At 38.8% G+C, this 264,919-nt stretch overlaps 1 protein-coding gene and 2 pseudogenes across 6 annotated transcripts; 2 read left to right on the plus strand and 1 right to left on the minus strand.

Annotated features, from left to right (window-relative positions):
• Positions 1–75,947: 75,947 nt before the first annotated feature.
• Positions 75,948–214,418, minus strand: TRIM33 (tripartite motif containing 33). Of its 4 annotated transcripts, XM_079939350.1 has the most exons (21): positions 213,562–214,418; positions 151,362–151,480; positions 150,798–150,942; positions 150,502–150,634; positions 112,426–112,542; positions 109,828–109,942; positions 107,607–107,753; positions 107,007–107,124; positions 105,276–105,550; positions 104,501–104,665; positions 99,800–100,000; positions 91,090–91,222; positions 89,588–89,651; positions 86,892–87,051; positions 85,115–85,464; positions 82,886–83,009; positions 81,108–81,182; positions 79,029–79,181; positions 77,552–77,602; positions 77,344–77,472; positions 75,948–76,143 (listed from the first exon to the last, which is right to left on the minus strand). In XM_079939350.1, the coding sequence occupies exons 1-21, from the start codon at positions 214,085–214,087 to the stop codon at positions 76,084–76,086; spliced, it is 3,360 nt and encodes a 1,119-aa protein (XP_079795476.1). In that variant the 5' UTR covers positions 214,088–214,418; the 3' UTR covers positions 75,948–76,083. The 4 variants fall into 4 exon arrangements, with proteins under 4 accessions (XP_079795476.1, XP_079795478.1, XP_079795475.1 ...); XM_079939352.1 differs by having other exon boundaries at positions 76,004–77,472; positions 107,685–107,753; XM_079939349.1 differs by having other exon boundaries at positions 76,004–77,472; positions 213,562–214,417.
• LOC307195323 (small ribosomal subunit protein eS27-like) lies at positions 158,555–164,493 on the plus strand (annotated as a pseudogene). Its single transcript has one exon. The product of its transcript is annotated as a small ribosomal subunit protein eS27-like (transcript).
• Positions 214,419–214,489: 71 nt separating the features above from the next.
• On the plus strand, positions 214,490–219,047 carry LOC307196360 (cytochrome c-like; annotated as a pseudogene). The gene is made up of 2 exons: positions 214,490–214,673; positions 218,371–219,047. The product of its transcript is annotated as a cytochrome c-like (transcript).
• The last annotated feature ends 45,872 nt before the right edge of the window (positions 219,048–264,919 follow it).

Genomic DNA, 264,919 nt, shown 5'->3' on the forward strand with positions numbered 1-264,919 from the left:
AATTAACTTGAACTGGATCACAGGCCTAAATGTAAACTTTTAAACAATGAAATGTCTAAAGATAACCACAGAAGAAAATTTTTCTCGACCTTAGTGTAAGCAAAGATTTGTTAGGAAACAAAAGGCACTAGTCATAAAAAAATTAATAAATTGGACTTGATCAAATTTAAAACTTCAGCTCCTCAAGACTCCACTAAGAAAACAAAAAGATGAGCACTGTCTAGAGTAAGAGGATTCCAAAGGTAAAGTTTACTAAGGCCATAGACTCAGGAAGATTTCCCATCCAATGGAAGAAGATTCTATCTGATAGCTTCCTGGTGTGTTTTACGCTGGCTTTGTTAAATTTGGATTTTACTGAAGATTGACCACTACTTCTCTACAAAGGTATAATGGCATTCAGCAGCAATAATCTGATTCTTGCCCACTCCCCAAACTGGATTTTACACAGCTGGGTAATGAAGCTCAGTGAGGATGACCCCTGAGCTCACTTGCTTGTCTCAGAAATCAGAAATGGAGCCCTTGACCTAAGTGTGGGTCGGTAGGTATGTGTGTGTTCACTTTTGTTTTTTCTTTTTTTATAAAAGCAATGTATGTTCATTATTAATCAGAAAATGCAAAGTATCCAAAACTTATTGATTGCAAGTGACAGAAACTCAGTTTAAATAGCTTAATCAAAAGATTGTTGGACCACCTAACCAGTTCATCCTGAAGCATAATGACCCTAAGAACAGCTGGATCCAAAGCTCCAGTGACAGGTCCAGGTTCATCTCTCCAACATCAGCTCTACATCCTTCATTTGGTTGAGGAGCTGTATTTTTACCTACTACCCACTGCCTTCTTCAGGAAACCAGTGAGGATAGCCACCCTGAAGTCACACCTTTCCATTTAGCAACTCAAGAGGGAAAAGGCAAGCACCTTTCCAAAACTGTGCACAATCGGGCCAAGAAAAATTAATGATTGATCCTGCCTGATTCAAGTACCTTTGCCCCTTTCTGCCAGGGGTATGCAAAAAGACCAACTACTAATGCAATCTTCATGTTAAGTGAACAGAATGTATATGCCCATTGCCTCTCCCTCCTTATAGAGTACTGTATTGCACTGTCAAGCCTAAACTAGTCTTCATTTGGTCATTTGCTCTTTCATTTGTTCAATAAGCAGCCTGCACTGTGCCACGCCCTGCACTGAGTGCTGAGGATACAAGATTAGACACAGTCCCTGCCATAAGCTGCTGAACTAGAGGACCCTTCTACAGTTAAAGGAACTTCTACCATTAGAGGCACTTCCATGGGACCACCAGGAGCACCAGTATGGAAATGAATCCTAAAGAAAAAATATGCACATGTACAAATTCTTCCAAGAACCTCAAATTACACTCACTTTTCTCTTGGCTCACAACTATAGATTGGGCTCTAGAGAATCTGAGGGAGAATCACAATCAAATTAACTGATCTCTCCACCTCCACACAGTTATGTGAGTTTGGGTATTTAGTTTTTCTAAGGTATTACTACTCTGGCTGCTAAAGTTATTCAACATCATTTGAAAAACTAATTCCAGCAGGAGTTGCTTGTTAACTAGTATGGACATGTGGGGAGGAATGGTTGTTGCAGTCAAGCAGAGCAGGAATTGGGGACACTACGATCATCCCGGAAAATTTCTATTGTATATTTATAAACTTGTCTTTTCTATAATTAGATTGTGTTCAGGAATACAGCAGAGACCCCTAGTTCTTCAATTCATAAATACTTTTAACCTCCCTGGGTAGGAAGATATTTAAAAAGCTGTATTTGAAATGCAGCTCCAAGCTGTAATGTATTTATCACAGCATGCTGTACAATTCTGCATTTATGTCTTTTGTGTGGATGAAGTTGTATGGATAACAATGAAGACAATCTTAGTGCCAACTAATTGGGTCTATAACTCAACCTTTTCTCCAGCCTTGTAAATTAAGTATGGAACTATTAAAGCTAGTATGGAGCCAACGTTTTCTGCATTTTTCAAAAGAGGTATGATCCTCAACATAGGTACACAGAAGATACAAGCACAAATATAAATATATCCACATTTATATACAATTTATACAAAAGACAAATTGAGGGTCATTTATTTACTTTGCAAATGGAATACTCAGCGCAGAATTCCTTAATAACATTAAAGATTGCATTAACTTGGTGCTAAAATTAAATTGAAAATAACAAATTCAATTTTCATGTAGTATCTGAGGCGTACATCTGTGTGTAAAGACAGACATACTAGTAAAGATTTGACAATGACATTTTTTTTTTCCTGGGAATGGTCCATTCAGAGGGCCACCTGAGCCCCAATCTCCTTTCCAATTCTGTGATGAGCCCATACATTTGCTGATTGCCCTTCAGGTCTTGGATCCAAATTAACATTTGGTTGGTGGCAGTTGTAGGGGAAAAACGTAGCACAGCAGATTGGAAATTTACGAACCTCCTGGAAAAGCTGTTTGCTAAGCTCGTGTCAAATCTGCCTGAGAAGGCTGTGGCAGCTGCAAAATCGAGGCGCCCCAGGGTACAGATGGTGCTCCTGTCACATGGCCAATGGTTGGCTGGATCCCTCGCATCGCAGAGCCCTTCTACCAAGGGAGCTGGGCCCTGCTTGTAAGGCACCTGCACCCCACTCCAGCCACCACCACTGCCACGCAGGGCTGCAGTCTTAACACAGGCACCATGGCAGACTAGGGTAAAGGGCTTATTCTGCTCCTACGTTTATCACAGCACACTATGGCATAGGCTTGGAAGGAGCATGCTCTCCCAGAAACATCTAGAATACTTAGAAAACTCTTAGTTACTACCCAAAATAGATAACTCCCTCCAGCAATGCAAATCCTTCCCCATCTCACTCAGAAGGTATCAACACTCTAATGTGGCATCTCTAGCCCCTGCTAATCTGGGTCCATCTGCCTCCATAAGCCTGCACAGAACGTCACCTTTCAACAAGTCCTTCTGGCTTCTCCACACAGTTCTGGTTATCCCTCTGCACTGAGTCTTGTCAGTACTTACAGGCTCCCAATTTATTCACTGTCATTGATTCACTTATTCATTCCATAAATATTCATAGAGCACCTACTACGTGCTGGGTGCTGGGGATTAAATTGTTAGAAAGACCTGAACTGGTAAACAAGATAAACAAGGTCCTACATTTAAGACTTTCCATTTAGTCAGGAAGATCAGCAAACAGGCACATAAGTGATAAGCTAGAGAAGTCAAGATGTTACAGGAAGATTACTAAGTAGACTTGTGAGTCAGAGTCTTCATGGAAGAACTGATGCTTCACTGAAACCTAGTGGGTGTTGGGCAGGTCCAGGGTAGCACGGTGAGGGTGCGCTCAGTAGGAACCCATGCAGAGAGGTCTGAGGGGCACCAGGGACCATATCCTAGAGAACTGAAATAAGTACAGAGAGGAGGTGGGACTATAATCATTTGTGCCTCTTTATTTCACTTTTTATGTGCTTTTAAGTTCATGTCTGTCTTCTATCTCATGTACTATTGTCTTCTCTGAAATACCCAATTATTAAGACAGAGCTTAGTAAGCACAGGCAGTGCAATGCTCCATAAAGTGTTATCAAATGGATTACAACTCTTCACAAATGTGCTAAGGAAGAGAGATCTTTCTGTAGCTCCCATATGCTGTCTGTCAGGCTTCCTGTCACTAAGAGACTCAGCCTGGGCACTGGGTGCCGAAGGGATTTCTTAGTGCTTAGAGAACAATGACCAAATGGTACCCACATCCTTTTTTTTCTGGAATAAGTACATCTGGTGAATAATAAATGACATCCCATCTCCCAGACTTTGAGAGGTAGCAATAATTCACATTCCAATGCAACAGAAGGGAGGAAGAGGAAAAGAGCAGACTTGAGACATTTTATAATTCATCGATGGACATTTCTCAGGCTTCAGCTTTCTGGGCCTCTGGGAAGGATTCAATACCTGAAACCATGCCATCCTTCTCAAAGTATGCTTCTCTCTTGGCTTCTGAAACACAACACTCTTATGCTCCCCTTCTTGCTACTCCTTCTCAGTTGTCTTGGTAGGTTCATTTTCCACTCGGCCTTTAGGTTCTGGGAGGACCCAAGGAATATTCCAGGCCCCTTTTCTTGTCTCACTCAATGCTCTCTTCCTTGTGGCACAATATATTAAAATGATGAAAGTGAAAAACTTACAACCAAGAATACTCTACCTGGCAATGCTCTCATTCAGATTTGATGGAGAGATCAAAAGTTCTACAGACAAACAAAAGCTAAAAGAGTTCAGCACCACCAGACCAGCTTTAGAAGAAAAGTTAAATGGATTTCTCTAAGCAAAAAAAAGCCACAACTAGAAACATGAAAATTACAAAAGGAAAAAGCTCACTGGTAAAGGCAAATATAAAGTAAAGGTAGTAAGTCATCCAAGCACAAAGCTAGTAGGAAGATTAAAAGACAAAAGTAGTAAAATCATCTATATCCACATAGTAGTAAAATCATCTATATCTCAAACAGTTAAGAGATGCACAAACAATTAGTTGTAAAACATGTCAAAAACTAATATGAGAGTAAAAATGCAGTGTTAAAATGAAAATCTGTTTGAAATTAAGAGATTGGCAACTTAAATCATATATGTATACATATATATAAACTCATGGTAACCACAAACCAAAAATCTATAATAGATGAACACATAAAAGAGAAAGGAATCCAAACATAACATTAAAGGTGGTTATCAAATCACAAGAGAACAAAAGAAGAAAGGAACAAAAAGCCTACAAAAACAACCCCAAAACAATTAACAAAATGGCAATAAAAACATACATATCAATAATTACTTTAAATGTAAATGGACTAAATGCTCCAGTCAAAACATATACAGTGGCTGGGTGGATACAAAACCAAGATCTGTATATAAGCTGCCAGCAAGAGACTCTCTTCAGATCTAAAGACACACACAGACTGAAAGTGAGAAGATGGAAAAAGATATTCCATGCAAATGGAAATCAAAGCTGGGGTAGCAATACATATTTCAGACAACAGACTTTAAAATATTGTTACAAGAGACAAGGACACTACATAATGATCAAGGGATCAATCCAGGAAGATAACAATTGTAAATATATATGCATGCACCCAACATAGGGGCACACAAGTACCTAAAGCAAATATTAAAACATAAAGGGAGCTTCCCTGGTGGCTCAGTGGTTGAGAGTCCTCCTGCCGATGCAGGGGTCACAGGTTCATGCCCCGGTCCGGGAGGAACCCACATGCCACGGAGCAGCTGGACCCGTGAGCCATGGCCGCTGAGCCTGCGTGTCCAGAGCCTGTGCTCCGCAGTGGGAGACGCCACAGCAGTGAGAGGCCCATGTGACGCAAAAAAAAAAAAAAAAAAAAACCCATAAAGGGGAGGGACTTCCCTGGTGGCACAGTGGTTAAGAATCCACCTGCCAATGCTGGGGACATGGGTTTGAGCCCTGGTCTGGGAAGATCCCACATGCCGCAGAGCAACTAAGCCCCTGCACCACAACTACTGGGTTTGTGCTCTTAGCCTGTGAATCAAAACTACTGAGGCTGTGTGCCACAACTGCTGAAGCCCATGCAGCTAGAGCCCATGGTCCTCAACAAGAGAAGCCTGCAATGAGAAGGCTGTGCACCACAATGAAGAGCAGCCCCCACTGCAGAGAAAGCCCACATGCAGCAACGAAGATCAAATGCAGCCAAAAATAAATAAATAAATAAATTTATTTTTTTAAAAAAGACATAAAGGAGAGGGACTTCCCTGGTGGTCCAGTGGTTAGGACTTGGTGTTTCCACTGCAGGGGGTGTGGGTCCCTGGTTGGGGAACTAAGATCCCACATGCCATGTGGCATGGCCAAAAGAACAAAAAAGACATAAAGGGGAGAAATTGACAGTAACACAATAATAGTAGGGGGCTTTAACACCCTGTTTACATCAGTGGACAGGTCATCCAGAGAAAATCAATAAGGAAACACAGGTCTTAAATGACACATTAGACTAAATGGACTTAAGAGAAATATAGAGAACATTTCATCCAAAACCAGCAGAATAAACATTGTTTTCAAGTGCATGTGGAACATTCTCCAAGAATTCTACATGCAAGGCCACAGAACAAACATCAGTAAATTTAAGAAAACTGAAATCATATCAAGCATCTTTCCCAAACACAACGCTATGAGACTAAACAACAACTACAAGAAAAACTGCAAAAAAAAAAAAAAAATCAACACATGGAAGCCAAACAATATGCTACTAAACAACAACTGGATCACTGAAGAAATCAAAGAGGAAATCAAAATGTACATGGAGACAAATGAAAGTGAAAACACAATGATCCAAATCCTATGGGATGCAGCAAAAGCAGTCCTAAGAGGGAAGTTTATAGTGATACAACCTTACCTAAGGAAACAAGGAAAATCTCAAACAACCTAACCCTACACCTAAAGGAGCTAGAAAAAGAACAAACAAAACCCAAAGTTAGTAGAAGGAAAGAAATCATAAAGATCAGAGTAGCAATAAATGAAAGAGAGACTAAAAAAATTAAAAAGATAAATGAAACTAAGAGTTTGTTCTTTGAAAAGAAACAAAATTGATAAACAAAATTGAAAAAACTTTAGCCAGACTCATCAAGGAAAAAAGGCCCAAATCAATAAAAGTCAGAAATGAAAAAGAAGTTACAACTGACTCCACAGAAATACAAAGGATCATAAGGAACTACTACAAACAACTATATGCCAATAAAATGGACAACCTAGAAGAAATGGACAAATTCATAGAAATGTACAATCTTTCAAGAATGAACCAGTAAGAAATAGAAAATATGAACAGACCAAGTACCAGTAATGAAATGAATGAAACTGAATCAGTATTTTATTTAAAACTCCCAACAAACAAGTCCAGGACCAGATGGCTTCATAGGTGAATTCTACCAAATACCTAAAGAGTTAACACCTATCCTTCTCAAACTATTCCAAAAAATTGCAGAGGAAGGAATGCTTCCAAACTCATTCAATGAGGCCAGCATCACTCTGATACCAAAACCAGACAAAGACATCACAGAGAAAAGTACAGGCCAATGTAACTAAACATAGATGCAAAAATCCTCAACAAAATACTAGCAAGTCAATTTCAACAATACATTGAAAGGATCATACACTCTGATCAAGTGGGATTTATCCCAGGGATGCAAGTGTGCTTCGATATCTGCAAATCAGTCAATGTGATATACCACACTAACAAACTGAAGAATAAAAACGATATGATCATCTCAATAGTTGCAGAAAAAGCTTTTGACAAAATTCAACAACGATTTATTATAAAAACTCTCCAGAAAGTGGGTATAGATGAAACATACTTCAAATAAAGGCCATATATGATAAGCCCACAGCTAACATCATGCTCAATGGTGAAAAACTGAAAGCATTTCCTCTAATATCAGGAACAAGATGAGACTGCTCATTCTCACCACTTCTATTCAACATATTAATGGAAGTTCTAGCCACAGAAATCAGACAAGAAAAAGAAATAAAAGGAATCCAAAATGGAAAAGAAGAAGTAAAACTGTCACTGTTTGCAGATAATATGGTATTATACATAGAAAATCCTAAAAATGCAACCAAAAAACTACTAAAACTCATCAACAAATTTGGTAAAAGTTGCAGGATACAAGACTGATATACAGAAACCTGCATTTCTATACACTAAAAACAAACTGTCAGAAAGAGAAATTAAAGAAACAATCACATTTACAATTACATCAAAAAGAATAAAATACCTAGGAATAAACTTACCTAAGGAGGTAAAAGATCTGTACTCAGAAAACTAAGACACTGAGAGAAATTGAAGATGACCCAAACAGATGGAAAGATATACCATGCTCTTGGGCTGGCATAATTATTATTGTTAAAATAACCATATTACCCAAGGCAATCTACAGATTGAATGCAATCCCTATCAAAATAACAATGGTATTTTTCACAGAACTAGAATAAATTTTAAATTTTGTATGGAAACACAAAAGACCCCGAATAGTCAAAACAATCTTGAGAAAGAAGAACAGAGCTAGAGGAATCATGCTCCCTGACTTCAGATTATACTACAAAGCTTCAATAATCAAAATGATATGGTACTGGCACAAAAACAGACACATAGATCAATGGAACAGAATAGAGAGCCCAAAACAAACCCATGCACTTATGGTCAATCTGCAACAAAGGAGGCAAGAATATACAATGGAGGAAAGACAGTCTGTTCAATAAGTGGTGCTGGGAAAACTGGACAGCTACATGTGAAAGAATGAAATTAGAACATTTTCTCACACCATATAAGAAAAAACTCAAAATGGATTAAAGACTTAAATGTATACCAAAAGCATAAAACTCCTAGAACAAAACATAGGTAGAACACTCTTTGTCATATATTGCAGATATATTTCTTTGGATCTGTCTCCTAAGGCAAAGGAAACAAAAGCAAAAGTATACAAATGGGACCTGATTAAACTTAAAAGTTTACAAAACAATCCATTGACAAAATGAAAATATAACCTACTGAATGGGAGAAAATACTTGCAAATGATATGACCTAGAAGGCATCAATATCCAAAATATATCAAGTCATTCAACTCAATACCGAAAAAAACCCCAACCCAATTTGTCCAAAGAAGACATACAGACGGCCAACAAGTCCATGAAAAGACGCTCAACATCATTAATCATAGAAATGCAAATCAAAACCACAATGAGATCACCTCACACTTGTCAGAATGGCTATCATCAAAAAGACCACAAAAAGCAACTGTTGGTGAGGATATGGAGAAAAGGGAACCCTTGTACACTGGTGGGGTTATAAATTGGTACAGCTGCTGTGGGAAAACAGTGTGGAGGTTCCTCACAAAACTAAAAATGGAACTACCATATGATCCAGCAATTCTACATCTGGATATATATCTGAGGAAAACAAAAACATTAATTCAAAAAGATATATGCACCCCAATGTTCATAAAAACATTATTTAATGATAGCCAAGATAAGGAGGCAACTTAAGTGTCCATCCATAGATGAATGGGTAAACAGTTGGTGTGGGTGTGTGGGTGTGCGTGTATGCACAATGGAATACTACTCAGCCATAAAAAAGAAAATTTGCCATTTGCAACAACATGGATTGACTTGGAGGGTATTGTGGTTAGTGAAATAAGTCAGAAAGACAACTGCTGTATGATATCACTTATATGTGGAATCTAAAAAGTAAAACAAACCAGTGAATATAACAAAAAAATGTACTCAGATACAGAGAACAAATTAGTGGCTACCAGTGAGGAGAGGGGAGGAGAGGCAAGCTAGGGGTAGGGGATTAAGAGGTACAAACTACTATGCATAAAATAAATAAGCTACAAGAATATACTGTACAGCACAGAGAATATAGCCTATATTTTATAAATGGAGTATAATCTTTAAAAATTGTGAATCACTATGTTGACACCTGAAGCTTATATAATATGGTAAATCAACTATACCTCAATTTTTTAAAATGTTCTATTCCTAGGAAATGTCTTTGCCACCGTGTCTTCAATGGTTAACACTTACTGATTACTCCCATTCTCTGACTCCAGCTGAAATAGGCTGAGTGTTTGTCACTTTTCAGCTGCTTTGTAGCATCCAAACTCCTTTCTATTCATGGAGAATTCCCCTTCTTATAAGTCTTGGGAAGAAGCAGAGCTGCAATCTTCCAGAGAAGCTGGAGATGTCAGGTAATAAGTCTTCCCCAGCTTACTGAGTAGCTAGGGCTGAGGCCAGTGACCCAGGCTCAGCCAATCAGAGGTTCATTCAGGGACTCAGTCCAGATCTTTCCAGGTGACAAAAGTGAGGATGACACTGTGGCAGCAGCCTCCCAGGCCAGGTCTGGAGTACCAGGATACAAGATGCAACGTGCTATGTCAATAGCAGCTGCAGTGGCAATAACAGTATCTTCCCCTCACCTGCCTGCTGGTGATATGTTGGACCAGGTTCTGGACATTGAGCCTTCTTTTGATTCTTTCTGCCCAATTTACAAGCCTGGCTCTGAAGGCCTCCTGCTGATTCTGTGAGCTACCCAATATCTATTCAGTAAATCACTTTTCCACTTAAATAAGCCAGAATTGGTTTCCATTCTGATGGTGGCCTGTCCATCACCCTACTCAGATGAAAGTTTCCAACTGGCTCTGTTCTGTCCCACCTTGGTCAGGGATCAAGGCTTTCTAGTTACCAGATATCAGTGGTTTTGAGGTGTGGTCCCCAGACACCTGAAATTTGCTGAGACAATTTCAGGAGGTCTTCAAGGTAAAAGTTATTTTCAAAAAATTAGAGATATTATTTGTCTATTTCATGGTGTTACATTTTCATTGATACATAAGCAATGATTGAAACAGCCAGTGCCTTGGCACAAATCAAGGCAATGGCACCAAACCGCAGTAGGAGCATTGTCTTTACCATCATGCCCTCACAGAAAAAACAAAGCCAGATTCACTTAAGAATATCCTTTTTGAATAAAATACTTAGGAGTAAACTTAACCAAAGAGATGGAAGACCTATATGCTAAAAACTATTTAAAAAAATGGTAAAGGAAATTGAGGATGATTCAAAGACATAGAAAGATATCCCATGCTCTTGGATTGGAAGAATTAATATTGTTAAAATGGCCATACTACCAAAGCAATCTACAGATTTAATGCAACCCCTATCAAATTACCCATGACATTTTTCACAGAACTAGAACAAATAATCCTAAAATTTATATGGAACCATAAAAGACCCAGAATTGCCAAAGCAATCCTGAGGAAAAAGAACAAAGCTGGAGGCATAACCCTTCCAGACTTCAGACCATACTACAAAGCTACAGTAATCAAAACATCAAGGAATCCAAATTGGAAAAGAAGAAGTAAAGCTGTCACTGTTTGCAGATGACATGATACTATACATAGAGAATCCTAAAGATGCTACCAGACAACTACTAGAGCTAATCAATGAATTTGGTAAAGTAGCAGGATACAAAATTACTGCACAGAAATCTCTGGCATTCCTATACACTAATGATGAAAATCTGAAGGTGAAATCAAGAAAACACTCCCATTTACCACTGCAACAAAAAGAATAAAATATCTAGGAATAAACCTACCTAAGGAGACAAAAGAACTGTATGCAGAAAATTATAAAACACTGATGAAAGAAATTAAAGATGATACAAATAGATGGAGAGATATACCATATTCTTGTATTGGAAGAATCAACATTGTGAAAATGACTCTACTACCCAAAGCAATCTACAGATTCAATGCAATCCTTATCAAACTACCACTGGCATTTTTCACAGAACTAGAACAAAAAATTTCACAATTTGTATGGAAACACAAAAGACCCCGAATAGCCAAAATAAGCTTTAGAACGAAAAATGGAGCTGGAGGAATCAAGCTCCCTGACTTCAGACTATACTACAAAGCTACAGCAATCAAGACAGTATGGTACTGGCACAAAAAACAGAAATATAGATCAATGGAACAGGATAGAAAGCCCAGAGATAAACCCACGCACATATGGTCACCTTATCTTTGATAAAGGAGGCAAGAATATACAGTGGAGAAAAGAGATCCTCTTCAATAAGTGGTGCTGGGAAAACTGGACAGCTACATGTAAAAGTATGAGATTAGAACACTCCCTAACACCATACACAAAAATAAGCTCAAAATGGATTAAAGACCTAAATGTAAGGCCAGAAACTATCAAACTCTTAGAGGAAAACATAGGCAGAACACTCTATGACATAAATCACAGCAAGATGCTTTTTGACCCACCTCCTAGAGAAATGGAAATAAAAACAAAAATAAACAAATGGGACCTAGTGAAACTTAAAAGCTTTTGCACAGCAAAGGAAACCATAAACAAGACCAAAAGACAACCCTCAGAATGGGAGAAAATATTTGCAAATGAAGCAACTGACAAAGGATTAATCTCCAAAATATACAAGCAGCTCATGCCACTCAATAACAAAAAAGCAAACAACCCAGGCTTCCCTGGTGGCGCAGTGGTTGAGAGCCCACCTGCTGATGCAGGGGACACGGGTTCGTGCCCCGGTCCGGGAAGATCCCACATGCTGTGGAGCAGCTGCGCCCGTGAGCCATGGCCACTGAACCTGTGTGTCCGGAGCCTGTTCTCTGCAGCAGGAGAGGCCACAACAGTGAGAGGCCCACGTACCACAAACAAACAAACAAACAAACAAAAACAAACAATCCAATCCAAAAATGGGCAGAAGACCTAAATAGACATTTCTCCAAAGAAGGTATACAGATTGCCAACAAACACATGAAAGGATGCTCAACATCACTAATCATTAGAGAAATACAAATCAAAAGTACAAAGAGGTATCACCTCACACCAGTCAGAATGGCCATCATCAAAAAATCTACAAACAATAAATGCTGGAGAGGGTGTGGAGAAAAGCGGAACCCTCTTTCACTGTTGGTGGGATTGTAAAGTGATACAGCCACTATAGAGAACAGTATGGAGGTTCCTTAAAAAATTAAAAATAGAACTACCATATGACCCAGCAATCCCACTACTGGGCATATACCCTGAGAAAACCATAATTCAAAAAGAATCATGTACCAAAATGTTCATTGCAGCTCTATTTACAATAGCCAGGACATGGAAGCAACCTAAGTGTCCATCAACAGATGAATGTATAAAGAAGATGTGGCACATATATACAATGGAATATTACTCAGCCATAAAAAGAAACGAAATTGAGCTATCTGTAGTGAGGTGGATGGACCTAGGGTCTGTCATACAGAGTGAAGTAAGTCAGAAAGAGAAAAACAAATACCGTACGCTAACACATATATATGAAATCTAAGAGAAAAAAAAAAGGTCATGAAGAACCTAGGGGTAAGACAGGAGTAAAGACACAGACCCACTAGAGAATGGACTTGAGGATATGGGGAGGGGGAAGGGTAAGCTGTGACAAAGCGAGAGAGTGGCATGGACATGTATACACTACCAAACATAAAATAGATAGCTAGTGGGAAGCAGCTGCATAGAACAGGGAGATCAGCTCTGTGCTTTGTGACCACCTAGAGGGGTGGGATAGGGAGGGTGGGAGGGAGGGAGATGCAAGAGGGAAGAGATATGGGAACATATGTATATGTATAACTGATTCACTTGGTTATAAAGCAGACACTAACACACCATTGTAAAGCAATTATACTCCAATAAAGATGTTAAAAAAAATCATGGTATTGGCACAAAAAACATATAGATCAATGGAACAGAATACAGAGCACATGAACCAACCCACACACCTGTGGTCAATTAATCTATGAAAAAAGAGGTAAGTATATACAATGGAGAGGGACAGGAATCAAGATGGTGGAGTAAGAAGATAAAGAGCTCACCTCCCCCTACAAACACATCAAAAATACATCTACATGGGGAACAATTTTCACTGAAAACCAACTGGAAACCGACAGAAGATATCCTCTCAAACCATAGCTGCAAGAAGGATATCCACATAACCAGGTAGGATGAGGGGGAAAAGGCGTCAGAATGGGACTGGCACCCCTGGGAGGGATCTGTAAAGGAAAGAAGGTTCACATGGGCAGAACTTCACCCTGGGAACCCCCTTGCCTGCTGGGAAATCCACTGGGCCAGATAGAGGGCCTAGACTTTACTCATCAGGAGTGCGCAAGTGCTGGCTTGTTAACAATCAGTGCACTGGTGGCTGCCACCCTGCCATACTTCCCAATCCAAAGGGGTGAATACCTCAGACCACTCCCTCCACACTGCAGCCTAGCACAAGATCAGGGCAGAGATTCGGTCTAGCTGCTCAGAGACAGACTGGGATGTGCCAGGGTGTGATTCAGTCCAAACCACAGAGACCATAGTCAGTGCACACACAGGGGCAGCAGATCAAACTGGGAAGACACTGTCAACACATGCACCAGGCGGTGCCACATATATGCACAGCAGCCAAGCACTGAATCTTAGGCAGACGGTTCTTGGGAGGGGACTTGATCTAGCTGTGCAGAGACAGCCTGGAGGGCCTGGAGTGTGGTCAAGGGGGACCCACGGAGCCAACTGTCAGTGCTCACGCAGCAGGGGCAGCCATGGAGCTCATTGTGAAAGTGCGCGGGGCAGGGGAATTCCAGCCATAGTGGGCTGCTTTGGTGCATGCACTGGGTGGCACGACAGATTTGCACAGCAGCTGGGCACTGAGGCTCAGGCAGGCAGGCCCTGGGCAGGAGTACTCAGTGGTTCATTTCCCTGGGGGAGTGCTATAGCTCCATCCACTCTACACCACATCTTGGAGCCAAAACTGGTACATACAGGTTCTGGGAGAGATCTGGCACAGAGGCAGCCCAGGTCCCAGGCAGCAGCACAGCCACTTCAATTCCTGCAACCACAGCACCCTGGCCCCCAGCCCCTGCCTATTCCACACCACAGCCTAGCACAAGGTCTGGGTTGAACACAAGGGAGAAAGGCACACGACTTGGGCTGCTTTGGGACAGAACGGCAGACACCTGCATGGGCAGCACAGAGGTTTACTATGACCACGTGGGCATCACTTGATTCAGCAGTCACCAGCTTTGGGGCAGGGCACACACTCCAGTGCAACAAAGTCTGATAAAACTCAACCATCAGGACTTCTACTCCAACAACTGAAGATCAGACCCCACCCCTGACAGGGTGGTGATAACCATAGCACAAGGAAAAGGCCCTGCCCGACATCAAGTGCAGGCTCTGAACACCCCAACACCAATCACAATCCCTGTCAAGGGAACAATGGCCAGCACACTCTGAGGAAAGACATGGCTAGAATCCATACTAAAACCAGCCTTCACACCAAAGATATTGGACTTATAGCCTACACAGGGACACTCCCCTAAAAACACCCCTTCAAGACCATAGTAGATGTCACTCTCTCCTAAATTCATAGATGCAGAAAGTTAACTAAAATGAAAAAGCAGAGTAACTATTCCCAATTAAAAATACAAAATAAATCCCCTAAAAGAGCAAATAATGAAACAGACCTCACCAGTCTACCAGAACCTGAGTTCAAAAAGGAGGTAATGGAAATGCTAAAGGAATTAAGAAGACTTTATCGATAGAAATGCAGATCACTGTAATAAGGAACTAGAAATTATAAAGATGAACCAATCTAGAAGCAATGAATAGCAGACTAAATGACACAGAAAAATAAGTGATCTGGAAAGTAGAATAATAGAAATCACCCAACTGGGAGAGCAAACAGAAAGACAAATAAAAAAAAAAAGAAAGGAACACACGAGATCTATGGGATAATATAAAGCATGCCTACCTATGCATAATAGGGGTTCCAGTAGGAGAAAAGAGAAAAAAAAGAGACCAAAAATGTATTTGAAGAAATTATGGCTGAAAACTTCCCAAACCTGGAGAAGGAAATAGATATCCAGGTACAGGAAGCACAGAGGGTACCAAACAAGATGAACCCAAACAGACCCACACCAAGACATATAATTAAGATGTAAAGAATTAAAGATAAGATTCTAAAGGCAGCAAACGAAAAACAAAGAGTCATGTACAAGGGAACCACATAAGGCTATCAGATAATTTCTCTGCAGGAACATTGCAGGCCAGAAGGGAGTGGGATGATATATTCAAAGTCCTGAAAGGGAAAAACCTGCAACCTAGGATACTCTGTCAAGCAAGATAATTATTTAGAAGAAGGAGAGAGAGAGAGAATTTCTCAGACATGCAGAAACCAAAAGAATTCAGCAATACTAAACTTACCCTGAAAAATACACTAAAAAAAAAAAAAAAACTGAAAGTTTTTCTCTAAATAGAAAAAAAAGCAAGAATCTACAGGAGAGAGAAAATTAAAATAGGAAAGGGAAACATATATAAGGATTGAAGATCACTAAAATAAGCCAGGACATAGATTAAGAAACAATCAAAAAATTTTTGTAAAAGTGATTATAATTCTAATTAACAGTAAAGTGATAAACATGAAGATGTAAAATAAGACAATAAAATCACAAAATATGGGGGAGGGGAGTAAAAATATGTAGATCTTTTAGAATCTGTCTGAACTTGTATGACTATCAGTCTAAAGCAAGTACATATAGTAATGAATCAACATACTTGAAAACCAGGGTAACCACAAATCAAAAGCATACAATGGATTCACAAAAACAAAAAAGAAAGGAATCAAGCATACTTCAAAAGAAAACCATCAAACCACAAAAGGAGAAGCAAAAAAGAAATACTGAACACAGAAAAACTACAAAGTCAACTGGAAAACAAGGTTTAAAATGGTAATAAGTACATACCTATCAATAATTACTTTAAATGTCAATGGATGAAATACTCTGGGACTTCCCTGGTGGTTGAGAATCCACCTGCCAATGCAGGGAACACAGGTTCGAGCCCTGGTCTGGGAAGATCCCACATGCCATGGATCAGCTAAGCCTGGGAGCCACAACTACTGAGCCTGCGCTCAAGAACCCATGAACCACAATTACTGAGCCCACATGCTACAGCTACTGAAGCCCGCACACCTAGAGCCCATGCTCTGCAACAAAGACAAGCCACTGCGATGAGAAGCCCACGCACCACAATGAAGAGTAGCCCCTGCTCGCCACAACTAGAGAAAGCCCGCACACAGCAATGAAGACCCAACACAGCCCAAAATAAATAAATACATAAATAAATTTATTTAAAAAAAAAAGAAATACTCCAATCAAAAGACCATGGAGTGGCAGATTGGGTTAAAAAAACAAGAACCTACAATATGTTGCCTACAATAGACTCACTTCGGGGTGAAAGATGCACACTGAAGATGCCTGACTCTAACGGATCTGTGCCAATGGATCTGCACTGGTGGCTTTGAACACAGCACCTGAGGGACACACAGGTTGACTGTCTGCATCCCATGGTTGAGGTGAGGCTGAGGGCAGTGCCAACAACTGTGTACTTTCAGTCCACCCAACAGGTGACAGGTGACACCAGAGCACACTTCCCAGTGGACAGCTCCTGAGGAGGAATACTCAGTGGCTCCTCTCCCAGTGGAAGTGCTCCAGTCCCACCTACCTCACACTGCAGCTCAGGAACAGATCGGGGGTTTCTACCCCAACAACTAGGGAGCAGACCCTGTCCCTGACAGGGCTGTGACAACCACAGAGCAAAGAGGAGGCCCCACTCAACATCCAGTGTAGGCATTGGTCACCACAGCATCACAGCACCCTATCAAGGGGATAATGGCCAGTGCACACTGAGGAAAGACATGGCAGGCATCCATAATAAAAACAGCCTTCACACCGAAAATATTAGACTCATGGAGACTACACAGGGATGCTCCCACATAAAATCAGCCTTTCAAGACCACAGTAGATAATTGTTTCTCCTGAATTCATAGAGCCTGAGAAATACAAGTAAAATGAAGAAGCAGAGGAATCACACTCAATTAAAAGATCGAGAGGGGCTTCCCTGGTGGCGCAGTGGTTGAGAGTCCGCCTGCCTATGCAGGCGACACAGGTTCGTGCCCCAGTCCGGGAAGATCCCACATGCCGCAGAGCGGCTGGGCCCGTGAGCCATGGCCGCTGAGCCTGCGTGTCCGGAGCCTGTGCTCCGCAACAGGAGAGGCCACAACAGTGAGAGGCCCACGTACCACCAAAAAAAAAAAAAAAAAAGATCAAGAGAATTCCCCTGAAAGAACAAACAATGAAACAGACCTCTTCAGTCTACTAGACCCCAAGTTCAAAAAGGAGGTAATAAAAATACAGAAGGAATTTTAAAAGGCTATCAATAGAAATGTAGATCACTGTAAAAAGGAACTAGAAACTATAAAGAAGAGCCAATTAAAATTAGAAAACCCATTTGCTGAGACAAAAGCTGAGCTAAAGGCAATAGACAGCAGGGAATTTCCTGGTGGTCCAGTGGTTAGAACTCCATGCTTACACTGTAGGGAGCACAGGTTTGATCCTTGGTCAGGGAACTAAGATCCTACAAGCCATGCAGCCAAAAAAAAAGGCAATAAACAGCAAACTGAATAATGCAGAAGAATGAATGAGTGATCTGGAATGTAGAATAATGGAAATCACCCAATCAGAACAGCAGACACAAAGACAAATGAAAAAAAAAAAATGAAAGCAACGTATGAGACCTACGGGATAATATAAAGTGTGCCAACCTATGCATAATAGGCATACCAGAAGGAGAAGAAAGAGAAAAGACGATTTGAAAATGTATCTGAAGAAATTATGGGGAGTTCCCTGGTGGTGTAGTGGTAAGGATCCTGGGGTTTCACTGCTGCAGCCTGGGTTCATTCCCTTATTGGGGAACTGAGATCCCACAAGCTGCACGGCGGTATGGCCAAAAAAGAAAAAAGAAAGAAATAAAGCAGAAATTATGGCTGAAAACTTTCCAAACCTAAAGGAGAAAAGAGAGATCCAGGTACAGGAAGCACAGAGGGTCCCAAACAAGTGAACCCAAACTGACCTACACCAAGACATTATAACTAAAGTGGCAAAAATTAAAGAGAGCATTCTAAAGGCAGCAAGAGAAAAACAAAGAGTTAATTACAAGGGAACTCCCATAAAGCTATGAGCTGATTTCTCTACAGAAACGTTGCAGGCCAGAAGGGAGTGGCAAAGTATATTCAAAGTCCTGAAAGGAAAAACCTGCAACCTAGGATACTCTACCCAGCAAGATTATCATTTAGAATGGAAGGAGAGATAAAGAATTTCTCAGATACACAAAAACTTTAAAAATACAGCAATACTAAACCTATCCGAAAAGAAACATTGAAAGATCTTCTCTAAATAGAAAAGAAGCAAGAATCTATAGGGAACAGAAATCACATCTGGAACGTAAATCACTTAACCCAGTACTCAGATTAAAAAAAAAAAATTTTTTTTTTGTTAAAGTGAAAACTAATGAACAACAAAAGGATAAACATGAAGATGTAAAAGAGGAAGAGGACACCAAAATCATAAAATGTTGGGAGGAAGTAAGAAAATGTAGATTTTTCTTTTTAGAATGTGTTTGAGCCTACATGACTACCAGTCTAAAGCAAGTACATATAGTAATGGGTTAACATATTTGACAAACAGGGTAACCACAAGTCAAAAGCACAAAATAGATTCACAAAAAGAAAGAAAACACAAGCATAATACAAAAGAAAACCATCAAACCACAAAAGGAAAAATGAAAAGAAAAGGAACAAAGAAACACAATCAACTGGAAAACAAGGTTTAAAATGGCAATAAATACATATCTATCAATAATTACCTTAAATGTCAATGGACTAAATGCTCCAGTCAAAAGACAGGGTGGCAGATTGGGTAACAAAACAAGAGCCTACAATATGCTGCCTACAAGAGACCAACTTGTAGGCAAAGGATACTCATAGATTGAGAGTGAGGGGATGGAAAAAGATATTTCGTGCAAATGGAAATGACAAGAAAGCAGGGTTAGTAATACTTGTATCAGACAAAATAGACTTTAAAACAAAGGCCATAAAGAAAGATAAAGGACACTATATAATGATAAAAGGATCAACACAAGAAGAGGCTATTATACTCATTAACATATATGTACCCAATACAGGAGCACCTAAGTATATAAAAAAATATTAATAGAAATAAAGGGAGAAATTGGGAATACAATAATAGTAGGAGACTCCAACACCTCACTGACATCAGTGAACAGATCTTCCAGACAGAAGATAAGGCAACAGAGATCCTAAATGATACAATATAACAGTTAGACTTAATTGATATATTTTCCAAAGAAGAAAACAGAATACACATTCTTTTCAAGTTCACATGGAACATTCTCTAGGATAGACCACAAAATAGGACACAAAACAAGTATCAACAAATTTAAGAGGATAGAAGTTATTTCAAGCATCTTTTCTGACCACAACAGTGTGAAACTAGAAATCAACCACAAAAAGAGAAACGAGAAAAAAACAATTACATGGAGACTAAACAACATGCTACTAAAAACTCAATGGATCAACAATTAAATCAAATAGGAAATTTAAAAATACTTTGAGACAAATGACAATGAAAGCATAACCATACAAAATCTATGAAATGCAGCAGAAGCAGTCCTTAGAGGGAATTGCACAGCAATACAGGTTTTCCTCAAAAAAACAAGAAAAATCTCAAACAACCTAACTTACCACCTAAAAGAATTAGAAAAAGAAGAAACAAAACCTAAAGTCAGCAGAAGGAAAGAAATAATAAAGATCAGAGAGGAAATAGAGATTAAAAAACAATAAAATCAAAAAATCAATAAAACCAAGAGCTGGTCTTTGAAAGGGGAAAAAAATTGACAAACCTCTGGCCAGGCTCATCAAGAAGAAAAGAGGGAGGACCCATATAAACAAAATAAGAAATAAAAGAGGAGAAACAACTGATACCGCAGACATTCAAAAAATCATGAGAGAATATTATAAACCATTATATGTCAACAAACTGAGCAATTTAGAAATGGACAAGTTTCTAGAAACATACAGCCTGCCAAAACTGAATCAAGAAGAAATAACTCAAACAAACCAATCACTAGAAGTGAAATAGAATCTGTAATTTAAAACAAAACAAAACAACAACAACAAAGACCTCTGCAAACAAAAGTCCAGGACCAGAGGGATTCATTGGGGAATTCTACCAAACTTACAAAGAAAAACTTATACCTATCCTTCTCAAACTCTTCCAAGCTTTTCCAAAAGATTGAAGAGGAGGAAACATTCTCAAAGTCATTCTATGAAGCCACCATCACCCTGATACCAAAACCAGACAAGACATTACCAAAAAAGAAAATTAAAGGCCAATATCTTTGAATATAGAAGCAAAAATCCTCAACAAAATATTAGCAAACCAAATCTAACAACACATAAAAAAGATCATACACCATGATCAAGTTGGATTCACCCCAGGGTCACAAGGATGGTTCAGCATACACAAATTAATCAATGTGATACACCACATTAACAAAAGAAAAGACAAAAAACACATGATCATCTCAATAGGTACAGAAAAAGCTTCTGACAAAATTCAACATCCATTTATAATAACTCTTACCACAGTGGGCATAAAGGGAACATATATCAACATAATAAGCCATTCACGACAAACCCACAGCCAACATAATACTCAATGGTGAAAAGCTGAAAGCCTTCCCACTAAAATCTGGAACAAGACAAGGACTCCCACTCTCACCACTTCTATTAAACATAGTATTGGAAGTCCTAGCCACAAAAGACAAGAAATAAAAGGTATCTAAATTGGAAGGGAAGAGGTAAAACTGTCACTATTTGCAAATGACATGATATTCTAATAGAGAGAACCCTAAAGATTCCACACAAAAACTATTAGAAATAGTAAATTCATCAAGGTATCAGGATACAAGATTAATACACAGAAATCTGTTGCATTTCCTTACAGTAACGATGAAGTATCAGAAAGAGAAAGTAAAAAACAAAAACAAAAAAAACAATGCTGTTTAAAATCAGTCCAAAAAAAATTAGGACTAAACTTAATTAAGGAGGTGAAAGACCTATACTGAAAACTACAAAAAACTGATAAAGGAAAATGAACATGATTCAAAGACAAGGAAAGATAGGTCATCCTCTTGGATTGGAAGAATTAATATTGTTAAAATAGCCATACTACCCAAAGCAATCTATAGATTTAATGGCATCCCTGTCAAAATACCTGTGACATGTTTCACAGAACTGGAACAAATAATCCTAAAATTTGTTTGTAATCACAGGACCCAAAACTACTAAAGCAATCCTAAGGAAAAAGAAGAAAGCTGGAAGCATAGCCATCCCAGACCTCAGACAATAATACCAAGCTACAGTAATCAAAACAGAGTGGTATTGGCACAAAAACAGAGAAATAGATCAATGGAACAGAACAGAGAGCCTAGAAATAAACTCATACACCTATGGTCAATTAATCTTCGACAAAGAAGGCAAGAATATATAGTAGATATATAGTAGAGAAAAGACAATCTCTTCAAATGCTGTTGGGAAAGCTGGACAGCTACATGTAAAGAAATGAAATTAGAACACTCCTCACACCACATACAAAACTAAACTCAAAATGGTTTAAAGAGCTAAATATAAGATGTGACACCATTAAACTCCTAGAAGGGAACATAAGCAAAACACAGGCAAAACATTCAGACTTAAATTGTAGCAATATTTTCTTAGATCAGTCTCCCAAGGCAAAAGAAATAAAAGCAAAAATAAACAACTGGAGGGAATTCTCTGGTGGTCCAGTGGTTAGGACTCTGTGCTCTCACTGCTGAGGACCTGGGTTTCATCCCTGGCTGGGGAACTAAAATCCCACAAGCTGCACAGTGTGGCCAAAAATAAATAAATAAAATTGGCCCACTTTAAAAAAAAAATGGGGACCTAATCAAACTTAGAAACTTTTGCACAGCAAAGGAAACCATCAACAAAATGAAAAGACAACCTACAGACTGGGAGGAAATATTTGCAAATGATGCAAATGACAAGGGATTAATTTCCAAAATATACAAACAGTTCATACAACTCAATAACAACAACAAAAAACCAACCCAATCAAAAAATGGGCAGAAGACTTAAATATACACTTCTCCAAAAAAGACATACAGATGGCCAACAGGCACATGAAAAGATGCTCAACATCTCTATTAGAGAAATGGAAATCAAAACTACAGCAAGGTATTACCTCACACTAATCAGAATGGCTATCATTAGTAAGTCTACAAGTAAAAAACGCTGGAGAGGTTACGGAGAAAAGGAAACCTTCCTACACTGTTGGGGGGAGTGTAAATTGATGCAGCCACTATGGAAAACAGTATTGAGTTTTCTTAAACTAAAAATAGAGCTACCACATGATCCAGCAATCCCACTCCTGGGCATGTATCCAGAAAAGAAACCCTAATTCCAAAAGATACATGCACCCCAATGTTTATAGCAGCACTATTTACAATAGCCAAGACATGGAAACAACCCAAATGCCCATCAACAGAAAATTGGTTTAAGAAGATGTGGTATATATACAATGGAATATTACTCTACCATAAAAAAGAATGAAATGCTGCCATTTGCAGCAACATGGATGGACCTAGAGAATATCATACTAAGTGGAGTAAGTCATAGAAAGACAAATATATATTACTTATATGTGGAATCTAAAAAAATAATACAAATGAATATACATACAAAACAAACTCACAGATAGAAAACAAACTTATGGTTACCAAAGGAGGAAAGGGAGGAGGAGGAGAGATAAATTAGGAGTATGGAGTTAACAGGTACATACTACTATACATAAAATAGAAAAGCAACAAGGATTTACTGTGTAACACAGGGAACTATAGTTACTATCTTGTAATAATAACCTGTAATGGAAAATCTGAAAATATATGTAACTGAATCACTTTGCTGTACACCTGAAACTAACAATATTGTAAGTTACCTATACTTCAATTAAAAAATCAAATTAGGGCTTCCCTAGTGGCGCAGTGGTTGAGAGTCCGCCTGCCGATGCAGGGGACATGGGTTCATGCCCCGGTCCGGGAGGATCCCACATGCCGTGGAGCGGCTGGGCCCGTGAGCCATGGCCGCTGAGCCTGCACGTCCGGAGCCTGTGCTCCGCAACGGGAGAGACCACAGCAGTAAGAGGCCCGAGTACCGCAAAAAAAAAAATCAAAAAAAAAATCAAATTAAAGGAATATCTTGTTTGAAAGAGTAAGAAGTAATTAAATCTTGACCCTGAAATACACACTTCTTAAAATTCTATTTGTCAAAATGGGAAGTATCCAAAAAGCACTTCTGCTGCTTCCTGAAGTGAGAAGGTTGTCTCCAGGCAAAGCACTTGTGTGGTTATTGAGTTGCAAGCTGAACTAGCCACTTTTTCATGGAATCATTTTTATTTGAAAGACTGACTGATTGACAAGCCATAATTATTCAGAATTGAGTAGACGGAAGACAAATTTTTGAAAATGAACAAGTGAAACTGTCCTTTCAATGAAAACAGAATTTGTAGTCTGACAAAATTTTCACTCTCAAGCAAATTAGAATTTTGGCAAACTTATTTCCTCAACCTTGTGTTAGAAAAGTCTTAAGTATCAGGAAGCTATCAAATGAAATTGGTTGTAATGGAATGAACATGATTTTTTGATACTGTAAAATGAAATGTACCAACATTTAGAAAATCTGCACAATTCACAAAACCAATATTTTCCAAGTGGCCAATTCATGCTGCTAAAAAGTCATTCATGAGTAAAAGATCTACTCAACGTGCAAGATAATAGATTTTCATGTAACTGAGTATGAAAGTTCATTGACATAGATTCAGATTCCACATGACAACTAAACCTGTGCTTGTCAAAGTCCTTTCAATGAACCTTCTTGAAGATAAGCATTTTTGCAAAGCATCAGCTTAACTGTCTATGAATGACAAAAGACTTAAAAAGGCAAGGTTAAAAATCTGATTACAATGTTTTTGACAAGAAGCTCGACCAACTTGCTGTGACATATATTTTAAGATAACAACTAGAATTATGACTGACAACATAGCAGGACATATCCAAATTTCAGAAACTTTAAATAATTTCTAGAATGTCTATATTAAAAACATTTACCCATACAGTATAATCTGAGGAGGCTTATCACTCACTTCACAATGCTTCCTGTGTAATTTAACATGCCAAATAATCCTTGTTTACTATTTCTCTCTGAGATGCCTTAGGGACCCTCTGAAGCTTCCCAAAGTTAGCTGGAGGTCAAAAGGACTTTAATTAGAATTTGATAGGATGTGTGTCAAATGTCTGAGTTTCAAAATACTTGGTCAAATAGGATCATAGGTCATTGTGATTATTTATTCACTTAACCAAAGTGACAAAAGACTTCAAAAGCAAATACAGATTACTTAAAAGCAAGGAAATTCGCACAATGTTATAAAAAGCAGCATTCCAAGAAACCTTTGTTCTTTTAACAGAAAGAAACCAAATCTAGTCCTGCAGCTGCCTAGTTTTGATTTTTTTTTAAATCCATTTACCTGATTTATTTAATCTGATCCCAGCTTGACCACGCATAAAACTCATTTTTCAGGGCTCGCTCTCTTTTTTTCAAACCTTCCATAATTTTCTGTATCCATATTAGTTTTTCCCTTATCTTTCCATCCAGAAACAGCAACCTCTAGGATACAAATTATCCTTTTTTTCCTTTGACAAAAATGTAACTTCATTTTTCACACTTTCTTTTACTAAAAACACACATCTTACCTTCCTGGAATACTGAAATGTTTCCCTTATTTTTAGTAGCTTTAATTACATTTATTATAATTTTTAACCCATAAAAGCCTTAATCTCTAGCAAACACCAAGAAGCAAGAAATTGTGAACTTTCTGTCATACTAGCCTTTCCTGACTAGAACTTATGAACATATTCCATAACCTCTATTTGAAAAGACCTAGATATTCAATGAAGTCCCATCATTTAACTTAGCAAAACTCAAGTTACCAAATGTCTGGAGAAAGTATTTTAGATAGACATACGCAAAACATAATTATTCCTAAAAGAGTTCACCTGAAAACTCTTATCTCATTTACTTTTATAACTTATGAAAAGCATACCAAGTTAATTTTTTTCTGACAAACTCTAACAGAAGTAACATGAACTTACCGGCCTTCAGGAAACCTAGGTGCAATAAAAGTAAGACATGTCTGTATTGATTAAACCAACAAGTTTAAGCTAGCTTTAATATCAGATATTAATTTAATATTGAATATTTCCTAGATCACGTGAACTTAATTGGTTCTAGCCAGTTGCTTTTATATTTAGAAGTATTTAACTTGTAAGTACTTACTTCTAGGCCAGTTAAACAGAGTTCATTTACAAGTTAATTTTTAAATAAAGACAGAACCAGAGATCTCAGTTTTTCCACTGGAGTTTTCAAAGGACTCCTTTTTTTCTCAGTCTCAGGGGCTACGGAAGATCAGATCAGTTCCTGAGAGCCCAGGCAGAACATTTTAAAGGCATGGGGAAGGAAATACAAGTTCCTCCCAGAAAACAAGTTTCCTCTAACTGTATATGCAAAAACCAGCCATCATGGCCATTTTCAGGGATTATTTTTCCCCCAGTTTCCAAAAATCCAATTCAGTTTAAACAAATAACAAATAATACATATCATTTACACATACACCCAAGATAAAAGTCAAACCAATTACAAAAGGCTCACTTTGATACTATAGCAGAGCCATTAGGGCCCATTGTTCTCCAGATCTCAGGGAGTACCGAGGTCAAACAGAGTTACAATTAAAAAAATATTTTTCTTTTATGGGAGCATAGCTGAAGATCTCCCACTTTTGCAAATACATCCTAGGGGAATTACAAGCTGGAACAGAGCTGTGATTACCCATACTTAATTATTCATAGCTGGTGTTGTCAAATACCAAGAAAACAAACCAATGCAATGCAAAATGGTCTCTCAGGGTCACAGTTCCCTAGCCCCAGAAAGGGAGATTTCCAACCAATGCCCCAACAAAGATGAAGCCAAATAACCAAGCCTTAGTCCAAAAGTGAAAATCCCAACCAATGCTCTGTCATAGGCAAAGCTAACGCAATAGGGAAGAATACCCTGGTGTCATCACACAGGAACTCCGTTACTTACCAAAGACAACTCAACCAGCCAAATCCAGTGCCTTGTTTCCTTTACCACAAAAATCAAAAGCACCACAGGTCAATGACACCCAGTTGGCAGCAAGCACTCAGGGCTATCCTTGAGACAAAGGTGCCCAGGCAGCTGCTGGACAGGACCTGGGAACCACCAGCAGCCATGGGCCAATGTGCCACAGGCAAGATGTCCCCTCTGGACTGCGGTTCCATACTGGGTGTCAAAATTGTTACCAAACCAAACTTGGGTTTACTGCTCGCCTGTGCACAGTAAAGCCAATCTACTGACACCAGGTTGTGGTGAAGGAAAGTGTAGTGTTTATTGTAAGGCACCAGACAAGGCGTCTTGGACAACTAGTGCTCAAAAAGCTTGAACTCCCCAGTGGGTTTCAGCAAAGCATTTTTAAAGGCAAGGCAAGGGAGGGGAGTTGCAGGGTATATGATAAGCTCGTCCACAATTCTCTGATTAGCTGATGGTGAGGTAAGTTAAAAAGGTGATAAGTTGTTGCAGATATTTCCTGGTTCCAGCCAGATTCCAGAGGGAATGTGTTCATTTCTTCCATTTGGTGCAGGGTCCTAGCGTCTGCAAAGCAATCCAGGAAATGTGCATCGGATACTATCATTTACGTACTTCAGAGAAGAGCTAAAGCAGAGGATATGAGGAGAGGGGTCTGTCTCGGGAAGGCCCCAGAGGGTCTCGCTAGGTTACAAGACAAGACAAAATCTTTCTCTCTCTAACAAAGATCTTTGGTCCCTCTACTCCCTCCTCTCCCATCGAAGTTGATTTTTCACCTTCTGATTACCCTTCCTCCAACCCTGGTCCTAACTAGTCTTTGAGGGCAGAAAACCTCACTCTGCATGCACTCACCAGACATTTTTGTCTGGCCCTTAACCCTGCTGCATCTTTGAGTCTTTGCTTGTACGTGGGGGGGGCTAGAGAAGAGAAACCATCCCTTTGGGTACCCGAAGCAGAAGATAGGAAAATGAATGGAAAATAGATTAATATTTCATATAATTCTTACCTACACTTGCAATCCAGAACCCTGACTGTTGAGTTGGTTTATGGACCCTCCTCTGAGCCCCTGAGCAATATATCCAGCTGCCTGTTCCATACACAGCTCCTTCTACCAGGAACATTCCCCTCATTCGAAGCTTGACTATCTCCTGCTTTTTACTCAAGTCCTGCTGAACTTTTTTTTTTGGCCACAACAAAGATCAGCTTTCGGGATCTTACTTCCCCGACCAGGGATTGAACCCTGGCCCACGGCAGTGGAAGCACAGAGTCTTAACAACAGGACCACCAGGGAATTTCCAAGTCCTGCTGAACTTAAATGTTAATTTCTCAAAGAAACTTTCTTTTAAGTTCCAGTCTAATTTAGGTCACCTCCCCGCATAGCCCTCCATTCTTTCCCTTCACAGCATTTATCATAATTTTAGTCTTTATCTGTGTTTGCTTATTTATCATTTGTCTGTCTCATAAGACTGTGGCCACCAGGAAGTGAGGAACCATGTCTGTTCTGCTTAGTTCTATATACCCAATTAAGTGCTTGATATTAATTGATTTAATAAATTAATGAGGATAGGACTATACCTATAACTCTTTTTAGACCTTCTTTCTATTGTAATCATATAAACCTATAACTTTCCCTCTAAGCCCTGCTTTAGCTGCATGCCGCAAATTTTGATATGTTACATTTCTGTTACTTCAGTTAAAGTATTTTCTAACCTCACTCGGTTTCTTTAGTGATATGTAGTTTAGAAGCATGTAGCTTACCTCATATCTTGAGTTTTCCTAAATACCGTATTATTGATATCTAATATAATTACATGGTGGTCAGAGAACATACTCTATATGATTTCAATTATTTTTCACTTACTGAGACTTGTTTTTTGGCCTCATATTTTCTATCTTGGTGAACATTCTGTGCTCATTTGAAAAGAATGTGCATTCCGTAATTGTAAGGTGTAGTGTTGTAATATCAGTTAAGTCCAAGTGGTTGAAAGTATTCAGATCATTTGTATCTTTACTGATTTTTTTTATTATTTTCTAGTGGTTTTATCAATTGTTGAGGTTTATGCTTCATGTATTTTGTTATTAGGCACAGAAGCATCTACAGCAGTTACGTTTTTAGTGAGTTGATCTTATTATGAAATGTCCCTCCTGTCTCTGCTAATACTTTTCCTCCTGAAGTCTGTATCTGATATGTTCTAATTTCTTAAACTGAAGTAAAATAGCTCATTTAAACTCCAACTTTCTTATTCCTTGTTCACATTTTTATCTCTTATTCTCCAATCTCAGTGCAAAGCTGAAAAAAATTAGAAAAGAGGCATGAACTAAAAAGACTCTTCTTTCTAATGCAGGAAGGAGAAGTGTAACTAAAAGGTTGGCCCATTCCCCACTTACATCCCTGATGCAGCAGTGCAGCCTCTCCTAGCTCTCCATGCTTTGCGCTCAAACTTCCTCCCTTGAATCATGAAAAGCAGCTCTACCCATTTCTAACATTTTTATGCCTTTGACTTTATTAAACGTGGGCTTTCAATAATGTATGAAAAGAAAATCATTTCATGGCTAAAAAAGCAGGATTGGCAGATAAACTTTTCTGACCAGAGCCTCTGACCGTGAACACAATTGATGCAACTTTAACAAGTGTTTCAGTCCAGTGTAGATTCAGAGGAGAATTTTGTGGCACTCTGAGGAAATCAAGTGCAAGGTTAACTGTGATTTTTCTTCGTGTGAACTTTTCAGAACATCTCTATTCCTGTTATAGGAACAGCTGGCAATATAGATCTTTAGACTGTAACCCAGAGGGTTCACAGGGGTTTCCCTGAACATAAATGTTACTAAATTTGGGGGATTTTATTTTTTCAGTAAACTGCTATGATCTGATTGCAGGAAGAACCTATTGCTAGTCTTAGGTTGTTTTCAGTCTTCTTAGAGGTCTCCAATGCCCCTACTGGATGTCTAAGATCATTAAAAATAAATCAAAACCAATTTCCACATGGCATGGACTTTAGACATCACATCCTATTCTTGTAGGAGCCTCCACGAATGTTTGACTGGCAGCTACCTAGGTGATGGAATTTGAGAGGGCCACAGAAACCCTATCCCAGGAGCAGATGGTCCACCATCAGTTACTCTTTTGAGACATTTTCTTCAGAAGGTTCATGTTACAGTTCACCTGCCACGTTTGCACGGGTAACATTAAGATTTACTAACACATTGGAACATACTTGTTCATCTGATCAATTGGTGGTTCACTAGGCTTCAGTTCCCATCACACTGTTTAAAAAAAAAAGGGACAAGCTTAAATCTCTAAACTGTCAATCCAAAGACTGTCTACTACTGTGGTGTCTTATCATCTGCACTCCTTTAAGGCTAACATAGCTGAAAACCAAGCACAGACCAGCACTGACAAACTTCAGCACCTATTGAATCGACTAACCCCCTACAGGTATGTTATGGAAAGACTAGGGCATTTTTCAGGAAAGATTGTGACCCCCCCAAAATTATAATAAAGATATTTGGGGAAATCTGTTGGACTCGCAGAACACTGAGCATTGAACCTCTACCAGGTCTCCCTTGCTGACATTCCCTCCCTGACTGATGCCTGGTTTGAAGATGCTGTAACTCCCTTCACACATTTCCTCGCAGAAGGAAGCCAATTCTACTCATTGTTTATTGGTCTATGACTAGCGTCAGACTCTAGCATGGCCTGGAAGTAGGGGGCAGAGGGATGGGGCGTAATTACAGTTGACCCTTGAATAACAGGGATTTGAACTGCATGGGTCCACTTACATGCAGATTTTTTTCAACAGTAAATACCACAGTGCTACAAGTTAGTGGTGGGTTGAATCCACAGTTTATAAGAAGGAACTGTCTATATGGAGGGCCAACCATAACTTCTACTGGGATTTTCAACTATGCAGAGGGTCAGGCCCCTTCCCCCTGGGCTGTTCAAGGCTCAACTGTACTTAAAGTTAAATCTCCATCATCCAAAGAATTTCGGAGAAGCAGAATCAGATGGAGATGAGCATGTAGAGCTTTTATTAGGAAGTGCTCCGGGGACCATGCCTGGGGAATAGAAGGGACAGAAGCAAAGCTGGGCAGAGAGGTTGAGCTGGGTGCACTGCCAGCCAAGGCTTTAGCCAGCCCCGTTGCAAGCTTGGGAGCTGGGATGGCCCTTTGGAATTGTTCAAGCTGGGGCCGAGGGTCCAACTTTGACCTTGGCAGTGGCTGTTCCAGGAAGGGGGCGTGACCCAGGGCAGTGCTGTTTTGTTCAGCCTTAAGTGGGCTGCCAGCTGAGGGCCCACTGCCGGCAACACTCCCAGCAGCTGAGGAAGTAAGTCCTTCATTCCTAAGAGGGCAGCGGGTGCTGCATCCCAGTGTTTGCCACGAGGGCATCATTTTACATCATTATTTAATCAGGAGTACGCTCACCAGAAATCAGGAACCAGCGTTCCAGCTCCAGCCACTGTGAGTGGTCCTATGGCCACGTCAATTGTTGATTTGAAACCTGGATTCAACACTGCCTTGTGCAAAATGAAACTCCATGGAATAATGGAGGAAAGAATGCAAAAGCTTAGGGATATAGAAATGCTATAGAAGATGTATTGTTGGGAGCCAAGAAGTTTTCGCCATTAGAAGATGGCCGACACCCTGCTTCTCTTCCTGATTTATGAGATAGAAGTTCGCGCCTAAAATGAAAGCCCGCGCACGCAGCACCAATGATGATTAGCCAAGTACTTCCCTCATTCTGAATCCCGCCCCCCTTTCTCTGCAGTGTATAAATACAGCTACCGCAGCAATAAAAGTTTGAGGCTTGATCAGGATTCTGTCTTGCCTCCATTCTTTCGCGTCTCCTGCCCTTCCCCCTTTTTTCAACCCCCACAGGTTCCTCCTCGGACTCACAAGGATTTGTCCTGCTGGTCGGGACTCCCGGGGACGCCCGGGGCCGTACACAATTGGCGCCCAACGTGGGGCTCGAGGAACGGATCCTGACGGAGGTAGCACGCTTACGAACGCCTGGCCAGGCACCCACTGAGCCGCCGCGAGACTTACTCGAAAGTGCAGCTTGATTAGGTCCCCGGAGGACTGGCCGCCCTTCGGCAGTCGTGACCTGAGGATAAGGTAAGCGGAGCTATAAATATGGGACAGGAATTGAGTTCCCATGAACTCTTTCTTCAGGGGATCGAGGATTCCCTCAAGATGCGGAAGATTAAGGCTAGAAAAAAAGATTTGCGTGAATTTTTTATGTTCTTGTCTGATGTTTGCCCATGGTTCCCACAGGAAGGGACAATAGATAAAAAATGCTGGAATCGTGTAGGAAATTGTTCAAATGATTATTATCAAACCTTTGGGCCTTCTAAAGTGCCTGTGACTGCATTTTCGTATTGGAATTTAATTAGGGAGATTCTCATGGGTCATTTTTTTGACCCCGATGTCCAAAAGGTTGTAGAGACCGGGGAAACAATTCTTAAAGCAGCCTCTCGTCTCCATTCAGCTTGTCCATCCGTTACCATTGATATGGGTTCAAATGAAGAGTTCCCAAAAATTCCAGAAACCGGTCATCATTATCCCACAGATGATAAAGTTATCCCAAAGATTTATCCTTCCCTTACTGCTATTAAGGGTGATCCCAATGATGACCAGCTTCCCCCCCAAGATCAGGAAACTCTCGATGAGCAGGCTGCTCGTTATCATCGCAATGATGATCCCTGGGGATTCCCCCTTTTGAAGCCTCCACCATCTTATAATACTCCTCATCAGATGCCTGCCTTTAGCGCCCCTGCTCCCATTGCCCCCCTGATTGATCCCCTTCGACAGGCTAAGATGGCCTTAACCCAGGAAATTTCCTCTTTGAGAGATGTTTTACAACAAAAACGGGAACGCTTGGATCTCCTAAAGGAGCTTAAGGCCCTTGAGGTGGAGCTTACTTCTTTTAATGTCTCGAACGGTCCCAATAAACCCCCGCTTCGACAAAAACCAGGATCCATTAAGTTAGCCTTCCCTGTTACTCGCAGTCAAAATTTACCCACTCAAGGTGAAATTCAAGCTGAAGATAGTGAGGAAGGGGAAGAGGAAGAGGGAGAAGAATCTCCTGAACCTGATGAGGGACCAGATATTCATAATTCTTCTGGGGGCGGCCCTTTTGAACATAAATATCGCCGCCTCAATTTAAAACATATAAAAGATTTAAAATCTGCTGTCAATAATTATGGGCCCACAGCCCCTTATACATTGGCAATCTTGGAGGGATTAAGCGATCGCTGGCTGACCCCAAATGATTGGCTTACCCTGGCTCGGGCCACCCTTTCTGGGGGAGATTTTGTTTTATGGCGCACTGAATTTGCAGAAAATTGTAGAGAAACTGCCCAAAGAAATGCTGAAAACAGAACTTCCCGATCATGGACCCGAGATAAATTACTTGGCCGTCCCCCCTATGAATCCAATGAGTCTCAGGCTGCTTTTCCCCCTGGTTTGTTGGCTCAAATACAACATGCTGGCCTTAAGGCCTGGCGCCGTCTTCCGCCTAAGGGTTCGCCCACAACTTCCTTGGCAAAAATTCGCCAGGGACCAGAAGAGCCTTATTGTGAGTTTATTAGCCGCCTCACGGACGCCGCCGAGCGTGTAGTGGGTGATAGTGAAACTGATAATGCCTTTGTTAAACATTTAGCTTATGAAAATGCCAATCCGGCCTGCCAAGCTGCCCTTCGGGCTCATCGTGGTGGTAGCCTGGCTGATTACATTAAGTTGTGCTCCGGAATTGGTCCCTCCCATTCTGTTGGTCTTGCGATTGGAGCTGCTCTAAAAGATTTTATCAAAGATACATCCGTCCTAGATAAACAACAAAAAACTTGCTATAATTGCAAACAACCTGGACATTTTGCCCGGGATTGTTCATTACATAGACAAGGACAGTCATTAAAGGCTAACCCACAACAACCCCAATATCAATCCCGGGCTCCTCCCACCACCGTTTGCCCTCGTTGTAAAAGAGGCAAACATTGGTCTTCAGAATGTTTTTCAAAAACGGATATAAATGGCCAATTGCTCCCCAAAAAACAGGGAAACTTTTCACGGGGCCAGCCCCTGGCCCCTTCCTTGGAACCAAACCAAGGGGCAATTCGGTTTGTTCCTCAAAAATCTGGACAAGTTCCCTGCACCCAGATGTTGGCTCCCTCTGTCGAGCCACACCCGGAAGCGCAGGATTGGACCTCTGTGCCTCCACCGACTCAATATTAGTCCCAGAACAAGGAGTACAACCAATTCCCACAGAAGTTTATGGCCCCCTGCCCCCAAATACTTTTGGTTTAATTTTAGGAAGAGGTAGTTCCGCTTTGGCTGGCCTCCAAATTATACCTGGTGTTATTGATAATGATTATTCAGGTCAAATTACCCTTTTGCATCTGCTTTACAAGGCCCTATATCAATCCCTAAAGGTCAAAGGATAGCACAGTTAGTATTGTTGCCCCTAAATTCTTTAAATAAGAGCCATACTAATTGTCCTAGAGCAGATGCTGCTTTTGGCTCCTCAGATGTTTATTGGGTCCAACAAATTACTCCTGAAAGGCCACTCCTAACCCTGTGGTTAGATGGAAAGAAATTTGAGGGTTTAGTCGATACAGGAGCCGATGCAACAGTTATTTCGGAAAAATATTGGCCCTCCTCTTGGCCTTGTACAGTGTCTATAACTCATTTACAAGGCATAGGACATTCTACCAATCCTAAACGGAGTTCTAAAGTTCTTACATGGATAGATACTGAAGGTAATACTGGACAGGTACAACCTTATATTTTGCCACATATCCCGTTGAATCTTTGGGGACGTGACATCCTGTCACAATTAAAGTTAATCATGGCCAGCCCCAATGAGGTGGTGACCCAACAAATGCTAAACCAAGGGTTTCTACCAGGCTTAGGCTTAGGAAAAAATAATCAGGGTATTACACGACCTATTTCCCTGGCATCTAACATAAATCGCCAGGGCCTAGGCATTTCGCCTTTTTCTTAGCGGCCATTGACCTTCTTGTGCCCCATGCGGACAAAATACGATGGAAAACTAATGATCCCGTTTGGGTGGACCAATGGCCTCTAACAGAAGAAAAACTTACAGCTGCCACAAAGTTAGTGCAGGAACAATTGGCCGCTGGACATTTAGAAGCCACTACTTCGCCATGGAATACCCCTATATTTGTGATAAAAAAGAGATCTGGCTCATGGCGACTTCTCCAAGATCTTAGGGAAATTAATAGAACAATGTTTACTATGGGAGCTTTACAGCCTGGCTTGCCTTCTCCTATTGCCATTCCAGCTGGCTATTTTAAAATCATTATTGATCTTAAAGATTGCTTTTTTACTATCCCTCTCCATCCTCAGGATAGAGAGCGTTTTGCATTTAGTCTCCCAGTAATTAATTTTAAAGGCCCAATGCCACGTTTTCAATGGAAGGTCCTCCCGCAGGGTATGGCCAATAGCCCCACCTTATGTCAAAAATTTGTTGCACAAGCTGTAGACCCTCTTAGGGCTCGTTGGCCTGGTATCTATATCATTCATTATATGGATGATATTCTTTTGGCTGGAAAATCAACTGATGAACTCCTTAAGTGTTATCAAGATTTAAAAGATAATCTTGCTTCCTCTGGCCTTCAAATTGCTTCAAATAAGGTACAATTAAAAGATCCATACTATTATCTTGGTTTCGAATTAAACAAAAAAATAATTACCACTCAAAAGATACACATACAAGTATCACATTTGCAAACCCTCAATGATTTTCAAAAATTTTTGGGAGATATTAATTGGCTACGACCGTATCTTAAACTTACTACGGGAGAGTTAAAACCCTTATTCGAAATTTTACAAGGGCCATCAGATCCCTTGTCACCCCGTAGGCTGACTAAGGAGGCTAAAAATTCTCTTCAATTAGTAGAAAAGGCCATTAGATGTCAACAGATTACCTTTTTAGATTACGGTCGTCCCTTTAGTTTGATTATTTGTGCCACTGCACATACACCCACTGGAGTCCTATGGCAAGATCATCCCCTCTTGTGGATACATTTGTCCGTATCTCCTAATAAAGTGCTTAAGACCTACCCTTCCTTAGTAGCACAGGTTCTTACTTTGGGCAGAGAAAAAAGCCGTCAATTTTTTGGCAGAGATCCTGATCAGTTGATTCTCCCCTATACCAAAGAAGAGCTTGGTTGGTTATTACAAACTGATGATAAATGGCTTGTTTCCTTATCCTCCTTTCAGGGTAATATTGATAATCATTATCCACCTGATAAGCTCCTTCAGTTTGCTAGAAAACATCTGTTTATATTTCCCAAAATCACTTCTGCTGTTCCTCTGGGAGATGCTGCCCTAGTATTCACTGATGGATCATCATCCGGTGTTGCTGTATTTGTTATAAATAATCAGCCCTATAGGGTACAGTCCTCCTTTTTATCAGCACAACTTGTTGAGCTTTTTGCCATTCTTCAGGTTTTTGAGATGTTACAGAATATCCCCTTTAATTTATATACGGACAGCTCATATATAGCTTTGTCCGTCCCCCTTTTAGAAACTGTTCCATATATTAAACCCTCTTCCAATGCTGTTCCCCTTTTTCAACAACTTCAAAGTCTTATACTTCGAAGACAAGCGCCTTTTTTTATTGATCATCTTAGGGCTCATACAGATCTTCCTGGACCCCTCTCTCAGGGCAATGATTTAGCTGATAAAAATGCCCGCCTGATGTGCACCGTAACCTCTGATTCTGTTTCTCAAGCTACTCAATTTCATCAGCTACATCATGTTAATGCACATACTCTTCGCTTAATGTTTAAGCTTACTCGAGAACAATCAAGACAAATTGTAAAAAATTGTCCAGGGTGCGTTACATTTTTACCTCTTCCACATCTTGGGGTAAACCCAAGAGGTCTATTACCTAATGAAATCTGGCAGATGGATGTTACCCATCTTGCTAAATTTGGAAAATTAAAATTTATTCATGTGTCCATTGATACCTTTAGCGGCTTTATATATGCCTCCCTTCAGGGAGGAGAAGCCACAAAAAACATTATTTCACATGTGCTCCAATGTTTTACAGTTTTAGGCAAGCCTCAAATAATTAAAACAGATAATGGGCCTGGGTATACCTCCCAGGCTTTCCAAGATTTTTGCACCTGGCTTCAAATAAAACATCTTACGGGAATTCCATATAACCCCCAGGGTCAAGGCATAGTAGAAAGAGCCCATCAAACCCTTAAAAATACCATTTCCAAGCTTAAAAATAATGATTTAACTGCTACAAAAAATTCCCCAAAAAATATTCTTAGTCATGCCCTGTTTGTAATTAATTTTTTACAATTAGATAATAATGGTAGATCTGCCGCCGATCGCCTTTGGCATCAAGAAACTAAAAATCAATATGCACAAGTTATGTGGAAAGACCCTTTGACCTTTAAATGGCATGGACCCGATCCACTCCTCATCTGGGGGAGGGGATCCGCATGTGTATATAATACCAAAGAAGGTGGAGCACGCTGGTTGCCTGAGCGCCTTATTAAACCTATAAGTTCTATAAAGTAATAAATTTTATCCAGGGCCCTTTTCCCTGAGATTGTATTTCTTTTTCTTTTTCAGAAAAAGATGGAGACCCTCCTAATATTGAAAGAGCGGCAGAGACGACATGAGCTATCCGTTGTGACCCTGATCCTGTCATCTTTGCTGGTTGTTGGACAGGCTGAAAGCACTCCCCACTTGCCTCAAAATTTAACCTCATACATTACCATCGCCTCGCCATTACAGAAGCAGAACCAAAGGATGATTCTGGCTGCCCCTCCACTGGAGCGGCATGAAACAGAGACATGCCTACCCCCCTCTTTGATGGAGGGTATGGGTACCGAGTTGAGTGTGGCAGCAAAGCATGCACAAGGGAAAACGTGTATATATGTATATACAAGGTAATCTCTGTTATTCCCTGTGAGTATACCTGAATTATGATAGAGGTTGGTATCTAAACATTGTTTTTGGCTTTTAGTAGCTAAGATTATCTTTGGCTCTGCCTCTCCTCCCCAAAAGATACCAAGAGCCGATGAGTGTGGACACACATACCTTGTCCACGGGAGGATTCAGGTCACTACTCCCTCACTCGGTTAATGCCCACCTCCTTAAAAGAAATAAAAAGGGAGGAGATGTTGGGAGCCAAGAAGTTTTCGCCATTAGAAGATGGCCGACACCCTGCTTCTCTTCCTGATTTATGAGATAGAAGTTCGCGCCTAAAATGAAAGCCCGCGCACGCAGCACCAATGATGATTAGCCAAGTACTTCCCTCATTCTGAATCCCGCCCCCCTTTCTCTGCAGTGTATAAATACAGCTACCGCAGCAATAAAAGTTTGAGGCTTGATCAGGATTCTGTCTTGCCTCCATTCTTTCGCGTCTCCTGCCCTTCCCCCTTTTTTCAACCCCCACAGGTTCCTCCTCGGACTCACAAGGATTTGTCCTGCTGGTCGGGACTCCCGGGGACGCCCGGGGCCGTACACAATGTATCATGTGCGACCTGCCCATACACCTATTCTATCCTCAGGAGGGCCCAGAAGACAAAAAGACATTGGTGAGTAGAGCACCAGCATCTCCAAAAAGCTATTTCATGACTGATTTCCATAAATCAATGATGCAATTGGATGCAGTTGAAATGGGATCCTTGATATTAATGGAAAAGGAAAGATACCAGAGTAGAAGGAGTTGATTTCAAGCACTTAACTGCCAAAAGCAAGATAATCATGGTAGTTACAATAGACTGCAGGGCTGGAGTGGTAATCAAGGGTCTGACCTGATTTGGTGGGGACTAATTGATTACGTTGCCTACCGACATCAACTCTCTCTGTTCTCTCTAATGAAGACTGCATTTTCATCCTCCTTTCGGCTCTGTGTGGTTATATGACTAGCTCGTGGCCAGTGAGATGTGTGAAGAAAGAAGAGAGGTAAGCCATTTCCAGGGTGTGTCTTTTATCTGTTTATTTATTTTTAAATAAATTTATTTATTTTTGGCTGCGTTGGGTCTTCATTGCTGCATGCAGGCTTTCTCTAGTTGCAGTGAGCTCAGGCTACTCTTTGTTGAGGTGCATGGGCTTCTCATTATGGTGGCTTCTCTTTGTTGCAGAGCACGGGTTCTAGGCGCGCAGGCTCAGTAGTTGTGGCATGCGGGCTTAGTTGCTCCGTGGCATGTGGGATCTTCCCGGGCCAGGGATCAAACCCATGTCTCCTTCACTGGCAGGCAATTCTTAACCACTGCGCCACCAGGGAAGCGCAAGGGTGTGTCTTTTAAAGGGGGCAGGGAGGCTGCCATGTTCACTCCCTCCACCCTCTGGCATGAAAAATGGACTGGGGAGCAACACCCGAGGCAGGGTGGAGCAACAAGATAGAGTTTAGGTCTCTAGACAACCTCTTAAAGCAGAGCTGCTGTACCAGCCCTAGACTGCCTGCCTTTAGACAGTGACATGAGAAATGGATCACTTCTATCTTAGTCACTGTTGTTTGGGGTCTCTCTTACACCCAGGAAAATCTGTATCCTATGTTGTCTAGATGTGGGAACCTAAAAGCATGGCCCTGATTTAGCAGATGGCAGGAAAGGATCATGGCATGCTGGAAAACCGGGGATGTTTGTTATGCCACGGCAAGACGTTTGGTCAGATTGTCACCTACAACACATTGGGAGGTGTGAACCCAGCCTGTGGTTCAGAAGAAATCGTTGAGGGAAACAATCAGAATATTGGCATATTTGGGGTACTCTTTGTCCCTTTTAGAATAATCTAGGGGAAACCTAGGCAGTTTGCAGTGACGGGTGGAAGGCAGTACAACTCTGCCTGCAGCCTGTGCTTGAAGTTGCCTGAGAGTCTGAGAATGTGGGGCTTTTGTGAGTCAAAAACAAAGCTCACTGATTCGAGTCACTGAAGTGAAGCATTTCTAAATTAAGAGCTAGCCTTGTAGCAGGAAACAGGTCTGGGACATGGCCCTAACTTTTCTCAAGCATCTCCCTTCGAGATCTCTCTCCAAGACAAGAGAACGACCCAATGGCCCAGAATGTAGGGGCACTGATTTCCCCTACAAACCAGGTGTTTCCGACGGCCTCAAGATAACTGCCATTAAACAGGGCATGGGCTTAGGAATGAACTGAGCACGAAGGTCAGTAGGCAAATGGCCAGAGCTTTCCGACTTAAAAATCTATGTCTAGACAAGAGAGGTGGACGTTGGTACTTGTACCTGCAACTAACCAGAAGCAAATAGACAGAAGGCCAAAGACAACACAAGCCTGACCTGAAAATTCTCGTGACCGGTCCAACTTCAAGTCTGTGACTGTTCAACCTCTAAAGCAGAGGTCCGCACATCTTTTTTTTTTTTTTTAATATTTATTTATTTATTTATGGCTGCATTGGGCCTTCATTGCGGCATGCGGGCTTCCCTCTAGTCCACACACCTTTTATGTAAAGGAGCAGCTGGTAACTACTTTTAGGCTTTGTGGGCTCTGTGGCCCTGATTCCACTTCCTATGTTTGCAGAATCTGCCGCAGCATGGATCGTGGTGAGAGGGAGGGCACCTCCCCCCAACAAACCAGATGCCAATTCCCCCCTCACCCTGGTAGCCAGAGCGTGGGCAGGTCGCCTAAATGTAGCTCAACTCTGGGCAAGTGACACAAAGAGGCAGGGCAGTTAGAACCCCCTCAGGTAACTCAGTGGTGCTCCCCACGTCCAGGGGCAGTAGTGCCAGCAGCCTGAGGGGACAGCAGGTCCTAACCTGACCACCCTAGTGTTGTGACCCTGGTGGGGTCAGAGGTTCTGACCTCTGATTCCTGCTCATTTTCTAAGCCTAATCTCCTCAGCTTTCTGGTCAATTCTTGAGAAATTTAGTATCTTTCCAGTAAATTGCCTTTTTCTGCTCAAGCTAATCAGTCTTTTTGTTGTTTAAAGCTAAGAAGCCTGACTGTTACAGTTAAGGATGTCAATTCTGCACTCATCAGCACAAAGTAGCAGTAAATATATGAGATGGTTTGAAATTGCCTAGGGAGAGCACATAGAAGAGAAGTGAGCTGGAGACGGGCCCACGGGAACGGAAGCATGTAGGGAGGGAAAGTGATCTGTACAAGGGGAGTGATATAGTGAGTGGAGCAGTGGCAAATTAAGAGATTGTGTGCAAAGAGGTGGAGTTCCAGGTTCAATACTTGGAACTGGAGTTCTACATGTAAATAAGGCCAAAGAGAGTCGGTGACATTCACAGAGGCCACCAGGGGCTGTGAGCCAGGAAGTCACTGACCTGGCCACAGAGGTCACAGAAGATGGAAATGTTGATGCATTTTCACTGAGCAAGCATTTTTCAGAGCAAACTCCTTTAATCCAATTTAATTAATGCATTTTCCCTATTGTGCAGTTAAATGGTTTCCAAGTTTTTCCATTTTTCATTTTTACAGTCTTGAAATTCATTGGCAACAATTCTTTCCCACCTACATTTTACATCAAAGTTGATTCATCAGGCTTCCCTCGTGACGCAGTGGTTAAGAATCCGCCTGCCAATGCAGGGGACATAGGTTCGAGCCCTGGTCCAGGAAGATCCCACATGCCGCGGAGCAACTAAGCCCGTGCGCAACAACTACTGAGCCTGCGCTCTAGAGCCCACGAGCCACAACTACTGAGCCCGTGTGCCACAACTACTCAAGCCCGCATGCCTAGAGCCTGTGCTCCACAGCAAGAGAAGCCACCACAATGAGAAGCCCATGCACCGCAATGAAGAGTAGCTCCCGCTCGCCACAACTAGAGAAAGCCCATGCGCAGCAACGAAGACACAATGCAGCCAAAAATAAACAAATAAAATAAATAAATTTATTTTTTTAAAAAAAGTTGATTCATCATCAACTTCTGATCCATATGTTCTACCCATTAGAGCATCTGCAATTGTGAATTTTCTTTTGTGACCATTGTTTCTAATCAAATTCTATCAACTTGGCCAAGTAGACTTGTTGTCCTGTGAATTTTCAGTCAGTGACAAATTCTATCAAGTGTACCATTGTCAGTTGTATTTAATGACTTTTGGAATAAATTGTGTACACCCTGAGAACTTGTTTTTATTTCTTGGCTAACCCACGAGAAAATTATGAGCAGTGTTAGGATGCAGAGAGAAGCAGAGGGACAGGAGAAGGAAGGCGGGGAGACAGAGAGACAGAGTGAGCCCCAGAGGGGAAAGGAGGCATAGGCAGGGACAGCTCCCTGTCTCTAAGGCTGCTGCCCAGTAGTTCAGGCCTCTGACTCCTGAGCACATGTAGACTGCAACTGGGGGGGCTGAGTCACTTGTTGGGCCAGGGAGCTGTGCCCTGCATGCCAGCAGGGACCCTCCAGAGCCCTCTAGCCTCTGACCCAGCACCCAGCGATGCCCCGAGGCTAGCAGCTCCACCAGTCTGGATTTCAGAGCCAGGACAGGGCAGAGGAGAGCGATGGACTTGATGTCTGTGAGAAATAAACCACTACCGGCTTAACATAAGCCACTGGAATGTGGGGGTTATTTATTACCGAAGCATAACCTGCCTAGCTTGATTATCTATAGCTGTGTGGCTTGTGGCACGGCATTTAACCTCCTTGATTCTCAATTTCCTCACGTAGAAAATAGAGAAAATAAAACTTACTTGCTGGGTTGTTGTAAGGATTAGAAATATTGAATTTGAAGTGCCCAGTGTATAGTAGACACTCAATAAATAAAACCTTTTTTAAAAATTTAATTTATTTTTGGCTGCGTCGGGTCTTCGTTGCTGCGCGCGGGCTTTCTCTAGATGCGCCGAGTGGGAACTACTCTTCGTTGCGGTGTGCGGGCTTCTCATTGCAGTGGCTTCTCTTGTTGCGGAGCACGGGCTCTAGGCGCACAGGCTTCAGTAGTTGTGGCTCACAGGCTCTAGAGCGCAGGCTCAGTAGTTGTGGCGCGCGGGCTTAGTTGTTCTGTGGCATGTGGGATCCTCCTGGACCAGGGCTTGAACCCGTGACCCCTGCATTGGCAGGTGGACTCCTAACCACTGCACCACCAGGGAGGCCCAATAAAAGCTTTTTAAATGTATTAATAGTATAGCTTAGTATGAATTTCACTCTGGTTTAATTTGGAAATCAGCTGCCTTGTTTTCACTTCTTTTCCTGAATGCCTGAGGATCCAGCCCACTCTAGCGGCAGGAAGGAATGATCCAGCTCTTTCTTCACCCGAGGAAAAGGGAACAAATTTTTGGATGCCATAGCCTTGAGCTCCGGTTTTCTGGACCATCAAGGCCTACTGTGCAGGAAGGGGGGTCAGAGCTCTTAGTGGGTGGCTCAGGTGAAAGGATAAAGGGCTGGAGGCAGAGGATGGGTTACTGGGTGAGGCGCTTGTACAAGACAGGATTCCTGGATTCTGACCCCCAGAGACCTCCTCGGCATCTCCTTTCTTGCTGGAGGAGCCAGGGGAGCAGATCAAGAGAAAGATTCTGTGAGTGCCAGGAGCCTCCTTACGTCAGAGACAGGCCAGTGCTTCCCCCAAAGAGACCCTTCCCCTGGCTGCACCCAGGGGATTCGTCCTGCAGTAGGGACCACAGCTCTGCCTGAAGCTCATAAGTCACCTGTCCTGCAGGAGGAACATGATGCCTGATCCTCCCTCTGATGGCCTCCAGGCCCCCGCCTCCTACCAGTGCCCAGAGCCCACCCTGGACATCCAGTGAGCGATGGTAGGAGGTGAGGGGCTCCCTGTCCTCCATGCCCTTCCTTCCCTCTCCACTTGCTTCTTCCAAACTCCCTCTCAAGGCATTCAGGGACTTTAAGAGCAGAAAGACAGCTGGGTGTGAAGGAATTATAGGTTTAATTTGTTTAGCAAATGCTTTTGCTACTCCTGGAACAAACAGGAGCTTGTGCCTTGATAATTAATCAGAGATTATTGCATGTTTTAAATGATCAGGACCGAACCTGTAAGCTTTTCCTGTATTTATAAACCGGTAGACCCCATTCTAAGCACATTAACAGACAGAAAAACCTAACCGCCTGTCGCGAACATCTGTCCAAATGCCTGGGAGCCCCTCCCTGGGCTCCAGCAGTGCGGCCTATCTGCAGCGCCCCTAGCGGCCTCCGAGCCATTGAGCCTCTGCGGCGCTGTGGTAGTTCTCTCAGCAGTGTCCACTAGAGGGCGCCAGTGCTCTTCAGAAGAAGGAAGCCGACTCCAGGCTTCGCTGAGGCGGCCCGGGGTTGTCAAGAGGATACAGACGGCTCCCACGGCCACACAGCCACATTGCTTCAAAAATCTTACGTTTACCCAGGTATTTTTTAGACTGAAACCGTTTTACATCCCCTGTGGCAGTCCCTCACAGATAATAGTTAAAATAATAATCATGATGTTGATGATGTTTTGTGATGGTCCCTTGCCCAGAGAGTTTTCTGGCCCAGAAGAATCATGCTTTTTGGCTGTTCCTGATAAGATAATCCTTTTATATATATATATATATATAATTTTTTATTTTTGTGGTACGCGGGCCTCTCACTGTTGTGGCCTCTCCCGTTGCGGAGCACAGGCTCCGTACGCGCAGGCTCAGCGGCCATGGCTCACGGGCCCAGCCGCTCCACGGCATGTGGGATCTTCCCGGACCAGGGCACGAACCCACGTCCCCTGCATCCGCAGGCGGACTCTCAACCACTGCACCACCAGGGAAGCCCTCTTTATATCTTGTATTTGCACACCTGTCTAACTTTTAAAGTGCTCTTCAGAAATATCTCATTTACCAAGTTCTTTTTTTCTTCTTTTTTTTCTTTTTTTGGCCAGGCCATAAGGTTTGTGGGATCTTAGTTCCCCAAACAGAGATTGAACCAGCACCCTTGGCAGTGAAAGCGCAAGAGTCCTAACCACTAGACTGCCAGGGAATTCCCCAGAACACCTCATTTAGACTTCACAACTCTTTTGTTTCCCTCTTTAAAAATTCGCAAACAGATTTGCAGAGATCATTATTACTGTTGGAAAGACACCCCTGGCTAGTAAACAGCACCTGAACTTGGGCTCTCCATCTCCAATCCCTGACCTTTGCCTCCCGCAATCCTTTGCTTACCCACTTGCTGTGCCTAACGCACACCTTCTCTTAGACATTTACACCTGGGTGAGCACGGACAAGAGTACCAGACCCTTTCCCCACAGCAAAGGGGCAAGAGCGGGTATAGAAATGAAGCAGTGCGGTGTCATGCTCTTCAGACTGGCATCTGGAGGTGCGGGTTCTGGTCCTCATCCTGCCTGCACCTGGGTGACCCTGGGCACCACATTAACCCCGGTTCCTGAACTGTAAACTGAGGAGGTAGCCTTGGAACCGGGCAGGGGGAGCTGTGGGCTCCTGCACATGGAAGCCTCTTTTTGTCCCCCCTTTCTTGTAGGCAAGACTCTCTAGCCTCCACGACCTTCCCTGAGTTCCAAAGGGCGGATTCAAACAGTTGCTAGTCAAGAGAGGAGCATCCAGGAAGCCACCTGAGGCAAGATTAAAGGGACCAGAGAAGCTCATCAAGGTTAGGAGACCAACCACCTGAGACCCTGCACACACCCTCGTCTTGTCAGCAACCCCACCCTTGAAGTATTGCTATAAAACTCCTCATCAAATCCTCCTGAGTTGGGACACATAGTTTTTCGAAGCACGAGCCCGCTGTGTCCCCTTTGCCTGTCAAAGCAATAAACCTATCCTCTTCTACTTCACCCAAAACTCTGTTTCCAAGATTCAATTCTGCACCCGGTGCAGAGAGGCCGAGCTTTCAGCACCAGCCTGGCTGTAATCTCTGAGGAGGCAGCATGAAGCTCTGTCATTCTGGATAGTGGTTGTCAGGAAGGCAAAAGCCCACCGCTGGGGAGAAAGTGCTCTGGGCTGTGTTGGGGTAAACAGAGTGTGTTTCTGTTACCAATGTTGCAGGAGAGGGGAATGTCACATACTAGGACCTGCAGGAGTCCTTAGGACAGACCGCCAAGGGAGGGTCCTTGGCTTCCCGAAGGAAACAATTCAAGAACAAAAGCTAGAGTAAAGGGAAAGCAAGTTTATTTAGAGAAAACACGTTCCATATAGGTAGAATGTGGTCATCTCAGAAAGTGAGAGCAGGCCCCGTGTGGTGGGGTGGAAGGTTTTTATGGGTTTAATGATTTCATAAGCTAAGGAGTGGGAGGGATATTCTTGCTATTTCGGGGTAGGGTGGAGATTTCCCAGGAAATGGGCCACTGCCCACTTTTTGGCCTTTTAATGTTCCTCCTTGGAACTGTCATGGCATAAGGGGGGGTGATTTTTGGTATTACAATGAAGGTATAATGAGCTAAAAGTCAATGCAGGCTATTGTCGAAGCCACCTTGGTTCCAGCCAGTCTTTATTGCATCCCAACAACTATACTCCTTCTTCATTATATAGCGTGTGTGTCCTGTCCCTTTCCCTCCTATCTCACCAAGGCTATTGCCTTGAATCATTCCCCTACCCCACCCTCAAATGGAAACTATTACTCTTATCTAAGTTTCAGAAGGAAGATGCAAAGAGAAACAAGAACCAGTTAGAACCAGCTAGGCCCAAAATGGCGGAAGATTTGACTTTCAGTAGACCTTGAGCCTCATTATATGCTCACTGTAATCCATTAACGTGCTACATGACACACCCACCAGCGCCAAGAGTGTTGACGGTTGCCATGACAACCAGAAAGGCCCATACAAGGACTGAAAAGGAGAGCTGCATCAAACGGGGGTCCAAACCACACCCCTGTTCTCAGATTAGTCATGAATATTCACCCCTCTTTCTAATTCCCTCCCTTTTACCTCGACCATCCTATATATTTGATGTCTCTGCCCAAATTGGGTTGAGAAGTCGATTTGTGAACTAGTTTCCCACTTCTCCATTCTTTGGCCCTTGAATAAAGCTTGTGCTATTCCAGTCTCAGCATTGGTTTTGTTATTCGCTGGGCAAATCTAACAGGAAAAAGAACCTCCCTGGCTGAGACAGGGGGTCTTGGTCTGGGCTAGGGCCCCGGTGTGGGTCCAGTCAACCAATTTGGTAACATTTCCACTTATTGGTAAAGCCAGAGCACAGAGCTTCTCACCAAAGCCATTTCTGAGCTCTGCCCCGTCCGTCTCCTCATCATGGCCCATAAACCTCTTCTTGGGAGCCAGATTTTCCATGCCCAGCACTGGGTGGTTTGATCTGATGGTTACTTATGAGAAGTAGTATCTGAAAGGTCAGACCCACAGGAGGTGTCCCTGTGCAGCACAAGTGGCAGGCGACCACTGGTGGCTGTGGACATATTCCAGGTGCTGCCCGCATGTCTGCCATTTACTCTTTTATAAATTTATTTTATTGGAACATAGTTGATTTACAATGTTGTGTTAGTTTCAGGTGTACAGAACAGTGATTCGGTTATACATATATATGCATTCTTTTTCATATTCTTTTCCATTATGGTTTATCATAGGATACAGTAGAACCTTATTGTTTATCCATCCTATATATAATAGTTTGCTGCCATTTACTCTTTCTACTAATCCCCACCCCCATCTCTCAATCCTCGGTTCCTCTGGGGGAGCTCTGAGCTTCTTTCATTTCTCCCAGATGCCACACCTGAGGGTAATCCATTGTAGTCAGATTAATTACAAAAGGTGTCTTTTTCCTAAAGGAAGTGGGCAGACTCTAGAAGCCTTTCATAATAATAGTCTCACAAGTAAAGGAAAGGACACAGATTCCAAGAACCAATGGCATTTGCATTTTGCTGGCGCATATGAGTATGATTCAAAGACTTAAATCAGGTGGCTTTCAAAAACATTTTGCTCGTTTATGTTTTTCTGACAAGGATAATCACTCCAATGTGCGGCATTTACATAGTGCCTTTCATCAAGCACCAGCTCAATGTTTCCCTAACGGCTTCCAAAGTCCTCTTTGTCCAAGTTGCTTTGGTTCTTTTTGTTCTCAAGAGAGTGTTTTCCGGCACCTGTACCACCTGACTTGTGTCTCTTAAACTGAGGGCTTTTGAGGAGGAAGCTGGGAGCCTTGGGGCCACTGGCCAATCCCCAGGGTGTCAGGCCCTAGGCAAGGTTCCCAGGAGCTCCTAAGGGGCACGTTCTGCGTCCCCCAGGCCATGCCTGACTGCCCTAAGGGGGTGGCCCCCCTCGTGGGCTGGGCACTGAGTGTTCCCTCCAGGCTGAGCAGGGATTTGTGGGGCTGCATTCCGGAGGTGCTGCAGACCACAGTCGCGTTCCTGATCTCAGCGCCTGGGGCCCAGCTCTCCTGAAGCAGCCAGCTGCTAACTTGTCTCAACAACTTCCAGCCTCACACCTCTGGCCTCCCCTGGGGGCAGGGGCGTCTTTCTCTGTGGGGCAGACACCTTAGCTCCCAGGCTCATTCCACATTCTCCAGGAAGCTTGCCCTGGGCAAGGCCAGAAGCCTCCCAGACCTTGGGTGTCACTGGTCTGCAGGAGCCCAGAACATCCTCCCCACCTCTCGCTTTGTCCCCAGGGCTCTCTGCACGTCAGAGCCCCGGCTCACAGCCCATTCTCTCTTGGGAGCCCCAGGCAGCCAGGGAAGCCAGCGGGGTTGAAAGGCCACAGCTGAGATTACACCATGCTGAACTTTTAATTTCTGGTCTCAGAATCTTCATATAGCTTCCTCTCTCTTTGTCCTCAGGACCTTCCTATGAACTACGTAAGACTCTGCCCACTGTGTTCCTTACACATAAGGGATCTCTGGCTTGTGAGGTGACCCAGGTCTGAGGTTACACAGCCAGGAGCCTTCAGACTTGCTTCCTCACTCAAAGGCCAGGAAGCTGATGGATACTGCCCGTCTTCTCCTCTTGTAACCCAGCAGAACCCTACAGGGCCTTCCCGGGACAGACTCCTCCCCCATATCCTCTGCTTTAGCTCCTCTCTGAAGTACCTAGATAATATCTGACACACATTTCCTGCGTTGTTTTACAGATGCAAAAACCCCCACCAAATGAAAGAAATTAACCACTTGGTGACCATGAACACTGTAGACCCCAGACCTACAGGAGTCTGAGGATTGATAATGTTAACCCCTGCCCTGTTACCTCACCATCAACCAATCAGAAGTGTGCACAAACTGATCACATGCCCTGGGACACCCCTCCTTCACCTGGCCTTTAAAAGTGCTTTCCTGAAACCCATCAGGGAGGGTATTTTGATTTCTCTGTCAAATCTGAATAAGATCCTTGCTGGGTAGAGTTTTTCTCCTTCATCACTTTAAATATGTCCTGCCACTCCCTTCTGGCTTGCAGAGTTTCTGCTGAAAGATCAGCTGTTAACCTTATGGGGATTCCCTTGTATGTTATTTGTTGTTTTTCCCTTGCTGCTTTTAATATGTTTTCTTTGTATTTAATTTTTGATAGTTTGATTAATATGTGTCTTGGTGTGTTTCTCCTTGGATTTATCCTGTATGGGACTCTCTGTGCTTCCTGGACTTGATTAACTATTTCCTTTCCCATATTAGGGAAGTTTTCAACTATAATCTCTTCAAATATTTTTTCAGTCCCTTTCTTTTTCTCTTCTTCTTCTGGAACCCCTATAATTCGAATGTTGGTGCATTTAATGTTGTCCCAGAGGTCTCTGAGACAGTCCTCAGTTCTTTTCATTCTTTTTTCTTTATTCTGCTCTGCAGTAGTTATTTCCACTATTTTATCTTCCAGGTCACTTGTCCGTTCTTCCACCTCAGTTATTCTGCTATTGATCCCTTCTAGAGAATTTTTTTTTTTTTTTTTTTTTTTTTTTTTGCATTACGCAGGCCTCTCACTGTTGTGGCCTCTCCCATCTCGGAGCACAGCCTCCAGACGCGAAGGCTCAGCAGACGTGGCTCATGGGCCCAGCCGCTCCGCGGCATGTGGGATCTTTCTGGACCAGGGCATGAACCCGTGTCCCCTGCATAGGCAGGCGGACTCTCAACCACTGCGCCACCAGGGAAGCCCCGAGAATTTTTAATTTCATTGATTGTGTTGTTCATCATTGCTTGTTTCCTCTTTAGTGCTTCTAGGTCCTTGTTAAACGTTTCTTGCATTTTCACTATTCTATTTCCAATATTTTGGATCATCTTTACTATCATTATTCTGAATTCTTTTTCAGGTAGACTGCCTATTTCCTCTTCATTTGTTAGGTCTGGTGGGTTTTTACTTTGCTCCTTCATCTGCTGTGTGTTTTTCTGTCTTCTCATTTTGCTTATCTTACTGTGTTTGGGGTCTCGTTTTCACAGGCTGCGGGTTCGTAGTTGCCGTTGTTTTTGGTGTCTGTCCCCAGTGGCTAAGGTTGGTTCAGTGGGTTGTGTAGGCTTCCTGGTGGAGGGGACTAGTGCCTGTGTTCCGGTGGATGAAGCTGGATCTTGTCTTTCTGGTGGGCAGGTCCATGTCTGGTGTCTGTGGACTTATTATGATTTTAGGCAGCCTCTCTGCTAATGGGTGGGGTTGTGTTCCTATCTTGCTAGTTGTTTGGCATAGGATGTCCAGCACTGTAGCTTGCTGGTCGTTGAGTGAAGCTGGGTGCTGGTGTTGAGATGGAGATCTCTAGGAGATTTTCGCCATTTGATATTATGTGGAGCTGGGAGATCTTTTGTGGACCAGTGTCCTGAAGCTGGCTCTCCTACCTCAGAGGCACAACACTGACTCCTGGCTGGAGACCCAAGAGCCTTTCATCCACACGGCTCAGAATAAAAGGGAGAAAAAGAAGAAAGGAAGAAAGAAAGAAAGAAAGAAAGAAAGAAAGAAAGAAAGAAAGAAAGAAAGAAAGAAAGAAAGAAAGAAAGAAAGAAAGAAAGAAAGAAAGAAAGAAAGAAAGAAAGAAAGGAAGGAAGGAAGGAAGGAAGGAAGGAAGGAAGGAAGAAAGAAGGGAAGGAAGGAAGGAAGGAAGGAAGGAAGGAAGGAAGGAAGGAAGAAAGAAAAGAAAGGAAGGAAGGAAGGAAGGAAGGAAGGAAGGAAGATAAAGTAAAATAAAGTAAGATAAAATAAAATAAAATTATTAAAATAAAAAATAATTATTAAGAAAAAAAATTTTTTTTAAAGTAAACAAAACAAAACGGATGGACAGAACCCTAGGACAAATGGTGAAAGCAAAGCTATACAGACAAAATCTCACACAGAAGCATACACATACACACTCACAAAAAGAGGAAAAGGGGAAAAAGTAATATATCTTGCTGTCAAAGTCCACCTCCTCAATTTGGGATGATTCGTTGTCTATTCAGGTATTCCACAGATGCAGGGTACATCAAGTTGATTGTGGAGATTTAATCCGCTGCTCCTGAGGCTGCTGGGAGAAATCTCCCTTTCCCTTCTTTGTTCACACAGCTCCCAGGGTGCAGCTTTGGATTTGGCCCCGCCTCTGCGTGTAGGTCTCCTGAGGGCGTCTGTTCTTTGCTCAGACAGGACAGGGTTAAAGGAGCAGCTGATTTGGGGGCTCTGGCTCACTCAGGCTGGTGGGGAGGGAGGGTTACGGATGCAGCGTGAGCCTGTGGCGGCAGAGGCCAGTGTGACATTGCACCAGCCTGAGGCGCACCATGTGTTCTCCCGGGGAAGTTGTCCCTGGATCACAGGACCCTGGCAGTGGCGGGCTGCACAGGCTCCCAGGAGGGGAGGCGTGGATAGTAACCTGTGCTTGCATACAGGCTTCTTGGTGGCGGCAGCAGCAGCCTTAGCGTCCCATGCCCGTCTCTGGGGTCTGTGCTGATAGCCGCGGCTCGTGCCCGTCTCTGGAGCTCCTTTAAGCAGCGTTCTTAATCCCCTCTCCTCGTGCACCAGGAAACAAAGAGGGAAGAAAAAGTCTCTTGCCTCTTCGGCAGGTCCAGACTTTTTCCCGGGCTCCCTCCCGGCTAGCCATGGTGCACTAACCCCTTCAGGCTGTGTTCACGCCGCCAACCCCAGTTCTCTCCCTGCGACCAGACCGAAGCCCAAGCCTCAGCTCCCAGACCCCGCCTGCCCCGGCGGGTGAGCAGACAAGCTCCAGGATAGACCATATCTTGGGTCACAAATCAAGCCTTGGTAAATTTAAGAAAATTGAAATCATATCAAATATCTTTTCTGATCACAAGGCTATGAGACTCGGTATCAATTACAGGAAAAAAACTGAAAAAATAAATACATACAAACACATGAAGGCTAAACAATATGCTACTAAATAACCAAGAGATCACGGAAGAAATCAAAGAGGAAATCAAAAAATACCTAGAAACAAATGACAATGAAAACACAATGACCAAAAACCTATGGGGTGCAACAAAAGCAGTTCTAAGAGGGATGTTTATAGCAATACAATCCTACCTCAAGAAACAGAAACAACTCAAATCAACCACCTAACCTTACACTTAAAGCGATTAGAGAAGGAAGAACAAAAAAAAACCCAATGTTAGTAGAATAAAAGAAATCATAAAGATCAGATCAGAAATAAATGAAAAAGAAATGAAGGAAACAATAGCAAAGATCAATAAAACTAAAAGCTGGTTCTTTGAGAAGATAAACAAAATTGATAAACCATTAGTCAGACTCATCAAGAAAAAAAGGGAGAAGACTAAAATCAACAGAATTAGAAAAGGAAAAGTAACAACTGACACTGCAGAAATACAAAGGATCATGAGAGATTACTACAAGCAACTATATGCCAATAAAATGGACAACCTGGAAGAAATGGACAAATTCTTAGAAAAGTACAACCTTCCAAGATTGAACCAGGAAGAAATAGAAAATATAAACAGACCAATAACAAATAATGAAATTGAAACTGTGATTAAAAATCTTCCAACAAACAAAGCCCAGGACAGGTGAGTGGACCCAAGTTTGGTTTGGTAACACTCTTCCAGGCCCACCCCTCAGAGGGACCCTGAGTGCCACCCTTGGTCAAGAGGGCCTGGGTGAACCCCCACCCCCACCCTGTGGGGCTGGCTGAGCCAGTTCCATCTGGAGGGCGGCCGCAGCCCCAGGGCAGGCCAGGCATACGCAGTGCTGAGAAACTCCCATCCACACAAGACCCTTAACCCCTAGTTATTGTAATATGTACTTCATTTGAAAAGAAATAGCCTGTAGGGACATCTCTACAACTGAGAGTACAAAATGAATACAATTTATCTAAGAATGGCATGAAACAGTTTCTGAGTGATTCCTATGTGCCAGCACTGTCTTTACTCGTGAAATTCTCATAAGGACCCTGTGAGGCAGGTACTCTTACCATTATTCCTATTTTACAGATGAGGAGGCTGAGGCATGAAATGAGCAGGAGCCTGCAGGGCCCTCCTGGGTACAAAAGCCCCTCTGTGTCCCCTGTTTCTTCTTCTTCTTCTTCTTTTTAATATTTATTTATTTAGGATACGCCAGGTCTTAGTTGTCGCATGTGGAATCTTCATCACGGCATGTTTTAGTTATGGCATGTGGCCTTCTTAGTTGCAGCATGCAGACTCTTAGTTGCAGCATGCATGTGGGATCTAGTTCCCCAACCAGGGATAGAACAAGGCCCCCTGCTTTGGGAGTGCGGAGTCTTAGCCACTGGACCACCAGGGAAGTCCCCCCCCCCCCCATTTCTTATTTGTAGAAAAAGGCTTTAGTCTCCTAAGCCTGAGTTCCAAAGAGTAGATTCAAGCAGGTGCTAATTAGGGAAGTAAGGGGATACAGAAACAAAGGAAAAGCAGTCAAACAAATAGTTCAGTGATAAAACAGAGTCCTAGGGATATACATTAACAATCTGATACATATATTTTGAATTGTTCTGCAGGAACTAAGACCCCCACCCAGGTGGAGGTCAGGCTGAGCACAAACGTGTAGACCCCCGACTGGCTGGAACCAAAGGTTGATTGAGATTCCTGCACTACCACCCTGTTACCTCACCACCAACCAATGAAAAGAAAGTCATACCCCCTGAAGCCCTCACCCAAAAACCCTTCCCTGAAAGCCATCAGGGAGTTTGGGTCTTTTGAGCATGAGCCACCTGTTCTTGCTGGGCCCTGCAGTAGATATTTCTATTCTCCAAACTCCAACGTTTTGGTTTGCTTGGCCTCAGTGTGCATCAGGCACACAGACTTGGGTTCGGCAACAGGTAGAGAAATAAGTAACTTGCCACAGAACTAGGGTTCAACCCTGTAATCTGGCTCTGAACCCACACTCTTAAGTATTAGATTACACTTCTGAAGATGTCTCACCAAAAGGGAAAATAGTTGACAGCTAGAACTGAAACCACACAACTCAGATGGGATTCAAAACCAGTCGGAACTCAGATTGGGACTTGAACCCCTGGGCTGGAACTCGAACTCATTGTCTTTTAATTGAGACTGCACACCTGGTCTCAGGACTTAATGAAGCTCAGGTTCTTTATGTCCCAGCACAGAAGGAGTTTAGCAAGGGGCAAAGTGATAGGTAAGAAGTGAATTTATTGAGAGAGATAACACATTCCGTACACAGAATGTGGTCCATCTCAAAAGGCAAGAGTGGCCTTGAAACATGGGGTGGTTAGTTTTTACGGGCTGCGTAATTTCATAGGCTAAGAAGTGGGAGGATTATTTCAACTATTTTGGAGAAGGAGCAGGGATTTCCACGAATTGGGCCACAGCCCACTCTTTGGCCTTTTATGGTCAGCCTGGGAACTGTCAGGGTGCCCGTAGGTGAGTCATTTAGATGCTAATGTATTAGAATAAGCGTGTAATGAGGCCCAAGGTCCACTGGAAGTCAAATCTTCTGCCATCTTGGGCCTAATCTGTTCTAACCAGTTTATGTCACGTCCTATGGCTATGTCATTTTTTACTTTATTTATTTATTTTTAAACAAATTTACTCATTTTTGGCTGTGTTGTGTCTTCGTTGCTGCGCACGGGCTTTCTCTAGTTGCAGCGAGTGGGGGCTACTCTTCATTGTGGTGTGCAGGCTTCTAATTGCAGTGGCTTCTCTTGTGGAGCACAGGCTCTAGGCATGCGGGCTTCAGTAGTTGTGACACATGGGCTCAGTAGCTGTGGCTCACGGGCTCTAGAGCACAGGCTCAGTAGCTGTGGCACACGGGCTTAGTTGCTCCACGGCATGTGGGATCTGGGCCCTCGGCAGTGAAAGCGCTGAGTCCTAACCACTGGACTGCTTAAAACAGTACCTAGCACAAAGCATTCAGTAAATGTTGGCTACTGTTACCTTCTAGAGGCCTTTGGATTTTAATAACGGATAATGACAATATGTGGCCCTGTGGAGACACTCCAGGGTGGACTCTCACACACCAAGTTCCATGCAGGACTGAAACCCTGGCACTTTCTTCCTCTCCAACCCCGTTCTTGCCACCATAGCCTTGGAGGACTTCACTGTCCAGGAGGATGTGCCATCCAATCACTGGCTTCTTGCCACCTGACCTCTTCTCCTCTCTTTCTACCTCTCCTATGTTCAGAGTGGGGATATTATCATTCCTATTTTCTTCACCTTGAAAAATCACTAACTCAAGGGTCCTATTATCTGACCACACTCTTCCATCCTCCCAGCTTGTCTATTCAGCTACCCCAGCTATAACAGATCTTCAACATCGTTAAAATATCCTGCCCATCCAGGTAGTGTTCTCCTTATCCATCACCTCTTCCTCTCATTACCTCTTTTTAAAAAATAATTTTTATTGGAGTATTTACAATTTACAATGTTGTGTTAGTTTCAGGTGTACAGCAAAGTGAATCAGTTATACATATATATGTATCTATTCTTTTTTAGATTCTTTTCCCATATAGGCCATTACAGAATATTGAGTTCCCTGCACTATACAGTGGGTCCTTATCAGCTATTTTATATATAGTGGTGTGTATATATTAATCCCAATCTCCCAATTTATCCCTCTCCCCTTTGTCCCCCCTGGTAACCATAACTTTGTTTTCTACTTCTGTGACTCTCTTTGTCATTACCTCTCTCTTGATTTATGGTTCATCTTAATCTGTGGTTCATCGCATCATTAATTTCAGTCAACATGCTAAACTCCTTTGCCTTCTGTCCTTTTAAACTCCTTTGCCTTCTGTCCTTTTATGCACCAGTCAGGCAAAATCCTAACCCTGGATAATTCTGCTGTCCCTCTGCTGCCCTCAGCCAGTTGAGCAATGTTAGAGAAAATAAAGACCTGACACTAACATCTGTTAACGACTTACTGTATATCAGGCACTCTCCTAAGTGCTTCTCACATAATAACTCATTTACTTCTTCCAACGATCCTATGAGAAAAGGATTGTAGAGATGAGGCTCAGAGACATTAAGTAACCCATAAACGTCACACAGTCCAGGTTTCTCTGGCTCAAAAGCCTAAACTCTAATCATTAAATTGCGTCTTACATAAAGTCTCACAAAAAAATCAGATTGCTACCAACTTATAAGTTCATGGTCACCAACCTCAAGTAGTACCTCATCAATGCCTGAGCTATAGCTATTTCACTCTCCACTACAGCTATTTCAAACTTTCATTCTTCTCAAATCTCTGATTTCCTGCCTTACCAGTCCCTTCAAGGTTTTATGCCAGAATAATTCCAAATTTTCAAGCCCCTGAAAGGATCACAAACTCTGCAGCATTGGCAGTAGCTTGTTTAACCAAATGTGAGGGCTATTCTTGACAGGCAACCAGGTATTATCACTAAAGGCTTTCCCAGATGAACCAAGGATGATGTCTCCACCTCTTAGATTTGGAGAAGGATGAAGAGCAGGGCACCAATTTTTTAGGTTCAGCAGCCTCTTCAAGTGAAACAAATCTTCAATATCAAAGCAGTAGCAGAGGTCCCGCTACTATCCATACTTTAGCATGTGGGCTGGCTACTGTTGCAGCCTCAGACCCAGGAAGGCGTCTGTCATCCTCAAACTGAATATTCACCCTCACTACCTATAGGATATTTCATCTCTCTGAAATCACTCAGGAGCTCAGGTTCCCTTTATGATTTCAGGAGAAGAGATGACAGCAGTTCTCTGAGCACTACTATGAATTCTCCTACCAGGTACTATAGACTCATCATTGGAATATCCATCACCAACCAACCAGATTCTACTATAACCTTCAGTAGCATCATGGGGGTGGCCAAACTCCTACAAGAATGAGGAATCTCTCATAAAGTATATCACAGCCTGGTTTTGGAGGACCCTCTCCTCTTGCCTCTACCAAATCCCTGGCTATTATTTCTATTCCATGAAATCCACCCTCTCACTTACCTTGCCTTCTCCTTTACCCTTCAAGCTTCAAGCACACCTCTGAAAACATTTTGGCCTCCTGATCAATGGAAACATTCCTCCAGGAAATTTATGGCTTAAGACCTCCATGAAAACCTCCTGATGGGGGCCAGTTGAAGAGAAGTTTAGTGGACAGGCTGAAGAGATTAGATAGCCAGAGTAATAAAGACTACAGATGCCCAGGAATAGAAAATGTCAAGAGGCGGAAATTCATCTTCAAAGACCAGACTCTGCTGTTTATTTAAATGCAGGTAGCAGTAGATAGGGTGGAATGAAAAAGAATTAAGAGTCTTCCAGGCATGACAGGCAGTTTTGGAACTCCAGTCTGTACATCCTTACCCAAAACAGATATGTAGGACACTTGAGGCTCCCCAATTAGCTGATCTCTTATACAAATTAGCACAGGAATAGTCACATACTGACTCACTTAGTCTGGTCTGACTTGAGAGAAAGGAAAGATACATATGGAAAGTAGAGGAATGGGAATGGAACTGTATTGAGGCACTGGATGATGAGGTCAGCTAAATGGATAATATGAGAAGTCTATGAATATATGGAGACAACAAAAAAATGTGTGTTGAAAGAAATGGGTTATGCAACACACTCCTTCAGTCAGGTTTTCTTATCTTGGAAGAAGAAAGTGAATAGAAAATAAATTGGTGAGTAATCCGTTTCTTACTGTTCTTTGGAAGGAATTGGATAAAATAAATTATTTCTTCTTCATATGATTAGAATTAGTTTATAAAGTAACTTGCCTTTGGAATTTTCTTTAATGAAAGATTTTAAATTATAGAACCACTTTCTTTAAGAGTTGTAAGAATCTGTATCAGTTTTTATGTCTAGAAATTTTATCTAAAATTTATAACTTATTGGCAGAATGTTGTCTGTAATATCTATTTTTAAAATTAATTTTAACTTTCTAATTGTAAAATAAAACCGAAATAGAAAAATCACACAAAGGTATACTTCTAGTGAATTTTTATTTTTTTTTAGTTTAGCAAATTTTGATAAGGTCAGCAACACCCTTGTAACTACTAATTGGAACAATAGCCACCCCAAAAGTCCCTCCATATGCCATCTCACTATCACTGCCCACGGCTAGCTAAATAAATAAATAAATAGATAAATAAATAAACCACCATCCTAAGTTATAAGAATCAAGTTTTTAATGGCCCAAGAATGCATCTTGAAACAATGTAATTTAGCCTTCCCAATTTTTTTTAACTGGCAGGTCTTTTAAACCCTTTTTTTTTTTTCGGCGGTACGTGGGCCTCTCACTGTTGTGGCCTCTCCCGTTGCGGAGCACAGGCTCCGGCCGCGCAGGCTCAGCGGCCATGGCTCACGGACCCAGCCGCTCCGCGGCATGTGGGATCTTCCCGGACCGGGGCACGAACCCGTGTCCCCTGCATCGGCAGGCGGACTCTCAACCACTGCGCCACCAGGGAAGCCCTTTAAACCCCTTTTAATGCACAAATTTCAGTTTCCCTCCCTTTTCCTCACAATATATCTGCTGAAGAACAAGGGCATTTTACCCAGAGTTCCACACATTCTGGATTTTGCTGTCTGCATAGTCATGGTGCAATTCACCATGTTCTTCTGTGCTCTGTAATTTCTACAAATTGGCAGTTGGATCCAGAGGTCTCGTCAGATTCAGGTTTGATTCCTTTGGCAAGAACTGTAGGTTGGGTTGTTCGTGTTCTTTCATCAGAAAGCATATAATGCTTTTCTCCCCACCACCATGGCTTGCTCATTGCACAGATCCACTAATTCACTGAGGGATGAAAAATATTTTGATTCTGTAATTTGATTTCCATTCATTAGCTGAAATAATTTTATAAAGGAATGCTTCCCTCATCTATTACTTGGTTACTCAGAGATACAGTCCATAGAGGAAAGACAAGATATAGTATTTGATTCTCTCCACATATTTACCATTTTTCAAGGTAATGAATTGGTTTCTATCATCTTCTAAAGGTGACCGATTTTTATATTGTTATGAATTCACAAATATAAATGTATTTATGGGCTTCAAGCAATTGCAATTATTCTTTTTGAAATTCACGTTTTTATCATTTTTAGAAAGTGGAAATCTCTTCATGTTGGCTCCTGAGTCCTTTTGATATGACAATAGTAGTGGTTGGCTTCTTTCGTTCTCTTGCGTGATAAGATGCTCCAGGCTTATACATTTTTCACACCAAAATTAGAATCAGTCATTTAACAGAAAGTCTGATTAATTTTAGTGGGAACAGTACTTCAAGACCATGAGTTAGCTTGGATATAATGACTTCTTTAGTGGAACAGTTAGGAAAGCAAAATAAACTAAAAAGTATTCTTTTAAAATGAGATAATTTACATAAAATAAAATGCATCCACTTAAAAGTATATAGTTAGATGAATTTTTACAAATTTATACATTTTTGTAACCACCACCCCAACCAAGATATAAAACATTTTCATTACCAAAAATGTTATGACCTTTATCAGTAAATCTACTCCCCCCACCAGAAGAAATCACTAATTTCCATTACCATACATTAGTTTAACCCATTCAAAAGAAATGTATACTTTCCCATTATTAGATACTGTGTTCTATAAATCCTCATTGAAATTTATATTTCTGTATGCTTGTTTCAGGTACATCCCTTGTAAACATTAAGTGTATTTTTTTTTTTAAGGTAAGAAATGTATTTTTTTAGAGAGAAACACTCCACAGAGTGTGGGCCATCTTAGAAGGCAAGAGCGGTGTAAGTGTATAAATTTTTAAATGTAGTTTGACAAAGCTCCATTTTACTAGGCAGTTTGGCTTGTTTATATTTACTGATTATTAATATTTGGATTTACTTCTATAATATTTTGTGCTTTCTATTCATCCTGTTTATTTCCCCCCTTCCCTCCTTACCTGATTTTAGATCTTCCCTCTTTCTCTTTTCCTTGTATGTATATTACACACTCTATTTTTATTATTTTTAAAAGGTTATTACTATGCATATTTAACTTAAGGTCTAACAGTGACCAGCATCTTGATACTGTCAAATAATTCAAAGCTCTTAAAATGCTCTCATTTTCAGTTTCTCTTTCCTGCTTATACACTACTTTTTAAAAATAATTATTTATTTTTGGCTGCATTTGGGTCTTTGTTGCTGCAGGCGGGCCTTCTCTAATTGTGGTGAGCGAGAGCTACTCTTCGTTGCAGTGCACAGGGTTCTCATTGTGGTGGCTCCTCTTGTTGTGGAGCATGGGCTCTAGGTGCATGTGCTTCAGTAGTCGTGGCACGTGGGTTCAGTAGTTGTGGCTCGTGGGCTCTAGAGTGCAGGCTCAGTAGTTGTGGCCTCACGGGCTTAGTTGCTCTGCGGCGTGTGGGATCTTACCGGACCAGGGCTCGAACCCGTGCCCCCTACACTGGCAGGTGGATTCTTAACAACTGCGCCACCAGGGAAATCCCTTATATGCTACTTTTGTTCAGTATTTTATTTCTTATTTCTTATGAGGGGGCTTCATTTTTTCAATATTTATTAAGATATTTCAAATATGACACTATTCACCCATTTAAAGTATACAATTCAATGGTTTTTACTATTTTCACAGATAGGAACAATCATTACTACAATCAATTTTAGAACATTTTCATCACCTCCAAAAGAAACTCCATACACTTTAGCTATCAATCCCTACCCCTAAGCAACCACTAATCTATTTTCTGTCTCTATAGGTTTCCCTGTATAAACATACCACTTATTGTTTATACATTAGTCATTGATGGATAGTTGGATATTTCCACCTTTTGGCTATTAGGAATAATGCTGCTATAAACATTGGTGTACAAGTGTTTGTGTGAAAATATGTTTTCATTTCTGTTATACACTAGGAGTGGAATTGCTTGATCATATGGTAAAGCTATGCTTAATAGTTTGAATAAGTGCTAGATTGTTTTCAAAAGCAGCTGCACCACTTTATGGTCTTATTAGTGGTGTATGAGGGCTCTGATTTCTCCACATGCTCACTCACACTTCTTATCATCTGACTTTTTAACTTCTAGCCATCCTAGGGGTTTTGCTTTGCATTTCCCTGAGGACTGATGATGTTGAGCCTCTTTTCATGTGCTTACCGGCCATTGTATACCTTCTTTGGAGAAATATCTGTTCAGATCCTTTACCCATTTCTTAATTGGGTTATTTGCCTTTTTATTACTGAATTTTAAGAGATCTTTATGAATTCTGGATACAAGTCCCTTTTCAGATATATGATTGCAAATATTTTCGCCCATTCTGTGGGTTTTTACTTTCTTGATGGTTGGTATCCAATGACCAAAATTTTTTTGATTTTTAAATTAAAATTAAATTTGATTAAGTCAAATTTATCCTTTTGCTGTTGCTGTGCTTTTGGTGTCATGTCTAAGAATTCTTTGCCAAACACAAGGTAATGAAGATTTTCCCCTATGTCGTCTTCTAAAACTTTTATAGTTTAGTTCTTTTGTTTACCTCTTTGATACATTTTAATTTTTGTTTGTTACGAGGTAAGGGTCCAATTACAGTCTTTTGCACATGGCTATCCGGCTGAACCACTGACATTTGTTGAAAAGACTATTCTTTCCCCATTGAATTGTCTTGGCACTCTTGTTAACAAATCAGTTGACAAGAGATTTACAGGTTTATTTCTGGACTTACAGTTCTATTCCAATGATCTATTTCTGTCTTTGTGCCCATACTATAATGTATTCTCATTACTTTGTAATAAGTTTTTGTTCTGTTTTGTTAATTTTTTGGCCATGCTGCATGGCATGTGGGATCTGAGTTCCCCGATCAGGGGCTGAACCCGCACCCCCTGCGTTGGAAGTGTGGATTCTTAACCACTGGACCACCAGGTAAGTCCGTGGAATAAGTGTTGAAATGGGAAGTGTGAAACCTCTTTCATTCTCCTTCAAGATTGTTTTAGCTATTCTGGTCCCTTGCAATTCCGTATGAACTTCAGAATTACCTTGTCAATTTCTACAGAGAACTCATCTTGGATTTTGATAGGGATTACACCACATCTGTGTATCAGTGTAAGTATTGCCATATTAACAATCTTAAGTCTTCCGATCCATGAATGAGATGTCTTTCTAAGTACTTAGATCTTTGATGTTTTATACTTTCCAGAATAAAAGTTTTGCACTTATTTGGTTAAATTTAATTCCTTAGTATTTTATTCTTTTTTGATGCTATTGTAAATGAAACTGTTTTATTTTCAGATCATTTATTGAAAACGTGTAGAAACACAATGGATTTTTATATACTGATCTTTTATCCTGTGACCTTGTTGAACATAATCTTTAGTTCTAGTAGATTTTTAGTGGATTCCCTAGGATTTTCCATATATAAAATCATGTCATCTCTGAATGGAGATACTTTTACTTCATCTTTTCCAATTTGCATGCCTTTTATTTCTTTTTCTTGCCTAACTGCCCTGGCTAGAGACTCTAGTACAATGCTGAATAGTAGTAAGAGCAGATATCCATGTCTTTTTCCTAATGTTTGAGAGAAAGCACTCAGTCTTTTACCACTAAGCATAGTATGAGCTGTGGATTTTTCACAGATACCCTTAATCAGGCTGAGAAAGCTCCTTTCTATTTCCAGTTTGTTGAACATTTTTTGTAGCATGAAAGTGTGTTGGATTCTGTCAAGTGCTTTTCTTCCATCTACTGAGATGGAAGAAAAAAAGATGTAATTTGTTTTTTATTGTATTTATATGATTGATATTATGTTGACTTTCAGATGTTTAACTAACTTTGCATCCCTCAGATAAATCCTACTTGGTCATGGCGTATAATTCTTTATGTTGCTTCATTCAGTTAGCTAGTATTTTGTTGATCTGTACATCCCTCACAGGAGATATTGGTCTGTAGTCTTAGGATGTTTGGTTTTGGTATCAGGGTAATGTCTCATAAAATTGGTTGGGAAGTGTTCCCTTATCTTCTATTTTTGGGGCTATTTTGTGAAAATTTCATATAAATTCTTCTTTAAATTCAGCAGTGAAGCCAACTGAGCTGGGCTTTCCTTTGTGAGTAGTTTTTTTGTGTTTAAAATTACTACTTCAAACTGTTCACTTGTTAGAAGTCTATTCCGCTTGTCTATTCTTTTCTTTAGTCAGTTGCAGTAGTTTTTCTACTAATTTATCCTTTTCATCTAGGTTATCTAATTTGTGGTCATACAATCATTCACTGTATTCTTATAATCCTTTTTTTGTTGGGGGGGAACTAAGATCCCACACAATATGCAGGATCTTAGTTCCCTGACCAGGGATTAAACTCGTGTCCCCTGCAGTAGAAGTGCGGAGTCTTAACAGCTAGAGTGCCAGGGACGTCCCACAATCCTTTTGTTTCTAATAAGATCAGTGGTAGGAGCGAAACATATACATACTACTACATATAAAATAGATAACCAACAAGGACCTACTGTATAACACAGGGAACTATACTCAGTATTTTGTAATAACCTATAAGTAAAGAGAATCTGAAGAATATATATATACACACACACACACACACACACATATATGAAATGTATATGAAACTGAATAGCTATGCTGTACACCTAAAACTAACACAATATTGTAAATCAACTATACTTCAATAAAAAAAGACAAAAAAAAAATCAGTGGTAATGTCCCATCTTTCATTGGATTCTAGTAATTAGAATCTTTTTTTTCTTGGTTAATCTAGCTAAAAGTTTGTCAATTCTGTTGATCTTTCCAAAGAATTAGCTTTCGGTTTTATTGATTTTTCTCTATTGTTTTTATATTGTGTATTTCATTAATTTCAGCTCTGGTCTTTATTTCCTTCCTTCTGCTTGCTTTAGGTTTAGTTTGCTCTTTTTTCAGTGTCTTAAGGTGGAAGGTTTGGCTATTGATTCAAATTCTTTTTCTTAACACAGGCATTTATAGCTATAAATTTCCCTCTAAGCAATGTTAGGTGAATTTCATAAGTTGTTATATTTTATTGTCATTTTTATTCATCTCAAAGTATTTCCTGATTTCCCCTGATCTACTTTGATCCACTGGTTATTTAGGAGTGTTGTGTTTAATAACCCAATTAAACACAACATATTTGTAATTTTTCTCAAATTTTTTCTATTGATTTCTGATTTCATTCCATTGTTGATGAAAAACATTTTGCATTACTTCTATCCTCTTAAACTTATTGAGGTTTGGTTTATAGCTTAGCACATGATCTCTCCTGCAGAACATTCAGGTGCACTTGAGAAGAATGTATATTCTGTTGTCTGTAAAGAGTAGTATTTTACAGATATCTGTTAGATCAGGTGGTTTACAGTGTTGTTGGTCTTGTTTCATTGTTGGTCTTGTCTTGTTCCACCCATTATTGAAAGTGGGATATTGAAATCTTCAACCATTACTGTTGTATTGTCTATTTCTCCCTTCATGTGTCAGTTTTTTGCTTTCTTGTATTTTCGTGCTGTTAATAGGTATATATAGAATTGGTAAACCTCCCTGGTGTGGTCTGACACTTATTACTTTATAAAATGTCCCTCATACCATTTTTTGTTCTAAAGTCTATTATCTCTCAAAGTATAGCCACTGCAGCTTTCTTATGGTTGCTGTTTGCAGGACACTTATTATTCCCTTCTATTATTTCAATCTATCTTTGAATCTAAAGTGTATCTCCTGTAGACAGTATATAATTATTTTATCCAGTCTGACAATCTCAGTCATTTGACTGGATTGCTTAATCCAGTCACATTTACTGTTATTAATATCATTGGATTAATGCCTAAAATTTTACTTTTTGCTTTCTATGTCTGTCTTTTATTGTTCTTCTATTCCTCCTTTAATGCTTTCTTTTGCTTTAAATGAATATTTTCCAAAGTAGTATTTTAATGTCTTTAATGAATTTTCACTGTACTTTTTGAGGGTTTGAGGGTTTTTAAAAGATTTTCTGGGCTTTACCATATACATCTTATGATCAGCTACAGATTTCCTAAGCTAATTCCATATAGGAACATTACTCTTATATAGTTCTATTCCTGTTTCCTCCTTTTTGTAATATTATACATAAAATTCCATTAATGTTACAAACCCAACAATACTATTATAATTATTTAACCTACTTAAATGTTGACAACATGGGTTTGAACTGCATTCCATTTACACATGGAATTTTTTCAATAAACACATACTATAGTACTACACAATCCACAGTTGGTTGAATCCACGGATGCAGAGCTGCAGATATGGAGGGCCAACTATAATGTTATACATGGATTTTCAAATGCACGAAGGGTCAGTGCCCCTAACCCCATGTCGTTCAACTGTATAGTAATTTCCTTATGCTAATACAATTCCTACCCACCTCCTTTATCTTGTTACTAGCAAGTACAATACACATGCCTTACATTCCAGTATGGGCCCAATGACATATACATATTCTTTTATACAGCTGCTTTTTATAACAATTAAGAGAAGGAAAATATACATTTATGCTGTCTTCTATAATTAGAGAATCATACCTTATATAATTATCTTTACTGATATGGATTCAAATTACCACATGGTGTCATTTGCTTTCAACCTTTACTCCTTTTTAAGTATTTCTTTTAAGGCAAGTCTGCTAGCAACAAATTCTCTCAAATCTTGTTTTATCTGAGAAAGTCTTTATTTCACCTTTATTTATGAAAGACACCTTTGCTGGATATAGCATTCTTGGTTGACATTTTTTTCCTTTGAGCATTTTGAATATGTTACCCATGGCCTTCTGGCCTCCACTGTTACTGTTTTAGTCAATTGTTAACCTTGCTCCCTTGAAAATAGTTGTTTTTCTCTTGCTGCTTTCAAAATATTGTCTTTAACTTTCAGGGTTTTTTTTGTTTTTTGTTTTTTCGCTTTTGCAGTATGTGGGCCTCTCACTGTTGTGGCCTCTCCCGTTGCGGAGCACAGGCTCTGGACACGCAGGCTCAGAACACGCAGGCTCAGTGGCCATGGCTCACGGGCCCAGCTGCTCCGCGGCATGTGGGATCTTCCCGGACACAAACCCGTGTCCCCTGCATCGGCAGGCAGACTCTCAACCACTGCGCCACCAGGGAAGCCCTAACTTTCAGCACTTTTAAATTTGATGTGTCTGAGGATTTGTTTATCATACTTGGGGTTCACTAAAGTTCCTGGATGTATAAAGTTATTGTTTTGCAGTACTTGGAGAACGTTCTTTGAATATTTTTACTTCTTTCTCTCCTCTCCTTCTGGTATTCCCATTCTGCATATGCTGGTGTGCTTTTATGGTATTCCACATTTCTCTGAAGCTGTATTCATTTTTCTTCATTTCTTTTTATCTCTATGGATTCATCTTCAAGTTCATCTATTCTTTCTTCTTGCAGTTCAAGTATACTGTGGAGCCTCTCTAGTGAATTTTTAAAATTGTACTTTGCAACTCCAGAATTTCCATTTGGTTCTTTTTAATATATGTCTCCTTATTGATATTCTCCATTCGATGTGACATGGTCATCATATTTTCGTTTACTTTTTAACCATGGTTTCCTTGAGTTCTACTTTCAAGTGTCTCTTGTAAATCCAACACCTTGTCACTCTCACAGGCAGTTTCTGTTGCCTGCTTTATTTCCAGTGTATGAGTTATACTTTCCTATTTCTTTGCATAATTATTGTCAGGGACAGAAGATTTTAGATAATATATTGTAGCAATGGGTCCTTCCCCTCCCTCACCCCCAGGGATTGTTATTTGTTTAGTGACTGGCTGCATTTTTAGTGAAATGTACTCCCTCCCCTCTCCCAGCATTAAACTTTTGATGTATCTCCTCAAGAAGGCACAGATTTGGATATAATCACATTTTCCTTGGGGTTTGGTAGGGCTCCCCTTGTTTCTTTGACCATGCCCAGCTGTTAAACTCCCATAACTGCCAGCTGCTGTATTGTTCTCAGCAATGTTGTGGGTCATAAAATGCTCTATAAACAAATCCAATCATATTCTGTCTCCTTTAAAGGCATAGAGATGTTTGAAACTTATCTCAGGATGGCTCCTTCAAGCTGCCTAATTCCATGGTTTTCTCCTGCAAATTAGTTTACCTACAGTTTAGACTGTATTTTGAATTTATTCTCAGTTGCTTTATGCTACAACCTCTAGTGTTGTGCTCTCACGTTTGAAGTTATTGATGCTCTGTTGCAAATCAAGTCTTCTTTCAGCAGAGATTAGGAGATATTGGTTTCATAAACTGCTTCTCCAAGGTAAAATCTCTAAGCCAAGCACAGTCCAATCTCTAGTCCACGCATAGCTTGAACAATGTCAAACTTCTGAGTGACACCCCTACTCCAGAAGCTCAGTGGTGGAAGTGGGAATGCAGTCTGAGGCCTCAGCTTGTCTCTCCTGGCATGGAACCACCACTTCAGGAGCCAGAGCAGAGGTGATCAGTGTCCCAGTATTCTAAGCATGCCACACTCAAGGTGGAGCCTCCATTCTCTGAGTGCAGACTGAATAGAAGGGAGCTCCCACTTCTCAGCCACACTCAAGACTTAACCTCAGCAACAGGTAGCTGGGGGCAGGATGAGACAGACTGATATCCTGCTTTTCCCAGGTAGAGAGCCTTCCAATTGGGAGCTGAGGGAGAGGAAGCCTGTGTTTTTCGCTGCAGCAAAGAGCTGATATGTCACAGAGCTGACAAAGGGGTGGGGGTCTTGGTTCAACTATTATAGATTCTAAACATTCCAACAGAATTTTCATAGGTTTTCTTGAAGAGATGTTTCTTCACCTGCTATTCACACATAGGACCATCTTCAGAGGCTTTATGTGTTTTATTTTGTTAATAATTTTTGGGGACTTGCCTGGTCCAGTGGTTAAGAATCTGTCTTCCAATGCAGGGGATGTGGGTTTGATCCCTGGTCGGGAACTAAGATCCCACATGCTGCAGGGCAACTAAGCCCACAGGCCACAGCTACTGAGCTAGAGAGCCTGCATGCTGCAACTACAGAGCCCATACGTCATGAAGCCCACACACCACTACAGAACCCTCGTGCTCTGGAGCCTGTGCACCACAATGAAAGATCCTGTGTGCCACAACTAAGACCAGACACAGCCAGAAATGAAATAAATATTTTAAAAACAGGGTTTTTTTTTTGCCAGTTTCCAGGGAGCGAGGAAGTAGAGTTCCTCATGCTGTCAATCATTCAGTTCTTCTTTTAACTTGCAAAAATTGACATCAATATTGTTTTATAAAGTTTACTTTACCCTCATTAACCATTTTCTTTGCTCACTATTCCTTCTTGTGTCTTAGATCTTCTTTCTGCTTTTCTTCGAGTAAACACTTAAGACATTCATTTAATGTAGATATATTGGTAGTAAGCTCTTTTTAGCTAAAACGTCCTTCCCTTTTTTCTTGATAGTTTTGTTGGGTACAGAATTCTAGGCTAACAGCTTCCTCTCAGTATCTAAAATATTATTCCACTGTCTTCTGGTTTTTACTGTTGTTCTTAAGCACCTGTAAGGACTAATTACTGTTACTTCTAGGTAAGGTCTTCTCTTGCTCTTTTAAGACCCTCTATTTTGGTGGTTTGCTTCATAAGGGTATTGCTCTGACTTCTCACTTTTGTAGGTTCTAGACTTTATCTTCCAGAACTTAGCTCAGTAGATCTAGCTATTGACTTATTTCCCAGACTCCACAAATTTGAGGATGTTTGACTTTAATCAAAATTTTAAATTCTCAGCCAAAATACCTTCAAATGTTATCCATAACCATTCTATCACCTCCTTCTCATACACTATTAGATGTTCACTGACCTTCTCCACATGTTCTGGATGTCCTTTAACCTCTCCTTCACACCCTCTGTCTCTGTAATGCACTGCATTCTGTATAATTGCATCTTGGTCTTTTATCTGTTGTTTTTTGTGTCCAAATGTTTTACTGTTTCAGTCTTACTGATCATTTTCCTTCTCATGCACTCTTGTTATCCCCCACCTCCACCATTTTTAATACTCTTGTTCCTTCTCAATTTGTTGATGTTCTCTTCTTTTCCCTGTATTGTATTTCAATGAATCTAAGCCATTAAGTATTGAAGGATACACCATTTTTTTGTAGCACTAACATAACCAAAATATACTACAATGCCATCCAAATTTTAGATATGTTTTTTAAAATGTCTTTGAACACACTCATCCAATAATTTCAATATCTGCCATCATTAGAGGTCAAAACCTACTGTTTCTCCTGATTTTTAAAAAATAATTTCTCATTTTTGTGACTCTGAATATGAGTCCAAGACTATTAGAACACTACCTATGAAAATTATTTGAGATTGGGTCTAAAGTGCTTTCTGTAAGAGAGTATTAACATTAAATCTGTTAAGTGTCTGAAACCACTTCTAACCTGAAACAACTTTAATTTTTCTGACTCCATAAAAGTATGAGTCTGGGGCTTCCCTGGTGGCGCAGTGGTTGAGAGTCCGCCTGCCGATGCAGGAGACACAGGTTCGTGCCCCGGTCCGAGGAGATCCCACATGCCGCGGAGCGGTTAGGCCCGTGAGCCATGGCCGCTGAGCCTGCGCATCCGAAGCCCGTGCTCCACAATGGGAGAGGCCACAACAGTGAGAGGCCCGTGTACCGCAAAAAAAAAAAGAAAAGTATGAGTCTGTGTTGGCTTGTAGGTTCAAATTCTCAGGGAAGATTTTTTGTCTTCCCTCCACCCAGTTCTCTCTCTGAGGTAGGCTATCCTGCTTCATTCCTTCACTGAGTGTATCATATTTTGAGGTCCCAGGTTTTGGAAGAGTATCTCACTCAGACTTCACACTTATGTAGGCCCTATGCTTTGTCACCATTTTAAAGTTTGGCTCATTCCAAAGTCCTCAGGACACCTGGAGCAGTTGTCTTCTTTAATGCTTGCTTGTCTAGATTCATGCTTTTTGTCCCCCCCCACCCCAAATTAATTTATTTTGAAAAATTTCAAGTCTACAGAAGTTTGAAACAATACAATATGCATCCATCTACCCTTAACTGATTTCAGCAGTTGTTATTCCGCCACATTTGTATTATCATACACACACACATTTTGCCTAACCATTTACAATAATAAAATATTTCATCCCTACATATTACAGCATGCCGTCTCCTAAGATTTCCAATATAAGCACAAATCCATGATCACACCTAAGGAAATTAAACATTCCATATCATTTAAGAGTTCATATACAAATTTCCACAGCTGTGCCTAAAATGTCTTTAATGGCGGGGATTATTTAATTCAAGATCAAATCACAGTTCATGCATTTCATGTCACTGTTTGATCTAGAATAGTCTCCATACCTGTTTTACACAGCAGTTACTTTAATAATTCACATCAGGCATCTCTGTAAATGTCCTATATTCCACTTTTGTCTATTTCACATGTTTAGATTCAGGTCAAATACTTTTGGCAAAAATGCTACAGGTGATAGGGTGGAGCTTTGAGCATCTTTCTTCTTTCCTGACTCAGCAATGCTTTTAAAGAAGGTTTTTGTTTGTTTTTAAGTGAATCTTACCCAGCATTTCAGATGTTTGAACCATCAGAGTTCCTCAGGGCATGCAGTCTGCCATACTGTCAGAAACTGATGTCCCTATGTATTGCCTTTCCAAATCAACAACAGTAACATATTTGTAAATGAAAGAACAGTGATATATTTACCACCACCTGAGCCCAAGTAATATGAAAAGGGGAAGCTTGAGACAAAACCTGGCATTAGGTACTGTATCCTACCAATTCATTTTTTGCATTTTTTATTTCCTAAAAATCTAGAGCAAAATATGGGTATATGCTGAGATCTAGAAGTCTAAGGACCAATCAAATTAGTGAAGGACAAGTTTAACTACTTAAGAGTTGAGGATAGATTTAAAAGCCTTGGGGTCCTGTACTGAAGTCTCTTCTTGTTTCATCAGTAAAAAGGGAGAAATTACATTTCTAACCTTCCCCCTTTTCATCCCAATAGCAGGAAGAAGAAACAGGAAGCTATATGCTTGTTGAGAACTTACTATGTGTCAACCCTGTGGCTACAAAGGATCTTGTGTCCATAGCAATTCCATGAGCTGCATATGACTATCTCCATTTCACAACACAAATAAAGTAAAACTCTGGGTTCACACAGATCAGTAAATCTATCACTTCAAAAGGTTTAAACCAAAGTCTCCCCAATGGCCAAAATCCATGCTTTTTCCACTACACGAAATGCATCTAGAAAGATGATAATTTGGAAGTTTCATTCTGATATTTTACTTGATTATTCACGGCCATAAGCTCTGTATAACCTAAAGAAAAACCAAAGTCATATTTTTTGAAAGAACAGTCTACACTCAGTCATTAATCTAACCCACTGAACTCTTGTTGCTGCTCAAACTGGAGCAGGTCTTACCAAGGTCATCTATGGCTTCTGCATTCCTAAATTCAATAGCCACTTTAGCATTACTTCATCTCTCGCTCCAACATTTTATCACTGATATTTCATACCCCTTCTTGCCACCTTTTTCTTTTGTCTTCCATTATAGCTCTCCTGGCTTTCTTCCATGACTAATCCATAGTGTACTTGTGGAGTCTTTTTTCCTAATCCTTAAATGTTGTTGCCTCTGCTATCATTAAGTATTCTACCCTTTTTGTATAAATTTCCTAGGCAATACCATACGCTTACATTGTTTCAGTTACCAACTATTATGCAAGTGACTCAACTCTGACATTTGTTTACTGAATGCCTACTGTGTGCTAGCATGCCTACCGTGTGCTAGGCATTCAGTGATGAATAAAACAGACATGATTCCTGATGTATCTTACAGGTTCTATCTGCAGCCCAAGGATTTTTTGTAAGCACCAGAACTATGGACACCTACCTGCACCTTAATTTTCCAGAGGTACCTTAAACTCAACAAACCCCCTTTTCTTTTCTCCCCCTTTACTATTTTAATAGGTACCACATAAAATACGCCGTAGGCAACTGCGTGGCCTCAGTTATTGGTCTATTTCACTTTTTAAATCTCTAAAATTTGACTGCTATTTTCCATCTCCACTGCCAGACAGCTAGTTTACTGCTCACCTAGATTACTCAGAGCCTACAATTGTCTCTCCACTACCAATCTCCTCATAACTCATTCTTCATAATTAAAATGATCTTTCAAAAAGGCACACCTGATTGTATCAACTCACCAAGTCCCATCGTGCTTAATCTTCTTCAGGGGCTCCTTGTTGCCCTCAGTGAAAGCCCTTTAACATGACTTTCAAACCCCTCTGCTTGAAAAGGACCCTGCTCATTTCTCCAGCTTAGTATTTTACTACTCCAACGTACATGCTATTCCAGACTCTATTCCAGCCAAACTGAACTTTTCAGGTCCTGGAATACATAGATGTTCTCTTTCATTTTTAGGCTTCTGTATATTTATTCTTTTTTCCTTTTCTCTTTTACCTGGTCCTATCTTTTATGAGTGAGAGAGATTGCTTCCCTGACCAACAAAATTTGGGGTTAGATCCTTTCCTATGTGTTAATCCCTACCATAGCACTCATCATTCTCCAACAGAGTCTAAACACGTGAGGGAAGGGACTGTATTTTATCTTGTTCATGACAATATCTCCAGTGCCCTGCACAGAGTATAAATTTTAAAAATAAATTTAAATGATTAAGTCTCAACTCAAAGAGGAAGAAAAAAAAAGAAATTCATTTGAAAAATTTTTCAATTTTCTAATTTAATAGAAATAACCAAAACAATGTGGCTTTCAAACAAAGCTTTAAACTAATCTAATACAACTTCTACAACACATTCCAGAGCATTATAACAAGAAATATTTACAGGTAGCTAATGTATTAAATAACCATGAAAAGAAAATCTTGCTTTTATTACACACCAGCAAAAAACACAGGAACGGAACAATTAGAAACTGCAACCTTGTTTAAAAAAATTAAATATGATGATTTAGAGAATACAATACCACAGAAACAGCACTTTTTCTTTCAGAATCATATTGACGGGTAGTTAACTATGTGCAAAATTAATAGTAATTGTAATATTAGTAATAATAATAATGAGGGGAGAAGAGTTGAAATACTGGAAGCAAGGAACTAGTAAGGATGTGAATTTAACCCTTTCGTGTGTAGGTATGTCTACATAGAAAATCAACAGGCTTTCAGATTGCACAAATCTTTTTGTTATAGGCTTATATACATGTTTCACTGTGATTTAAAACATAGTTAATACCTACATTTTTCAGACCAGGAGCAGACATGCATTTCGTTCTTAAGATTGAAATTTAGGCCACACTTGAAAGGGAGTACTGCAGTGGCACTTACAAAATCATTTCAGTGCCTTCCCACATACAAATTTGGTGAATTTAAAAGAACAGTATTTTTAATTTTAAAGATCACTTGCTTTCTAGAAAAGGGCTAAACTTAATTTTGTACATTTTGTAGTTTGATCATAACAAATATATCCAAATTGACTTATTTTCAAAGATAATTTTGTTTCTCAGATACAATAAAAAATATATAAAAGACCACGAAGGCAAACACAAGGAACTAAATGGAAGAAATGCTATACATGCATTTTGACCAAATAAAACAAACCATTATATCCAAGAGTACATGTTGAAATCTGAAAGGTCTATGTAAACTGTGGCATATAAATTTTTTTCTTAAAAAAGTACCTTCAATTCTTTTACTCAAATGCCTACTTTTAAAAAAATATGCAACTTTCCCCAATTTTTAAAATAAAATGCCACAATATATTGTCATTAGCTCCAGCATACATTTAATTCCTTAATTTTTAAAAGATAGACTGGGTGATATGCATACAAACTTTCCTATAAAATCACCATCCAGGAGAGGATTATGACATGCTATTAGGCAACAGACTTAAAGCAGTGTTATTGCTTTATCAAGGAGGAGATAACTGTGAGAGAAATAAAACATCCAGGTCTGGTATATGATCAAGCTGCAATACACTAAACCTTGGATCACCTCCAGCAGATTATTAATATAGATGGTATAAGAATTCATGGTATGAATTAAGAACTTGATTGTTTTAATTAGGGAAGTTGGGGAGGTTGGATTTTATAAAACTACTCACTGATCCAAAGTTAAGTATGCAAATAAGCAGTGCTGACCTCAAGAAATGAGATTTTTATACTTCATGTGTTATATGTGAGTGAGCATGGGTAAAGGACTTTAAAAGGCCAAGAGAGAGGGGGCCACAGCATTTACTCCCATTTTGACTACTAAGAGACTGTTTAATAATGTATGGTAGGCCACAACCCAGGAGCATAGTCAGAAAACCTAAGTCTACTGGCTTATTAAAACTAATCACTAATAGTTACATGGCAGGATACCTGCTGAGGTAATTGGTAAATCTATAATTTGCACACCATAAACCTTTTGCTTCTATTTAAAAGCATTATTTCTTTGGATTAACTAAAAATCTCAAAGTGTTATAACAAAAAATTAGAATTAACTAACTTTAAAATTTATTTAAAATTCCCTTATATAAGAATAGAAGTCAGAAAGTACCTTGTTGATTCCAAAAAGAATAATTTCAACAGTGGATTCAATGCCTTAACCTTTCTCTGTGGTAATGATTTGATGTTTCAATATAGCGCATGACCTACAATTTAACCATACCTTGGAACACATACATACTTCACCTTGCAAAGCAATTCCTTCACTCAGTGCTACAAAAAGACAAATTTAAGCCAGAGGAACAGACTGAGGAACACTTTGTTCTTAGTGAAAATGAAAAATGAAGTGTGGTGAAAGTTTGCAAGCTTTTAAGGAAACATTTAACATCTACAAATCAAAAATACTGCCTTTTAACAAAGAATACAAATGTAAGGGAGTATCAAAACAAACACCTTCAGGGATCAATATTTGTCTTTTTAAAACATAAATGAGTAGGAAAACATGTAAGATATCTGAATACCAATTTAAATTTTTATATTTTTTTACAGTCATATTAGTGCTGAACAAATCAGCTTAGAAACACAATGATAAATGTGCAAGAAAAAAGCTTTAATGAAATCTAAAGTGAATACCTTCACTTAAACGTGGTTTGTTGCTAGCTATATAATAGTAATTCCTCAGCCGTATGAACTACCTTCTGTTAAGAGAAATGAAGCCTGTTAAATGCTGGCAATAAGTAGCTTTTTAAGAACTAATCTTAAATTAAAAGAAAACAAAAATGCCATCTAACATGGAAATGTTTTGAATGAAACACATTACCTTTTAAGGCCCCAAATATCAAGAAATAAATATTTACTTAAAATTTTTGTTTCTGCCCCCGTTGGTAGAACCTATTATCTAAGACTCGTGAAAAGTATTCATATGAAGAGCAAGCATAAAATATTAGAACTCAGTGGCTTGGCAAAATGAAGTTATACTGTTACTCATCACTTTCCAAAAATGTGCCCTTCGGTAAGTCTCCTGATAAACTGAAATAATGAATGTTGTGGGAAAGAGGAAAATGCACACATAAAGGCATTTTAAAACAATTTTCTCCTTTTTATAAGAAACCTGTTCTTAAAGAACTTAAAATTTGAGTAAAATGATAAAAGTTTGGTATATGTTTTGAAGTTTAACTTATAAAGAAACTGAAAAAGAAGCTAAAAGAAAGCCACAGAATGAAGTCAGTAGCAATAATAAAACCAATATACCATCAGAAGGCTTGAATCATATTCATTTTTACCCCCACCACTTGTTAAGAAAAGAAAAACAACCCAAAGAAATTTGTATAATAACTTCTTTAGAGCACTTTATTTGATTCAATACGCACTAAAAAATATTTACCTCTTAGACAATTATGTCAAATAATTTTTTCTGAGTAGTCTACTGTCTGAACTGTTCAAGCTGAATTTTTAAAAAGGCAAATGATTTGCCACAAATCTGCTGATGTCTGAAAAATATCTAATGGAAAGTCTTCTATTTTGGTCACTTTACATTCTAACATGTCCATACAAAAGTAGGACTAAAATTTTTAACTCAACAAAAGAGAAGCCTGTACACAGTCTAGAACACGCATCTTGGATCTGAGCATCACAAATGAAGAGAAGAAAAATGAAACAGAGCCAAGGTGGTTTATCTGCCTCGGGTGCTAAAATCAGAGTAGTAAAGGTGGGTTTACTCCAGTAACCATTCAAGTGGGGATTGATTGGCTCATTTTCAGGATATACTTACAGGTCTCTTCTACGTCCTTTAAGCCCCCAGTCCATGCAAATGTCCCACTTGGTGGACGGATGAGTACTCTAACCCCACCGGGTTTATTTCAATATTTTGATATTTTAATAATAAGCTGCTTCTGAAGATTTTCTGAGAAGTCTGTTCTCTATTAAAATAAGATAGAACCTCAAAATATGAATGTGAACATTAGAAATAGACAGCATATATTACAAATCCATTCTTGATAGGAACATTAGTAAGAATACATATTAGCTTAAAAAACAGGCTCAGCAAATGTTGCTGATCTGCCAGAAGTTTTAGTTCACTATTTACAAATAAGACAAAGTGAAATACAGAAAATTTTACACATTTGGTAGTTGACAGATTACTGTTTGCCAATAGTGGTCTATCAGAAAACTGATATGAAGGAAGACTGGATAAGAGCCAGCTGTCACCTTCGCAATCAAATTTTAAATGTACAGAAAACTAGATTAATTTTCAAACAAACATTCTACCTTTCACGGGAATAACTATGATCAGATGATTTGATTTGGAAGTGCAATTCTGTGGAAGTGTCTTCTGGAAATGACTACTGTAAATGATCTGCTACTGAAAGGTTACCATATTTATTTCAGTAGAACATTAAAGTTGATTAAATGATGATCAATGGTCATGTTTCCTAGGCTCTTAAGTATGAACAGAAAATAAACTATTGTTGAGTTCTTTAAACCAATATAAAACTAAGGCCCAACAGCATCAAAATGAGAGAAAATATAACAGCATGATGCAATGCATATCTGCACTGACATCAAAGTGGAATCTGAGCAACTTTGATTTTTAACTAGAAAATAAGCCAGTATGTATATGTGTGGAGGGGGAGGCATAAAAGTGGGTTTAATAATTGTGCACTCTACTCCAAAGAGACAATTTAACCAGTGACATGACCCTTAAGTACTTGAACACTCAGTATCTGCACCAATCAATACCAAGTGATCATCAACATCTGCCCATTCTAAAAATCAGAACCATTCTCTGCGGTAACAGAAATCTTCAAATCATTTTACTTTCGCTTTTGTTTTTACTTTTAAAGTTGCAAATAGAGTCCTTCCCCCCTTTCTTGACAAGAATGTGTTTTCTGTCCATTATTTCAATCTAATACTGTGTAAAAGCTATCAGCTTCTTCGAGGAGGTGCCCACTGTAGGCAGGATATTCCAGCAACACTTAAATAAAAGTTTTTCATTCTTTTCTTTTTTTAAACAATTGATTTAAGTTCATGTCATTTTACTTTATATGTACTGGTCTCTCATCTGACTTTAGGCGTTTTCTGCGGGGCTGTATAAAGTCTTCATCAGAGTCCTCAGTTACCTCACCATCATCCTCTTCCTGCTCAAACTCTGGCAAAGGTGCGAAGGTCCTGTCTGAGTAGATCTCTGTGAGTTTATCTTCAAAGTACAATGCAACTGCTTTCCCTGCCTGAGCTACTTCTGAATCAGCCTGCAAGCAAAAGATAGGAATATTCACCTATTGGTAATGCATATTCCTTCACCAAGTTTGCATGGTCTGAAAAGCTTACCTTCAAATTAATCTCTTGTGTTTCTGCATAAACTTGAACAACTTTCATCATCTAAAAAGGATACCAGAGTCAAAAAAAAAAAGGGAAATTATAATCCTTTCTAAAGTTATAAGACTGCATAGGATTGGCGACGAAAGTCAGCCATACTAGGAGGAACAAATTGCTATGACCAGATCAAGTGCTTTCTAAAATTATACAGAACATGGACCCCCTTTCTTAACAAAGCTATTACTAAAGCTACTGCAAAATTGTCTCAAATTCTGAATTAGTGAGGTCAACCTGAGTAGGAGTTGGTTTGAATACATCAATATATTTAAGAGAAAAATATTTGTGAAAAAAATGATATAAGAAATATTTTTTAAAAAACTGCCAAACTTTCAACAACCACTAAGTCAGAATTCTATCTGTATGGCAATTTGTTAATCATAATTTAGTTAACTATTATTAAAGCAGATAAAATGAGTCTTCTTCCTGGCAAATGTTAGCTATGGTTCATGAAAGTATACTTATTTGAAAATAATCTAACTGAATTAGAAAATAACACAAGAAACTTGGGACTGTATTAATTTACCTTCAAGTGAGTGAGGTTTTACTATATTCTCTGTGGCGCATTGCTATAAAGGTGACCAGAACTTTGTCACCTAATAAGAAAAAATTTTTTATTTTAAAAAGTCACCTAGATGCTTCCAGGGGAAACTATGAGTACACTTTAAATGATTCAATTTGATTTTTTAATAACATTCATATGGCACCCAAATTTTATCAGCAATAAAGATTTTAGTAGTAATCTTTTTGAAGATTTTGTGGAGTCTCATCCATTTTCTTCTCTTACAATAATGAAAATATTCCTGAACAATAAGAGACTTGAGCTTCCCAAAGATGACAAAAATTTCCTTGAAGGAGGTAAATATCTATCAGATTTCTTCTAAAGGTATGGATAGCTCATCTTTATTCTCAAAAAAATACATAACCAAAGTTAATGAAAGTCACACTGAGATCAGATAACTCAAAATTATACACTCTGGGCTACTATTCAAGATGAGCCACGTGAGTTTATAGTTTTAAGGTTCTATATTTATATGGTCAATAACAAAATCTAAGGACACTGGTACAAATGCCTTTCCTAAATGTACCCCAAATGTAGGCTTGTCTGTAATCATTTCCCACAAAATATACTTAACTACAGACTATCTTCTATACTTATCTCAACTCTCAACATGTACAGAAAGGGATATCCAATAATATTCTTAATTTAATACATTATATTTAAGCATATACTTCAAATTATACACAGTAAACTTTCTTCTTTGGAGCTGTGGATGCAATCAAATTTTACTTTTGACAGAACTGAAGCAGAATAAATTTTAGAAATCAACTCAGAAAAATCTCTTGGCAGGAAAAACAAAATCCAATAACCAAGTAAGCAAACAAACAAACACTACTAATCCAAGACTCTATAGTTTGGAAGCTAACATACTTCATTAAACCTTTCACAGTTCTTGAAGATCAAACGAACATCAGCCACAAAGTCATCTGGGATTTGGTAGTGTTGGGAATGTTTTTTCTGAAGCTTCTTTTTCACGGTGGATAAATCCATAGGTTTCTTTATAATTTTATAGTAGTTTGGTATCTAAAGAAACAAATAAGGATAGATAAGGATTCTCAAAAAATGCCGAAGTGTTTAATTTGAAAATGCAAAGCATATTAATTTTAGAGAAAAACATGTGTTGATCGAGCCAGCTGCATGCAAATTTTGAGTATAATGAATTGTACTTTAAATCTTCTGTCACATGCACATCATGAAAATCAAATCATAGTCAGAATATGTGGCAGTGTCCACGGTTAGTGAAGGACCCAAAGTTCTATCTTTAATAAGAAAATTTGGAAAAAAAGCAATCAGCAAGGGTAGCCAACCACTAGTGTTAAGGACAAATCTAGCCCATCAGAATTGTATGACTCCTGTTTTTTTTAAAAAAGGGAAAAAGATTACAAAATGTATTGTTATTATTAGAATAGGGTATCTTTTAGAGGATAAAACCTTGTATCACAGAGAACTCTGGACATAGCAATAGAGGGGCAAAGACTGTAGTAACACAAGATAAATTTTTATTAATCATTTAGGATTATACTTGGGAGTTCTGGCTGCAACTCTTGGCCAAAAATTTGTATCCTTGCAAAATAACTGAACATGGAGAAACTATTTAAATAGTTTATGAAAAGAAAACACTGGAAAGTAATCTTCTACTGTAAAGTCCCTAAACTTGAAGAACAGACAGACTTCCTGGTATCAGATGATTACTATCTGAACAAAATATCTTCCTTGTATCTAGACCTTTTGTACTTTAAAATCCATTCCGGAGCCTACCCAGTAAACAAATTACTATTCAATGCTCTGTAACAGGCCTGGTATCCAATATTATCTTAATTCAACAACTGACGGCAAGTAAATATATGTTGCATATTCTTATACCATTTATAAGGCACTGAGCATCCCTGATATTCCTTTTACTATGGAATTTTAGAGCCTTTACTCCTTACAAAAATCTCCTGTAAGATAAACAAAGGGCATTGGCTTGCAAATTTTCCCACAGTCTTCTCTTAATCTTGAATGTTCATAAAAGAGGGCTTATGAAGCAGAACCAGTGTGCAAGGTTCAACTTTACACTTTTGTTCAAATTAATACTTATATAGAGTTATTTTCTCCCTAAGATATAGATCCTAGAATCAATCATAGAACTGGAACCTTAGAAATAATTTAGTTCAATATTCCCACTGTACAGTTAAAAAAGTAGAGGCAGGCCTTCCCTGGTGGCGCAGTGGTTGAGAGTCCGCCTGCCGATGCAGGGCACACGGATTCGTGCCCCAGTCCGAGAAGATCCCACATGCCGCAGAGCGGTTGGGCCCGTGAGCCATGGCCACTAAGCCTGCACGTCCAGAGCCTGTGCTCCGCAACGGGAGAGGCCACAACAGTGAGGGGCCCACGTACCGCAAAAAAGAAAAAAAAAAAGTAGAGGCAGAAAATTATGTAATTTCCCCAGTTATAAGGCTGGTTAACGGCAGAACTAGGAAAAGTTAAGTCTTCTGATTCCTAGTTCAAGACTCTTTCCATTATACCTGTACCTGTATCCTTTATGTCCATTTTAAAAGTAACAGCTTATGGAAAAACCCAAATGAACTTTTTGGCCAACCCAATAAAAGAAGTGGAAATTAAATTCATTAAGTTTTTATCACAGCAACGGTCTTTAAAAACAAACTGCAATTTTAACAAGTGAATCTCATAGCCATTTAGCCCTAATAACATCACAAGTACTTCTTATTACTCAGAAATTTTATCAGGTACTATGCTAACATATTTTACACAGGTTATTGTACAGAAGAATCCTTGAAATAACCCAATGAGGGAAGAAACAGTATTAGAAAAGAGAATTTGAGCATCTTGGTTGAGGAGATTATTCAAGCCTGAGTTTTACCATTAGCAGTCTGAGGCCAGAGCCCATACCCTTAAGTATTATACTAAAACTTCTTCAACAGGAAGGTACTAAGGTAAACAACTCACCGAAGCAGGAACTGGCTCCTGGAATTCAATACTTAATTCATGGCAATAGAGGTAAAGCAGAAGACGTTCACACTTCTGGCCCAAGAAAAGAAAGGAAAACCCATGAAATGTTTTCCCTCTAAAAAGATATTCTTAAGAATAAGAACTTTATCAGTACAAAGCATTATTACAACAAACTGAAGATAAGCCTCCTACATACTAGCTATCCAACTAAATATACACCCAAAGAAAACTACCTTGTTTTCTATTTAGGTTTGAGACTATGACTATCTTCTGTCCTACTTTAAATGAACTTATCAAAGACAGAGTGCCTTTGTTCTCATCTGATAACTCAGGTAATTTACCTACTATTACCTCTTAACTATTTATACAAATAGAAAGGAGTCATTAAAGCAACATACAGCATTTTGTACAACAATTTATGATTGCTGCTACTCATTTTAATTCCCTGAGGCAGGCAAGATACATGCTATTCCCTTTCTTGAAAGGATTCTGCTCAGGCTCAAAATTAAATAAAAACTGTCTGTGTCTTCTCAGTCCAATTCTAGAATTTCATTATACAATCAGAAGTAAATTGATATGCATTTTACATTTATAGTGTTTATATGCTTAAACTTTTTAATATCCGTTTGTATACTCTAAACACATACCTTCTCCTCAAAGATAGTGGAAGATGGATTTTGCAAGTTTATACATTAGATCAAAGCCAAACGTAACTGTAATGACCACAGAAGTACGTGAAAGATATTTTGTCTTTGGAGATCAGACTATAGACCAGATCAAAAGAAATCTGAGTGAAATGATGAGAGGATTTTGGATTTCATTCTTAATATGATGGGACGCTATTAGAAGATTTTAAGCAAGGAAGTGATAGACTTGTTTACATATTTAAAAAAGAACACTATGTACTGCATAGAAAATGGACTGTAAGGGGGCAAGAGTAGAATCAGGGAGTTCAGCAAAGAGATATTACAATAGTGCAGATGAAAAACTATGATGGCTGTCTCGGAAGGTAATGGTTGGGGGAAGTGAGAAAATGGTATTATAGTCATTCCTGATTCTTCTAACAGATTGCTTGCTTGAGCAACAGAGATGACCGGTGGTACCATTTGATGATGGGAATTACTGAGAGAAGGATGCAGTTTTTTATGTCGTTATTTTCTTGCTTTTGCTTTTTAAAAATAAATAAATAAATAAATAAATTTATTTATTTTTGTCCGCATTGGGTTTTTGTTACTGTGCGGGGGCTTTCTCTAGTTGTGGCGAGCAGGGGCTACTCTTTGCTGTGGAGCACAGGTTTCTCATTGGGGTGGCATGTCTTTGTTGCAGAACAAGGGCTCTAGGCACGTGGACTTCAGCAGTTGTCGCTCTCAGGCTCTAGAGTGCAGGTTCAGTAGTTGTGGCACACAGGCTTAGTTGCTCCACAGCATGTGGGATCTTCCCGGACCAGGGCTTCAACTCGTGTCCCCTGCACTGGCAGGTGGATTCTTAACCACTGCACCACCAGGGAAGTCCCCTGCTTTTGCTTTTTGAAGGAGAGGATTAGAAATCAAGATTTTCGCTGGGAAATGTTAAGTTATGAGGAAGCTAGATCTAAGAGCCTAGAGCTGAGGGCTACAGACAAAGATTTCAGAAATTATGAACATACTGTCAGATAATGAGATTAAAAAATGAAAATTTATCAGGTTATATGTATATTACACTGAAGAAAAAAAAAAAGATGTATAGCCACACAACTACAGAATCCCTAATAATAAATCAATTTATCTGACACTTACCCTTTGGTCCACGGGGCTTAACCCCTGTGCAGTTTTCCCCTTCTTACTATGTTGCAAATTATCACAATCATATTCAACTTCTGGTTTCCCAATATCTCTGCAAAATGTGCATATCCAGTCCCCACTAAAGAAGGAAATAGGCAATTAGTCCATGTAATTATAACAAAACCCACTCTAAGGAAGCTAGTTCCCTAGAGGAAGTCTCCAGTTTCTTTGTTTTCTTTCCTTTCCAGTTTTTGTGGAAAAGAGAGGTACTATTTTTGCCACATCTCATAAAGTGAAGTTATGTGATAAAAGCTTCCCCAAATGTTTCCATTCTTCAACTGATTACCTTCTGGAAAGCAATATAACCCCACTATCTCTATTCAAAAGGGGTCTGTCTCTTCATAGCACAAAGCTGATGATCAGCACTTGCAGCATAAGACCAATTCTCAATACCCCAGTATGACCATGACAGTGACCTCATATGCATGAAGAAGAAAGGAGTACACGATACAGTCCCTCGGGTATCTCGTACTGTTTTGGCATGTATTAAAGATGCCAAAAATATAACAATTACTTTTTCATGGCCAGTCTTTTAAATCTGCTCAGTCAATAGTTTTTTGTATCAGGATTTCTATCAAACCATAAACTCCAATTTGATTACTTCAAATGCATTCTCCCCTTTCTCTTCCTCATCATATATATATTCTAAGTCTAGGGATTATACTAAAACTGTGTCAACAGTTTCAATTCCTTCCAAAGCATCTGCCTTTGAGAGAAAGCTTTCAGTGGCAAAATTCTAATGTTCCAGCAGATGTTACTATCCAACGGAAACAAAAATATGAAAAGCCTTAATTTTAAGACCAAAATGCCAATGTTTTTTTCTAAAAGAGTAAAGAAAAAGAAGGTCCTTAATACATCTGTGGCAAAGGACTACACCTTCTAAGATTTAGGTAAGAATTACAATGCTTCAGAAAAATATTCTGGCACTGTTCATATATCCACTACTTTTCTAATACTAAAGGCTGAATTTTTCAGAAAGGGTAGCATTAATCAACTAAAATCATTACTTCTCAGGAATCTGAGAAAAAATGTGAATCTTTCATCTATAGGCAGAAAGAAGCTGGGTTTTCCCAAGGACACTGGTTTACTTTCACTTAAAAAACCAGGGGGTTAGGGTAGGGGAAGAAGGAAGGCTTAAAGAAATAAGTATGATTCTACTATTTTAAGGTCTCTGAAATCAACTGGAGACAAAATACTACGCACATAATAAATATGTTAAATGGAAGGGAACAAAAATAGCTCTTCTAATCCAAACTCTACTACTCGTACATGCAGAAACTAATTCCTGAAAATCAGTGAACCGTCCAAGCTAATTAAGTTAGTTCACTACAGAATTACGACCAGACTACAGGTATCGTAACCCAGCCCAGCACATTTGTTCTGCTGTATTGGCTGGAATCATCAGCTTGCACTGGATGTTCATCAATGAATGTTTTAATGCTTGAAATCAGACTTAGCCGCCAAGGGGGTCATATAGTCTGAGGACAATGCTCATATGTTGCCCCAATCTTTATCTTTACCGTACCATCTTCTCTTCTAAATAATGAATTCAGTAACTGTCCGTTCCAAAGTTAATGACTAAAAGACATTCCAAACAGGAAAAGTTGAGAAAGCTGAGAAATCTGCACACTGTGCTTCAGGTAGGCACTACCAACTAACAGCTTCCAGTGGTCAAGATGAAGCTATTCCTCAAAAAATTCAAGACATTAAAGGTATTTTTACAAAGTACTTGTTTTTTTTTCTTTAAAGTGCCTTTCAAGAGCTTTCAAACATTAGAAAAGTAAGTTTTTGGTAAGATCCAATAGAGTTGCCTCAAACTGAATACTATTCATAAATAAAGCCATTATTATAGACCCTATTAAAATTGATGGCAATAGATTAAAAAATTATCTTCAAGAGGAAATCAACTAAGTTTCTCAATACCCTAGTCTCTTGCACCTCATAATTTACAGGTTTATCTAATTTGCTTATATTAAGTATAAATTGAAGGCCAAGAAATAGTCTATTTTTTTTAAACATTAATGCACAACTTAGATCTTGCACATTTCTTCATTCAGCTGTTAATTTTTCTAGAAGGTAATGGAGTAATAGGCAGTCATTAAGAAGGCTATCTGCCCTGAATAATTTTGTTACTTCTTTAGCTTATAAAAATAAACAACAAAAAATCAGTTATTTCACTTGTACCTTGGAAAGCTAAGAAGTGTTGGAACATGACAAGTTAGATGAAAGACCTTTGGACATTTTTCACAGCACAAGAGATCCCCTCCATTTTGGCAGACAGCACACCAATCTTCATTTGGGTCATCATCTTTGCTGCTGCCATCTCCTCCAATCCTTGCCGACCTGTGCATGAGACTTCGAACTGGGGACTTTCCATTAACAAGGCTGTTGAGCCCTGACTGTTTGCAGCTTTCATTCACATCTGTAGGTTCAGTTTTCACGTGGTTTTCCAGGCCTGCTAATGCGTCCAACTCACTCTCTAGATGCAGGCTAGTTGAAAGAGGTGGTGTCAAGCTACTCTCAGGACTGCTCAACTAAAACAAAGCAAGGACAAATTCTTGAAGAAACATTTAATCCATACTGTTCGTAGTGTGTGCGTGCATGCATGTGTGTCTCTGTGTGTTTAAAGTTTTGTCAACATGTATATACAACATGATATACTGACATAACTTAAAATTATTTTGGAATTTACTATTATTTATTATAAAATTATTTGAAATCATATTAGTAACATAAAAGAATGAAAATAACCCCGAAGTTATTCAGGCATGTTAATGTATGATTTTAGGGAGCAGTCTCTGTAATATTGGTTCACTTGGATAATAAAGGAATTAATTAAACTGTTAAGCACATTGATTGGGAAGTGAGCATAAGGGTTGTACTTTTCCTGTAGAGAGCTGACTATGATACACTATTTTTCACTCAACAATCTGTCTCATAGCTTTTTCTTCCCCTTTATATTGGCTTTTTAAACCATTTCTTTTAATTGAAGTATAGTTAATTCACAATGTTGTTAGTTACAGGTGTACAGCAAATTGATTCAGTTATATATATATGTGTGTATATATACGTGTGTATATATACACACACACTTTTTTTTCAGATTCTTTTCCATTATAGCTTATTACAAGATATTGAATATAGTTCACTGTACTACACAGTAGGTCCTTATTGTCACATAGCTTTTGAAAAGCATTTTGAAATATTCTTCTGCCCACTTATCATTCTACTAATAAAGGAAGATTGTGACAATGTAAAATCTTTCACCACCATTTTGCACTGTTTTTTGGGGGTACTTTCCAAACCAAGTTCTGAGTGAAGAGATAACAGTACTCTCTAAATCTACATAGTTGAAATTTCTATGTGCCAACCATGTAGAAAATGAGACATAAGTGTAGGTAGGAAGAAAAAACCAAGATCAAAATTTCTAAATAAGGAGGGACTTGGGCCTTCCTTCATTCTATACTATAAATTTTATAAAACGTTCTAGCTGAGGAATTCTAAAATGGTTAATAATTCATAAGCCAAAGGCAATCTTCTCATCACAAAACTCTGTGAGCATTAAACTTCTTTCATGTCAGCGGTCGTAATCCTGAGCTCACCGGTCCAGGGAAAATAGCCAAGGATTTTTGCAGCTTGAGACTGAATGTGACTATTGAAATTATTAATAAATTTAGAACAAGCTAGAACCCAATTTAGAATCATGGCAAAAATAATGACCGATTACAAACTAAAAGTTGAAATGAGTCCTTAATACAAGTAAGTCTTTTCTCATCAATTACAGTTGACACTTAGATGAAAAAATTCAGTTAGAAAAAGAGATATCTGGGTTATACCACGTATAAAAATTCAAAAATGAATACAGGTCCATAGGACCACTAACCAGACTAATACATGCAGAGATGGAAGAATCAGTGAAGTGACCTCCTTAAATTCCTGACAGATTCCACTGGGAACTTACCATGCAGGCACTCCTCCTGCCATCCTCTGTCTTTTCCTGTTTCACAGCTCCTGAAAAGCTACATATTTCATCTTCAGTGCCAGGTTCTTGCTTGACCTTCACTTGATCAGACTTGAAACTAAGACTTGTCTTCTCAGCAGTTCTTCCTGATGACCCACAGCTAACAAAAACAACAAATAAAGGTCACATATGTTTGACTGTATGGTGTACATAAAAACAATTATATGAAAAGCTTGTTAAGTTATATGAAATGTTCATTAAACTGAAAACAATTTATTAACTTTATAGCAGATAAGGATACTTCATAATGCAATTAAAAGGAGTGTATTATAAACTTGGCTTCAAATTTTTAAAAAACGTAGGTCAAACTTTCAGAAGACCTGAAAAATACATTTTATGGTCTGAGGCACTTATACTACATCATTTAAGGAATCTAGTAAACAATCATTTGTCTAGGCTATTAGTATAGTGATTGCTTCTCTCTCTCTATATATAATATAAGACGTTTAAATTCTTCTCTACCCCCAAACATCTGAAGGAAACCTCAATAACAGTGGTTCATGAAGTGTCCTCAAAGGAATCACTGTTTCAGCTTTTGAGTCCTTATCTGAATTAATGGGATAATAGCCTAAGAGGACAGGTACATGACTAATTGGTTCTATCTAGTCCACAAAGCAAAACCACTGGCAAGAGAAGTGAATAACTAAGACTGTATTACTGTCGAAAATGAAAACCTTTTTCACTCAATTTGTACTTTTCTTTAAAACTACTGATTATTGAAAGTATAATTTAAAAGCCAAGCAAGTATATAATATAGAACCAAATGCATACACACATATATATACAAATACAGAACATTCATATATCTGAAATAAAATTTCTTACATTGCACTAAAATATTCAAACTAAAGAATAAAAATCAGTCGACATTTATTACATTTACCTTTAACACACACACACACTCTTTCCACACTACCATTTCTTTTTCTTAACTCTTTTATTTTTTTAAAACATTTATTTATTTATTATTTATTTAATTTATTTTTGGCTTCCTTGAGTGTTAGCTGCGGTACACGGGATCTTTCGTTGTGGCGAGCAGGCTCTTCGTTGCAGTGCACGGGCTTCTCCCTAGTTGGGGCGCACAGGCTTCAGGACACGTGGGCTCTGTAGTTTGCAGCACACAGGCTCTCTAGTTGAAGCACACGAACTCAGTAGTTGCGGCACACAGGCTTAGTTGCCCCACGGCATGTGGGATCTTAGTTCCCTGACCAGGGATCAAACCCGCGTCCCCTGCATTGTAAGGCAGATTCTTTACCACTGGACCACCAGGGAAATCCCCCACACTACCATTTCTTAGCTCTCTGTCCACCAAAAAGGCATAAGAAACCATGAACAATTCAGTAGCAGTGAGTGCCCCTAGTACCCAGAAGATTGTCTTGAAGCACCATTTCCCCACTAACATGACCAGGATTTCCTAGAGAAATTTCTGATTTCAGGCCTGAGGCAAGAAATGTACAAGATGAACCAGGAACATCAGGACAGGAAACAAGAATGCTTTCAACAACTACTGGGGTTATAGCAAAAGAACTATGAAGCCAACTTGGAAAAGTTCTGATAGGACAAATATGGAACAATTTAAGCATCAATAAAAATAACAATTATAATTTTAGAACATATAAAATATGTTTAAATATATAAGCCCATAAAGTTAATAACATTCATTGGTCACTGTTGGAGGGAGCTGGGAATCAACTCATTATTATAAAAATAGGTAAATAAAGAGAAAGAATCAATTTATTCTGCCATTCCCATAATCAAATAGCTGATGGCAGAAAATTTCTCTTTACAGAAGTATTCTAAACTAATATACAAAGAAGGTATGATACAATAATTAAAATATTTTTAAACTAGTAAAAAAAAAAAACGAGCTAAGGCAATGATCATTAATGGGTGCTATCACAAAAGAATCAACAAAAGCGACCAGACATTTTGTGACCCTGAAAGAAGTACACATCACCACAATGAAGTATTCTCCCTACCTCTTTCCCTCAAATCAAACCTGAATCTAATCAACCCTCCTGATCTAAATACCAATATAGAGAAAAAAACAGAAGGTAGTGTATTTAAATGACAAGATGGGGAAATGAGGAAAACTCTGTAAGACAAACAATACATTTCTTCAACAAATACACTGTTTGACCTTGACATATGGGTTGATGGCAATGTATAGCGCCTATCTGAATCTGAGTCAAAGAAACAATTTAAAAAAAAAAGCATTTATGAGAAAAACTGGGAAATCTGAACATTAACTAGAGCTCTACTGATGTTAGAGAGTTAGCTAGTAAATTTTTTTTTTAGGTGTGATAATGGTTCCATAGTTATAAAACTTTTAAATCCTTAAAGTGATACATACTTAAAAGTGTATATATATACACTGAAGTGATACATATAGTGATATATACTGAAACAACCACAAGTAAAATGATAAAATGTCTGAGATTTATCTCAAAATAATTTAGAACGGGGGGAATGGGTAGGAGTATAGAAGAAATAAGACTGGTCATAACTTGATCATTGTTGAAGATGGGTGAAAAGTTTACGGGAGTTCATTTTAATAGTCTACTTTTTAGAATACGTATTTGAAATTTTTCTTGATAAAAAGAAAAAATAAAGCTATTAATAATGTAAATACTCACCTGCCTCGACTACCAGTACTAGAAGTACTAGGGGGTCTCACAGGTGTGTGAGAATTGGATAAACCTGAAAAATAATAAGTCAAAATGAATAACTATGCAGGTAAGAAAATTCAGAATTCTACCTACTAATTACAGAATTCAAGTATCATTATAAGGCAATTCAGCAATTCCTGGAAATCAGCCCTTGTCTTAGTCTCAAAGTCAAGGATTTCATGTGTTATTGTTGGCAGCTATCAATCAGTTTCTCTCAGCTGAGCCCAGATACCATTCTCAGAATCCTCTCAGAGCACCACTATTCAATCAATGGAAACTACCGTATCAAGAGAAAGCTATTTGCCGTCCCACGCATTTGGTAAATATCCTACCTAGATTCCTATTAATTATTCTTCCTTTTAAAAGTCCTGGAATACTTATATTAAACCTCAAAAATAATATGATGCAAAAAAGGTATTAATGATACATCTCATGAAAAACCCACATTTAGAGCTGAACTACTCTTACTGTAGAAATAATGAGGTGATATGTTTCAGTAAGAAACCATGAATATATCCCATAACCACTTCTGCACTGTCAATCTATTTGGAGATGCTTTAATCACTCATTCATGTAATAGTGTTAATAAAACTGGGATTTTGGAAGAGATCTATAGCTCAGGACCTGATTAGTCACATTTTAATAGTTTCCAGTAAATTTTAAGTTTTTAACTGCAAATTGAAAGTTCACTTGCCCTTCCTCAATTCTTGCTTTTTAAACAAATTTTCAGTTTTTTCATTATTTAACAAAGTGTTTTAAACTTGGATTTAAACCAAAGAATTCTTCAAATGACAACATGTATTGTAAAATAGAAGACACAGAAATTAAATTCATCTACAAATCCAGCAAAAAACATGAATATAACTGGGGGTTGAGGGAGGGGTACATTAGAGTTCTGAACAGTGTACACTACAGATATATATTATTATTTCAGTTCGCTGAAGCTTGTCCACAGTATTGAAAGATAAATAATTAGATCAGGAAAAAAAAATGTTACTGCAATGGTTAAGTTTATGTCTCAACTTGGCTAGAATATGGTACTCAGTTGTTTGGCCAAACACCAATCCAGATGCTGCTGCAATGGTATTTTTTAGATGTCACTGACACTTAAATCAGTAGACTCTGAGTAAAACATAATGAGGGTGGGCCTCTAATTAGTTGAAGACCTTAAGAGAAAAGACTGAGGTCCCCAGAGCAAGAAGGAATTTTGCCTCGATTCAAGACTAGCACCAATTCTTCCCTTTGTCTCCACCCTGCTAACTGCCCTGCAGGTTTCAGACTTGCCAGCCCTAACAATCAAGTGGACCAATTAATTCCTTAACCTCTGTCACCTCTCTCTCTCTCTCTCTCTCTCTCCACACACACCCCTCTCCTATTGGTGCTATTTCTCTGGAGAACCCTAATACGTATACCGAGAGATACTTTTTTAAGGTGTTAAAGAAATGAGACGGTACCTCAGTTGACTTTACCTGATGATCCTGGAGATAGGGCAGAGGGTCCTGGGGAGGGATTCATGGTGCTTGTGGGCTGTGGGGGTAGGTGACTGCCTGAGATGTATCTACTTAGTAGATTATCTAAACTACTTGAACCAGCATCTTCCAACTAAAGAAAAAGAACAAAAAGATAAATTTGCTTTGATTAAAGCAGAGGAGAAGTTATTAATTTCATTAGTTTAATCATTTATGCTCACAGTTTACTAATAAGCAGATTACCTTATATCAAACTTGGCTTAATTGTTCCTTCCTTATGCTTCCTCGAGGACCCAAATAGTATATAGTTTATGTGAATATAGCTATAATTAATATGCTTCAATAAATGATTGGGAGCTCAAGACAAAACCCAATAACCCACTAAATCCTTTGTGTTTTACTATGAAAATACCTCTGACACAGTCTTACATTTTTGCCTTTTTTCAAGGTTGATGCAGGATCCTGTTTTCAGCATCCTGCGCCTAGTATCAATATCCATGGTCCTGCCAGAATCATTCAACTAAACAGGTATCGAATAATGTCAGTACCTAACTTCAGTGCTTTGAAAAGTCTGTATACTCAACAGAAAGCCTTTAGCCTGGGATATAAGTTCCCTTATTACACTCAAAAAAGCCGGCAGTCAACAGGAAAACTGAGCCCTTTTCGCACTTTATATGCAGAAGGTTAAAGCCAGAGGAGCTCGCACTGTGACTGCGAGCTGGTTCCCAATTTGAATATCAGTCCCCTGTTTTTAAACATCCCACCCACAATGAAGAACTGTGATGATGAAATGAGAAAATATTTATGTAAGAAATAGTAACAAACACTACTTAATTATGAAAATTACCTTAAGAAAAATATTACACTATTCCATATCAGAGATAGTTAAACTATTCTTACTTAACTGCTAATCTTCTTGCTTACTGATCTACTTTTACCCACACCTGCCTCTTTTAATCTTCTACTAGAGGCAAGATTACTTTTTAGGGAAATCTACTTCTCATTCAAATCAGAAAACTGCGGGACTTCCCGAGCGGTCCAATGGTTAAGAATCCGTCTTGCAATACAGAGGACGCCAGTTCGATACCTGGTTGGGGAACTAAGATCCCACATGGCGTGTGGCAACTAAGCCTGCTCACCGTGACTACAGAGCCCATGAGCTCTGGAGCCTGCATGCCACAAATAGAGAGCCTGCATGCCGCAACTACTGAGCCAGTGCACTCTGGAGCCCAAGCACCACAACTAGAGAGAAGTCCGCGAACCACAACGGAAGATCCCACATGCCCCAACTAAGACCCAATGCAGCCAAAAATTAAATAAATAAATATATATTTTTAAAAAAACAGAAAACTGAACATATACATTTACTTCTCACTCTCCTCTCAAAATCACACTGATTTTCAAGGCTATAAAACAGGAAAGAATGGCATCAAAGCAGAAACTTTGAAGAAAACTATAGATACAAACCAAGGTAGGACTGGATTGATATAAAAATGATCAGAATAAAGCAGCTCACAACACATTACAGGCAAGGGAGGACTCTCCTAAAGTAAATAGTTTTCATCAATATAAGTTGACCCTATCAGCAAAGTGGGTACAGAGGGAATGTACCTCAATATCATAAGGGCCATTTATGATAAGCCCACAGCTAACATGACACCTAACAGTGAAAAGCTGAAGAAGTGAAAGCTTCACCTGTAAGATCAGGAAGAAGACAAGGATGCCCACTCTCACCACTTTTATTCAACATAGTATTGGAAGTCCTAGCCAGAGAATTAGACAAGAAAAAGAAATAAAAGGAATCCAAATTGGAAAGAAAGAAATCAAACTGTCACTATTTGCAGATGACATGATATTATATATAGAAAATCCTAAAGACTCCACCAAAAAACTGTAAGAATAAATGAATTCAGTAAAGTTGCAAGACACAAAATCAATATATGAAAATCTACTGCATTTCTATATATTAATAATGAACTATCAGAAAGAGAAATTAAGAAAACAATCCCAGGAGAGTTCCCTGGTGGTCTAGTGGTTAGGATGCCAGGCTTTCACTACCAGGCCCAGGTTCAACCCCTGGTCAGGGAAATGAGATTCTGCAAGCCATGCGGTGTGGCCAAATAAAGTGCATCATACACACACACACACACACACACACACAGAAAAAGAGAAAGAAAAAAAGAAAACAATTCCATTTAAAATCATATGAAAAAGCATAAACCAGAAATAAATTTAACCAAGGAGGTCAAAGATATCTACACTGAAAACTGTAAAACACTGATAAAAGAAACTGAAGAAGATACATGTAAGGATACTCTGGGCTCATGGATTAGAAAAATTAATATTGTTAAAATGTCCATAATACCCAAAGCAATCTACAAATTCAATGCAATCCCTATCAAAATTCCAATGGCATTTTTCACAGAAATAGAACAGTCCTACAATTTCTGTGGAACCACAAAAAAAACCCAAATAGCCAAAGAAATCTTGAGAAAGAAGAAAGCTGGAAGCATCACAGGCCAGGATATCAAACTATATTACAAAGCTACAGTAATCAAAACAGTATGGTGTCGGCATAAAACCAGACATACAGATCAATGGAACAAAATAAAAAGGCCAGAAATAAACCTACACCTATATGGTCAGTTAATTTAAGACAAAGAAGCCAAGAATATACAAAGGGGAAAGGACAGTCTCTTCAATAAACAATGTTGGACAGTTGGAAAACTGGACAACCACATGCAAAAGAATGGAATCAGACTACTATCTTACACATACACAGAAATCAACTCAAAATGGATTAAAGAACTGAAATGTAAGACGTGAAACCATAAAACTTCTAGAAGAAAACATAGGCAGTAAGCTCCTGGACGCTGATCTTGGCAATCATCTTTTGGATCTGATTCCAAAAGCAAAAATAAACAAGTGGAACTACATCAAACTAAAGAGCTTTTGCACAGCAAAGGAAACCATCAACAAAATGAAACTTACTGAATGAGAGAAAATATTCACAAATCATATATCTGATAAAGGGTTAATATCCAAAATACATAAAGAACTCATACAACTCAATAGCAAAAAATCAAACAATTCAGGGACTTCCCTGGAGTCCAGCGGTTAAGACTCTGTGCTTCCACTGCAGAGGTTGGGGATTCAACCCCTGGCTGGGGAACTAAGATCCTGCATGCTGCAAGGCACAGCCAAAAAAACAAAACAAAAAACCCGCAAACAACCCAGTTAAAAATTGGGCAGAGGGACTTCCCTGGTGGTCCAGTGGTAGAGAAACCACCTTCCACTGCAGGGGACGCAGGTTCGATCCCTGGTCGGGGAACTAAGATCCCACATGTCACGGAGCAACTAAGCCCGCGCAACACAACCACTGAGCTCATGCACCTCAACGAGAGACCGGGCACGCTGCAAACTACAGAGCCCTCACACTCTGGACCCTGTGCATCACAAGCACAGAGCCCACGTGCCCTGGAGCCTGCAGGCCACAACTAGAGAGAGAAAACCCACAAGCCACAACTAGAGAGAAGCCCACACACCACAACAAAGAACCTGTGCCACAATGAAAGATCCTGTGTGCCACAACTAAGACCCAACACAGCCAAAAAAAAAAGGGCAGAGAATCTGAATAGACATTTTTCCAAAGAAGACATAGAGATGACCAGCAGTTACATGCAAAGGTGCACAACATCACTAATCATCAGGGAAATGAAAATCAAAACCACGACAAGCTATCACCTCACCCCAGTTAGAATGGCTATTAAAAAGACAAGAGATAACAGGTGTTGGTAAGGATGTAGAGAAAAAGGAACCTTGTGCACTGTAGTGGTAATGTAAATTGGTACATCCACTATGGAAAACAGTATAGAAATTTCTTAAAAAATTAAAAATAGAACTGTCATATGATCCAGCAATTCCACTCCCGGGTATTTATATGAAGGAAAAAAAAAAAGAAACAGAAACACTAATTTAAAAAAAAATTTTTATTTATGTTTTTGGCTGCACTGCATGGCATGCAAGATCTTAGTTCCCAGACCAAAGGTCAAACCCATGCCCCCTGCAGTGGAAGTACAGAGTCTTAACCACTGGACCGCCAGGGAAGTCCCCCAAAACACAAATTTGAAACATATATGCACCCCCATGTTCACTGCAACATTATTTATAATAACAAAGTTATGGAAGCAACCTAAGTGTCCATCAACAGATGAACAGATAAAGCTACAGCTGAATGAATAAAGAATATGTGCTATATCTATATACACAATGGAATATTAGCCATAAAAAAAAGGAAATCTTGTCATTTGTGACAATATGGATGGACCTGAAGGCATTAAGCTAAGTGAGATAAGTCAGACAGAAAAAGACAAATACCACATGATCTCAGTTATATGTGGAATTTAAAAACAAACAAACAAACATAGAATCAAGCTTGTAAATACAGAGATAGATCTGTGGTTGCCAGAGTTGGTAGGTGGGTGAAATGGGTGAAAGGAATCGAAAGGTACAAACTTCTAGTTATAAAATAAATCATAAGGAGGTAATGTACAGCATGGTGACTATAAGTAATACTCTACTGTATATCTGAAAGTTGTTAAGAGAGAAAAATCTTCAAAGTCCTCACCTCATACACACAAAATTTTTACACTATGTGTGGTGACTGATGTTAACTAGAATTATTGTGATAATCATTTTGCAATGTATGCAAATATCAAATTACTATGTTGAACAACTGAAATTAATATATGTTACATGTCAATTATACCTCAATTTAAAAAAAGGTAAATAGGCCTTCCACAGAAAAGCCCTTTAAAAACCTCATCTCAAAGACATAAAAGGCTAAAGGTGAGAGTTTGCCGTGGGCTAGCTAGAGGGACGATTAAGAGATATTAGGAGTTGCGCCTGCTCAGTGGTCAGAGCTACTGGCCAAGGATCCACTTGTAAGCTGTAACTACAGGAAAATCCCTAGCTGCAACTAGAGTTAACTAGAGGATTTGTGAAGAGGGGCAGTTCCTAACATGGGCCACAGATAAAATTTGTGCTATATCTCACCTAAACATAAAGGAGGAGAGGATGATTCAAAACAGACATGAAAGTCGCAAGTTACCTACTTCTACTCCCACTCCCACTCCTTTTATACTCTCCCACCTGCGATTTATATCTCTGGCCAGAGAGACAACACTAAGGCTACAAGAGTGGAAAGATTAGGAAGAAGCAAACCGCCAAGTACATAACTTCCCTGATGCCACTACAGCACCAACATGGAAATGCTAGCTGATTTACCTCGATATTTCACCAGACATGGATGAAGAGTCACTATATATAAAGTTACAAGTCTAACGGGAAAAATATTAATTCACATATTCATTAAACCAATGTTTTTTAAGCATCCTTAAATAATTGCATGGAATAGGTAAGTGTTATATAAATAACTTCTATGAATTCAAAGGAAAAAGACAATCCACAAAAAAATTCAAATAATCAATGAACCTGAGAAAAGATAACAAACCACATGAAAAAAAGAAATGTAAATGAAATAACCAAACATGATTTTTACCTATCATATTGGTAAAGATGGAAGACAGCCAGTACTGGGAACACAGTACAGAAATGGGTATTCTATAACATTTAAATTTACATGTGAATATCTGAAAGACACACATGGTTTTCCCAAGACTTCATATTATCCAGTATAGTATACAGATAAATTAAGTACATATTTTCCAAATACGGAAAATTGTTTACAAAGAATTTAATATATCATTAGAATACTACATCTATTAATTATAATCTAATCTGAACAGATTCTAATATTCATTTAGCTACTGAAAAAGTATTTAGGTTCATCATGTATCCCCTAAAGGTCAAAATTACTACCACATATTATAACTCCACTGGAGATGGATAGTAGAGTGAAATAAAAAATAATTCAAGTTGAGAGAATTCTCTTTAAATCAACTTCTACTCTATACTGGATAGCTGTAATGATCAGTATTAAGATATATCAACAAATACCTGAAATTGCTTTGTATTTACTTCCTGTCTGCGTTGCATAGTTAATGCTACTTTGTCTGCTTCCTGTGTAACCTCCCCCAGGATTCTTTTCTTTTCACTATACCACGGAAACTACAGGATAGGAAAAAAAGTAGATGAATCTTCAAGAGACGATAGGTTTGCTTCCCTTTCTATTTTTGATTAATATGGTTAACTACTTCTTACTGTGGTTGTACTTCTGTGGTACCCACCTCTAATTGCTCTTAAAAGCAGGTGACAATAACGAGCGTTGGCAAGGATGTGGAAAAATTGAAATCCTCATACACTGACACTGTTGGTGGGAATGTAACATGGTGCACCCACTGTGGAAAAGAGTTTGGCAGTTCCTCAAAAACTTAAACATACAATATGACCCTGAAATTCCACTCCTAGAAATTTGCATAGAGAACTGGTAACCTACAAGTTCACAAAAACTTACACACAAAAGTTCATAGCATTATTCCTAATAGCCAAGAAGTGGAAACCCAAATGTCCATCAACTGATGGATGGAGGAACAAATGTGGTATATTCACAGAATGGAATATTCAGCCATAAGAAGGAATTAAGTACTGATACATGCTTCAACGTGTTTAGACCTGATAAACATTATGCTAAGATAAAGAAGCCAGACACAAAAGACCACATATTGCATCATTCCATTCATACAAAATGTCCAGAATAGGCAAATCCATAAAAACAAAGTAAATTTGTGATTTCCAAGGGCTGGGAAAAAGGGGAATGGAGAGTGGACTGCAAATGGGTAGTTTCTTTCGGGGTGATGAAAATGTTCTGGAATTAGTCAGTGGTGATAGTTGCACCATGTTGTGAATATACTAAGAACCACTGACTGAATTGTATGTACATTTTTTAAAGTTGGATTTTATGGTACGTGAATTATATCTCAGTTTTTTAAAGGAGTCAATACTTTAATAAATCAGTAAATAAAAATAAGGTTAGGCATTATGTCTGCAAGGAAGAGAAGGTTCATAAGAGAAGGTATGGATTCTGCTCCTTCTACCCCACTTTAACTAAAGATGGGAGGGGATATATTCTGGAGCCTCTTGTTTTGATTTCAAAGTTCTCCTGGGAAAAGATGACAAGGAAGATCTAATAATGACCCATTTCCCTTATGACGCCCAGCTTTTCAAAGATGTGGAGCATCCACCCTTCCTCTATCTGCTCTCTGTGACAGTGGCCCTAGCAGATTATGTTAAGTTTGACATGAGCAACCTTTCTTTTCCCTTTGAAAGTTTCCTAAAAATTGGAACAAAGTCTTGTTTCTTTTTATCTTCAATGCCCAGGCACTTTAGCATGGAGTGCTTAGTAAAACTTAAATGACTCCTTTAATACTGTACCTACCTCTCTCTGGTTGCCCAAAGGCCCTTAATACTCTACCTTTCCAGGCCTATGATCTCAAACCACCTCCTTGCTATCTCTATGGACAGAAGTGGGGAGAGAACTGGACTTTCTCAGTTCAGTAATCAGGAGCTGGGCTTTGAATTCCAACTTACCCATTTACTGGGTGACACTGAGAAAGTCACTAACCATTCTTACTCTCTTCCATGAAATAGGGATATTATATATCATATGAGATGATTTCAAGCATTAAACTGAAAGTTTATAAATTATAAGCTTACAACTTATAAATTTTACTTCTTATTGATATATTCCAAAATTTTCCATTCTATATAGTAGTCTAGTACTCTCAACACCACTACAGGGGCTTCCCTGGTGGCACAGTGGTTAAGAATCCGCCTGCCAATGCAGGGGACACGTGTTCAATCCCTGGTCCGGGAAGATCCCACATACCACAGAGCAAGTAAGCCCGTGCGTCACGACTACTGAAGCCCACGCACGCCACCAACTACTGAAGCTCGCGAACCTAGAGCCCATGCTCCGCAACAAGAGAAGCCACCGCAGTGAGAAGCCTGCGCACCGCAACGAAGAGTAGAGAGTCACGGGTCCTAGTGTCTTAGTAATTTCACTGCTCCTTGCTCCCATGGTGACCCCTGACTCTGAATAACTCATACAATGCTTGAAATGACCCAGTACAACCTTCAAGTTTTATATTTACATTTAAAAATAAAATGCTTCTAATTCAAACGAATTTATGAAATTTCAGAGGGCACTGAATGATATTTTTCTTCAGGAAAACGTTACAGGTGAAAGGGACAAGACAGCTCAGAGGCCCTTCCCATTCATCTTCTACTCCTCATTATTACTTCCTCTCTCAGTATACACCCCCCATCCCCACCCCCCCGCCACATGCCTAATATCTAGACCTTCCAATCTCTTCCTTTCTCCGTCCAACCTGTTTGCACCGGGGGTTGACTATCCCTTTTGTACCTAACAGAAGACTGACAAAAATTTAATTGTATTTTGGTACTGGGTCTCCTCTCTGGATCTAAACCTTCATCAGAAGTGCTTCATTTAACACAAAGTTTGCCTGCTGGCAGATAGATCAGCAAAGCTGACACTCTGTAGCTTTAAAATACTGAGGAGTGTTAGTTTTAGCACACATAACTTTTTAAAATTCAAATTATTTATACTCTACTTTTTGGAAATTTCAAAAAAAATATTGCTCCTGAATTAAAAAAAACAAAAACAACCAGAAATATATACTCTAAGTCCCTAATTAACACAAGGTTTTATCTCTCTCACTCAAATACAAACCTGTATGGGTGGAATATCTGGCAGCGACGGAAGGTTTTCTGGATTGGTAACTGAAGGAATTAGTTCTATTGCTGTAACAGATGGGCTGGTGGGACCTCGATTTGCATTTGCCATAGTAGCTGTAGTAGGGCTGGTTGGATTGACTGGGTTGTTGTGCACCGACACAACAGGAAAGGGTCCAGCATGCCCTGGGTTTGAGTGCTGTTAGGAAAAAAGATGTTATCATTACTTGATCTGCCAGGATATCCAAATATGAACAATACCTTGACAACAAGTTTCAGTTTAGGAAGGATACACAAGTTCAGAGTTTGATACCTGTGGCTGAGAGACAAAGAAGTAGGCCCTCTCAAACTTATGCAGGAAAAAAAAAATTCAAACTTATCATTTTTCTACTCATTTTTGTGTAGTATTTAGAAAAAAATAGACTTGCCAATAATTGTACCCTGTCAGACTGGTGATATGATCTTACTTCATAACAAAGATATATATAAATAGATGATCTGGAAGCCCATAGTTTTCAAACATCAGACCAGGAAAGCCACTGTTGTGCCTATATTTCACTCTGACACTTCTGTCTTTTTTAAAATAAAAATAATTAATTGTATAATTGTGTATTATGTAACTGATATGGTAGAAAGAACAATGAATTTACAAATGGAAACGTGGTATCAATTCCTGACTCTTAATACTATGTGACTTTAGGCCAAATCACAATCTTGGTAATTTAGAAATGTGGATAATGATGAATGAAAATGGATACCTGTCTTTATGAGGAGTGTTATGAGGATCATTTAAGACAGTACACAGATTAAAATCTTTGGGAAATAAATTACTATACACATACAAATCATTTGAAGTATTTAAAAACTTAAAATTCTAACATTCAGTGATTTCTGTAGGAGCCCGAAAGTCTAAGGACAATGTTCTGAGATGGTTGGTTAATCCAATTATGTAGCTTCTGCACCTTTCCAAACGGTGTACCTCCCCCCTGGTAATACTTGAAGGCTTTCCAAGTACACTAAGGGGTACATGGGTATGTGAATACTTTTAAGGAAATTAAAGTCTAGATAGTCGACCTTCATATATACTTTTTTCCTGAAGAAAACCAAATTTACCTAAGAATGTGCCATGGTCTGTGAGTTCTTTTTTCCAACTACTTCTTTCACAACTGCCCTTCTCCTCCAAAAACAAAATACAAAACAACACATCTTTAACTCATGCCCAATCTTATCTAGCATATTGCCCCAGGGTGAAAAACAAAACAAACAAAAAATCTCCTGAAGAGACAGACAAAGGTACAGTTGAAAATAAAGGTGTCAAGTTGCTGACAAAGTGCCTGGCTCTGAAACCTGGGTAATGGTTGAGTGGGTTCTGATACTTGGTGATCAACAAAAACAAAGAAAGACCTGAAGAAGTTGTCAACTGATAAAAAAAAAGATTTTAAAAATCGTTTTTAATTCCCAGATACCAATTTTTGTGAACAAGTTTCCTGAGCATCACATGAAAACAATAACAAAAAAAAACTAGTAATAAAAATCGGCGTTGGGGCTTCCCTGGTGGCGCAGTGGTTGAGAGTCCGCCTGCCGATGCGGGGGACACGGGTTCGTGCTCCGGTCCGGGAGGATCCCACATGCCGCGGAGCGGCTGGACCCATGAGCCATGGCCGCTAAGGCTGCGCGTCCGGAGCCAGTGCTCCGCAACGGGCGAGGCCACAACAGTGAGAGGCCCGCGTACCGCCAAAAAAAAAAAAAAAAAAAAAAAAATCGGCGTTGAATTCTGACTTACTCTAACAGTACAAGGTAACAGACATACAAACAGGCAAACATGAAGGAAGGGGAAAGGCTCCATGTATCTAATAAGAAATGTATATCTAAAAGAATTTTATTTTTGTTTCCTAATAATCTTAAACCATGTAAATATATTTAAACAACTGTATAGGAATAATTGTAATGAAAATTTGGTCTAAAGAAAAAGTTTTAAAGTTTAATAACTGCATTATAAACTGGAAATTTAAGAATTTTCAAATTGCAACAGACATCTTTCCAGCAGAAAATTGCAACAAACTGATTCACAAGTCTATCAAACTTGTGAATATCTTAAATATGTATCTTAAATATATTAAGATAAAATTCTGTAAAAGTAGAACAGAAATTCAAGTCCATGGGGAAAAGGGAGTATATAATTTTGACTTTCAAAAAAGAACTTGCCTCTGTATTTGGGACTCCAGTGGATCCACTTAGAAGAATAATGTAAGGGTTTTACTTTACAATGTCAATATTTATACAATACAATATGCTAAACAGTATGTCCTTTGCAACTATTTAAACTTAAACTTGTAATGGAAGTTTTAAATGTCAACCTTCAAATGTGAGGGAGTGTGTATTTTTCAAAAGTCTTTCTGGAGGTAATTGGGCCAAAAAGTTGAAGGATCGCTAATCTAGGACTTCAGTATGCAGATCAATCTGAGTCAGTAAAAGTTCACACATTTATGAGTACTCCCCTCCTGGAAATTTTGATTCAGTGGATATGGTTCAGAATCTATTTCAGACATGGTGCCCCAGTCATTCTGATGGTCTTTAAATCATGCTTTGAGAAACATCACTCTGACAATTATAAAATGACCTTTATTTTTTATATAACTAGAAATCCTATGCAAAAGTAGCCTCATGTTTATAATCATACCTCCTATACAAATATAATCTACTATTCAAGCAAAGATCAGAAAACATGCCTCTAAACACACTTATTTTTAAGAGTAGGTATATCATATCCTAAAAGGAACAATACTGAGTGAAGAGGAAAAAAAAAAGTCAAAATGTCACATTAAAAGAGCAGAGGAACAATTTTAGGAAATTAAAGTTTTAATCTTAATTCTACCATTGTCTCTTATGATTGTGGGTACATAACAAGCTCCTTTGTTTTGCACTTCTCTAAAATGAATTGGTTGGACTAGGTCAGAGATCCTCAACCCAAAGTATACAATGGGTTTAATGACATCAAAGAAACTCTTAAAATTTAATAAAAAATTAGACATTTCTCCAAAGAAGACATACGGATTTCCAACAAACACATGAAAAGATGCTCAACATCACTAATCATTAGAGAAATGCAAATCAAAACCACAATGAGGTATCACCTCACACTGGTCAGAATGGCCATCATCAAAAAATCTACAGGGCTTCCCTGGTGGCGCAGTGGTTGAGAGTCTGCCTGCCAATGCAGGGGACACGGGTTCGGGCCCCAGTCTGGGAAGATCCCACATGCTGCGGAGCGGCTGGGCCCATGAGCCATGGCCGCTAAGCCTGCGCGTCCAGAGCCTGTGCTCTGCAACGGGAGATGCCACAACAGTGAGAGGCCCGCGTACTGCAAAAAAAAAAAAAAAAAAAAAAATCTACAAACAATAAATGCTGGAGAGGATGTGGAGAAAAGGGAACCCTCCTGTACTGCTGACGGGAATGTAAATAGATATAGCCACTATGGAGAAGAGTATGGAGGTTCCTTAAAAAATGAAAAATAGGGCTTCCCTGGTGGCGCAGTGGTTGAGAGTCTGCCTGCTAGTGCAGGGCACATGGGTTCGAACCCTGGTCTGGGGGGATCCCGTGTGCCGCGGAGTGGCTGGGCCCGTGAGCCACAACTACTGAGCCTGCGCGTCTGGAGCCTGTGCTCTGCAATGGGAGAGGCCGCGATGGTGAGAGGCCCGCGCACCGCGATGAAGAGTGGCCCCCGCTTGCCGCAACTAGAGAAAGCCCTCGCACAGAAACGAAGACCCAACACAACAAAAATAAATTAATTAAAAAAACAAACAAACAAACAAAAAACCCAAAAATAGAACTACCATATGACCCAGCAATCCAACTACTGGGCATATACCCTGAGAAAACCATAACTGAAAAAGAGTCATGTACCACAATGTTCACTGCAGCACTATTTACAACAGCAAGGACATGGAAGCAACCTAAATGTCCATCGACAGATGAATAGATAAAGAAGATGTGGCACACACATACAATGGAATATTACTCAACCATAAAAAGGAACAAAATTGAGTTATTTGTAGTGAGGTGGATGAAGTCTGTATGAGTCTGTTGTACAGAGTGAAGTAAGTCAGAAAGAGAAAAACAAATAGCATATGCTAACGCATACACATGGAATCTAAAAAAACAGTACTGACGAACCTAGTGGCAGGGCAGGAATAAAGATGCAGATTTAGAGAATGGACTTGAGGACACGGCAGGGTTGGTGGGGGAAGCTGGGATGAAGTGAGAGAGTAGCACTGACATATATACACTACCAAATGCAAAATGAATGGCTAGTGGGAAGCAGCCGCATAGCACAGGGAGATCAGCTCAGTGCTTTGTGACCACTTAGGGGACCACTTTGTGACCACTGTGGGATAGGGAGGGTGGGAGGGAGGCTCAAGAGGACAGGATATGGAGATATATGTATACATATAGCTGATTCACTGTGTTGTACAGCAGAAACTAACACAACATTGTAAAGCAATGATCTAATGAAGATGTGAAAAAAGAATTTAATAAAAATTGTACGTGTATTTTTCTGGGACAGGAAGATACACAGCATTAATCAAATTCTCAAACGTATCAATGACCACCCCTCCCTCCACCCCACAACTGATTAAGAAAACTGTTGTCTTTTAGTTTTAAAATTATATGATTCTTACAAATGGAACTCTAGGCATACTTGTCTTTGGAGGTGTGGCTGCATCATGGAATACTGAGGGCCACTGTGCCTGGGTATCCCTGGTATTCGGGCAGCATTCTGAGCCAATCTCATCTGATGGGCTTGGAAAGCTCCACAGTTCATGTTGCCTCTTTGCATTGCTTGCACACTGATCAATCTTGGAGGCTGCAAAAGGCAGAAATTGCCATTTATGTAATAATATTTATAAATTTATCTTTCAATTATAAAACGTTATAATAAGAATACTTTTGTCAGGATGGAAGGGCATAAAGTAAAAAGTGTAAGTCATTTTCCTCATCTCTTACCCCAATCTCCTTCTCTCAGTATATGTGTGTTTTAAAGCCTATCAGCGTTAACTTAATCAACCACAGATTAATAGTTTTGATTTGGATGGGAGACAGCAGGAAAGATATAGGGATGGGAATGATTTGAACAAAAGCCTAAAGAACGTGTCAGATCTTAGGAGGAAACAACATGGCTCTTTGGTCCAAAACCACACGTTTAAACAAAAAAGATCTGGTATAGAGGGATAAAAACGTGTATACCTCCACAGTACTAGTGAGTTAATTTTGTTTCCCATCATAAGTATTTACTTCTTGTCCTTCCTCACACCTCCCCCACATCCCTGCCATACCCAAGGCAAATGTTTAAACTGATCTTTGACCTCTGTCCCCATCAGTAACTTTGAAATGTGTAACTCATCTATATAGGACAGAGTGTAGCCTCAAGATCTTCATAATTTATATCAATAGTGCAGTGATATAATAATACTCGCCTGTTGTTGTAACATCTGAGGGGCTGCTTGTCTAGGGTGCTGCTGTGTTGTTGCTGTTGTTGTTGGTACAGGTGCAGGTGGCTGTTGCATCCTCATCTGTTGCAACTGCTGATGTTTCTGTGCATACACTTGTTGTTGCATGTGCTGGAGTCGAAGCTGTGCTAAGTTAATCTGTCCAGGGGTTTTACTAATGTGGTTTGTCCCTGGCGGAACTTGCCCAACTACAACATTAGGAGTATAACCAGGAGCTGGTTTACTCTCTATTACTAGATTACCTGAAGGATTTAAAAAATGAGAATAATTTGCATGTAATCAACTAACATCTACTTTGTGGTTAATCATTATATTTTCCTCTTTCCTCTGACAACTATCACCACTCAAAGTTTCCAACAGCACAGAAGGGATGGGAGCTACGTTTAAAGATGATGAAGATCAGAAACCTAATATAGTCCAAAGCCAATTCATTGACTTTTGATTACTCAGAATAATATATTATCTGCCCTTATTTTTCACACAGATGTTCAGAAAATTAAAGAGCTGAAAGAGACAGTATTAGAGGAGGCCCATCTAGGCAGTCTAAATCTTCTCTAGCCTGAGAAGATTCAAGGATACTCAAGATCGCTAATACTGATTCCACCTGCCTTTGGATTGTCAAAATGTGCAGGGCAGAGTACTATATTGCTACAAAACTGTCTTCTGTGGAAATGTTGAATGTTTTAAACTACTTATACCCTTGGAGATGACAAATTCTCCTTCCTTTTTACAGAGCCAGGTACTTTCTAGGGATAGAAGGCAAATTTTAGTAAGGTTTGATCTAAGGTAGAGTTGGCAAACCTTTTTCCTGTAATAAGCCAGATACTTTAGGCTTTGCAGGCCACATAAAATCTGTCGTATACTCTTTGTTTTTTACTTGTTTGCTTTTACAACCCTTTAAAATGTAAAAACCAAACTTAGGTACCACGTCACACAAAAATAGTTTGCCGATGCCTGATCTAAAGGTATAGCCAAACGAATATACACAAAGATTACATTTTTTTACAAAAGGCTACCCACCTCTGCTTTTACAACTTCCAATGGTGAGGACTTGACTATTTTGAAAATGAGTTTAATCAATCTGTAGACAGCTCTAATTGTTGGTTAGTTTTGGGGGGTTTTGTTTTACTTTAAATTGAGCTGGTTTTGTATGTCTATCTGTAACTTTCACCTAAGGCCCTTAGGTCCACACTGTGGAGTAACAAAAGCAAAGTCCATTTGTCTTCCATGTGAAAAGAGCTACTCTTATCTTTCAAACATTCCTCAGAACATGGCATTCGGACACATCAGCATACTGGATGGAGGTCCTCCTCAAGTGGGCAATTTTGTACAATTAATACATAAGCTACTAAGCATGTAAGAAATTCTTCCAAAGACTAAAGACCCATTTGGTAAGTTTCTGATATGTAACACTCGATACCAATTTTAAAAGATGTGGGGAAAAAGTTAGAAATGATACATAATTTTAAAAACTATACAGAGGAGACCCTCAACATTCTTAAAGTAATTTATAATTATATATACTTAAAGATGTAATGAACATAGCTGAAGTAAGTTTCCAATGAAGAACATATTTTCCAAAAAGTTTACATGTTAGAATGAAGTTTAAAAACTTTAAGTATCTAAAACTTGCTGTAGATGCTTTCTCCTCCTAATTCAGTGTTCCAAGTTATAGCCATAAAACGAATTATTTCTCACCTAAATTGACTACGTTCTTTGCCCAGAAGGTGGGATCACAATGGAAACGTATTGCTCCATTAGCAGCAGGGACAGGATCACACCGTGCTTTCAAAATATGGCGCAATTGAAAAGTAATCTAAAAGGGAAAAAATTCATATTAGTCTTAAAATTAAATATCACTTGAGAAAACATACAAGATAAAGACATGAAAGCTCATGTAACCCCACAGTGTCCATCTCAGATGAGATAGTATCAGTGTTTAAAAAACGATATTAGCAATCGAAGGCACATGCTTGAATTTCTGCCATTTCTGGTGATAAACTACATTATACTACTAGGTATCTCCAAAACCTATGATTGACTCAAGACTTACTGTATGATTCCATTTATATGAAATTCTAGAAAATGAGAGAAATGAGACTAATGGTTGCCTAAGGCCAGGGATAGAGAAAAATAAGAAAACTTTTGTGGGTGACGGAAATTTTCTGTATTTTGAGGTGATGGTGATAACTTTTACTAAAATTCAAAATCTATACCTTAAACAGATGCAGGTCACTGAATGTAAATAATATCTTAATAAAGTCAATTTAAAGAAAAATAAGATACTATGTGTCTCACCAGTCGCTTGCTGTACAGTAGTGCCGTGCTGCTACCACTAGCAATTGCCCAGTTTGTAAAGTTCATAACATGCTTCACCTGCCGGGAAAGGCCTGTGATGTCATTCTGTTGCTGTAGTAACTTCATCTGTCTTTCTTTTGTAACATTCTGAAACAGAACAAGAGGTTCACTTTAGAATTCTGTATAAAAAAATCAACTCATAATTTCTATTGCCAGTGAACATAATACCTGTATTTCTTTTTTAAAATGGGATAACTTAATAAGCTCCTCATTATTTAATGAGTCTATGATCAAGGAAAAAGTCACTAACAAAAGTGGGACCAAAACTTAGTTCTATAGTCCAAAATAGACATTCCACATACAGAAATTAATGTTAGTGATATCTCCCCTTTCCTTCAGAAGATGAAGAGCCTTTGTTAAAAACAGTGTTTATTAGGCTAATCTAATATATAGAGTCTCTGACATATGACATTAGAAATAATTTTATGTAATCTTAACACACTTCTCAGGCCAAAGAAAATTTTGTGGTGCATGGCATGAGGCTGAAATTAAAATCTCTTATTTTCAACATGTAAGGCAAAAGGAGAAAGACGAATTCCAGAGCTCTAAGAGTAGAACTAGGGAAGCTTCTTATATGACAAAAGTTCATAAAGAACAAGGGAGTAAGTGAGGGTGGAAGGAAAGACCAATTTGAGGAAAGTGCTGCAAAGGAAAAATAAACTGCTTTCTGGGAACAAAAATTCCCAGAAGGGACAGGTGATGTCCTATGTCCTTTGACATTCAGCATACTGTACAACTTGCCTCTTCGTTCTTAACCACTTTCTTACAAAAATGACTCAACTGGGTTTACTGAACAATTTTTTCCCTAAGGAAATAAGTTACTCATTTTATAATGTAAATCAATGGATGAAAAGATTCAAATGACAGAAGTTTCATTTACAACTTCCCTGGAAATCATCCCTTTTATAAAGCTTACAGGAAAACCTCTATCTTACAAAGTTTAGAAACACAGTGCGCTAGAAAACATCTACTGCTTAAATCATTAGTATGTTAGAAATATGTGGCAGATTTATCAGTAGGTATTTGTGTATATTTTAGCATTAAGAGGTATCTTTTTAATTCAAAAGTTCTTGAAATGGTTTCAGAACATTACTTTAGACTTATAATTAAAATGTATTTACTGTAAGTTAAAAGGTATCAAAAATAATTGCTTGCTCATGCTCTCCATTTACAAGGTCCTTCTGAAAACAAAAATCTATTAGGGTTAACTGCAACTCAGCTGGATATACAACAGTTGCAAGAGATCTCAAAATTTAACAATATGTGTGAGAGTATTTTTAATTTCACAATTGTGTCTCAACGGCAAGATGTATTTCAAAAGACAGAAATTCAGAAATAATTCTCTGTTGACATTTATTTTATTTATATGTAACTGTGTCTAGTATTTCAACAATTTTCTATGAAGGAAGGGAACAGAAAAAAATCTACTATGAAAAATTTGAGGTTAATAGTAATTAAAAGTTAAATAATCAAATATTCATGTAATTTAAATTGTTACTATTCAATGGTGCTTTAAACATAACCCGGTATCATCTAAGCCAACTTAAAAGCACAAAATTTTGAGAACCAGCCAACTATGATCAGTAGAGTCTTTGACTAGAACTTAATTTAGATTTCACAAATTGACTGGATTCTCATCTAGAAATTTACATTCACATATTACTCTCAATATACAACACAAAGACCTAATATAACAAAATTATGAGTAAATTTAAAGTTTAAGTTTCAAAATGAGCAGCATTTTTAGCAAAACTATGGAACATTTAAAAAATAAAGTGAAGAACACACATTAGTCAGTAAGACTCCCAATATACATTCATATGTAAAAGTTAAATTGAGGACCTATCTTGTGGGGAGGAGAAGAGGGAATGTGGCAGGTCAGCTTTGTCTTCATTTATATCACATTTTAGTAATAATTCTTTCATTCCTAAGAGAACAACACTATCTCCTAACCGATACATCTAAAGTGTTAAATTGGGCTGCAAAGTAACTAACTTGAAAAAGGCCTATTTTCCAACAAAAAACACACAAAAAAATTTTTTTAATTGACTTTACTTTCATACCCACCCCCAACCAATCTAAAAGAGCTTTCAATAAACATTAAAAAACAGCTAAAGAGCAAGAGAAGCAGTTTTTGTTTTATTTTGGCTTTGAACCATACCTCTAGCTGCTGTAACAGAGATTTTCCTTTCTTATTAATTTCATTGATAAGGGTGAAAATGGCCACTTTAATTTCCTGTTCTACTCGTTTGTTAGTCTCATTTACTTCTTTTATCCTGAATAAGAGAAATGCATCATTAGGTTATAGACTTATCCTATGTCTCTGAATTACCAACTGTTACAGAAATTCATCCAACTGGGCACTTAACCGAGTAACTAAAATTAAACCTTTGTCAAATGTACAACTTATGTTTTGGCAGACCTGACCACTCAATTTGGTCCAAACAAGTTATGTATGTAGACAAAGAATGGATTAAATATTTATTAATTTTAAATTAAGTTCATAAAGGACAGTTTATTAATCTAGATGGCAATCTCCTTTAGTTTCTATGACGTGGATGTGATAAACAACTGACATCAGTGATTGCTGGTTAGTGTAAAATATGGCACATTGTTCTTGAGAAGCATTAAGATTAAACAGAACCAATGTGCAAAAAAAAATGTTGCAACCAATACTACTATTATCTTTTGAAACAAGAGGAAGCTTAGACGCATTTAGTTTCACTAAAACTACTTCAAATGTGAATTCAGATATACCCCTTCCACAGGTTCTTCTCAAAATTATTTCCTACTGTATACGGTTAAGGGAATAAAACATTTTCATTCCTTTTTAAAAAACAGCTGTTAGATGTTTTAGAAACAGGTATAAGCTCCCATGTAGTTATGAAAGTTTTGGTTGTAAATATGAAATAGCCAATACCTTGCTATTTATAAAATAGGAAGAGAAGAATTCTACTAATATAAATACATAAAATGTTAACAATCAATCATAAGATGGTAACTTTAAACTTTTATATATTCTACTTCTGTACAAACTATAACTGACACTTTCAACTGCTAAAACTGCCTTTCATTTACCAAATTCAAATTTGAATAACTTGAATACACCGGGTCAAAAATGTAGTTTTCTCTCCTTTGTACTTCAGGCACTGATTTAAAAATTTTATTCAATTTTGTCCTTATCTTATTAAAATGAGTGGAAGACATTTTTAAAAATGAGAATGCTGATCACTAGTGGTAAGAACACATGACCTTAAAACGATTCAGCCAAAGGTTGAAACCATTAAGCATGCTGAAAGCAAACTCCCCTGAATTTAAGCATGCTTAAATATATGCTCAATTGTGAAGGCAGCAAAAAAAAATGAATGTACATTAAAAAATGGAGAAAGGTCATCGAAGAATCTAACAGGAGAAGTATAGACATTTTATTACTTTAATACTTTTTTTTTTTTTAAGCTTTCTGGAGATGAAATAATCTCCCCAACCCTACGCAATCTTGTAAACTTCACTTCTCTACACAGATTCAGGAACATATATACAAAATATACGTATAAAAATATGGGATTGCCATATGAATTATCTCACTATCCTTTCTCTGGAAAGGACATCCATCTGTAATTTATGAGAAGACAGTTATCCCCTCCAATATCATCTATAATATATCAGCAATATAAAAAACATCCTGACATATCCACGAGAACTAACCATGACTACTGAATAACTATATATTTATATTATCTACAACCTCTGAGGAGCCTTTATTTTCCTTTGGTATCACTTTTTAATGTGATATTACTAAATTCTTACTAATATCTTATGTACTATTTTATAATGTATCAATAATATACAATGTACTATTCATTCATCTTCAATACTTTTTGAGTATTTATTATGTGTCATTTTAAATCATCATAAATTAATTTTAGTATTCTAGAAGTCTCAATATTTGTGAATCTGAAGAATAAACACATATCAACCCTATTCATACCTCTAGGAACATATGGGTTTTAATTATGCCAGCTCCAAGTGTTTGTCTTTAAGGACTCCTTTAAGAGTCCTAATCTTCTTAACCTACTCACTATGGAACTTAGTCCCACTTTGTGGCATGAAGGATCTTAGTTCCCCAACCAGGGATTGAACCCGTGCCCCCTGAAGTGGAAGCATGCAGTCTTAACCACTGGACAGCCAGGGAAGTCCCAGTCCCCCTTGCTTTATCAATAAATTTAGTTTATTGAGAAATGAACGAAAATAGGATTTTTAAAAACTGACAGTGTTATTGATAAAAATAACAACAGCTACAATTTGAGCGTTTACTATATGCCAGAAACTGTGTTCTCATAATAATACCACTAAGATAAGTACTGTTTTTAATGCTTGTTTTACAGATGGAAAATTAATTTGTCCACCACCGTTCATACTCTCTCCTGTCTTCCACACAGTCTCCAGTTAAAATTTTATAATTCAACTCTCTACACATTAATTGGTTTTTCTACATTTAACTAAGGCTGACAAAGGCTAGAGCCATATTAATTATAAAATAGTCAAAGATGTATCCTAAAAGAGTATTCAAAATTTGAAGCAATTAAATTCTCTTTAATTAACAATTATCATAATCCAAACTCAAACATACCATTTACCCCTCCAAAACAATGTTTTCTATATATGCTTAATATAATATAGAAGGAAAACAATTTAAACTGGACCCATCGTGTTTAATAATCCTTAAACTGAAATTATAGTTTTAAGGAAACATACTTACCTATTCTGCACCTGAGTAGCTGCAAAATGAACATAATTCTTCTTCTCAAGAAGCTTAGCCAGTAGATTCTCAATTGCACCTTTCTGGTTTTGAAAAGCTTCTTCTAAAAATTGATACCTTTAAAACAAAAACAAAAATTACATTTAAAAGGGAAAATATACGATTTGCAAATGAAAAACTGCTGCATGAGTCAATCTTGAAACCTTACTTAAATGATCAACACTCTATGCTGGCCACACACCCTCTACGTTACCAGCAACTTTTAACTACCAATCCCCTTTCCCTCTTAACCTGACACTGTGAAGGCACTATTAAGACAAAAAAAATTACTCAAAACTGTTCAAGTGCTCTTAAATTAGAGTTTTGATTCAGGATTGCATTTTTATAAAAACCTGGTGTAAGCTGTATACATTTTAAATCATAGAATACAACCACATTATACAAAATACTTTCAAAGGTGGGAAAACCACCCACAGTTCCAACAACATAAAATCACTGCTACTATTGTAATATCTAGTTCCTTAGTCTTTTCAGTCACAATGTATGTGCAACTCTGCATTTGACTTTATTCTTTATCTTGTTGTTGCAATCACCCTTGAAATAATTTTTCAGTTCTAGACTGTAAATATTGTCAAACTTTTCCAAAAGGGTTATATCAATTAAAAATATGACCAACACCAGAGTTTTATTTTAACTTTGTCCGCAAAGTGGTATATGTTAAGATTTGCTAATATTATAATAGTGAAAATTAGACAGTACAAGACTACAGTTCTTTGTTTGCTAGGAAGGCAGAATGGTTTTCTTTGCTAGTTTTGTTACCTCTGTGTAAATTGCTCATTAAGTCAACAAGTATTTTAGGGTTTCTTCTATACGCTAGGGATACATGGGTAAAATAAAATCCATTATTGTTTATATTTTCATAATAAATAGGCACAAATATGAAATGATACTACACTGTGAAATGAGCTATACTGGAGGCGTACATAGTCTGCAATAAGAACACAGTGTCTATGATGAAAGAAATCAAAGACAATACAAAGAGATGGAGAGATATACCATGACTATACACCCAAAACAACCTACAGATTCAATGTGATCCCTATCAAATTAGCAATGGCATTTTTCACAGAACTAGAACAAAAATTTTTTACAATTTGTATGAAAACACAAAAGACCCCGAAGAGCAAAAGCAATCTTGAGAAAGAAAAACAGAGCTGGAGAAATCAGGCTCCCTGACTTCAGACTATACTACAAAGCTACAGTAATCAAGACAGTATGGTACTGGCACAAAAACAGAAATATAGATCAATGGAACAGGATAGAAAGCCCAGAGATAAACCCATGCACATATGGTCACCTTACTTTTGATAAAGGAGGCAGGAGTATACAATGGATAAAAGACAGTCTCTTCAATAAGTGGTGCTGGGAAAACTGGACAGCTACATGTAAAAGAATGAAATTAGAACATTCCCTAACACCATACACAAAAATAAACCCAAAATGGATTAAAGACCTAAATTTAAGACCAGACATTATAAAACTCTTAAAGGAAAACATAGGCAGAACACTCTATGACATAAATCACAGCAAGATCCTTTTTCACCCACCTCCTAGAGAAATGGACATAAAAACAAAAATAAACAAATGGGACCTAATGAAACTTCAGAGCTTTTGCACAGCAAAGGAAACCATAAACAAGATGAAAAAACAACCCTCAGAATAGAATAAAATATTTTCAAATGAAGCAACTGACAAAGGATTAATCTCCAGAATATATAAGCAGCTCATGCATCTCAGTATCAAAAAAACAAACAACCCAATCCAAAAATGGGCAGAAGACCTAAATAGACATTTCTCCAAGGAAGACATACAGATTGCCAACAAACACATGAAAAGATGCTTAACATCACTAATCATTAGAGAAATGCAAATTAACACCACAATGAGGTATCACCTCACACAGGTCAGAAGGGCCATCACCAAAAAATCTACAAATGATAAATGCTGGAGAGGGTGTGGAGAAAAGGGAACCTTCCTGCACCGTTGGTGGGAACGTAAATGGATACAGCCACTATGGAGAACAGTATGGAGATTCCTTAAACAACTGAAAACAGAACTACCATATGACCCAGCAATCCCACTACTGGGCATATACCCTGAGAGAACCATAATTCAAAAAGAGTCATGTACCACAATGTTCATTACAGCCCTATTTACAATAGTCAGGACATGGAAGTAACCTAAGTGTCCATCAACAGATGAATGGATAAAGAAGATGTGGCACATATATACAATGGAATATTACTCAGCCATAAAAAGGAATGAAATTGAGTTATTTGTAGTGAGGTGGATGGACCCAGAGTCTGTCATACAGAGTGAAGTAAGTCAGAAAGAGAAAAACAAATACCGTATGCTAACGCATATATATGGAATCTAGAAAAACGATACTGATGATCCTAGGGGCAGGAGAGGAATAAAGATGCAAACGTAGAGAAGGGACTTGAGGACACAGAGACGGGGAAGGGTAAGCTGGAACGAAGTGAGAGAGTGGCATGGGCATATATACACTACCAAATGTAAAACAGATAGCTAGTGGGAAGCAGCCACATAACACAGGGAGATCAGCTTGGCGCTTTGTGACAACCTAGAGGGGTGGGATAGGGAGGTTGGGAGGGAGGCTCAAGAGGCAGGGGATATGGAGATATATGTATACATATGGCTGATTCACTTTGTTGTACAGCAGAAACTAACACAACACTGTAAAGCAATTATACGCCAATAAAGATGTATTAAAAAAAAAGAACACAGTGTCTAAATCTGCCTCAACACCAAGGAATGCTTCACAGAGAAGTCAGAACAGAATTATCCTATGCTAACTGCAGAGGCATATTTGGAGAACAACAAATACTTCAACATACCTAGAGAAAGCCGTGCAAAGATCAGAATGTGAGACAATAATAAAATCCAGAACCAGATTGTGAAGAGCTGGGTATACCATGCTCTTCAAACATGGATTTTTGTTTTTCAGTAATAGGAAACCCTTGAAGAATTCCAACCAAGATGTAATAATCAGACTTATATTCCAGGAAAATCATCAGACAGAAATATAAAAGATCTGAAGAAGAGAGATGGGGAAGACTAGCTAGAACTCTAAGACAGTAGCTCAGATGAGCTATCAGGCTATGGTACTAATTGGTATAGCTGAATAAACAAACTTGAACAATGGACTCTGTCACAGAGATCAGCATCTTTGGTGATTTGAAAGTTTAACTGGAGCCATATAAAGTAACATCCATGGTATAACCTAAAAACTGAATGCCTAGCTAAGGCAGAGTCAAGAAAAGATCACCGGAAATGAGAAGTTCAAGGTACTGACAAAGTTATAATTGTCTATGTGGACACAAATCATTAAAGTAAAAGCAGAAATTGAGATGAAGAGGAAGGCTATAAGCATCTAGATGTTTGGGCCTTCAGTGAAGGTCTCAGTTAAGGTAAATATAGGAGGAAAGGCTATGAAGTTGTTAACAAAAGGAAAGTCTGCTGAATGGAGGGGATCAAGAAGTAAAAGAAAAATTGAGAGAATTAGAAGGCAAAGTTTAGAGCAACAGGGGGATTGCTGTTATAGAGAACAGCTGGCTAATGAGGATTTTATTTTGTGTACTAAGAATTTTTTATTGTAGTAAAATACACATAACAAAACAAATCATTTTACGTTTTTAAGAATATTTTTAAAGCAAAAAAAAACTGTCTACAATGTAAAGTCTAGCACATTATAACTTGTATGATATATTAATTAAACAGCACAAAAGCATGTGAGTATTTTAATTTAAAAGGCTTTTAAAAGGGGTTCTGCTGTTACATAGGTGAGCAAAGACTATTTCTTCATTGAAGAAACACTGAAGGAACAACATTTTATTTATTTCCTATACCATAATTTCTCTGTGTCCAAAATGAAATACTTTGTTTAAATCTGTACAGATGAAGCAGGAATATGAGATTACCATGCTAACCCTTTTGACATAAGCTTTACATTGTGAGGAAGAAAAGATCTTCTGACCCAGAGTGTAATTATGTCTGCAAATAAGAAGGCATTTGGCAGAAAGTTCAACTAGTATCATAACTCATAAAATTTTAATTCACAAAATTTAACCCTGCACAATTTTATTTCTTTTCTCAACTCAAAATAAATGTTTCAGAATCCTGTTTCTAGAAATGTCTTGTTGTATTCATATGAACAAGTAGCAAGCAAACACACCATGATACACCTAGGTGAAATTATGTGTCTGTCCTTTCCTCCCCTCATACAGGAGTTGACATCTGCATTGGATGTTAAAGGATGAGTAAGAGCTTTCTAGGTAAACAAACTTGGGAGGAAGGTAAGAGCTTTCACTGGGGGAAAAAATCTGAATGTACAAAAGTACACAGTTCTGAGGCCACCTGTCATTTTCAGGGCTAAGGAAAAGAAGACAAAGCTGGAAGAGACGGGGAGGTACAAATGTTAAAGAGCACTGTACATTTTGCTGAAGTTGGACTCAGATAATAAATAATAGTGAACCATCAAGAGATTGATAAAACAGTGACAATCAGGCTTGTTTCTTTTCACTTGAATAAACTTCAACTGTATTATTAGAAGAAAGATACTAACTAGAGCTTAAAAAACAAAAGAACAATATGGAAGTAGTTTTGGCTACAAGCTACTTCTGAGTCTCTTAGCTAAAAGAATAAACTAACACTGAATTTTCTTTTTTGAACTCATCAAAGTAATAGTTGAAATACCTCAGAAATGGGGGGAAAGAATAACCAATAAATGGATTAAGCATAAATTTGTTAAGATGTAAATATATCAAGGAATTTCTTAGATTTTAATCCTGCATATGAAGCAGTGATTCTTAACATGGAAGTCTTAGCCACACTGAGCTATTTTCAGTATTTCAAAATGTCTAGGTAAAAATTATGCACGCCCATGATTTACTTATGATGGGCCTTATAAGTAAGACTTTCTGTGCTTCTGGCTAGAATTATAGAAACCCAGGATAATATACATACCACTGATTATCATGTTTTGGAGAGAATCATGCGTGTGTGTGTGTGTGTGTGTGTGTGTGTGTGTGTGTGTGTAATTTATTGAGAAATAAATTATTATTTAATGCAGTTTGCTAAGAAGTTTTTGAAGAGAGGGCTCTCATAAGTATGGGAAATGAATAAAAGGATTTTTTTTTTCAGGTTGAAAATCACTTAGCTATTAACTGCAAACTGTAACTTTTAAATGCACATTTAGAGTCTTATTAGGTTCTGAGTTGTACAAGGATGCTACTCTATTTGCCAAGTAATTACAGTATTATTCTTAGTAACTGCCAGAGTGTTTAACAATTGATAAGATTTTACTCTGGCACTTCTAGGGAAATATATTATCTTAGTTTGTATCCAAATTGACTATCTAGGGAAACATTTTTTAAAGCTGATATGTAGTAATTCTGACTCAGTTTCTTTCTTAATTCAGTTATTCCATAAAATTTCATAAATACGAATTACATAAAATTTCAAGCATATAATAAACTACAGATTCAACCCCACTGAACCTATCATCCACTTGCAAAGAGCATCCATTTATAGCCAATTTGTCAATATACCCACCTACTCTATCGTCAAGATTACTCTTAAAAAATTCCGAACATCATATTTTATCTCAGTATTTATCAATCTAGAAATGACAACAATTAGCCTGTTTTGAGAACTTACTCTGTTTTCAGGCACTTTGTGAAGTATCTGACATGGATTCTCTCATTAAGTCTTTAGAAAGACTTAATGACTAGGTACTATTATTGTCTGCACAGTAATAGATGACTTGGACAACTTTCTGTGTCTCAGTTCTTCATAAAAATGTGTAATATTCATCGCATTTATCTTACAGGACTACTCCAAAAATTAAATTGATCAAAACAACACAAAGCACTTAATCAACATAGTACTTTGCTCACTAAAGCACAGTAAGAGCTTAAAGCCAGTTATCACCACTATTTTTGGCAATAATTTTAAATGATTTGCACTGTTAAAATAAAAAACTTCAATCCTTCAACAACAACAAAAAGCCTACAATGTATGTAAAGACCTCATAAGAGTGTTTTTGAGAATTTTTAAATGAGGCTATCTATGTTCCTCATTCAAGACAATATATGAAAGGGAGATGATTATGCCATAAATGTTCAGCAAGAGCTGCAGAGAGCACACACTCTGAGCAACCATGATGAGAACCAAAAGGGTAGAAATCTCAAGAAAGCTTCAGGAAGATATCAGGATTCTCACATAAACAGAACAAGAAACAAAAGCCAACTTTAATTAAATCCCAAAAGGAACACAGTGACATCAACTGATGTTTCAGTTACTTAAGACTTCATTAGTAGAACAGGCTGCTACTTTATATTGCTGCCTTTCTTCAAATTCACTAATCTTTTCTTCTGTAACATCTAATCTGCTATTAATCCCATCTGAAATCAAACAGAGAAAAAAACTGGGGGAGGGGACAAAAGAGGAACAGTGAGTTTTAGGACAACTGTAATAACACTAATATATGTATGAGTGGCATCCCCAAATGGGAAGGGAGAGGGAACAGGGAAAAAATATTGGAAGAAATTATAACAATGGAGTAAAATTTCCCAAATTTGATGAAAACTATAAAACCTATATAGATCTAAGAAGCTCAACATCCTCCAAGCACAGGAAACATTAAAAAAATTACACAATGGTATATTATTTCCAAACTGCTTAAAGCCAATAATAAAGAAAAAAAAATTTTTAAGTTCCTAGAGGGAAAAAGATACATTAGAACAGAGGAATAAAGACAGAACAGTAGACTTCTCAATGGAAACAATGCAAGCCACGATAGAGTAGAGCAACATCTTTAAAGTACTGAAAGAAAACTGTCAGCCTAGAATTGGTTACACAGCAAAAACAGCTTTCATATATGAAGGTGAAACTTTTGGGGATGACAAATATGTTCATTATTTTGATTATGATGATGGTTTCACATAACTATGCCACCGTAAGGCAGAGATCTAAAGGAGCTATAAGCTTAATGTAAGGATGTAATAAGAGTAACCTGCTCCTCTACCAATTCTACAGGACTAAAAGAAAGTTACAATAATGCTGTGGAAGAGGAGAGGGAAGAATCCTTAGAAGTAGCCGTCATAAAGCACCCGATGTGGATTTTTAGACAAAGTGCACATCATCTGGTTGTCTGAAACAACTTCATTCTGGATATTTAATGGTCCCAACCTGGCAGTGCTTGTATGCACTGGCAAAAGGAAATTCAAACCTTTACTGAAGAAAGCATCATAATTCTAGACAAAGTATGTGCATAAATAATTTTCAAGGAAAATGAGAAGTTCATAGTTTAAAATAGCCATATATATATAAAGAAACAAAGCACCTTGAGCAACAGAAAAACAAAGAGAAAGAAAAGACCCACTAACAAAAGCAAAATATCTCTACTTACTATATTTAAGGAATGAAACACAAGCTACAACTATTTTTAAATGGGGGTAAAGAATACAGAGGACTTCTAACTTTTTTGGGCAACTCCCTGTGAATCTCAAAACAAAACAAAAAAATCTCATATCTCAAAATATAATTTTTTTAAAGGGGGAGTAACAGATTTAAATTTTTTTAAGTGTAAAGAATGGATTTTAATGGAAGCTTAACATAACTAAAGAGAATATTCATAAACTGAGACTGTTCAAAAGAAAACGCCTGTTTTACATTTAGAGCTAAAAACAAAAAAGGGAAATACGTAAGTTAAGAGACATGAATGGTATAAGGGAGTCTAACATACAGATGTTAGAGTTCCAGAAGGAAAGACAAGAACACAACAGATGCATTACTTGGTGAGATTACTGATTGAAAGACACAGTCCAAAGATTGAGAAAACCAAATCAAAAGAGGTAATCCTAAAAAGCAGTCAGAAAATGAAGACAGGTTACCTTCAAAAGAATAACAGGTAGAATGTTTGCTGAACTCTTAAGGGCAAAAAGGCAATGTACTTGTACAACCAATGTGCTAATAACAACAAAAAATAATTGACAACCTATACATAAAATGCTATAAAAAGCAAAAATGTATTTCAAAAAATGAAAGCAAAATGGAGATGTTTTTAGACAAACTAAAACAAAATTCACTGCCAGGGGACGTTTAGTGAAGATTCTAAAAATAATGAACTTCAGGCAAGGAAGATGAATCAAGGTAGAAGGTCTGAGAAGGTGGAAGGAAAAAAACAGAAAGCAGGGAAAAAAGTGAAATAAATCTGTGAAACACTATATTGTACACCTTTAACTTACACAATATTGTACATCAACTATACTTCAATTAAAAAACAATTTTAAAGAGTAAAAAAAAGTGAAGTAAATCTAAAACACTATATAAAATCAGTAATAGTGTATTCAACAGGGGTAAGAAAACAGAAAATTAAAATACATTATAATTACAAGGAGAGTAAAGGAGAGAGAGGAATAAAGTTTTAAAAAATTTTTTAACTGAGGTACAGTTGATGTACAATATTTTGTTTCAGGTGTACAACACAGTGATTCACAATTTTCAAAGGTTATATTCCATTTAGTTATTATAAAATATTGGTTATACTCCCTGTGTTGTACAACATATCCTTGTAGCTTATTTCTTATATACCTAGTAGTTTGTACCTCTTAATCCCCTATGCCTAATTACCTCTCCCCACTTCCCTCTTCTCACTGATAACCACTAGTTTGTTCTCTATACCTGTGAGTCTGCTTCTTTTTCGTTATATTCACTGGTCTGTTTTAATTTTTAGATTCCACATATAAGTGATATCATACAGTATTTTGTCTTTCTCTGTTTGACCTACTTCACTTAGCATAATACCCTCCAAGTCTATCCACGTTGTTGAAAATCGCAAAATTTCATTCTTTTTTATGGCTGAGTAATACTCCTGTGTGTGTGTGTGTGTACACACACACACACACACACACACACACACACACACACACACACACACATTATATCCTCTTTTTCCATTCATCTGTTGATGGACACTTAGGTTGCTTCCATATCTCTAGCAATTGTAAATAATGCTGCTATGAATGCTGGGCTGCATGTATCTTTCCAAATTAGTGTTTCCATTTTCTTCAGATATATTCCCAGAAGTAGAACTGCTGTATCATATGGTAGTTCTATTTTTAGTTTTTTTGAGGAATCTCCATACTGTTTTCCAAAGTGGCTGCAGCAATTTACATGTCCACTAACAGTGTTAAGAGGGCTCCCTTTTCTCCACATGCTCACCAACACTTATTATTTGTGGTCTTCTTGATAATAGCCATTCTGACAGGTGCGAGGTGATATCTTATTATGGTCTTGATTTGCATTTCTCTAATGATTAACGATGTTGAGCATCTTTTCATGTGCCTGTTGGTCATCTGTATGTCCTCTTTGGAAAAATGTCTATTCAGGTCTTCTGCCCATTTTTTAATCAGGCTGCTTTTTCTTTTTTTTTTTTTTTTGATGTTGAGTGGTATGAGCTGTTTATATATTTTGGACATTAACCCCTTATTGGTCATATTACTTGCAAATATTTTCTTCCATTCAAGAGGTTGTCCTTTTGTTTTGTTGATGGTTTCCTTCGCTGTGTAAAAGCTTTTAAATTTAATTAGGTCCCATTTGTTTATTTTTGCTTTTGTTTCCTCTGCCTTAGGAGACAGACCCAAAGAAATACTGCTACAGTTTACAACAAAGAGTGTTCTGCCTATGTTTTGTCTAGGAGTTCTATGGTTTTTGGTCTTACATTTAGGTCTTTAACCCATTTTGAGTTTATTTTTGTACATGGTGTTACAGAATGTTCTAATTTCATTCCTTTACATGTAGCTGTCCAGTTTTCCCAGCACCACTTACTAAAGAGACTGTCTTTTCTCCACTGTATATTCTTGCCTGCTTTGTCGTATTAACTGACCATAAGTGTGTGGGTTGATTTCTGGGCTCGTCATTCTGTTCCATTGATCTGTGTCCATTTTTGTGCTGCTTTGATTACTATAGCTTTGTAGTACACTCTGCAGTCAGGGAGTGTGATACCTCCAGCTCTGTTTTTTCTCAAGATTGTTTTGGCTATTCAAGGTCTTTTGTGTTTCCCTACAATTTTTAAAATTGTTTGTTCGAGTTAACTCTGTGGAAATTATCTTTGGTATTTTGATAGGGGTCACACTGAATCTCTAGAGTACCTTGGGAACTATGGTCATTTTAACAATACTGACTCTTCCAATCCATGAACACAGTATACCTTTCCACCTGTTTGTATCCTCTTCAATTTCTTTCACCAGTGCCTTATAGCAGGGGTCAGTCCCCAACTGGGCCGCACAGCAGGAGGTGAGTGGCAGGCAGTGAGCAAAGCTTCATCTGTATTTACATCCGCTCCCCATGGCTCACATTACCCCCTGAGCTCCACCTCCTGACAGATCAGCAGCAGCATTAGATTCTCACAGGAGTACGAACCCTACTGTGAACTACACACGTGAGGGATGTAGGCTGCCCGCTCCTTTTGAGAATCTAATGCCTGATGATCAAAGGTGGGGCTGAGGTGGTGATGCTAGCACTCGGGAGTGGCTACAAGTACAGATTATCATTAGCAGAGAGGTGTGACTGCACAGAGGCCATAATAAATCAATTGCTTGCAGACTCATATCAAAACCCTGTCAGTGAGTGGCAAGTGGCAAGTTGCATCTTAAAGGGTAGACTGGACATAAGCAATACACTTCGGGTGTCACTGTCTCCCATCACCCCCATATGGGACCATCTAGTTGCAGGAAAATAAGCTCAGAGCTCCCACTGATTCTGCATTATGGTGAGTTGTATAATTACTTCATCATATATTACAATGTAATAATAATAGAAATAAAGTGCACAATAAATGTAATGGGCTTGAATCATCCCCAAACCCACCCCCGGCCCAGGTTCGAGGAAAATTGTCTACCACAAAACTGGTCCCTGGTGCCAAAAAGGTTGGGGACTGCTGCCTTACAGCACGGGCCTTTTATCTCCTTAGTAGGCTTATTTCTAAATATTTTATTCTTTTTAATGCGATTATAAATGGGATTGTTTCCATAATTTCCCTTTCTGATAGTTCATCGTTAGTGTAGAGAAATGCAACAGATTTCTGATATTAATTTTGTACCCTGCAACTTTACTGAACTCATTGATGGGCTCTAGTAGTTTTTTGGTGGGGAACGAAGTTTTAAAGTGGTCTGAAATTATTAGGCAGTGGGTGATCATATTAAGTACAGACTTTGATAAGTAACAAGAGAAAAAAATAGTATAAATAACTTTGGAGCTAGTAAAATGGGGGGAATGGAATTATGAAAAATACTTAGCCAATCCAAAAGAAGAAAGAAAAAGGAAAAATAAAGTGGGAAGGAAAATAAGAAATGATGAAATGGTAGATTTAAATGAAACTATAAGTACAGTTGATCCTTGAACAATGCAGGGGTTAATCTGCATATAACTTACAGTCAGCACTCCCAATTCAGGGTACCTCTGCATGCAGGGATTCAACCAACCAGACTGTGCAGTACTGTAGTATTTACTATTGAAAATATCCACGCATAAGCGGACCTATGCAGTTCAAACCCATGTTGTTCAACGGTCAACTGTACTTACATTACATTTAAGTCACTAAGTCAGCTAAAGGATAAAGATTCTTAGGCTTAATTTTGAAAAATCCAACCATATTTGTTCATAAGCAATCCAGAACATAAGGATAACAGCAAAGCAAAAAGTAAAAATGAAAGGAAAAAGGTATACCATGCAATTCACTAACCAAAAGAAAGCTGGCAAACAAGACAAAATTCAAGGCTAACATAAGAGACAGGTCAACTCAAATGGCTCAATTCACCAGTAAAATCATTTTAAGTATGTTCCTGACAACATAATTTAAATGTATAGAGAGCAAACAGTGATAAAACAAGAAGAATTTAAGAAATTGAGAATCATAACTGGAAATTTTAACACATCTCTTAGTAAAAGAACAAACTTTTGTTCTTTTACTGAGGCTATAGATAGAACACAACATACTTGAGGACTATACTTGAGTGTAGAACACTACCTGAAGTACAATATACATTCTTTTCAAATACACACAGAACCTTCAAAGAAAGCAATTTTATACTAGGCCAGAGGTCAGCAAACTTTTCGTGTAAAGGTCCAGACAGTACTTATTTTTAAGTTTACAGACTCTAAGGCCTCTATCACAACTGCTCATCTGTTCCTCTGCCTTCACAGTAAAGAGAGAAGCCATGGTAGCATGATTGGATTTGGTCTACAGGTCATAGTTTACCAATGGGTGGGTGAACTAGCCCATAAAGTGTTAACAAATTTCAAAAGACTGAAATAATACAAGCCACATACTCTAACCACAATGTAAATAAATTAAAACTCAAAGGGGGGGGGAAAGATAAGTTTTCCATGTGTTGGGAAGTTAAACAAAAAACTATTCTATAACCAATCCACTGTTCAAAGAAGAAATTATAATGGAAACTAGAAAATATTTTTGAATTAAACTGTCAAAATTCCATGTAACAGTTAAGATAGGACTAGGGCAGTACTTAATAGGAAATTAACATTTATTAGGAAAAGGGATGAAATTTAGTAAGCCAAGCATTCATCTCAAGAAGGGAGAAAATAGGGACTTCCCTGGTGGCACAGTGGTTAAGAATCCGCCTGCCAATGCAGGCGACACGGGTTCTATCCCTGGTTTGAGAAGATCCCACATGCCGCGGGGCAACTAAGCCCGTGCACCACAACTACTCAGCCTGCACTCTATAGGGCCTGCGAGCCACAACTACTGAGCCCACGTGCTGCAACTACTGAAGCCCGTGGGCCTAGAGCCCATGCTCCACAACAAGAGAAGCCACCGCAATGAGAAGCCCGTGCACCAAAACGAAGATTAGCCCCTGCTTGCCACAACTAGAGAAAGACCACACGCAGCAACAAAGACACAAGGCAGCCAAATATTAATTAATTACAAAAAAAAAAGAATGGAAAAAATAAACTTAAAAGCTGTTTCACAGCAAAGGAAACTGTAAACAAAACAAAAAGACAACCCTCATAATGGGAGAAAATATTTGCAAACAAAGTAACTGACAAGGGATTAATCTCCAAAATATACAAACAACTCATGCAGCTCAGTATCAAAAAAAACAAACAACCCAATCCAAAAATGTGCAGATGATCTAAACAGACACTGCTCCAAAGAAGATATACAGATGCCTAAAAAGCACAATGAAAAGATGCTCAACATCACTATCAGAGAAATGCAAATCAAAACTACAATGAAGTATCACTTCACACCGGTCAGAATGACCATCATCAAAAAATCTACAAACAATAAATGCTGGAGAAGGTGTGGAGAAAAGGGAACCCTCCTACACTATTGGTGGGAATGTATAATAAATTGGTACAGCCACTATGGAGAACAATATGGAGGTTCCGCAAAAAGTTAAAAATAGAGCAACCATGTGATCTAGCAATCCCACTCCTGGGCACATATCTGGACAAAACCATAATTCAAAAAGATACACGCACCCTAATGTTCACTGCAGCACTATTTACAGCAGCCAGGACATGAAAGTAACTTAAATGTCCATCAACAGAAGAATGGATAAAGAAGATGTGGTGTATGTGTGTATATATATATATAGATAGATAAATAGATAGATAGATATAGATATATAGAGATATATATACACAATGGAATATTACTCAGCCATAAAAAATAACAAAATCATGCCATTTGCAGCAATATGGATGGACCTAGAGATTGTCATACTGAGTAAGTCAGACAAAGACAAATATCATATGAAATCGCTTATATGTGGAATCTTAAAAAAATGGTGCAAATGAACTTATTTACACAACAGAAAAAAAGTCACAGGTGTAGTAAACAAACTTATAATTACCAGGGGGTAAGGGAGAGGAGGGATAAATTGGGAGATTGGGACTGACATATACACACTACTATATATAAAATAGATAACTAATAAGGACCACAACTACTGAGCCTGCGTGCTGCAACTACTGAAGTCCGCACGCCTAGAGCCTGTGCTCCGCAGTGAGAAGCCTGCGCACCTCAACGAAGAGTAGCCCATGCTCGCCGCAACTAGAGAAAGCCCTCACGCAGCAACGAAGACCCAACAGAGACAAAAATAAATAAATAAAATAAATTAAAAAAAAAGATATTAATAAAACCTGGTATCAAGAAATTTGAAATTTTAGACAAAATGGACAAATTTATAGAAAAATAACTTTGCAAAACTGATAGAAGAAACAGAAAACCTGAACCACAGAGAATCTGAATCTATGTTAAAAAATAAATATAACCACAAAATTCCTATCCAAAATACATACCCTAGAGAAACAAACGCACGTGTGTCCCAGGAGACGGGAAGGAATGTTTTTATTTTTTATACTAGCCAAAACTAGAAACAACCCAAATTACTATCAATAAAAAATGAATTAACTATAGTCAAGAGGTTCCCAAACTTTTTCAGATGATGGTGCCATTAGCATCTCAGCAGTTTTTTCTCACAGAACTAAAAGAAATACCTAACAAAAATCCAGATTTTTAAAGATATTTTAGTTATTCTTTAAACCGTACTTTTAGATACTTTTCTGTGTGTATATGTACATATATATATATATATATATATGTATATATACACACACCTTGTGATTTTTTTTAAGACTTTTTAAAAGTATCCAGTCAATGAATTCTTCTATTTGCCCTAAGCATTCAAAGGGTAGAAACACCACAGTAAACAAGACAAAATAGGGTCCCCTCCTTCATTTCCTTACATTCTAATTAATCAGAAAACCAAAACTTAAATAGACTGATGTGACAGAAAGGATATAGATGGTTAAAAATTCTAGATTGGGTATAGAGAAAAAGGTTCATTAAGAGTGACATTTATTTTAAGATCTCAAAGATAAGAACTAGCCATACAGAGATCAGAGATGAACCATAAATGATGAGAGGCAGGTTTGCATTGCTGCAAAGAAAAGTGATCAACCAATACTTTTTTTACTTTTGTAATAATTTTACCAATTAACAACATTTTTACCAACATACATCTCAACCTATCTGTCCCTTTGCCAAATGGATAACTGATGACTCTGAATGTTTCTTTCTCAAATCTCTCCCGATATTCCTCTTTTTCAATCTCTCTTAGCCATACCCAATTCTTTTTCTAGTCATAAGCAATCATTCTGCCAGGTGACTGACTCACTGAGCCTATGCATTCCTCAGATAGTTTGATAGATCCACAAACTATGATATTAAAATTAACAAGGTTTTTTTCAGCAAACCCAAAATGAATTAACTATTTTTGGAGGTAACTGCTGAAATGAACTACTATTGAACCATATACTCAGTCTCAAGTCTCATAAAGACTGTAAGACTCCCAAAACAGCAAGGACAGTCTCAGTTTTTGTATTATTGTACAGTCATCACCTAGCATGGTACCTGGTACACGGTGAGCACTCAAATACCTACTGAACAAATGAGCTGAATGAATACTGAACTTAAGTTCAATAAACAAGCTGCTTTTTCTCTGACAATAAATGCATCTCATGAAAACAATATGTTTGGATAGGAAATCTTGATTTGTTGCCATAGCCCTTCCTGAGAAGACTGATAGTAGATATGAATTTGTATGTCATTTCTACTAGCTAGTTGGATCACATCTGAAAGGCTTTTTTGAACTTTAGGAGAATTTACAGCAAAACTAAAAACCCAGTTTGGCAAAAGTTCTTCTGAAGTAGTTGTTCTCAATCTCCACTGAATAACAAAAACCACCTGGGATGATTTACCAGTATTACTAATATACTGTAAAAAAATTTTTGATACCCAGGATGTAATTTAAGATTCTTATTTAACCAGTCTAGAGCCAGACTAAGGCATCTGTTTTTTAAAGCTCCATAGGTAGTTCTAATATACATATAGGATTGCGAATATATTCTCTAAACCTAATCTATCCATTCATTTGTCCTCCCGTTTTTTTTTTCCCCCCAGTACCAGTAAGTCTTTATTCATTGAATTTTCCCAGGGAAAAGAAGGGGAAGGGGAAAGGATCAGCATGTGTGTTACAAAATGATAGCAAATGGGAAAGGAAGTACCTGGCACAGCAAAATCAACCATCAAATAGAACACTCCCCAGATGGAGTCACCAAAGCTCAAGCGGGCTCAGTCTCCTGCAGTTCAGGAATGTGGAGAAGGGATGAGGGAAAGAACAGACATGTACGTGCTTTTCTACCTTCCTTCCCTCCCCATAAATTCAAGATTTCACACAAAGCTTTGGTTTCTAGCAGTAAACATGGAATTACATTCATCCGTCTCCTATTAAACAATCTTGTGGCCACTTTACATGTTTCTTTCACCTGTATAAAAGTTCCTGAGTGACATGGATATACATTCATCTTTCCTTTTGTGGTCTCCCGACGCCATTTTCTACACAGAAGGCCACCTCATTGCTTCTCTCTACCCTAGGATTAGAGATTAAAGTAGGTTTTAATCCATCCAAAGACAACAGTCTGTTTGGCATGAATCACATCAAGGAATGGTCATGATTCAAGAGACTGGGAACAAGGGATGGAGAGTTCTTACTTCAGGATTTGTGCACAAATCGTTTAACTGCAGATACTACACAAATTAAATGTATGGTGTATGGGCTGTTTGTGGGGGGAGGAGGGGCATGACGGGGAAATAGAGGAGGGGGTAGGAATCTAGTGTTTAGGACAGATCTCGTGTTCGAAATAGGAGAAGGGGAACACAAAAGAAAGTGTGGTTCAAGACCCACCCCCCACTTCAAGAAGAGAGGTCCCCAAGCTTATGTTTCAGATCTTTCTGCGTGGCGCAGAACCTTTTGTCAAAGATGCTTTGGCTATTTTTCTCAATATAAAAAGAAGTTTGTAAACAATAAAACCCCAAAAGAACATGGAAAAGATCAACACATTATATTTACACAAACTAGGCCACCTAGCAATCACCAAATCAGCTACTTGTGAAGTCCTATGAAACCCAAATACAATAACTAGAGGGGGGCAGCAATTGGTGGAAACAAGAACCCAGGATCAGACGTACATCACCCAATGAGTTCTACTGCATTTGCCCCGTTACAACAGTGAGGTGGGTTTGCAGTGATCTCACAGCATGTAAACAACACCCACTCTCCTTTAGCTACCACGACACTAATAACTGCTGCAGCAGGGCAGGACACTGGCTCTGGTAACCACAAAGAAGTCATTGCTGATGGTCTCTCTGGAAGCCAAGGAGGAAAGGTCCAGAATTGTTAAAGGTTAAGGATCTTGTCCTTGCTTCATATATCCATACCTGGGCAGCCCAAGATGAGTACAGAGGCATCGTTCTTAAAACCTATCCTTACCAACTCACATTTTTTTTTTACAAAAACACACACTTATACCCTGTTGTGCATATAGGCCTAGCCTAATCCAGTGAAGGATGGATCTAGTATGTAAAGCGAGTCCTGTGCCCTGGGATTAGAGGTCTGGAACAGGAGCCCTTTATCACACATACAGACGGGCCTTCGCCTAATCTTGGCTTCCCCTCTCTGCGCCTTTTACCTGGCCCAGCCTCTCCTAACCTCTCTGTACCACGTTTTCCTGTTCAGACCAATTTCCAATCTTTCAGTAGAAGGAGACCAAGTCATGGGGCAACCCAGTTAAAACCCAGTCTCCCATGAAACACTTAAGATGGAGGAGTTTCAAGAGGACACTATGGCAGAAAATCCAGCTCTAATTGGCAAAAATGAGGTAGCTCAATAGGCTATACACTCCAAACAGTTGTTCTCTCTGGTGATACAGTAATAAAAAGTATTCCTGCTGTGCAGACCCGGAGCTGCTGCCAACTTATCCCTGAGACTGCTCACATACCTCCTAAGAACACAGTGCAGGAATGAGGGCCTTAGATTAAAATACACAAAAATACAAAACTAGAATATTTCTATTATGGAAAAAAAAGTTAAATGCACAAGATACGTCATCCGCAAACACCTAGTGCAGCTGGCATACTGGAGAAAGTGGGACACAAGGTACAGTCATCCGAGGGAGCAAATAAATAAAATTGTATTGGCCCAGAATGGGGTAGGAGTGAGCTTAGAAGCAGCAGGTCTGCAGCTGTTCCTTCAACCACCCCTTTCACCTATCATCACACAACCCACTGCTTGGGACACTTCTCAGCACCCTATCCCAAGAAGGGGTTATGAGAGACAAGATGTGGAAAACCCTGCCTTACCCCTGAGATATTCCCTCCCAAAGAATGTAGTGGCTTGCGGTTTGGGTCCATCAATCTGGTCTCATGCTTAATTTTCACTTTGGCATGGGAAATATTATTCCATACCCTTCTTTAAGAGTACAACAACTTCTTTATCCAGGCCACTTTCAAAAGCTGGAGATTCTGGGGGTGGAAACTCAGATAAAGCATGCATGGAGGGTTATGAGATAAAACATGCAGGGAGGGTTACCCCGCAAAGCCCTCACATGCATCTGGATACAGCATGATTGGAGTTCCTTTGCCTCACCCCTTCCCCCCATCAAGAGGGAAGAGGGGGTGATGTTGTGGACCCTACCCACCCTGTCCCCACTTTCTCCACTCTGCCAATTGATGTCTGCTCCTCAAAACTTCCTGATCAGGCTTCCCTGGTGGCGCAGTGGTTGAAAGTCCACCTGCTGATGCAGGGAACACGGGTTCGTGACCCGGTCCGGGAAGATCCCACATGCCGCGGAGCGGCTGGGTCCGTGAGCCATGGCCGCTGGGCCTGCACGTCTGGAGCCTGTGCTCTGCAAGGGGAGAGGCCACAACAGTGAGAGGCCCGCGTATTGCAAAACAAACAAACAAACAAACTTCCTGATCACAAAACGTCCATCCATTTTTTTTTAATTTAAAAGCCTAATTCCAAGGAAAGGTATTTCTTTAGGAAAATATTTTAGAGAAATTTCACTTATATAGTTCCAGTCAAGTGACTGTCACCATAAACTATACTTCTGTTACTCTTTAACAAAAATGTCTGATATTAGATTCTAAGCAACCACACTCTCTTAAACCATATTGATCCTCAAAAACAATCTACAAACACCCTTCTCTAACTATACAGAAAACTGCAATCAGGGATTAAAAAATATTAAGGTGGAACAAAAGTGACTTCCACCATTAACCATGACAGAATAACTGGCACCAGACTAGCCCTGCCACCAAAAACTATAAAATAAGACAGAAATACATGGTACAACTATATTCAATCATTGGACTACATGCAGAAAAATTCTGCAGTTCCTTAGAGAGCACTTGTCTGTCTGTAGACAATTACATGATAACAGCACAGAGGGCTGGAGACCAAGCAGAACACAGAAGTCTCTCTGAGCTGAGGAGGCAGAAATGAGGGCCTGGGACAACCTGAGCCATTGGAATCCATGGAGCAAGGCACTAGAATGGAAGGAGCCATGTGGGGTGAGGTTGGAGAGTGGGGGTGAAGGGAGAAGGAAAAGTGAATTCCTCCTTCCTCCCAAGTCCTTAGCAAACATCTGGGCTGTACGTACACAGGATGAGATTATGCAAGGATTAACAGAGAGCAGCTGCTATAAAGCTGACATTGTAAGACAGAAACTAGAGGTCAAGCAGTTCTGGGAGACAGAATTCCAGCTGAGCCAGAGGAGGAATTGATTTTGTTCAACTCCCCAGGCATCTACATGAGAAATCAGAAAGCCTACACATTAAATGAAAGGACTATACTTGGAATAATTTCTATCCTAGGCCTATCCTGTCTTAACAAAGCCTAAAATCAAGCCTTCACAAGATCTTCCAAGAAATAGATTATAGAAGTTGAGAGGGGCTTGGGAAATACCTTGGCTTTCCACAGATCCTTCCTGACAAAGGATAAAACCAAGCTTACACAAGATCAAGGTGATCAGCCAGTAATTTAACTGCCTGCTAGAACAACAATCAACAGTCTGAAGAGGAAGATAAAACAATTCAGAGTTCCTATAATATATCATCCACAATGTCCAAATCTTAATTAAAAATCACTAGGTATTCCAAGAAACAGGAAAGTATGACTCAGAGTAAAGAAAAACATATTCAATAGGCACTGTCACCAAGACAGTCCAAATGCTATATTTAGCAAAGATCTCAAATGGGCTACTGGATATTTATTTAAAATTTAACTGAAAACAGGTTCTTAATGAATGAACTGATAATAAATCCCAGCAGAGAAATAGAAAGTATTTTAAAAAATGGAAATTCTAGAAAAGTATAATAATTGAAATGAAATAACTCACTGCATGGGTCTGGTAGCAAATGGGAGATGACTGAAGAAAGGGTGAGTGAAAATGAAGACAAATGAAAAGTTATAAAATCTGAAGAAGGGAGAGAATAGACTGAAGGAAAATGAACAAAGCCTCAGGGACCTGTGTGACAAAATCAAGGGTCTAACATACGTGTAACTGGTGTCCCAGAAGACAGTAAGAATGTGGAGAGAAAAATTTTTTTAAATGGCCAACTTTCCAAATTTGATGAAAACCATAAACTTATAGGTACAAGAAGTTCAGTGAAACACACACAGGATGAACAGAATGAAATACATACCTAAATACATCATGGTTCAAATGGTGAAGACCAAAGAAAATCTTGAAAGCAGCCAGAGAACGGTCAAACAACATTCAGGCAAGAACAGTATGAATGATATAATTAAAAACAAAGATGGCCGGAATACAAAGTAATGACAGCTTTTACATGTTGAAAGAAGAAACTGTCAATCCAGAATTCTATAAATAGTGCAAATATCCCTCCAAACTGAGGATGTTCCAATGAATGGAAGCTAAGAGTATTCATTGCCAACAGACCTACAAAACAAGAAATGCTGAAGAATATTCTTCAGGACAAAGGAACATGATAAAAGACGTAGAGAAACAGTAATAGTAATAAATGGGTAAATATAAAAGACTGGGCTTTTATTTTCTCTCCTCATAATTTCCTTAAGAGTCTAAACATTTAAAAAAACACTGGAAGGTAGGGTTTATAATGCATTTATGAATAAATGACACAGCATTAGTACAAAGGATGAGGATTTGATAAACGGAATTATTCTTTTGTAAGGTTATTTGTGAAGTGAGAAATAGTACAATATTTTAAGTAGGCTTTAAGTTAAAGCTGCGTATCATTAGCCCTAGAGCAATCACTGAAAATAATAAAGAGGTACACCTTAAAAAGCCAAAAGTAGATATAAAATGAAATACCAAAGAAGTTTTAACTTAAAAGATGGCAGGAAAGGAACAACAGAACAAAACACAAGAGAAAATAAAAAACAAAAAGTTAAACCTAACCTTATCACTAAATACATTAAATGTAACAGGATTAAACATTCCAATTAAAAGAGCAAGAGCTTCCAATTAAAAGAGAGAGCAAGGAGCCCTCAACTACTTATGCAATAAAAATACACAACATATAATTGATAATTCCTATATCCAGGCAGCACCTCTTTTTTTCCTCTATCTATATTAACAAATATTTATTCAACAGATGAAATGTATAAATTTGTGTCAAATACTGTTATAGGCTCCTGGGACTTCGTGAATAAAACAAAGACACCTTCCCTCACGAAGCTTACATTCTAATGGGAAGAACACAAAAAATAAAAACAAGCTATAAATTATAGAATATGTTTAGAAGGTGATAAGTGCTCTATATAAAAAAATACAGAGCAGGGTAAGGCAGATTAGGAGTGAAGGGGCAAATTGCAATTTTAAATACAGTGATCAGAGTAGATCTCACTGGCAAAGTTACATTTAAACAGAGACTTGATGGATATATGAAAGTTAGCTATGCAAACAGGTGGAGCAAGAAAGTTCTAGTTAGAGAAAATAGGCAGGTAATAGCATCTCTGGCATGTTTTAGAATCAGCAAGAAAGCCAGTGTAGCTGTAGCAGAGTGAGAGGTAAGAATAGTAACAGATGAAATGCGTGTATATAGGCCTCTATAAGGAATCTGACTTTTACTCTTATTGAACAAGAGAACCACTACTTTTGGGCAGGGAAGTGACACAGTCTGATTTGAGATTCACTCTAGTGAATCTCAAAGTAAATCTCTAGTAAACTGAATCTCTAGTAAACTGATGAGGGATAATATTAGAAGCATGGGGATGATTTAGGAGACTACTGTAGTAATCCATACAAGAAATGATGGTGGCTGAGACCAGGCTAGTAGCAATGGAGCTAACAGCAATGAGGTAGTAGAAGTTGTGGGATTTGGGGATATATTTTAAAGGTGGAGCCAAAAAGATGTTCTGATATGTTTGGGTTTGGGTATGAGAAAACTGTGGAGTCAAGGATGATGCCAAGATTTCTGGCCTACGCAACAAAAAAAATGCAATTGCAACAAATTGAGATGGGGCAAGGCTGCCAGTGAAAAAGGTTGGGAGAAGGTATCAGTTCAATTTTGGATAAACAGTTGACCCGTGAACAATGCAGAGGTTAGAGATCCCAACTGACCGTGCAGTCAAAAATCCAAGTATGACTTTTCAGTTGACCTTCTCATCCATGATTCCACATCTGCGGATTCAACCAACCTTGGATTGTGTAGCACTGTAGTATGTATTTAGTGAAAAGAATCCACATATAAGTGGACCCACACAATTCAAACCCGTGCTGTTAAAGGGTTTACTGTATTATATGAGAAAGCAGACACTCACGTAGAGATGTTACAGTCTGTAGAACAGACAAATCTGAAAGTTCAGGAGACAGTACTAAGCCAGAAATAGGAATTTGAACATCACCAGCATATGGATGGTATTTAAAGCCATAAGACTGTAGTTGTATATCATGGAGTAAGGCCTGGCACATTCAAAATTAGGAATCCAGAAAAATGAGCAAATGAGACTGAGAAGAAGTAATCAGCGTGGTAAAAGGAAAACTGAAAGAATGTGGTCTCCTGGTAGCGAAGTAAATGAAACGTATTAAGGGAATGATCAGCCATGTCAAATGTTGCTAATATATAAGATGATGACAGAAATGACCTCTAGGTTTAGTAATGCAATGGTTATTTGTGACCTTGAAAAGAACACTGCTGGGAGAATGATGATAGTCAAATATGTATATTTAAGAGAATGGGACAGGAGAAAATGGAGACCATGATTACAAGCAATACTTTCAAAAAGTTTTGCTGCAAGGAGCAACAGGGGCCGTTGTTAGCAGGGAAAGTAGGTTAAAGAGAAAGTCTTGTGTTTTCCTTCATTTTAAAGATGGAAGAAAAAATAGCAGAATATTGAAATACTGATGGGAGTGACTGCTAGAGACTGAAAAAACTGAAACCGGCAGAGAAAAGGCCAAACTGCTGAAGCAATGTCCCCAGCTACATAAAATGAGATGGAGTCTAAGTGTGTATCAATTGGAGCAAATGGCTTTATAGAGGAAGAGAGTTTAATTAAGATAAGACAGAAATGTAGAAATGTGGGTACAAGTGTTTGCAGAAAAGTAAATGTGGTAGAGGGAGTCTGCACAAGTACTCTTTTGATTGTTTCATTTTTCTCAATAAAGTAGGAAGCAATACGAATATTTGGGAGTGAGAATAGAGGGTGAAAGTTGGACATTTAAGACAGAAAAGGTGTGAATGCACAGCACGATTGCCAGGCAACATTAGCGTCTATCTGAGGTTAAGTGGTCATGAACTGAGAGTGAGACCAGCTGGTGTCATTATGTGTTTTTTCTCCTGTGATATTCCACTGCATAAGCGAAGCATGATGGAAGTTGAGTTTAGTCAGGATGGTGGTTTTGCCAAGGGAGTTCAACCAAGTGGGATATGGGAGTCAAGGCTAAAAGCAAGGGAGTGAAAATGATTAGTCATTAAATTAAACTGAAAATGGGTTAAGTGAGAACATAAAGAAATGAGGTAAAGTGAAAGGGTAGTACAATCAATGGATTAAAATAAGTCACTGTATGGTGAATAACTGAAGTCTGGTACTGAGCAGAATGAGCTAGAATGATGGGATATGTGTTTACAAAGAGGAATGCTTAAAACTGAACATAACTATTGGAAATGCCAAGGTCTAGTATATGGTCTCAGGTGTGAGTGGCAATGTAGAGGGCATAAACCTTAGAAAGGAGTTCAAAAAGCAAAGACCAGAGTGTCAGAAGGATCAAATCTAAGTATATTAAAATTGCCAGGAATTAAGACAATAATAGAATACCACAGATTGCCACTGAGTTAGGAACTAAAATCTGTAAGAGATAAAGTGGAATGACCCAAGGGTTTTATGTGACAGTATCAATGAGGGACAAGAATGATAGCACTACATTTAGAGATTTTTCAGGGAGGAAGGAGGAAGAATGGTCTAAAAAGTAGCAAAGAGAAGACCTACCTCACATCTCCAGGCCTAGTAATACATGGGATGTCAAAGAAAAAACAGCCATGGGGCTTCCCTGGTGGCGCAGTGGTTGAGAGTCCGCCCGCCGATTCCGGAGACACGGGTTCGTGCCCCGGTCCGGGAAGATCCCACATGTCGCAGAGCAGCTGGGCCCGTGAGCCATGGCCGCTTAGCCTGCGCGTCCAGAGCCTGTGCTCCGCAACGGGAGAGGCCACAACAGTGAGAGGCCCGCGTACCGCAAAAAAAAAAAAACAGCCACCAGTTAAAAAGACTGCAGAGGGAGCAATGTCCTAGAGCCCTGTTTCCATTATAGCAAAGGAGGTACAGAAAGGGATCAAAAAAGAGGTTGAGGATATAGAAATCCTGATGACAAACCATGAATCACAGAGAACAAAGTAGCAGAAACTGCCACGTGGGAGCCTTATGGGAATTAAAGCATGGCAGATGAGGGGAGACCTGGGAGTGTGGGGCTTTTCTTGGATGACAAACAGGGATAAAGAACATAATAATATTAGTCCTAGCAGATTTAAAGCAGATAATAATGGAGAAATTGCAAATATTGGTGGTAAACAGGGGTGGGGCCTAGGGCTTTCTCTTTTAATCTGTTAATGGAGAAGAAATTCTAGTTCTAGCAAGTCAACCACATCTTCACTCCAGATGAGGATAGAAGAGTCAGAATTGTGTGGTCTTAGAATGCGAAGGTTTAGTCATGACCCTCATTTCGGGAGACGCAAACTCACTCCAAATGTATATGTTACATCTTGCCTCATGATGACAGAGTGAAGGGAACAGAGAAGTTCTGAGAAGGTACGGTACACTGAGTGTGAGGACCTTCTCCAATCTGTGATGATGGGGGCAGAAGGTCTATGGGATGCCTTCCAAAATGATAGGCCTTTATTATATAGCTTTATCAATTAAACACAGTTAAGAATTCAACACATACCACCATCCTCCCTACTTCTATCAAGCCCAATCTGATTTTATCATAAAATAGTCAGTGTTTATATTACTACAAGATCTCAAATTTAATATGGCCAAAACTTAACTATCAACTCCCTAAATACACCTAACAAACAATGTCTTCCCACAGTCTTCCATACCTCAGTAAATTCAATCCTAATCTTCCATTATTCTTGGTAAACTGAAAGCCAAAACTCTTGGTGTTATTGGTATCTCATACAACCCATATATCAGCAAATCCACATTATCTTTTTCAGGCATCAAGTTCAAAATATATTTAGAACTGGATTATATCTTTATATCTCTAGTGTTAGTCTAAACCACCATTATTTCTTGCCAAAATTATTAAGAACAACCTCCTAACTTAATCTTGTGATTCTGTCCTTGCTCTTTCTTTATCTCTCACTAGAGCTAGTGCGATCCTTTTTAAAACAGTCAAATTATTCCACCGCTCAAAAGCTTGAGCATCTGACTCAGAGTAAAAAGCAACATTCTTACCATAACCTACAAATCACTAAATAATTTGGCCCTTCCTGCCCCTGAACTCATCTGATAGCAATCTTCCCCTTGTTAACTGCACTCAGACCATACAGTTACTCAAAGATGTCAAATATGCTACTATCTCTGGCCCTTTGCACTTGCTTTCTCTCTACCTGAAGCATGCTCCTCACTGCCAAATTTAAGCAAGGCCTGCTCCCATTCTTCCTTCAGTCTCTACTCAAATCCCACTTCATCACCGAAGTTTTTTGAAACCACCCTAATTTAAAATAAAAACCTACAAACCTGCATGCTCACATGCTCTGTTCCAAATTCCCAGCTTTATTTTTCTCTATGACAATTACCACCTGATATATTCACTATTTGTTTGACTCTACCATGAAAAATTAAGTCTTTGGGGACAGTGACTTTACTTTGTTCACAGAAATATACCATGCCTGGCACTCAATAAGCATGCAACTATTTGTTGAATTAATAAATGATTGTAAACACTGCCCAACGATGAGCCAAGGAGTATAATAAGAGTAATTTCTTTTCTTGAACTTTTTTTCTTTTGGAATATTGACTTAATTCTCAATGTATTGATTCCTAATGTTTCTCATGTTCCATCAGGTATGTCAAAAACTTGTCAATATTATTTTTCAAATGACCTAATATAACAAATTTAATAGAAGTGGTTCCATTTTTTCCTGGAGACATCCTTAATGGGGTCCTTAGTCCTCATGCTTCAGTCTAAACTAGCTCCTGCACAGCTGTCATCTGGGCATTCCCATTCACTTTCTTGGCTTATTAACATTTCTGTGGATCACATTCTCTAATAGCTCTCCAGAAAGAGGTGTATGGGAGGCAGTTTCTGAATCCTTGCATGCTGAAAAATGTTTACATCTTACTCTCACACTGATTAAGTTTAGATATAGAATTCTAGGTTGAAAATCTTTCCCTCTCACCCCACAACTTTTTATTTTAATTTTTTTTATCACCCCCCTCAACTTTTGAAGTTACAGTTCCACCATCTTCTACCTCCTAGTATTGCTATTTTTAAAGATCATATTTAGATTTCCATTTCATTGCAGGTTACCTACTTCGATTCTTTGGAAACTCTGTTGATCTTCATTTTAACCCATAGCATATCGTCATCTTATGATGATGATACACAGCTTTGATAGAAGCCTTTTACTATCAGCATACTGGGCATTAAATGGGTCATTTCAGATTGGCAATTCTAGGTTCGTAGGAGAATTTCTTGTATTATTTATTTGATAATTTCTTTCATTTCTTTTTCTATAATTTGTACTAGCTGGCAGTTGATCTCTTGTAGTTTTTAAATCTTTTTAAAATCTTCTTTTTGTTTTATTTTCTAGGAGACTAAATAGAATTTATCTACCAAACCTATTGATTTTTTTCACCTATCATACTTCCAAGAGCTCCTTCTTATTTTAATTTTTTTTGGGGGGGGGGGGTGCCACATTGCTCGGCATGTGGGATCTTAGCTCCCTGAACAGGTATCAAACCCGACCAGGGATCAGACCTGCACCCCCTGAAGTAGAAGCAGAAGCATGGAGTCTTAACCACCTGACCTCTGGGGAAGTCCCTTTAATTACTTCTTTTGTGGAGATTCTATCCTTAATTTGTGACCAATAGCTTGCCATTTTTCAGAACATCATAATTTTTATTTCGCACTTCCTTTTGCCCTTGTATTATGTTATGTCCTTTCATGAGGGCAGCTGTGTCAATCAGAAACATGTACAGCTGTAGGGACTAATAGTGGCTCACATAACAAGACCAATGTAGGCAGTTGATGGTGTTAGTTTAACAACATCAAAGTTAGAATCACTGAGATGATCTTGGCTTTATCCTCATGAGTATATAATGGTGTCAGAATTCCAGGCATCACATCCAAATTCAAGGAAGGAAAAAGGAGGAAGATGGATGACACCAGCAACATCTGTCCCTTTTGTCAGGAAGGTAAAAACTTTCTGAAAATCAACCTCTAAACAGAATTCTGTTTCTATTTTGGGGGCATAAACTGTGGATCAGAGGTACCCTAATGCCAGGAATGCTGAGAAAGGAAATACTTAGATTTTACAGTCTCTATATTTGAAGCCAGACAAGAGAGAGAAGTTGAGAATTCTCAACTATCCCACAATGGATGGCATATGACAGTGGCTCTCATCAAATGTCAGATGATCCTTCCATCCATTCATATCCTTTTATATTTAAATATACTTTAATATGTCAGTATTTACTTATTTATTTGGCTGCAATGGGTCTTAGTTGCGGCACACGGATCTTCGTTTCGACATGCAAACTCTTAGTTGAGGCATGTGGGATCTAGTTTCCTGAACAGGGATCAAACCCAGGCCCGCTGCACTGGGAATGGGGAGTCTTAGCCACTGGATGACCAAGGAAGTCCCTAAATATACTTTAAAACTGCTCAGAATCATGTGTGAGAGAGAGAGCAGAACTTATGAACTGATGGGGTTCACTGTAAGGCCATCTTTTTCATCAGAAATGAACCCCAAATGGCAACATTAGGAGGCCTCTTCTAATTATTCACTTTCTCCAGAGTGACAAAGCCTCTAATTCCAGACAGCAGAGTAGGGAAGAATAGTGAAATGGAAAAGTTCACTACTGGCAATCTGGAAGCAAGTCGAGGTAAGTGAATGTCTCACAGTTTAGTGTGCAGATTGATCCTTTAATCTCCCCAATTTCAGCCAAGTATCTCATCCCCACCCTCAATCTAGACCTAATATCCCCAAGTCCAGGGCCTCTGATTCTACTTATCCAGAGAATAAGCCCAACTTTTGTGATACCTATCACCTCTAGATCCCGAGCCACCATAGGTTTCTAGGAAATAAATCAAGTAGCTTCCTTTATATCTCATTTGCATGCCCTTGGGTTGTAGTTGGCTCAGCTCTACTAGGTAAATCATCAGATCCAACAAATATTCAATCCATTTCCCTGGTTTTGAAAAATTAACTGAAACCTCCATTGGTGTCTCTTCTCTCATTCTTGTCCTTTATAAGTCTATACATTTTTTATTCATGTACTGTGAAGAGAATTACTAGAAGGAGGAGGGATAATGCCTTGGTTTAGCTAGAAATCATGAAGTGCTTTGAGGTACAAAATTTCATAAAGTTCTACAGATGTTTTCCTTTTTGAAAACAATTTATGAGGCCATAAAGAAAACCAAAGATCTCAATAAAGTGTTTTTTTAAAAACAAAAAAAAATAGGGAATTCCCTGGTGGTCCAGTAGTTAGGACTCAGGGCTTTCACTGCTGAGGGTCCAGGTTCAACCCCTGGTCAGGGAATTCCCACAAGCCCCCCAGCATGGCCATAAATAAATGAAATGTAACAGACTATTATTGAGCCCTTACTGTCTTAAGCACTTTACAGGTACAATTCTCAACTCAATCCTCACAGCCATCTTATAAGGAAGGTACTACATATTATTCATTTGAAGATACACACTCGCACACACACACACCAAAGTTCATTATCTGTATCACTATACTATGCAACAATCACCTTTAAAAGGGTGGGTGGGTGGCAGGGGACCCAAAATTCTTATATAGAGGAGGTAAGTCAATAATGATTCTGGAATGAGGCTAAATTTTAATCAAAGAAAAATTCACAGGCTTCCCTGGTGGCTCAGTGGTTAAGAATCCTCCTGCCAATGCAGCGGACATAGGTTTGAGCCCTGGTCCGGGAAGATCCCACATGCTGCGGAGCAACTAAGCCCGTGCGCCACAACTACTGAGCCTGTGCTCTAAAGCCTGTGAGCCACAACTACTGAGCCCACGTGCCACAACTACTGAAGCCTGTGCGCCTAGAGCCTGCGCTCTGCAACAAGAGAAGCCACTGCAATAAGAAGCCCACACACCGCAACGAAGAGTAGCCCCCACTCGCCGCAACTAGAGAAAGCCCGCGCGCAGCAATGAGACCCGATGCAGCAATAGATAGATAGATAGATAAATAAATAAATAAATGAAAAATTCACATCTTTTTGATAAAGTCAAGATTCAGCATAAGAACCTAAAAGAAGTACAATGAAATTAAGCTAAGCAAAGAATAAAAATAAAAGAGAGGGCTTCCCTGGTGGCACAGTGGTTGAGAGTCCGCCTGCTGATGCAGGGGACACGGGTTCGTGCCCCGGTCCAGGAGGATCCCACATGCCGCGGAGCCTCTGAGCCATGGCCACTGAGCCTGCGCGTCTGGAGCCTGTGCTCCGCAGTGGGAGAGGCCACAGCAGTGAGAGGCCCACGTACAGCAAAAAATAAATAAATAAAATAAAATAAAAGAGAACTGTGAGAGTTAGAATACTTAAAAAAAGAATAAACAATTTCAAAAACTGGATCACTGAAATGACCAATAGGGACTTCCCTAGGTCCAGTGGTTAAGAATTCACCTTTCAATGTAGGGGGTGCAGGTTTGATCCCTGGTCAGGGAGCTAAGATCCCACATGCCTCGCAGCCAAAAAACCAAAATATAAAACAGAGCAATATTGTAACAAATTCAGTAATGACTTTAAAAATGGTCCACAACAAAAAAATCTTTAAAAAATAAAATAAAATGACCAACAAGAGACTCAAATCTATGGCTAGGCTAATAAAGAATAAGGAAATAGGGCTTCCTTGGTGGCGCAGTGGTTGAGAGTCCACCTGCCGATGCAGGGGACATGGGTTCGTGCCCCGGTCCGGGAAGATCCCACATGCCATGGAGCAGCTAAGCCTGTGAGCCATGGCCGCTGAGCCTGTGCCTCCGGAGCCTGTGCTCCGCAACGGGAGAGGTCACAACAGTGAGAGGCCAGTGAGAGGCCCGTGTACTGCAAAAAAAAAAAATAAGGAAATAAACTCAGCTATTCAACATTATAAACAAGAAAGAGATAGAAACACAGATTTTTGTAAAATCTTTATGGTCTATTTCTAAGCAAGTATGTTTTTCTTTTTTTATTTATTTTTAAACTTTTCTTAATGGCTTTTTAAAAAAATTATTTATTTTATTTATTTATTTTTGGCTGCGTTGGGTCTTCGTTGCTGTGCGTGGGCTTTCTCTAATTGCAGCGAGCAGGGGCTACTCTTTGTTGTGGTGTGTGGGCTTCTCATTGTGGTGGCTTCTCTTGTTGGGAGCACAGGCTCTAGGCGCATGGGCTTCAGTAGTTGCGGCACGCGGGCTCAGTGGTTATGGCTCGTGGGCCCTAGAGCGCAGGCTCAGTAGTTGTGGCGCGCGGGCTTAGCTGCTCCGCAGCATGTGGGATCTTCCCAGACCAGGGTTTGAACCCGTGTCCCCTGCAATAGCAGGTGGATTCTTAACCACTGCACCATCAGGGAAGCCCACAAGTATGTTTTTAAAACCTCTACTAACTGGTGGGATTTTCTAAGAAAATACATATTATCATAATTGCATGAGTGACTCAAGAAGAGGTGGGAAACCCGACTTGATCAATAAGCATGTGAGAAGCTAAGCCCCTTAAAGAACTAGCCCTAAAAGTCCTGAAGTCCAGACAAGGGAAACGGGGTGGGTAAGATGGAACGAAAGTGCTAGGGAAGACAAGACACAGAAGTAAACTGGCTTTTAGAAATAGTTCTCCTGACAGCGTACTGTTAAGAAATAGCATTTGTAAAGGCACAGAAGTTTAAAACAGGGGGATACCTACTGTAAGAGTGCAAATAGGAGATAACAGATTGTGTACTAAAGAATTTAACCTTGCCCAAAGAGAAGTCTGGCCTTTGCCCTCAGCAGCTGGGAGGGTGTCTCTAAGCCCTTGAAATGTACTGTCTGACAAAAGTATCTTTGTTTACTTGAGGCCTTAGGCCATATGCTAATGATATGATTTCTGGTAGAGTCTTCAGGTCACACAGTCAGCTCAACCTCAGGAGGGGCTGGAAACCAGTCAATCATGTGGCCAGTGAACTACATCTACATGACAGAGTTCCAAAAAAAATTCTGGACACCAAGGCTCATGCAAGCCTTGATGGTTGGCAATATTCTCTTCATGCTGTCACACATTATTGCTAGGAGGAGTTAACTACATTAAGAATTCCACTGAGGGGGCTTCCCTGGTGGTCCAGTGGGTGGGACTCCCTGCTCCCAGCACTGGAGTCCCGGGTTCGATCCCTGGTCAGGGAACGAGACCCTGCACGCATGCCGCAGCTAAGGGTTGGCATGCCACAACTGAAGATCCCATGCACCACAGCTGGGACTCAGCACAGCCAAAATAAATGGATGAATAAATAAAGATTAAACAAAAAAAAAAAAGAATTCCACTGAGAAGACACAAATGGAAGTTCCACATTTAGAACTCTCCTAGACTACTCTGCTCTGTGTCTTTCCATTGGATGATTTTAATCTGTATCCTTTCACTGTAATAAATGTTAACTGTCAGTATACATCTTTCAGTGAGTTCTAAGAAATTACTGAATCTGAGGGTAGTCTTAAGAAATCCTGAACTTGCAACTGGTGTCAGAAGTGAGAATGAATAAGATAAATTAAAAAAAAAAAAAAAAGGAAGCGCAAATGGTTTTGGGGACCCCCAAATTCTGCAACTGGGTGTCAAAAGTGAGGGAGGACCTGTGAATTGTTCCCTAACTTCATAGTTGGCCTCAAAAGTGAGATTCACTAGAACCATCCTGACTCATTGAAACTTCTGGTTGGGAAGAGGAAGGAAAAGATGACAAGGGTTATGAACCTTTGATTCCTGGATGACTATCTAGTCACTCATGGTATGGAACTACAGCTGCAGTTATTAGAGGTAAAAGTTATCAACAGAAAGAAGTTAGAAACTGTAGCTCCAACTCCCTAGGAGTTGACTCCCTGGATAAACAAGGAAATGCAAACTAATAAGCAACAAGGTAATGAAACAATTCCTTGGTTATTGTTATCTGTAAAATAAAGAGTGTACTGGGACAGATCCTGACACTGGGCAAAGTTTAGATTTCAGCCAGTCTGAGCTACAGCCACTAGCCTTGGGGCCATTCCAAAGGGGAAAATTATGCTGGGAAAATAGACAGCACCTCTATGACTTCAGTCACAAAGTAGTCCGGGTTGAGGAAAGACAAAATCAAGAAACTAATGAAACGAGAGTTTACAATGCTAAGGAATTATCTCATTTTGTGGATTGATATTGTATGCTTCCTGAAAAAAACCTTTACTAAAATATTGTAAGAGTGACTGATTACTTAGAGGCAGTATTGTTGATTTTGAATGCTGCAGAATAGAACAGCAATGTTTGAGCTGATGGAGGACCCACAGCTCACTATGGAACCACAGATGGCTATACATAACCTAGATACACAGCAGGTGATTCCTGAGGGGACAGCTAGCTTGGTGGACTAGATAAAAGCCCCTGTGAGGTTTTTTTTACCCTCAGACAGGCGATTGTCCTTCTCCTATAAATGCCAAATAGAACTCCCCAGAAGAATTGGCTGATATGCTTCTCACACGCAAGCCACGCCAGATTAGCATTATGCAGAGCAGGATGTTCATCTACTGAGTATGCCTCCTACTAAGATCAAGGTAAATAATGTGATTAAGGGGGACCCTTGTACATGGGCACCCCCATGTAATTTTACTGCTGCAAAACCTAGCAATAATCTGAGAAGCCTTATTAGATTTGTCTCAGCTTTATGGGCCTCACTAGTTAAGAAAACTAGTGATTCATGAGAAAATAGGGAAAGACAAAGGGGAGAGTCAAGGGATTTATCCCAGCAGGATGGAAATCTTCAGGTGGCTGTTAAAAAGGGAAGGGGCGGGGGGCTTCCCTGGTGGCGCTGTGGTTGAGAGGACGCCTGCCGATGCAGGGGACACGGATTCGTGCCCCAGTCTGGGAAGATCCCACATGCCACGGAGCGGCTGGGCCCGTGAGCCATGGCCGCTGAGCCTGTGTGTCCAGAGCCTGTGCTCCGCAACGGGAGAGGCCACAACAGTGAGAGGCCCACGTACCATAAAAAACAAAAACAAAAATAACAAAAAAAAAAAAGGGAGGGGGGGAAGGTAGTGAATAAAGCAGACAATGATGGTGTTGAAACAAAGGTCTTAACGTAGCACTCTTGGGAGGTTGGGTGGACCAATGGGAGCCACTGCTGGTCCCCAACATTAAAGGGCATTAAACAACTGTTGTATTTACCCCAGTATGAAGAAATTTTAAAAGCTGGAGGGCAAAGATGACAATGAGAAACCTGACCTTGTACTGCCTGGAGCAACGATTCCACGGATCAATCAACCCGAAAACTGAAGGAGAGGCCAGGGTTTTCTGGCTCAACCCCAGCTGGAAAACACAAGGCAATATGCACTTGTGTGGGTAAAATAGCCAGGGGGTGGATAAGAGACAGTTCCGGGACTCCCTGACATGGGGGCCCAATGTGCTATGATTCTAAAACCTGCTGAAGACCTAATGGGAGCTAAGGTTAGATTGGGAGGAGAGGGATGGTTGATAGGATTAAGGTGATGAAAGTTGGAATATATGAACAGACTTTATGTGAAGTAGTTACATCTCTCCTTTATGTGACTATGTCACTGGAATGGATATTATGTCTGACTGGTACTGTAAAACAGAAGACATACAGGTTCACATTCAGGTGAGTCTTGATTAGACATGGTACATGGAAACCACTAAAACTGTCCAAGTCCAGGGACTTCCCTGGTGGTCCGGTGGCTAAGACTCCACGCTCCCAATGCAGGGGGCCCAGGTTCGATCCCTGGGTAAGGAACTAGATCCCACATGCCGCAACGAAGAGTTTGCATGCCGCTACTAAAGATCCCGCATGTCGCAACTTGAAGATCCCACGTGCCACAACTAAGACCTGGCACAGCAAAATACATACATACATAAGTATTTTTTTAAAAAAACAAAACTGTCCAAGTCCACAGAAGTTGTAGACCTGAGACAGTATAGGATACCTGATGGATAAAATGAGATTACAACTTTAATGACAAATTAGAAGCTGGAGTGCTAGTATCAATGAATTCTTTGTACAATAACCATGTGTAGTTTCATCAAGAAAAAAAGGAAATGTTTCATCAAGAGTAACAGCAGACTATTAAAGTTTTAATAAGGTAGTGCCACCATAGCATCAGCAGTCCTTGATACGGTTTCAACAATACAAAAAATATATACAGCAGACTAAAAAAGAGTGGCACTCAGTGACTGAACATGCAAATTTTTTTTCTAACTCTGAAAAAGAGCCAAACAGCAATTTTCCTTGATGTGGAAGGACCCTAATTTATGTTTACTATACTGCCACAGGGTTATTTCAATTCACCAGCTTACTGGTATGATTTGTTTAGAAGAGATTTAGACTTGATGCAGGTCCTGAGTGTAAAAATATACTATATTAATTTCACGATAATATCAGAAACTAAAGATGAAGGTAAGACTGACTCAGATGCAATGGCGACACACATGACCAAGAGAAGCTGTTGCTAAATATAGCAAAGGTCCAAGGACCTGTCCAAACTGGTGAAATTCTTAGGAATAACCTAGGCAGGAGCCACCCATGACATTCCAAAGGTGAAAAAAAAAAAACTGCTTCTGCCACCTACCCCTAGAACTAAACAAGAAGCCAACATTCGGTTGGTATATTTGAATTTTAAAGAACATACCCTCCATATCTGGGAATATTACCAGCACCAATCTATACAACTACCCAAAAGAAGGTCATATTTGAACGGGGGCTTGAACAAAGGCAGCCATTGTCTGAACTGCAAAAAGCAGTCTTTCTCATGATCACAGGGGCTTTTGGGCCCCTGTGATCCACACTCGGACATGATTTTGGAAGTGTCAGCAACACGTACCTACGCAGATTGAAACTTATGGCAAAAACCTCTCAGTGCCACTCAGCAGAGACCCACCAGGATTTTGGACCAGAGAAGTTCTGGATACCATGGTAAAATTTATGTCATTTAAGAGAAAATTACTAGCTTGCCATTCAGCACTGAGACTGACTCTATGACTGAAGGACACAAAATAACCATGAAACCTGAAATACTCATAATGTCTTGGGTGACAGGGGAACACTCTAATGACGAAGGCAAGGCCCAGAAGCGTTCCACATAAACAGAGATGGTCTGTGCAGGAACATGCGACCAGGAGGATGCAAGAAGTATTTATTGTATTTATGAGCAGGTAGCTGGCCTCTTTTCCTCTAAATATAACTTCTGAACCACCAGAGGAGCTGCTGAATGCTATGATCACATAGGTGGTGCTCTATAAAGTCTATTAGCTAACAAAGAGCTGCTTGGCTTATGGATGGTGGTTCCAAGGTGAACAGAAAGCATCCTGTTTACAAGGCCACCACTCTAACTGAAGAAGGTATAAGTAATAACAAATCATATTAATGAGGTGGACTGCATGCTGTTATCCCCTATGTTTGGGTTTTTACTGAACTCTGCAGCTGGTATTAGAAGAGAAGGTGGTCTTGTGGACTGTTTCCTAACTTTTGTACAGATGATAAAGAGAAAGAATCTGGTAAGACTCAATAATGAGCACTTTAAACTTTGACTATGGGGTATCTTTGAAGAGTGTTTTTAAAGGGGGTGGGGTGGGTGGGGCTTAACTACATGTTAGCCAAATGATACTGGCAGCAATGTGGACAGAATGAATTTGACAATATAAAACTCAAAACAGGGAGACTAGTTGTAAATGTGTTGGAGTAACAGGAACCTAGGCTTTTAAGTCCAGTGCCATTGGTTCTGCCATAGTCTATCCAGGAAAATCACAGGGTGAAAAAACGAAAGAAAAGGGAAGAACATTCAAGAGATAATTAGGAGTTGGCTATGAGTAGTAAAGGAAAGTGGTGAAGGAAAGGGAAGAATGGAACATGGTTCAACTTTGAGAGGAGTGGCTGAAGCTATTTGTTCACAGGATAAAGGATGCCATGTTCCTATTCTTTCTGTTTCTCACCATCAATGTAAAAAGCCATAAGAAATCTAAATGCTCAAAGATCTGACTGCAGCTGTGAGAAAGTAATTTAATGTCTTACTGAGATTACAAGACAAGGGTAAGATTTGGACCTCAGGTGAAGGCATTCACAAGATTAGTCACCTCAAGCAAAACATTAGCCAATTCATAAGCAAGATGAGACATTTTGTAACAAAGGATACAAAAGTTTAAAGTAGCATTTCTACACAAATGTTCTGTAAAACAGTAAGAGGTGCCTTGGAAAAGAAAAAAGAGCATTACCCCTATGAGGTCAAGTTTGAAAGATTCCATACACTGTATTCTATATTCTGAATACCACATGGGAGAAAATGAGCATATGGGCTAAAATAGATCTGGAGTTCAAATCTTGGCTCTACCACTTATGGGGACACCTTGTACAGATTACTAAAGCTTTCTGTAAGAACTCTCGCTCACCTTTAAAACAGTCAGGATATCAGTACCAACACTGCATGGGTGGTTGGTGTGAATTAAACAAACATGCACCATTAGGAAAACTGCCTGGCACAAACTACAGATGCAATACTTGTTAGTGAACAGAATTAATGTATCCCCTTCTTTTAGAGGATTCCAAAAAATTCCAATGGCTCTAATGAACTAAAAGCTCTAAGACATCCTAGAGTTAAAAAACAAATATTTAAGTGTGGTTAATCAAACTTAACACCTGACTAGAAATTTCAGTACTTTCCACAACAGTTCAGATGTAACAGGCTGGTGATAAGTGAATACTATTGTATCCTGAGGGTAAAAGAAGGTTGAAAGACAAAGCTATGTATTAATGAATTATTAATTATGCTACTTAGATGCTTATAAATCCCTAGTTTTTCTACAAACTGTATATCCAATATGAAAGCAGTATATTTATGCTTTGATGTTAAAATGGGTATCACTTAGCCACACTCATGGAAATATTACCTTTTAAGACAACAGCCCAGAGCCTAAATCCCATAGAACACTTGAAAAAAAGTGTATTTGAACCAGAGGCGTTGCATACAAAGAAATAATATAACTCCATTCTTGCAACCCAAATCCATGTACTGATACATTTTCAACAAATATCCATAAAACAATTAGGTATGAATATGGAAACCATTAAATAATTTATCAAAAATATATCTTGCTCTAAGACATAAAACACAAAACTGATAATTTTAAAATGCTAACAAAATTATAGAATACTTGCTTTAGGAAAAATAATTTTACAAGAACTTTTTATAATATTTCTTGATAAGCAATTATGACTTTTGTACCTATGTTCTTTGTGTTCCAATAGCTGACAGTCTCTACATGTCAGCCTATCACATGTTTCACAGAAAAGTTTCAACTGTTCTTGTTTGTGTACAGGGCAGAAAACAGGGCGCTGACCAGATGCTCCAACAGACTCTGCAGTAAAATAAAACACATATTTTTAAACTAAACAAAATTTTTGTCTAACTTTCTAAATTCTTACTGATATTGGTATCAAAAGCTTATAAAGATAAGTAGAAATGCTATAGAGGCAAAAGAGGGAGATTAATAGTAATCATTAAAACTGCTTCTATCTTACCTGAGACATCTTCTTTCTTCCTGATCAAGTGATCTTTAGTGAATTTTACTCTTTGATGTGCTTCAATACATGTCTTACATAGCCACTCTCCACATTCTACACAAAAGCCAACTGCACTTGCATTGTCTTCACAACTAGTACATACCTAAAGGAGGAAATAAATACTAAGCTACATTAAATTTACAAAATATAGATCCACAAAACAAAAAGGTGAAAACTTTCTAACTTGCTCTCAAATATACTAATTCACTGTACCTAGAATAAAATTATTTTGTTATCCATTTCTCTTCAACAAAATCCTTTCCCTTCCAGATCAAACATTCAGGTAGGTAAAAAAAAAGTCTCAGAATACAAAATCTATACAAGATTTGAATCTTTAAGTAATGACTTTTAATCTCATTTAACCAGGTCTGAGGGTGTAGAATAAAGATATCCTTCATTTTCAATTTGAAAGATGAAACTAAGGCATAACTACCCTAAATTATGTAACAATTCAAGCATGTTTTCTTATAATTCATATTTTCATATCAAGATAGGAATATAAAGAAAAATTGAGAAGCATACCTGTTCTGATTTCTCATCAGAACTGCTAGGAGCTTCAGATGTATCTTTCACAAAATAATTATCCACAAGGTCTATCTGTCTGCATTCTTGGCGGCATACTGGGCACCGTATTACACCAACTACAACACAAAACAACAACATTAAGAAATATTCTTCAGAAAAAATAAGGAGATTGTACACGATGCCTACATGGGAACTACTCATTCATATATCATAGACAAGAACAAAGAAATGAGCATTAAGAGCTGAGTAAAATAAGTTATTCCACTAAGTTATTACATTGGGGAAAAATGATACCTTATTTAGGAAGAGAAAATAAGCATTAATATGCAAAAAAACTTTAAGGTGCTTCGTTATTACACTATGTGGTTGTAATAACGGCCCCCAAAGATACCTAGGTCGTAATGCTTGGAAAACCTGTGTCACTTTATACAGCAAAGGAGATTCTGTGAGGGGGATTAAATTAAGGATCTTGAGATGGGTATGCTGTCCTGGATTATTTGATAGGCCATAAATGTCATCACAAGTGATCTAACAAGATGGAGGCAGAAGAAGATTAGACTACAGAAGAGGAGAAGGCAATTGACAATGAAAGCAGAGATTAGAATAATGTGCTTTGGAAACAGAGACACAGCCAAGGAATGCAGGTGGCTACTATAAGCTGGAAAAAAAGAAAAAGAAAAAGAAAATGGATTCTCTCCTCAGAGCCTCCAGAAGGAACAAGACCTGCCAACACTTTGACTCTAACACAGTAAAACTGATTTCACACTTCAGCCTTCAAGAACAATAAGAAAATAAAATGTATGTTGTTTTAAGACAAAAGTTTATGGCAATTCTGTTACAGCAGAAATAGAAATACACAATCTATCAACTTATAAATTCTGACTTTGTTCAGAACTACTTGAATTCATGCTAATGTGGGAAGAGAGATCATCTGTGACGTAACCTGCTAGTGTTCTAGCATCTATCAGAACGAATAAACCTGCTGAGGTTAACATATGGAAGTTAAACTTAACTGTAAAATAGCATCACAGTCAACACAACAAACTGACTACTATATGTCAGCCATAAAATTGAGAACACAGCATGACTCAATCCTTGCTTTTAAGAAAGGGTTCAAGACTAGGATATAATTTTTACAGTTTATACTATGCACAACTATAGGAAGCACCATACAAAGACAAGGCTATAAACAGTCCAAAGAGCTGTGCATACAGGAGGTACAGCTAAGTGGTAGTGAGACTTAGGTGGTGGGAAGAAGGAACTATATACTCTACTTACACTGTGTGTGTGTGTGTGTGTGTGTGTGTGTGTGTGTGTGTGTGTGTGTGTGTGTGTCTGCGCGTGTTTGTGTGGGCATTCACATTTGTGTATGTAATCCACTCCATTTTCTTTGAAACTTCTAAAATTAAAATACGGGAGAATTCCTGTATGTGCAATGATAAAATGTTTGAAAATTTAGGAAATCAAAAATTCCCCATGCTCTCCACCTTGATTTATGCTTGAGTTATGTGCTATATTTCCTTTGAAATCTTTGGTTATCAGTAGTTTTACTAAAATTTTGAAGAATCCACTTTCATCTGCTTTCTGGATTTCTTAATATAGGTTCGTAAGACACAGCTTGTTGACAGCATAGTTTTCTAAATGCTGCAGGTTTGCAGCCATTACCACTTCAAAGAGGTTTGAATGAGGGAACTTTTTTCCCTTGTTAAAACAGTTCCTGTTTCTATAGAAACTTCATTTCTAGATTAACCTTGATGGATGCGCTACCATGATTCAAGTATATAGTTCTTTTTTTTCTATCAACTACTCATTGTCATCCACTAGTAAAGACATTAAAGATGCAGCAAGCATCCAGAGGGCAGACAGTAGAAGCAAGAAAAACTACAATCCTGCAGCCTGCGGAACAAAAACCACATTCGCAGAAAGACAAGATGAAAAGGCAGAGGGCTATGTACCACATGAAGGAACAAGATAAAACTCCAGAAAAACAACTAAACGGAGATAGGCAGCCTTCCAGAAAAAGAATTCATAATAACGATAGTGAAGATGAACCAGGACCTCAGAAAAAGAATGGAGACAAAGATCAAGAAGATGCAAGAAATGTTTAACAAAGATCTAGAAGAATTAAAGAACAGAAAACAGAGATGAACAATAACTAAAATGAAAAAAACACTAGAAGGAATCAACAGCAGAATAAATGAGGCAGAAGAACAGATAAGTGACCTGGAAGACAGAATGGTGGAATTCACTGCTGAGGAACAGAATAAAGAATGAAAAGAAATGAAGACATCCTAAGAGACCTTGGGGACAACATTAAATGCAACAACATTCACATTATAGGGGTCCCAGAAGAAGAGAGAGAGAAAGGACCTGAGAAAATATTTCAAGAGATTATAGTCGAAAACTTCCCTAAAATGGGAAAGGAAATAGCCACCCAAGTCCAGGAAGCGCAGAGAGTCCCAGGCAGGATAAACCCAAGGAGAAACATGCCGAGACACATAGTAATCAAATTGATAAAAATTAAAGACAAATTATTGAAAGCAACAAGGGAAAAATGACAAATAACATACAAGGGAACTCCCATGAGGTTAACAGCTGATTTCTCAGCAGAAACTCTACAAGCCAGAAGGGAGTGGCATGACATACTTAAAGTGATGAAAGGGAAGAACCTACAACCAAGATTACTCTACCCGGCAAGGATCTCATTTAGATTCCATGGAGTAATCAAAAGCTTTAGAGACAAGCAAAAGCTAAGAGAATTCAGCACCACCAAACCAACTCTACAACAAATGCTAAAGGAACTTCTCTAAGTGGGAAACACAAGAGTAGAAAAGGACCTACAAAAGCAAACCCATAACAATTAAAAAAATGGTAATAGGAACATACATATCGATAACTATCTTTAATGTGAATGGATTAAATGCTCCAACCAAAAGACACAGGCTTGCTGAATGGACACAAAAACAAGACCCATATATATGCTGTCTACAAGAGACCCACTTCAGACCCAGGGACACATTCAGACCGAAAGTGAGGGGATGGAAAAAGATATTCCATGCAAATGGAAATCAAAGGAAAGCTGAAGTAGCAATTCTCATATCAAATAAAAGAGACTTTAAAATAAAGAATGTTACAAGAGACAATGAAAGACACTACATAATTATCAAGGGATCAATCCAAGAAGAAGATATAACAATTATAAATATATACGCTCCCAACATAGGAGCACCTCAATACATAAGGCAACTGCTAACAGCTATAAAAGGAAATCGACAGTAACACAATAATAATGGGGGACTTTAATACCTCACTTACACCAACGGACAGATCATCCAAAATGAAAATAAATAAGGAAACAGAAGCTTTAAATGACCCGACAGACCAGATAGATTTAATTGATATTTATAGGACATTCCAAAACAGCAGATTACACTTTGTTCTCAAGTGCGCACGGAACGTTCTCCAGGATAGATCACATCCTGGGTCACAAATCAAGCCACAATAAATTAAAGAAAATTGAAACCATATCAAGCATCTTTTCTGACCACAATGCTATGAGATGAGAAATCAATTACAGGGAAAAAAACGTAAAAAACACAAACACATGGAGTATAAACAATATGTTACTAAATAACCAAGAGATCACTGAAGAAATCAAAGAGGACATAAAAAAATACCTAGAGACAAATGACAATGAAAACACGACGATCCAAAACCTATGGGATGCAGCAAAAGCACTTCTAAGGGAAGATTATAGCTATACAAGCCTACCTCAAGAAACAAGAAATACCTCAAAACAATCTAACCTTACACCTAAAGGAACTACAGAAAGAAGAACAAACAAAACCCAAAGTTAGCAGAAGGAAAGAAATCATAAAGATCAGAGCAGAAATAAATGAAATAGAAACAAAGAAAACAATAGCAAAGATCAATAAAACTAAAAGCTGGTTCTTTGAGAAGGTAAACAAAATCAATAAACCATTAGCCAGGCTCATCTAGAAAAAGAGGGAGAGGACTCAAATAAAATCAATAAAATCAGAAATGAAAAAGGAAAAGTTACAACAGACACCACAGAAATAAAAAGCATCCTAAGAGACTACAGCAAGCCACTCTATGCCAGTAAAATGGACAACCTGGAAGAAATGGACTAATTCTTAGAAAGGTATAACCTTCCAAGACTGAACCAGGAAGAAATAGAAACTATGAACAGACCAATCACAAGTAATGAAATTGAAACTGTGATTAGAAATCTTCCAACAAACAAAAGTCCAGACCAGATGGCTTCACAGGTGAATTCTATCAAACATTTAGAGAAGAGCTAACACCCATCCCTTCTCAAACTCTTCCAAAAAATTGCAGAGGAACACTCCCAAACTCATTCTATGAGGTCACCATCATCCTGATACCAAAACCAGACAAAGATACTACAAAAAAAGAAAATTACAAACCAGATCACTGATGAATATAGATGCAAAAATCCTCAACAAAATACTAGCAAACAGAATCCAACAACACATTAAAAGGATCATACACCATGATCAAGTGAGATTTATACCAGGGATGCAAGGGATTCTTCAATATACGCATATCAATGTGATACACCATATTAACAAACTGGAGAATAAAAACCATATGATCATCTCAATAGATGCACAAAAAGCTTTCGACAAAATTCAACACCCATTTATGATAAAAACCCTCCAGAAAGTAGGCAGAAAGGGAACTTACCTCAACATAATAAAGGCCATATATGACAAACACACAGCCAACATCACTCTCAGTGGTGAAAAACTGAAGCCATTTCTTCTAAGATCAGGAAAAGACAAGATTGCCCACTCTTGCCACTATTATTCAACATAACTTTGGAAGTTTTAGCCACGGCAATCAGAGAAGAAAAAGAAATAAAAGGAATCCAAATTGGAAAAGAAGAAGTAAAATTGTTACTCTTTGCAGATGACATGATACTATACATAGAGAATCCTAAAGATGCCACCAGAAAACTACTAGAGCTAAATCAATGAATTTGGTAAAGTTGTAGGATACAAAATAAATGCACAGAAAACTCTTGCATTGTTATACACTAATGATGAAAAATCTGAAAGAGAACTTAAGGAAACACTCCCATTTACCACTGCAACGAAAAGAATAAAATACCTAGGAGTAAACCTACCTAAGGAGACAAAAGACCTGTATGCAGAAAACTATAAGACACTGATGAAAGAAATTAAAGATCATACAAACAGATGGAGAGATATGCCATGTTCTTGGATTGGAAGAATCAATATTGTGAAAATGACTATACTACCCAAAGCATTCTACAGATTCAATGAAATCCCTATTAAATTACCAATGGCACTTTTTACGGAACTAGAACAAAACATCTTAAAATTTGTATGGAGACACAAAAGACCCCGAATAGACAAAGCAGTCTTGAGGGAATAAAAACGGAGCTGGAGGAATCAGACTCCCTGACTTCAGACTATACTACAAAGCTACAGTAATCAATACAGTATGGTACTGGCACAAAAACAGAAATATAGATCAGTGGAACAGGACAGAAAACCCACAGATAAACCCATGCACCTATGGTCAACTAATCTATGACAAAGGAAGCAAGGATACACAAGAAAAGACAGTCTGTCCAATAAGTGGTGCTGGGAAAACTGGAAAGCTACATGTAAAAGAATGAAATTAGAACACTCCCTAACACCATACACAAAAACAAACTCAAAATGAATTAGAGATCTAAATGTAAGACTGGACACTATAAAACTCTTAGAGGAAAACATAGGAAGAACACTCTGACATAAATCAAAACAAGATATTTTTTGATCCACCTCCTAGAGAAATGGAAATAAAAACAAAAATAAATAAATGGGACCTAATGAAACTTAAAAGCTTTTGCAAAACAAAAGAAATAAAAACAAGACAAAAAGACAACCCTCAGAATGGGAGCAAACATTTGCAAACGAATCAATGGACAAAGGATTAGTCTCCCAAATATATAAACAGCTCATGCAGGTCAATATTAAAAAAACAAACAACCCAATCAAAAAATGGGAAGAGGGGGCTTCCCTGGTGGCACAGTGGTTGAGAGTCTGCCTGCCTATGCAGGGGACCCGGGTTCCTGCCCCGATCTGGGAAGATCCCACATGCCGCGGAGCAGCTAGGCCCATGAGCCATGGCCGCTGAGCCTGTGCGTCTGGAGCCTGTGCTCCACAACGGGAGAGGTTGCAACAGTGAGAGGCCCGCATACCGCAAAAAAAAAAAAAAATGGGCAGAAAACCTCAATAGACAACTCTCCAAAGAAGACAGACAGATGGCCAAGAAGCACATGAAAAGCTGCTCAAAATCACTATTAGAGAAATGCAAATCAAAACTACAATGAGGTATCACTTCACACGTTATAATGGGCATCGTCAGAAAATCTAAAAACAACAAATGCTGGAGAGGGTGTGGAGAAAAGGGAACCCTCTTGCACTGTTGGTGGGAATGTAAATTGATACAGCCACTATGGAGAACAGTATGGAGGTTCCTTAAAAAACTAAAAATAGAATTACCATATGACCCAGCAATCCCTGGGCATATACCCAGAGAAAACCATAATTCAAAAAGACACATGCACCCCAATATTCACTGCAGCACTATTTACAACAGCCAGGTCATGGAAGCAACCTAAATGCCCATCGACAGACAAATGGATAAAGAAGATGTGGTACATATATACAATACAATATTACTCAGCCATAAAAAGGAACGAAATTTGGTCATTTGTAGGGACGTGGATGTATCTAGAGGTCATACAGAATGAAGTTAACTCAGAAAGAGAAAAACAAATATCGTATATTAAAGCATATATGTGGAACCTAGAAAAAATGGTACAGATGAACTGGTTTGCAGGGCAGAAATAGAGACACAGATGTAGAGAACAAATATATGGACACCAAGGGGTAAAGTAGCAGGGTGGGGGGTGGGCGGTGATGAATTGGGAGATTGGGATTGACATGTATACACTAACATGTATAAAATGGATAACTAATAAGAACCTTCTGTATAAGAAAATAAACAAAATAAAATTCAAAAAAAAAGATGCAGCAAGCTTATTTTCTAAATGAAATAGGCATTTTCATATTTATTATTGCACTCTTGGTTATGCAAACACTTAGATGATATAAATGTTTATGTCCCCCATAAATCTGGTCAGAAATCACTTTTGATTTTGTTCATCAAGTTAAACAATCTACAGTAGGATAGAGTACTGGGTAAAAGTGGTACAAACTAAGATAAAAGACTACAATAAAAATGCTAGATCTTAAAATAGAAACTGGTTTATGCACTAAACGTTTTGTGCTTTGGTCTAATAATAACATGTCAGGACCTCCCTGGTGGTCCAGTGGCTAAGACTCTGGCTTCCACTGCAGGGGGAATAGGTTTGATCCTGGTTGGGGAATTGAGATCAGTTCCCTGCATGCCGTGCTGCACGGCCAAAAATTTAAAAAATAAAAATAAAAATCCTGTCATTAAAAAAACGAACAAACATGATATCTGTGTAAAATGACAAAAAGAACCAGTGTTGAATCACGTTATACTTCTTGTCATTCTGCATTATGCCAGATTGCTAAATGTGTTCTTTCCAAGAAGTTTGATTGAATTACTGTATAGAGTTACTGTCCTATGTGACAGTTCTGTCACTGTTAGAGATTTCAGTAATTAAAATGGGAAACAGAAGCTTAGGCTATTTTCCTTATCAAAACTATCTTCCCTGGAGCCACATTGTTATGATGGTTTTCATGCTCCTGTATACTGGATGTCTTAAGGTGAGTGCAGTTCAGGGGATCCTTTCTAATTACAGGAAGGTACTTCTTTCCTTCAACACTGTGATCTGACCTGTGACAAATCTGTACTATACACTATGTAAATGGCTAACAGGTCAACTGCAAACCAACTGAATGTACAAAATCTTAGTGCTGGTGCTGAAATCTCTTCAGAATAGTCATCATGATCTCAAAGTTTTGAAATCTGCAAGCATCAAGTGTCAATCAAAACTAAAGATGAAACACTAGTGCATATTGAATTCTCATCCTTTAGGTGTACTTGCTTTTTAGATTTTTTGGTTCTCAGCTATTTTTACCATACTGTTTCATTTAAATTTCCTATATACTAACTTCGTTTGTGTGACTGAAATAAAACTGCAGTATATTTAAAAAAAAAGGGTTCAAGACTAGTATATGATTTTTATAGTTTATACCACGCACAACTATAGGAAGCAGCATACAAAGACAAGGATATAAACAGTCCAAGAGTTGTACATATAGGAGGTATAGCTCAGTGGTAGAGCATTTGACTGCAAAGAGTTGTACATATACAAACTACAGTAACTTATATAGTAATTGTAATGGAAAATGAAAACAAAATGTCATGCTAAAAGCAGGAATATCAGTCCCTCAGCAGACATACATATATTGGTAAAACAAACTCAAATTTACCATTACATATGAAAACAAAATATTGTTTTTATAACACGAAATGCATACAAAGATCCTGCTCAAAGGAAATGCATAAAAACACTTTTTTGAATCAAAGGAAGAAACAGTATGGTCAGGAGAAAGGGGAAAATGAATATAAATATTTTTACATCTAAGATGGCATGAATTAAAAACCATTGTAGAGTGACTTCCCTCGTGGGCCAGTGGTTAAGAATCTGCCTTCCAATGCAGGGGAAGCAGGTTCAATCCCTAGTTGGGAAACTAAGATCCCACGTGCCATGGGGCAACTAAGCCCGTGTGCCTCAACTACCGAGCCTGCACACAACTATAGAGCCCATGCGCCACAACTAGAGAGAAGTCTGCGCACCACAATGAAAGATCCTGCATGCCACAACTAAGACCCGATGCAGCCAATGAATGAATGAATGAATGAATAAATAAATATTTTTTAAAATCCTGGAAACCTACAGCATTAACTACAGAGGAGATGAGGATAAGTAATTTAGGAGCAAAAATACGCAAGCAACTAACTTCTTACAATGAATAAGGTAAGTTTTCACTGAAGAGGTGACATTTATACATGGTCTTGAAGAATCAACATGCATTCACTAATGTGCAAGAAAGAGTATGCTTGGTTGGCCTGGGTTCATTAAACCCCACACATTCCTAAGGAAGGCCTTCAACACTAGCCCTTGATGGGCATATGGGAGATGGCCTTCGAACTCTTGGAATATATGCCTGATAAAAGCGTTTCTGTTTGCCTGAGGCCTTGGGCCATCTGTATTCAGTTTGACCTGTGGGATCGGCTGGAGTCCAAGTAGGTGTTATCAGTTCTGTGGATGCTGCATCCCTATATGACTGAGTCTCCAATAAAAACCCCAGACAAGGGCTTCCCTGGTGGCGTAGTGGTTAAGAATCCAACTGCCAATGCAGGGGACACGGGTTCGACCCCTGGTCTGGCACAATTCCACATGCCAGGGAGCAACTAAGACCGTGTGCCACAACTACTGAGCCTGTGCGCCTAGAGCCCGTGCTCCGTAACGAGAGAAGCCACCGCAATGAAAAGCCCGCACACCGCAACGATGAATAGTCGCCACTCGCCACAACTAGAGAAAAGCCCACGCGCAGCAACGAAGACCCAACCAACGCAGCCAAAAATCAAATAAATAAGTAAATTTATTTTTAGAAAAACCCAGACACAGAGGTTCATGTGAGCTTCCCTGGTTGGCAATACTCCTCCTGCATATTGTCATACATTGTAACTGGGAGAATTAAGACTCTCCCTATGCAACTCCACTGAAAGGAGACAGCTGGATGCTTGCATCTGCTTTCTCCTGGATTTTACACCATGCACCTTTTCTCTTTGCTAATTTTAATCTGTATCCTTTCACTGCAATAAAATCAACCATGAGTATAAGCTTTTCTTAATTCTGTGAGTCCTTCCAGCAAATCACTGAACCTGAGGATGGTCTTGGGGACCCCCAACAAAACTAGGAAAGGAAGAAACAGCATGCAAACCAAGAAGAGCAGGTGCGAAGTTCACAAATGGAAAAAAAAGGAGTCTATAGATAGACAATTATATGTATATATAACTATATGTATATATAATTATATATATGTAAAATATTGAGAAAGTTCTTAAGAAATTTGTAACATCTTAATGAAGGAATAACTCTGAAGGAATATCGCTGAAGAGACATTCTGTTCGGAGCAAGAAACATTCAATATATAAAAGTATCCATTATACTTTTATGTATGATTTGATGTAAGTCATACTAGGTTTTGTTTTTTGAACTCAATAAGCTGATTCTCAGATTCTTACAATTTCTACTTCTACCTGGCAAGCTGACATCACAGTTTACGACTTTTTTTTTTTTTAACGACTTTTTATCTTTTTCAAAAAATGTAGATGGCAAAAGGATACCTAAACATTGCAGAAGAAACACAACCCAAAGTACAGGAAGAATAGAGGGATACATTTGAGAAAGACTCTTATTTGCCATAAAGGTTTTCAGAGAAGCTTGGAATTCAGAAATCTAAGGCATGAAAGAACCCCCAATGAGACACAGGAAAATTTAAGTCTGCAGACCATCAGCCAAACCCATTCCTATGCGGACTACTTACTTCTGTCAGATTACCCAGCAGCCAAGGTGTCTTACCACCAAAACAAAGAGTTGAAGCTTCTTTAGGGATCTTTCTGCTATTTACTTCTATATTTATAAATAAATTTTTAAATTATATAAATGTTTGTGTTGAAAAGGTGAGTCATTTTCCATTCGAGTTTATGAGTAACAATGCCCTTGTAATTAGTGATCAGATGAGCGTGCTCCTGACTCAATCACTCAGTACTAGTTGCCATGTTGAGTTTTCATTACTATACAAAACTGAAACCCAAACTTCAGAGCCAAAGCTACCGACCAAGTTTTTTTTTTTTTAACTTGTATTTTTGGCTGTGTTGGGTCTTCGTTTCTGTGCGTGGGCTTTCTCTAGTTGCGGCGAGTGGGGGCCACTCTTCATCGCGGTGCGCGGGCCTCTCACTGTCACGGCCTCTCTTGTTGCGGAGCACAGGCTCCAGACGCGCAGGCTCAGTAGCTGTGGCTCACGGGCCTAGTTGCTCCGCGGCATGTGAGATCTTCCCAGACCAGGGCACGAACCCGTGTCCCCTGCATTGGCAGGCAGATTCTCAACCACTGCGCCACCAGGGAAGCCCCTACTGACCAAGTTTTACGCATAATGTCCCTAGAACTGATTTCATTACTTCAATGTTGTAAGAGACCCATTCATACCTATTAGATTAATTTCTTTTAAGTGTCAATTTACTAAAATGTATAATCTTTGGGGGGAGTGCTTAAAGGCTAAAATAGACAAGTCTACAAACTAGTTTATCTCCACAGTGTTGTTAACTGGAATTTATTAGCTTCATTAAATTGGTGGACTTCCATTCAAGATGGATCACTAAGCAAATCTAAGACCACCTGAACCCCAACTCAAACACAGAAATGGCTAACATATAACAAATTAAAGGTCTAAAAATATATAACTGAGTCTACAACCAAGAAGTCAAAATTGGAAGTGCCAGAAACCAAAAGGGCACTCAAAGCCTAAGTGGTAAGGCAGTGATGCAAGTGGGCCACAGGGGTTATTTTACCACCGTTGGGAATAGGAAGACAAAGGTTAAAAGTTGAAACTGAACTCCCTCAATAAAGCCACAGGGCAGGCTTTAAGTACTCTGAAACCTAAAATCCTTGCCAGCCGTGGAGTCATCCACAAGAAGTCTGAACACAAACAAGCTTCCTGCATAGATACATAACTAACGTGTGTACTATCCGCACAGTACATAGAAAGGCCAAGTCAAGAAACTAATAAGAAGCTTGTCTAGGAGTAGCTTCCAGGTTGGTGAACTTGGGGATATTCAGGAAGAGTGACATACTCAGTGAGCATGGAAGCTCCACACCTCTTCCCACATACCTTGCCCTATGCATCTCTTCCATCTGGCTGTTCCTGAGCTATATTCTTTTATAATAACTGGTAATCTATCCAATGCCGGATGACTTAGGGTTCACGTAGTGATGCAATCTCCAGCCCTGAACCTTCGTGTCCTGGCACCAGTTTTTCTGAGATTTCAGAAACACTGAATGGAAAATTGGAAGTAAATCTATTATGAACCAGAAGGAACCCAAGGAAACCAGTCCATCATACTAGTCATCTTTCCCAAGGCTGAACTCAACGTTTCTCCTCTGTTCTCTATCCTAAGTTCAAGTTCTTATTTAAAATCTCCTTTTTAATCAACTCAGAACTCCAAACAAAATGTCCACGAAGCAGAAGTCATTATTTTTGCCTAACAGCTACTTGTTTTCCTGGGATTCCTCTTTAGATAAGTAAATTAACATATTCATTCAACAACAACAAAAAGAAGCTTGTCTGGACCCTTACAAACACAAAACCATCTCATTAGAACTCCTCCCAACCCAAGGCACAAGTGGAGCTCCCACTGAAGATAAGCTCATAAATAAGACTACAATGCACATAAAGAAATTTCAGTACTATTACAGTCAACAAATACAATACACCAAGAAGTAGAAACCTAATCCACAGAAGACAAATCCGTCTGATAAAGACTTCAAATATGTGTAAAATTTTCACAAAGTGACAAATGGGATCTATGAAAATGGGTAGATCTGAAAAAGAATCAAGAAAATAAAATTACTGAATAAACTCACAACACAAGCTAAATAATAAGTGATAACTGTAAAAAAATTATCAAGGTAGAAGATAGATATGAAGAAATCACATAGAATTCAACAGAGATAAGGAGAGATAGAAACCACAAAAGATAAAAAGCAAGCTAAAGAACTGAATGAGGCTTTCTGGCTGTGACAACCTCCCCACAAGAACAAGCCTCTCACAAAGGATCTCCTTCATCCTCTCCAGAAAAGAAGAAGAAACATAAGAAGAAGCACCTGGTGCAGAGCCCCAATTCCTATTTCATGGATGTGAAATGTTCAAGATGTTATAAAATCACCACTGTCTTTAGCAATGCACAAACACTTTTTGTGTTGGCTGCTCTACTATATTCTGCCAGCCTACAGGAGGAAAAAGCAAGGCTTACAGAAGGATGCTCCTTCAGACAGAAGCAGCATTAAAATCACCCTGAATCAAGATGAATGGGAAACCATCCCAATAAATACATTTTGGATACTGAAAAAAAAAGGGACGGGGACTGAATGAGAAACTCCAGCATGTGTAAAATAGAAGTTCTAAAAGTTCATGAAGGAACTGAAGTAGAGATGCTAAAGAGATAATAGTTGGAAATTTCAGAACTAAAGAAATGAACACTCAGATTGCAATCCAAGTCCTGAGCAGGGTAAATAAAAATAAATGTGCGCACATAAACATAGCAAAAATGAAGAACTTTGGTTTTTTTTTTTTTTTTTTTTGCCCATCCATGTGGCTTGCAGGACCTCAGTTCCCTGACCAGGGATTGAACTCAGGCCATGGCAGTGAAAAGCCTAGAATCCTAACCCCTAGGCTACCAGGGAACTCCCGAAAAAAACTCTTAATAACTACTAGTAATAGAAGAAAATCAGACTTACAGCTGACCTCATCAGTAAAAAAAAAAAACTGTCAAAAGATAACAGGAATGTTTATCTTCAAAGCTGTTAGAGAAAATAACAGTCAACCAGCAATCTGTATCCTGATTAAGCTATTATTCAAGAATATAAGCAACTCAAATTATCAGACATATAACAGTACTTATTCATTGCTGTAAGAATGAAGCATTAGACTGAACCATATAAAACTGCCAGTATTTGACCACTTGTGACCTGCAAATATGGTAATTTTATACAGTTCAACCTGATATTTAAGAACATGGAAAAATACTTAGAAGATGCAAAAATTAATTAGCAAAGGCATCAATAAAACATATTGATATCTAAATGCATGGCCTAAAAGTAAATATATAAGAGATTAAAAATTAAATTAAAATAGAAAAATATAATAATCTGTTCTATTATAATTAAACTTCAGCTTTAAAAATCATTCTAATTACAATATGAAGGGAAAATTGAGATATGATTAAAATTATGTCAATTAAAATAAGGTAAAACCTTGCCTTAACAAAATAAGCAAAGGCCTTGAAATTCAATCACACAAACTGGAGAGTCAAATTTCAGAAATTCCAGGCATCTCTATTAGTTGGCACCTTTTTTTCCAGTCTGATTCACATAAATTGGCTCAGGAGACACTGGGGACACAGGAACTCTCTGCCACCCCACAATCCTTGTCAGATGTTTTCCAGCCCAACTTTGCTCTACCTTGTACTTCTGCCCTTATCCCAGTAAGAATTTTAACCTGCCCGTTTGAAAACAAAGGCTGTGTTGGGGACAAGAAATAATCAAATTATATCTATATTTGCATTAGTACAAGGTTTCACTGTAAGATCAGGTAGTATTTACTGGGAAATGTATATTTATTAGTTCATTCAGTCCTCCTAACAGCTTTGTAAAGTAGGTTCAATTACTATCCTCACTTCAAAGGTGAAAAAATTGAGGTTCAGAGAGATTAGATAATGTTCTCAAGCTATATGACAATGTAAATGGAGGGGAGAGGAGACCAAGGTCTGAAACCTAAATGTCTGAACCTACAGCCAATGCTCTTTAAAACCTATGCTAAACTCGCCCTCTAATTAAAAGACTGGTCTATTAGTAACAAAACAAGAGACCAAACTAAGGCAATCATAAGAGAAACGTAGATGATAAATTAGAGGCAGAACTGATTTACTTAATGAATGAATATGTGAAGATGGAGAGATAACAGTTACAGCAAGGGAAGAAATTTGAAATTCTAGATGATTTGCAAGTTTCTGGCATGGGTAATTCATGGATAATTACACAATTACTCAAAATGAGGGAAAAGTAATTTTAGCCAGAACGTAATGAATAAGTTTCGGACAGACTGTTTAGCATAGTTCTAGAACTGAAGAGTGTGAACCACCAGCATATAAGTATTTCAAATCTGAAGTGCAGTTATGATTAGTGAAGGGAGAACAGGATCAAGGACAATACCCCTTTGTACACCAATATTTATGGGTTAAGCAAAAGAAAAGGTCGTCTCAGATTTAGGAGACAAATTCCAAACATTTTCAACTGCAAATCACAATAAGTACATTTTACATGAAACACATACATGTAGCTGAAATAAATGAGAATCAAACAAGGGTCAACTACTTTTTCCATTAACCACTCATGATCCTGTCGTGCCTGTAGCAATTTACTTTTAGAATCACAAAATATTCTTAATATCAGCTGACTCTTGGCATAACCTAACAATCTTTTTATTCAGCCCTAGTTTTCTTTCCCATACCGTGGAGTAGTTAGTTCAAATCTTCAATCATCAATTCCCCTCCTTTCCCTTCGAAAGTAATTATGAATGAAAAAATACAGACATGTTTTTCAGGTGGAGAAGGGAGTGGAAGGGAATTTACACCTATGGCCTCTAATTACCTAAGTGGGAGGCCAGATCAAGTGATGAGGGTGAGTCTTGTGAGTTGACTGTTGAAAGTCTGAATTGAATAATTCAGGGAACAGGAAAAAGAGGCTGGAGTGAATAAGATTAGTGGGTAGCGTCAAGAGCCCCAAGTTTGAAAGGTATAACCATTCCCAATGCTAATTCCTCCCTTCACCTTGCACCTATCTCCCGTTCATCTCTATTCCTTCCCTGTGTGCACACAATAGTAGGCACCTAGGAAGAAGTACATATTTGCTAAGGAGGAAGGCAAAAAATAACTAGATTCTGAAGCAACAAGTCACTGATCTTTTCTACAGAAATTTTGTTGTAACAGTGGAGGTAGCAGCACAAAGATTTGTATATGAATACGGGGGAGCTAGAAATATGGAATGTTAAGTATGTTGCCCATTCTTACAAAACAAGGTGTCAATAAAGAGAGGGAAAAGAATGGAGAGGCAAAATGAAGTAGTATACTGCTTTATACAGGAAAAAATTGGAGATATAATACAGAAAATAAATTAATTTATAATCAAATTGGCTTAACCCTACAAACTAATACCATACAGAATGTGTATTTAAATTATTAGTAGTACGTATCCAGTAAGTCTGCACAAGTCAGTTTCACCACTGTGGTGATCAGTTTGTAATGTATAAAAATATCGAATCACTGTCGTACACCTGAAATTAATGTAATACTGTAAATCAATTATGCAAAAAACTGAACATCTGTCATGTACAAAAGAATATCTATAACACATATGCAGGCTGAGCACAATAAAACAAAAACTCGAAAAGCCAAAAAAAAAATTGTTTTTACCACTAAATATAGAACTGGCTTAAGCTGAAGTCATAGTTATATATGGCCACTTACATGCACAAATGATCATATAAGACCTAACACTGATTATCAAACAAACAAAATATATTTAGGAAATACAGTAATTAAGCATGGATGTTATCATAAAGCTTCTTGGTATTCTTTAAGCTTCCTTTTTTTCTTTTTTTGCGGTACACGGGCCTCTCACTGTTGTGGCCTCTCCCGTTACGGAGCACAGGCTCCGGACGTGCAGGCTCAGCGGCCATGGCTCACGGGCCCAGCTGCTCCGTGACATGTGGGATCTTCCCGGACCGGGGCACGAACCCGTGTCCCCAGCATCGGCAGGCGGACTCTCAACCACTGAGCCACCGGGGAAGCCCAAGCTTCCTAATTCTTAAAGATAGATCTTTAAATTAAAATTCAAAAACCTAACATACTCAGAAAATTATGAGTAAATTCATTACCAAATATAGCAATCTAATTCCAGTACTCAGCACTGTTTGAAATAAGGTTGCCGAAGTTTTTTCAATATTAACAGAAACTTGTGTAAAAAATAACATACTTTTAAATTGGTAATGTGGGCAAGTTACAGCCTGCTAGCTACGAAAAAGCACAGTTTAAAAAATAATAAACAGTTCAGCCAATAACTTATTAAGAATGATTTTTGGATTTCCCTGGTGGCGCAGTGGTTGGGAGTCCGCCTGCCGATGCAGGGGACACAGGTTCGTGCTCCGGTCCGGGAAGATCCCACATGCCGCGGAGCGGCTGGGCCCGTGAGCCATGGCCGCTGAGCCTGGGCGTCCGGAGCCTGTGCTCCGCAACGGGAGAGGCCACAACAGTGAGAGGCCCGCGTACCGCAAAAAAAAAAAAAAAAAAAAAAGAATGATTTTTATACTTCTAAAGGAAAAGAAGAAAGAAAGAGAAAGCTATAGAGATAGTATTTGTACTGCAAAGCATAAAATATAAACCACCTGGTCCTTTACAGAAAAAGTACTGAACATCTAGTTTGAATGAATGATTTTTTACTAACTTCTAGACAGTTCTTGAATTCAAGTATTCAAATCCCAAACTACAGGAATTCTGAGTCTTCTTTGTGGATACAGCTCACAGGAGAGAGGGCTTCAATCTGTGTATACATACATGTGCTTACTTGCATGCACCTAGATTTTCTTTACTCTCTTTTCATGGGGGAAGGAGGCATGGAACTGAAAAGTCCTAGTGGAACCTGGAGCCTTCACTATGAAGAGCCAGGATTCCATGGCTGCCTGGTTCACTGCATCTACTTATTCACTGCCTCCTTTAGGAGGCCATCTGAATTGTGCACCGGTAGGCTCAATCAGTCAGTCAGTCCCTGGATCCTCAGTGAGGACTGTTCCAACCCCAGCTGTACAAGCTGAGCAGGGAAACAGTAAGGCTCTGCTACTCTTGGAATAAGGTAATTAATTTGAAAATATATTCATTAAAGGGCAGCTGAAACAAAGTTTATCATGTCTTTCATGGTCTACTAGTTCACCACTGACCAATAAAACCATCCCCCACAAAATTGACCCTGTAAAGGGAGCCATACTCATGAACAGGCAAAGAATAAGTATATTCCATTTGAGGAGGTTCAGTAACTTGAGGGAGACCAAGGTGAACAATCAGAACCAGCTGACTGGCTCCTACTGAGGCAGAACTAGTGGAAGAAACAAAAGAGAACTTGACTAGAAAAAAAAAGCTTACTCAAGAGAAATGCAATTAGAATATACATTGCAAGCACAAAAAAAAGAGCTCTGCTAAAAATAAATAAACGTGATTTTCATTTATAAAAACAGAAGATCTGAAAGAAAAAAACAAAAGGTAACTTCTAAGAAGCAAATTAATCAAATTAAGAAACATACCTAAAACAAAAGAAAGGTTTAAAGAGAAAAGGATAAACAAATAAATATCAGCAAATGGGGGTGGGTGGAAGAAGGTAGAACCAAAAAAAAGAGGAAAAACAGTATAGCATTAGATAAGTCTAATTTGACCTCAAAAAGCATTAAATAGAACAAGGAGGAATTTTATTTAACAGTGAAGTATACAATCCATAAACTGTCATAAACTTTTATGCAACAAACAAGATGGCAGCCACAAACAAAAAGTAAAAATATCTGAATATACACAAACCTAATGGTAAAACATAAAATTTAGTGGCTCTCGAACTCATATTTCCTTATCCAAATTCTGAAATCCAGAAAATTTTGATGAAAGTTTAGTTTCAAAACACATTTAGGGAAAAAGACCTGACCTGACTGGCATGAAACTATATCTTTATGTCCCTACTAAGTGTAAATACTGCTGCAAAATATTAAGGTATTTCATTACAAAGATACTACCACAGACCTTGCTGAAAGGTTAAGTACCATCTTTCCTCTCTAAAATATGAAAATTTATGCATCCCAAAAGGTACTTGACACAAAGCTGAATCCATGAATGGAATCTTTTAACATAAAAATAATAAAGTATTTTTGTTTTCCTATGTCCATAAAACTTTAATCATGTGACCTGGCCATGATAAAAAAAAAGGAAAAGGTTTTACTGACTATATATATGGACATAATCCAATAACTCTAAAAATAAATAAATAAATAAAAATATGACCTCCCCACCCCACAAAAGAACTGAAATGATTCCTAAATAAGAAATGATATTCTGGCTCAAACAGGAAATTCTTAAGTGAAAAAAATTTTAAACTACCAAAATGGAAAATATTTTATAACTTTATTTTATAACAAATTATCACTCAGCAAAATACAAAGGGAGGAAAATATTTGGCCTTTGTGCCTTTTCTTGTAACAATTAATGAACATGAACTTATTTTTTAAAGATACACATAGTTACAGTTAAACTACTGAAGTCAAAGAAATTTTTGAAAGAAGTAAGAAAAAAGTGACTCCTGATGTACAACGGAACGACAATAAGATTAACAGTAGATTTTGCAGAAACAACAGAGGCCAGAAAGCAATGGGATGACATATTTCAAAGTGGTAAAAGAAAAAATTACCAACCAAGAATTCTATATTCATCAAAACTAACTTACAAAAATGAAAATGAAATAAAGAAATTCTCATATAATCATGGGTTGAGAGAATTCATTTCAAGTTGACCTGCCTTAAAAGAAGATCCTCAGGTTGAAAGAAAGTATCCTCAGACAGTATAACTCAAGTGCCTATAGAAATAAACAGCACAGGTAAGGTTAACTATGCTGGTAAATGTATTAAAGAATATAAATTTATTTGTTCTCTTCCCTTAACTGATTTTTTTAAAGTTGCATAAAACAATAATAGCACAAAGGAGGAGAGAGGAAATGGAGTCACACTGGCTAGCACCAGGACATAACACCAAACCATAACCCAAACCCCCAAAGAAATTAGAGTACCAAAAATGTTAATATATACAGGTTAATAGGAAAGACCATGTATTTTTTTCTTTCTTCTCTTCTTTAAAAACCATAAAAGTGTATAAACTATGACTATAACAGTACTGCTGGGTTTATCAATTTAAGGAAGATATAATTATAACCATATGTGCACCTAACAAGACTGCTTCAAATATGTAAGAAAAACCTAGTAGAACTGAAGGGAGATGGACAAAACGAAGCATGAAGGTGAACAAATGAGCGGGGGAAAAAAACACATAGGCCCACTACCTGTGAAACATTATCAAGTGGTTTAATATATGTGTAACTGGAATTCCAGAGAGGATATAAAAAAAGATCAGAAAATATTTTTTAAGAGAAAATGGCCAAATTTTCTCCAACTTCAACAAAAAGAACCCAAAATTTAATAATCTCTGAGGATTATACCTCTAAATAAAACCATACCAGGAATTCCCCAGCAGTCCAGTGGTTAAGACTCGGCGCTTCCAATGCAGGGGGTGTGGGTTCGAACCCTGTTCAGGGAACTTAGATCCCACATGCAGCATGGTGTGGCCAAAAAAAAAAACCAAAACAAACAAAGAACAATCCCCACCAAAGCACATTATAAAATCAATTGCTAAAAACTAATAATAAAGAGTAAACCCTAACAGCAGAGTAGGGGAAAAGACACATTACATACAAAGGAACAAAGATAATGATGACAGCACACCTTTCATTAGAAACTACAGAAGCCAGAAGTTGTTAATGGAATGCCATCTTTAAAGCAGTGAAAGCAAAGAAAACAGACACATGAATAAACAAACCAACTGAAATTACAAACTACAGGGGGGAAAACAAAGAGCAGAGATTACAGACATAGAATTAGCGTATAAATATAAAATGAATGTTTAATGTAATAAAAACAGAATACCATTAATTATGACCAAGGGAAAACGATACAAAAATAGATTGAAAAAAAAAAACCAGAAATTAAGAAACAAAAACAACTAAGTAATAAATTTAAAAGCATTAAAATGAATGGAGACCATGACAAAGATAAAAGTATAATGAAACTTTTCAGTACACTTTTGAATGGGATTTAAAAAAAAAAAAAAAGAGAGTAAATAACACAATACATTCTGGAATAAAAACATACGTTTTTAATATTAGTGTAGAATACTGACAAAATTTAATCTTGTATTTAGTTACCAAAAACAAACAAGAAAAAAACTTCCAATTCAGACTGTACTGATTTGTACAGTCCACATCTTGATTATGACCCAATAAAAATGTTTACAAAGTAAAAATAAATGAAATGGTCACATACACAAAACCCCCCAAAAAAATGGATTCCAGTTGGAAATACAAACTAAAATTACAAGCTCTCCAGAAAACAGTGTAGCAGAAACAGCTAATACTCAAAGACATTAAATCTATCCTATCTTTCAACCTAAATGTCTATCAACAGATGAATGGATAAAGAAGATGTATATATATATACAATGGAATATTATTCAGCCATAAATAATGAAATAATGCCTTTTGCAGCAACAGAGATGGACCTAGAGATTATATTAAGTGAAGTGAGACAAAGACAAATATCATATGATATCACTTATATGTGGAATCTAAAACAATGATACAAACTTATTTACAAAATAGAAATAGACTCACAGACATAGAAAACAAACTTATGGTTACCAAAGGGGATGGGGGGGTAAATTAGGAGTTTGGGATTAACATATTAACATTACTATATATAAAACAGATAAATAATGGGAATTCCCTGGTAGCCTAATGGTTAGAATTCTGGGCTTTCACTGCCATGGCCCAGGTTCAATCCCTGATCAGGGAACTGAGATCCTGCAAGCCACACACCATTTTTTAAATTTCCAAATCAAGATGGTTTTACAGAAGAGTAATGTTTAAATAACAGACCAGCATTCCATTATTATTTAAGCTAATCTAGAAAAAGTGAAAAAAGGAAAAATCCCAATTCATTTTATAAAGTCCAACATTACTTTAACATTAAAAGTTGGCAAAAACAATGCAAAAGAAAATGGCAGACTATTCTAACATATTAAAATATTGAATAAAATATAAGTTGATCATAATATTCTTCTGACAGATTACCAGACAGATTACTAAACTTCATATAGGAATTCAAGGATTATTCGACAGCAAAGATATTAACAAAATAATATTAAAACAACTAAAGGAGAAAAACATACGGTTATATAAGTAGATGCTAAAGTGGCATATGATAAAATTCAGATAATAAAAACTCTAAGGAATAGAAGCAAACAATTTACATATGAAAAGAATCATTTCCCCCAAACCATCAAATAGCATTAAAAAATAGCAAAACATTAAAAAACTTTTCAAGTCAGAAACTAACAAGCACGACTCATCAAAAAGGCAATACAACAAAATAATGCCCCAAACTCTGGAACCAGACTAATTAAGATTAAATTCCAAGCCCATCCCCTTCTGCACTGTGTGACTTTGGGTAACCTTGTTAACCTTGGAGTCTAGGTTTCCCATTTGTAAAATAATGATCATAATAGTACCTATCTCAAGGGGTGTTGGAAGAGCACATGGATTAATAAATGTAAACTCCAACACACAGTAAGTACTCAGAAAATGGTAGCTATTATTATTAGTTACAATTTGTCTCAAAGATTTTATAGCATCACTGTGTAACAGAACTTTCTATAATAATGGAAATGTGCTATATCTGCACTGTCCAGTGCAGCAGCCAATATAACAAGTGGCCACTGAGCACTTCAAAAGGTGCTCAGCGTAACTAACAAAATAGTTTTAATTTAATTTTAGTTAGCTAAAATTTAAATAACCACAAGTAACTAATGGCAACGGTACTGGACAATTCATGCCTAGAAAATATACCTGAGATATGACTTATTTTTTTTTTAAAGAATGAAACTTTTTCAATTTTTGAGAAAATAAAATTAAAAAAAAAATTGACAGCTAGCCAACTTCCACTAATGGAAGAATGAAAAGTGAATCCTCAGGACTTCCCTGGTGGCACAGTGGTTAAGAATCCGCCTGCCAATGCAAGGGACACGGGTTCAATCCCTGGTCCCGGAAGATCTCACATGCTGTGGAGCAACTAAGTCTGTGCACTGTAATTACTGAGCCTGCGCTCTAGAGCCCGTGTGCCACAACTACTGAAACCCGCACGCCTAGAGCCTGTGCTCTGCAACAAGAGAAGCCACCACAATGAAAAGCGCACATACCACAACGAAGAGTACTCCTCTTGCCGTAACTAGAGAAAGCCCGCGCACAGCGACAAAGACCCAACGCAGCCAAAAAAAAAAAAAAAAAAGAGCGAGCTTCCCTAGTGGCGCAGTGGTTGAGAGTCCGCCTGCTGATGCAGAGGACGTGGGTTCGTGCCCCGGTCCGGGAAGATCCCACATGCCGCGGAGCGGCTGGGCCCGTGAGCCATGGCCACTGAACCTGCACGACCAGAGCCTGTGCTCCGCAAAGGGAGAGGCCACAACAGTGAGAGGCCCGCGTACCGCAAAAAAAAAAAAAAAAAAAAGCGAATCCTCGCCTAAAAACTTGACAGAACTGTCACACATGTCACACACAAACGAAGAACCAACCTATTTCAAAGCATGGGGAAACGATTATGAGACAAAATGCAGTGCTTATTCTACAAAAAACTGCTAGAGTTTCTGGTAAAAACAGTGGAAGGCACTGGCTTTCTTGCCTGAGGATGATCCTAAAAACAGCAGCTTTGTTCCCATACCATATACAAAAAGAAACTCAAAATGCATTAAAGACCTAAGTGTAAGACCAGACACAATAAAACTAAAACAAAACACAGAACACTCTTTAACATAAATGGTAGCAATATTTTTTGGATCTGTCTCCTAAGGCAAAGGAAACAAAACCAAAAATAAACAAATGGGACCTAATTAAACTTAAAAGCTTTTGCCCAGCAAAGGAAACCACCAACAAAACAAAAAGACAACCTACTGAATGGGAGAAAATATTTGTAAATGATATGACCGATAAGGGGTTAATATCCAAAATATATACACAGCTCATGTAACTCAATATCAAAGGAAAAAAACCCAATTTAAAAAATTGGCAGAAGACCTGAATAGACATTTTTCCAAACAAGATATACAGATGGCTGACAGGCACATGAAAAGATGCTCAACATCACTAATCATGAGAGAAATGCATATCAAAACCACGATGAGGTATCACCTCACATCTGTCAGAATGGCTATTATCAAAAGGACCACAACAAATGTTGGTGAGAATGTGGAGAAAAGGGAACCCTCCTACACTGTTAGTGGGAATGTAAATTGCTGCAGCCACTTTGGAAAACAGTATGGAAGTTCCTCAAAAAACTAAAAATAGAACTACCATATGATCCAGCAATTCTACTCCTGGGAATATATCTGAAGAAAATGAAAACACTAATTTGAAAAGATACATGCACTCCAATGTTCATGGCAGCATTATTTACAATGGCCAGGATATGGAAGCAACCTAAGTGTCCATCATTGGATGAACAGATAAAGAAGAACTGGAATATATATGTGTATATACACATACACACACACACACACACACACACACACACACACACACATATACACAATGGAATACTATTCAGCCATTAAAAGAAAAAAGAATGAAATCCTGCCATTTACAACAACATGGATGGACCTGGAATGTATTGTGCTTAGCGAAATAAGTCAAACAGAGAAAGACAAATACTGTATGTTATCACTTAACATGCTGAATCTAAAAAATAAAACAATGAATGGATATAACAAAACAAAAACAGACTCACAGTATGGAAAACATATCAGTAGGGAGAGTGAAGGAGGCGGGGCAAGATAAAGGTAGGTGATTAGGAGGCACAAACTACTATGTATATAATAAATAAGCTACAAGATACTGTACAGCACAGAGAAAACAGCCAATATTTTATAACAACATTTTTGGTTTTTTCTTCTTTGTTTTTCTTTATATAATAACTTTGAATGGAGTACAATCTATAAAAATATTTATTCACTCTGTTGTACACCTGAAACTAATGTAACACTGTAAATCAACTATACTTCAATTTAAAAAAAACAAAGCAAAATAGCAGCTTTGCTGCCACATGAAGCAGGATCAATTAGGTTAGGAGGGCAAATGTGAGCAGAACATTTGCCAGCTAAAAGTGGGTATCCAAGTTAGGAAAGAATAGCTTCCCTATACTGTGGCAGCAGCCCATTCAGAAAATTAATATAAGACACTTAAAATGAGAGAGTCACAGAAGAACTAAGACAAACTCTCCACACATAGCTGGCTAACTAAAAGGGACACCCAAGAAAGCCCAGCAAAAATGAAAGGCCAAGTGAGACTAAAAACTGGCTGCAACTTTTGTGTCTTTCCTAAACTAAACAGAGATGGATCATCCGTGGTGTGAGGCTGATAGGCTCAAGGTATCTGACCACAACTTCCACCCAAAGCACTGGCTGAACACCAAGCTATGCAGATACAGAAGGGAACCGTAGCAAGCCAGGCTAAACAATTAAAGTAAAAGTACTGAAAAGAGACATCAGTGGCTGTAAGCTGTACAGACTCCATACTTTAAGCAAGTTACTAAAAAATACCAACAACCCACAGAAAAATAAAGCAGAATTCATAGTTGCTACAATATAATATAATCTAACTGACAAAACATACAAAGAAACAGAAAAGTGTGACTGAACCTGATGGTGGGGGGATTGGGGTGGGGAATCAGTCAACTCATCAACTGAGTCCAGACATTGGAGTTAGAAGACAAAGATTTCAAAGCAGCTAAGCATAAAGGTACTAAGTAAAATACAATGGCAGTACTCAACATACAGGAAGTCTCAAGAGAGAACTAGGAACTATAATAACAATCCATAAGATGAAAAGTACAACATCCAAAATAAAAATTTCATCATACAGCTATGCTCAATAGTAGACCTGAGCGACTTCCCTGGTGGTCCGATGGCTAAGATTCCGCACTCCCAATGCAGGGAGCCCGGGTTCGATCCCTGGTCAAGGAACTAGGTACCACATGCATGCCTCAACTAAGAGTTTGCATGCCGCAACTAAAGATCCTGCACGTGGCAACAAAGATCCCATGTGCCACAACTAAGACCCAGCACAGCGAAATAAATAAATATATTTTTTTAAAACTGTTAGAAAAATTACAGACTTGAGTGAGCCTGTAGATAGATGAAAGTATCCAATCCTTAAAAGAGGGAAAAGACCAAAAAAAAAGGAAACGGCTTCTCAGAGACCAGGGAGACAAGATCAAGAATCCCAACATAAATGTAGTGGAAGTCCCAGGAGATGAAAGTAAGGAGTAGGAAAAACGCTTGAGGAAATAATGGGCCAAAAGCATCCCAAACTTGATGAAATACATTAATCTGCAGAGTCAAAAGGTGGAAGAATTCTCAAACATAATAAAACAGAGAATCAAACCTTGATTTATCATACTCAAACTGCTGAAAGGCAAAGATTTTCAAAGAAAATCTTGAAAGCAGCAAGAGAAAAACAATTCATCACACACAGAGAAACAATACTGACATCTGACTTTTCATCAGAAACAATGCAGACCAGAAAACAATGAAATGAGATATTTAAAGTAACTGAAAGACTGTAAAACCAAGAATTCTATATAAATCAAAAATATTCTTCAATATGAAAGCAAAATAAAGAAATCCTCAGATAAACAAAAATTAATAGAATGTCGCTAGCATATGTGTACAACAAAAAATACTAAATGAAGCCCATTCAGGCTGAAAAGAACTGAAATCAGACTATAACCTGAATCGACAGGATGGAAATGAGGAGCATTAGAAATGGTAAACATGGAAAACACAAAAGACTATTTTTTCCTCTTAATTTCTGTAAAAAAAAAAAAAAAACATAAGATTGTTTAAAGCAATAATCAGAACAATGTACTGATAGTTTTTAAACATACAAACGAAATAATATGACAATAGTTACAAAGAAGAGGAATGGATCTATAGCAAAGTTGCTACGTTTTAACAAAATTAATACAGTATTACATTGAAGTGGCATGTAATAAATTAGACATAGAATTGCTAGAGCTAAAACAAAAACAAAGTAGAAACAAAATGAGAGAAAAACTTATAGAACATTGAAAATACTGGTGAACACAAAAGATTTAGTAAAAGGAACCAAAAACTGACATGACAAAGATGGAAAACAAACAACCTAAATCCAACCATATCATTACTTACATTAAATATAAATGGACTAAGCACTCCAATAAAAAGGCAGAGATTAGACTGGGTAAAACACAACTATGTGGCATCTTAAACATTCAAACCCAGAGACACAACAGGATGAAAGGGAAAAAAAGGAAAAAGATATACCATGAAGATAATAACCGTAAGACAGGTGGAGTGGTTATATTAGCATCAGGAAAAAGACTCTCAGATAAAACGTATTACTCAACTCAAAGATAAACATTTTATATGCTAAAGGACCAATACATCAGAAATATCTAACAATTATACATGTATACGCACCTAAAAAATACATGAAGCAAAACTAATAGAATGCGGGAATTCCCTGGTAGTCCAGTGGTTAGGGCTCCGAGCTTCCAGTGCAGGAAGCACAGGTTTGATCTCCGGTTGGGGAACTAATATCCCACATGCCGCACAGCTGCAGCTAAAAAAAACCAAAACAAAACAAAACCAAAAAAACCTAGCAGAATAAAAGGAGAAATGGACAATTCAACAATGTCAGATGGAGATTGCAATACTCATTTCTCAGAAACTGATAAAAGCAACTATCTTAGTAAAATATAAAAGCCTTGAACAACACTGTAACCAACTTGATGTAACTGATCAACAAACAATCCACACAAAGACAGTACAATACAAATTCTACTAAAGCACAAATCAAACATTCTCAAGGACAGATCATGTATTAGTCCAAAGATGGGCACTAATACTAAGGCCCATGGGCCAAATCAAGCCCAGTCTGTTTCTGTATGGCCCACAAGCTAAGCAGTAGTTTACATTTTTCAAAGAGTTCTGAGAGGTTTTTTACCTCCTGACATCAAATACCTGGTATCTTTTCTAACACCACTTCTCCAACTCTCTGACACCAACTGGGTGTCTAACAATTCAATTCAGTTCCGACCCTAACTACCTGCAGGTAGCATTAAACTCCACAAAAGAAGGGCTGTCTCACAAGACTGCCCCTACTACAGATGCCAGTCACAAGTCCTAGGTTGACACCAGTACTTCTGACCAACCAGTGATGAAATTCAAAGGGTTTCCACAATCCCCTCTTCAGGTTCAATTACATACAAAATGACTCAGAACTCAGCAAAGTGCTTAACTTACTATTACTGATTTATTATAAAGACAACTCAAAAACAGATAGAAAACATTCATAAGGGCTTCCCTGGTGGCGCAGTGGTTGACAGTCCACCTGCCGATGCAGGGGACACAGGTTCGTGCCCCGGTCTGGGAAGATGCCACATGCCGTGGAGTGGCAGGGCCCGTGAGCCATGGCCGCTGGGCCTGTGCGTACGGAGACTGTGCTCCACAGCGGGAGAGGCTGCACCAGTGAGAGGCCCACATACGACAAAAAAAAAAAAAAAAAATCTTCCGACAAACAAAAGCCCAGAAGCAGATGGCTTCACAGGCAAATTCTATCAAACATTTAGAGAAGAGCTAACACCTATCCTTCTCAAACTCTTGAAAAATATAGCAAAGGGGGCAACACTCCCAAACTCATTTTATAAAGCCACCATCACCCTGATACCAAAACCAAAGATGTCACAAAAAACGAAAACTACAAGCCAATATCTCTGATGAACACAGATGCAAAAATTCTGAACAAAATACTAGAAAACAGAATCCAACAGCACATTAAAAGGATCATACACCATGATCAAGTGGGGTTTATCTCAGGAATGCAAGGATTCTTCAATATATGCATATCAATGTGATACAGCATATTAACAAATGGAAGGATAAAAACATATGATAATCTCAATAGATGCAAAAAAAGTTTTCAACAAAATTCAACACCCATTTATGATAAAAACTCTCCAGAAAGTAGGCATAGAAAGAGCCTACCTCAACATAATAAAGGCCATATATGAGAAACCCAAAGCCAACGTCATTCTCAATGGTGAAAAACTGAAACCATTTCTTCTAAGATCAGGAACAAGACAACGTGGCCCACTCTTGCCACTATTATTCAACATAGTTTTGGAAGTTCTAGCCACATCAATCAGAGGACAAAAAGAAATAAAAGGAATCCAAATCAGAAAAAAAGATGTAAAATTGTCACTGTTTGCAGATGACATGATACGATACATAGAGAATCCTAAAAATGCTACCAGAAATCTACTACAACTAATCAATGAATTTGGTAAAGTTGTAAGATACAAAATGAATGCACAGAAATCGCTTGCATTGCTATACACTAATGATGAAAAATCTGAAACAGAAATTAAGGAAACACTCCCATTTACAACTGCAACAAAAAGAATAAAATACCTAGGAATAAACCTATCTAAGTAGACAAAAAACCTGTATGCAAAAACTATAAGACACTGATGAAAGAAATTTAAGTTGATACAAACAGATGGAGAGATATACTATGTTCTTGGATTGGAAGAATCAACATTGTGAAAATGACTATATTACCCAAAGCAATCTACAGATACAATGCAATCCAATCAAACTACCAATGGCATTTTTCACAGAACTAGAACAAAAATTTGCACAGTTTGTATGGAAACACAAAACACCCCGAATAGCCAAAACAGTCTTGAGAAAGACACACAGAGCTGGAGGAATCAGGCTCCCTGACATCAAACTATACTACAAAGCTACAGTAATCAAGACAGTATGGTACTGGCACAAAACAGTAATATAAATCAATGGAACAGGATAGAAAGCCCAGAAATAAACCCATGCACATATGGTCACCTTACTTTTGATAAAGGAGGCAGGAGTATACAATGGAGAAAATATAGTCTCTTCAATAAGTGGTGCTGGGAAAACTGGACAGCTACATGTAAAAGAATGAAATTAGAACACTCCCTAACACCATACACAAAAATAAACTCAAAGTGGATTAAAGACCTAAATGTAAGGCCAGACAGTTTAAAACTCTTAGACGAAAACGTAAGTAGAACACTCTATGACATAAATCACAGCAAGATCCTTTCTGACCCACCTCCTAGAGAAATGGAAACAAAATCAAAATTAAACAAATGGGACCTAATGAAACTTAAAAGCTTTTACACAGCAAAGGAAACCATGAAAAAGATGAAAATGGGAGAAAATACTTGCAAACCTAGCAACTGAGAAAGGATTAATCCGCAAAATCCTCAAGCAGCTCATGCAGCTCAATATCAAAACAACAAACAACCCAATCCAAAAATGGGCAGAAGACTTAAATAGATATTTCTCCAAAGAAGACATACAGATGGCCAACAAACACATGAAAATATACTCAACCTCACTAATCATCAGAGAAACGTAAATCAAAACTACAATAAGGTATCACCTCACACTGGTCAGAATGGCCATCATCAAAAAATCTACAAACAATGCTGGAGAGGGTGTGGAGAAAAGGGAACCCTCTTGCACTGCTGGTGGGAATGTAAATTGGTACAGCCACTATGAAGAACAGTATGGAGGTTCCTTAAAAAACTAAAAATAGAACTACCATACAACCCAGCAATTCCACTACTGGACATATACCCTGAGAAAACCGTAATTCAAAAAGAATCATGTACCACAGTGTTCACTGCAGCACTATTTACAGTAACCAGTACTTGGAAACAACTTAAGTGTCCATCAGCAGATGAATGGATAAAGAAGATGTGGCACATATATAAAATGGAATATTACTCAGCCATAAAAAGAAACGAAATTGAGTTATTTGTAGTGAGGTGAGAGGACCCAGTAGAGTCTGTCATACACAGTGAAGTAAGTCAGAAAGAGAGAAACAAATACCATATTGTAACACATATATACGGAATCTTAAAAAAAAAAAGGTTGTGATGAACCTAGGGGCAGGACAAGAATAAAGACACAGATGTATAGAATGGACTTGAGGACGTGGGGAAGGGGAAGGGGAAGGTGGGATGAAGTAAGAGAGTAACACTGACATATATACACTACCAAATGTAAAACAGATAGCTAGTGGGAAGCACCTGCATTGCACAGGGAGATCAGCTCAGTGCTTTGCGATCATCTAGAGGGGTGGGATAAGGAGGGTGGGAGGGAGATGCAAGAGGGAGGGTATATGGGGATATACATATGCATATAGCTGATTCACTTTGTTATAAAGCAGAAACTAACACAACACTGTAAAGCAATTATACGCCAATGAAGATGTTAAAAATAAAAGAGAAGAAAATTCATAATTCGTTTTAAGAGGCCATGTTATCAAAGACATAAGATGAACAAGACATCACAGACACTATATCCCCAGAAAATTAGACTGGAGAACAGAGATGTAATAGAAGAGGAGACAAGGATCATTCCCAAGTTTCTTGCTTAGGAATAAGAAGAATAAGAAAGGGCTTACAAGAGGAGATTCAATAATTTTTGAGACAAGTTCAATTTTAAATATGGTAAATCTGAAATGCATCTGGGTCATTCAAGAAAAAGGCAGTTGTGTCAAAACTGTGCTTGAGTGAGACTGCATGATGATAATATAATACTTTTATTCTGAAGTAATGGCCTACCTGACAAGACTTCCTGTACTCTTATTAGCTTCTTAGCTGATAAGTATTTTTACATTTCCTGGTAAAAATGATATAGTAAGTATTTAATATGTTAGTAATTTATGGATTTAAATGAGTTACCATTATATAACCATTTATCTTGTTCAAAATTCTAATCATGTCCACATTCTAGTATTTCAAAATAATTATAAAAGACAAAATGGTGGAAAAATACTATAGCCAAATACCCTTGACCACGACTTTCTGACCTGTAAATTTTCCCATTTGCAAAAATAAATTATATCGGGAATTCCCTGGTGGGCCAGTGGTTAGGACTCCGAGCTCTCTCACTGCTGAGGGCCCAGGGTTTGATCACTGGTGGGGGAACTAAAATCCCACAAGCCACGTGATGCAGCCAAAAAATAAATAAGAATAAAAATAAGTAAATAAATAATAAATTATATTGATCATCCCTTCAATTGTTAAAAATTAAGCACTTATTCAAGTCTCCTAAACCCAAATATGATACCCTGAGATCAGAAATCATCTAACACTGCCTTGCACAGAACAGCAATTGAAGCTAGAATTCAGAGTCATGATTCTATAATTTCACACCTATAAAGTGTAAAATGTCAGGACCTAAAGAAATTCTCAGTATATCCACTTCAACAAATAGTGTTGGGAAAACTGGATTGCCACATGCAAAAGAATGAAACTGGACCCCTGTCTTACACCATACACAAAAATCAACTCAAAGTGAATTAAAGATATAAATTTAAAATCAGAAACTATAAAACTCAAAACATAGGGGGTAATAAGTTCCTTGACATCAGTCTTGGCAATAGTTTTAATGGCTTTCATCAAAAAGACAGATAAGTGTTGGTGAGGATGTGGAGAAAAGCAAACCCCTGTGCACTGATGGTGGGAATGTAAACTGGCACAGCCATTATGAAAAACAGTATGGAGATTTCTCAAAAAATTAGAAACAGAACTACCATATGATCCAGCAATCCCACTTCCGGGTATATATCCAAAAAAAAAAAAAAAAAAGAAAAAGAAAAAGAAAAAAGAAAACAGGATATCAAAGAGAAACCTGCACTCCCACGTTCACGGAAGCATTATTCACAATAGCCAAGATAGGGAAACCTAAATGTCCATCATCAGATAAATGGCTAAAGAAAATGTGGCATGTGTGTATACATACATACATACATACATGCATACAAACAGTCTCACTCACACATACACACACACACAAAATGGAACAGTATTCAGCCATGAGAAAGAAGGAAATGCTGCCATTTGTTACAACATGGATAAACGTAAGTGAAATAAGCCAGACAAAGACAAATACTACATGGTATCACTTATATATGGAAGCTGAAAAAAAAAAAAAAAATTGTAAGTCAAACTCAAAGAAACAGTAGAAAAGTGGTTGTCAGAGCCCAGGGTGAAGAATACAGGAAGAGAGAGAGGTTGGTAAAAGGATACAAATTCTCTGCTCTAAGATGAATAAGAACTGAAAATCTAATGTACAACATGGTGACTATAGTTGCTAACACTGTATTATATAATTGAAATTTCCTTAGGGAGTAGAACTTAAATATTCTCACCTATAAATATAAAAACATGAGGTGATGGATGTGTTATTACTGAATAGACGGGGAGGAATCCTTTCACGATATATATGTACATCAAATCATTATGATGTACATTTTAAATATCTTACAATTTTGTCAAATATGCCTCAATAAAGCTGAAAAAAAGGGAAAAAAATCCTCATTATCTCCACTGTCATGATCTTAAACAAACGACATTTTAGTTGAAGCAGATTATTTTTTCTTACCTAAACTACTAAAAATAACTCTTACCCTCCATGTCAGAGGGCAGTAACAGGGAGCTGAACTTCCACCCCCACTTGGCAATAACAAGAAGGAATAAGACAGTGGAAGGTGAGGCAAGTCATCACTCTACTTCCAGTCTCTGCTAGGCTAAAGTCTCAGGGGGGTAGATGAGATTCCACCCTTACCCTGCAACAAAAAGGTGGTGTGAGTCAGCCCTATGCTTCCTATTTCCCTTGTGTCAGTGGGGCTGAGTGGAACTGAGCAGACATGGCAACAAAGTTGTATGAGTTCATATCTCATTTTTGGGAACTGAAATTTCACCTCATCCATTTGCAACAAGGCAGTGAAAGTCAGCACTCCACTTCTGCTGGAATGGTGACAGTAGGGCTCAGTGAGAAGCTGAACATACACATCCATTTAATCATCATGTCCTTCCACAGGAAGACTACTTGCTTAAAAAGATTAAATATGACCTCAAGTATCAGAACATAATATCCAAAACATCACAGTACACTAAAAAATCAGTCAAACTAACAATGAGAAATATCTAATTTAAATCAGAAAAGACAACTGATGTATCAACAGAATCAGATGTTAGAACTATATGACAAAGCATTTAAAGATATCAACATAAAAGGGCTTCAAAAAGCAATTACATATTCTCTTGAAACAAATTTTAAAAAAACATACCAAAGAAACAGAAGTTAAAAAGCCAAACGGTAATGATATAACTAAAAAATACAATAACCAAACCTTGATAAACAGCCTCAATAGTAAAGCGAAAATGACAGAGAATAAAATCACTGAACTTCAGACCAAATCAATATAATTTACCCAAAATAGACGAAAAAAAATTCAACAGTCTCAAGGACCTATGGAACAATAAGAAAACAGCTAACATTCATATCACTGGCATCCCAGGAGAGGAGTGGAACTTAAAAAGTATTTCAACAAATAATGGCTGCAAATATCCCAAATTTGCCAAGACATAAACCTACAGAATGAAAATCCTTAAAAATTCCAAACAGGATAAATCCAAAGAAGTCCACACCAAGACCCATCATTAAGTTCTGAAAGCTTACAGGCAAAGAAAAAACCTTGAAAGCAGCCAGTGATTGCATTACAGGGGAACATCAAATTCAAACGGCAGTGGATTTCTCAGTGAAGGACAGAAGGAACTTCTACAGTGTTGTTCAAAGGCTAAAACAAAAGAATGCAACCACAAATTCTGTACGCAATAATAAGTATTCTTCAGGAGTGAAAGAGAATTAAAACCGCATTCTCACGAAGCAAACTACAAAAATTTGTCACTGGCAAACATACCCTTAACATATGATTAAAGGAAGTTTGCTAAACAGAGAAGACTTGTTAACAGAAGGAACTTCGATTTTCAGAAAAGAACACTGGAATGGCTAAGAATGAGGGTAAACATAATACTTCTCATGAGTGCCTTAAATGTTATATGATAGCCGATGTTACAATTATAACATTATCTCACAAGGTGCTATATGTAGAGGAAATATTTAAAGACAATCCTATTTTACAACTAGGAAGGATAAAACGATCTAAAATAGAAGTAAAGTTTCTGTACTCAGCTCCAAATGGTAAGTCATCAATATAAATAGACTCTAAGTTAAAAATGAGCATTACAATATTTAGAACAACCACTAAGAAACTACTCAAGCACTATACAAAACTATACGAACACAACACAAAGATGGAATCTTAAAAAAAAAGTTTAGGTAACCCACTTGAAGGCAAGAAAAAAACAGGAATCAAACAAAAAAATAAGAGATTTAATCCCTAGCATATCAATAAGTGCCTTAAAATGTAAATGGTCTAAATACACAAATTAAAAGACAAAAACTGGCAGAATGGGTAAGTTTAAAACATGATCCAACAATATATTCTCTAAAAGAAATCACTTCAAACAAAAGACATAAGCACACTGAAAGCAAAAAGACAGGAAAAGACACACCATGAAGATATTAATTTTCTTAAAAATCAGGACAGGAACAATTTTTGAAAAGGTACTGGGAGGAGCTCTGCAGATGCCTTCCTGGGGAAATAACCATAATTGGGAAAAATGATTTTTAAAAAAATAACCATTTAGGGCTTCCCTGGTAGCGCAGTGGTTGAGAGTCCACCTGCCGATGCAAGGGACACAGGTTCGTGCCCCGGTCCAGGAGGATCCCACATGCCGTGGAGCGGCTGGGTCCGTGAGCCATGGCCGCTGAGCCTGTGTGTCCAGAGCCTGTGCTCTGCAACAGGTGAGGCCACAACAGTGAGAGGCCCACGTACCGCCAAAAAATAATAACAATAACCATTTAAAATCTCTGGAAATTGTCCTAAGAGCATACAGTTTAAAAAAAGAAAGAAAGATTTACTTAAGAAAAGCTACTAGATCTTGGTAGATAAAACAACTAATCCGTGGCACTGAAGCCACAACCCACTCCCCACCTCCCCACCAACTCAACACGATGAAAGCAACACTCCAGGTAGATACGACCAAAAAGACCTTTCCCACAGGCTCCAAGTCAAGGTCTACAATACCTTCCCCAAAAGGGGCAGGCCATCAGCATTTCTCAACCTGCACAGCTCTGGACTACAAATGCTAAATTCAAGGCAGTACAACCAAGGGTCAGGAGTTCCCTTTCTCCACGCAGCCCCAATATATAAGGCACAATTCTATCCAAGGCACAGTAGGACTAAAATACTCTGGCAACTGGCTCACCTGCTTGTAATGCAGAGGCTCCATGCCTAAGAGAGGCAAGCCAATAAGACAAGAGACAACTGTACTTCACCTAGTATCCTGCTCAGACAGTAGGGAAGTCACCCAAAGAAATGAGGCACTGGCCCCACCTACAGCTCCAGAGCAGTGACTCAGAGAATTTACACAGGGGAAGAGGTAGACTATAAGAACAAAAAGCTCTGAAGTTCCTCTGAGAATATTTGCAAATGAAGAACTGACTTTACTTGGAATAGAATATGCAAAAGTTCAAACCTAAGAGCACTTCCTGAAAAAAACTTTTGGTGGCAAGCAACTAAGAGGAAGCTGAACTAATGATGAAAACTCTGAAAGAGAAATTAAGGAAACACTTCCATTTACCACTGCAACGAAAAGAATAAAATACCTAGGAACAAACCTACCTACGGAAACAAGAGACCTGTAGGCAGAAAACTAGAAGACACTGATGAAAGAAATCAAAGATGACACAAACAGATGGAGAGATATACCATGTTCTTAGATTGGAAGAATTAACACTGTGAAAATGACTATACTACCCAAACCTATCTACAGATTCAGTGTAATCCTTATCAAACTACCAATGGCATTTTTCACAGAACTAGAACAAAAAGTTGCACAATTTTTATGGAAACAAAAGACCCTGAACAGCAAAAGCAATCTTGAGAAAGACAAACGGAGCTGAAGGAATCAGGCTCCCAGACTTCAGACTACTACAAAGCTACAGTAATCAAGACAGTATGGTACTGACACAACAACAGAAATACAGATCAATGGAACAGGATAGAAAGCCGAGAGATAAACCCACGCACACATGGTCACCTTACCTTTGAGAAAGGAGGCAAGAATATACAATGGAGAAAAGACAGCCTCTTCAGTAAGTGGTGCTAGTAAAACTGGACAGCTACACGTAAAAGAATGAAATTAGAACACTCCCTAACACCATACACAAAAATAAACTCAAAATGGATTAAAGACCTAAATGTAAGGCCAGACACTATAAAACTCTTAAGAGGATAACATAAGCAGAACACTCTGACATAAATCACAGCAAGATCCTTTTTGACCCACCTCCTAGAGAAATGGAAACAAAATCAAAATTAAACAAATGGGACCTAATGAAACTTAAAAACTTTTGCACAGCAAAAGAATCCATAAAAAAGACGAAAAGACAACCCTCAGAATGAAAGAAAATATTTGCAAATGAAGCAACTGACAAAAGATTAATCTCCAAAGTTTACAAGTAGCTCATGCAGCTCAATACCAAAAAACAAAAAAACAAAAACCTAATCCAAAAATGGGCAGAAGACCTAAATAGACATTTCTCCAAAGAAGATATAAGGATTGCGAACAAACACATGAAAGGATGCTCAGCATCACTAATCATTACAGAAATGCAAATCAAAACTACAATGAGGTATCACCTCACACCAGTCAGAATGGCCATCATCAAAAAATTTACAAACAGTAAATGCTGGAGAGGGTGTAGAGAAAAGGGAACCCCCTTGCTCTGTTGGTGGGAATATGAATTGGTACAGCCACTATCGAGAACACTATGGAGGTTCCTTAAAAAACAGAACGGAACTACCATACGACCCAGCAATCCCACTACTGGGCATATACTCTGAGAAAACCATAATTCAAAGAGTCATGTACCACAATGTTCACTGCAGCTGTATTTACAATTGCCAGGACATGGAAGCAACCTAAGTGCCCATCGACAGATGAATGGATAAAGATGATGTGTATAATGGATAAAGATGATGTATATATTTCATATATACAATGAAATATTACTCAGCCATAAAAAGAAACAAAATTGAGTTATGTGTAGTGAGGTGGATGGACCTAGAGTTTGTCATACAGAGTGAAGTCAGAAAGAGAAAAACAAATGCTGTATGCTAACACATATATATGGAATCTAAAAAACAAAAAAAGGTTCTCAGGAACCTAGGGACAGGACAGGATTAAAGACGCAGATGAAGAGAATGGACTTGAGGACCGGGGAGGGGGCAGGGTAAGCTGGGACGAAGTGAAAGAGTGGCATGGACATATATACACTACCAAATGTAAAACAGACAGCTAGTGGGAAGCAGCCACATAGCACAAGGAGATCAGCTCAGTGCTTTGTGTCCACCTAGAGGGGTGGGATAGGGAGGGTGGGAGGGAGATGCAAGAGGGAGGAGATATGGGGATATATGTATATGTACAGCTGATTCACTATTTTAAACAGCAGAAACTAACACACCATTGTAAAGCAATTATACTCCAATAAAGATGTTAAAAAAAATTGATGTAGAAATAAAATATACATTTAAAAGTTGAAAAAAAATAAGAGGAAGTTGATACGTTCATGAGAAAAATAAGCTAAACCACAGGCCAACTGTTTATCAGGGACACAAGGAACCTAATAAGGAGCCCACCTAGGGTCATAACAAACCTCAAAGACAACCTCAAAAACTACCTTGGAAAGGGGTCTGAATTTCATTTTAACAGACTATGGAAAAAGTTATGCCCCAGGGCACTGTCAGAAACAACAGAGAAGGACTTCTGTGGTGGTGCAGTGGTTAAGAATCTGCCTGCCAATTCAGGGGAAATGGCCTCAATCCCCGGTCTGGAAAGATCCCACAAGCCATGGAGCAACTAAGCCCATGAGCCACAAATACTGAGCCCACGCGCCACAACTCCTGAAGCCCATGCACCTAGAGCCTATGCTCTGCAACAAGAGAACCCACCACAATGAGAAGCCCACACACCGCAATGAAGATTAGCCCCTCCTTGCTGCAACTAGAGAAAGCCTGCGGGCAGCAACAAAACCCAACGCAGCCAAAAATAAATAAACAAATAAATTTATTAAAGGAAAAAAAGAAAGAAACAACAGAGCAACCAGATCACGATTAGCAGAGCCTAACAGCTTGGTATGATATCAAGAGAGGTAGAGAGCTTAACAGATCAAGAAAATAAACAAAGAGCCTACCTAAAATCATGATATCCCAGGGTGACTACACATGCCCAAGATTAAGCTCTCTGACAAGAGATAGCAGAGGCTTCACACTGTAGTGGAAAATAAAGTTGACTTCACTAAAATGATCCCATCCAGTCACTAAACAAATAAACCAACTGGCAGCCCTGGAGGTGGGGGAGATTAGTATCACAAAAGAAGTCAGAAATGGAAAAATGGAAGAACAAAGGATATGAGAAAAAGCAAAATGGCAGGCATAAATCCAAGTATATCAACAGTAACATTAAGTGTAAATGGATTAAACAATCCAACCAAAAGACAGAGATTGTTAGGCTGGATTAAAAACAAAAATAAGACCCAACTACACACAGTTTCCAAAAGATACAATTTAGATTCAAATACCTAAATAGGCTCAAAGTAGAAGGGTAAGAAAAGATACAAACAGCAACCATAAGAAAGATAATGGCTGTACTAATTACAGTACTTCCTAATCCCCAGAATCTGTTGAAGAATGAAAGACCAATGTAAAAACTCAATATTTTTATGCAGTGAATGACTAAGGAACATGAAGTAACAGACAATTTTAAAAAAATGAAATTAAGAAGACAATTTCACTTGCAAGAGCATTAGAAAGAACACAGTACAGTTGACCCTGAACTGCATGGGTCTGAACAACACTTATACATGGCTTTTTTAAAAAAATTGTTTTTAAAATAATTTTTGGCTGCATTGGGTCTTTGTTGCTATACACGAGCTTTTTCTCTAGTTGTGGCGAGCGAGGGCTACTCTTCGTTGCAGTGTGCGGGCTTCTCATTGCAATGGCTTCTCTTGCTGAGGAGCACGGGCTCTAGGCGCGTAGGCTTCTGTAGTTGTGGCTCATGGGCTCTAGAGCACAGGCTCAGTAGTTGTGGAGCACGGGTTTAGTTGCTCTGTGGCATGTGGGATCTTCCTGGACCAGGGATCGAACCCGTGTCCCTGCATTGGCAGGCGGATTCTTAACCACTGCATCACCAGGGAAGCCCATGGATTTTTTTCCAGTAGTAAATACTACAGTACCACACAATTCATGGTTGGTTGAATCTACAGATGCAGAACCGTGGATATGGAAGAAACAAACTGCTTATACAGAGGGTCAACTGTAAGTTATACACAGATTTTTGCCTGCTCAGAGGATTGGCACCCCAAACCCCATAATGTTCAAGGGTAAACTGTACTTAGAAATAAATTTCTTAAAGCATAAAACCTGTATTCTGAAAACTATAACATACTGTTGAAAGAAATTACAGAAGACCTAAATACAGGCATACCTCGAGATATTGTGGGTTTGGTTCCAGACCATCACAATAAAGTGAGTATCACAATAAAGCAAGTCACACAAATTTTTTGGTTTCCAGGTGCATATAAAAGTTATGTTTATGCTATACTGTAGTCTATTAAGTGTGCAACAGCATTACATATTTAAAAAAATGTACCTGCACATACCTTAATTTAAAAATACTTTACTGCTGAAAATGCTAACCATCATCTGAGCCTTCAGCAAGTCGTAATATCTTTGCTGGTGGAGGGTTTGAAATACTGCAAAAATTACCAAAATATGACAGATACATGAAGTGTGCAAATGCTGTTGGAAAAATGGTGCTGACTGACTTGCTTGATGCAGGGTTACCACAAAACTTCAATCTGTAAAAAACGCAGTATCTGCAAAGCACAACAAAGCAAGGTATGCCTGTAAATGTAAAGATGTCCCAGATTCATGAATCAAAAAACTTAATATTAAGATGGCAAAACTCCTCAAAACTGGCTTACAAATTCAACACAATTTCTATCAAAATCCCAGATGACTTTTTTGTAGAAATCAACAAGCCAGTATTTGACTTTCCAAATTTACATGGAAAGTCAAGGGACCTAGAATAGAAGGGCTAAAATAATCTTGAAAAAGAACAAAGATACAGACTTACTACCAATTTCAAATCTTACTACAAAACTACAATGAACAACACAATTCGGTTCAGGCATAAGGATGCACAAAAACAGTCATCCCCAGTATTCATGGGGGATTGGTTCCAGGACCCTCATGGATACCAAAATCCGCAGATGCTCAAGTTCCTTTTATAAAATGAAATAATATTTGAATATAACCTACACACATCCTTCCATATACTTTAAATCATCTTTCAATTTCTTATAATACCTAATAATGTAAATGCTATGTAACTAGTTGCCAGGATGGTTTTGCTCTTTGCAACTTTCTGAAAATTTTTTTCCAAATATTTTCTACCTGCAGTTGGTTGAATCCATAGATGTGAAAGCTGCAGATATGGGGGGCCAACTGTAGATGAATGCAATGGAATTGAGAGTCCCAAAACAAAAATTCACTTCTATGGGTGCTAAGACAATTCAACAGGGAAAGAATAGCCCTTTCAATAAATGGTACTGGGACAAGTGTTTCCTGATGGCCTAGTGGTTAGAATGCTTGGCTTTCACTGCTGTGGCCCAGGTTCAATCCCTGGTCGGGGAACTGAGATCCCACAAGCCTTGACATGTGGCCAAAAAAATAAACTAATTAAAAAAAAAATGGTACAGGGACAATGAATAAGCACATTAAAAAAAACTGAAGCTGGATCTTTACCTCACACACAAATTTTACATACAAAAATTATTCAAATGCATCATGGATCCAAAAGTAAGAGATAAAACTGTAAAGTTCTTTTTTAAAAAAAAGTACATTTTCATGACCTTGGGTTAGGAAATGGTATTTTAGATACAACATCAAACATAAAAGCAGAGGAAAAAAATATTAAATTGGACTTCAGCACAGAAGTTTTTGTGCTGTCAACACTATGAATGCAATTCATGCCAAAAAGATGTACACTTAATAATGGATAAAGTGGCAAATTTTGTTACATCTTTTTCTACAATAAAAAAATAGCAAGATGTTAAAAAAAATTGTGTGGCAAATGATATCATCGAAAAAATGAAAGACAGAAGATACGTTCAAGTCAGATATAAGGGTTTACTATCCAGAATATATAAAGAACTCTGAGAACCTAATAACATCAAATAATCCAATAAAATAATGGGCAAAAGTCGGAACAGACATTTCCTCAAAGAAGATATACTAATACAGTAAATAAGCACTTGAGAAGATGCTCAACATTATTAGCCATCAGGAAAATGCACATCAAAACCACGATGAGACACCACCTCACACCCACTGGGATGCCTCTAATAAAAAAGACAGAATAACAACTGTTAGGAAGATTATGGGGAAAAAAATGGAACCTTCATAAACATTGCTAAAGAGATACTGCAAAATATTAGACACATTGGAAAACAGGCAGTTCCTCAAAAGAGTAAGTATAGAGTTACAATATAACCCCAAAATTCCACTCCTAAATATATATACAAGAAAAGTTGAGAATTTCCTGGTGGCACAGTGGTTAAGAATCCGCCAGCCAATTCAGGGCACAAGTGTTCGATCCCTGGTCCAGGAAGATCCCACATGCCGTGGAGCAACTAAGCCTGTGAGCCACAACTACTGAGCCTGCGCTCTAGAGCCCACAAGCCAAAACTACTGAAGCCTGAGTGCCTAGAGCCCGTGCTCCACAACAAGAGAAGCCACCTCGATGAGAAGCCCGGCCCGCGCACCACAACGAAGAGTAGCCACCCACTCGCCACAACTAGAGAAAGCTCACCCACAGCAACAAAGAGCCAATGAGGCCAAAAAAAAAAAAGAAAATCTGTTAACCTTTAAAATAAAAAAAGAAAAGTTAAAACAGGGACTTCCCTGGTAGCACAGTGGACAGGACTCCAAGCTCCCAATGCAGAAGGCCCAGGTTCAATCCCTGATCAGGGAACTAGATCCCACATGCACGCTGCAACTAAGAGTTTGCATGCTATAATGAAGGATCCTGCGAGCCACAACTAAGGAGCCCGCCTGCCGCAACTAACACCTGGGGCTACCAAATAAATAAATTTTTTTTAAGAAAAAAGGAAAAGTTAAAACATATATTCATGCAAAAACTTGTACAAAAATGTTCACAGCAACATTATTCATAATAGTCCAAAAAGGGGAAGGAACTCAAATGTCCATCAACCGATAAATAAACAAAACATAGGACAACCATAAAATGGAGTATTATTCAAGCCTAAAAAGAATAATGTGGGACTTCCCTGGTGGTCCAGTGGCTAAGACGCCACACTCCCAATGCAGGGGGCCCTGGTCAGGGAACTAGATCCAATACGCCACAACTAGAGATCCCACATGCCGTAACTAAAACTAAAAGATCCAGCTTAGATAGATTAGATAGACAGATAGATTGATATTTTTTTAAAAAAAGAATAACGTGCTAACACTGCTACAGCATGTATGAACCTTGAAAGCTTTGTGCCAAATAAAAGAAGTTACAGGGATTCCCTGGCAGTCCAGTGGTTAGGACTTGGCACTCTCACTGCCGGGGCCCTGGGTTTGATCCCTGGTTGTGGAACTAAGATCCTGTAAGTCAAGGGACGCAGCCAAATTTAAAAAAAAAAAAAAAAAAAAAAAAAGCAGCAGCCAGTCACAAAAGACTATATACTCCATGATCACATTTATATGAAATGTGCAGAACAGGCAAATCTATAGACACAAAAAAGTAGAACAGTGGTTGTCTAGATCTGGGAGTGGGTATTATGAGTAAATGGAGAGTGACCATTAATGGGTACAGGGTTTCTTTTTAGGGTGATAAAAATGTTCTAAAATTGAGGTGATGGTTACACAACTCTGAATACACTAAAAACCATTATTGAGCTGTACACTTCAAATGTATGAATTACAATCACCCCTCCGTATCAGCGGGTTCCTCATCTGCAGATTCAACCAACCATGGATAAAAAACAGTCACAAAGAAAAAACTTCCAGAAAATTCCAAAAAGCAAAACTTTAATTTGCCACGTGCTGGCAACTATTTACATAGCATTTACATTGTATTAGATGTTATAAATAAACTAGAGATCATTTAAAGTACATAAAAGAACAGGTTACATGCAAATACTATAGATTTCAGAACAAAAAATAAAATATCTCCAAGATACAATTTTAAATGAAAAAATTGGGGACCTCCCTGCTGGTCCAGTGGATTAAGACTCCGCACTCCTGATGCAGTGGGCCTGGGTTTGATCCCTGGGTTCGATTCCTGGGTTCGATCCCTGGTCGGGGAAGTAGATTCCACATGGATGCCACAACTAAACATGCTGCAACGAAGATCCCGTGTGCCTCAACTAAGACCCGTCCCAGCCAAAATGAATAAATCTTTTTTAAAAAATAAATAAATGAGGGGCTTCCCTGGTGGCGCAGTGGTTGAGAGTCCGCCTACCAACGCAGGGGACACGGGTTCGTGCCCCAGTCCAGGAAGGTCCCACATGCCACCGAGCAGCTGGGCCCGTGAGCCATGGCCGCTGAACCTGCGCGTCCGGAGCCTGTGCTCCGCAACGGGAGAGGCCACGACAGTGAGAGGCCCGCGTATCGCAAAAAATAAATGAATAAATAAATAAATAAAAATAAATGAAAAATTTTAATGTTTCCATTTACATAAAACAGAAAAATGATTTTGGGTTTTTTTTTTCTTTTTAACTTTTTATTTTATATTGGAGTGTAGCCAATTAACAATGTTGTGATAGTTTCAGGTGCACAGCAAAGGGACTCAACCATACATATACACATATCCATTCTCCCCCAAACTCCCCTCCCATCCAGGTTGCCACATAATATTGAGCAAGTTCCCTGTGCTATACAGTAGGTCCTTTTTGGTTATCCATTTTAAACACAGCAGTGTGATTTTTATTTGTATTTACATAGGGTCAGGTCTCATTATTCACAACAGTTGTTTTATAAAGTTGCTACAAAAAGGAATTGGTGGATACTAAACCATCACTAGGAGAAACACAGGGTTAGGTTCCTGCGAGACTCTTGTCAGAACATTTAAAACAACCAATCAATACACTACCTTGTTTTATGTGTATTTCTGTTTAATATACTTTAGTTAATATATAGGGTTTGCCAAAATGTTCGTTCAGTTTTTTCCATATGATGGCTCTAGTAGTACTTAGTCGTTTTTCACTTCATTTGAAACAGTTTTGTTAGACTGTACTATGACAGCCGTCATATCAGCATGCATTTTAAAAAAACTTATCAAAATTGGTGCATTTTGGGCTTCCATGGTGGTGCAGTGGTTGAGAGCCCGCCTGCCGATGCAGGGGACATGGGTTCATGCCCTGGTCCGGGAAGATCCCACATGCCGCGGAGCGGCTGGGCCCGTGAGCCATGGCCGCTGAGCCTGAGAGTCCGGAGCCTGTGCTCCACAACGGGAGAGGCCACAACAGTGAGAGTCCTGCGTACCGTAAAAAAAAAAAAAAAATTGGTGCATTTTTGTGTAGCCATTTTAATATTGAAGATGTAAGAAAAAAGCAACATATTTGGCCTATTATGCTTTATTATTTCAAGAAAGGTAAAAACACAACTGAAATGCAAAAAAAGATTTGTGCAGTATATAGAGAAGGTGCTGTGACTGACTGAATATGTCAAAAGTGGTTTGCGAAGTTTCATGCTGGAGATTTCTCGCTGGATGATGCTCCACGGTCGGGTAGACCAGTTGAAGTTGATAGCGATCAAATCAAGACACTGAGAAACTCAACACTATACCACGCGGGAGACAGCCGACATACTCAAAATATCCAAATCAAGCGTTGAAAATCATTTGCACCAGCTTGGTTATGTTAATCGCTTTGATGTTTGGGTTCCACATAAGTTAAGCGAAAAAAACCTAAATGACTGTATTTCTGCATGCAATTCTCTACTGAAACGTAACAAAAACTTTCCATTTTTAAAACAAATTGTGATGGGCAATGAAAAGTGGATACTGCACAATAATGTGGAATGGAAGAGATCATGAGGCAAATGAAATGAACCACCACAAACCACACCAAAGGCCGGTCTTCATCCAAAGAAGGTGATGTTGTGTATATGGTGGGATTGGAAGAGGGTCCTCTATTATGAGCTCCTTCCGGAAAACCACACGATTAATTCCAACAAGTACTGCTCCCAATTAAACCAACTGAAAGCAGCACTCGACGAAAAGCATCCGGAATTCGTCAACAGAAAACGCATAATCTACCATCAGGATGACGCAAGACTGCATGTTTCTTTGATGACCAGGCAAAAACTGTTACAGCTTGGCTGGGAAGTTCCGATTCATCTGCCATATTCACCAGACATTGCATCTTTGAACTTCCATTTATTTCAGTCTTTAAAAATTGTCTTAATGGAAAAAATTTCAATTCCCTGGAAGACTGTAAAAGGCATCTGGAACAGTTCTTTGCTCAAAAAGATTAAGAAGTTTTGGGAACACAGAATTATGAAGTTGCCTGAAAAATGGCAGAAGGTAGTGGAACAAAATGATGAATATGTTGTTTAATAAAGTTCTTGATGAAAATGAAAAATGTGCCTTTTAAAAATATATTTATTTATTTATTTGGCTGTGCCGGGTCTTAGTTGCAGCAGGTGGGCTCCTTAGTTGTGGCTCACAGGCTCCTTGGTTGTGGCATGCAAACTCTTAGTTGCAGCATGCATGTGGGATCTAGTTCCCTGACCAGGGATTGAACCCGGCCCCCTGCATTTGGAGCACGGAGTCTTAACTACTGCGCCACCAGGGAAGTCCCAAATGTGTCTTTTATTTTTAGTTTAAAACCAAAGGAACTTTTTGGCCAACCCAATATAATCTTGGTTCATTAACACTGGATTCAAGCCAAAAGTACTATAACTCCAATAATACTATAAATCTCTGAAAAAAGCTTATCTAACATGTATTTTCTCAATAAAGCACACAGTCTCCTTGCACTTAAAAACACTAGACAGGGAATTCCCTGGCAGTCCAGTGGTTAGGACTCTGTGCTTTCACCGTCAGGGCCCAGGTTCAATCCCTGGTCGGGGAACTAAGATCCCACAAGCCGGGGATGTGGAGTGCAGATAAAAAAAAAAAAAAATCCTCAAGAGCACTTCCCCTCCATGCTTGGGGGCCATTTTAAGCAGTGAAATCACCAAACAAAAAAGCACAAAAATGAGGAAAGCATGGCACAAAACAGACCACAAGAAAGACCAGAGTTTCCAGCATGAAAGCTGAAAAGAAGGCAGAATATTACCATGTTCTCCCTAAGCTTGGAACACATGCATGGAACAACTGGAATTTTTTGCCACTTTGCACGTGTCACAAATGAGAAAGTGCCACAATTACTGATTTGGAGGTTACAAATAAATTTTAGTGAGTAGATAAATTCTAAAATACAGAATTCACAAATACTGAGAATTGAGTCTATATAGTTTTTAAATCTCTGGAAGGAAAAACAAAGTTTTTTAAAGTACTTTTTTATTGTGGTAAAAATACATATACATAAAATGTGCCATTTTAACCATTTTCAGGTATCCAATTCTACAGCATTGAACTACATTCACAAAGTTATATAACCATCTAACATCACTGCCAAACTGTCTTCCAAAGTGGCAGCAGCACCTTACATTCCCACCAGCAATATACAAGAGTTCTAATTTCTCCATATCCTTGCCAACACTTTGATTTCTTTATTAGACACACCCTAGTAGATGTGAAGTGGTATCTCATGATTTTGATTTACATCTCTAAAGACTAATGATCTTGAGCATCTTTTCATGTGTTTATTGGCCACATGTCTTCTTTGGAGAATTGTCTATTCAGATCTTTTGCTCATTATTTAATTGAATTTTGTCTAAATTATGTTGTAAGCATTCTTTATATATTCCAGGTACTAGATTCTTATCTGAGTCTCCTATTCTTGTAGGTTGTTTTTTCATCTTCTTGATAATGTCCTTTGATGCACAAAATTTTAATTTTGATTAAGTCCAGTTTATCAACTTTTTCTTTTGTTGCTCATGCTTTTGGTGTTATATTAAAAATCCACTACCAAATCCAAAGTCATGAAAATTTATCTCTATGTTTTCTTTTGAGAGTTTTATGCATTTAGCTTTTATATTTAGGTTGTTGATCCATTTTGAGTTCATTTTTTTTAATATGGTGGGAGGCAGGGGTCCAACTTTATTCTTTTGCATGTGGAAAATCCAGTTGTTCCAACATCATTTGTTGAAGAAACTATTCTTTCCCCCACTAAATGGATTTGGCACTCCTGTCAAAAATCATCTGGATGTACTGGGAGGACAAATAGATTATTAACACATGTTATATATTGGGGGAGATAGGAACTGGATGAGGACAAGGAGTGGAAAGAAGGCTTCTCACTATTTAGCTCTGTATACTTTTTAAACGTTTGAGCCATGTGAAAGTACTACTTATTCAAAAGCTAAAATAAATTCAAGTTTTAAAACTACAATAGGCAAGCCACAGAATAAGATGTATATCTGACAAAGGACTCATGCTTGGAATATATAAAGAATTCCACAAAAGCATCTGGGAAAAGGCAGACAACCCATAGGAAAAAAAGTATGGGCACAACTTGAACAAGCATATCACAATAAAAGATATCCAAAGGCCGATAAACATAAAAAAGTGTGCTCGATTTTACAGTTTACCAGGGAAGTGCAAATTAAACTGCAATGCTATCCTACTACACTGCACGCCCATCAGAACAGCTAAAATGTCAAAGACAGATAATGTTATGTCTTAGTAAGAATATAAAGCAATTAATCTCAAACACTACTGGCAGAAGTGTAAATTGATATAACCACTTAAGAAAACTGGCAATATCTAGTAAAGCTGAACTCATGTGCAACTTATGACTCGGCAAGTCCACGCTAAGATACGTAATCAACAGAATGTGTGCATATGTTCCCCCAAAAGACATGTTAAATGAACACATTCATAATAGTAAAAAACTATAAACTCAAATGATCACCAACATTTGAGTGGATGAATAAATTTTAGTATATTTATACAATGAATGCTGTGAAGGCAATGAACAAACTACCATCATAAGCAATGTGAATAATCTCACAATGTTGAGCAAAAGCAGTCAGTCACAAACTAGTACATACTGTTTAGTTCTATTTAAATAAAATTTTAACACAAGCATATTGACCCATGGTGTTAGAAGTTAGGTTCATAGGTAGTAACAGGAAGGGGACACAAAGAGTACAGGCTTATAGGGTGCTAATAACGTACTTTCTCATTCTGGTTGCTAGACTTACAAATGAGTTTATGCATATTTACTGAACTATATGCTTTTGATTTTTATACTTCCATTTATGTATATTTCAATAGCATGTTTACTTTAAAAACTGCACACATCATTAAAAATAAACCAATATTTTAGTCTCCCATCACAAAACTACTCTGTACGAGCAAATCTGTTTACTACCTTGACCATGCTCTCTACTGAAAAGGCAAAGTTTTCATACAACTTTTCTTTGGCATGAGATTGTCTTTTCCCAAGCTTCTGCAAGGATTAAGCAAGTTGTGTCATGTTTTATGTCACGTTAAACGACACACTGGACTCAACAGTTAGATCAAACAGACATCAAATGTGCCACTGTAACAAAAATTAATTTCACACTGTTCAGAATCTGGCAGTACACCTGTGAGGTGCTCAAGTGTAACATGCTGCTATGACACATCAACTGAGAACCATTCACCTAATTCCATTTTGAACATGTAAAAACTTGAGTGTTTTTAGAAGTGGGAAGAACAGGTAGGTAAATTACAGAAGTATATTATAATATGGGTTTGGTACAGAATTAGTAAAATTTTGAAGGCACCTATACCATCAGTTAAACAGACTTTTGTGAACTTGCTAATCACCATTTTTCAGCATTTCAATCACTTTACCAAATTTGACTAGACAATTCTCTTACCTTCTTCCCTTACTAGTAAAAATACTAGTCATTCTAATGATGTTTAATTCTTTTTATTTATTTATTTATTTTTGAGGCAAGAAATACGACTTTATTTGGGAAGCCAGCAGACCGAGAAGATGGCAGACTAGTGTCTCTGAACAACCATCTTCTAATGATGCTTAATTCTTATTAAAATATTACAATATCACTTACTGAAACACTCTAAAGGAAAAATTTTACATAAATAGTTAAGCTTTTAAAACTATGACTTCTAACTAATTATAAATTAATTATATTCAACTCAGATAAAAGTAACTAATCAGATCCAAATAAGGGCAAAGGTAGAAAACTGGCAGTCTGGTATCATCTGATCAGGAAGGAGTATCTTTAAAGTTTAAATTTTACTCCTTTTACGTAAGGCAAGCTTTGATACCCCCCGTAAGCCTTACTACTAGGTGCCCCTGAAGGCATTTATCTGAGGCTGGTCTACTCTCTCCACATGGGAGAGCCACATTTAGGTAAAATTTTACCTCTCTGCCTCAGTTCATTTGTTTAAAAAACAAAAGAGAATAATATTACCTGAGAAAAATTTTATAAGCAAATTAAAAAAACGTAAAAAAATTTAAACTGAAGCTGATATTATTCTACAGGTAAGGAACATGAAGTCTAGTCAGATTCAAATAAACCTACTCTTATCTAATTCTCTCCTGCCATTACTAATTCAGATACCCCACCTTGAAACCATACAACAAAGTAGGGAATGGAAAACAGAAAGAAAATTGGATCAAAGTTAAAACAGCCTGGATTACAGCCAAAAGCCTAAGAGCCAAAATCAGTCACATTGTATGCACATGAGAAGGGAGACCATCACCTGCCAACCAACATTAAGAGCGAAAGCTGTGAATTTCAGCCATGACAAATGCTACTTCTGAACCATATTTCAAAGTAAAAAACCGTGGTTTCATTTTTTTATTTTTAAGAAATTCTGCCACGATGAAATATTTCATTCTAAATTTTCTAATTTCTCTCTCCACTGCTTTCCTGTGAATTGGGAATATCATGTCCCATACTTAGTCTGGTATTGCCCACACATGTTATACTTTTTTAGCAAAGCTATATGGTAAAAGTGTGTAATAAACACTTTGCCATTAAAGGAAAATAACCCACATTCCACTGTGTCTTGAAAGTGTAACATCTGAAATCCACATTTCTCTTTTCTTGTTTGAAAAGGTAAGTATGCACTGGTAACAAATATTTTTGTAAATGTCATGCTATACTTATACATATGCCTATCAAGTTATAACTATTTCATTGCAATTTGTAGTGCACCAAAAGTCATTACAAAGCAATAAATATCACATACAGTCTTTGTCACAACTACTCATTTTGCCACTGTAGCATGAAAGCAGTCATACACAATACATAAACAAACGGGCTTAAATGTGTCCCAAAAATTTAACATGAAAACAAATCTGAATTTCATAAAATTTTCACATCACAAAGTATTCTTCTTTTGATTTTTGTTCAATGATTTAAAAATGTAAAAATCATTCCTAGCCCACGAGTCATATAAAACCAGGCAGCAGGAAGGTGGTGTAAAACACAAAAGACCCCAAATAGCCAAAGCAATCTTGAGAATGAAAAATGGAGCCGGAGGAATGAAAAAGAATGAAAAATGACTTCAGACTATACTACAAAGCTACAGTAATCAAGACAGTATGGTACTGGCACAAAAACAGAAATATAGATCAATGGAACAGGATAGAAAGCCCAGAGATAAACCCACGCACATATGGTCACCTTATCTTTGATAAAGGAGACAAGAGTATACAATTGCGAAAAGACAATCTCTTCAATGGGTGGTGCTGGGAAAACTGGACAGCTACATATAAAGGAATGAAATTAGAACACTACCTAACACCAGACATAAAAATACTGAAAATGGATTAATGACCTAAATGTAAGATTATAAAACTATAAAACTTAGAGGAAAACATAGGCAGAACACTCTATGACATAAATCACAGCAAAATCCTTTTTGACCCACCTCCTAGAGAAATGGAAATAAAAACAAAAATAAACAAATCGGACCTAATGAAACGTAAAAGGTTTTGCACAGCAAAGGAAACCGTAAAAACAGACGAAAAGGCAACCCTCAGAATGGGAGAAAATATTTGCAAACGAAGCAACTGACAAAGGATTAATCTCCAAAATATACAAGCACCTCATGCAGCTCAATATCAAAAAAAACAAACAACCCAATCCAAAAATGGGCAGAACTAAATAGCCATTTCTCCAAAGATATACAGATTGCCAACAAACATAAAAAGATGCTCAACATCACTAATCATTAGAGAAATGCAAATCAAAACTACAGTGAGGTATCACCTCACACCGGTCAGAATGGCCATCATCAAAAACTCTACAAACAATAAATGCTGGAGAGGGTGTGGAGAAAAAGGAACCCTCTTTCACTGTTGGTGGGAATGTAAACTGATATAGCCACGATGGAGAACAGTATGGAGGTTCCTTAAAAAACCAAAAATAAGGGCTTCCCTGGTGGCTTAGCAGTTAAGAATCCGCCTGCCAATGCAGGGGACACGGTTTCAAGCCCTGGTCTGGGAAGATCCCACATGCCACGGAGCAACTAAGCCCATGTGCCACAACCACTGAGTCTGCGGTCTAGAGCCTATGAGCCTCAACTACCGAAGAAGCCCACAAGCCTAGAGCCTGTGTTCCTCAACGAGAAGCCACCACAATGAGAAGCCCATGCACCTCAAAGAAGAGTAGCCCCCGCTGCTGCAACTAGAGAAAGCCCGCACGCAGCAACAAAGACCCAACTCAGCCATAAATAAATAAATAAATAAATAAATTTTTTTAGAAAGTAAAAATAGAACTACCATTATGACCCAACAATCCCACTACTGGGCATACACCGTGAGAAAACCATAATTCAAAAAGAATCATGTAGGGCTTCCCTGGTGGCGCAGTGGTTGAGAATCTGCCTGCCAATGCAGAGGACACGGGTTCGAGCCCTGGTCTGGGAAGATCCCACATGCCGCGGAGCAACCACTGAGCCTGCGCGTCTGGAGCCTGTGCTCCGCAACAAGAGAGGCCGTGACAGTGAGAGGCCCACGCACTGCAATGAAGAGTGGCCCCCACTCGCTGCAACTAGAGAAAGCCCTCGCACTGAAACAAAGACCCAACATGGTCAAAAATAAAAAATTAAAAAAAAAGTCGTGTACCACAATGTTCACTGCAGCACTATTTACAATAGCCAGGACACGGAAGCAACTTAAGTGTCCTGCAACAGTGGTATAGATAAAAAAGATGTGACACATATATACAATGGAATATTACTCAGCCCTAAAAAGAAACGAAATTGAGTTATCTGTAGTGAGGTGTATGGGCCTAGAGTCTGTCACACAGAATGAAGTATGACAAAGAGCAAAACAAATAGAGTATCCTAACACATATACATGGAATCTAAAAAAAATGGTTCTGATGAACTAGGGGCAGGACAGGAATAAACATGCAGATGCAGATGCAGAGAATAGACTTGAGGCCACAGGGAGGGGGAAGGGTAAAGCTGGGACGAAGTGAGAGAGTAACGCTGACATACCTACACTACCAAATGTAAAACAGATAGCTAGTGGGAAGCAGCAGCATCACACAGGGAGATCAGCTAGGTGCTTTGTGACCACCTAGAGGGGTGGGATAGGGAGGGTGGGAGGGAGACGCATGGTGGGGGGATATGGGGATATACGTATGCATATAACTGATTCACAACAACAACAACCAGGCAGCAGGCTAGATTTGGCCCATGGGCAGTATTTTGCCAACCCCTGATCTAAAGTAAGGTCCAACAATTAACAAGCACAGAACTTCCAATTAGAATTTTATTGCCTCACTCAAATAGGAAAAGAACCAAAGATTATCCACTGTTTAAGGAAGCCTTTGAGACAAGAAGAGATAAGGATAAAAAGAAAAAAACAAAGTTAGAAAATAAAGTCAAGGACTTCCCTAGTGGCACAGTGGTTAAGACTCCGTGCTCCCAATGCAGGAGGCCTGGGTTCGATCCCTGGTCAGGGAACTAGATCCCACATGCATGCTGCAACTAAGAGTTCACATGCTGCAACTAAGACTCAACACAACCAAATAAATAAACCAATATTTTTTTAAAGAGAAAGGGAAGAAAGAAAATAAAGTCAAGGTGATCTTTCAGAATGTCAGTTGAATAAGAAAGTAAAGAGAAGGGGAATTCCCTGTTGGTCCAGTGGTTAAGACTTGGCACTTTCACTGCTGAGGGCCCCGGTTCCATCCCTGGTCAGGGAACTAAGATTCCACATGTCAGGGAACTAAGATTCCACATTTATGTTCATTCATCCTTGTTTTTTCCCACTTTCCCTTGAGACCAATGTCCATTCTGGAAGCTGGCTAAGGATGAAGGTACAATTTGTGGCCACAGAGGAGACACAGATTAATGTATCCAACACCATGATCCCAACCTCAGAACTTGTCCTCTGGAAAATAAAATGATAGAACTCAGTCAACCAGTAATAAATATGAAAAAAAAAATCAGCAGATCTACAGCACGCTATTTACAAAAGGTCAATTTTAGTTATTAAGTACTTTTTTCCGCTTTACATTTACATTTGGGGCAAGCTCTATATGAACTGTGATGGGTACCCCAAAATGAAGGACTATAAATGCACGAATCTGCCACCTTCTACTATTCCATGGTCTGACACTCTTCCTAATGACTTTACATTATCACTTGGTTATAGCCCCTTTAAAGAAGCAGGTCTCTGGGCTTCCCTGGTGGCGCAGTGGTTGAGAGTCCACCTGCCAATGCAGGGGACAGGGGTTCATGCCCCAGTCCGGGAAGATCCCACATGCCGCGGAGCGGCTGGGCCCGTGAGCCATGGCCGCTGAGCCTGCGCGTCCAGAGCCTGTGCTCTGCAACAGGAGAGGCCACACCAGTGAGAGGCCCGCGTACCACAGAAGCAGGTCTCAAACTTTTTGGTCTCAGAATCCCTCTTACATTCTTAATCATCAAGGACCTAAAAAGCATTTGTTCGGATGGGTTTTATCCATCCATGTGTACAGTATTAGAAATAAAAACTGAAGATTTTAAAATATTTAAAATTGTAATAAATAATTAATAGCAAATTAATAATGTTTCATTAAAATTAAATATTTTATTAATTCATTTAAAAATAAACACATTAAATAATAATAAAAATAAACACATTGCATGTTTAAATAACATTTTTAACAGAAATAACTAATTTCCAAAACCAAAAAAATTTTTTAGTAAAACGTGGCACAGATTTCACTTTTAAATCTCTTTAATGTTTAGTTTAATAGAAGATGTCTGTATATACGCTTTTGCATTTAATCTGTTGTGAGAGATTGTTTTGTTTGAAGACTATAAAGAAAACTTGGCCTCATATAACCATGTACTTAAGAAAAGGGAAGAGTATTTTAACAGTCTTTTCAGACAATCTGTGGATATTCTTCTTTGATACATTCAAAAAATTTAAAGTGTTTTTATTTATTTCTTAAACATCAGTTGCAATGTGAAATTTCAAACTATAGTGATGAACTTTTACTACGCCCTTACATGAAAATCTATTGGTCTATTTTGCACTTTGAATCTTTTTCCTATGCTTGATTTTGTAACATGATGCACTGGTCATTTGGCAAATACTGGTTCACTATGTAGATCTTCCAAATGTTGACATTTCATTGCACAATATCAAAAAAAAAAGTGTTAATATCACTACCAATCTCATCAGAAAAGCCTTTAAATATTGAGAAGCTGTCAAGCTCATGGTGGCATATACAAGTTTCACAAAAATCCTAATTTTCATTTAAAAGCTCAATTTTTATCACTGGCAACATATAACAACATCAGTTGTTTCTCTTGAAGTGACAAGGCTCAATTCATTCATTTTAAAGAAAATATCTGCCAAATATCCATTCTTGAAAACCACAGTTTGTTACTCATTCTTTCAAGTAAAAATTATTTTCCAAGAAAAAAAGCAGCTAATTCAACTTGGAATTCAAACAACTGCACAAGTACTTTTCTTATTGCACTTCAGTCTGCAGCAGAAGCACTTTATGCATTACCCCATTTCATCGCACAGAATATTAAGGATAAAGATTTTTAAAATAGGGACGTCCCTGGTGGTCCAGTGGGTAAGACTCCATTCCCAATGCGTGGGGCCCAGGTTCAATCCCTGGTCAGGGAACTAGATCCCGCACGCCACAACTAAGAAGTCCGCACGCCACAACTAAGACCCGGTGCAGCCAAAATAAAATAAATATTAAAAAAAATATATTTTAAAAACAAGTTTCATTGCTTCATCAAGGACATAAAAGTAAAACTAACATAATTTTTGTTGGTGGCGGTGGTTTTACTCTAAGTATGTGATGGTAAAGTTACAATAACTTTTAGAGTGCTTTGGAGGCACTATCTTAATTCCTGCTAAGGTGCCAAGCAGTCTTACCCATCATTGCTTTTGTATTATTTATACAAATGTCAGAACAGTGAATAAGGCAAATAATGAATCAGTGTTATAATGAAAACAGTTTCAACTCTGCCAACACCTGAAAGGGTATCAGAGACAATCCCCCTATCCCCTAACTCAGAGTTTCATGGACCAACTTTGAGAATCTACTTTAAGGTACTATTCTCATTTAGTGTCTGCTAAGAGGAGTATATATAAGGAAATGAAAAGCAGTTAGATTCCCCTAACTGAAATTTTTGGTGTACAGATATTAAACCTTGTAAAAACTTAGGATTTAGAACATTAGTTTACAAGTTTTTACACTGTAAGTTTTAGGCAGCTGAAGAGAGGTTTGGAATACAAATTACTTTGTCTGGTGTGCTGTACTTCATTAGATGTCAGAAAAACCTAGAAAAACACCAACAATTTGCCTTCCTGCCTCTTCTTTTCTGCTTACCGTGAGATAGAGGTAATCACAAAGGCAACAGCAGTACAATTTATTGGGGGCTTACCAGGCGCCAGGCACTCTATGAAGCAATTTACAATGTATTAACTCATTTAATCCGCACAATTAACACTATGAAATAGGTATTATTATTATTACTCTCAATTTATGGATGTTAAGTAACATATCCACAGTCATTCTAGTAGTAAATAAAGGAGCTCAAAAATGAATGCAGGCAGTCTGACTCCTGAATTGTGTGCATTTCACCAACCACAATGCTGTAAGATATTAAAAAGTGTTTTTCTTTGATACGTCTTTAATGACTGATTGCTGATGACTATGTTATCATTCAAAAACTCAAACATGTTTATGTCAAACAGAGCATTAGAGAAAGTAGGACCTAAAAAATCCCGAAACAGATAAGCCACACCCAGAACTAGCAAACTGCTAAATATTACATGTACTCCTGGGACAAGAACTTCCGAGAGCTCAAACAGAAGATTGCCCTGAGTGGCTCACCATGCTCAGTGATAAAACAGGACCACTGTGAGGAGGTGCTCTTCACACTATACCCAGAGTTATTCCCTCCCACTTACCACATGACTGTTGCCATCTCAGACTTTTCACAAAAAGTTGAAGATTCATAAACAGAATCATTTTTCCACGTTGATTATTCCCCACAAAAGATGAGAATATTAAACTTATGTAGATATAAAAAGTTAGCATAAAAGACAATAACAGAATCACACAGAATTTTACTGGATAGGAACTCAACTTCATATTGCAAACCTGGAGAGGCTGTCTAGGTGACTTGCCCAAGGCTACACAGCATATTAACAGCAGAACCCAATGCAAGTTATTCCCAATCCAGATAATCATCCACATCACCATGCTGTCTATGCCTTACTACAAAAGTCTCACCTCCTTCAAGAGTTCATTTGAGAGGTTGTTCAGATGCATCAATACATATTTGTATTTTTACTGATACATTATAGATTGTACATACCCACTACTGATAGCTATTCTGACTGAACCTGAAATAAACCTTAAAAAATAAAAGTCACAAAAGCACTTTAAAAAGCTCACAATTGAGATTCAACAAATATTAACTAAATTATCTATTTTGATTTTCCTTTTCCAAATATTCCAACAGCACATAAATCAGTCTTTCTCCTCAAAATATTTAAATCCATGTCTCTCAAAGTGTGGCAGGTTCCAGAATCAGAATCACATGATACTTGTTAAAAATTCAAATCCTAGTGTCATCCCCAAGTCAATTGAAACAGTCTCTGAAACTCCCAAAATGGTATTTTAAAAAGCTCTCCAGATGATTCTTATTCATCCAAAAGTTATTTATTGAACATTCACTCTACAATATTCTAGTGGGAAACAAGGAACAAATGAGTAAACAAAAACAAGTAAACATTCTGGACTTTAGCTGTCCTATGAAGAAATAAAGATAATATGTCAAAGAGTGACCTGGAGGACTACAATTGTCCCTCAGCAATCTCAGGGGATTGGTTCCAAAACCCCCATCAGATACAGAGAGCCAACTGTACCTTAAAAGGAGCAGCCAGATACAGAATTTTCAGGGCAGTGAAAATACTATGTATAATATTATAATGATGAAAACATGTCATTATACATTTGTTCAAACCCTTAGATTGTGCAACACTAATAGTGAACCCTAACATAAACTGTGGACTCTGGGTGATTATGATGTAGGGCCATCAACTCTAAAAAATGTACCACACTAGTGAGGGATGTTGATAATGGGAGAAGCTATGTAGGTCTGGGGAGAAGGGATATATGGGAAATCTCCATATCTTCCATTTAATTTTGCTGTAAATCTAAACTGCTCTTTAAAAATAAAGCCCTTAAAAAAAAAAAAAAAAACAGTGATCAAGAGAAGGTCTTTCTGCAGAGGCAACATTTGAAGTGAGGAGCCCTTCACTTAAGAACAGTGGTTCTCTTGGGGTTTCCCTGGTGGCGCAGTGGTTAAGAATCTGCCTGCCAATGCAGGGGACATGGGTTTGAGCCCTGGTCCGGGAAGGTCCCACATGCCACAGAGCAACTAAGCCCCTGTGACACAACTACTGAGTCTGCACTCTAGAGCCCACATGCCAGAACTGAGCCCATGTGCCGCAACTACTGAAGCCCGCATGCCTAGAGCCCGTCCTCTGCAACAAGAGAAGCCACCGTAATGAGAAGCCTGTGCACCGCAACGAAGAGTAGCCCCCGCTCGTCGCCACTAGAGAAAGACCGCACGCAGCCACGAAGACACAACACAGCCATAAATACATAAATAAATAAATAAATTTTATATATATAAAAAAAAGAATAGTGGTTCTCAAACTTAGTGTGCATCAAAATCACCTGGAGGACTTACTAAAAATGATTTCTGGTTTGAAGGTCTTGAGTGGGGCCCAAGAATTTGCATTCCTAACAAGATTGCAAATGATGCTGATGCTGCTAGTCCAGAAACCACACTTGGAGAATCATCGATCTGAAGGGAACAGCTAAAAGGTTTGAATAACTCTGGTGTGTTAGAGAAACAGAAAAAAAGTCCATTAGAAGGGAGGGTAATGTCATTGTTTCGGGACCACTTAAGATGGTGAACTAAACTACCAACCATGGATACCCAGACCAGAAATGGAATCACAGGTTGTTCAATAACACCTTACATTTGCAAAGCATTTCACAGTTTATAAAAGCATTTTCACTTTCATTATTTAATACGATTTAGTGAGATATAAGTGAAGGACTATTAGCTACATGTAGAGATAAAGAAGCTGAAGGACAGAAACATAAACCTGAGGGAACCAGAAAACAATTAAGGGGCAGAACTATGTCCCCTGACTCCAAATCCAGTGTTACTTCCAGAACAGCATGTTCCATTTTTTTAAACAGCAAAGCAAAGGATACATACAGGAGTTGATACTAAGTTACTTTCTAGACTCCCTGCCTAAAAACATGATGGCTTCCAGACTTAATTTGTTTTAGATACCAGTTAGAAAGCAACACTGCCTTAAGATTGACTGTATTTAGTCCCATCTACTTATTTCTCCTAGTTCAAAAACAAAAGATGGAGAAATGAAGAGGGAATTTACACACTATTATTCTCTCTCCTGCATAAGTAACACAGAGCTAATTTCATAACCTCAGTCCCTCAGCCACATCAATCAAACACAATTTTCATCTTGTGTTTACTCTAAATCTCTCACCTAATCCAGGTTCCCACAAGAACACTGAATCCTACATGTCTTACTACACTCAGTGAGGCCATGAGCAGTTAGTTATACACCCATTATCCACCCTCTACATACCCATTATGATTTAGAATCTTCTCCATCAATCAAACCGTTACTCTTAACATTCTTACCTGCAGATCTCAATAATACTTCAAACCCAAAACTGAAATAACTATATCCTCCCTCCACCCCACACACACCTGCTTCTGTGCCTGAATTCTTTTATTTGCGTTAATGACACTGCCACCCACCAAACAAGAAACCTGGAACTTGGCCTAGACATGTGTGTCTCTCTCACTCGTCTCAATTGGCCTCTCATATCCATTCCCACAGCTACTTACGATTAGTTACCACTAATAATAAACTAGCTGCCATTTCACTAATAACTAGCATGTACTAGTCACTTAACACACTTCATTCTATCAATAACTCTATGAGGTAGGTAATTTTGTCCTTGTAAAATTAATCTGTCCAAGTAGCAAGTAGCAAGTGACAAAGTAGGCATCCAAACTCAAATGTTTCTCCCAAAGTCCATACCTTTCCCCCATACCAAAACACTTCCTTAACACCTTATATCAGTCCTTTACTACCTACTCCAAATGCTAACTTCTCCCCTAGATTACTGCCAGGATTCTCCTAACTGGCCCTGCCTTGGATCTTTTCTTCCCTTACCCTTCAATGTGCCCCCAAGTGATCTTTCTAGATCATAAATGTGATCCTTTTACCTTCCTGATACAAAAATCTGTTAGGGACTCCCTTTAATCTATCTACACTGTACAGGATACATTCTACAGGATGAATCCCAAACCCTTTAGTACAAGTCCACAATCCCTTCCGTACCTTAAGTTCCAAAATTCAAAAGCTTTGAAATTTTAAAGTTCTTTCACAATTCTGCAACAAAACCCACTCTGAATTGCAGGAGGTTATTGGTCTATCCCATTAGAATGATATTCACATACTTCGCTGCAGAAACATTAATATTTGATAATGAGTTGTTAACCCAGACCCCGCAGTAGTGTTAGAGACCTTACCAGGAAAAAATAAAATGTCCAACCTATTCTGATGTCTAAAACACACCTGGTCTCAAGGGTTTCAGATAAGGCACTGCAGACCCCCTACCTATTCAGCCCATCAAACCAACCTAATTTCCACCAATCACCTTACACATCGCTTAGCTCCAGGGATGTGTAAGGTGCCCTGTGCCCTGAAAACTCTCCAACCCAGGGAGCTACTCACCCTTCAAGAAACCTACTCAAGGGTTTCCTTTTCAGTGAAGTTTCCTTGACCTTCTATTGATTGTGCCACAACCACTGTACCAAGGACCCACCTCCACTGCTGTACCTTATATGTTTGTTTCCCCTATGTTGGACTGTGAATGAGCTCCTCATTGAGTATTTTATCCAATTCTAGCACAGTATCCGAAACACTAAGTGTTCATTAATGTACAAGGAACTGAAATTCATGCCCAGCTCTCCCTAACCCCCAATTCCCTTCAAAGTTCATTTCTCCTTCACCCCTAAACCTTAAGATTTTTCCCTATCCATGCAGGCCCCTCACAGCTATTTTGCTTCCAGAGTTCCTCCTTCTCAATGTCATCCTAAAATTACTCTCTACTAGACGGCTTCTCGTAGCCCCAAATTCTCTAATGCCCTTTAACCTCCCTAGTCGTTCTTTCCCCTAGCTTTGAACAGATCAAATCCTCTCCCTCTAAGGCAATTCATCCTTACTGCCCTTGTCTCTGAACTACTACACCTCAACACCTCTCGCGCCTAGGCCTTTCCTCCAAAATGCTTCTCACAAGCGGATTCCCAGACCCCCTCTTCTCTCACAGTCCGTTCCACCGGCTCCCGAACCTGCGCTCGACCAGAGTCCACCCCTTCCCGGCCCGTATCCGCACATCGCGAACCTCCCCTGCAGCCGGTGTCCCCTCCCCCAGCCTCTCGCAGCCGGCACCCCTCCCTTCACCCTCCCCGTATCTCTGGAGATCCAGCTTCTCGGGAAACTGTCCCAGGAGCCGTGTCTTTCACCTCAGACCCCTTAGGATTACGCCGGTCCGAGCAGCCCCGGGCCCGAACACCTCCGTCCCCAGATCCTCCTCGGCACCGCAAATCCCCTTCGGCCCAGACCTCGGGCCGGGCCTCCCGCTCACCTTGCTGGATGTCGCCGTTGCTGCCCCCCGGGATGGGCACGTTGAGTTGGCGCTCGGGCTCCGGCAGACAGCGCAGGCAGAAAGAGTGAAGACAGGGCAGCAGCTTGGGCTCCGCCTCACGCCGGCTCTGCAGGCTCTGCTGACACACGGCGCAGGTGTCCAGGAGCGAGGCTGGCGGACCAGGAGGCGGCCCCGCCGAGGGACCCGGAGCAGGAGCCGAAGCCGGAGCTGGGGCCGGCGTCGATACCGCCCCCCCGGGAATTCCAGGGCCCACTGAGGTTGCAGGGGCTGAGGCAGCCGGGGCCGAGCCCGAGGAGGCCGCGGCCACCCCCCCGTCGTCGGGCCCGGCCGCGCCGCTCTCCGCGCCGGCCCTGCCGCCTTCCTCCTCCTCCTCCTCCACCAACACCGCGGCGAGAGGCGGCTCCGCCTCCTGCGCCGCGGGCCCGGCGGCCCCGGCAGTTACCGGCGCGCTGCTGCTGCCCCCGCCGCCGCTCTCAGCCTCGCCACCGCCTTTGTTTTCCGCCATGTTTTCCTCTTTGAACCCGCCGGACCGCCCCGCGCCGCCCGCCGCCGCCGCAGCCGCCGCCGCCCCCAGCCCCAGCCGCAGCCGCAACGAGAGCGGCCGCCGAGAGCGAGCAGGCAAGCGAACGAAGGAACGAGAACGCGCGCGCACGCGGCGCCCCCACCCTCGCGTCGCGCTGTTGCAAGAGGGCGGGCGCGGCGCGCGCACGTACGCACGGACGTCCTCCGGAGGGAGGCGGGAACTTGGGGCGCGGGCGCGCAGACGTTCTGGCCGCCCTTCCTAACCTCCGTGGCCGGCGCATGGAGTCCGCCCCGTTGCAGTTCGGCTCGCAGTGAGGGTTTAGAGTCAGAGGCTCTTGACGCTGAACTACCTTTGGTCTGGGTGGTTAAGAGCTCGGCCGCGGCGATGGTGCGGGGAAGAGCGGGCAAGGGTGGAAGGCCGGAGTGTCTCTCTGGCGGCGAGGTCCCCAGAGGCGGGCGCGTCTCCGCTGAAACCTCACTCGGCGCGGGGTCAGACGCCTTGGCCTCCTGGCTCCGAGGTGCCGACCTCCTGGGTCGCTGTGCTTTAACTGGCCGCGTTCCTTTGGATGGTTGTGTCTCAGGGGAGCAGTAAAGTGAGGATTTTTGTTTTTAACTGGTGGCGTACCAGAAATAGGCTGAAAAGACCCAATGAGGAAAAACAGCTATTTTAGCAGCTATTTTTAGCTTCTTAAGGTGATTGATTCTCTGACGTTGCTACGCTTCAGAAAACCAATCAACTGAGAAGCTTTTTCAAAGCAGAGCTGTTCCAGGACCACACCCCAGACCTACATCAGGAAGTGGGGGTGAGCTCATGAATGTTGAAAGCGCTTTGGCTGACTCTGATGTGCGTCAGTTTGGGGAGTCACGATCTAACCAGTATTATGTCCTGAGAGTCTCACTTAGTGCCCTGGCGGGAGTTGGGTTGCAAATGCCTTAACAGTGTCGGTAATAGAAGCTTTCAGGAAGGGTCTTTATTGAGAAACAAGTACTACGGCTGTTTTAATGTTAGGATTGTGAAGTGCTTTCCTCTTCTGACAGTGTTCCCAAGAAACCGTTATTCTTGAGCTGGTAAAAGTCCTTAAACCACCTCGAAACATTTTTCATTTATTCGTTCAAAAATAGTGACCTCTTACTATGAGTCAGGTAGTGTTTTAGAGATGCTAGGATTACAGCAAAGAACAAAGGAGATCCTTACTTTCAAGGAGTTTGCAGTCTGGAGGAAGAGTGACATAAATATATGCAGGGAGTGATAAATGCTATGAAGAAAAAAAAGCAGAGTGAAAGAGATTAGAGATGATTGGGGAAGGCCTCGGCTGATAGGTGAACAAGCTTGTGGGTCTCTTGCGGAAGAGTGTTCCAGGCAGAGGAACAAACGGTAAGTACAAAGGGCCTGAGGCACAGTCTTGGCTTGTAAGTGGAACAGCAAAGAGTCTGTGTGGCTGGAGTGGCTTGAAGGGGGAAAGAGTAGTAGAATATGACATAATAGTAAAGGAGCCAGGTCATATACAGAAATGGCCTTCAACTTTTTAAACTTCTGTGCCCGCGAAAAGAACTTAGAAAAACTATTTTCTCCCTCGAACATTATAAGTTGATTCTTAACATTTTTCATCAGGAGTGTAAATAGTTGCAAAGAGTGCCATTTCTGACATTTTGCAATACCAACATTTTTTAATTGTCACATTACTTTTAAATCTATCCAGTGGAAAGGTAAACAAGTAGTTTAACAAACATCGTCATCCATTTTAAAAGTACATGATCAAAAATGTTCTATTTCATTAAATAAATATTAAACATGAAAAGTAAAATGTTAATTGGGACTGTCTTTTAATGAGATGACATAGTTTTTTTTTAGTTTGTGTAGGCATGGATGTATATAACATTACTAGGAAGAGATAAAGTCCTGTATCAATTCCATTTTTCATTTTTATTGACATAAGCACTGCATTAAAAAATGCATGTATACATATGTGTATATATATATATGAATTAATATAAAATTAAATCTCTTAAAACTATCCTTGTGTACCCTTTGGAAAAATTTCCTCCACTGTAGTACCCGAATACTCATATTCCAGTTTTAAGATGCTGAGTGAGATAGGAAATCTTGGATGAGTTTTGATCAAAGACCCAAAGTTGTGAAAAGAGTCACTGTGGCTGTTTACTGTAGAAATCACTTTTGGGGGTCAGAGTGGAAGAAGGAAGACCAGTTAGGTTGCTAATACAATAATATTTCAGCCGAGGAATAATGGTGGATTGAACCAGGGTGGTATCTGTACAGGTGGTGAAAAATAAGGTGTATACATAATAAAGAGCAAATAAAGACTTTTCTCCAAATTCACTTCAAAAAAACAAATTAGTGGACCAAATTTCTCAACCAAAGTCTTTGTTTCCTTGCATTTTTCTTAAGCTTTTGATGCCTGCTACGACTTGCCTTTATTAAAATCTAGTACAAGGGAATTCCCTGATGGTCCGGTGGTTAGGATTTCATGTTTCCATTACAGGGAGCATGGGTTCGGCACATGCCGCGCAGCACAGCCAAAAAATAAATAAATACTATAAAAATCTAGTATAAAATTGCTTGTTTTTTAAACACTTTTAAAAAATTTTTATTTATTATTTATTTTTGGCAGCATTGGGTTTTCATTGCTGCACGCAGGCTTTCTCAAGTTGCGGTGAGCGGGGCTACTCTTCGTTGTGGTGCACGGGCTTCTCATTGCAGTGGCTTCTCTTGTGGAGCATGGGCTCTAGGCGTGTGGGCTTCAGTAGTTGTGGCACATGGGATCAGTAGTTGGGGCTCACATGCTCTAGAGCACAGGCTTAGTAGTTTTGGCGCACAGGCTTAGTTGCTCTGCAGCAAGTGGGGTCTTCCCGGACCAGGGCTCGAACCCGTGTCCTCTGCATTGGCAGGTGGATTCTTAACCACTGCACCACCAGGGAAGCCCAAAAGTGTTGCTTTTGAAAACGATATAATTTTATAGAGAGCAAACTGTCCCCCCACCAATATAATTTACTGTGTGCTCTGAGAATGCAGTGCCTGGAATTAAATTGTCATGGAGTACTTGGGGACATTGAATCAGCTACATTCTCAATTTGCAATGGAAACCCAGAATTCTTGCAGGAGAAATTGTGAAATCATAAGACTGATGTATGATATGGATAAACCTGTCTGATGGAGAGACTGTATTGCATGGAGGTTGAGTCTGTGCTGGAGCCAGAATGCCTAGTTTGAAGCCTCGTTCCACCACCTACTAGCTGTGTGATTTGGGGTAACTCACTTCGCTTGCCTCAGTTTCCTCATTTGTAAAAGGGCTTTTGTTACTAGTATGATCTACTTCAAGGCTGACAATTAAATATTTGTAAAGTGCTAACTGTACCTGGCGCATGGTAAACATGAAATGAATGTAAAAGTAGACAGACCTAAAGGTTCATGAAGGGAGCAGAACTGGAGGGAGAAACAAAGATACCTTAGAGAAAAATCTCAAGACGAGAAACCATTCTGTGGGCTGAACTGAGCAGCAAGTGTAAGGATCCAGCCATTCCCCTAACCTAGGCTATCTTTTACCCCTGACCGGCTTGCCCAAACATTATAAGAAAAACAGAGTTCTGAAATAAAGGAGAGCTATGAGTAGATGCCTAGAAGCTCTGCTGTGGAGAAAACTGCCCTGATATTGCTGGTAACCAGAAGTGAAAAGAACTTTACAATTGTCCAGAAAAGAGAAAGAGCACTGGGAATGACATAGCTAGGTGAGCAATGGTGAGAGCACAGCAGGTTGGCAACAGTGAGGCAGAGTAGCCCAAGAATAGGGTGAAGGTTTGCAATGGCTGGTTCTGCCACTCTTGGACAGAGCAACTACGGCCATCAGCGGGAATGGAAGAGGTCATGAGGACCAGCAGAGGAATGCTGAGCTGCGGTTAAGATCTGGGGCATTTCTGGAGAATTCCAGTGGTTAAGACTCCACGCTTTCACTGCCAAAGGCTCAGGTTCAGTCCCTGGTCAGAAAATTAAGATCCTACAAGCCACGTGGCACAGCCAAAAAAAAAAAAAAAAAAGATTTGGGGAATTTCTGTTAATGTGCCATATTAGCAATCATGAGTGGGTAAGGCCAGGGGATATAAAGGGGACATCTTGTGATTTAAAGTTCACTTCTCTGAACACAGGTACATAAGCACATGTACCTTGGATTAGCATATCCTTGCACTTAGCAGGAAGTCCAACTTCAGAGCAAGGACCTTCCTAAAGCACATGTCAAAAAACCAAAATTAAAGTGGGTGATGTTGAGAAGGGCAAGATTTTTGTCCAGAAATATGCCCAGTGCCACACCATGGAAAAGTAAGGCAAGCATAATAAATGGTCCTGGATGGAAGACAGGTCAGGCCCCTGGGATTCTCTTACACTGATGCCAACAAGAACAAGGGCATCACCTGGGGAGAAATGTATTTGGAGAATCCTAAGAAGTACATCCCTGGAAAAAAATGGTCTGCGCTAGCATTAAGAAGAAGACAGAAAGGGCAGACTTGATAGCTTATCTCAAAGCTTCTAATGAGTAATAGTTGGCCCACTGCCTTATTTTCTTAGAAAACAGAAATGTCTCAACTTCTTTTATGTGTAACATATTTAAATTGATCTCATACCAGAATTCAGATCATGAGTGGCTGACAGAATTTTTTTTGGATAGTCCTGATTTAAATAAGATTGGCTGTGGTTAAATTAATATGATGAGCTTTTTGAATTTTGATAGGAATTCCAGTTCAGCAAGTACTGTCACTGTTTCCCTCTTCTAAAGATATAATCAGACTTGATTGGTAATATCGAACTTTTCACAAAGATGGTGAATGCCATCTCAAAACCTATAGGATATTGGTTTTAATTTAGATTTATAGAACTGATTATTTGAGTATAATATTTAAATACTGGGAAAATCGCTTTGTTGTCTCATACATTTGAGCAAGACTCACCTGCATTTCAGTTTGTGTTCATTAGGCTTTAAAGGGCTGAAGACAAGGTAGAAATATCCATTTTACCTTTTTGGTCTTAACTATGCCAATCCAAAATTCCCTGTATCCAAAATGTTGCCTTTTGGGAATTCCCTGGCAGTCCAGTGGTTAGGATTCCACGCTCTGATTGCCGAGGGCCCAGGTTCAGTCCCTGGTCTGGGAACTAAGATTCCACAAGCCACGCAGTGCGTCCAAAAAGGAAAGAGAAAAATAAATAAAAATAAATAAGTAAAATGTTGCCTTTTACTTAACGAAAGGCATTTTAGTGTGGTTTATGTAAAATGTCAAAGAATATTTAACACTTCACACATTTTATAGATGATCTATAAGGTCAGAGGCTTTTAAAAGTCAGTGTGACAAGATATAATAGCAAGTTAAACTTTGCTTTTAAATCCTTTACTGAGTGAGACTGAGTTATAATTCAGGATTGTCTTTAAACAGCTATTCAAAATGACATGAAACTATAAAACTCCTGTATATATGTGATTGGTAATGGTGTCTTTGCAAACTCATTAGACAATTAAAGTAGGGGAGATACACCATCAGCACAAATTTGTAGATTTTGTGATCATAAGGCTTAAGATAATTAAAAACAAGATCTTAGAAAAAATAAAGTTCACTTCTCAGCATTTCATGATGTTGTGCAAAGCGCCCTTTGACTTCCAGGTGCCAAGTTGTCTGAGTTTGAGAATCACTAGTACCAAGAAAAGAGGGACAAATGGCAGAGTTCTGAGTCTAATTGCTAGCTCTTTGGCTTTTCTATGTTTCTAAGGCCTTCTGGGGGCACATTGTTAATCCCAGTAATAAACAGGACATTTGAACAGCAGTTTACAGTTTACAAAGTGATTTCACACACATTATCTCTAATTCTTGCAACCAGTAAGATACATTCCAATTTAGACAATAAACAGACTTCATAATGTGAGTGTACTGTAATATATTAGCTGTCTGTTCTTACACAATAAGGTTGTTTTCAACTTTTTGCTATTATAAACAATACTGTGATAAGCATTGTGATGAATAATACTTTGCATGTCTATAGTTATTTTTTATGACTATTCCTAAAGATAGAATTGCTGATTCAACAAGTATACCCATTGTAAAAATTTTTAATATATAAATTCAAAGGGTTCTTATTAGGTTATTAAATAACTAGATTATGTTTGATGTATTTTGCTACTATAAATAAAGGTAAATTAACCTGCAATCTTTTTTTTCAAATTTGTTTCTCTGTCTAAAGTTCTCTGTTTCCTCACATCCCACTTATTCCTCAATCTACTCTGGCCTGACTTCCCATTTCCATCACTCTACTAAAACAGCTCTTGCTAAGGTCATCAAGGACCTCCATGTTTTTTAAATCCAGTAGACATATTTTATTCCTAACCTTACTTGTTTTCTCCATGGGATTTCACACCTTTGACAGTTCCCCCTTCTGGAATCACTTACTTCCATGGCTTTCATGACACCATACTCTGGTGGTTTTCTTCCTACTTCTTGGACTGCTGTTTTTCTTTTACATACTGTGTCAGGGTCCCCAAAAACAGACTAGAAGAACTCATAGGACTCAGAAAAGTTGGTATGCTCATGGTTATGGTGTATTACAGTGAAATGATACAGATTAAAATCAGCAAAGGTAAAAGGTCCATGGAGAAAATTCCAGAAGAAAACAGGCACAAGGTTCCAGGTGTCTCCTCCCAGTGGAGTTGCACAGGCACTAATTCTCCCAGCAATGATGTGTGACAACACCTTTGTGCAGTGTTGCCAAACAGAAGTTCACCCAAGCCTTGGTTTACAGGGTTTTTATTTTGGGGGAAGGTCTGTCACATAGGCATGGATCACCCACATAACTGACCTCAGCTGCTCAAATTCCAGCCCACAGAGGTCAAACTGATACATCATGGTCCAAGGCCTCAGGCATACTAAAACAGATGATCAGCATAAATCACATTGATAGCTTAAACTATTCAGTCAGAGTGATACAGTGTGGCCTCAGGCATACAAACCATTCTTACAGGCAGAGTATTCCAAGGGCTCAGAGGTTATCATCTCCCAGGAGTCAATCAAGAACAGTTCTAAAAACAAGCCTTTCTTTGGAATGTGCAGGGTTTGATCAATACAGGCCTACAAAGTTAGCACTTTGCTGTACTCAGACTTATTCAGTGTTGGGCTTTCTGAAATATCAGCTCTAGACCCCCTTCTCTTTTCAATCAATTTTCTTCCCCTAGGCAAACTTATCCATGCTTCAGCTTCATTTGCCATCCATATAATAACTGCCAAGTGTATGACTTTAGCCCAGGTCAGTTAATATCTCCACGTGAATGTCTCAAAGGCACTGCAAAGTCAGCACGTCCAAGACTCAGTAATCTTTTCCCCAAACCTCCTCATCTTCTTCCACATTCCCTATCTCAATAAATGGTGTTTTAAGCTAGAAAGAAAGATATTTAGAAGATACATTAACTGATTTTATTGACAGATTACATACAGGAGGGAGTCGTCCTTAAAACCTACAACTTCTCACCACTCATATCTAATCTTTTACCCAGTCCTATCAATTTGACTTTCTTAATATTTCTCCACATCCCTCCATTTCCACTGTCACCACCCTAAGTCAGCTTACCACCCTTAAGATATCACAAGCCTCATCTCCACATGTAGTGTGACTCCCCTATAATTCACTGTCTAAACTGGAGTTGAGTAATCTTTTCAAAGAAAACTGATCCCTGCTTCCCCAATCCTTATCTTCATGGCTTTCTCTTACTCTTAGGATGAAAAACAAAATCCCTAAGGGCCAATAAGGCCCCATTTCATCTGGCCTAGACTACCTCTCTAGCCATATAATGTCCCACTTTTCCCTTGCTTTCTACATTCTGGCTACATTGGCCTTTCAATTTCTTCTCTGTGCCATGCTCCCTCTTGCCTCAGGGCCTTTGCACATTCTGCCCTCTAGGTGAAATGATTGCTTCTCCTACTGCCACCACCACCCACTTTGCAGAGTTAATGCCTACTCAAACTTGAGGTCTGAGCTCAAGCAGTACTTCCTCAGAAAGCTCCTGTCTAGATCAGTTTTCTTTGTTGGATATCCTCATTGATCCCTCTTTCTGGGACTTCCCTGGTGGCACAGTGGTTAAGAATCTGCCTGCCAATGCAGGGGACACGGGTTTGAGCCCTGGTCTGGGAAGATCCCACATGCTGCGGAGCAACTAAGCCCATGTGCCACAACTAGTGAGCCTGTGCTCTAGAGCCCGTGCTCTGCAACAAGAGAAGCCACCACAGTGAGAAGCCCATGCACCGCAACGAAGAGTAGCCCCTGCTCACCCCAACTAGAGAAGGCCTGTGAGCAGCAACGAAGACTCAAGGCAGCAAAAAATAAATAAAATAAAGTAAAACTAAAAAATGATTCCTTGGGCTTCCCTGGTGGTGCAGTGGTTGAGAATCCACCTGCCAGTGCAGGGGACATGGGTTCGAGCCCTGATCTGGGAAGATCCCACATGCCACGGAGCAACTAAGCCTGTGTGCCACAACTACTGAACCTGCACTCTAGAGCCCACGAGCCACAACTACTGAGCCCACGTGCCACAACTACTGAAGCCCGCGTGCCTAGAGCCCGTGCTCTGCAACAAGAAGCCACCACAACGAGAAGCCCGCGCACTGCAACGAAGAGTAGCCCCTGCTCGCCGCAACTAGAGAAAGCCCGTGCACAGCGACAAAGACCCAATGCAGCCAGAAACAATAAATAAATAATTTCTTTTAAATCAAAAAAAAAAAAGATCCCTCTTCATAGCTACTTGTAAGGACCAGTATAGCATAATGGTTAAGAGCAGGGGCCAGACAATTTGGGTTTCAATTCCAACTCTATCACTTATTGGCTGTATGACCTTGGACAAGTTACTTAACCTCTCTCTGACTCAGTTTCATTTCTGCAAGTGGGCATAATAGTGGTGGGCATAATAAAACTATATACATATTATAGTACGTATAATACATTATTTATGATTAAATTAATGCATGGAAAGAGTGGAATAGGGACCAACAAATATGAGTACATAATATTTCATTTTATCATTAAGGTCTCAATTTGCAATAATACATTCATTGGTGTGATTATCTGATTGATATTTGTCTCATTAAGCTCCATGAAATCAGGGATGATATCTGTTTCTGCTTATCATTTTATTCATGGTACCTGGCACATGGGTGCTCATAAATATTCAATAAATTAATAAGTGATTTTTTTAATGAATTTATTTATTTTGGCTCTGCAGACTTCTCTAGTTGCGACACACAGGCTTAGTTGCAGTATGTGGGATCTTAGTTCCCCAACCAGGGATCTGACCTAGGCCCCCTGCATTGGGAGTGTGGAGTCTTAACCACTGGACCACCAGGGAAGTCCCAATAAGTGATTTTTAGAAGCAGAATTATATTGGATCAAAAAAATGTACATATTAAATGTTTTCTGATCAGAGGAAGGTTTATCTTTGTTTATAAGAAGGAAGAGACTTGGCCATTTTTCTGCTTAAAGAAAAGAACTAATAATAATCCAGAATTTGAAAATAAGGAAATAAAGGAAACTTTTACCAAAGCAGACTCCCTAAGAATCTGGGAGAAAATAGTATATAGAAACATGATGGGTAAATTAGCCTTGGAATAAGAGAAAGAATATCACTGCCTGGAAATTATGGGAAAGAAGATAGAGTACTGTGGAGATGTAGGTAGTGTTGTGCCTTAGGGGATGTGGATAGAAGAGTAGGAAAAGCCTGTGTAGCCTCTGAGAAAGAAGCAAGGCTGTATGCTGAGAGAGGGGCATCAGTAAGGTTAGTTGGGCAGTTAGAATTTTTTTGGCTGCAAGTAACAAAAGATGGTGGAAAGAAGAGTTATTGTGAAGGCAATCAGCATTGTCTATTATAACTGATAAATATGAAAAACAGTCATTGAGCTCTTCTTCTTACCCGTTTCTTTTCCCTTCCCCAGCGATCCTGCCCAGAAGCCATTAAGTGGGATCAACAATGCGGGTATTTGTGCCTGAGAGAGAGAGCAGCTGTGCTCAAGGGCAGAGTCAGAGACTAAGGAGGGTTTCCCTCTGGGGAGAGGGGTCAGCCTCTGCAGGATGAAGAGAGAGGCTTCTACATGGAAGGTTGGGCCATCAGGAGTTTGGTGAACAAGCAGGGTGAAGAGTGTGTCCATGCAGGGGATTATCACCCAGCACAGACAGTCAAAGCCAGAGAAGAGTGGGGACACCCAGCATGGGACATCAGAGCCAGCACAGGGTGAGGAGAGTGGCCAGCACAGGGGGATGGCCTGGCCCTGGCATCAGAGCCCACGATGGGTGGGGAAGGCATCTGTGTAGCAGGAAGGCCCAGTGTAGGGTTTTAGACTCTGAGCAGGGTCAGGAAGACATCCAATGGGAGAACAGCTTTGCATGGGCAGGGGTTAGCCCAGCATAGGGTAGCCCAAGAGGGTTAAGAAGGGCATCAGTGCAGGAATGGAACCCACCGTAATGTGTCAGAGCCTTGGTGGGGTGGGGACATCCTCCTCAGTTACAAATATGGAAAGAGAAAACTAGAACAAACTCTGCAATGCTGGGTTGGAATTGTGGTATCTATGTGTCCTCATGAGTGTCAATATATAGAGATAGTTACAGAAATAAATACATAAATGAGAGAAATGTATAATTGTATATGTATGTATATATAATGGAAGCAAAAATTTTACCTCTACCCTCTTAAGGTCTCTGGCTGGGCCTGAGAATTAAATTGACATAAGACAGATTAAGGGACTTCCCTGGTGGTCTAGTGGGTAAGACTCCACGCTCCCAATTCAGGGGGCCTGGCTTCAGTCCCTGGTCAGGGAACTAGATCCCGCATGCATGCCACAACTAAGAGTTTGCATGCCACAACTAAGAGTCCACATGCTGCAACTGAGTCTGCATGCCACAACTAAGAAGTACACATGCCGCAACTGAAGATCCTGCATGCCGCAACGAAGACCTGGGGCAGCCTAAATAAATAAGTAAATAAATATTTTTTAAAAAAACATTAAGAGGAGTAAAGCATACAGATTTATGTAATGTAAGTTTTACGTGACTTGGGAGCCCTCATAAGGAAATGACCCAAAGCAATGACGAAACCTAAGGGCTTATATATTAAGTTGAACAAAGAGAGGCAATTGTGGAAGAGTAACTTAAATATATGGGGAGACTAAAGGAAGATAAGAGTTATTTTAACAAGGTCTGTTGTATACAATTTTCTCAGCATCGACTCCCTATCTCTGGTGATAAGAATGTGTCTTTCCTCCTGGTATAAGGAATACATCTTTTACATGGGGGTTTCATCTCCTGCTTTCAGGTAGAAAAGGGGAAGTCAGGACACCCTTCCTGCACCTGCTGTTTTTTAAGAACATTTTGTTCAAAATAATCCTTAGGCCATATTAGCACATTTTGGGGTGGCATATTCTGCCACCCTTTACATATTTACGTATATGTGTGTACATAGAACATATATTCCTTAGGTCTCTCCACTGAGAGGCTTGGGAGCAACAATACCCCAATAGCAACAAATACACCTAGCACATATTGTACATCAACAATACTTCAGTAAAAAAATTAAATTAAAAAAATAAAATTAAAGTAGATGTTACAGATTCACAGCCCCTCATTTACAATTCTAAAACTTCACAGGTTTTAAAAAGCAGAAATTTTTTGTTTTTGTAATTTTTGGCAGTAAAACCTGAAGTCTGCTAAAAATAATAATAATAATAAACCTAGCACCCAGATCCTAGCTCTTAAATACCCTTCTCTTTTAAAAAGAACTAGAGCCCTTTGGTGAAATGGCTGATTCCAAGCCTACAGCAGAGAAAACAGAAGATGAGCTGGAAATATTTTATTGTTGCAGGTAAGGAAGTCTTCATAAAATGATGGTAACACATTAAAAGGTAAGAAAAGCCAGCTTTAATAAGTTTTGAGTAGCCAAATCTGGAACAATTTGAGTATCAAAATAAGTAATGATAGGAACATATTATAACCCACTGAATGAAATAGGAAACCATGAATCCAAACTGATGAAAAGAAATAAATAAATCGAAACTTTGTTGAGGAAATTTTATTAACATATCCTCAAAGTTTACATATTTGCATAATTTAGTATCTCATTTATATACTTAACGTAGTGTCAAAATATTACAAAATATTTATTAATTACAAAGAAAAAAGGAGTAACTTTTTAGTGGAGAAGAGTAGCAGACACTGCCTTAGTCACAAATTGAATTTAAGCCACCAGTAATGAGACAAATCAAAACTATATTAGGATGGCATGAGAACACAGAACATAATTCTTTTACATTCCTGCTAAAATTGTATAACCTGCATTTGGTCATGAGGAAACATCAGATAAACACAAACTGAGAGATATTCTACAAAATAGCATGTCTCCAATCTTCAGAATTTCAAGGTCATTTGGAAACCACGTTAAGAAGATGGCAAAGCTGCAATATGGAAGAAGCATGGAATCTTGAATCACTATCTACTGATCAGGACCATTGGTTTCGGAATTTATGGGAATGATAATTAAACTTCTGCCTCAGCCACTATTCGCTTGAAGGACCAAAAGAAAAACTATCAAGGTCACAAACATCAAGGAGAGACTGAGGAACTATTCCAGATTGAAGGAGATTAAAAAGACTGACAAAATGCAAATCAAAACCACAATGAGATACCACTTCACATACATTAGGATGGCTATTATCAAAAGAAAAGAAGAAAAAAAGAAAACAAGTGTTGGCTTTTATGTAGAGAAATTGGAACCCTTGTGCATTGCTGATGGGAATGTGAAAAGGTGCAGCCACTCTGGAAAACAATATGGCACTTCCTCAAAAACTTACACTTAGAATTACCATGTGATCCAGCACTACCACTTCTGGGTATACACCCAAAAGAACTGAAAGCAGGAACTTGAACAGATATTTGTACATCAATGTTCATAGCAGCATTATTCACAATACCTAAAAGTTGGAAACAACTCATGTCCCCTGATAAATGAATGTATAAACAAAATGTGGTATATACATACCATGGAATATTATTTAGCCTTAAGAAGAAAGGAAACTCTGACACATGCAACAACATGGATGGAACTTGAAGACATTATGCTAAGTGAAAAAAGCCAAACACAAAAAGACAAATATTGTATGATTCCACTTATGTGAAGTACCTAGAATAGTCAGATTCACAGAGACAGAAAGCAGAATGGTGGTTGCCGTGGTGTGGGAAGGAAAAAAATGGAGAATTATTGCTTCATGGGTATGAAGTTTCATTTTGGAAAGATGGAAAAGTTCTGGAGACAGATGGTGGCGATGGTTGCACAAAATGTGAATGTATTCATGCCACTGAGCTGTATATTTTTAAATGGTTAAAATGATAAATTTGTTTTGATACAAAGGACATTTCTGGATCGATTGGTAAAACTTAAATGGGTCTGAGGTAGTAGTGATGTATGGTCTTGATAGTTGTACTGTGGCTACTTAGGAGAATATCCTCATTTGTAGGAAATACTTGAAAATGTTTGAGAATGATGGGGCATCTCTGTTTGCTCTCAAATGAGCCAGGAAAAGAAAAAAACATTTTTCTGCTGTGCTTATAACTCTTTAACATACTTAAGATTATTTCCCCCAAAAATTTAAAGGTAAAATTAAAAGTGGAAATTAGCAGTGGTCTGTTAGATAGTTGAGAAAAATGAATCCTGGGTTAGTTTTAGCATCAGGATTTAAGCACAGGTCTCCTAGATTATAGCCTTGGAGCACTTTCACATAGTCAATACAATGTTAACATAATAAAGACTCCATTGTAGTACGTATTTTTGTATATATGGTGTTTTATTTGTTAAAGGTTGGCTTTTTCTAACTACCTAGCACATTATCGTGTTATGAATCACCATTCTCCAGACAATGTATCCTTAGAAAAGATAGCCATAAGTTAATAATAAGGAAGAGAGAATGGAAATAGGAAACCAAGGCTGATGGACAAAAAATTGTCTGTATTCTAAAACTAACTACAAATGATTTAAAAAATTTTTTTTGTTATTTTGTATTATACTTGTCATAGAAATGTGTGGGTTTACTAGAGGAAGTTAGTTACAACTAACTTCCCTTAGTTGTAAATATACTATGGTCAATAGAAAGTGCTGCCTACCTATTTTTAATTACTTTTATATTTTATTTGGCCTTAAAAAGGTTGTCTTTTATTATGTAAATATACAAATTAGTCACTGAAAGGAATGGTCCAGGGATTGGACCATTTTGAATTGGAATAGAATTACTAAGTAGATTGATGGCTAATGTCACTGAAAAAGCAGGGAAGAATTGGGATCCGGAAATGGCCTTGGTGGATAGGTGGGATGGTCTGGGGCAATTTTTCTCAAGTTAATGGACAGAAGGAAGATGTCAAAGGTCAGGGGCCAAATCTGGCCTGCTTTTGCATGGTCCCAGAAGGTAAGAATGATTTTAATGGATGAATATTTGCAACTGATCAGAGCCCCCAATTAATTGATGTTATTCCTAAAAAAAAAAAAAAATCATTCTTCTCGTTAGTAGACCTTTTATATAAAAACCCATGTAATATCCTTGAGTTTGCCTCTTGGCCTCCAAGTCTAAAATATTTACTATCTGCCTCTTTACAGAAATGTTTGCTGAGCCTTGTTCTAGAGGTAGAAAATGGTCTATGTTCATATGAAGAATGGAGTTGCAGCAAAAGTTGGAATTCTTGACAGACTCAATTATTTGTGAAGAGTTGTCTGCTGAGAGTGATGGAAAAGTGGCTGATAGGGAATAAAATAGTTGAAAAGTTTTGAAATAATTGCTGTGGGAAGTGCCCACATATGATAAAGGGACAGTTCAAATCATGGAGAAGAGTTAGGTCTTAATAAGTGATGTTTGTGCAAATGGCTGGTCATACACAGCAAAGAGAAAATTAGGTCGTTACCTCACTCCTTTGCCAAATAACTGTTGAGAGATGAAAATTAGAAATGTGAGAGAATGAAAACATTAAAGTACCAAAAGGAAGTTTGGGTAAATGTCTTTTATAAATTTGGTATGAGAAATGTCTTTTGAATCTTGATGAAGATTTAAGAAATAAAAGTTGAGGCCGTACCTTTGACTACATAAAAAATTTAAAACAGGTATAGCCCCCCTCCCTTAAAAAAAACAAAAAAAGATATTCAAGGCTAAAAAGCAATTCACAGATGGAAAAATATGTACCCAACATATATGATAAAGGGTTAAGATCGTATCTCTTAACAGTACTTTTTATTGTTTATTTTTAAAATTTTAATCAGATGAAGTTGATATTCTTTGTTCTATGAAGGCTGCCTTAGTTAAATGTAATTGGTGAAGGCACCCACTGTCCTGCAAGAAGAGTCTAACAAAACTTTTTGGTGTGTTGGACTTCCCTGGTGGCGCAGTGGTTAAGAATCCGCCTGCCAGTGCAGGGGAAACGGGTTCGAGCCCTGGTCCGGGAAGATCCCACATGCCGCAGAGCAGCTAAGCCCATGTGCCACAACTACTGAGCCCGGGTGCTGTAACTCCTGAAGCCCACGCACCTGGAGCCTGTGCTCCACAACAAGAGAAGCCACCGCAATGAGAAGCCCGCGCACTGCAACAAAGAGTAGCCCTCACTCGCCGCAACTAGAGAAAGCTTGCGTGCAGCAGCAAAGACCCAACACAGCCATAAATAAATAAATAAAATTAAAAAAAAAACTTTTTGGTGTGTGTTTGTGTGTTTCTTTCCAATTAGCAGCTGCCTCACCTTAGTTTTACCTAGTGGGTCACTGGGGAGGACATGAATCAGTTTGCCTTAGAAGCCTGGTACCCATAGGGAAGAGGAGACCAAAAACCCTTTATGCTCACCAAGATCTGAAGTTAAGGAGAATTTATGTGGATGTGCAAACACTCAGTGGCAAAGGAGGACTGAGTAGACACCAGTTCTAGTTCTCTCTGTATTTGGCTATTAAAAGAGGTGCCCTTTGGGCTGAGTAAGCCCCCCTCAGTATTCTTGGACAATCAGTGGAGATGAGGGAAAACCACAGTGGAGAAAACTAGACTTTCTTCTAATAGGGCATGTGGCAGGCCTTGAAAATTAATGGATGTACCTGACCACATTTGTACCTTGAGTTTGTGGAGCAGATCATACTAGTTACACTAGTATAGAAAGAACTCTTTTAAAAATCAAGAATAAAGGTCCTACTAAGTAGCACAGGGGACTATATTTAATATCCTGTGATAAACCATAAAGGAAAAGAATATTATAAAAAAAGATGTCTAAAATAAAAAAGAAAGCTACTGAACCACTACCACCCCCCAAAAAAATCAAAAAGATAAAAGCATTCAATATAGGATAAACAAAAAGCATGACCAACCAATCATATGAGAATAAAAATAAATGCATATTAAGTGCATGAAAATGTCAAAGGTGCACTGGTAATCAAAAAAACTATACAAATAAAAAGTGACATTATTTGTCACAGATCAGGTGGTTCAAGAAAATATTATTCAGTGTTGTAGATGTGAAAAAATATATATATTCCCATGTACTATAAGTTAAGTGGTATAACACATTGTCATTCTGTATTAAAAATAGTATGTATATTTGTTTAATTTTAGAAAATAAATAGAAGAGGGATTTCTAAGGAAATAATTGGGCAAGCACCCAAAGATACGAGAACATTTGTTGTAGAGTTGTTAGATAGTATATACAATTCGTGAGTACAATAAATTAATTTGTGCCTTGGAGTAGAGTTCAATGCCTTCCAAATTTATGGGAGTCCTACAATTTCCCTTTTTTTTACGTCTATATTATTGAAAGCTCATTCACTGCCCTCCACTACCAAGTCCTACCCCCAACTATGCCTAAGTTGCTGGAAATTCTGTCAGCTATTCTTAACAAGAACAAAAGAAAGCAGTATCAAAGTTGAATGAGAAGGAAAGAAAAAGAGGGTGAAACCGAGAGTAACCATCAGATCCATTAAACTATAACTTGCTTAAAAATAATAAACTGTAACCTGCTTTCACTGATCAAGCTCGCTTTGTTTTTACAAAAACTTGCATATCCTCCAAGCGTCATGTAGGCTAAACAATGTCACGACTCTTAAAATGTTTGCCCAAGTTGTTTTTCAGGAACTTAGTCAGCTGTTGTTCATTTCGAGCTAGTTAAGACTTGCTGGGACCATGGACCCTCCAACTGGACACGCACAAGTGTCCAATTGATGATGACCTTTTGACATCAGAGGGCCAAAAACTCCACCCTCAGCACATGGCTAATGCCACCATTTTCTTAAAATGTGTCCAGGCTTCCCTGGTGGCGCAGTGGTTAAGAATCCACCTGCCAATGCAGGGGACACGGGTTCAAGCCCTGATCCGGGAAGATCCCACATGCCGCGGAGCAGCTAAACCCGTGCGCCACAACTACTGAGCCTGTGCACTAGAGCCCATGAGCCACCACTACTGAGCCCATGTGCCACAACTACTGAAGCTCAAATGCCTACAGCCCATGCTCCACAACAAGAGAAGCCACAGCAATGAGAAGCCCGCGCACCACAACAAAGTGTAGCCCCTGCTCGCCACAACTAGAGAAAGCCTGTGCACAGCACCAAAGACCCAAGACAGCCATAAATAAATAAATACAAATAAATTTTTAAAATAAATAAAAATGTCCAATGAAGAAGCATGTAGCTTAGTTTCGCCTGTGTGAAACTTTACCTCATCTTTTCCTTATTTCCAGTTGCAGTGTTTGGCTTGCTGTGTGTCGGGCAAAGGAACTTGGCCTGGTAACAGGAAGAACTGGGATTTCCCAGTCTACAAAAATTTTGACTTTGTCTATGGCTATAAGGAACTGAAGGATGCCTCCTGGTCTTTTGTATTAGCACGAGGGAAATCCTAGTGGGCTTCACATGAAATGTAAATATGATTTAATCATTTCTAGAAAGCAGACTATTTACTGACTCTTTCCAGGTCATTACTAACAGCTCCACTTGGACCAATTCATATGCACTTGTTCTTTATGTATAATGGAAACCATATAACTTATCATCTAAACCAAAATGCTTGAGAATGAAAGGGGATGCTGTTGATAATTATGCTGCAATTGTCCTAGGAAAACCAGGGCAAACAGTCACCCTATTTACATACCATATGATTTTGCCATGCTGCAGGGGGAAAACAGATCTAATTGAGTTCAGATATTAGTAGATGTAAATTGAAGTAAATTGAAGCACAGATCAGATAGATAGCTACCTAGCTAGAGAAATAGATGTTGATTTGTGAAAGATGTAGAGACACATGGCACAATAATTTTAATAGATATCCATTTTGTAGTATAATACAGTTCACTAAATTTTCTTTTTACCTGGCTTCTGCTTCACAGATAGGCTGATTTTATTACAACGACTTTAACAATTTTGAAAAATGCTGTTGCTAGTTCTTTAGACTCTTGTCCTTTTGTTACCGATCCAGGTTCACTTGCCCCATTGATGCCAAGGTTTGTAGCAGAGATAGGGTTTATTCATGAGACAGCCAAGCAAGGAGACAAGGAGAGCAAATCTCAAATCCAGCTCAAGCAAGGAGACAAGGAGAGCAAATCTCAAATCCAGCTCTCCCAAAGGCGAGGGGTTTTGAATATTTATGGATAAAGGGCATAGAGTGGTCAGAGGTGCAGGGGAAGGTGACTGGAGGTAAGAAAAGAGGAAGTGAGGTAAGTGTTGCTCTGCACAGGTGCAACTGGGCTTCATGCTCCTTTGTAGGATGTATGTTCAGAAAATGGCGGTGTTAGCATGATCTAAGGGTAGAATTTTTGGCCCTCTGACTCAATAGGTCACCTATGGAACAGTCAAGCAGGCCCGGTTAATGGGTCCATGGTCTCAACTGGCTTGATGTGGACAAGAGTTGACTCAGTTCCTGAAAAACAGTTTGAGCACACATCTTAAGACACGTCAGAGATGCTATCTATAAGGGGGTGGTGAAGGGAGTCTTGTGATACATTGTCTAAGCTACGTGAAGCTTGAAGGGCATGCAGTTTTGCAAGCTTGATCAGTGAAGACAGATTACAGTTTACTATTTACTAGACAAGGAAGTTAGTTTAATGGATATAACTAATGACCATCCTCAGTTTCACTTTTACATATTTTAAAATCTAAAAGGTAAGGAGTGGCAGATACAATACATAGGCTCATTCAGCCTTCATTTCAAACCCTTTTTTGCTTACCTTAATCTACTGTAGAGGCTTGTGCTCCCAGACCCGCTTGTTGCTAAGTGTGACCATGTGACTCAATTCAGGCTAATGAGAGTTAAGTGGAAGTCTGCTGCTTCTTATTCCTTTTCCTCCTTCCTGTTTGGAATGTATAAAATATCTGAGGCACAGCATCCATTAGCAAGAAAGCAGAACAGGACTGCTAACGAACTGGTTTCTTCTTACTGTATGTGAGTGTTGGGTTTTTTTGGAAAAAATGTGTACATATTTGTATTTCTCCTTTTTTATTATACAAAACTCAGCACACCATATATATTATTTTGTGGCTTACAATTTCACTCCTCATTAGTACACAGAGATCTTTTTCTTTTTAATGGCTATATAGTGTTCCATTCTGTGAATTTTAAAATCAAACCTCAAATTTGAATAAAAAGAAAAACAAATTTCCAGTCCTTCCCTCCCCAACCCCAGAAGGACTATGAGTTTGGGATTAGCAGATGCAAACTATTACATATAAGATGGATAAACAGGTCCTACAGTATAGCACAGGGAACTATATTCAGTATCCTGTGATAAACCATAATAGAAAAGGATATGAAAAAGAATATATATATATATGTATAACTGAGTCACTTTGCTGTACAGAAGAAATTAAACACAACATTGTAAATCAACTATACTTCAATAAAATTTTAAAAAGAAAAACAAATAAACTTAATTGTATATAAAATGATATAACCTCAGGGACTTCCCTGGTGGCACAGTGGTTAAGAATCCGTGTGCCAACGCAGGGTACATGTGTTCGATCCCTGGTCCGGGAAGATCCCACATGCCGCAGAGCAACTAAGCCCATGTGCCACGACTACTGAAGCCCACGCACCTAGAGCCCGTGCTCCGCAACAAGAGAAGCCACCACAATAAGAAGCATGTGCACCGCAACAAAGAGCAGCCCCTGCTCACCGCAACTAGAGAAAGCCCATGTGCAGCAACAAAGACCCAACGCAGCCAAAACTAAATAAATAAATTTTTAAATGCTTAAAAAAATACTTTATAAAATGATATAACCTCAGAGAGAAAAATAATTCAAATAATTTTGAGTACAGGTTTCTCACTGTACACATTTAGTGGGGTATGATTTGAAGACAAACAACTAAAATGAAATCTTAAAATTCTACTTAGAAGATTTGTTGTTGGTAGTGATATTGGTGTTGCAACTCTGAAACTCTTATGCATAATATAAGGAAGAGCAAATAATTGATATTGAGACCAGGGTTTTCTCTGTGGGGGAAGGAAAATAAAATATGGAATGGGGGAAAGTAAGGAAAGACCTTGTGATGTCTGGTTTTTGTTTTGTTTTATTTTTAAGTGCATTTCCTAGCTTTGTCCACTGAAAAGGGCTAGAAGCAATAACAACCCAGAACAATTTCTAAATATTATTCTCCACTATAAAGAATCAGAACTCCTTAAAGAAATGGCAGAAACCAACTCTGGGGCAGAGAAAAAACAAGGTAAGGCTGCGGTGTTTGGCTGTGCCAGAAAGCAAGGAACTGTTCAAAGACTATTGGAAACAAAAGGACAAAGGAGCCAATGTGAAGGGTCTCCCACTGTCCAAATTCGAGACAATATGGGAATCAAACAGCATAACGATGGTAAAGGATTATAACATGCTGGGATTTTTTTTTTTTAATTCCACAAGTTCACAGTGACATGAGAGAGAGGGAGAGTAGCAGATGCTGTTGATGCCTTTTTCCACATTACCCTCAACCCACTTGAATTCTTTTCTATCCACAGTTCCCATCATTCTGACAGATGCCCACCTTTCTGCTCTGCCTGAGGTCTTTCTCAGGAACCACTTAGAGTGTATGGCTGCTGAGGGAGGCAATGGGAAAGTGCAGAGGGTTAGGAATGGGGGGATAGTTAATACATCCAGGGCAGCTCTTAACTAACAGGTGTTGGGATTAGCAGCACAATTCTAAGGAATTCAAACATTGTTTCTCAATGGGACTGAGCACCAATTATCCACAGCAGAACTGTTCATTGATAAACCGTTTACTGGCTTTTCCTCCTTGCCCTGTCTAAATTTCCCCATTTCCTCATCTCCCAAATAAACTACCCACAACCAGGTTTCTGTGTCAGGGTCTGCTTTGGAAGGACAAAAAGTAAGAGTTTAAAGAGACTAGATAAAGGGGGAAAGGGTAAGCTTGTATTATAGAAGAATGCCAGCTAAAACATATAAAAGGAATGATAGAATTGGGAAAACCACCATTTTGCAACCTCGAATTAAAATCTGATTCAGGCAAGAACTATTAATTTATGCTAAAATTATTATGAAAGGTTAATGGTAAACAAGATATTCATAGGGTCTCAAAGTATCACCCACCCCTCAGATTACTTAATGATTACAAGGAGATATACATGTTAAGTGGAAAGACTGGTCACCACCTCTACCAAGTTGTATTAGTCAGCTCGGGCTGCTATAACAAAATACCATAGATTGGGTGGCTTAAATAACAGGAATTTATCTTCACAGTTCTGGAGGCTGGGAAGTCAAGGTCAAGGTCCTGGCCAATTTGGTTCCTGGTGAGAGCTCTTTTCCTGACTTGCAGATGGTCACCTGCTTGCTGTATCCTCACATGACAGAGAGAGAGAGAGGCAAACTCTTTGGTGTTTCTTTTTTTAAGGACACTAATCCCACAATAAGGGCTTCATCTTCATGATCTTATCTAAACGTAATTATCTCCCAAAGGCTTCATCTTCAAATACCATCAGTTTGGGGGTTAGGGCTTTGACTTATGAATTTTGGTGGGACACAGTTCAGTTCATAACACCAGAGATCACACTTAACATCACAATAATTGGGTAACCTAACATTATGTGCCTTCTGATTTTATGCAAAAAAGGGTACAACATGTATTTTTGCTAAAATATTTCATTTATTGCACTAATGGAGAAACAAAGAAATAAATCCTGGGACTTTCCTGGTGGTCTACTGGTTAAGACTCTGCACTCCCAATGCAGGGGGACGGGTTCCATCCCTGGTCGGGGAACTAGATCCCACATGCCGCAACTACGACCCGGCACAGCCAAATAAATAAAAATAAATAAATATTAAAATAAAGAAATCCTGAATGTGGAACATTCTACCAGAAAACTGCCCCAGACTCTTAAAACAGCCTAATTAAACATTTTTAAAAAGCCAGAACTGTTCTAAAAATTTTAAAGAGTAAAGAGACGTTACACCAAATGTAAATTGTGAACCTTGAAAAAAAAAGCAACTATAAAAAAGACATTTTGCAGAGAATTGGGAACATTTAAATATGAACCTAATATTAGATGATTAGACATTATTGTTGATTTTCCTAGATGTGATAAAAGTAATGTAGTGGTAGGAGAATATCCTTCTTCTCAGGACAAGCATGCTTTACCCCATTTACTTAGGGGTAAAGTAATATAATATCCGCAACTTACTTCCAAAAGGTTTAGCAATAATAAATGAAGTAATAAACAGTTTAAAAAATAATAAATAGATTAAAAATTTAAAAATAAGGCAAGTGTGACAGAATGTTAGCAACTGGTGAATCTAGGTGAAAAATGTTCATTGTGCTATTCTTTTAAGTTTTCTATAGGTTTGAAATTTTTTTAAAAACTGAAAAAAGGTAAATATTATATAGAAGCCATATAAATGTTGTTTTTGTTGTCAAAGTGGAAAAATGGATCCTTGTGAATGCCTTTATTCCAAGTCTCCCAGGCAAATGTGTAATCTCTTTCATGCTCTATGATGCTGAATTCTAGGGCTTCAATAAAAAGCTTCTCTGGGACTTCCCTGGTGGCGCAGTGGTTAAGAATCCGCCTGCTGATGCAGGGGATAAGGGTTTGAGCCCTGGCCGGGGAAGGTCCTACATGCTGCAGAGCAACTAAGCCCGTGCACCACAACTACTGAGCCTGCACACCTAGAGCCCATGCTCCGCAACGAGAGAAGCCACCGCAATGAGAAATGAGAAGCCCACGCCACGCCGCAACAAAGAGTAGCCCCCGCTCACTGCAGCTAGAGAAAGCCCGCGTGCAGCAACGAAGATCCAATGTAGCCAAAAATTAATTAATTAAATTTTTAAAAAAAGCTTCTCTAACTCTTGACCACTCCCCTTAAAAGGTACTAGGTCATTTCTAATGTTTCAGTATTATGAATGTATTTTATGTATTATTCCTTTTATATTCTTAAATACTTGCTTAGAATATATGCCATTAATTCTAAGAATCCTTAATTAAATGATAGTTTCTACTTCAGAAGGCAATCACTACCACAGGTCCATGGTTACCAGTTACATGGTTCCTTTTAGACCTGGTTCTGTGCAGATTCATGTTACCCAACTTCAAGTTCACTTTTCCTGCTATTCAGCAGTTCTCTAGTCAGCTCCTTTTAACTTACTGTAAAGCAAACAGTATGTTTTTTTAAGACATCAGTTTCTTAAGCCCTCATTACACAACTATGCCTTCCCTTTCCTAAAATTAATATTTATTGACAAGTAATACAAGAACATGTTATCTTTATAAAATGGTGGAACATTGCAAGTTTAACTAACTTGTGACCATTTATATCTTCTGCTTATTCTGTGCTAGGCACTGTTCTAGCAATAAATAAAAAAGACAAAAATCCTTGCTCTCGTGGAATTTACATGCTAACATGGGAAGCCAGACCCCAGATTATTTAAAATATATAATTCATGATTGTTCTAAGAACTATAAAGAAAATAAGGCAGGGAAGAGGAAAAGGGACTGCAGAAGAGATTATTTTGTGCAGTGTTCTGTAGTTTAGCCTTTCACCTCTTTGGTTAAATTTATTCCTAGGAATTTTATCCTTTTGGATGGTATTATAAATGAAATTATTTTCTTATCAGGTTGTTTGTTGCTAATATATAGAAACACAACTGATTTTTGTGTATTGATCTTGTATCCTGCAACTTTACTGAATCCGTTTATTAGCTCTAATAGTTTTTCTGTGGATACTTTAGGATTGTCTATGTATAAGATCATGTCATCTGCAAATACGGATAGTTTTACTTCTTCCTTTCCAATTTGGATGATCTTATTTCTTCTTCTTGCCTAATTTCTTTGTCTGGAACTTCCAGTACAAGGTTGAAGTGACAAAAACAACTATCCTTGACTTGTTCCTGATCTTAGAGGGAAAAGCTTTCAGTCTTTACAATTGAGTATGATGCTAGATCTCAGACTTTTATAAATGTCCTTTATTAGGTTGAGGAAATTCCCTTCTATTGGTAATGTATGCTCTTGAGTTGGATTATTTTGTTATAAAGTATATTATTGGGGCAATTGGTAAAACTTGAATGGGGTCTGAGGTTTACATAGTGTTAATTTCCTGATTTTGATGATTGTAATGTAGTTATATAGGAGAACAACCTGTTTGTAGGAATCACACACCAAACTATTCAGGAGAGTCATGCATCATATGCTCAAATGAAAGTTCTCTGTACTATTCTTGTTATATAACTTGAAATATATTTTTCTGTGAGTTCAAAATTACTTCAAAGTAAGTATATTTCTTAAGTAAACATTTTTGTTCAAAGAAACCCACCATAGACAAAGTTTAACAAATGACTGAATGAGATATTTGCAATCTAAATTCAATAAGGGATTAATATCTAGAATACAAGTAAACTCTGGTATATTAACAGGGAAAAAAAATCAGCAACCCCTACAGAAGAATGAACAAAGGATATGAAGAGATAATTTAGAGAAGAAGAAACTCAAAAGGCTACCAAGCATATGAAGAAATGCTCAGATTCATTGATAATCGGACACATTTAATTTGGAACAAAACTGATATGTCATTTTAGTTACTGTATTAACTGGGAACCTTCATGCCCTGCTAGTGGGGAATGTAGCCTGGTGCACCCTTGTGGAAAGCACGTTTGCTCAGATTAGTCAAACTAAAGGTAACTGTCCTCTATGTCCAACAGTTTCCCTCCTGGTTATATATCTCAAATTCTCCCATGGGCCTATGCAAGGAAATATATAAGGACATTCACTGCAATGTTATTTGTGATCATGAATAACTGGAGGCTGTCTGGGTTTCCCTGCCTGGGAGAGGGGGTACTCACCATGGAGATCCATGCAGAAGTTGGTAGCAACAGACTAGTTATATAGCTAGCAACATGTATGGTTCTTAAAAACATGTTTTTAAGTAAAAATCATAAGAAACTGAATGATACTGTACATTTTAAAACGGTGAAGATAGTAAATTTTATGGGTTTATTTTTACCACAATAAAAAAGAAAATGAAATGAGAAGTATTACAAAACATGATTTTCCATCTTTGTTAACTAAAAATAGCTCATACTAAAAAGCTGTATACATTTTGTAAGAACAAATACAAAGATGTACTTTTAACAATTATTATTTAAATTATTTATCATCTGTTCTAATTTCTCTGCTTCCTTAGATGTGATTTCCTCCCCTACTTTTTCTTCCTTTTTGGCTAGTTCTACTCTCTTTATTTTAACCCACGAGTGCATGTTTCCCTGGGTGTGATGGCCAGTCTTTTGGGCACTGCCTATTGGGAAAGGTTGGAAAGCCAGACCATAGTCTTTGTCAACCCAGAGAAATTTAAGTAGAGAGAAGGGGAGGAGTCCTAGGTGCTACAAAACTAGTGAAGCACACCACCTCCCCTTGCTCTAAGCAGCAATTCAGCATTTGGACTTCACTGTCAAACCCTGTGGGAGAAGAACCACTAGGAGGAAGTACTCCCTGGATTGTCATCTACCAACCATGGTGGTTTGGAGAGCAAGAGAGCAGGAGTAGTGCCCATGGCTAGCCCACCCCCACTGCTTTCCTAACTTTTCACTCTAGCAGGGTTTTGTACTGCGATAAATTCATCCCTGGACCGGAAATACTGGACAGTAGAGATTTCTGAAATAAAGGTTGTCAATGATTGTTCCAATGCCAAGGGGATGGACAGGCAAGAGGAATGTAAGTTGTTTTTCTCCAAATTACCCTCTTAGAGCCAAGACAACACTCTCTGTTCTAGGATGCACCAGCACTACCACCTAGATCCCCCCAACACACACACGTACTATTTCAAAACAACCTTTTTTTTTTTTTTTTTTTTCAAAACAACCTTTTAGGGCTTCCCTGGTGGCGCAGTGGTTGAGAATCTGCCTGCCAATGCAGGGGACAGGGGTTCGAGCCTGGGAAGATCCCACATGCTGTGGAGCAACTGGGCCCATGAGTCACAAGTACTGAGCCTGCGCATCTGGAGCCTGTGCTCTGCAACAAGAGAGGCCACGACAGTGAGAGGCCCGCACACCGCGATGAAGAGTAGCCCCGGCTCGCCGCAACTAGAGAAAGCCCTCGCACAGAAACAAAGACCCAACACAGCCAATAAATAAATAAATTTATATATTAAAAAAAACCCCTTTAATCGGCTCAGGGGGTTCTTATGGTTTGCTTGTTATTTCCTGGAAACCTATAGTTTCTCGAAGGTTAATCTCAAGGGGAGGAGCCAGCAGCCTATCTATTTCACCATATTGGTCAAAAGATGCCATTAAACACATTAGAATGGGAAAGAAAGGGAGCTGGGACTGGGCAATGGAGTTAAAAGGGAATGAATGAATGAATAAATAAACAGGAGAGGGGCCCTGAATGGGGCAAAAAGCCACATAGTATTCACGGTTTTAATATAAAAGATAATTATTATTATAAAAAATAGTAATTCCTTGCCCCATCACACTCTACTCCGATTTCCACAGCCCCAAACATTCAGCTCTTTCAGATTTTTCTTTTGGTACTTATCTTGTATTTCTAAATAAAGTTTTTAAACTCTCCTTTCTTTTTTTTTTTTTAGAAATTCTTTTTTTTGGGGGGGTGGGGGGGCCACGCTGTGAGGCTTGCATTATCTTATTTCCCCAACCCAGCCCCTTGGCAGTGAAAGCGTGGAATCCTGACCACTGGACTGCCAAGGAATTCCCTAAACTCTTATTTCTTGATTTTCCAATTTTAGATGCTTTCCATTGACCATAGAGGGAGATTTTTTGTGAAAATAACACAGCTTGTGTTTCAGAGTCCCTCACTTTCACAGGTCCTTTACAAGACCCCATTCTTAACTTCAAACACATAACTTTGTATTACCTTTCTTAAAGACCATCCCTCGAATCATATGTTCCTCTGGCCCTACAAAACTCGAATCCATCCCTGATTTACTACCGAATTTGGACAATGAAGACTTAGTTATATCCAACTCCCTTCAACACACACCAAAACACATACATTTCCCTTCCTCGATCTCACACAATTATATTATGTTTTTAAATTTTAGGTCATCTACCATGTTTTAACCCACGGATGCTCTTCCTTGTTATCTTTTCCACATTATCTTGTTCTGTCTTATGGGTGTGAAATCGAGCAGGACCCTGTGGGGTTCCTGGGCACGGAAGCCTTTCCGTGTCCCCATTCCTTGTTTGTAGGAAACAGACTCCAGCCTCCATGACCTTCCCTGAGTTCCAAAGGGCAGATTCGAACAGTTGCTGATCAGGGAAAGGAGGGGATGCAGAGACGAGGGAGGAGCAGCCAAGAAACAATAGTGCAGCCTTGGGGCAGGGTCCTGGTTCCACCTCAAGGGATACACATAATACCTTTGAGCTCTTTATAGGACTAAATCCCAACAAATGGAAGTTGTCAGCATTCTTCCTACCAGAGAAGACCACCTGAGGCCAGATTAAAGGAACCAGAGAAGCTCATCAAGAGATTATCTGAGACCAGATTAAAGGAGTGCAGGCCTGGTACATACCCTAATCTTGTCAGCAAGCCCACCCCGGTACTATTGCTATACAACTCCTCACCAAATCCTCCCAGGTTGCGACACAACAGTTTATGAGGACAGGAACCTGCTGTGTCCCCCTTCGCCTGGCAAAGCAATAAAGCTATTCTTTTCTACTTCACCCAAAACTCTGTCTCCGAGATTTGATTTGGCACCTGTGCACAGAGGCCGAGTTTTTGGCATCAGATGCAATATTTTATCTCTCTAGTAATATTGCAGGGTTTCTTTTATTTTGTTGGTTAGTTGGTTGGTTGGTTTTATAGTTTAATTTAGTTTAGTTTAGTGTAATTCCCTAAATTGTCTCTGTTTCCTCTAAGTTCCTTCTTTCTTCATGGTCTGTTTAGCCCTCTCTCTTACACTGTAGACTTTTCTTAAATGGGTGGTAATCCAATCACATTTAAGAGTGAGGTACTTAAAAACTGATCAGGAACTCAGATGGGGGAAGTTCTGTAGATGGTGGGTGTGGTAGGCAGGCTCTAAAATGGCCCCTAGTGACCCTCAGCTCCCAGTAGTCATGCCTTCGCAGTGAAGGATTATTCCAAAGAGAGCCTGGTCTCTGCCCTCAGTTCCTGGGAGGTCAGTTCTAAGCCCTTGGAATATTCTGCCTGATAAGGGTATCTTATTTACCTGGAGGCCTAGGGCCATGTGAGGTAGTCTAAGCTAACAATGTGATTTATGGTGGTGGCTCTGGACCATGCAGTAACAGCTCAGCCTCCAGAGGAGCTACAGACTAAGGTTAGTCAGGCAGGCAGTCAATCATGTCTACATGACTGAGACCCTGTACAAATTCTGGACACCAAGGCTGGGGTAAGCTTCCCCAGTTGGCAGTGTTACATGTGTATTGTCACATAGCATTGCTATAAGAAGTAAGCACTGTCTGCACGACTCCTTGGGGAGAGGAAGACTGGATGTTCTGCACTTAAACTCTCCTGGACACTGCCTTATGTTCCTCTTCCCTTGGGTGACTTTGATCTGTATCCTTTCACTATAATAAACCGTAACCAAGAATATGACCACTTTTAGTGACTACTGTGATTCCTAGGAAATTATCAAACCTGAGGGTGGTCTTGAGGACCCCTACATTTGCAATGCCTTTGTGTAATCCTCTCCCTTTGAATGTTCGCTGGACTTCCTGACTCATTTCAAGCCAACAAAATATGACTGAAGTGATGGGATGTCACTTCTGAGATGAGTTTATAAATAGGCTGAGCTTCCATCTTGGGTATTGTAGACAATAGCGTCTTTCTTGTATTGCTTGCCCAGGGAGAAGACAGCTGTCATGTCCTGAGCCAGCTCCATGGAGAGGCCCACTTGGCAAGAGTCCAGCAACCACATAAATGTGCTTGGAAGTGGATCTCACTTCAGTTGAATCTTCAGATGAAACTGCAGCCCTGGCTGACAGCTTGCCTGCAATCCCACAACAGACCTTCAGCCAGAGGTAGTCAGCTAAGCCGTGATTCTTAACTTAGAAGCTGTGAGATAATAAATGTTTGCTGTTTTAAGCCACTAAGTTTTGGAGCAGTTTGTTACACAGTGGGCTACAATGTAAGGTGATTAGGAGGATCCTATGTAGTGAGTATCCAGAATTGCTTTTATCTGTAGGTATTTTTCCTGAGGCCATTCAATTTCTTTGAAGAACTCTCCAATCTCCCAGAGAATATATGCCTGGCTGCCTGAGTTCAGGGGCCAGAGATGGAAAAGGCACCAAACTTTCACTTATTCCCCCCATTTTTAGCCCCAAGGCAAACCCCTGCCCTCTAGTGTGTTTGGTGTGCCTAATTCTGAAGACTTTCCCTTGTCATCTGTCTGGAGAAGTTGTTGTAGCTACACCCAGGTGGAGAAGGGGCCTGGTGGGGCTAACGGCGCTGTATGTAGACTTTCAAATTTTTTCCTTGTTTTCAGCCCAGATCCTTATTCTCACCTTTTAAAGTAACTAGTGTCATTCACAAAAATCAACCCCACAAGAGTTACAGATCTACCATGAAAAACAAAACTATAAAACTTTTAGGAGATAATATCGAAGAATATAATATCTTTATGACCTCAGGAAAGAGAAAGATACCTTAATATAGTTTTAAAAATATAACTTATAAAGGAAAAATATTATAAATTGGTCTACATGAAATGTAAGAATTTTGTTCATCCAAAAACACCATAAAAAGAGTAGAAAAACAAGACATATATAGTTACAACACATATAATCCACAAGAGGTTTATAACCTAACTATATAAAGGTACCTTAAAAATCAGTAAGAGGGCTTCCCTGGTGGTGCAGTGGTTGAGAGTCCGCCTGCCAATGCAGGGGACATGGGTTGGTGCCCCGGTCCGGGAAGATCCCACATGCCGCGGAGCGGCTGGGCCCGGGAGCCATGGCCGCTGAGCCTGTGCATCCGGAGCCTGTGCTCTGCAACGGGAGAGGCCACAATAGTGAGAGGCCTGCGGACCGCAAAAAAAAAAAAAAAAAAAAAATCAGTAAGAAAAAAAAGGCAACGCACTGCAAAAATATGGGCAAAGAGCCCTGAACAGGCAATTCACAAATAAGGACATTAACAAACATATGAATAAGTGCTTAATGTGGTTAGTAATCAATGAAATACAAATAAAAACCTAAGTGAGGTACCACAACACATCCATTGTACACAATGCAAATATCTATGAGCAGAATCATGATTAGTAAGTTGTTGTTATGTTCAGACAATAGAATACTATCCTTCCAAGAAGATGCACAAACTAAAGATACATGTAACATAATGAATGAATGTTGAAACACATTTTTAAATAAAAGAAGCAAGATATGAAAGGATAAATATAGTAAGATTCTATTTATATAAAGTACCAAATCAGGCAAAACTAGGAATGTCTACATAGAGTGTAAAACTACATATATATTTTATGTATATATAAAATATATATACAGGCATACGTCAGAGATATTGCAGTTTTAGTTCCAGACCACCACAATAAATTAAATATCACAATAAAGCGAGTCACATGAATTTTTTTGGTTTCCCAGTTATATAAAAGTTATGTTTACACTATACTGTAGTCTATTAAGTGTGCAATAGCATTATGTCTAAAAAATGTACATAACTTAATTAAAAAATACTTTATTGCTAAAAAATGCTAACTATCATCTGTGCCTTCTGTGAGTCATAGTTGTAACATGAATGATCACTGATCACAGATCATCATAACAAACATAATAATAATGAAAAAGTTTGAAATATTGTGAGAATTGCCAAAATGTGATACAGAGACACAAAGTGGGCAAACGCTTTTGGAAAAATGGGGCTGAGATATTTGCAACAACATGGACATAGTGGGTATTATGCTAACTGAAATAAGTCAGACAAAGACAAATACCATATGACTCCACTTATATGTGGAATCTAAGAAAACAAAACAAATGAACAAATGTAACAAAACAGAAACATAGATACAGAAAACAAACAAGTGGTTGCCAGAGGGGAAGGGGATGAGGAGAAGAGAGAAATAAGTGAGGGAGATTAAGAAATACAAACTTCCAGTTAAAAAAATAAACGAGTCATGGGTATAAAATGTACAATGGGGGGAATATAGTCAATAATTATGTAATATCTTTGCATGGTGACATATTGTAACAGGTGATCATTTTGAAACATATAGAAATGTCAAATCACTATGTTGTGTTACAGGAACTAACATAGTGTTGTAGGTCAATTATACTTCAGAAACAAGCAAACTCAGAAAAAGAGATCAGATTTGTGGTTACCAGAGGTTGGGGGAGGGGGAATTGGATGAAGGCAGTCAAAAGGTACAAACTTCCAGTTAGAAGATAAACAAGTACTAGGGATGTAATGTATGACATGATAAATTAACACTGCTGTATGTTATATGTAAAAGTTGTTAAGAGAATAAATCTTGAGTTTTCACAAGGAAAAAACATTTTATCTATTTCTTCAATTCTGTATCTATATGAGATGATGAATGTTCACTAAACTCACAGTGGTAATCATTTCATGATGTAGGTAAGTCAACTCATTATGCTGCACACCTTAAATTTATGCAGTGCTGTATATCAATTATATCTCAATAAAGCTGGAAGAAAAAATTTTAAATAAATAAATAAAATGAGGAGGAAAAAAAATGGGGCTGATGAACTTGCTCGACACAGGGTTGCCACAAACCTTCACTTTGTAAAAAGCGCAATATCGATGAACCACAATAAAGTGAAGTGCAATAAAATGAGGTATTCCTGTGGAAAAAAGCATGTAATTACCATAAAAGTCAGGATAGTGGTTATCTGTGTGGGAAAGAGATTATGATCAGGAAGGAATGCTAGTAATGTTGCATTTCCCCGACCTGGGGAGTGTTTAAGGAGTGTGTGCTTTATAGTGATTGGTTATTCTGTATATTTTACGTATTTTTCTGGAGGTCTGTTATACTCAATAACCAGAAGTTTAACTCTTTTTTTGTCTTCTCTACATTTTTTGTTACTGTAGTTCTGCTATTTAAAATGCTGTTTCATTTTTCTCAAGGTTACCTTTATAATTAGACCTTTATATACTATCTTTTCCCTCTTTTTGTTTAAGCAATATTTATTACTTCCCTGCCATGCACAACGTGAGCCTGTATCTTCTTCCTCCTCTCTCACCTCCTTCTCTTCATCCAATTTCAGTCAGTAACGTTACATGACTCAGGGCATACTTTTGTGCCATTAAACATGCTTATCCTATTCCTACTTGATTTGTCACCCTTAAATGATACCTTTTGATTCTGAGCTCTTACAGGTGAAGTTTTTCAAAACTTATTTTACTTCCAAATTGTTTCTCTGCTCCCATTTTCTGATGGTTCTAGTTTTCCTACACTGTCAGAGCCTGTAACATCGTGTCACCCTCAATCACACGTTTATTTTTCTTATCTGTACCCTTATTTTTGCTTATTTGTTTTATATCTTAAGTGTCTTTACTTGTATTTCATCCCAAACACCTTTCTTTTGAAATATAATTTATTTAAAGTGTTTGGATAAATAATATATAATTGTTATTAACATATGTTAATCATTTATTGTGTGATTACCGGATAGTCCAAATTTTGAAAGGCTCTTTAAGAATTCAGAAAATACAACCCACCACAATGATAAAAGAATCATTACCATCCTTTAAAACTGTGCATATGTATATTTTTTATAAAGGACCTGAACTTCAGTAAGTCCTGAGACTTAACTGTGCGGTTTCAGTGGGAAGATTGTGGGTTCAAGTCCCATCTGCGGTGTGGTTTTGAGACAGGAGGGAAGGGGGCAGGGCACGACCTTTTTTTTTTTTTTTAATAAATTTATTTATTTTATTTATTTATTTTTGGCTGCATTGGGTCTTCACTGCTGCGTGGGCTTTCTCTAGTTGTGGCAAGTGGGGTCACTCTTTGCTGCGATGCACGGCCTTCTCATTGCAGTGGCCTCTCCCGTAGCAGAGCATGGGCTCTAGGCATGTGGGCTTCAGTAATTGTAGCACATGGGCTCAGTAGTTGCAGATCGCGGGCTCCAGAGCACAGGCCCAGCAGCTGTAGCGCACGGGCCCAGCTGCTCTGTGGCTTATGGGATTCTCCCAGACCAGGGCTTGAACCCACGTCCAAGGCATTGGCAGGCAGACTCTCAACCACTGCGCCACCAGGGAAGCCCTAGACCCATGTTTTTATAATGTTAGTGTCTAGGTTCTGAAAGAACCAGCTCATAAAAGCCACAGCATACAAATTATACTATATCTAAGTTATAATTTTATGTTCACATTACATATAGGTATTCCCCAATATATTCATAAGTGATTCCAAGACATTTTTGGTTCATCACTAAGGTTTTTATCCTCTTATAAAACAAATACTTTATAGTGGAGAATCCTGGCAGATACCAAGTGATCAAGGTTAACGTCACCAGTAATATAGAAACATCATGTTGTACCCCTGATATGATGCACTAAGAAGGGTACATCACCTTGTAGTAGCCTTCCCAATAATGTAGAACCTCAATAATTACAGGAAAACATCAGATAATTGTGGGATAATTGTCCCAATTGTGGGGTAGCCTATAAAATAACTGTCCAGTATTCGTCAAAAGAGTCAAGTTTTGGGAATTCCCTGGTGGTCCAGTGGTTAGGACTCTGTGCTTTCACTGCCGAAGGCCTGGGTTCAATCCCTAGACAGGGAACTAAGATCCCACAAGCCATGCGGCATGGCCGAAAAAAAAGATGTCCAGTTTTGCGTGTTCATTATTTTTAAGAGTTGTAATATATTTAATAGTATGAATGTTCCATAAATTACTTAATCAGTTCTCCATTAACACACACTTAGGATGATTTTTCACTACTACAAACAATACTTCTGTGAATACTATTCTACATGTATTTTTGGATCCTTTTGCAAATAAAACTGTAGAGTTCATTCTTGGATCAAAGAGTATATGCATTCAGAAAAAAATTATAGGTATTATCAAATTTCCTTCTTAAACAGCTATAATGGGACTTCCCTGGTGGTGCAGTGGTTAAGAATCCACCTGCCAGTGCAGGGGACACGGGTTCAAGCCCTGGTCCAGGAAGATCCTACATGCCTCGGAGCAACTAAGCCCGTGTGCCACCACTACTGAGCCTGTGCTCTAGAGCCCTCAAGCCACAGCTACTGAGTCCACATGCCACAACTGCTGAAGCCGAAGTGCCTAGAGCCTGTGCTCTGCAACAAGAGAAGCCACCACAATGAGAAGCCCGTGTACCACATTGAAGTGTAGCCCCTGCTCGCCACAACTAGATAAAGCCCACAAGCAGCAGCGAAGACCCAATACAGACAAAAAAAAAAAAAATAGGCGATAACAATTTATAATACGTTTTGTTCCAACCTTGCCCTCAACATTATGAAAGTTCCTTTTCCCCCAAATCACCTGCAACACTGAGTATTATCAATTACTTTTATACTGACCAATTTTTTTTTTTTTGACTACACCACACGGCTTGTGGGATCTTAGTTGCCCAACCAGGGATTGAACCTGGGCACTCAGCAGTGAAAGTGCAGAGTCCTAACCAATGGACTGCCAGGGAATTCCCTCTATTGACCAATTTAATAGGATAAAAAGTGATGTATTGGAAGGAGGATTCTGGGAAGATAGTGAAATACAAAGCACGAGAAATTTGTCTCCCTACCCACACAACAATTGCACTGGCAAAATCTGTCTGGCGTAGCTATTTTGGAACTCTGGCATCTATAGGAAGTCTCACAACTTCCAGGGGAAGGCTTGGACAGTAAATTGTGGTTAATTTTGGTCAATTTAAGCTCTTAGCTCAGTAGCAGCTAGTTATCCCCTATATCCTAGTCCCATAGTAGGCAGCTGTGCAGGTGTTTCAGGAGCAATGTGTGGAGCTTGTGGGAGCCAAGGCAGGCAATAAGGATCTTGTCCTCTAAATACTGGGGATCTGTGTTCTGATTGATGATTGCTGCTTCTGATCATGGAAGTTCAGACATAGATATGGGCAGCAATTGTTACGCCCTGCCCCACATTGTTACAAGCCTCTCCAGCTCTGCCTGAAATGACTTCCAAGGTATTTAAAGGACTGATGCCTTTTTTCCTTACTCTTTATTTTTCTCTTGTTTCACTTTTGGGAGCCAGACTAGAACATTTAAGGACTAGGATATTCCAAAGCAACCACATATACAAAGTCATTGTGCATGCTGAGGGGAAGGTGCAGGCTCAGAAAAGACTTGAGAAGACCCTAAGTTTACACTTCAGGTTTATTCCTAGCACAGAGATATCTAAAATAATCAAAAATAAAAACAAAAGCAAAAAACAGCAAACCCTGGGGAAGAAGGAGACTCTGATTTCTAGAGTTCCCATATTACTAGTTTCAAAAGTTCAGTTTTCAACAAAAAATCACAAAACATATAAAGAAACAGTAAAGTATGGCCCACTGAAAAGAAAGAAAGAAATCAACAGAAAGTGTCCCTGAGAAGGACAAAATGGCAGACCTATTAGACAAAGACATTAAAATAACTGTCTGAAAGATGTCCAAGGAGATACAAAGTATAAAATGAAACCAAAAAGAAATTCTGAAGCCAAAAGTTACAATAAATTAAATGAAACATTCACTAGAGGAATTCAATAGCATATTTGACCAGGCAGAGGAAAGAATCAATGAATTTGAAGATAGGATAATGGAAATTGTGATGTCTGAGGAATAGAAAGAAAAAGAAGAAAACTGAACAGAATCTAAGGGACCTAGGTGACAACAGCAAATGGACCAATATAAACATTGTAGGAATCCAAGAAGAGAGAAAAGATGGCAGAGATATTATTTGAAGAAATAATGGCCCCAAACTTCTCAAATTTGAAAGACATAAATATAAACATCCAAAAAGCTCAATGAATCCAAATACAATGATCTCAAAGAGACCCACACCAAAGTACAATTATAATCAAACCATCAAAAGATAAAGACAAACAATGAATGTTGAAAGCAGCAAAAAGAAGTGACTTGTCCCAAAGGGTCCTCAATAAGACTATTAGCAGATTTCTCATCAGAAACTTTGGAGATCAGAAGGCAATGGGCCAATATATTCAAAGTGCCAAAAGTAAAAAACTGTAAACCAAGAATCCCATACCTGGCAAAACTGTCCTTCAAATGTGAGGGAGAAGTTAAAACACTTTCAGATTTAACAAACAAAAAATACTGAGGGAGTTTGTTATCACTAGACCTACTATAAGAAATGCCAGAGGGGGTCCCGCAGGTTGAAATGAACGGAGAGTAGACAGTAACTTGAAGCTGTATGAGAAAGAAAGTTCTCAGTAAAAGTAAATACATGAGCAATTATAAAAGCTAGTTATCATTGTAACTTTGGTTTGTAACTTCACTTTTTGTTTTCTACATGATTTAAGAGACTTAGAAAAAATAAATTTATTTATTTATTTATTTTTGGCTGCATTGGGTCTTTGTTGCTGCGCACGGGCATTCTCTAGTTGCTGCGAGCGGGGGCTACTCTTCCTTGCAGTGTGCGGGCTTCTCATTGTGGTGCGCGGGCTTCTCTTGTTGAGGAGCACGGGCTCTAGGTACGTGGGCTTCAGTAGTTGTGGCATGTGGCTCAGTAGTTGTGGCCTGTGGGCTCTAGAGCGCAGGCTCAGTAGTTGTGGCGCATGGGCTTAGCTGTTCTGTGGCATATGGGATCTTCCTGGACCAGGGCTTGAACCTGTGTCCCCTGCACTGGTAGATGGATTCTAAACCACTGTGCCACCAGCGAAGTCCCTTAAGAGACATTTTAAAAAAAAAACAATTATTTGCCTAAAAGCTAGTATAAGTGTAACTTTGGTTTGTAACACCCCAAGTTTTTAAGTAGTTTGATTTATTACTATTTACCTTTATGGCTTGTGGGTTTTTAGATGTACCTTTTAACAAAGCATTCATCACTCCAAGAAGTTAAAATAATTCACCCATATTGGTGATCATTTTGTAAAGTATAGAAATATCAAAACACTATGTTGTGCAGCTGGAACTAACATAGTGTTGTAGGTCAATTACACTTCAATAATTTCTTAAAAATCACCTATACTTTCTTCTAGTGCTTTTATTCTTTACATTATAATTTTTAATTTATCTAGAATTTATGGTTATACAAAGAATAAAGAAGAAATTTGATATGTATATATTTTTTTCAAAATGGCCTTAAAATTTTGAGTAATCTATCTTTCCCCACTGATTTGAATAAAATATGTTAATGCATACTAAATTTTACATGGATTTCAGTCTATTTTTTCTACTTTCAGTATCTTCCTTTGATCCAATTTAGGTCCCTTTCTGCATCAGTACCAATATGCTTAAATTACTATAGCTTTATAATAGGATTTATTATCTGGTTATTTGGTACGGCTAGCCACCTGTTATTCATCTTTGTCAGATGATACCTGGCTCTTCTCAAACATTTATTCTTCTAGATAAACTTATCATTTCATGAAATCCTAACCAAATAAGTAAATAAACACAAACCAATTAGTATCTGGGTTTGGAGCTACACTGAAATTACAAATTGATTTTGTGAAGAACTGGTATACTTATAATCTATTTTAGTCTTCCTAGCCAAAAACATTTAAAAATTTTATTCCATTAAAAATATATTTCATTTTAATAAATAACTCTTGAATGCCCAATATGCATTAGATGCTCTACTAGGCATCAGGGAAACAAAAATTAAGACATGGTTGGGAGTTCCCTGGTGACCTAGTGATTAGGATTCCAGGTTTTCACTGCTGTGGCTGGGTTCAATCCCTGGTCGGGGAACTGAGATCCTGCAAGCCTCGTGGCGTGGCCAAAAAAAAAAAAAAAAAAAAAAAAAAGACATGGCCTCTAGGGGCTCATATCCTGGCTAGGAGGACTGACAAGTAAACAAGTAGTTCTAACATAATGTGTGATAAGTAAATGTAAAAGTATGTCTACAACTTAGAGAACAGACACAGAAGAACATAACTGTCACATGGAGAAGGGTATAAGGGAAGGCTGCCAGGAGGCCATGACCCTTACTTGCTCCTTAAAGCATGAACATAAATTCATCAGCAGCAAATTGGGGAAGGTATTCTAAGGAGAGGACAAAGCATATGAAAAGGGACAAAATAATGAAAGGGTATGTCATGATAGGTTTGGAGAATTATGAAAATTTCACTAAGGCTTAAGAATTGCATTCAGATAATGAATTGGCAGATGAGCCATAAAATATAACTTGTCTTAAATTTAGAAACTGTAGCAGAACTTAATATGTGCCATGTAGTGTTCTGCATTCTATACACTTCACGTGTGTTAATTCACGTATTCCTTACAACAGCTCTCTCAGACAGGTTCAATTGTGCGTATTTTTCACATGGGAAACAGACACAAGGAATAAATAAACTTGCCTGAGGTCACATGGCTATAGGTGACAATCAAAATTTACTCCTGGAAGTCTGACTTAACCACTAGGCTTACTATCTGCCTCTCTCTGAAAAGCTTTGTAATGCCATGGTAAAAAGTTTAGCTTTTAATTATAGGTAACAAAGAGCCAATAAAGAATTTTAAAGAAAGTAATGACTTATTAGTTTAACTTTGGGAGGAAGATTACTTTGGTAGCAGCTTTGAGGGTGAGTAGTAGGAAAAGATGGTTACAAGGAGAACAGGGAAGAAGCTATTCCTATCATTCAGAGATAAGGAGGACCTGAATTCATGACAAGTGGCAGTGAATATGGAAGAGATCAGGATTAGTATGACATGCCCAAAGTAAATGAATAGGATTGGGTGGTCAGTTGGATATAAGGATTAGAGAGGTATCAAACACCTCCCTTGAAAAATATCTAGGTGGAATTGTCTAAAGACTGCTGGGGAGAGGGAATTCCCTGGTGGTCCAGTGGTTAGGACTCAGCACTTTCACTGCTGGGGCCTGCGTTCAATACTTGGTCGGGGAACTAAGATCCCACAAGCTGCGCGGCAGGGCCAAAGAAAAAAAACCTGCTGGGGAGAGAGTCAGGCTAACGATACAGATTATTGAGTCATCCAGATTATTAGTGGTAATTGAAGCTTATGGGACTAGAAACCCCAGGTAAAACAACCGAACAGAGCTTTAAGGAATACCAGCATGTAAGCAATGAGCAGAAGAAGAGAAGTAGCCTTTGAAAATAACAGATAAAGACCTGTAAAACAGGTAGGAAGATAATTAACAAAAAACAGAAAGCAACAAATACCATAAAAGAGGTACAAACAAAGTAGTGTGGGAGTTCAGAGGAGGATTACAACTTAATCTTTCTGAGCCTCTGTTAAGTCATCTGTAAAATTAAGCTGGACTAAGTGGTCCCTGAAGTCTCCTTTGTCTCTAAACCTCTGAATCTATTCAGTGTCTATCATATGCCCACTAACACAAGAGATGGTATGAGAAAATGCAAGGCAGAAACCCTGCTCTGGAGGAGCTTTCAATCTACTGGGGACCCTGGTCTCCTCCCCCTCCCCACCACATACTAAAACAACACTGGAGATGAAGATCATTTATTTACAATTAAGGGGTAAATTTTGTGGTATAGCCTGTGGGATGCAAATTCGGAGACGAGAGTAAGATAATATGTACATAAATGTTTAATGGAAAAAGAGAGTGGAATTGGGCTGGATTTAGGTAGAGAAGAGGAGAAGCATGGAGAGAAATAAAGATGTGAGTCCACTTGCTTGACTGAACTTGAAGATCTCAGTTGGGAATTCATGGGAAGTAGGGTTTTACTAGGTAGCGCAAGGTCAGATTATGGTGATTCTTACAAACCAGAGAATGGGGTTTAGAATTGACCTGGAGTGAGCAGAGAGCTGTTATAGATTCTTGGTCAGGGTTGGGATATATTTTAAGTACAGGACATGGGTAATTTGATCGATCTCAGCTAATTTTACCCCACAAAATGTTTACCGCTATATTATACTTTATCCCACTGCCAATTTCAGTCTTGTGGATGCTGCGGTGTGCTGCCTAAATCACCCTCCTCAGGTCTGAAGCACTCGAGCTTCTGGGAGAGTAGACGGCTGGCAACTCTCAGCTAAGTCCTTCTCTGGAACTTGCCTTGGGCTGAAGACAGCCACCTTGTCCAATGTCATGCTACCTCACCAGGAGCAGCCTACCTTCAACAGTATTTACAAAGGCCCAGCCAAGCCATCCCAGTTCAGAAAAGATGAAAAGTGTCATCCCAGTTCCAGAGTTCCCAGTAGGGATTGATCCAGGCCTTTCTTGCAACTGTATCACAGTTCAGCTTCCCCTCCGGCCCACTCCTTCTTCTCTCCCTCCTCCACAGGTGTTGATCCCAAGAACACTTCCCTAAGAAACTTTTTGCATGCTAATTTTCGCCTCGGATTTTTTTTCCTGGTGGACCAAATTGCAACACCCAAGACAATAATATTTTCACTCAACTCTTCATCTATTCTACTTAACAACTTAACTGAAGAAAATTTATGAACTCAGATTTTGGTTTGAGCAGTTTTCCTCAATAATGTTGACATCTGTAGTTTAGAACACCAACATCTACCTTTTATAAAACCTGTAATATCTAAGATCACATAACTTTTTTTTGCAATATACATCACTTCAGTTTGTGAAGAGAGTACAGCTACAAACAGCTAAGCATAAATAATGAATACCAATCAAAAGGAAATACTCAGTTGGTGGTAACTGTGGCTTGGCAGGCTAATGGAGCACATTGCTGGGTGTCTTGTATAGTAATATACTTGCAAGTCACAGGTGTTCTGCAGAGGTGGTCCATAGCTGAAGATTTTACAGAGTGCTGTTTCAGGTCACGAAGAATCATGACACCGTCTGATTTTTTTTTTTCAGTTGTCCAAAATATCTTACTTTTACATATTTTGCACTTAGCACTACTTAAAAAAAAAATCACCAACAATTATACTACCAGATGGCTCTCAGCTAAGCACATTACTGTCTTGAAAACACCTTGAACAAAGTTCAGAAATTTAAAACTAGGAATAAAAATGGGTAACAAAATATTACCATCCTAAAATTGGTGGTAAAGTGGTTACCATTGTTACAATGGTTGCCTCAAAGTGTCCACAGCATCAAAGTGCCTGTGAAAAATATCTTGCTAAGACAATGACTGGTCTGGCAGCTTCTTTTTTTTTGGCCACCCCGCACAGCTTGTGGGATCTTAGTTCCCCGACCAGGGATTGAACCCTGGGCCCACAGCAGTGAAAGAACAGATTCCTAACCACTGGACCACCAGGGAATTCCAGGTCTGACAGCTTTTGAGGGAAGGAAGTGGTATGGAAAAGGGATGGAGAGATTGGCCATCCATATTGCTGATGGGCTACGGCCACTATTTTGTCCTTATGATGCCTTGTTTTTCAAAATGTCCTTGTCTTAACAAGATTAATAGATGTAGTTTAGAAATAAGTAACACTCAGTGCTCACTGAAATTATCAAATGTTTAACCCTGAAGTAAATAGGCTTACATTGCACTCTTTATAATACATACAAATTCAGTAAAGGGAAACATCCATTGAAAATGCTGGGTCTGCAATTGACATATTGCCAAAGAATAAATTATATCCTGTGCTGTAATTATGTATTCAGAAATAATGAATAGTAGGAGAAAATAGCAAAGTAGTAATTATGCCAATTACAATTGATTAGTTGGTATTAACATTAAAAAATGTGCTCATTTTATTATACTCTCTTATGCCACATGAAGGCTCTGATATATAAAGATATCTCATTCCTCTTTAAAATCCCTTTTTATAATTGATTAAATTCAGTGAACTCAGAATAATACTGGGAATTTGTATTATTACCCATGATGAAGTTTTATTTAGTTATGCTACAATTTTCATTGTTTTATGTTAGTCTGTTTTCTAATTTTCTAATCTGTTTCTCCTGTGCTATTGGAATACTATCACTGCATTTTTATATAGAACAAAATAATGCAAAAGAGCTGTAATAAGTGGAGTGCCTCAATATCCACTGTTGTTTACTTTTTGTTAGAAATTGAGATTAAATGTGGCAAAGTGATTGCTGTTCTATATAAAGTAGAGCTCTGTTTCTCTGCAGATCTACAAAGTATGAATTTGTTTAGCAGGACAAGATGATAATCCAGTGAGTTGGGTGCCCTTCATAGTTTTAACACTGAAAGTGAAGTCTACTTGAAATTAAATTTAACCTCTGAAAAAAACAGAAGGATCCTTCAATATGTGAAACATCAGAGTAAATTAATTATCTTCGTTTTCTCAAGTCACGAAATGGAGAGCAGACAGGTATTACGAATTGCTGCATAGGTAATTTACTTAACTTTTTATGACCTTGTGCCCTCTATGGTCAGACAAGAATACTACAAGAAATAAGCAGTTTCTCTCTTAAAGTAAGAGAGCATAACAGAATGTGAATCGAAGGAAAGACCTTCAAACTTAGTGAAAAGTAAAAGACAAAATAAGGCAAGGAATATTTACGTGTGACTAGATAGATTTTCTTAGGACCAATTTTAGTGAGTGGTTAAGATTTAATTATAGCGGGACTTCCCTGGTGGCTCAGTGGTTAAGACTCTGTGCTCCCAATGCAGGAGGCCAGGGTTCGATCCCTGGTCGGGGAACTAGATCCCACATGCATGCCGCAACTAAGAGTTCGCATGCCACAACTAAGGAGCCCACATGCCGCTACTAAGAAGCCTGCCTGCTGCAACTAAGGCCCAGTGCAACCAAATAAATAAAGATTTAATTACAGCTATAAGCAAAAGCCTAACATATATGGTCATTAACAGAATTCAGTTTAAGAAAGTGATTTCCTAAGCTGTACACACTTCTTTCCTTTGAAAGAATTTGATTGCATAGTATGGAGGATAAAAGAAAGACTGAGGGAGAATGAAGCTGAGGTGTTTTTTTTTCTCTTTTTAATTGAAGTATAGTTGATTCACAATGTTGTGCTAATCTCTGCTGTACAGTGACTCAGTTATACACATACATTCTTTTTTCATATTCTTTTCCATTATCACAGGATATTGAATATAGTTCCCTGTGCTATACTTTAGGACCTTGTTTATCCATTCTAAATGTAATAGTTTGCATCTACCAACCCAAACTCCCAGTCCATCCCTCTCCCTCCCCCCTCCCCCTTGGCAACTACAAGTCTGTTCTCTATGTCTATGAGAGTGTTTCTGTTTTGTAGATAGGTTCATTTGTGCCATATTTTAGATTCCACATATAAGTGATATCACATGCTATTTGTCTTTCTCTTTCTGACTTACTTCACTTAGTATGATAATCTCTAGTTGCATCCATGTTGCTGCAAATGGCATTATTTCGTTCTTTTTTATGGCTGAGTAGTATTCCATTGTATATATGTACTGCATCTTCTTTATCCACTCATCTGTTGATGGACATTCAGGTTGTTTCCATGTTTTGGCTATTGTGAGTAGTGCTGCTATTAACATAGGGGTGCATGTATCTTTTTGAATTATAGTTTTGTCCAGGTATATTCCAGGAGTGGGATTGCTGGATCATATGGTAAACCTATTTTTAGTTTTCTGAGGAACCACCATACTGTTTTCCATAGTGACTGTACCAACTTACACTCCCACCAACAGTGTAGGAGGGTTTCCTTTTCTTCACACCCTCTCCAGCATTTGTTATTTGTAGACTTTTTAATGATGGCCATTCTGCCTGGTGTGAGGTGGTACTTCATTGTAGTTTTGATTTTCATTTCTCTAATAATTAGTGATGTTGAGCAGCTTTTCATGTGCCTACTGGCCATCTGTAGGTCTTCTTTGGAGAAATGTCTATTAAGGTCTTCTGCCTATTTTTCGATTGGGTTGTTTGTTTTTTTGTTGTTGAGTTGTATGAGCTCTTTGTATATTCTGGAGATTAAGCCCTTGTCTATAGCATCATTTGCAAATGTTTTCTCCCATTCTGTAGGTTGTCTTTTCGCGTTTCTTTTTCTCCTTTTTTTTTTTTTATGGTTTCCTTTGCTGTGCAAAAGCCTATAAGTTTGATTAGGTCCCATTTTTTTTTTCTTTTCCTATTGCCTTGGGACACTGACCTAAGAAAACACTAGGGGACTTTCCTGGTGGTCCAGTGGCTAAGACTCCCAATGCAGGGGGCCTGGGTTCGATCCCTGGTCAGGGAAGTAGATCCCACATGCCGCAACTAAGAGTTTGCATGCCGCAACCAAGAGTTCTCATGCTGCAACTAAAGATCCCACACACCACAATGAAGATCCCACAGATGGCAGCAAAGATCCCGCATGCTGCAATTAAGACCCAGCACAGCCAAATAAATAAATAAATATTTTAAAAAAATAAGGTCATGTTACAACATACTACATATATTAAAAAAAAAGAAAACATTGGTATGGTTTATGTCAGAGAATGTTTTGCCTATGCCCTCTTCTAGGAGTTTTACGGTGTCATGTCCTATGTTTAAGTCTTTAAGCCATTTTGAGTTTATTTTTGTGCATGGTGTGAGGGTGTGTTCTAACTTCATTGATTTACATGCAGCTGCCCAACTTTCCCAGCACCACTTGCTGAAGAGACTGTCTTTTCTCCATTTTATATTATTGCCTCCTTTGTCTAAGATTAATTGACTGTAGGTGTGTGGGTTTATTTCTGGGCTCTCCATTCTGTTCCATTGATCCATATGCCTGGTTTTGTACCAATACCACACTGTTTTGATTACTGTAGCTTTGCAGTATTGTCTGAAGTCTGGGAAAGTTATGCCTCCTTTCCCCACCCCCCTCGGGATTGCTCTGGCAATTCTGGGTCTTTTATGGTTCCATGTAAATTTTTGGATTATTTGTTCTAGTTCTGTGAAAAATGTCATGGGTAGTTAGATAGGGATCACATTAACTTTGTGAAGCTGAGCTTTTTACTGTCCTGAATTATGTAACCTTAAACTCCATACCCAAATTACTAGACCAAAAATTTTTAAGATCTAGAGAGAGAAAATTTTATATGAGGGTATTAACACCCCTCCTTCTCCTGTATTTCTTTTCACTTACTGAGATATAATGGGACATTTGGAGTACCATCCATTTTATTTCTAGGTTCTGCAGAGTGAGATTATATATTCACATGAACAAAATTTGGTTGTAACAAAATGCTGATGCCGATTTTAATGGCATTTTTATCTGTAGCAAACTGTATATAAATTAATATTACTAGTATACTTCTTTCTTTTCTCTTCAATTGGTTTGACATTCTCTTGAAATTAATTTTTTAAATGATGGTGCAAAATCAGCTTTGGGAAAACCAAAGTGTAACTGAAGGTAACTCAAAACATTGCAGTTGATGATAGTGGTTTTTACTGTACAGTAAAATCCCATTTTAATGAATATGTATTGCCATGTTGTATCCAAATCTAATTAAAATGGAAATTTCCTGCTACTGTGCACAGACTATTTAACCATTTAAGTAAAATAAGTACTAAGCATATTGTTCACATCATATCAGCACAGAATTCTCCTTTTTCCTCATTTGTATACCACCCTTTCTTCTAATGTAGCTTAACAGTAATTTATGCTATGAAGTTAGATAAGTCATCACTGTCCAGGTGTAAGATTCTTGGTTGGTAAAATGTGGAAATTAAGAGCATGACTTGCACCAACTAGGACCTATTGTATAACACAGGGAACTATATTCAACATTTTGTAATAACTTATATGGGAAAAGAATCTGAAAAAGAATATATATATATATATCACTGTGCTGTACACCTGAAACTAACATGAGATTGCAAGTCAACTATACTTAAAAAAAAAAAAAGGGCATGACTTGCAAGTTGCAGACATCACTTCAGTTCCTATCTCATTGAACACAACCTAGTCACGTGGCATATGCACATGATTGGATGGGAAACTGGGAAATTAGTTTTTAGTTGAGCAACCATGTGCCCAGCTAAAACTTCTATTATAGGAGGGGATAACATACCAGAAGGACAAGTTGTAGTCTCAGCTACAGTAAGTCACTGAGAGAGTAAGCTGAGTTTACCCTCTTCCCTCTCAAAAGACATACGAATCCAATCAAGTCAGATAGATATTATAGGGGAATCTTGAATTTGTATAATATATTTAAAAGACAGTTATTTAAAACTTCAGATACTGACCTACTGTTAATAACAAATTTCTTATCTGTCATCTCTCAACAAATCACTACAGCAAGGTTACGAGCTGTTGACTTTTATGGCTATTTCCCAGCCCAAAGTATATAATAGACCAGTAAAAACATCGCAAATTTTCCACTGCTGGGAGTTCCCTGGTAGCCTAGTGCTTAGGACTCAGCACTTTCACTGCAGAGGTCCAGGTTCAATCCCTGGTGGGGGAAACATCCAGCAGGCCGCTTGGTACAGCCAAAAAAAAAAAAATTTCTCCACTACTAAAATTATATAATCAATACATCTATTACATTTTTCTTGATGAAGAAAAACATCGGTACTTCCCTAGTGGTTCAGTGGTAAAGAATCCACCTTCCAATGCAGGGGACGCAGGTTCGATCCCTGATTGGGGAACTAAGATCCCACATGCGGTGGGTCAACTAAGCTGGTGGGTCAACTAAGCCCCTGCACCACAACTACTGAGCTCACACACCTCAGCAAAAGAGCCCACAAACTACAGAGCCCACGTGCTCCGGAACCTGCACGCCACAACGAGAGAAAACCCACACACCACAACCAGAGAGAAGCCCGCGCACCACAACGAAAGATCCTGCATGCCTCAATGAAGATCCCACGTGCTGCAACTAAGACCCAACACAGCCAAAAAAAAAAAAAAAAAGAAAAGAAAGAAAAGAAAAAATGAAAAAAGAAAAGAAAAACAACATGGGGAGTAGGTGGGTGAAAACTTTATCATAGTGGGCAGCTAAGTTAAAGGGGTTATCTTTTTTTTTTTTTTAAAAGAAGATGTTGGGGATAGGAGTTTATTAATTAATTAATTTATTTTTGCTGTGTTGGGTCTTCGTTTCTGTGCCAGGGCTTTCTCTAGTTGTGGCAAGCAGGGGCCACTCTTCATTGCAGTGCACGGGCCTCTCACTATCGCGGCCTCTCTTGTTGCGGAGCACAGGCTCCAGACGTGCAGGCTCAGTAGTTGTGGCTCACGGGCCTAGTTGCTCCGCGGCATGTGGGATCCTCCCAGACCAGGGCTCGAACCCGTGTCCCCTGCATTAGCAGGCAGATTCTCAACCACTGCGCCACCAGGGAAGCCCAAGGGGTTATCTTTTAAGCTAGGGAAGATTCAAAGTGTAACAGATTATTTTTGTTTACTCAACTTCTTTCTCTCCTGACGGTGGAAGCACCATCCCCATCTTACTTTGAGGAAATATCACTCCAATCCAAACAACTGCCAACTATAGCACCCTACCACAAGACCACACGTATATGACCACAGCCTGGCCAATTGTACTACCCCAAATCCCTGGCCATACCTCTGAGTCCAAGGATTGAACATGGAATCCAAACGTGGTCAATTGGAACTCTTCTCTAGAATTATATATACTGATACACTTGCTTTCCTCTGAGATTGCTGAAGGGGGATGGTGTAAGTCTGTAGCTGCCTTGTACAGAGGAAGCCTATCTGTAGAAGGAGAGAATAAGGCCAGAAAAGGAGAGAGGAAAAAGATGAAAAACAATTAGGATGACATAGAATCCCTGCATTTAGCTGACCCTGAAGTCAGCTCCACCTCTGTCCTCACCAGTTAAATGAGCCAATAAAGACCCTTTTACTGCTTAAGATAGTTTTAGTTAGCTTTCTGTCACTTGCAAATAGAGTTCCAATATACAGAAGTACATTCTAAGGATGGAGGAAACAAAGAGGATATAATGTAATAAATGTTAGTCCTTAGGGTAGAAAATAGGGTAAAATATATACATCCATTCATAAATGTTTACAAGGTATCCCATTAGTTTATCTTATTCATTTTTGATTTTATGTATTGTAATTAAATGAAATTTGGGGTTTCTATCTGTGACCATGTGCTCTTCTGGCATTAAATTAAAATAGCACCTTCTAATACATAGAGTGGCTATCTTTGAGTGGTGGGTTTATGAATAATTTTCATTTTCTTCTTTTTTGCCTGCATTTTCTGAATTGCCTATGATAACCATTTTTTTTACCATTTTAATCAGTTATTTTTATTATTTATTAATTTCCTATTGCTGCTGTAGCAAATTACTGCAAACAGTAGCTTAAAGCAAAACAAATTTATTATTTTATCATTCTGGAGGTTAGAAGTCTAAAACTGATCTATAAGGCTGTGTTTCTCTGGGAGAACATTCTAGGGGCAGTTTGTTTCCTTTTCTTTTCCAGTTTCAAGAAGCTCTGTACATTCCTTAGCTCATAGTCCCTTTCCTTCATCTTCAAATCCAGCAGTTTAGCATCCTCTCTCCTCTCTGATCTCCTACTTCTCTACGGACGCTTGTGATTACACTGGGCCACCCAGATAATCCAGGATAATCTCCCCATTTCAAGAACCTTAACTTAATCCATTTGCAAAATTCCTTTTGCCAAGGAAAGTAACACACTTATAGGTGCCAGGGATTAGGACATCTTTGGGGGCCATTATTCAGCCTACCACAGTTAGCTACATGTGAAAGGTAATTAACATAAAAACTGAAAGGTAATTAACGTGAAAGGTAATTAACATAAAAACTGAGAAGCATAACCTAGCTATGTAAAGAGAAGGTATCTTAGTCCATTTGGGCTGCTATAACAGAAATACCATAGACTGTGTGGATTAAACAACAAACATTGATTTCTCACAGTTCTGAAGGCAGGAAATCCGAGATTAAGGTATTAGCAGATTTGGTGTCTTGTGACAGCCTACTTCCTGGTTCATAGACAGCAATCTTCTCACTGTGTCCTCATATGGCAGAAGGTGGGAGGGAGCTCTTTGGGGTCACTTTTATAAGGTTACTAATACCATTCCTGAGGGCTCCATCCTCATGACCTAATCACACCTCAAAGGCCCCATCCTCAAATACCACCACACTGGAGATTAGGTTTCAACATATGAATTTGGCGGAAGGCACAAATATTCGGTCTAGAGCAGAAGGCAATATTTCAGTGGGTTGGATGAAGACCCCTGGGAGAAAATAAGCTGAACAATCTCTGGGTCATGGTCTGGCTTTAGCTTCCCCAACAGCTACAAGAGCCTCTTCTGGGGAAGTTAGGCAACAAGGCTATAAGTGAATCCTGGGAGACGAAAGACTCATCAGCATTTTGGGGCTTTCTGGCAAAGCTGGAATATAGGCTAGGGGCTGCACCTTTGGCAGAATATGTTCAGGAGATGAACTCCTATGAATTTTCTACTTCTAAGCCCTCCAGAAGTAGGATATAGCAGAACACTTCCAGCAGGTCAAGGAGGGGAGAACAGGAACTTCAACAGGACAGAGAGCAAGCCAAGTGTAGGTCAGAAATGTGGGCCAGCTCACCTGGGCATCCTGCTCCTCAGGGTATAAGGATGGCGCCATTGTAGTGGGCACCCTTGTGATGAGAGCTCTCAAAATGTTAGTCTCTTGAGTCATACTATTCTAACCTGAAATGGCTGCCCTCTACTGAGTGTACAGATATAATCCTGGGATCCTCTTTCACCAACCTCTTTGGAAGAGTCCCTTTACCTTTTCCCTGTGTTGGGTCAGAAGAGCACATCCTCCAGTAGCTCCTTAAGATGCTCAGGAAGTAAATGTTTTCAAGATCTCACTTGACTAAAAATGTCTTTATTGTATCCCCACACTTAACTGTTAACTTGACTATACACAGTGTCCCAGGTTGGAAATTTTTCGTAATTCTGAAGGCACTGCTCCATCGGCTTTTTTTTTTTTTAATTTATTTTGGGCTGTGTTGGGTCTTCATTGCTGCATGCGGCCTTTCTCTAGTTGCAGTGAGCAGGGGCTACTCTTTGTTGCTGTGCACGGGCTTCTCATTGCGGTGGCTTCTCTTGTGGCGGAGCATGGGCTCTAGGGTGTGTGGGCTCAGTAGTTGTGGCGCATGGGCTTAGTTGCTCCGCGGCATGTGGGATCTTCTCAGACCAGGGCTCGAACCTGTGTCCCCTGCATTGACAGGCTGATTCTTAACCACTGCGCCACCAGGGAAGTCGCTCCATTGTCTTATTTCTAGCTTCCAGAGTTGATGTTGAGGAGCCTGAAGATATTTTGATTGATTTTTTCTATGTAGCAGGTCTCCTTTCCCTCAGATCTTGCAGAATGGGCTTTGTTGTTGTTACATCATTAATCATAAACTTAACTCTGCAATCCAGCTAGACTTGTGATAAGGAAAACATGGAACCCAAAGAA

This window comes from Stenella coeruleoalba (genome assembly GCF_951394435.1).
Source record: "Stenella coeruleoalba genome assembly, chromosome: 1".
In the NCBI taxonomy this organism is placed as follows: Eukaryota; Metazoa; Chordata; class Mammalia; order Artiodactyla; family Delphinidae; genus Stenella; species Stenella coeruleoalba.

Coding starts and splice junctions, on each gene's coding strand:
- TRIM33 (XM_079939349.1), bottom strand. CDS start 214,087: ATGGCGGAAAACAAAGGCGGTGGCGAGGCTGAGAGCGGCGGCGGGGGC. Junction 105,551..107,006: donor AAAGAACGTAGTCAATTTAG/GTGAGAAATAAT, acceptor TAAATCCTTCAG/GTAATCTAGTAATAGAGAGT. Junction 77,473..77,551: donor CACAAGAGATTAATTTGAAG/GTAAGCTTTTCA, acceptor TTTTGCTTGCAG/GCTGATTCAGAAGTAGCTCA.